Genomic DNA, 288,358 nt, shown 5'->3' on the forward strand with positions numbered 1-288,358 from the left:
ACCACACACATTTTATATTGCACCAAATTGTAATACCGGATAAAAGCATACACACTAACATGTATTTGAATAAATATTAATAACACTTCCTATATTTTAATAATTGTTAAACAGTCTTTACATGCGGTTATAAATTCACTATGCACCAGTTTATTGTTGAACGTGGCTAGTTTTACCCCCCCCCCAAAAAAAGCCCCAATTTAAATCTACCAAAAAAAAAAAAAAAATGAAATTGGAAAATTAAAATTTTTACTCAAGCCTTTTCATATTGCTTTGAAACAAAAACACATCCAGGTCGTAATCTAAACCAAAATAAACAACTCAATTTTACCAATTTTCCAATCTTTCTTTTTGGCCTGCAAAGCAATCCTGAATTTTCCCTTAATTTAAAAATGAGTGGAAGAATCAATCTGGATAAAAACTCAACTAACACGGAAGGGTCAAGGTGTCAGTTATTGTGAAAATGCATTATGGTGCATTGATATGTTTGCTAGTGCTATACCTGTAATAGTTTTTATTTAACACATACTTCAACTTGTTAAAATATTTAAATGTTTTTTTTTTTTTTATAACATGCAAGTGCAAAGTACTTTTATATTGCGTAACTACAAACGATAATACACTTTTGATGCATATTTTTATTGTACATTTAATCTATTAGTCAAAACTTTTTCACAAAACTATATTCATCACAACATTGGATGGGTTTCTGGCAAGAGCACCAATCTGGTTTTTAACAATACTTTCATAAACATTAGGAAAATGACTCCTCCTCCTCAATATCACAAGATTCTGCAGCTACCTCTTCATAATCCTTTTCTAGGGTTGCCATATATTCTCTTGCTTCTGAGAACTCTCCTTCCTCCATCCCCTCCCCCACATACCAGTGTACAAACGCTCTCTTAGCATACATAAGGTCAAATTTATGGTCCAACCTTGCCCAGGCCTCTGCTATAGCTGTAGTATTACTCAGCATACAGACAGCACGTTGAACTTTGGCTAAGTCCCCTCCAGGGACCGCAGTTGGTGGTTGGTGGTTAATTCCCACCTTAAATCCAGTAGGACACCAATCAACAAACTGGATGGACTTTCTGGTTTTAATTGCGGCTATTGCAGCATTGACATCTTTGGGCACCACATCACCTCTATATAACAGGCAGCAAGCCATGTATTTACCACATCGAGGGTCACATTTCATCATTTGGTTACAGGGCTCAAAACAAGCAGTAGTAATGTCCGTAACTGACATTTGCTCATGATACGCTTTTTCTACAGATACAATTGGTGCGTATGTGACTAAAGGGAAGTGTATTCTGGGATAAGGTACTAGATTAGTCTGAAATTCAATCAGGTCCACATTTAATACTCCTTCAAACCTCAGAGAGGCAGTGATAGAAGATACTATCTGTCCTACAAGTCTGTTTAAGTGCACATAAAATGGACGCTCAATACTCAAGTTCTGGTGGCATAAACCATAAATAGCTTCATTATCCATCATGAATGAACAATTGGAATGATCCATAGTTTTGTGAACAGCTAGAACTGAATTATATGGTTCCACCACTGCAGATGACATTCTTGGTGCAGGATAAATGCAGAACTCCAAAATGGACTTTTTCTGATAGTCTGCTGCTACTTTTTCCATCAACAAGGAGCTAAACCCAGACCCTGTGCCACCACCAAAACTATGGAATACTAGAAAACCCTGGAGTCCTCCACATTGATCTGCCTGTTAGGGGGAAAAAAAAAAAAAAAAAGGGAGCCATTATTGAAACAATCTCAAAAACAGCAAACTAGCATCAATTGCTAAATGTTTAAAATATGCCTGTAAATATTTTTTTTAAACATATATGAAAGGTTCTTTTTTACCCATCACTTGAGGAAGGTTCAGTTCAGCCCAGTTTATTTTTTAGCATGGGTGACTGAGTAAACAAACAAACAGCAGTGGCCTTTAAACCATCCTTCTATAGATCAGCACTATCCATGATTGTTTAGATTTCCAAAAACTATAGATGGCGCATTTCACCTGCAATTCTGGGAAAATATCTGGAAGGAAAAACTGAGGTACAGTAGATGTACTAAGTCTTGGATAGAGATAAAGTGGAGAGAGATAAATTACCAACCAATCCGCACCTAACTTTCACTTTACAGTCTTTTTGAAAAACAGTTGAGATCGGATTGGTTGGTACTTTATCTCTCTCCAAGGCTTAGTACATCTATCCCTGTGTTGCCTATGCCCAGGTTTATTAACCACATGTTTAGACCAACCTACAGTATGACTGGTAAAGGATAATTCACAATGGGTGCAAGAGCACACTAGAAGCTACATGTCCGGTGATCATGATAAAAAAATGAGTTCTAAAGTGGATGTTTTCCAAGGAAGTAGTGAAATATATAGAAGTAGATCAGTCTGCTCCCTCTAGGAAAAAAAACAAACTCAGGGCCCTATTCACTACGGATCGCAATTCTGCGTATATGCACGCACTGCAGTTGCCAATATCAGCGGTGCTATTTAAATGTGTGCATTTACATGGCGTACGCAGCCTGACATAAGGACGCCCACTTCCCCTTACTCACATCCGTATACTAAGGCAACATAGCGAAACAATCGGTAACATCGGACCCATATGCACACTTGCACAAGCCCTGACCTTACTCATAAATTGCTAAAATCCACACAAGTTATCAGTGCTATGGCTGCTTATGGCCATGCAGTGGATAATTTATGCACGCCCCTGCAACACACTGGCAACGCCTGCATTCGCCCAACCACTGCCCTCCCAGACACTTCCCGTCAATAACTCTGCATCTGTGTAGCCACTGGAAATGCAGTTCCCATCGTAATTGGAGTTCGCGCACTGCGATGCATACGAATGCGCAGAAACACAACAATCGATCAATTGCGTGCATATTAGCAGCTGCGTTCCTTGCTGAATCAGGCCCTCAGGCAGAACCAAGAAAATGGTAGAGAATAGGAGAACTAACTTTTAGCTAGGTTTGCAAATGCTTGAAGCTTGTGTAATAAAATTCCTAGAACTAATTGCAATAAGGGATAATTTGGTTTTAAATATGGGAGATATTAAATGAAAATCACAACTCGGACATAACTATACTATACTGGATATACTTTATTTAGGGTGGACAGAATGGGAAGGATAAGTTGCAGAGTAACAACTTGTGATAAACTAGCAGCACTAAGTTTTCTTTCACAATGTTTTGGGGAATGGCCAAGGGGCACCGCACAGCCACTTTTGGGTAACAATAGGACAGAGTTTCCCACGTCCAGTCCTCAGGGAACCTTAACAGTGCATGTTGTCAGATTTCCTCACAGAATCACAAGTATTAGTACCACCTGTGGATCTTTTGAAATAGGTTAGTCAGTAATGTGCTGAAGCATGGAAAACATGCAGTGTATGGCTGGGTACACACTAGGTGACCTCCTAATGCAACGTCCGATTGCACACTATATCGGCCGGTCGGTACACACTGCACAACCGGTGAATGACAGCCCGATATATCGTTCACCTGGACCATTCTCATTGCCGGCATCGGCAGCTGGGTCGCTCCATCTACCGTGCATGGATAACAGCAGAATGGAGCTGAAAATGTGTTGAATCATTAGGCTTCAGCTCAGAGGCACATGGGTCCCTGTGTTCAGGGGGGACCACACCACACACCCTGCACCAATATAATTATACTTACCTCACGAAGTCCTGTGCTGGACAGTGCTGCAGACTAAAATGACCAGGATAATAGCCACTGCAGCCATTTTTCCGGTGATAATTTTATGGTGTACTCTTTCTAACCTCTCAACTTATTATCTCTGCCAAGAAAAGCAACCAATATAAAAGTTTAGCAACGCTCCTTAGTGCTCTTATAAATAGGCATCAATTTAAGCCATCAACTGAAAGTCAAAATAGCTTCTAGAAAGTTAAGTTATTTTGCTCCCATTAAGGAAGAGGAATTTACAGATCTTCTCTTACCCCAACCGGTCATCTTCTACCAATTTCTTCCAATTCTTGCCCATATGTAGTTCATCTAGTTAACTGGTCGCTGCCCACTTGCGCATTTAATTCATCGGCTCATCTTCTCACTTTCTCTCTCTTTTTATAACTACTGCCCTGTTTCCCATCTCTCTTTGCCTCTAAAATATTTAAAAGGCTTGTGCAAAACAGCCTCATTCTCCTCTGATGCTTTAAGTTTTCAGCTCCAACCCACTGAGAGTGTAGCTCCTTGGCCCTAAGCAATCAGGCTTCAACCTCTTGTATTCACTCAAAACTATCCTCATTAATGTAGCCAATGATCTGCACAGAGCTAACCCATGGGTCATCTCTTCCATTCTCATCATCCCTGCTGTTTTCACTACCGTCCACCACCCTCACTTCTGTAGACACTTAATTCCCTCAGTGTACTTAACTCTCCTGATATGTCTCCTGCCATTGTATACATTCAATCAGGGTCTCTAATACTGGCACATGTTCCCCTCCACTACCAGAGACTCTTAAGGCTCTGTTATTTCCCTTATGCTTTTCTATCTTTAAAATTATTCTCATGGTGAACTAACAAGTACCTTTGGCATCTACTGCCACCTCCAAGCAGATTACATACATATCTACCTCTCCTTCCCAGATTTATTCTATCCTGTATTTCCAATTGCCCCACTGCCATCTACACTTGAGTATTTCTATGCCACTTAAAGAGCAACCATCCCTTACCATTATCATCACACTCTCTAAAGTACTCTGTGGTCACAACCCCATCTTTAACGCCACACGCAGTTTCACACATCCTGGCCATTACTCGCTCATCATCTCCTCCTTTGAAACAATACCAGAATTCATCCCTTTCTCATTTAACACTCTTATCCATGTTGTCATTATCTCCAGCATGGACTACTACGAGCTCCTCATCTGTCATCTACCCCTGCTCCAACCTGTTCTAAATGCCATGGCTAGATTATCTTCCTTCCTTGTTGTTCCGCAACCACCACTCGGCAAAAATTTTAACCAGCTTCCCATAACCTCCAGAATCCAATACAAGCTACTCCCTTTCAAATTGCTCATTAATATCTAACTGACCTCAAATCTTCTTTGATCTTACTCCTCTACAATTTCTACTTCACACCAACTCCATGACTTCTTCCAAGCTACTTCCTTCTAAAATGAACTCTCTAAGCCAGGGGTTTTCAACCTTGGCCCTTCAGGTGCTGTGGAATTACACATCCCAGCATGCACTGCCACCTTTTTGATATAACAGCAAGCTAAAACTATGACAGTGCATGCTGGGACGTGTAGTTCCACAGCAGTTGGCGGGCCAAGGTTGAAGACCCCTGCTCTAAGCTGACTCTCCTTCAGCCTTCAAAGATTTAAGCATGCTCTCAAAACCACCTTCTATCTCCACCTAATTCTACTCTCCTATGCAATATCAGCTACTAGCTCATTCCATTGACCTCTCCCTCTAGCTTGTAAAGGTTTGCTTTTAGAGGTTTCAAGTGTTCCCAGTCATTATGCATGAATGCACTATAATTTACTAAGTGTAAGTGATTTAGGGGCAGATGTATGAAGCTATGGGAAGTGATAAATTGGAGAGTGATAAATGACCAACCAATCATCTCCCAACTGTCATTTTTCAAACACAGCCTGTAACATGACAGTTAGGAGCCGATTGGCTGGTCTTTTATCGCTCTCCACTTTATCACTTTCCAGAACTTGAGAGATCTTCCCCTTAAAGAGACACTGTACTTGCATGAGGTGTATTTATGACAAAGCACAACCAATTCCATACTACACATTTAAGACTATTACATGCAAGATTCTCCTCGAAATATGAGAGCCTACTGTGTTGGGTCTAGCATGAGCTGTTCCTTAGGAAGGATAGGTGTGGTAACAATTGGTCATGTGTTCAACACTGGCATAGATATTGATTCTTTCTATTTTATCTACTAAATCATGAGACTAAACAGTCTGTGTATATACTTGCCAGCTTCCGGATACGATCCATGACCTTATCTATCACCTGCTTTCCAATAGTGTAATGGCCACGGGCAAAATTATTAGCTGCATCTTCCTTGCCAGATATAAACTGGTCTGGGTGGTATAGGGAGTGCATTTTCCCACTTCGCATTTCATCTGTAAATATATAAAAATAAATAGAGAAGATGTTCAGGGTCCCTTCTACACCTGCAACAACTACAGGTGTCAAGTTCTCAAATGTACAGATCTAGGGCTGGTTTATCAAATGGAGTAAAGTTCTATTGCTGTCAGAGATGGTCAATAAAGATCGAAGTCCTACAAAAATAGGTTATCAAATTTTTCTCCATTAGTACTTAAGGCAGTGGTTCCCAAACTGTGTGGTGCCTCGGGTTGGTGGTCCAGTACCAAATAAACTTACTTTTAGTCAGTGTGATTGGCTGCATTAGCACTGCTTTTGCCTATCAAATAATATGTAGCCAAAAAGAAGCACAGCCCTGCCGGCCACCACATAACTGAACCTAAGGGTGACATACAAGCACGATTTACTTCATTTCATTTTTGCTGAATTTCTCAATAAGAAACTCTTGGACCAGGGATGCCATGGAAAAAATGCTGATACTCTAGGGCGCCATGATTCGAAAAAGTTTGGGAACCACTGGCTTAAGGCCTTTTTAAATGTAAACCATTTTCACAATCTCTTGGGTGTGCGAGCAGACTCATACATGTAACACCTACAAATATTGAAGTGTAATGGAATAAGCAGGAGCTATTTAAAATGTTATTGTCATTAATACATTGACATAAGGCAGTAAGTTAACCTTAGGCCCCATAATTACACAGCTGCTGCACCGGAGTTAAATTGTACCAATTTAAGTGTTATTTTTCTATGGTTACTAAAAAAAAAAATAAAAAAAAAAAATTGTTATATTGTATAAAAAAGAAAATATATATTATATATTTTAAGACTTTCTGCCAACAACTGGCTTTAATCAAATACCATTTTAAAAATGCCCTAGTGCCTATACAAAATGGAGGAAGCCATTTTTGGGACTGAAGCAATATGTATGAGAACATTACAAATAATTTCTGTAGTCGCTGGCTGGTAACATTAGTGTCATGTGCATTTATTTCAACTAGAGAGTAAACAAATTCATTATTAGGAAATCTGTTCATATGATTAAGCTAATTAAATAGGAATTTTATTTTTAAAATGTCAATAGTATTGAACACACTGATCAGCTAGTCTGTTATCTCTTAAAAAAAATGTGAAGTGAACAATTTAGTAAATAGTAGTATAATGCAGGAGGTGTTTAGCAAAATATGAGACTGGGAGATATTTTCTTCTTCCTTCTTGATAGCGTCACATAAATATGTGGTCCACCTGTTGGTGGCTATAGACTTTGTAGGTCATTTTGCTGCAGATAAACCCTTATAGGCTATGTCTCATAAGTTTGGGACAATATAGACAAGATTCTTTAAATTTATGCTATTCAAAGAGTTCAGGGAAACCTATTAAATAGTTTTTAAGGCATAAGACAGTGCGCCAACACTGTTTAAATGGCTCCCACTCTCGCTCTCATAATATGTATTTTTTTGTAGAACTCAGGATACTGGGACACCAGATAAATTCCATCTTTCTTCTGTAGAGATCAAACCTCTGACTATGCTGTTCTCTGCACAGTACCATCTCTCCTCTTCTGTATGAAACTTCTAAGGGCCCCATTTATCAACCATTTTTATCATACGCAAAGAGTGAAAACCCGTTGTGTATGATAATGGTGCTTCAGCTAATCAGCTCCGGTCATCTGAAAAATGACAGTTGGGAGCTGATTGGCTGGAGCACCATTACCATATGCAACAGGTTTTAGCACTATTTGATAAATGAGGCCCTAAATGTTTTAACAGTTAAAAGAGTGAAATTCCCTTGGTCTATATCAGAGGTTCCCAAACTCTGCCATTAATCCACCTGTGCTCAAGCATGGATATCCTTAAACCATGGACTGTAATGCAGAGTTTGGGAACCTCTGGTCCATATTCTTGATATTATTCTCAGTATAACTCTTATTTTTGATTTATGGTTAAAGAAGTTAAATTGCATATGGAATAAGGTAGGTGAATCAACTTGCGTTCTCTCTATCCAGTGAGTCCGTTAAATATTCCATGCTGCTAAATTACACCCAATTTTAGCATCAGTAAATAATTCCAGGTGCCCCATTCCATACTTAAAATGTCAAGTGTTGACTCACCATAAATTGTGTCACCATAATGCAGAACTGTGTGCGTTACATAAATGTTCACAAATAAGCACATTATCACAAAATGGTATATACGCTATGGGGGTGCTTTCCTTCACAGTAATAACACAAAGAAAAAAAAGTCACGCTATATACAGTATCTGCTGTAAACGTAGAAATAGTTACACATAATCAGAGAGACATTTATTTTTACCAATTACTGAAGGTTCCAGATCTATGAACACAGCTCTAGGTATGTGTTTTCCCAATTCTGTCTGTGTGAAGAAGGTTTCTCCAGATGAATCGTCTTTATCAGCTACAATGGTTCCATCCGGTTGTATCCCATGTTCCAGGCAATACAGCTCCCAACAGGCATCGCCAATCTGCACACCAGCTTGACCAATGTGAACAGATATGCATTCCCTCTGCAAAGAGCAGAATACAATTTTAGATTTCTATAAATTACACAGGACGATTTAGAGATGGTCGCAAATCAGTAGTAGGCGCGACACTGCTACTGCAAGTTTATGCTAAAGCTGCAGCAGATGGGCTGTCTATAGAGACCCCCACTGGCTGCAGCTGTAATCCGCCATGGTGCGCACAAAGGTGCACCATGGCGCAGACCCTTCCTGCACCATTGGATGCATGTGCATAAGTAAAGCATTGTCTGTCTGCATCCAGGTCTGAACCACCACCATAGCCTAGGGGGAGGGAATTCAAATTAGGGTTTCATTTTTTTTTTTTTTAATCATCAAAAAAAAAAAAATATAAAAAAAAAATTAAGGATTAGGTTACCATATTTTAAAACAGAGTTTCCCCAAACTCCACCATTACAGTCCAGGTTTTAAGGATATCCATGCTTGAGTCCAGATCATTAAATCAAATTGATTGAGGTATCAAATAAGTTACCAGTGCTATAGCATGTATATCCTTTTAAAACCTGGATTGTAATGGAAGAGTTTGGGAAATTTGGTTTTAAAATACAATTTGCAGCAAAAGTGTGCCCAATATATTAATCAGCTAATTAAACCTTTAAAATGTATCTGGACTGTGGGAGGAAAACCATACAAGTTGGCATCAAATACAAGACACCAGCTCGTTGCTGTCAGCTAATCAAATAATGAGGCGACACTGTGACCCCAAATGTTATGTCACTTTAAAAAAAAAAAAAAAAAAATTAAAGTGCAAGGTGCAAACTATATACCATTAAGCTTTAGAATGAGGCCTGATCTTACTCCAAGCTGGTGCTAATGTGATGGGTTTTTTCATAGAGATAAGACGGCTGTGTACACCTCTGCACAGCAACAGACACCCCCCAAAATGTGCCCAATACCAATCTTTATTTGATTCAAATCATCTGGTTTAAGATTTGTTTTGGCACTGCTGTGCATATCTACCCTCAAACAAGAAACAATCAGAAACAAATAGTGAAGGGAATATTTAGGGAAAGCACAAAAGCATATTCTAACCTCCAAATAAATGTTAGCAGAACATAAGCATATTCGGACTAGAGTCCTGATTCATTAAAGATCGCTATTGCGATAGCAGCTCTGTAATCGCACGCAGGTCAGCTGCAAAAATATGTTAATGATTGGTATCACAATGCCGTCGCACTGCCAGCATAGAGACGCCCACTGCCTCCCACTATCTCACATCAGTAATAACCTTGCAACCCTCCATAAACAAATCGGTAACAGAGTACCATTGGCCCCTTACGCAGAATTACAGCAGCCCTGACCTTACTTACAAATTGCTAACCTTGTTGCATGCAGTGAGCACTCAAGCTGCGTATGCAATCACACTTCACACTGGCTAAGTTATACACGCCCACGCAACAGCGTTCAAACGGACAGAAACGTCTGCGTTTCCCCAACCCCCTCCCCAGTCACTACCCCTAAACGCTCACTGCCTGTCAATCACTCTGCGATGGCTCTGCTGGATTGCAATGTGATCGCAGTGGTGCCTTCACGCACTGCGATGCATACGCAACAATCGAACTACAAACGCTGTTGTGATCCTTAATCAATCATTGTGCGGCTGCACTGAAGTCAGGTCTTTACATATATGCTGCAAGCTTGTAAAGCAAAGACTGCAAGCAATATTATAGCCCTTTTACACCGGAGCTAAGACCCGGGTTTTTGAAAGGTTAACCCTGGCAGCTCCCTGGTGTAAAAGGGCAGAGAGTTGGATCGTCGGGTCGAGTGACCCGGCAATCCAACCCAGGTAACTAGCAGGGTTTAACACGGGCATAGCCCGTGAAAGCCTGATGTGAGAACAGCGCACTCCGGGTCACGATGACCTGGAGTGCGCTGCTAGCTGGCCGATTGGTCCGGCTTCAGTGGCGCTTGGAGATGACGTCATCTCCAAGCGACCACTTTCACTCCGCAAAAGCCGGGTCTATGCAGACCCGACTGCGGTGTGAGCGGCGCTGACTCGGGAATATCCCGAGTCGGCACCGGCAAAATTCCGGGTCTGATCCGGATAGGAACTTTGTTCCAACTCCGGGTCAGACCCGGAATTTAGGTGGAGAAGGGGTATAAGGAACAAAATACACCGCAGCAGGTGTAATTCCCATAGGGCAAAAAGGGAAAGGGGAGATCTTAGGATATAGAGGCAATTGTGTGACTTGCACACAGGTAAAACACAATTGTACAATGATTTTAATTTATATGAAATGTAGTAACAAGTCTACAAGTATATCTTTATAACCCCCCAGAACAGGGGCACAGACAGCAACTACAAAGAAATATTTGCAACTCAGCCAAATAATTTAGGGGCCTAATTAGCAAGGCAGATTTTCATAGAAATTATGCAGAAATTAAATTTTGTGCATAATTTTAAGTATCACTGCTATGTACTAATAGCTTAATACAGGAGATCAAAAAAAAAAAAAAACCCCACACACAATCTCCTACAAAAGGGCAAGCTATCTGTGCAGATTGCAGACCCCATTATTATCAATGACCCCTTTGTACCAAACTCCAAAAAGTAAAAGCTTTTCACCGTTTGTCCCTTTTGACACTGTGCATATTCGCAATGTCAGATTCCATAAACAAGTCTTTCACAAAAGTTACATCCAATTTATTGCCTTGGCTGTGAAGGCCCCCATACATCAGCAATTGATTGCAGCAATCATTCAATTTGCAATCGATTGTGTATAAAAAAGTTTCCCTTTTACAATCGATTGTGGCAATTCTGCAATCGATTGAAAAAGATTTTTTATACACAAAATCGATTGCAAATTGCACGATTGCTGATGTATTATGGCCTTAACTCACAGGGACAGCAGTTAACGCAATACAAGTTGTCTTTAGTACATAGCATGGATTTTTTCACTCATGATGAAAATATCTATTGCGATACCGATTGCTAAAAGTCATGACAGTGCTGCAATTATTAATACATAGGCCCCTTAGTACTCACAATTCAGTAGTGCATGAATAAACAAATGATTACCATGTAATATATATACTTGCATTAGAAGTTACTCACCATTGTATACAAGGGTAAATTATGTAGTTGAAGACTTGGCAGAGCATTCCTTCACTAATCCAATTTATGACAATTGGTCCATTATGAGCACTATTTGTAACACAGCCTTAAACTGAAGAATCTATTTTAAATTGAACAGTGATCCAAACTGCAGTCACAGTAAAACCCTCTGACAGAGTTTCTGAAGTATTCCTGAAGTACAGGACACATTCTCATTTCCTTAACCATGTACATCTGGATTCATTTATTTGACTGGCTCTGAATCCTACCACACCTGTTTCAGCAGACTTAAATCCACCTAGCATGACCTGTTCGGGTTACCAATGTTTATAACTTATGATATTCTTACCTTGCTAAATAATTACTTGTAGCCATTTCAATAGACTCACATGTGTCCCAAGTATTTGTCTAATTCTGCTCTGCATAAAAGGAAAATAATAAGCCAAAAATCTGGAATTTATTGAGTTTAGAAACAAGGGCTCCAAAGCCTATCAGCAGTTAGATTTGAGGGGAAATGTATTGAATCTTTTGGGTCTATGCACTAACAATCGCGGACCAGCCACAATTATTATCTACCTAACTCGCCAGGGATATTTAAATTTTTAATAAATATATCCCCGCTATGTACAGTGGGACTTATATTCCTGGCATTTAGGAGAAGTCTTTCACAAAAGTGAAAGACTTCTGCAGAAGCTGACACAGTATATGTGCGCAGTGTCAGCTTTCGGAGCCAGCCGGGGGCTGTGGGGGAGAGATCGAAATATCTCTATCATGCTCTGAAGATGGTGTAAACTACCAGGGCTAAACTCCGAAAAGCTTAGCTTTATGGAGTTTAGTACAACGGGGTCAGATCGTAGTCCCCATTGATAATAATGGGGACTGCGAACTGCAGTGCTAATCAGCACTTTGCCGGAGATTTCTGTGAAATCTCCTGCATTGTGCTTTTAGTACATAAGATCAATACATAAAATTATTAGAGATGTGCGCCGACCCCAGTGTTTTGGTTTTGGATCTCGATCTCCCCTGGTTTTGGATCTGAATCTGGTTTTGGATTTTTTTCCTTGGTGTTTTGTTTTTAGGTTTGGTTTTGGTTTTGGATCTGTATTTTTTCCCAAAAATTCTATAAACAGCTAAAACCACATAATTTGGGCCTGTTTTTGTTCCTACAGTATTATCATACTTGCCGACAATCAGTTCCCTCCTTCCGGGAGGGAGCTGATTGTCGGCCAACAGCGGGGGTGCGTGCCCGGCCATTGACGTCACATTGGGGGCGGGGGGGCGTGATCATGTCATCGTGGCCCCGCCCCCTCTTCACAATGCCATTATTTTCGGCATTGTGAAGCAGGGGGCGGGGCCACGATGACGCGATTCAGCGCGAATCGCGTCACTGGCCCCCCTGCTGTGTTTTTTTTTAATTTATTCTCGGGGGGAGGCCGAGAGGGCTGCTGCCTGCCGGGAGGCTTGCCTGCCTTTCCGGGGGGCCGGGCGCGACACCCGAAAATCGGGAGGCTTCCGGCCAAATCGGGAGGGTAGGCAAGCCTGAGCATTATTAACCTTAATAACAATCATTTTCAGGCATTTCTAGGCATTTTTAACCATCTCACAGCTCACAATATTGATTTCACTATTTTTCACCAATACAGGCCAAAGGCTGTAGCGAGCTGGCTGGCTAAAGTAAGCAACAGAGCAGCAGCACAAACGCACCGCAATTTAAAAAAATATCAGACATCTGTGAAACTTTGCCACACAGCAGTGGCAGACAGGATGGCAGTTTAATAAATTATTATAATGTCAGTCGGCAATGCCCCAAATTGTGCCAAATGTAAAGGAAAGAGGCGCAAGATGGAATTGTCCCTCCCACTCTTATGTGGGATATTAAAAAGGACATGCACAGTTTAACAAACCAAGCACTTTAGCCACTAGGACTGACACTTTCGTGGCTGAACTCCTTGGTTTGTTTGGGCCCCCACAAAACATTTTTTGGAAGGAATACCTTCAATTATTAACGAAGAGATTAATGATGAGGGTGTTGGTGGTGGAGATTGCATGTTATGGTCCAAACTGCTGGTAGCTGATACTGGACTGCTTGTTATTAATTTTGTTAAACAAATTGCATTAACTCGCTGCAAACAGGGAGGAGGTGGTTAACGTCCCTTCCTCTGCTAACTTTGGCTTTACAAATGGAACCGATGCCTTCACAACTGTCAGAATTTAGATTAAAATAATTCTACACCCAAGATGTTGCTTTTCTGGCTTTCATTTTATCATTAGCAAGAACTGCTGCCACTGGTGGCTGATTTACGCAAACCACATCCTTATCATCAACATCCACATTAGCGTCAGATAGGACACAATTTCTTCCTCATCCTCCTTTTGCACTTTCTCCACTTTCTCCACACTATCATCCTCATTTTTTATTATTTCACCATCTAATACTATCACAGCCGTCATGGCGTCAGTGATCCGCTGTGAAACTCGGTGAGAGCTGTTATACTTACTTCCTCTATCAAAAGGTGTTGGTGTTGGAGATCGAAGGCGCTTGGATCCCACAGAGAGGGAGCAGGTAGGTGACACTGGACTTGTTACATTTTGAGTTTTGGAACTTGCGACATACACTTTGATATTTGATGAATGCGCTCCAAGTGACATAACAAGGAGGAGGTTCCTAGTTGGTTTAGGTCCCTCCCTCTACTCACTCTTGCTTTGCAATGGTTACCTATGGCTTGACAACTGTTGTCCGGATTGTGGTGGAAATAATTCCCCACGTGAGAAGTGGATTTTTTTGTCTTTTATCTTTTGCCCCGGCATGACAACAATGGATTTTGCCTTTTTCAATCCATGGGCAACAGCTGTTGCCTTACTTACACAAAGGACATCCTCAGCATCAACATCCTCATCACCAACATCTTCATCATCAACATCCTCATCATCCTTAGCACCTTCAACTACCAAAATATCCTCCTCCTGTGCAATTCCACAGAAACATCCTCACTGACTACGTCTGCAAGATGTTGACTGCCCTTCCCCACATTTACAGAGGGCACACAAATGTTGGAACTTGGAGGATCCTCGAGTACACTAGTATTTAGGTCTGGCTCACACATGGCAACCACAGACACACTTGCACTCTCCTCGGGGATTTGTGATTTTGATTTCTCAGGGCACACAGTTGTTTTTCCCAAAGGGCTATCAGAATCAGAACCAGCAGTCTTCATAAAGAAAGGCCAAGGCCTTATCCTTTCCTTACCACTTCATGTAGTGAATGGCATATTGCCAATTTTTTGTTTATCGAAAGGCAAATTTCCTCTCAATTTTTTTTTCTTAACTTCAGTAAAAGTAGCTTTACCATATCGATGGTGTGACTTAAGCCCTGGGGCATGGGCCTTCATAGAGGACGAGGAAGTTGATGGCCTTGCACTGCTGGCGGCAGCTACAACATGTGGTTCTTGGCCTTGCTCTCCTGTCATGTGACAGCCCTCCATATTTTCTGCGGTCTTGAAGCAGTGTCACAAGCACCAATAGTGTAGCCAAGGCACGGTTACAAAATTCACACATGTGCAGTCGTGCACACACAGAAAAAAAATTGACAAAAAGATACACTGTTTGGTTTTCTTTGCCGGTCCACAACTTGGGCCTAGAGCACAGATTGATGATGACTGGAGTCGGGCAGCACTAGGTTGCGTTGCCGACTTGCTAGATCTTGTGTGGCTAAGCCTAACATGCACAGAAAATAAAAAACAATGGGCCAAATGTAATAGGTAGTCAGTTTTAGTAACAGTACAAACTTGCACTTTCTCGCACTTTTAAAAAGTGCAAGTTTGTACTGAAACTCGCAAATTCAATAGCCTGCAAACTTTTCAGTTCGAGGCTACTGCATTTGCGAGTGTAGGCGAGTTTTTCCCTATGTAAACTGTCGCGACATTGTATCAGTGATGTAACCACAAGATTAACCTGAGTTAACCTTGCGGCAACAATGTAGTGGTTCCCACCATAGACTTCAATGGGGATTTCTCACCATAGAAGTCTATGGGACACACAGGCTGGCCACATTCAGCTAATCAGGGAGCTGCTCCGACGGAGATGCACCCTGATTGGCTGGCGGCCCCTTCACTGACGGGGCACACGTGTGAGTGTGCATGTATGTTTTATTAAAATTTTACTTTCACGGTGTATGTTTGTATTTTTACGTTTTTCTTTAGTTGTGGAACTGCAAGTGCCAGCGGGCCCGTAATGCCCTGTATGCTGGTATTTGTGGTTCTCCAAATACCAGCATGTGGGGGAGGCTTGCTGGTACTTGTGGTTCTACAACTAAAGACAATATGGAAACTTTAATTTTACACTTTACACTAACACTATCAACCCGGCACCCACGGCCATAGGGTGCCGGGGATAGCCCCAGGCTATCAGTCTAAGCCTGGGGTGCCCTGGAGAGGGGTACCCCTTTATTGGGGGGGTACCCAACTCCCCAGGGATCCCCAGCCTGGACTGACTAGCGGTCAGGGATAATGCTTTGGCCGGGGAAACTGGTGAAAGGTTTTCCCTGGCTGTGGCATTATCCCCCCGCTAGAAAGAGTTCGGTGCTGGTTTTGGAATTTTCAGGGGACCCCTACTTGTTTTGTCCCCTGATTTTCCAGAACCAGGACCAGCTCAACAAAGCCCTGTGCTGGTTCTTAATATACAGGGGTCCCCTACACATTTTGGCCCCTGTATTTTTAGAACCAGAACAGGCTTTATAAAGCCTGGGGCTGGTTATGCTTTTGGGGAGGGGGTGCACCTAATTTTTTTTTTAACATTTATAACCTTTTACATAAGTACACACAGAAACATGCACATATCTCATGGATATGTGCATGTTTCTGTGTTAATCTGACCTGCTCAGGATATACTCGCTAGCCTCAAGCAGGTCTAATATTTGGGGACTTTTGGTAATCTTTTTTTTGCGAGTCTAAAACAGACACTCTATTACAGGGCTGCCATCAGAAATTCTGGGGCCCGGTACTAACAAAATAGGCAAGGCCCCCCCCCCGGGTCTAGGTCAGAGTTGTGCGGAGCTGTGGATAATGTGGGTGGAGCTTATCAAGGGGTGTTGCCTCAAATGGTGGGTAAACCAGCGAAGGCTACGCATGGTGGAGGGGGCAGGGAAGACTGGACAAGGGGGGCACTGGGCTGTGAAGGGTGGACTGGGGTAGCAAAGGGCAGGGAAGGCTGGTTGGACTAGGGAGGCAAAGGGCAGGGAAGGCTGGTTGGACTAGGGGGGCAAGGGACAGTAGGGGAGGGGCAGAGAAGACAGGAAGGCTGGCTGGACATGGTTGGCGGGAGTTGCAGGGAAGGCTGGCTTGACTGGGGCAGGTAACATAGGCTGGCTAGGCTAGGAGGGGGGCACAGGGAAGACTGGCTGGACAGGGGGAGATGCAAGGCAGGCTGGCTGGACTGGGGGGCATAGGGAAGGCTGGCTGGACTGGGTGAGGGGCAGGCAAGGCAGGCTGACTGGACTTAGCAGGCTGGCTGGACTGGGGGAGGGGCAGGGCAAGGCAGGCTGAACTGGGGGGGGTTCAGGCAAGGCTGTCTGTACTGGGGGGGCTCCAGAAAGGCTTTTTGTTCTGGGGGTACAGTGCAGGGAAGACTAGCTGGTCAAGAGGGGAGGACACAGGGCAGGGTCAGCATACCTGCTTTGTTCATTCTTTTGTCCTGAGAGAGAGGGGGCCCGGCTGGCAGCTGGAAGGAGTACACCAGGCAGCAGGCAGAGAGAACAAAAGAGCATAATCGCTGTGGCATTCAGCTATGGATTGTCACTGGAGCCGGCCACGAGTATCAGCGGCGCCGTAGCATTTGATCAATGGAGCCGGCCGCGAGCCAATCACGGCTCTCGAGCCAATCATCCACCGCTCCTGATTGGCTGATGAGGAGCTGCTGCTCCTGATTGGCTCACGGAACGGCAGCCAATCAGGAGCGTCCGTTCGTGATTGGTGATCAGGAGTTGCTGCTCTTGATTGGCTGCCACGGCTGGCTCCAGTCCATAGATCAAATGCCACAGCGGCGCTGCCGCTGATGCCCTTTCTCCCTGCCTGCCACCCGGTGCATTTCTTGCCGTTGTCAGCCGGGCCCCCTCTCTCTCCGGGCCCAGTACTAGAGTACTGGCAGTCCCCCCCTGATGGCGGCCCTGCCCTATTACATTGGGCGAGTTGATTGTTTTCAATGTGAAAACATCTGGATGCGAGTTTGAGAATGGGGAGTTTTAGTAACTCTGAAAAATGTGAGTTTTAGTAAACAGACACCCTATTACATTAGAGACTTGTGAAAAATTGTGAGTTTAGCACCAAACTCGCAATTTACCAAAACTGACACCCTATTACATTTGGCCCAATATGTTTTTATTATTTTTCCAGCTCCAGAACTTGGGCCCAGAGCACAGATTGATGACGACTGGAGTCGGGCAGCACTAGGTTGCGTTACCAACTGGCTAAATCTTGTGCGGTTAAGCCTAACACGCACACAGACAAATATATATTACACAAAAAAATATATATATATTTTCATTTTTGGGGGGGTCCAGAACTTCGGCCCAGATGGACGCAGCAGACAGCACAGCAGACAGCACCAGCCCAGATGGATCAGCAACAGCCCAAATGGACAGAGCAGACAGCACAACACCAGCCCAGAATGGATCAGCACCAGCCCAGAACACAGCAGACAGAACAGCACATCACCTCTCCCTAGCCCTACACTACCCACCCTCCCTGTTCAGTCTCCACAGCCGGAGTGAAATGGCGCCCGCAGCATCCCTTATATATAGAGACGAAAGCTCGCGAGCCACAATTACCAGATTTTGTGTACAGTGCTATAGACGCTGGTCTGTAACTTTAACTGCACAGGAATTAATTTTAAACACATACAAAATTGCAGAAGAAGCACACGGAACTTAACGTGAGAAAAAGCCATGGTCGCTGCATCACTGCATACAGATTCAGACTCATCTGCACACAGATGTTCAAATGTTGCACATCACATTGATCAGTGAAATCTAGCAGCATAGTTTTGTTGCTCAGAGTTGTGGGAATAAGATGCATATTTTGAGCAAAAAAGACGCTCAGTGCAGCCGAGTTGCCTGGAATCTGGCACGCTGAGGGGCTATTTGAGTAACAGTGTATGAGAACACATCTGTATAACACAATGGCGTAAGTTCATCCAAGATGCCCGGAGGCAAGTCATAATTTGGTGCCCCCCTCCCACCACAGATACATTCACAGTGGCACACAGAATATAGGCATGCCACATATCATTTTAATAAGCAGAAGCTAATTGTGCATCCTATTCACATCGTTGTGCTAATAAGATGCATTTCAAGGGAAAAATTCCCACTAAAAGATGCTTGGTGCTACCGAGACACTCTGCGTTCACGCGTTATGTGTCGCACGGAGGATAGATGTATGTGGACACATCTGTATGCATTAGTCACAGATAAGATAGTGACCTGTATGGTGCAATTAGCATGACGCTCAGAGTCCTCCTGATGGAGGTAAAAGCCACCTGATGTTGGGTGGGTAGCCCTCCTGATACCCTTTGATGGAGGGGAAAACCACCTGATGTGGTGGCTTTGAGGACTGAGTTTAAGTCAAGATACTGTAAGACTGCCAATGTGGTGTTACTACAAATCACAAATTGTCCAGTCTACTGCTGACTGCATCACCACTCAGTGTCACGACCAGAGTTTCTCGGTATGGTGGTCGACGGGTATTACCTGTGAGGTCACTATGGCGGGGGGCGTCTGGCGGTGGCGCTGGTGTTTGGCGAGGGGCGTTGGCTGTGCGTGGTTCTATGCGGGCATGTTGTCACTTTGGGCTGGTGAGGCCTGGTGGTGCTTCCGTTCTTCTCCGGCATGGGCGCCGCCATCTTGCCTCCGGTCATGTGACCTAATCGCCCAATCCTGGTTTGTCACATGCTCTCTCTGGCCAGTCACGGCACAGCACTTGGTATTTAGGGAGGTTCAGAGCCTCACTTCATTGCCAGTGCAACGTGTTTCTCAGAATAGCTGAGAGAAAGTTCCCTGTGCTAACCATCTGTTCCTGTGAAACGCTACCTGCCTGCCTGCTTGTCTTCTCCAACCCTGCTGGACTACCCTGCATCCTCCATTACCTTCCCCTTGCCTGAGAACCTGAGTCTGCTGTTCACCCTGCACCTTGCCTCCATTGACACTCTGCTGGATGATTTTTCGTCAGCCTGCATTCTTCATTTCAACCACTACACCTGATTTCCCCTGTCTGTCATTAACTGGACATTTCCCTATTAACCAGAACCTCACACTGCTGGACAAGTCTTTTTTCACCACCCTCACAAGACCCGGATACTGGACTGCTCCCATTTGCCACTATCTGGACTTTTACTCATTGCATTCACCTCAGTTCCCATTTGCACTTTAGTGCCATCCCTGGACTTATTTTCTCCCATTGTTCATGTCTGCCAAACCACTTATTAAAAGTTCCATGTTTTGTTTTAAATCTGCTTCTGTGTCTGCTCCTATCACCACCCCGGGCCCACAACAAAACCAGAACATCACAGTTTGCACTGGCCCCATGGACCCGGCCACGGGACAGGAGTCTGGAACAGATTTATTTCTGTGTATTGCAGGTCGTTTGGAAAACCTGGAAACTATGCAGCACCAAATGGCTCAGTTTCTTCAAGAGATGTCTAAACGACAGGATAATCTGCAAACTTCTTTGTCTACCTCTAATGTAACTATAGTTACCCCTGCTCCTCCGCCTGACAATACTAGTTACAGGTCATCCCCTCGGCTGCACCTTTCTATGCCTAGTAAATTCGACGGCAACTCCAAGCTCTGCCGCGGATTCCTGAATCAGTGCGATATACATTTCACCCTACAGCCTGATAACTTCCCCACTGCTAGAAGTAGCCTACCTGGTGTCCCTGTTGTCTGGTCCAGCCTTGAATTGGGATTTCTCACTCTGGGAGCGTTCAGATTCCCTGCTGGACAACTATACAGACTTCGTAACATCTTTCAGGAGGATTTTTGATGAGCCTGGGCGAACTGTATCAGCCTCGTCTAGTATTATGTCACTGAAAAAAGGTACCCGTCCTGTCAGCCAATATGTCATACAGTTTCAGATTTTGGCATCAGAACTCAAGTGGAATGAGGAAGCCCTCACCTCTGCTTTCTGGCATGGGCTTTCCGACCGACTGAAGGATGACTTGGTCACCCGTGACCTCCCAACTAATCTCAATTATATGATTTCTCTCTGTAACAAAATCGATCTACGAGAACGTCAGGCCGAGAAGCAAAGAACTGACCGTACTAGGTCAGTCACTCTTCTCTTCCCTACCCGTCCACCTCCTCCTCCTACAGATGAAGAGCCGATGCAGGTGAATCATACCCATCTCTCCAGAGTGAATACTAGAGAAGAATATCAAAAAACCTCTGCCTATACTGTGGAGAATCCGGTCACCTGGTGGCCTCCTGTACCCACAAACTGGGAAACGCCCATTCTTAATTGACCCTGGGGACATCAAGTTAGGAGTAATCTGTCCGTCCTCAACTTCTAAAGATTTTGTTCTGACCTTGGCTTTAGATGTTAAGCCTAAACCTGCCTTTGTCGCTGCTCTACTGGATTCTGGAGCAGCCGGAAACTTTATGACCTCTAGTCTTGTTGATAAATTACAAAATTCCTGTTCTACCCTGGATCATTCAATTTCTCTGACTGCTGTAGATGGACATCCTCTGGCTAACGGAGTTGTCACCAAGGAGACTCAACCAGTGCTAGTCCACATTGGAGCACTCCATTCTGAGTACCTAAAATTTCTTGTGATTCCTGAGGCTTCCCAAGAAGTCGTTCTAGGGTTACCCTGGTTGCGTCTGCACAATCCCAGAATAGTAACAAATCTATTGAATGTCTCAGCTGCTACCAGAAACCAGGTAGTGTCCTGGTTGGTACAAACTATATAACACAAAAAAAGTAAAGCAGCGCTTGGGATATTCAATCAACAGGATAAGATATACATTTATTTATACATATAAAATATTATGCAGAGAAATCCTAAAACAGATGTATAGGGAAAATTCCCAACAATAAAGATAAATATAGAAAAAGTCACAGCTGTTATAAACAGATTATACCACTGCTGGATGCATGCCGTTTCAAAAGCTGTTTATATTAATAAGTTTTATATGAGTGTCAGTTAGTGTCCAGAAATAGTTCCAGAATGATTCTGTCACTCTATGCTATTCAAGAGTGATATAAATGCGTTTATATAGAATGGTTTTATGTATATGTCACACTCTCAGTACGACCAAAGTTCGTGAATGTAGCTAATGGGGTCACCGTGGTCCGACAACAAAAGATTCCCAATATGCAGAAAAAAGAAGTTTTATAAAAACATGCACTCACAACTCCAGGGAACTGAAGTACTGGTTAAATACCTGGATAGGCTCTGATGAGGTTACCGGGTGGAGCAGGTGGCTGAGAGACCCCGGGATGCTTGTACGTTCAATCGGAACAGTCCTTGTTGTCGGAGGCAATCTCCGATGACGGGAGACTCCTTCCTCCCCTGCTCTCCGGGAATTAGCCGCGGCTCAGAACCTTCGTTTGTGCCCAAATGTGTCTTGCATGATGAGCAAGACCGGGTGTTAGAGGTGAACAGCAGCTGCAGTCTGCAGGACACCTGCCCGGATCGGCTGTAAATGAAGTGGGTCCGGCTTGCAAGCTACAGCTTCCCCACTCCAGCTGATGTATATCTTGGACACAGTGGTGCTTGAAATAATGTGTGTGGCCGACTTTGGAGGTGAATCAGCAAAGGGTCCCAAATGCAAATAACCTGGAACTGATGGACAGAAGGTATTTTCAATTGTCTCATATACAGCAGCCCATGCAGTATCTCGCCTAATGCGTTTCCCTGTGTAGCACAGCTTCGTCAGAGGCAGCAGGAATGGTTGGACTCCACATAATCTTGGTATATATCCTGCTTTTATAATTGCTTAATTGAATGGTTCTGGAGTTTAACTCTTTCCCAGCGTTTATTCAGCTGTGAGGTGATATTCACACAGTCAAAATTTATTCATACAGATTAAAATGCAGCATTGTTATCAACTTCATTATTGTATGTAAAGAAACAGTCAGAAAAACCATGTAAATAACATATTTTACCCATGAATATATATCTAAAAAATAATCGATATTAAAATAATCATGCCCTTTCATTCATTATTTCCTATCATTTGTCTTCTGTATCTAATCTTCATTACTAGGGGATACAGTAACCTTTATTTCTTTGTCAAATTATTTTTTTTTCCTTTAAATATTAATATCCATACCTAAAACTTAAATATTAAAAATCAGGAATAAGAAATCAAAAATAATGATGATAGGACAACCAGAATCTCATTTTTGTATGTATATACCACATACCCCTCCTAATAGTAATATAGATCCTAAACATATTATTACCCATCTATCTCATAGGTGGAACAATAAATAAAGTTATATACTGTAACCTAATAGATAATAATTATAAATAGATACATATTGGGATGTTTATATAGCCTCTCTGGAGTAATATAAGGTATAGTGCCCATCCACTAAGAGGTTTTCAGTTTCAAAACTTGATTGGATTAAATCCTCTAAAGCTTTCCATTTACTGTAAGCATATAATGGTAACATGGGAAATGTAAAAATGGATATACAAACCCATTGAATAAGAAGAATGCGGATATATAGGATCTAGAACAATCCCATAGTAAATGTTCTATGAACAATGAGGCTGTGGATATTTCATGGGGGGCGATGAGGTACGCAATGGAGAATGGTGGGACCATATAGTCTCTAGAATTCTGCACGTATATCCCCATCCCCTCCCTAAAGAACACAGTTCAATTCCACAGCCTCGTTCAGACCCTCTGGAGAAATGGTATTAAGCTTGAACATCCAGTACAATTCCTGTTGGCATAACTGACGGTAGCGATCCCCACCACGATCTGTACTCTTTATATGTTCTAGCCCCACAACTTTTAGGCAATCATCCTTATTGTTATGGCATTCCATAAAGTGTCTAGATACACTATGGTTTATCTTGCAATTAATAACATTGCGTCTATGTTCCAAGAACCTCTTTTTTAGAGGCCTTGTAGTACGCCCCACATAGAAAAGTGGACATGAACAAAAGATTAAGTATACCTCAAAGTCCGTGTCACAATTTATAAATTGTTTTATATTAATTTGAATCTCTTTAGATAATGGTGTAAAATTATGTTGAACCCTGTAAACATGTTTGCAGGTAGTGCATTGATTTTTCCCACACTCATAGAAGCCATCTGGTCTCTTTGGTAGCCATTGTTCCTTGTTGGTATACTGTTGATTAGGCATATTCCTCAAGAAACTGGGAACTAGCATATTTTTTAGATTTTTATTCTTTTTATAAACTACCGTGGGTCTATTGGGAATGTTATTACAGAGAATTGGATCACACTTTAAAATAGAATAGTTTTGTGTAATGATTTTCTTAATCTCAGATGACTTGCAGTTGAATTTGGAAACATACAGCAATGTTTCCCCCCCTGTTTCATATGCATTTTCCTTTTTCCCTTCTTTGTGCAATAAATCGTTCTGTTTTAAATTCTTTGTATCTTGTATTGCTTTTTGTAATAATAATTCCGGATATGACCTCTCCCTAAAATGTTGTAACATATTTTCTGCCTGTCTGTCAAAGGTTTCTTGATTGGAACAATTTCTCCTAATCCTCAATAGCTGCCCCCTTGGTATGTTGGTTTTCCATGGTCTATAATGGCTACTGGAGAAATGCAAATAATTATTAGCATCCGTTGGTTTACAGAATGTTGATGTAACTATTGTATTGTTTTGAATTTCTAATGTCATGTCTAAAAAATTACTAGTTGACTTACTATATGTATGTGTGAATGTTAAATTGTATGTATTGGAATTAAGATATTCCACAAACGAAACGGCTGTTTCAATTGGACCATTCCATACTATAAATAAGTCGTCTATATATCGACCATTAAGCACCAGGTTCGCAGCCCAGGGCCCCCCCTCCACATGGGTAGACTCAAAGTCCCCCATGTAGAGGTTGGCATAACTGGGTGCGAACCTGGCGCCCATTGCAGTCCCCATTGTTTGTAAGTAATAATTATTTTGAAATAGGAAATAGTTGTGATGAAGAATAAACTTTATACACTCAACAATACATTTTTGATGATCCTCCATCAGATCATTATCTCTGTGTAATCTTGATTCAATTACAGAAACACCACGTTCGTTTGGAATATTGGTGTATAATGCTGACACATCCAGTGTTACAAACGCATATGTCTCCTGCCAAACAATGTTTTGTATTAAGTTTAAAAAATGGGTTGTATCCCTGATATATGATTTCAAACTAGTGACCCTAGACTGTAGAAAATAATCTATATAGAATGAAAGATTAGATGTTAAAGAGTTAATCCCAGAAATGATGGGGCGACCTGGAGGTGAAACCAAGGATTTATGTAATTTTGGTTAATAGTAAAAGGTGGGTACTACCGGAAATGGAATAAACAAAAAATCTTTTTCTTTTTTAGTGATAATGCCCTTATTATAAGCTTTATCTAAAATTACCAAAAACTCCTCCTGGAAACGGGATGTAGGATTAGAGGAAATAATCCGATAGAAATTTTTATCACCTAATTGTCTAAATGATTCATGTAGATAATCAATTTTATTTAATATAACAAGCCCCCCCCCTTATCAGCTTCCTTGATGACTATGGAAGTGTCCTTAGTCACATTTTTAAGGGCAACTCTTTCTTTACTGTTAAGATTGGATTTGGTGTTCTTGTCTTTTTTGTTACATATTTCCCTAAAATTCTCTAATGTGGTTTTGTAGAACTGGTCTATATATTTGGTTTTATAAGACATGGGATAAAATGGGATAAACATAGACATGGGATAAAATTCTGATTTGGTTGTAAATTTATCCCTATTTTCAATGGAAAATAAGGATACTGGTGAATTCCTTATGGAGGTATCAATGTCCACTTCTTGTTGTATGCCTGATTCTCCTAAGAGTTCTGTTAGCGTATTCAGTGCTGGAATATCATGTGAGTCTAGGAGAAGCTTCCTCTCCTTTCTTTTTAATATTTTTATTACAAAAGAATTTCTTACAACACCAGTCATCTGAGATTAAGAAAATCATTACACAAAACTATTCTATTTTAAAGTGTGATCCAATTCTCTGTAATAACATTCCCAATAGACCCACGGTAGTTTATAAAAAGAATAAAAATCTAAAAAATATGCTAGTTCCCAGTTTCTTGAGGAATATGCCTAATCAACAGTATACCAACAAGGAACAATGGCTACCAAAGAGACCAGATGGCTTCTATAAGTGTGGGAAAAATCAATGCACTACCTGCAAACATGTTTACAGGGTTCAACATAATTTTACACCATTATCTAAAGAGATTCAAATTAATATAAAACAATTTATTAATTGTGACACGTACTTTGTGGTATACTTAATCTTTTGTTCATGTCCACTTTTCTATGTGGGGCGTACTACAAGGCCTCTAAAAAAGAGGTTCTTGGAACATAGACGCAATGTTATTAATTGCAAGATAAACCATAGTGTATCTAGACACTTTATGGAATGCCATAACAATAAGGATGATTGCCTAAAAGTTGTGGGGCTAGAACATATAAAGAGTACAGATCGGGGTGGGGATCGCTACCGTCAGTTATGCCAACAGGAATTGTACTGGATGTTCAAGCTTAATACCATTTCTCCAGAGGGTCTGAACTAGGCTGTGGAATTGAACTGTGTTCTTTAGGGAGGGGATGGGGATATACGTGCAGAATTCTAGAGACTATATGGTCCCACCATTCTCCGTTGTGTACCTCATCGCCCCCCATGAAATATCCACAGCCTCGTTGTTCATAGAACATTTACTATGGGATTGTTTTAGATCCTATATATCCGCATTCTTCTTATTCAGTGGGTTTGTATATCCATTTTTACATTTCCCATGTTACCATTATATGCTTACAGTAAATGGAAAGCTTTGGAGGATTTAATCCAATCAAGTTTTGAAACTGAAAACCTCTTAGTGGATGGGCACTATACCTTATATATTACTCCAGAGAGGCTATATAAACATCCCAATATGTATCTATTTATAATTATTATCTATTAGGTTACAGTATATAACTTTATTTATTGTTCCACCTATGAGATAGATGGGTAATAATATGTTTAGGGTCTATATTACTATTAGGAGGGGTTTGTGGTATATACATACAAAAATGAGATTCTGGTTGTCCTATCATCATTATTTTTGATTTCTTATTCCTGATTTTTAATATTTAAGATTTAGGTATGGATATTAATATTTAAAGGAAAAAAAAATCATTTGACAAAGAAATAAAGGTTACTGTATCCCCTAGTAATGAAGATTAGATACAGAAGACAAATGATAGGAAATAATGAATGAAAGGGCATGATTATTTTTTAGATATATATTCATAGGTAAAATATTTTATTTACATGGTTTTTCCGACTGTTTCTTTACATACAATAATGAAGTTGATAACAATACTGCATTTTAATCTGTATGAATACATTTTAAGACTATGGCCCTCATTCAGAGCCGTATGCTCTGAGCAGAGCGCACGCTCTGAATGAGGGCTGGGCTCCATTTTCATGGAGCGTCCTCCTGGATGCTCGTATAGCTGTGGGTCACCACCCACAGGCTATACGAGCGTGCTTTGTGATGGCCGCGATGGTCGAGACCATCGCGACCATCGAAATTGCGAGCCGGAGCCTGCGGTTGAGGTTTTCAACCGCAAGCTCCGGAGTGATTTTGGCTCTATCAGAGCCAAAATCACTCCCACTGACATCACTAGTGATGTCAGTGGGCCGGCTTCTGACTGGAGGCGTTCCCGTGGGAACGCCCCCGTCAGGGAGGCACGCCCCCGGCACACCCACCAAAGGGGGCGTGCTGTCAATCAACATTGACAGCACGCCCCCTTTGATCGGACACAACGAGCGAAGGACTTTCCTTCGCTCGTTGCGTCTGGCGCATGCGCACGACGGAGCTCCCTCCGTCGTGCGCATGCTCAGTGCATAACATCGACCCACTTGCGAGCGGACAGCCGCTCGCGAGTGGGTCTGAATCAGGCCCTATGTGTGAATATCACCTCACAGCTGAATAAACGCTGGGAAAGAGTTAAACTCCAGAACCTTTCAATTAAGCAATTATAAAAGCAGGATATATACCAAGATTATGTGGAGTCCAACCTTTCCTGCTGCCTCTGACGAAGCTGTGCTACACAGGGAAACGTGTTAGGCGAGATACTGCATGGGCTGCTGTATATGAGACAATTGAAAATACCTACTGTTCATCAGTTCCAGGTTATTTGCATTTGGGACCCTTTGCTGATTCTCCTCCAAAGTCGGCCACACACATTATTTCAAGCACCACTGTGTCCAAGATATACATCAGCTGGAGTGGGGAAGCTGTTGCTTGCAAGCCGGACCCACTTCATTTACAGCCGATCCGGGCAGGTGTCCTGCAGACTGCAGCTGCTGTTCACCTCTAACACCCGGTTTTGCTCATCATGCAAGACACATTTGGGCACAAACGAAGGTTCTGAGCCGCGGCTAATTCCCGGAGAGCAGGGGAGGAAGGAGTCTCCCGTCATCGGAGATTGCCTCCGACAACAAGGACTGTTCCGATTGAACGTACAAGCATCCCGGGGTCTCTCAGCCACCTGCTCCACCCGGTAACCTCATCAGAGCCTATCCAGGTATTTAACCAGTACTTCAGTTCCCAACGAGTTGTGAGTGCATGTTTTTATAAAACTTATTTTTTCTGCATATTGGGGATCTTTTGTTGACGGACCACGGTGACCCCATTAGCTATATTCACGAACTTTGGTCGTACTGAGAGTGTGACATATACATAAAACCATTCTATATAAACGCATTTATATCACTCTTGAATAGCATAGAGTGACAGAATCATTCTGGAACTATTTCTGGACACTAACTGACACTCATATAAAACTTATTAATATAAACAGCTTTTGAAACGGCATGCATCCAGCAGTGTTATAATCTGTTTATAACAGCTGTGACTTTTTCTATATTTATCTTTATTGTTGGGAATTTTCCCTATACATCTATGTTTTAGGATTTCTCTGCATAATATTTTATATGTATAAATAAATGTATATCTTATCCCGTTGATTGAATATCCCAAGCGCTGCTTTACTTTTTTTGTGTTATACAATCCCAGGATAGACTGGTGCTCTATGCAAATTCTTTCATGGGAATGGAGTGTCAAAAGTCCAGTCTTCCCAAACTACGACCTGTGAGGAAAACAGCCTCGTTAGTATCCCCAGTTATCCCCAAGGAGTATCAATGTTTTGCTGATTTTTTCTGAACAAGCTAATGTCTTACCTCCTCACAGGGAATGGGATTGCCCCATCGACTTGTTGCCTGATAAGATGCCTCCTCGAGGTCGCACCTATCCTCTATCCTTGCCAGAGACCAAAGCAATGTCTGAATACATCAAGGAAAATTTAGAGAAAGGGTTCATTCATCCTTCTACATCTCCTGCTGATGCTGGATTCTTTTTCGTTGGGAAGAAGGATGGTGGGTTAAGGCTATGTATAGATTATCGAGGCCTTAATGACATAACAGTCAAGAATCGATAACCTCTTCCGTTGATTACAGAGCTGTTTGACAGGGTCAAGGGAACCATCATTTTCTCTAAATTAGATCTAGTAGGGTCTTATAATCTTATTCGTATCCGTGCAGGAGATGAGTGGAAAACCGCTTTTAATACCAGAGATGGTCACGTTGAATATCTTGTGATGCCCTTCGGCTTATGCAATGCTCCTGCTGTCTTTCAAGGTTTCATCAACGAGATTTTACGGGATTTGTTGTATGTCTCCGTAGTCATTTACCTGGACGATATACTGATTTTTTTCCTCTTCTCTAGAAGAACACCATTGACATGTGAAGGAAGTGTTGTCTCGTTTGAGAAGCAACCATCTCTACTGTAAACTAGAGAAATGTGTCTTCAATGTACCCAGTGTGCCATTCCTTGGTTATGTCATCTCCGGCTCCAGCCTGGAGATGGATCCCAAAAAGGTTCAGGCGATTCTAGATTGGTCCTGACCCCAAGCATTGAAAGCCATCCAAAGACTGCTTGGATTCGCCAATTACTATAGACGCTTTATCAAAGGATTTTCGTCTCTGATGGCCCCCATCACAGCATTGACTCATAAAGGCGTTAACCCTGCTCTTTGGACTCCTGAAGCTGAGACAGCCTTCCAGCTCTTGAAACAAGCTTTTATCACTGCTCCAGTGTTAAGACAACCAGACGTGGACAGACCTTTTTTGATGGAGGTAGATGCATCATCGGAGGCGATGGGAGCAGATCTATCTCAATGGTATGAGGATAACCGAGTACACCCCTGTGGCTTCTTCTCCAAAAAGTTTTCTCCAGTTGAAAAGAACTATGCGATAGGAGAACAAGAACTTTTGGAAGTTAAGCTGGCACTTAAAGAGTGGCGATATCTGTTGGAAGGGGCTAAATTCCATTTCACTGTCTTCACAGACCACAGACACCTCCTTTTCCTCAAAAATATCCAGTGTGTAAATCCTCGTCTGGCCCGATGGGCAATATTCTTTGCTTGATTCCATTTTACTCTGACCTTTCACTCTGGAGCTCTCAATCAGAAAGCAGATGCTCTGTCTAGATCATTTTCCTGTGACAACAATACCGAAATCTCTTGCAGTACTCCCGTGCTGGAATCAAGGGTGTTTGCCACCATACAGTTACAGCCCCCTACTGGGAGAACTTTTGTGGTCCCAGAGTTAAGGAAGCAGCTGCTCATGTGGGCTCACTCCTCACGCTTCGCAGGACATTCAGAAGACTCTAGAACTTCTAAAAAGGTCCTACTGGTGGCCCTTGATTAAAACTGATGTATTGGAGTTTATCTCATCATGTACCTCCTGTGCCCAGCACAAATCCTCACATCAAGCTACAGTTGGTGAACTTTTGCCTCTACCTATTCCATCACATCCATGGATGCACCTCTCCATGGACTTTGTAACGGACTTACCAAGTTCTGAGGGTTACACCACCATCTGGGTCATTGTGGATCAATTTTCGAAGATGGTCCATTATGTTCCTCTGAAGAAATTACCCACAGCTCCTGAATTGGCTCATTTGTTCATCCAGCACATATTCCGCCTGCATAGACTCCCTGCGGAAATAGTCTCTGATCGTGGTGCTTAATCTGTGGCAAAGTTTTGGAGAGCCTTGTGTTCTGTCCTACAAGTGAAACTCAAGTTTTCTACAGAATACCACCCACAGAGTAATGGATCTACAGAAAGAGTCAATCAGTACCTTGAGACTTTTTTGAGAATATTCATGTCATCATCCCAAGACAACTGGTACGAGTTATTGCCTTGGGCCGAAATTGCGCACAATGCCTCATATCATACCTCTACAAATCAAACTCCTTTTCAGGTGGTTTACGGTCTTCACCCTCGAATACCTGAGTTTCGGAGCCTGCCAGCTTTCGATGTTCCAGCCGTGGAGGATACAGTACAGAGGTTTGCATCCATATGGGCTCAAGTGCGCATTGATTTGGAGAAGACGTCCTCTCGCTACAAACTACAAGCAGACAGGAGGCGAAGGAAGGTACCTTGCATGAAAGTTGGAGACCAGGTTTGGTTGTCCACCCGGAACCTACGCCTCAGAGTCCCTTCCATGAAGTTTGCCCCACATTACATCGGACCCTTCTCTATCACAGAAATCATCAATCCTGTGGCTTATCACCTTCAGCTCCCCTCTTACTGAAGACTGAGGGCCTGATTCAGACCCACTCGCGAGCGGCTGTCCGCTCGCAAGTGGGTCGATGGTGTGCACTGCGCATGCGCACGATGGAGGGAGCTCCGTCGTGCGCATGCGCGAGATGCGACAAGCGAAGGATTTTCCTTCGCTCGTTGTGTCTGATCAAAGGGGGCGTGCTGTCGATGTTGATTGACAGCACGCCCCCTTTGGTGGGCGTGCCGGGGGCGTGCCTCCCAGACGGGGGCATTCCCAAGGGAACGCCTACCGTCAGAAGCCGGCCCCACTGACAACACTAGTGATGTCAGTGGGAGTGATTTTGGCTCTGATAGAGCCAAAATCACTCCGGGTCTTGCGGTTGTGAAACTCAACCGCAGGCTTCGGCACGCAGTGGCGATGGTCGCGATGGTCAAGACCATCGCGATCATCAACCTGCACGCTCGTATATGCTGTGGGTGGTGACCCACAGCTATACGAGTGTCCTGGAGGACGTTCCATAATTATGGAGGTGGGCCCTGATTCAGAGCGAGCGCTCTGGTCAGAGCGTCCGGCTCTGAATCAGGGCCAGAGTTCCAAACTCTTTTCACATCTCTCTTCTCAAACCTTTGGTTCTGAATAAGGCCCTGATTCAGAGCCGGACACTCTGACCAGAGCGCTCGCTCTGAATCAGGGCCCACCTCCATTAATATGGAGTGTCCTCCTGGACGCTCGTATAGCTGTGGGTCACCACCCACAGCATATACGAGCGTGCAAAATTATGGTCGTGATGGTCTTGACCATCGCGACCATCGGAACTGCGAGTAAAAGAAGCGGGTGGGTTTTAAAACCGCAAGGCCAGGAGTGATTTTGGCTCTATCAGAGCCAAAATCACTCCCACTGACATCACTAGTGAGGCCGGCTTCAGACGGTAGGCGTTCCCTTGGGAACGCCTCCGTCTGGCAGGCACGCCCACCAAAGGGGGCGTGCTGTCAGTCACCATCGACAGCACACCCCCTTTGATGAGACACTCCGAGCGAAGGAAAGTCCTTCGCTCGTCGGGTCTCGCGCATGCGCACGATGGAGCTCCCTCCGTCGTGCGCATGCGCAGTGGGGACCATTGACCCACTTGCGAGCGGACAGCTGCTCGCGAGTGGGTCTGAATGACCCCCTAAGTTCCTTAAGGTCCTCCCTGTTCTGCAGAAGATCTGCAGCCACACTTATCCTTGGGTCAGCCACTCAGGACTCTTCTGCGGCTAGGGCTGGGAGGAGTGGGACAGAGAGTTGCGGGTGTGGGTGGTGCCAGGTTGGCTGCATGGGTCCACAGCTAGGGCTGTCACCAGGGAAGATTGGGACAGAGAGTTGTTGGTGAGGGGATGCGTCGTGACTGCTGCATGGGTCCAAACGGCTAGGGCTGCCACGAGGGAGGAATGAGACAGAGATTTGTGGGCGAGAGGGGGTGCCGGACATGTCATACTAACAAAAGAAGCTGCTGAGGAGCAGCAATTTCAATTGAGATCTCCACTACTGTATGATGGCTTCCTAGGTGCCGGGAAGAGGTGTCATGTATTGGGCAGCCATTACGGTACACTCCGGGTACATAGTTACAGACCTAAGTGGGGTGAATATGTTGTGGACAATGGAGGAGGTGCCCCTTCAGAGCTGGAGCCCGGCGGCAGGCGTCTCCATTGTCTCCCATAGTTCTGTCCCTAACATTTGGCGTCAGTATTTCTGCCATGCAGGAGTGAATGAGAGCCACTAGAAAGTAGAAACATGAACATTTCTGTTCACCTGTAATATTACAAATTTTAGTACAGTATTGTTAATATTCCAATACAGTCATCAGCTACACCAACAAGGTTTTTCTCCAATGTTGTGGCAATTATGTTTTAAACTCGCTACGAAAAAATCTTTTGTAGGCATTCATCATGCCTCGCTAACAAAAGTATCACTTCAGAAAAGCTGCTCTTTTTGCTGAGTCAGCTTATCGAAAAAGTAATAATTTTCCCCATGCAGGTATCAATATGGATTTTCTCACTGCTACATGTCTCCCCCCCCACAGCTTCTGTTGGTCTGTTTAACTCCCCAAAATCCATCCCAGACCCCCTCCTGCGAGTACTGGGGTCTGTCCCGGCCCCCTTCGCTCCTACTGCCACTGGTGTCTTCCCCCCATGGTGTCTGTCCTTGCCACCCCACCGCTGCTGGTTTGTTTAACTCCCCCCCCTTTGCTGCCATCTGTGTCTGTCCCTCCTTTACCCCCGTGGCTGCCGCAGGTGGTACCTCACCACTGCGCAAGCTTCCCTCATCTCCCCTGCTGCACAAGCTCTCCTGGCACCTGTGGAGAATAGCAAAGGAGGGAGTCAGTGACAGCCAGAGATGCCACAGGTAAGTAAACAGAGCTGGGAGGGATCTGAAAAGATCACTCTGCTGCACAAGCTTCCGCATCTGTGTCAGTGTGTGCCTGTGTGCATGTCTGTCTATCATATACACATGTAGAAATTTTACAAGCCCCCCCCCAAAAAAAAGCTCAATAAAGGGGTGAGAAGTTAAAGAGCTAAATTTACCAAGCACTCGTATATACTTTTCTCTGTCCAGAGCAGTACCCTGTCTAAGTCAGCCCTATCCCTCCTAAATATATATATCCCATATGGAGCTGATAGACAACGTAGGTTGGGAGCTGATGGTGTGCTGAGAGATAATGCAGGGGGAGGTGATGGTGTGATGAGAGATGACGCAGGAGGGAGGTGATGGTGTGCTGAGAGATGACGCAAGGAGGGAGGTAATAGTATCCTGAGAGATGACGCAGGGAGGAGAGGATGGTGTGCTGAGAGATGACGCAGAGGGTGAGGTGATGGTGTGCGGAGAGACGACACAGGGGGAGATGATGGTGTGCTGAGAGACGACGCATGTGGGAGGTGAAGGTGTGCTAATAGACGATGCAGTGGTGAGGCAATGGTATGGCTGAGAGACGACGCAGGGGGAAGGTGATGGTGTGCTGAGAGACGACACAGGGGAAGATGGTGTGACTGAGAGATGCAGGGGTCTGGAAGTGACACAGGGGGCACAAGTATGGTTGAATCACTATTGTATGATGATGACCTTGTTAATATTCCTGCACAAACGGGCATCTTCAGGATGCTGTGACCTACATGAATAGTGAATACCTACTGAAGACGCCATCTTCCCATGGAGGATACATTTCTTCAGAAGTTCCACATTGTGAGAAACCACCATGTAGGAATGTTCCCAGAGTGACGAGAAATGGGTGAAGTGTCATGTTGGCATGCCCCATTTTCAGTGGCCATGCCCCTTCCTGCCTTCGGCATGCAAATATAATTTCCTATGTGTATGGGGGGGGTGTCATTCTTCATCTTGCCCTGGGCTCCGAAGACCCTAGTTACGCCTGGGAGGTATGGCACAATGCACAGGACTTCAAGACTGACTTGAAGTTCTAGAGTGCCATATCTGGTTGGCATAGTCACTGGTGACCAGCAGTAGCTCCTACCCTATTAGATGGGGTGGCAGCTGCTGGAGAGGGGGAGACACTGCAGTCTCTGCGCAATGAATCTGGCAAATGCCAGGACCAGCTCATGCACTAAAGCGGCAGTGGCGCTGCACATGCGCAAAACATTGACTTCTAGGAACATTTACTGCATCCTCTAAAAGCCGGGTTGGGCTGCCCAAAAGGCAGAGCAGCAGCATCTATTGGAGGCATGCTCTGTGCTAATCGCAGTCCTGGCTGGCAATCCCATGGGGGAGAAGACACCTCACCCTCACACTGCCTGTCCTGTTTGTGACTGGCAGATAGCATTTCCATTGGGAAGCCACTGCTAGTCACGGACTGCAACTGGTTCACTGAGTTGGCGGATTTTACTGGGGAAGGGGGGTGCCACTGATTGTGCCTGAATTATTATTATTTTTTTTACAGTAAATCCTGTAAAATACTTTGTTTTATTGGAATCAATTTTTTTTACACTACCATTAAGCTGATCATAAACTGTACATCCAAACCCATAAACAAGATTACATTAACACACATCTTATTCACTTGTCTCAAAACATCTCTCAATTCACCCCCCTCACTCTGCATAAGCTCTGCAGCTCTCATTCAAAAGCATGACCTGATCCATGTTATCTGGGGCGGGATGCAGCAATGCTGATTTTGCGGTCAAACCCCCGAAAAAGACTGAGGTTTGCTCAGTTACCGTATATGCGCCAAGCTCCTTGGGCTTGGATGCAGTGGGCAATGCCATCTTTAGATGGCACTGCTCAAAATAGAATCATATAGGCTTCTATTTGTAATTCCCCCTGAAAGGGATCCAATTGGATCCCTCCTAGCACATAAGTCAATCAACACATGCGCAGAAGGACTTCTATCACAAAGGATAGCTCTTAACGGGAGAGCAGTCTCTTTTTTTCAAGCATACAGTACAAGTGGCGGGATCCATTGCATTCAAAACACGATGAGTCATGCATCTTGTCCCTGATGTTTCAGGTCACACCCACTCTGTGGAATACTCTCCATCACACAAGACTTTCCTACGGCCTACAAACATTGCTAGGAAATATATGCTATCAAATAAGTGATTGACTGTTACGCACATTTGCTTAATTACAACTTACTGCACCTGTTTATTATTGTAGTATGCACATAAATGACTACCACTCTAGTCCCCACAATTAGACAGGCACACTGAAGACAGACAGCCGCTATGGGCAGGGAGTGCCAGGCGACAAAGTACCACACGGTCGCTCAGAGATTCAGCACAGCTGAATCATTGTTGCTCCAGGTTCTGGTTTCCAATCACCTGGAAGCAGGGCAGATGCAAGGTCTCACTGCTCCCTAGGTAAAGCTATAGCCTAGTCCCCCTCCCACTCCTCCAATAGGGGGTTGCAGGTAGCCACTGGATGCATTGGGGGTGAATTGTGTCATTGAGATAGAGATTATATATATATATATATTAGGGGTGAGCGGGTTCGGATTTCTGAAATCCGAACCCCCCCGAGCCCCCCCGATCCGAGTCCGATCCGAATCAGGCTCGACTTTTCCCGCCTGACTCGGATCTGAAATCGAGGCAAAACGTCATCATCCCGCCTTCCGAGTCTCGCGGGTTTTGGATCCTATATAAGGTACCCGCGTCGGCGCCATTTTCTCACTCGGCTGTGGACAGTGAAGAGGGAGGGTGGGAGTTAGGGCTGTGTAGTGTAGTGTAGTGTAGTGTAGTGTAGTGCTGCTGTTGTCCACTACTTCAAAGTCCATAGGGGCTGGCTGTGTTGTGCTGTGCAGCTGTTGTTAATAGGGGCTGTGTCCACTACTTCAAAGTCCATAGGGGCTGGCTGGACTGTGTTGTGCAGTCAGTTCTCCATAGGGGCTGTGTCCACTCCTAAGTCCTGTGCAGTGTCCCAGTCCTAAAGGGGTGCTGTAGTGTTGTCCAGGGGGTGCTCTGTCCATCAGGGGTGCTCCCCCCAAGTGCTAAAAAAATAATATATTTTCTGTGTTTGTGAATTGTGTGCGCAGTAGCCGCACGTGCATCAACAAAGTAGTGCCAAGCGTGCGCCTGTGTCATAAGTAAAGGGCCGGCTGGCTTGACCATTAAAGGGTGCTGTAACCCCCGAAAGTACACTCCAGTCCAAACCAAAAAAAAATTATTTTCTGTGTTAGTGAATTGTGTGCGCAGTAGCCGCACGTGCATCAACAAAGTAGTGCCAAGCGTGCGCCTGTGTCATAAGTAAAGAGCCGGCTGGCTTGACCGTTAAGGGTGCTGTAACCCCCGAAAGTACACTCCAGTCCAAACCTAAAAAAAAATTATTTTCTGTGTTTGTGAATTGTGTGCGCAGTAGCCGCACGTGCATCAACAAAGTAGTGCCAAGCGTGCGCCTGTGTCATAAGTAAAGGGCCGGCTGGCTTGACCGTTAAGGGTGCTGTAACCCCCGAAAGTACACTCCAGTCCAAACCAAAAAAAAAATTATTTTCTGTGTTTGTGAATTGTGTGCGCAGTAGCCGCACGTGCATCAACAAAGTAGTGCCAAGTGTGCGCCTGTGTCATAAGTAAAGGGCCAGCTGGCTTGACCGTTAAAGGGTGCTGTAACCCCCGAAAGTACACTCCAGTCCAAACCAAAAAAAAAATTATTTTCTGTGTTTGTGAATTGTGTGCGCAGTAGCCGCACGTGCATCAACAAAGTAGTGCCAAGCGTGCGCCTGTGTCATAAGTAAAGGGCCGGCTGGCTAGACCGTTAAAGGGTGCTGTAACCCCCAAAGTACACTCCAGTCCAAACCAAAAAAAAAATTATTTTCTGTGTTTGTGAATTGTGTGCGCAGTAGCCGCACGTGCATCAACAAAGTAGTGCCAAGCGTGCGCCTGTGTCATAAGTAAAGGGCTGGCTGGCTTGACCGTTAAAGGGTTCTGTAACCCCCAAAGTACACTCCAAACCAAAAAAATATATATTTTCTGTGTTTGTGACTTGTGTGCACTGTGGCTGCACGTGCATCAACAAAGGAGCAGCGCCAAGCGTGCGCCTGTGTCCCATAAGTAAAGAGCCGGCTGGCTCATTTCTTAAAGGGTGGTGTAACCCACAAAGTACACTACTCTCCAGCAAAAATAAAAAAATATTTTCTGTGTTTGTGTGCGCTTTAGCCGCACGTATATATATCAATATAACATAAATGGAGGACCAAACTTTCTCCGATAAAAATAAAATAGGGAAAGATCAAGAACCACTTCCTCCTAGTGCTGTTGCTGCTGCTGGGAGTTGTTCATCATCCCAGAGAGGAAGTAGGAACATCACTACTTTTACTAAACAATTGACCCTCCAACAGTCCCTAGCGATGAGGATGAAGTACGACAGCAGTCATCCTGAAGCAAAACGTATAACTGAGGCCTTGACTGCTATGTTGGTGTTAGACGTGCGTCCGGTATCCGACATTAGTGCAGTGGGATTTAGACAATTGATGGAGGTAGTGTGTCCTCGGTTCCAAATCCCGTCTAGATTCCACCTGCACCTCAAAGCAGCAGCGACAAGCGTGCGTCTGTCTGTTAAAGGGTGGTGACACCCTCAAAGTGTGCTACACAAACAATTAAAATATTGTTCTTTTTTTCTGTCTTTGTGAAATGTGTGGGCTGTAGCCGCACCTGCATCCTTAAAGCAGCAGCGACAAGCGTGCGTCTGTCTGTTAAAGGGTGGTGACACCCTCAAAGTGTGCTACACAAACAATTAAAATATTGTTCTTTTTTTTTCTGTCTTTGTGAATTGTGTGGGCTGTAGCCGCACTTGCATCCTCAAAGCAGCAGCGACAAGCGTGCGTCTGTCTGTTAAAGGGTGTTGTAACTCTCAAAGTGCTCCAAAAAATCAAAAATTTTTTTTTAATGTGTTTGTGACTTGTGTGCGATGTAGCCACACTTGCATCCTCAAAGCAGCAGCGACAAGCGTGCATCTGTCTGTTAAAGGGTGGTGACACCCTCAAAGTGTGCTACACAAACAATAAAAATATTCTTCTTCTTTTTTCTGTCTTTGTGAATTGTGTGGGCTGTAGCCGCACCTGCATCCTTAAAGCAGCAGCGACAAGCGTGCGTCTGTCTGTTAAAGGGTGGTGACACCCTCACAGTGTGCTACACAAACAATTAAAATATTCTTCTTTTTTCTGTCTTTGTGAATTGTGTGGGCTGTAGCCGCACCTGCATCCTTAAAGCAGCAGCGACAAGCGTGCGTCTGTCTGTTAAAGGGTGGTGTAACTCTCAAAGTGCTCCAAAAAATAAAAAACTATTTTTTTAATGTGTTTGTGACTTGTGTGCGATGTAGCCGCAATTGCATCCTCAAAGCAGCAGCGACAAGCGTGCGTCTGTCTGTTAAAGGGTGGTGACACCCTCAAAGTGTGCTACACAAACAATTAAAATATTGTTCTTTTTTTTTCGGTCTTTGTGAAATGTGTGGGCTGTAGCCGCACCTGCATCCTTAAAGCAGCAGCGACAAGCGTGCGTCTGTCTGTTAAAGGGTGGTGACACCCTCAAAGTGTGCTACACAAACAATAAAAATATTCTTCTTTTTTCTGTCTTTGTGAATTGTGTGGGCTGTAGCCGCACTTGCATCCTCAAAGCAGCAGCGACAAGCGTGCGTCTGTCTGTTAAAGGGTGGTGTAACCCTCAAAGTGTGCTCCACAAACAATAAAAATATTCTTTTTTTTTTTCTGTCTTTGTGAATTGTGTGGGCTGTAGCCGCACTTGAATCCTCAAAGCAGCAGCGACAAGCGTGCGTCTGTCTGTTAAAGGATTACATTGGTGACAGCATCCAAGTAGGCATGTCAGACAGTCCGTACCTGTACTGGCAGGAAAAAGAAGCAATTTGGAGGTCCCTGTACAAACTGGCTCTATTTTACCTGAGTTGCCTCCCCTCCAGTGTGTACTCCGAAAGAGTGTTTAGTGCAGCCGGGAACCTTGTCAGCGAAAGGCGTAGGAGGTTGCTTCCACAAAATGTGGAGATGATGTTCATAAAATGAATTATCAACTCTTCCAGGGAGACCAGCCTCCAGAACGTACAGAGGGACCTGTGGTTCCAGCGGGGACGAATTAATACTCTGTGAGGATGAGGATGTACACACTGAAGAGGGTGAGGAATTGGTGGATGAGGAGGATGAGGATGACATCTTGCCTCCGTAGAGCCAGTTTGTGCAGGGACAGATTAATTGCCAGCTTGTTTTGTGGGGGCCCAAACGAACCAATCATTTCAGCCACAGTTGTGTGGCAGACCCTGGCGCTGAAATGATTGGTTTGTTAAAGTGTGCATGTCCTGTTTATACAACATAAGGGTGGGTGGGAGGGCCCAAGGACAATTCCATCTTGCACCTCTTTTTTTTCTTTGCATTATGTACAGTTTGGGGCCTAGTTTTTCAATGCCATCCTGTCTGCCACTGCAGTTTCACGCCTAGATGGGTCACGTGTTTGTGCCGCCCACTCGTGTCGCTTAGCATAGTCATCCAGCTACCTCGGTGCAACCTTTTGGACATAAAAACACTATTGTGAGGTGTGAGGTATTCAGAATAGACTGGAAATGAGTGGAAATTAAGGTTATTGAGGTTAATAATAGCATAGGAGCAGAAAAACCTACAAATTCTGTGATTTTAGCTGTTTTTATGCTTTTTTTCAAAAAAATACAGATCCAAAACACAAAACCCAGAACCCAAAACACGGAAGGGTGGTTTTGGCAAAACCAATCCAGATCCAAAACACGAAGAAAGATCCAGATCCAAAACACAAAAAGTGGCTGGTGCACACCCCTAATATATATATATATATATATATTAGGGGTGAGCGGGTTCGGATTTCTGAAATCCGAACCCCCCCGAGCCCCCCCGATCCGAGTCCGATCCGAATCAGGCTCGACTTTTCCCGCCTGACTCGGATCTGAAATCGAGGCAAAACGTCATCATCCCGCCTTCCGAGTCTCGCGGGTTTTGGATCCTATATAAGGTACCCACGTCGGCGCCATTTTCTCACTCGGCTGTGGACAGTGAAGAGGGAGGGTGGGAGTTAGGGCTGTGTAGTGTAGTGTAGTGTAGTGCTGCTGTTGTCCACTACTTCAAAGTCCATAGGGGCTGGCTGTGTTGTGCTGTGCTGCTGTTGTTAATAGGGGCTGTGTCCACTACTTCAAAGTCCATAGGGGCTGGCTGGACTGTGTTGTGCAGTCAGTTCTCCATAGGGGCTGTGTCCACTCCAAAGTCCTGTGCAGTGTCCCAGTCCTAAAGGAGCGCTGCAGTGTTGTCCAGGGGGTGCTCTGTCCATCAGGGGTGCTCCCCCCAAGTGCTAAAAAAATAATATATTTTCTGTGTTTGTGAATTGTGTGCGCAGTAGCCGCACGTGCATCAACAAAGTAGTGCCAAGCGTGCGCCTGTGTCATAAGTAAAGGGCCGGCTGGCTTGACCGTTAAGGGTGCTGTAACCCCCGAAAGTACACTCCAGTCCAAACCAAAAAAAAAATTATTTTCTGTGTTTGTGAATTGTGTGCGCAGTAGCCGCACATGCATCAACAAAGTAGTGCCAAGCGTGCGCCTGTGTCATAAGTAAAGGGCCGGCTGGCTTGACCGTTAAGGGTGCTGTAACCCCCGAAAGTACACTCCAGTCCAAACCAAAAAAAAAATTATTTTCTGTGTTTGTGAATTGTGTGCGCAGTAGCCGCACGTGCATCAACAAAGTAGTGCCAAGCGTGCGCCTGTGTCATAAGTAAAGGGCCGGCTGGCTTGACCGTTAAGGGTGCTGTAACCCCCGAAAGTACACTCCAGTCCAAACCAAAAAAAAAATTATTTTCTGTGTTTGTGAATTGTGTGCGCAGTAGCCGCACGTGCATCAACAAAGTAGTGCCAAGCGTGCGCCTGTGTCATAAGTAAAGGGCCAGCTGGCTTGACCGTTAAGGGTGCTGTAACCCCCGAAAGTACACTCCAGTCCAAACCAAAAAAAAAATTATTTTCTGTGTTTGTGAATTGTGTGCGCAGTAGCCGCACGTGCATCAACAAAGTAGTGCCAAGCGTGCGCCTGTGTCATAAGTAAAGGGCCGGCTGGCTTGACCGTTAAGGGTGCTGTAACCCCCGAAAGTACACTCCAGTCCAAACCAAAAAAAAAATTATTTTCTGTGTTTGTGAATTGTGTGCGCAGTAGCCGCACGTGCATCAACAAAGTAGTGCCAAGCGTGCGCCTGTGTCATAAGTAAAGGGCTGGCTGGCTTGACCGTTAAAGGGTTCTGTAACCCCCAAAGTACACTCCAAACCAAAAAAATATATATTTTCTGTGTTTGTGACTTGTGTGCACTGTGGCTGCACGTGCATCAACAAAGGAGCAGCGCCAAGCGTGCGCCTGTGTCCCATAAGTAAAGAGCCGGCTGGCTCATTTCTTAAAGGGTGGTGTAACCCACAAAGTACACTACTCTCCAGCAAAAATAATAAAATATTTTCTGTGTTTGTGTGCGCTTTAGCCGCACGTATATATATCAATATAACATAAATGGAGGACCAAACTTTCTCCGATAAAAATAAAATAGGGAAAGATCAAGAACCACTTCCTCCTAGTGCTGTTGCTGCTGCTGGGAGTTGTTCATCATCCCAGAGAGGAAGTAGGAACATCACTACTTTTACTAAACAATTGACCCTCCAACAGTCCCTAGCGATGAGGATGAAGTACGACAGCAGTCATCCTGAAGCAAAACGTATAACTGAGGCCTTGACTGCTATGTTGGTGTTAGACGTGCGTCCGGTATCCGACATTAGTGCAGTGGGATTTAGACAATTGATGGAGGTAGTGTGTCCTCGGTTCCAAATCCCGTCTAGATTCCACCTGCACCTCAAAGCAGCAGCGACAAGCGTGCGTCTGTCTGTTAAAGGGTGGTGACACCCTCAAAGTGTGCTACACAAACAATTAAAATATTGTTCTTTTTTTCTGTCTTTGTGAAATGTGTGGGCTGTAGCCGCACCTGCATCCTTAAAGCAGCAGCGACAAGCGTGCGTCTGTCTGTTAAAGGGTGGTGACACCCTCAAAGTGTGCTACACAAACAATTAAAATATTGTTCTTTTTTTTTCTGTCTTTGTGAATTGTGTGGGCTGTAGCCGCACTTGCATCCTCAAAGCAGCAGCGACAAGCGTGCGTCTGTCTGTTAAAGGGTGTTGTAACTCTCAAAGTGCTCCAAAAAATCAAAAAATTTTTTTTAATGTGTTTGTGACTTGTGTGCGATGTAGCCACACTTGCATCCTCAAAGCAGCAGCGACAAGCGTGCATCTGTCTGTTAAAGGGTGGTGACACCCTCAAAGTGTGCTACACAAACAATAAAAATATTCTTCTTCTTTTTTCTGTCTTTGTGAATTGTGTGGGCTGTAGCCGCACCTGCATCCTTAAAGCAGCAGCGACAAGCGTGCGTCTGTCTGTTAAAGGGTGGTGACACCCTCACAGTGTGCTACACAAACAATTAAAATATTCTTCTTTTTTCTGTCTTTGTGAATTGTGTGGGCTGTAGCCGCACCTGCATCCTTAAAGCAGCAGCGACAAGCGTGCGTCTGTCTGTTAAAGGGTGGTGTAACTCTCAAAGTGCTCCAAAAAATAAAAAACTATTTTTTTAATGTGTTTGTGACTTGTGTGCGATGTAGCCGCAATTGCATCCTCAAAGCAGCAGCGACAAGCGTGCGTCTGTCTGTTAAAGGGTGGTGACACCCTCAAAGTGTGCTACACAAACAATTAAAATATTGTTCTTTTTTTTTCGGTCTTTGTGAAATGTGTGGGCTGTAGCCGCACCTGCATCCTTAAAGCAGCAGCGACAAGCGTGCGTCTGTCTGTTAAAGGGTGGTGACACCCTCAAAGTGTGCTACACAAACAATAAAAATATTCTTCTTTTTTCTGTCTTTGTGAATTGTGTGGGCTGTAGCCGCACTTGCATCCTCAAAGCAGCAGCGACAAGCGTGCGTCTGTCTGTTAAAGGGTGGTGTAACCCTCAAAGTGTGCTCCACAAACAATAAAAATATTCTTTTTTTTTTTCTGTCTTTGTGAATTGTGTGGGCTGTAGCCGCACTTGAATCCTCAAAGCAGCAGCGACAAGCGTGCGTCTGTCTGTTAAAGGATTACATTGGTGACAGCATCCAAGTAGGCATGTCAGACAGTCCGTACCTGTACTGGCAGGAAAAAGAAGCAATTTGGAGGTCCCTGTACAAACTGGCTCTATTTTACCTGAGTTGCCTCCCCTCCAGTGTGTACTCCGAAAGAGTGTTTAGTGCAGCCGGGAACCTTGTCAGCGAAAGGCGTAGGAGGTTGCTTCCACAAAATGTGGAGATGATGTTCATAAAATGAATTATCAACTCTTCCAGGGAGACCAGCCTCCAGAATGTACAGAGGGACCTGTGGTTCCAGCGGGGACGAATTAATACTCTGTGAGGATGAGGATGTACACACTGAAGAGGGTGAGGAATTGGTGGATGAGGAGGATGAGGATGACATCTTGCCTCCGTAGAGCCAGTTTGTGCAGGGACAGATTAATTGCCAGCTTGTTTTGTGGGGGCCCAAACGAACCAATCATTTCAGCCACAGTTGTGTGGCAGACCCTGGCGCTGAAATGATTGGTTTGTTAAAGTGTGCATGTCCTGTTTATACAACATAAGGGTGGGTGGGAGGGCCCAAGGACAATTCCATCTTGCACCTCTTTTTTTTCTTTGCATTATGTACAGTTTGGGGCCTAGTTTTTCAATGCCATCCTGTCTGCCACTGCAGTTTCACGCCTAGATGGGTCACGTGTTTGTGCCGCCCACTCGTGTCGCTTAGCATAGTCATCCAGCTACCTCGGTGCAACCTTTTGGACATAAAAACACTATTGTGAGGTGTGAGGTATTCAGAATAGACTGGAAATGAGTGGAAATTAAGGTTATTGAGGTTAATAATAGCATAGGAGCAGAAAAACCTACAAATTCTGTGATTTTAGCTGTTTTTATGCTTTTTTTCAAAAAAATACAGATCCAAAACACAAAACCCAGAACCCAAAACACGGAAGGGTGGTTTTGGCAAAACCAATCCAGATCCAAAACACGAAGAAAGATCCAGATCCAAAACACAAAAAGTGGCTGGTGCACACCCCTAATATATATATATATATATATATTAGGGGTGAGCGGGTTCGGATTTCTGAAATCCGAACCCCCCCGAGCCCCCCCGATCCGAGTCCGATCCGAATCAGGCTCGACTTTTCCCGCCTGACTCGGATCTGAAATCGAGGCAAAACGTCATCATCCCGCCTTCCGAGTCTCGCGGGTTTTGGATCCTATATAAGGTACCCACGTCGGCGCCATTTTCTCACTCGGCTGTGGACAGTGAAGAGGGAGGGTGGGAGTTAGGGCTGTGTAGTGTAGTGTAGTGTAGTGCTGCTGTTGTCCACTACTTCAAAGTCCATAGGGGCTGGCTGTGTTGTGCTGTGCTGCTGTTGTTAATAGGGGCTGTGTCCACTACTTCAAAGTCCATAGGGGCTGGCTGGACTGTGTTGTGCAGTCAGTTCTCCATAGGGGCTGTGTCCACTCCAAAGTCCTGTGCAGTGTCCCAGTCCTAAAGGAGCGCTGCAGTGTTGTCCAGGGGGTGCTCTGTCCATCAGGGGTGCTCCCCCCAAGTGCTAAAAAAATAATATATTTTCTGTGTTTGTGAATTGTGTGCGCAGTAGCCGCACGTGCATCAACAAAGTAGTGCCAAGCGTGCGCCTGTGTCATAAGTAAAGGGCCGGCTGGCTTGACCGTTAAGGGTGCTGTAACCCCCGAAAGTACACTCCAGTCCAAACCAAAAAAAAAATTATTTTCTGTGTTTGTGAATTGTGTGCGCAGTAGCCGCACATGCATCAACAAAGTAGTGCCAAGCGTGCGCCTGTGTCATAAGTAAAGGGCCGGCTGGCTTGACCGTTAAGGGTGCTGTAACCCCCGAAAGTACACTCCAGTCCAAACCAAAAAAAAAATTATTTTCTGTGTTTGTGAATTGTGTGCGCAGTAGCCGCACGTGCATCAACAAAGTAGTGCCAAGCGTGCGCCTGTGTCATAAGTAAAGGGCCGGCTGGCTTGACCGTTAAGGGTGCTGTAACCCCCGAAAGTACACTCCAGTCCAAACCAAAAAAAAAATTATTTTCTGTGTTTGTGAATTGTGTGCGCAGTAGCCGCACGTGCATCAACAAAGTAGTGCCAAGCGTGCGCCTGTGTCATAAGTAAAGGGCCAGCTGGCTTGACCGTTAAGGGTGCTGTAACCCCCGAAAGTACACTCCAGTCCAAACCAAAAAAAAAATTATTTTCTGTGTTTGTGAATTGTGTGCGCAGTAGCCGCACGTGCATCAACAAAGTAGTGCCAAGCGTGCGCCTGTGTCATAAGTAAAGGGCCGGCTGGCTTGACCGTTAAGGGTGCTGTAACCCCCGAAAGTACACTCCAGTCCAAACCAAAAAAAAAATTATTTTCTGTGTTTGTGAATTGTGTGCGCAGTAGCCGCACGTGCATCAACAAAGTAGTGCCAAGCGTGCGCCTGTGTCATAAGTAAAGGGCCGGCTGGCTTGACCGTTAAGGGTGCTGTAACCCCCGAAAGTACACTCCAGTCCAAACCAAAAAAAAAATTATTTTCTGTGTTTGTGAATTGTGTGCGCAGTAGCCGCACGTGCATCAACAAAGTAGTGCCAAGCGTGCGCCTGTGTCATAAGTAAAGGGCCGGCTGGCTTGACCGTTAAGGGTGCTGTAACCCCCGAAAGTACACTCCAGTCCAAACCAAAAAAAAAATTATTTTCTGTGTTTGTGAATTGTGTGCGCAGTAGCCGCACGTGCATCAACAAAGTAGTGCCAAGCGTGCGCCTGTGTCATAAGTAAAGGGCCGGCTGGCTTGACCGTTAAGGGTGCTGTAACCCCCGAAAGTACACTCCAGTCCAAACCAAAAAAAAAATTATTTTCTGTGTTTGTGAATTGTGTGCGCAGTAGCCGCACGTGCATCAACAAAGTAGTGCCAAGCGTGCGCCTGTGTCATAAGTAAAGGGCCGGCTGGCTTGACCGTTAAGGGTGCTGTAACCCCCGAAAGTACACTCCAGTCCAAACCAAAAAAAAAATTATTTTCTGTGTTTGTGAATTGTGTGCACTGTGGCTGCACGTGCATCAACAAAGGAGCAGCGCCAAGCGTGCGCCTGTGTCCCATAAGTAAAGAGCCGGCTGGCTCATTTCTTAAAGGGTGGTGTAACCCACAAAGTGCACTACTCTCCAGCAAAAATAAAATAATATTTTCTGTGTTTGTGTGCGCTTTAGCCGCACGTATATATATCAATATAACATAAATGGAGGACCAAACTTTCTCCGATAAAAATAAAATAGGGAAAGATCAAGAACCACTTCCTCCTAGTGCTGTTGCTGCTGCTGGGAGTTGTTCATCATCCCAGAGAGGAAGTAGGAACATCACTACTTTTACTAAACAATTGACCCTCCAACAGTCCCTAGCGATGAGGATGAAGTACGACAGCAGTCATCCTGAAGCAAAACGTATAACTGAGGCCTTGACTGCTATGTTGGTGTTAGACGTGCGTCCGGTATCCGACATTAGTGCAGTGGGATTTAGACAATTGATGGAGGTAGTGTGTCCTCGGTTCCAAATCCCGTCTAGATTCCACCTGCATCCTCAAAGCAGCAGCGACAAGCGTGCGTCTGTCTGTTAAAGGGTGGTGACACCCTCAAAGTGTGCTACACAAACAATTAAAATATTGTTCTTTTTTTTTCTGTCTTTATGAATTGTGTGGGCTGTAGCCGCACCTGCATCCTTAAAGCAGCAGTGACAAGCGTGCGTCTGTCTGTTAAAGGGTGGTGACACCCTCAAAGTGTGCTACACAAACAATTAAAATATTGTTCTTTTTTTTTCTGTCTTTGTGAATTGTGTGGGCTGTAGCCGCACCTGCATCCTTAAAGCAGCAGCGACAAGCGTGCGTCTGTCTGTTAAAGGGTGGTGACACCCTCAAAGTGTGCTACACAAACAATTAAAATATTGTTCTTTTTTTTTTGGTCTTTGTGAAATGTGTGGGCTGTAGCCGCACCTGCATCCTTAAAGCAGCAGCGACAAGCGTGCGTCTGTCTGTTAAAGGGTGGTGACACCCTCAAAGTGTGCTACACAAACAATTAAAATATTGTTCTTTTTTTTTCTGTCTTTGTGAATTGTGTGGGCTGTAGCCGCACCTGCATCCTTAAAGCAGCAGCGACAAGCGTGCGTCTGTCTGTTAAAGGGTGGTGACACCCTCAAAGTGTGCTACACAAACAATTAAAATATTGTTCTTTTTTTTTTGGTCTTTGTGAAATGTGTGGGCTGTAGCCGCACCTGCATCCTTAAAGCAGCAGCGACAAGCGTGCGTCTGTCTGTTAAAGGGTGGTGACACCCTCAAAGTGTGCTACACAAACAATTAAAATATTGTTCTTTTTTTTTTGGTCTTTGTGAAATGTGTGGGCTGTAGCCGCACCTGCATCCTTAAAGCAGCAGCGACAAGCATGCGTCTGTCTGTTAAAGGGTGGTGACACCCTCAAAGTGTGCTACACAAACAATAAAAATATTCTTCTTTTTTCTGTCTATGTGAATTGTGTGGGCTGTAGCCGCACCTGCATCCTTAAAGCAGCAGCGACAAGCGTGCGTCTGTCTGTTAAAGGGTGGTGACACCCTCAAAGTGTTCTACACAAACAATTAAAATATTGTTCTTTTTTTTTCGGTCTTTGTGAAATGTGTGGGCTGTAGCCGCACCTGCATCCTTAAAGCAGCAGCGACAAGCGTGCGTCTGTCTGTTAAAGGGTGGTGTAACTCTCAAAGTGTTCCAAAAAATAAAAAACTATTTTTTTAATGTGTTTGTGACTTGTGTGCGATGTAGCCACACTTGCATCCTCAAAGCAGCAGCGACAAGCGTGCGTCTGTCTGTTAAAGGGTGGTGACACCCTCAAAGTGTGCTACACAAACAATTAAAATATTGTTCTTTTTTTTTCTGTCTATGTGAATTGTGTGGGCTGTAGCCGCACCTGCATCCTTAAAGCAGCAGCGACAAGCGTGCGTCTGTCTGTTAAAGGGTGGTGACACCTCAAAGTGTTCTACACAAACAATTAAAATATTGTTCTTTTTTTTTTGGTCTTTGTGAAATGTGTGGGCTGTAGCCGCACCTGCATCCTTAAAGCAGCAGCGACAAGCGTGCGTCTGTCTGTTAAAGGGTGGTGACACCTCAAAGTGTTCTACACAAACAATTAAAATATTCTTCTTCTTTTTTCTGTCTTTGTGAATTGTATGGGCTGTAGCCGCACTTGCATCCTCAAAGCAGCAGCGACAAGCGTGCTTCTGTCTGTTAAAGGGTGGTGTAACCCTCAAAGTGTGCTCCACAAACAATAAAAATATTCTTTTTTTTTTCTGTCTTTGTGAATTGTGTGGGCTGTAGCCGCACTTGAATCCTCAAAGCAGCAGCGACAAGCGTGCGTCTGTCTGTTAAAGGATTACATCGGTGACAGCATCCAAGTAGGCATGTCAGACAGTCCGTACCTGTACTGGCAGGAAAAAGAAGCAATTTGGAGGTCCCTGTACAAACTGGCTCTATTTTACCTGAGTTGCCCCCCCTCCAGTGTGTACTCCGAAAGAGTGTTTAGTGCAGCCGGGAACCTTGTCAGCGAAAGGCGTAGGAGGTTGCTTCCACAAAATGTGGAGAAGATGATGTTCATAAAATGAATTATCAACTCTTCCAGGGAGACCAGCCTCCAGAACGTACAGAGGGACCTGTGGTTCCAGCAGGGACGAATTAATACTCTGTGAGGATGAGGATGTACACACTGAAGAGGGTGAGGAATCGGTGGATGAGGAGGATGAGGATGACATCTTGCCTCCGTAGAGCCAGTTTGTGCAGGGACAGATAAATTGCCAGCTTGTTTTGTGGGGGCCCAAACGAACCAATCATTTCAGCCACAGTTGTGTGGCAGACCCTGGCGCTGAAATGATTGGTTTGTTAAAGTGTGCATGTCCTGTTTATACAACATAAGGGTGGGTGGGAGGGCCCAAGGACAATTCCATCTTGCACCTCTTTTTTTTCTTTGCATTATGTACAGTTTGGGGCCTAGTTTTTCAATGCCATCCTGTCTGCCACTGCAGTTTCACGCCTAGATGGGTCACGTGTTTGTGCCGCCCACTTGTGTCGCTTAGCATAGTCATCCAGCTACCTCGGTGCAACCTTTTGGACATAAAAACACTATTGTGAGGTGTGAGGTATTCAGAATAGACTGGAAATGAGTGGAAATTAAGGTTATTGAGGTTAATAATAGCATAGGAGCAGAAAAACCTACAAATTCTGTGATTTTAGCTGTTTTTATGCTTTTTTTCAAAAAAATACAGATCCAAAACACAAAACCCAGAACCCAAAACACGCAAGGGTGGTTTTGGCAAAACCAATCCAGATCCAAAACACGAAGAAAGATCCAGATCCAAAACCAAAACACAAAACACGAAAAGTGGCCGGTGCACACCCCTAATATATATATATATATATAATAGAGGGGGAGAGAGAGCGAGACATCACAAGGAGTTTTCAAGCATATATACTTTCAATTTAGAAGTCATTAGGTGTTAACCCTTTTTTTCTGCTAATGCATACAGGCAGCTGGCAAGTTAGAGTATGAAACAAGGGCCAATTTTACTTTTTTGCTGAGTGGCGGGATAATAAGTGGTTACATATATTATAGTCTTTATTGTGCTCCATCCTCCCTATTTGTAAGTTCATTCATTCCTGAACTACCTCCTCCATATGTACTATATTGTGCCCCAGTGTCTGGGTTTTCCCTATTGTTCTTAGTGCACCTCCCATCTATCAGGCTGTAAGATCTGTATTGCTGTGTGGTCCTGCAAAATAACCCTTAGGGGTCTATTTACTAAGCAGTGTTAGGAGACAGAATGAAAAGTGATAAGGTGCCAGCCAATCAGCTCCCAACTGTCATTTTTCAAATACAGCCTGTGAGATGACAGTTGGGAGCTGATTGGCTGGCACCTTATCACTGTCTTCTAACACTGCTTAGTAAATAGACCCCTTAAGCCATTTTCTTGTTCTCTCTCCTCATTGGTAAGGTTTCTATGCAAGGCGGCAGCAACATTACAGCGACATGGTCCAGGGGCAAACGCAGGATTTTTCCAGTCACTTACCTTGCAGCAGCTGCAGGGACGGGACCTGACAAGCTGGCACCATGTCATCCCCTCCCTAGCGGCAAAATGCTGTGATTCACAGCGTAATTGAGAGGGGGTGGAGCCAAATTACTTGATTCTTTCTAATAGACTAGTGTCATATTGGCACCACCTCCTCCTTATTAGCTTGTTTATCACTGCATTTTGCTTCAAGGGGGACAGGGCTTAACATAGTCTGCTCTCAAGGTAGTCACGAGGGGTTCTGGGTACTCTATGCAGATAAGTCAGGGGCGTATCTATAAAGGGTGTGGGATGGAGACGGGATACTTACCTCTCCGAGGTCCCACGTTGGGTGGCTCAGCCCTGCACAAAGCACCAGAAAAATGGTGGCCATTTATCCAGCAACCTGCGCAGTAGACTCTGGGCACATACTAGTGCCCAGAGTCTACTGATGCTGTGGCCGCAGGCAGTCAGTCTTCAGTCACCCGTTGGGAAAGAGGAAAGGATCAGTGTGTATTCCCAGTCCGGGACCCCTCCTCTCTTAATACACCACTGTGATAAGTGGTCATGTCCTGCTGGAGAGCTGAGATCCAGATGCATGGAGAAGTTGCATCAGTACTCTGAGTGGCCATAGTGGTGCCCCGTGAGAGCACATATTGCAACAGCCATCTATATGCAGTCACGTGACATGATGTTACACGTACGCCGATCCCGATGTGCTGCAGAGCAGCAAACACTCACTGGGAAAATGGTAGCGGACATTTTCCCAGTGATCTGCGCATGCGTAGAAGAGATGTCCCCGTGAAAATAGGTACGGGCGTCATTTTCCCCAGAGACCCGTGAATGTGCAGTAGATTATGGCATGTACCCAGAATCTACAGCACTCAGTGCCACCGACAAAGGATGGGGCCCAAATGGAGGCTGCACATGGCCCCCTCATCTCTTAAAAAGCCTCTGGGTGAACCCCTAGGCAGTTACCTAATTGTTGCTCTGGCCCTGCCTGCAAGCGAAATAGGATTGGGTATGGAGTTAGACTCCATGGATACAGTCAGCGTGGGAGGTAAATTTAAAGATAGATGCCCCTATCCCAGACTTCGTGGCACCAGAGCTGTGAAGAGCATCTTCTGGCTGACCAGGGAGGAGGAGGAGCTGTGGGACCAAACACATCCTAATGCCACTGAAGTCAGTGTTAAAAGTAAACTGAACAATCCAGTCTAATCGCCATTTACAGAAAAAAGGATTAATCTGGTTAAAGAGAGCAAGTTTGGTTAATGCACCTCCAGCAGCTTTCATCTGAATGTAAAGTCAACCCATGTAATTTGTTTTTAAATAAGGGTTGATTATTACTCATTTTGGTTTGATGTAACTAAACTCAATCTACATTAAGATCCTCCTTTATTCCTGCAGGACTGCTGGTCCAACAGTGCATACAGAACTTCTCTGCATACCTGGAATTACATGACATGAAAGGTCAGGGACGGAATGCAGTAATACTTACCGCCGGACATCGCCATTGTACAGATTGCATATGCACTAACATATGCAATCTGTACAGCAAAGGACAGCTCTTCCGATGAGATGTCCTTTGCGATCTCTCCTGTACAGTGGACTTCCGGGTTTATGACCCGGGAGTCCATCTGTGCATGCGCAGTGACGGGACGGCCGCGGGGCATGCTGGGAGGAATCCGATTGGATCCCTCATACCAGCGCGATGCGGTAGAAGCCCATAGGCTTCTATAGGGTAGCGCCAGCAATAGCTGGAGTTACCCTCCGCATCGCAGCCCGGTGGCCAGGAGATTGCTGCATACGGAAACAGGGGTTTTACCGCATTTTCCGTTTGGTGCATCCCACCCCTGATCTCAGTGACAATTGTGACTGCAGAAATATCCACACTTGGGTAAAAAAGTATATATGCAAGATTAAGGAAAATTATACCAATTAAAAGATTTTCCAAGGGCAGGTTCGATACCCAAGAAGTATTTCACACATGTTAGAAGTAAATTCATGTTTAAAGTGTTGTAAGCTCTACAACATACAGTACTGTATAAGTTTACTAATAAAGATCATGTGCTAATGACCACATTTCTATGTTAAAAAGGGTTCTTTGGTCTTTTGAACTATTCTGAATCAGCGTAGTTAGAGGGGGTTGGGGGTCTTTATTCCCATGTTTCGCTCTATATCTAGGCCTTTTTAACAGCTAGATACAGGCCAAAATAATGCAACAAGATACTGTAAGCTATTATCAAACTTGAAAGTGGAGAGTGCCAGTTAATTTGGGCTATGGTGCCCACCTAGACTTATTCAAGCACCACCCAACAGGCTGAAGTGAGGAACAAAAATACATGTGCAGCACAAATTTGGTATGTTGACCACCAATACGCATGTCCCTTTAAATAATTTTGACAGCAGGTCAAGATCATTTTTTATTAGCAACATCAGTGAACAGTAGTAGAATTGCATTCAGAAACAGGCAGAAGGGTTTGCAATCTTGTTAAATATTACATTTTTTGTTTTTAAATATTACACATATTAGATAAAGGTCATAATTTGCCTACACTTTCATTCTAGAGCTCCACTGGATCTAAAATGCTGTATGGACAAAACAAAGTCAAATTAGACTTCAGTATTCATCATCTTCATCTGCATCATCATTAGAGTCTGTTCCCACCTCTTCATAATCCTTTTCTAAAGCAGCCATATCCTCTCTTGCTTCTGAGAACTCTCCTTCCTCCATCCCCTCTCCCACATACCAATGTACAAATGCTCTCTTAGAATACATAAGGTCAAATTTATGATCCAACCTGGCCCAGGCCTCTGCTATAGCTGTAGTATTACTCAGCATACAGACGGCACGTTGAACTTTGGCCAAGTCCCCTCCCGGGACCACAGTAGGGGGCTGGTAGTTAATTCCCACCTTAAAACCAGTAGGACACCAGTCAACAAACTGGATGGACTTCCTGGTTTTAATTGCGGCTATTGCAGCATTGACATCTTTCGGTACCACATCACCTCTATATAACAGACAGCAAGCCATGTATTTACCACGTCGAGGATCACATTTCACCATCTGATTGGAAAATTCAAAGCAAGCATTTGTGATCTCTGGCACAGACAGCTGCTCATGGTATGCTTTCTCTGCAGATATTATGGGTGAGTAGGTGACCAGTGGGAAATGAATTCTAGGATAAGGTACCAAGTTAGTTTGGAACTCTGTTAAGTCAACATTCAATGCACCATCAAACCTCAATGAAGCTGTAATAGAAGAGACTATCTGGCCTATTAGTCTGTTCAAATTGGTATAAGAAGGACGCTCAATGTCCAGGTTTCTGTTGCATATGTCGTAGATTGCCTCATTGTCTACCATGAAGGCGCAGTCTGAATGTTCCAGAGTAGTGTGGGTTGTCAGAATAGAGTTGTATGGCTCTACCACTGCAGTGGAAATCTGTGGAGCCGGATAAACCGAAAACTCGAGCTTTGACTTCTTTCCATAATCAACAGAAAGACGTTCCATCAACAGTGAAGTAAAACCAGAACCTGTGCCGCCTCCAAAACTGTGGAAGATTAGAAATCCTTGAAGGCCACTGCACTGGTCAGACTGAAACACAACATAGTAACAAAAGGTTATTGGAATAGATAGTTAAGAAAAGATATACATTATCACCGAACACTATTAAGCATTATTTATTCAGGCCATTGAGGACAATTACAGAAAACACCACTGCAAAAATCCTGGATCACAATGTTGATTATATGATGCTTTATGGTGACCGGAGGAAGATTAACAATTTGCAATTAACACTTTTTGCCCCCTTTGAATTTTTAAACCAAATGTCCTGTGTGTCAGCAGGAACATTTACATTAATGCAGCATTATTTCTCCTGTCACAGATGTCCATAAACCTTACATATGATGCAAAAGTACATTAAATTGACTGGCATTAGCACTGTATTAAGGTGGGTACACATTAGACAATATGTCACCCGATCCGGTGGATTGGGCTGACCTATTGTTGAAATTGTTAAGTGCGTACGCACAATGTTGGCCCATGCATGGTCGTACATCGCTTTGACAGATCTACCATATATGTTGCTCATTCTGTCAACATGAGGAATGACCCCATGCATTTGGATGTGGCAGGGGGAGGGGGTAACATTACCAGATGGCTGGCATGTATGGACTGCATGATAGGTCATCTGTTTCATCATGGATTGGCTGGGTACACAGGTTGTGGAATGTGTACCCAGCTTTAAAGTAGTATAAATACTAAGCTTTTCAACAAGTACAGGAAATGGTGCCCTAAATAGGTTCCCAAGAAAACCTATGACAGATTTCATGCAGATAGATTCCTCTTTCTAGTCTACATTTTTTTTTAACCTCCCCTACCATAGTAACCTAAACATGGAAAGAACAAGCAGCAGTGTGAATGGAGTTTTCTGAAAGGGATTTTCTATTTTGTTAACAATGGCCTTGAGAATAATTATTTTCAGGTGTTACTGGGGTAGCCATGTGGACCTGGTTCAGAAGGGTGGAATAATATTGTATACTCTGTAAAACAAGGTCAGAGACCAAATTTAATCAGGGGCACTTCTCTTTTTAAGACTAGATATGCTGTACCCCAAGGTCCCAAATCCAACGCACAAAACAAAAAGAGTGTGTGTGTGTGTGTGTGTGTGAGAATGTTGCACAAAGACTGATGAGGAAACTGGAAGACAACTTTCCTTTTTGTAACAGATTTGATTACAGCAAAGTTTTTGGCAACAAAGTATAAATTTTACAGAATTAAAGTCAGTGCATCACATTATTAAAGTTTTAATTTATCCAGCACATGATTGGCAGATATGTTGCCCGACCAACCTCTGGCAAGTATATAGGTAAATTACAAATACTAGGAGGTATGAGGTCAGCCAGGGTTTTTTGGTTTGTTCATTTAGTGCATCAGTAGACCTAGACAAAATCAACCAATTGTAGGCCTATTGCCTTTCTTGTGATGCTATTTATGCCATCCCTGATATCCAAGTGCTGGATCTTCAGGCTCTCTGGCAGTTTCTGAATAAGTTATCCAAGCCGGCAGCAGAGCCATTTTGGGCTGTAAAACACAAACAGAGCAACTACAACTTACCATTTTACGTAATCTATCCATAACACCATCAACTATCTCCTTTCCAATGGTGTAGTGACCTCGGGCATAGTTATTTGCTGCATCTTCCTTGCCAGTAATCAGCTGTTCTGGGTGAAACAGTGTACGGTACACACCAGTTCTTATCTCATCTACGAGAGACATAAGAGATATTGAAAATAAAAAAAAAGAAAAAGAAAATACTGAGTTTCAATATACATTTTCCAGATTGCTTTTTTTAAGCAACTGCGCATACAAACCTGAGGCCCTGGCACAATGGCATGGCCCCAACATGAATTTCCTGCAAAAATACCGTGAGGAGTGTGCAGAAGGGAGCTTTATCGCAAGCTCTGTTCCTGCATGTGGATCACCTGCGCACGCAGGGGGGGGGTCCGTGTACCTAGAACCCATTGCTTGTTGATTCACAGCCAGCGAGCAGCTGAACAAAATATTTATTTATTTATTTTAAGAGAGACTGCTTGGGATAGCTGTAGGGGGAGCTGTAGTGTGCAAGCCCCTCCCAGTCAGTTCTGATAGGCCGGGGCACCATGATCGGATGAGAGCGCCTGCTGCCTGGACACTGTCCAGCATCTACAAATGCCAGCGCTGTAGAGCCCTGGAGCCAGAAGACATTGGTGGGGGTGCACGCAGCCAGATTTTTACTGTATAAGGGGAGTGCCGTGTGTCTATGCGGACGGAGGGAGGGGCACCGGGTCTTGCGGACGGGCGGTGGAGTGCGGGGATAATATATTTATTAAATTATGCCATTTGACTGCTGTTTGTATATGCTGGGGGGGGGGGGGTACGGGCAGGCGAGTGGCACGGCAAGGGAGGAATATGTATTAAATTATGCCATTCGACTGCTTTATGTGTCTGCTGTATATTTTTCCTAGGGGGTTGTGGGAGAATAATAGTTACTTAGTTACTAGATGTGATGCCACATTATCGTGGGAGGTCACGATAATGTTTAGATGCCAGGTGCCTGCTTTATGTTTTTCACAGGCGTGGGCGGTGGGAGGATAATATTTATTAGGAAACCCCACTTTCAAAATCCTGCATTTGCCACTGTGGGATGTTACATCCAAGTGATATTTCCTAAATACACAATGCACATTTAGTTGTAAATAAAACACTACAACTGCATTTTAAATGCAGATTGTAGTAACTAGGGACCTTTGTACCCAACCCTGGCTTCTACAAAAGTGTTACTGTGAAATATTAGTTTTATTTCACATAAACTGAGAAGTCTGTACAGCCACTCCATTCATAATAAAAATATTAGATTTCACCATAAGACACATTTGGGGAGATGTGTTTGAAATATGACAGTTGGGAGCTGATTGGCTGGTGGTTTAACACTCTCCAGAGCTTATTACATCTAGCCCTACCCTATGGACAATTTCTATAAATAACCTGAACTAGCTGCTGTTTGATTTAGTACAAATGTCAAGATAGGGCATAGTTGTACGATAGAGGCACTTAACGTGCCGCTATACCGCTTCGCCTCTTTACCGAGGCAAAGCAGGAAGCACTACCGATAAGATGCAAGAACATCTCATCGGCCGGAGAGGGGGAGCGTTAACTCCCCCCACCGGTGCTACCCACTAGAGACAGCAGCGCATCAGCCTAGTGCTGACGCGCTGTGTCTCTGTCCCGGCCGGCTCCACTGAGCATGCGTGGGATCTCACAAGTATCGCGAGATCCCCTCGTGCACTCCTGGAGCCGGCAGCCGCTACAGCATGAACAGCGCTGTCCCTGCTGTGGGGATAGGCTAGCGCCAGGCTGTAGCTGTCGATAACGACAGCTACAGCCAGCCGAACAGTCATGCGGTATGACAGTTCATACATGGCCCTGCCACTCGGCGCTGCTATCTTGTAGATAGCAGCGCCAATAATGACAGGGGTGCATAGCGCCCCTGTCATTTACCGCCCAGAGCCCCGATCATACATCGGGGAGGAGCTATATCAGCGCACATAACATGCGCTGATACAGTTTCTTCGCACATCTACCCCAATGATCCCTATGGCTATATGTATTTTCTGAAATGTATCAGTGCGTTGTCATCAAATAGCTCTTACTAACTGCTTTGGGGCTCGTTTACATTTGGATGTAAATCAGTTTTATGACATACCTTAGATGCAGCAGTACAGGTCTACATTAGTATGTCACGCTTATAGGAGTTGCTTTCACAATCTCCCTGAAATGCTCTTTCAAAAGTAGTATAGTATGAAATGGGGCTTGATGTTACCTGCAGTATACTCTGATGCACATGCTTACAGATACCTGCAGAAAAGTTTCCCTGGAAATTAATTTCAAATGCTGGTAACAGAGAACATTTAATTTGTTTTCTAAACTTACCAATAACAGTTGGCTCCAAGTCAACCATTACAGCCCGTGGCACATGTTTGCCTGCACCAGTTTCACTGAAGAAAGTTCCAAAAGATGAATCCACTAATTTGGCCTTCTCGGGAGCAACAACACCATCCGGTTGGAGCCCATGCTCTAGACAGTACAGCTCCCAGCAGGCATTGCCCATCTGCACTCCTGCTTGGCCAATATGTACAGAGAGGCACTCCCGCTGTTAAATAAAAAGATATCAACCAGGAGCATTATAACCACAGATACTCCCAGGTATGAGAACAGCCATTCCTACCTATAGATCAGTCTATTACCCAGTTTTGTTCTATTAATGTTTCCTATTGTAAAGCACAACAGAATATGCTGCGCTATATAAGAAACAGTTACTAAATAAATTGTACTGAATGTCAGGACAGTAGAACCTGCAACTCGTAGAAGCAATCATCTTTGAACTAGTAAAATACACACATACATGCACAGGTAACTGCTTAAAAATAAATATATATATATATATATATATTTTTTTTTTAAGTCATGAAAGAATCTACAGCCGCACCCCAAACAAGACCAGAAACAGCCGCATCAGTTGTCCTCACTATAGATCTGCCAATAATGTACATACATTACTCATTCTATTGATATTTATGGAAATTATTTGAATTAAGCAGTTATTAACCTAAAACCCAGCATTATTAAAATCAGCAATAAACATTTACACCAACCTATATATTAATCCAAACCTATATAAATAATGCAGTGACAAATTAAAGTTTGCAGAACTCCATATAATCCATATTTGAAAAACAAAGGTAATCTTGGAGAAAAGCATTATATACACACACTTGAGGCCTTCAGAGCTACATGCATTAACAAACATAAAATGAAGACTACAGTTGTAAAAGAACACTGCATCCACTTCATCACTAACCATTTTCTTCCCTGCTTCGTAGTCTGCTGCAAACAAAATGAACAAGAAGACTGTCTAGTGCCTGCTCCCAGCTAAAACTATCAGCACTTGTGCAAATTAAACAATCCCAGCTGTGGGCGGTGGGAAGGTCTCAGATTCTTAAAGTGGAACTAACACGCCCCAAAATAAAAACCCTTATTTTAAAATTCCACATATAACATTTCTAAAAGAAGACTGGCTGTTGAAATTATGTATGTTCTGATTTATCATGGAAAATCGTACAAATTACTGCTAAAAACAAGACAATGTGTAAGATACATGCTTCAAGTACCTTGAAAGCAGGTGGTCATTTTAATTGAGTTTTCTTCTGAAAATCCCAGCACAAGAATTATAGCTACATTATACATAATATATATGTTTATATATCTGAATTCACTTCAAAGCAATTATTGCACAATTGGAAAAAAAAACGGTACATGTTATTCATAACTGTGCCACATTTACAATGCCAACATGCCATACATATCATGAATAAGTAGTTACCAGGCAACTAGAATCCCTTCTGCCCTGTACCATAACATAGGCTTCCCATGCCATTTTAAAGAAGAAATATCCTATTAGTAACCAAATACCTCCCATCTAGGATTGCTAGATCATCCATTTAAGAGACTCATATTAATTACACAGTCTGGGGCTGGCTGACTTCAAATCTCCATTTCACCTGGTTTTAGTCTGCCACAGAACCTATGTATTTCATACATGTCCCTTATCTAAAGGCCCCCATACATCAGCAATCGATTGTTTCAATTCTGCAATTTGCAATCGATTGTGTATAAAAATCTGCAATGTATGGGCTTCAAAGATCGCAGATTGCAACCCAAAAGTGATTGGAATTGTTAAATCAGATTATCCAACATGTTGGATTTTACAGATGGATTGGGGCTGTAGATTGCTAGTGTTTGGACATGATCAGCAGATTTGCAGAACGGGCCTTTCAAGATTGCCAGATCTGTGTTTGCTGCAATCGATCTGCACATAACTGAAAAAGATCTGTAATGTATGGGCGCAGATTGCTAGATTGGGAAAACCTAAAATCGGGCAATAAATCTTCAAATTGTTCAATTGTGGTTTTCAGATTGCTGATGTATAGGGGCCTTAACATGTGTCAAATGCGTCCAGTGTCACGTCCATTACGTCGTTACGTTGCACAGATGGGTAAACACAGAGGATGCGCCGATTAGCTGTACAGGTTGCAGGTTGCCTATCTGGAGAGTCTAAAGGATGCTCCAGCGGTGCTGCAGCAGTGATTCTGGTTGCAGATTGCCGTTTCAGGTACTCTGCTAGCCAGAAGCAACGGTGCCGCCCACAGTGCAACCCTGGAGAGGGAGGAATGAGGAGGCTGTACCAAACACAAGAAGAGACATTACCGGCAAGTAGAAGAAGGAAGTTGCCGAAAAGAAGCAAGAGTCAACCTTCTGTAAACAGGACAGTAACCGTCAGATACCGGAGAATGCCCATTGCATCAGGTAAGTGACTCTTTATCATAATGGGCACTGCTTGACCACCAATGCATATTTAAAGATCTGCCCCTGACTGCCCAAAGACCCTAGGTCTCCCAGCCCCATTGTGCTTTCTTTTTGGGCATTAGGTCCATGACTAGTTGCAGGTAAAGGCATTAGGTCCTCCTTGCCTTCCAGTGTGTGCATATAGCGGGTAATAGGTAAGGCCGCCATCATGGTGCCCAAAGTGTATTTATTACACCCGCACGGTAAGTATAATTGTTATCAATTTTCTGACTTACAACAATGTTCCAAACAATGGGGGGAATCCAATTCAGCGCGATGATGAATAGCCTCGGGAGTGAGCTCCCGCAGCTATTCAACTCAATGCACTGTGTGCCTTGTCAGGAAGCAGGTAAGTCAGAGAATGCCGGTTCTCACGACTTAACCTGGGTGTTAAGGCGCGGTAACCGGCATTCTCCAACTAAAGTGGCGGGCGCGTGGCTGTTAGAGCCGTGCTAAGCCGGCAAACAGCTGTGTGCCCGGCACTTTTGGCGGATTTCTCCTCGCATCCACAGGGGGGTGCAAGAAGAAATCCTTTGCCTGCCCAAACAGCGTGTTGAATTGAATAGCTGCGGGAGCTCCCTCCCGCATCTATTCTCCATAACACTGAATTGAATTCCCCCCAATGTGTATTTTCTTTTTGTAATTTTTGGTCTCCAACGGGGATAACATAAAGGAAAAATCTGCTACCAATTACCCTTACATTGCGGCTTTACAAAGGTGCTAAGGTACATCCACTTTCTCATGGAACACATTGGGCTTGATTCAGGGGTGGATGCAGTTTCGATGTCGGGCGCAAGCGGACAATTTTTTTCAGTATGCACATGCACGCGAGTCGCTGTGTGTATACGTCATGATGGCTACCAAAAGCCACAGAAAGAATTTGGAGGCAGAGAGGCAATTTCAGTGGACTTTTCTGATTGGTAACTTGGGGGTCAAGGACTGAGGGCCTGATTCAGACCCACTCGCGAGCGCTCGCAAGCTGGTCGATGTTGGCCAAGTGCGCATGCGTACGAGGGACCCGGCTCCGTCGTATGCATGCGCGAAACCCGCATAGCGAGGGGCAAGCCGTCGCTATGGGTCTCGCTACAAAGGGGGCGTGCTGTCGATGTTGAGTGACAGCACGCCCCCTTTGGTGGGCGTGCCGGGGGCGTGGCTGCCCAGATGGAGGCGTTCCCATGGGAACGCCTACCGTCTGGTGCCGGCCCCACTGACGTCACAAATGATGTCAGTGGGAGTGCTTTTGGTTCTGATAGATCCAAAAGCACTCCAGGGCTTGCGGCAGACGAGACCCTACCACAAGGGTCTTGTCGCAAGCCCGATGGTCGCGATGGTCTTGACCATCGCGACCATCTTTTTGGCCGCTCGCTATAGCTGTGGGTGGTCACCCACAGCTATGCGAGTGGCCAGGAGGCCGCTCTAAAAAAAGAGAGGGAGGGCACTGATTCAGAGCGAGCGCTCTGAAAGAGCGTCCGGCCATGAATCAGGCTCTCAGGCTTTTGCCGCAGTTGTACTTAGTTTCATCCATGTTGTTTATTTTTAAATGACACTGGTGTTTTTTAGCAAGTTGGACCGCTGAGCCATCTTACACACCTGGGTTCAAAAACTCAGGGTTTCCTGACCAATGACCAATGATTTGAGGACATATGCTGCACTGCAAGCTGCAGAGCAAAATGCAAGTCACAACCTGTTTGGGGTGTGAAGGTGGACAATAATGATTGACAATAATTTGGTTGATACCAAAATGTTGACATGTCAAAAGTTAAACAGTACAGAAGATCAACAGGTATAAAAGGTCGACAGGTTCAAAAGGTCGACAGGTTCAAAAGGCCAACATGGAAATGGTTGACATCGAAATGGTCGACGCGTGCTTTTTTGGTATTCATTCTAACCCTAATCTTTACCCTAACCATCCCCTTGGTGCCTAACCCTTACTGTCCCTCCTAGTGCCTAGCCCTAACCCACCAGTTAGTGCCTAACCCTAAACCTAACCCTAACCCTAAAAAAAATAAAAAAGTGTAGGCAATTCAATTCCATTTGAACATGTTGACCTTATGTACTGTTGACCTTTTGTTATGTCAACATTCTTACATGTCGACCTGGTGTTGAACAAATCATTGTCGACCTTTTATTTGTTAACCTTTTGTATGGAACCCTTATCAGATGCCTTCCCTGTCACTCATCTAGCAGATGCATGCTGTAACAACTATTAACCATTCTGATGGTAGCACAAATTTTCAGAGTAGTTTTCTGATGTTGAGTTCTGTTTGAAATGCAATGTGAGCAAATTCTTGCAGTGCGCTTGTCTGAACAAACACTATGGGTATGTACACGCTGTGATGTTCAGCTATGCTTCTACCTTCTGGTATTTTGCATTGTGTTTATGGCTTGGTGATATTAGCTGGAATAGCTTAAAAACAGATATATAGATGTTATAAATGTTACTGTTTTCAGATCAAAGAAAATCTCTGATAACAATAATACTTTGGTTTAATTTAGGCTTATTTATTATTATTATTATTTTTATTATTATTATTATTATTATTATTATTATTATTATTATTATTAACAGTTGCTTATATAGCGCAGCATATTCCGTTGCGCTTTACAATTGGAAACATTTATAGAACAAAACAGGGTAATAACAGACAGACATAGAGGTAAGAGGGCCCTGCTTGCAAGCTTACAATCTATAGGAAAGTGTACAAATGCTGTTGAGATATTGGTTTCTTGTTAAAAAAAATTTTTTGGGTTAAGCACATTGGACCTCATTTAGACCTGGTCGCAAGCGCTGAGCGCTCGCAACCGGGTCGATGTTTAGGCCCTGCACCCGCGCAAGCCCCGGAGCGACAGAGAAATTCTCTCGCTACGGAGCTCACTACAAAAGGGGCGGCTGTCGATGTTGATGTCAGTGGGGAGCTTCCTGCTCGATCAGAGCAGGAAGCTCCCTGGTGCTTGCGGTTGCCGAGACCCAACCTTAGGGTCTCGTCGCAAGCCCCGATGGTCGCGATGGAACGTGCTTCCAGTGGGAAGAAATTCCCGTCTGGCTGACTCCCCAGCCCAACCAACGCTGCTGTGTACTGGGCTGTGGTGCGTGTAGGGAGGCTTTTTTAGTAGCAGCCTCCCTACACACACCACAGCCCAGTACACAGCAGCGTTGGCTGGGCTGGGGAGACACTGATCAGCAGTAACAATCTCTTCTCTAGCTGGATCTGGATCTGCCCTTGGCTGAGGGGCACAACTGCACACCCTTATGGAGCACCCAGGCCCAGCCAGTCTCTCTACAGCCCTGCATGTAGCATACTGTCTTATCCTTTACCTTTAAATTTTGAAACTTATTCGAATAGCAAAGCAGCAAAACACCACTCAAAGGGCCTGATTCAGAGCCGGCCGCTCTGACCAGAGCGCTCGCTCAGAATCAGGGCCCTCCTACCTAAAAATGGAGCGGCCTCCTGGCCACTCGCATAGCTGTGGGTGACCACCCACAGCTTATGCGAGCGGCCAAAATGATGGTAGCGATGGTCAAGACCATTGCGACCATCGGGATTGCGACGAGACCCTGCGGTAGGGTCTCGCTGCCGCAAGCCCAGGAGTGCTTTTGGCTCTATCAGAGCCAAAAGCACACCCACTGACATCACTAGTGATGTCAGTGGGGCCGGCCCCAGAAGGGTAGTCTGAATCAGGCCCAAAGTGCACTACTGCTTTGTATCCAGGTTGGTCCTGGGTTCAACAATGGTTGCCACCAGGTTCGCAATCCTGGGACACACAACCAGGGTTTACCCTTCCACATCAAAAGCCTCAACTTTAACTGCACAGGAATTAGTTGTAAACACTTAGGGCCTGATCATTACCGATCACAACTGCGATTACTCGCGCAATCGTCCGATTGTTGTGTCGTGCGCTTGCTTATGCATCGTATGAAGGCTCCACTGTGATCGGACTGCGATCGCAGTGACTACGCAGACCCATTGCAAAGTGATTGACAGGAAGTGACCATTTACGGGTGGTGATGGGGGGGTGGTTGGCGAAACACAGGCGCGCCGTTTGAATGCTGTTACAGGGGCGTGCATAAATTAGCCACTGCAATGCCATATTGAGCTTGGGCTTTCACTGCGTGCGAAGAGATTAGCAATTCCTGAGTAAGGTCAGACCTTGTGCAAGTGTGTGTGAGGCTCTGATGGTACTCGATGTTACCGATGGTTTCGCAGACTTGCAAAGTATTAGGCTGCGTCGGCATTGCAATACCATTTATTAGCATACTTTCGCAGTGGGAATGCGTGCAGAATCACAGCTGCGATCGCAATAGCAATCCATAATGAATCAGGCCCTTACAAAGTCACAGATGAAGCACAACGGACCATGAAAAAAAGCCGCGGCCACTGAATACATCATTCACACACAGATATAAAAATGTTTCACATCAAATTGATCTGTATGATCTAGCAAAGTAGTTTTGTTGCTCCCAGTTGTTTTATTCATGCAAATAAGATGCACAGTTTGAGCGAAAAAGACACTCAGCGCGGCCGAGTCGCCTGGTATCTGGTATGCAGAGAGGGGCTATTCGAGCAACAGTGTATGAGAACACATCTGTATAACATTAGACGTCAGTATTTCTGCCATACAGGAGTGAATGAGAGCCACTAGAAATATGAACATTTTGGATCACCTGCAATTAGGGGTGTGCACCGGCCACTTTTCGTGTTTTGTGTTTTGGTTTTGGATCTGGATCTTTCTTCGTGTTTTGGATCTGGATTGGTTTTGCCAAAACCACCCTTCCGTGTTTTGGGTTCTGGGTTTTGTGTTTTGGATCTGTATTTTTTTTTTAAAAAGCATAAAAACAGCTAAAATCACAGAATTTGTTGGTTTCTCTGCTCCTATGCTATTATTAACCTCAATAACCTTAATTTCCACTCATTTCCAGTCTATTCTGAACACCTCACACCTCACAATAGTGTTTTCATGTCCAAAAGGTTGCACCGAGGTAGCTGGATGACTATGCTAAGCGACACGAGTGGGCGGCACAAACACGTGACCCATCTAGGAGTGACACTGCAGTGGCAGACAGGATGGCAGTTTGAAAAACTAGGCCCCAAACTGTACATAATGCAAAGAAAAAAAAGAAGTGCAAGATGGAATTGTCCTTGGGCCCTCCCACCCACCCTTATGTTGTATAAACAGGACATGCACACTTTAACAAATCAATCATTTCAGCGCCAGGGTCTGCCACACAACTGTGGCTGAAATGATTGGTTCGTTTGGGCCCCCACAAAACAAGCTGGCAATTAATGTGTCCCTGCACAAACTGGCTCTACGGAGGCAAGATGTCATCCTCATCCTCCTCATCCACCGATTCCTCACCCTCTTCAGTGTGTACATCCTCATCCTCACAAAGTATTAACTCGTCCCCACTTGAATCCACCACCACAGGTCCCTCTGTACCTTCTGGAGGCTGGTCTCCCTGGAAGAGCTGATAATTCATTTTGATGAACATCATCTTCTCCACATTCTGTGGAAGCAACCTCCTACGCCTTTCGCTGACAAGGTTCCCGGCTGCACTAAACACTCTTTCGGAGTACACACTGGAGGGGGGGCAACTCAGGTAAAATAGAGCCAGCTTGTACAGGGGCCTCCAAATTGCCTCTTTTTCCTGCCAGTACAGGTATGGACTGTCTGACATGCCTACTTGGATGCTGTCACCGATGTAATCCTCCACCATTCTGTCAATGGTGACAGTATCATATGCAGTGACAGTAGACATGTCAGAAATTGTTGCCAGGTCCTTCAGTCCGGACCAGATGTCCAAACTTGGTCCTGCCTGCCCTGCATCACCGCCAGCGGGTTGCTTAGGATACCTAAGTTTTTTCCTGGCAGCCCCAGTTGCGGGAGAAAATGAAGAAGGAGCCGTTGACGTGTCACGTTCCGCTTCAGCTGACAGTGTGTTCACCAGCAGGTCTTTGCACCTCTGCAGGCTTGTGTCGGCCGGAAAGAGAGACACCACATAGGCTTTAAACCTAGGATCAAGCACGGTGGCCAAAATGTAGTGGTCTGATTTCAACAGATTGACCACCCTGGAATCCTGGCAAAGCGAATGAAGGGCTTCATCCACAAGTCCCACATGCCGAGCGGAATCGCTCCGTCTTAGCTCCTCCTTCACTTTCTCCAGCTGCTTCTGCAAAAGCCTGATGAGGGGAATGACCTGACTCAAGCTGGCTGTGTCTGAACTGACTTCACGTGTGGCAAGTTCGAAGGGCTGGAGAACCTTGCACAACACGGAAATCATTCTCCACTGCGCTTGAGTCAGGTGCATACCCCCTCCTTTGCCTATGTCATAGGTGGATGTATAGGCTTGTATGGCCTTTTGCTGCTCCTCCATCCTCTGAAGCATATAGAGGGTTGAGTTCCACCGCGTCACAACCTCTTGCTTCAGGTGATGGCGGGGCAGGTTCAAGAGTGTTTGCTGGCGCTCCAGTCTTCGGCACGCAGTCGCTGAATGGCGAAAGTGGCCAGAAATTTTTCGGGCCACCCAAAGCGTCTCCTGCACGCCCCTGTCGCTTTTCAGAAAATTCTGCACCACCAAGTTTATTGTGTGAGCAAAACATGGGACGTGCTGGAATTTGCCCAGATGTAATGCCCGCACAATATTGGTGGCGTTGTCAGATATCACAAATCCCCAGGAGAGTCTAAGTGGGGTAAGCCACTGGGCGATGATTTCCCTCAGTTTCTCTAAGAGGTTGTCGGCGGTGTGCCTCTTACTGAAACCGGTGATACACAGCGTAGCCTGCCTTGTAACGAGCTGGCGTTTCTGAGATGCTGCTACTGGTGACGCTGCTGCTGTTGCTGCGTAAGGTGATACATCTACCCAGTGGGCTGTCACAGTCATATAGTCCTTAGTCTGCCCTGTTCCACTTGTCCACATGTCCGTGGTTAAGTGGACATTGTGTACAACGGCATTTTTCAGGACACTGAGGACACTTTTTCTGACGTTTCTGTACAGTCTCGGTATCGCCTGCCTAGTGAAGTGGAATCTAGACGGGATTTGGAACCGGGGACACACTACCTCCATCAATTGTCTAAATCCCACTGCACTAATGGCGGATACCGGACGCACGTCTAACACCAACATAGCAGTCAAGGCCTCAGTTATACGTTTTGCTTCAGGATGACTGCTGTCGTACTTCATCCTCCTCGCTAAGGACTGTTGGAGGGTCAATTGTTTAGTAAAAGTAGTGGTGTTCCTACTTCCTCTCTGGGATGATGAACGACTCCCAGCAGCAGCAACAGCAGCAGCGGCAGCAGTAGGCGTAGCAATGCAGGATCCTCCAGAGGAATCCCGGATAGGAGAGTCAGTCATGCCAGTGACATGGCCTGCAGGACTACTTCCGATCCTGACTAAGGAGGAAATTGACGAGGAGGGAGTTGACGGTGTGGTTTGCAGGCGCTTGGATACAACAGGACAACGGGATTTAGGTGTCCCTGGACTGCTTACGGTCTTAGCCAAAGTTTCTGAACTTGACAGTAACTTTTTATGAACGCGCTGCAGGTGCCGTATAAGGGAGGATGTTCCTAGGTGGTTGACGTCCCTACCCCTACTTATTTCACCTTTACATATGGTACATATGGCAAGACAGTTGTTGTCCGGATTTGGATAGAAATATTGCCAGACCAAAGAGGTGGAATGTTTGGTCTTCTGCCCAGGCATGACCGTGATGGGCTTTTTCATCCCACGGACAACTGTCTCCCCCGGAGCCTGATTTAAACAAACCACATCACCATCAGAATCCTCCTCGCCAACTTCCTCCTCAGCGCCAGCTACACCAGTATCCTCATCCTGTTGTACTTCAACAGTGACATCTTCAATTTGCATATCAGCAAGTGGACTGTGGGTGCTCCTTTCAGCACTTGCAGGGGGCGTGCAAATGGTGGAAAGAGCCACCTCTTCCCGTCCAGTGCTGGGAAGGTCAGGCATCGCAACCACCACCACACTTGGACTCTCCTTGGGGATTTGTGATATCTTCTTAGAAAGCACAGTTCTTCGCTGTGCTTTTGCCAGCTTAACTCTTTTGATTTTTTTAGTGGGAGGAGGGCTTCCATCGTCATGTGAAGCTGAACCACTAGTCATGAACATACTAGGGATCGACCTTAGCCGTTCCTTGCCACTCCGTGTCGTAAATGGCATATTGGCAAGTTTACGTTTCTCTTCAGCTGATTTAAATGTCTTTTTCAAGGTCATTTTCCTGAACTTTGCCATTTGGGATTGTATGTGCCCTCTACTATGACATTGGGCATCGGCCTTGGCAGACGACGTTGATGGCATGTTATCGTCTATGTCATGACTAGTGGCAGCAGCTTCAGCACTAGGAGGAAGTGGTTCTTGATCTTTCTCTATTTTATTTTTATCGGAGAAAGTTTGGTCCTCCATTTATGTTATATCGATTTGATATATACGTGCGGCTAAACACAGAAAATAATTTTTTTTTGGGTTTGGACTGGAGTGTACTTTGGGGGTTACAGCACCCTTTAACGGTCAAGCCAGCCGGCCCTTATGACACAGGCGCACTCTTGGCACTACTTTGTTGATGCACGTGCGGCTACTGCGCACACAATTCACAAACACAGAAAATAATTTTTTTTTTGGTTTGGACTGGAGTGTACTTTCGGGGGTTACAGCACCCTTAACGGTCAAGCCAGCCGGCCCTTTACTTATGACACAGGCGCACGCTTGGCACTACTTTGTTGATGCACGTGCGGCTACTGCGCACACAATTCACAAACACAGAAAATAATTTTTTTTTTGGTTTGGACTGGAGTGTACTTTCGGGGGTTACAGCACCCTTAACGGTCAAGCCAGCCGGCCCTTTACTTATGACACAGGCGCACGCTTGGCACTACTTTGTTGATGCACGTGCGGCTACTGCGCACACAATTCACAAACACAGAAAATAATTTTTTTTTTGGTTTGGACTGGAGTGTACTTTCGGGGGTTACAGCACCCTTAACGGTCAAGCCAGCCGGCCCTTTACTTATGACACAGGCGCACGCTTGGCACTACTTTGTTGATGCACGTGCGGCTACTGCGCACACAATTCACAAACACAGAAAATATATATTTTTTTGGTTTGGACTGGAGTGTACTTTCGGGGGTTACAGCACCCTTAACGGTCAAGCCAGCCGGCCCTTTACTTATGACACAGGCGCACGCTTGGCACTACTTTGTTGATGCACATGCGGCTACTGCGCACACAATTCACAAACACAGAAAATAATTTTTTTTTTGGTTTGGACTGGAGTGTACTTTCGGGGGTTACAGCACCCTTAACGGTCAAGCCAGCCGGCCCTTTACTTATGACACAGGTGCACGCTTGGCACTACTTTGTTGATGCACGTGCGGCTACTGCGCACACAATTCACAAACACAGAAAATATATTATTTTTTTAGCACTTGGGGGGAGCACCCCTGATGGACAGAGCACCCCCTGGACAACACTGCAGCACTCCTTTAGGACTGGGACACTGCACAGGACTTTGGAGTGGACACAGCCCCTATGGAGAACTGACTGCACAACACAGTCCAGCCAGCCCCTATGGACTTTGAAGTAGTGGACACAGCCCCTATTAACAACAGCAGCACAGCACAACACAGCCAGCCCCTATGGACTTTGAAGTAGTGGACAACAGCAGCACTACACTACACTACACTACACAGCCCTAACTCCCACCCTCCCTCTTCACTGTCCACAGCCGAGTGAGAAAATGGCGCCGACGTGGGTACCTTATATAGGATCCAAAACCCGCGAGACTCGGAAGGCGGGATGATGACGTTTTGCCTCGATTTCAGATCCGAGTCAGGCGGGAAAAGTCGAGCCTGATTCGGATCGGACTCGGATCAGGGGGGCTCGGGGGGGTTCGGATTTCAGAAATCCGAACCCGCTCACCCCTACCTGCAATACACAAAATTTCAGTATTGTTGATATTCCAATATAGTAATCGGTTACACCAGCAAGGTGTTTTTCCAATGTGCTGATCACAATAGACTGTTAAAAAGAGCAAAAAAATAAATTATTCAAGCATAATCATACCTCTCTACTTCCACAATGTGAATAGTGGGACATTTGCGTGTGTCCGAAAAAAGGGGGAATGGCCGGGAACTGGTGCGCCGAGATGAGCTGTTTGGCGCGACTGATGCCACAGTGTATGAGGACACATCTGTATCTCTTGTTGTGTAAGTACTGAATAAAAGCAAGAAATATAAAAACAACCATAGTCATAAAATGATAAATTGTAATCCAAATTAACTTTATAGGTGCCTAACTGATCTAAACTAGGGGTGAGCGGGTTCGGATTTCTGAAATCCGAACCCCCCCGAGCCCCCCCGATCCGAGTCCGATCCGAGTCAGGCTCGACTTTTCCCGCCTGACTCGGATCTGAAATCGAGGCAAAACGTCATCATCCCGCCTTCCGAGTCTCGCGGGTTTTGGATCCTATATAAGGTACCCGCGTCGGCGCCATTTTCTCACTCGGCTGTGGACAGTGAAGAGGGAGGGTGGGAGTTAGGGCTGTGTAGTGTAGTGTAGTGCTGCTGTTGTCCACTACTTCAAAGTCCATAGGGGCTGGCTGTGTTGTGCTGTGCTGCTGTTGTTAATAGGGGCTGTGTCCACTACTTCAAAGTCCATAGGGGCTGGCTGGACTGTGTTGTGCAGTCAGTTCTCCATAGGGGCTGTGTCCACTCCAAAGTCCTGTGCAGTGTCCCAGTCCTAAAGGGGTGCTGTAGTGTTGTCCAGGGGGTGCTCTGTCCATCAGGGGTGCTCCCCCAAGTGCTAAAAAAATAATATATTTTCTGTGTTTGTGAATTGTGTGCGCAGTAGCCGCACGTGCATCAACAAAGTAGTGCCAAGCGTGCGCCTGTGTCATAAGTAAAGGGCCGGCTGGCTTGACCGTTAAAGGGTGCTGTAACCCCCGAAAGTACACTCCAGTCCAAACCAAAAAAAAATTATTTTCTGTGTTTGTGAATTGTGTGCGCAGTAGCCGCACGTGCATCAACAAAGTAGTGCCAAGCGTGCGCCTGTGTCATAAGTAAAAGGCCGGCTGGCTTGACCGTTAAGGGTGCTGTAACCCCCGAAAGTACACTCCAGTCCAAACCAAAAAAAAAATTATTTTCTGTGTTTGTGAATTGTGTGCGCAGTAGCCGCACGTGCATCAACAAAGTAGTGCCAAGCGTGCGCCTGTGTCATAAGTAAAGGGCCGGCTGGCTTGACCGTTAAGGGTGCTGTAACCCCCGAAAGTACACTCCAGTCCAAACCAAAAAAAAAATTATTTTCTGTGTTTGTGAATTGTGTGCGCAGTAGCCGCACGTGCATCAACAAAGTAGTGCCAAGCGTGCGCCTGTGTCATAAGTAAAGGGCCGGCTGGCTTGACCGTTAAGGGTGCTGTAACCCCCGAAAGTACACTCCAGTCCAAACCAAAAAAAAAAATATTTTCTGTGTTTGTGAATTGTGTTGCCAGTAGCCGCACGTGCATCAACAAAGTAGTGCCAAGCGTGCGCCTGTGTCATAAGTAAAGGGCCGGCTGGCTTGACCGTTAAGGGTGCTGTAACCCCCGAAAGTACACTCCAGTCCAAACCAAAAAAAAAATTATTTTCTGTGTTTGTGAATTGTGTGCGCAGTAGCCGCACGTGCATCAACAAAGTAGTGCCAAGCGTGCGCCTGTGTCATAAGTAAAGGGCCGGCTGGCTTGACCGTTAAGGGTGCTGTAACCCCCGAAAGTACACTCCAGTCCAAACCTAAAAAAAAATTATTTTCTGTGTTTGTGAATTGTGTGCGCAGTAGCCGCACGTGCATCAACAAAGTAGTGCCAAGCGTGCGCCTGTGTCATAAGTAAAGGGCCGGCTGGCTTGACCGTTAAAGGGTGCTGTAACCCCCGAAAGTACACTCCAGTCCAAACCAAAAAAAAATTATTTTCTGTGTTTGTGAATTGTGTGCGCAGTAGCCGCACGTGCATCAACAAAGTAGTGCCAAGCGTGCGCCTGTGTCATAAGTAAAGGGCCGGCTGGCTTGACCGTTAAGGGTGCTGTAACCCCCGAAAGTACACTCCAGTCCAAACCTAAAAAAAAAATATTTTCTGTGTTTGTGAATTGTGTGCGCAGTAGCCGCACGTGCATCAACAAAGTAGTGCCAAGCGTGCGCCTGTGTCATAAGTAAAGGGCCGGCTGGCTTGACCGTTAAGGGTGCTGTAACCCCCGAAAGTACACTCCAGTCCAAACCAAAAAAAAAATTATTTTCTGTGTTTGTGAATTGTGTGCGCAGTAGCCGCACGTGCATCAACAAAGTAGTGCCAAGCGTGCGCCTGTGTCATAAGTAAAGGGCCGGCTGGCTTGACCGTTAAGGTGCTGTAACCCCCGAAAGTACACTCCAGTCCAAACCAAAAAAAAATTATTTTCTGTGTTTGTGAATTGTGTGCGCAGTAGCCGCACGTGCATCAACAAAGTAGTGCCAAGCGTGCGCCTGTGTCATAAGTAAAGGGCCGGCTGGCTTGACCATTAAGGGTGCTGTAACCCCCGAAAGTACACTCCAGTCCAAACCTAAAAAAAAATAATTTTCTGTGTTTGTGAATTGTGTGCGCAGTAGCCGCACGTGCATCAACAAAGTAGTGCCAAGCGTGCGCCTGTGTCATAAGTAAAGGGCCGGCTGGCTTGACCGTTAAAGGGTGCTGTAACCCCCGAAAGTACACTCCAGTCCAAACCAAAAAAAAATTATTTTCTGTGTTTGTGAATTGTGTGCGCAGTAGCCGCACGTGCATCAACAAAGTAGTGCCAAGCGTGCGCCTGTGTCATAAGTAAAGGGCCGGCTGGCTTGACCGTTAAGGGTGCTGTAACCCCCGAAAGTACACTCCAGTCCAAACCTAAAAAAAAATTATTTTCTGTGTTTGTGAATTGTGTGCGCAGTAGCCGCACGTGCATCAACAAAGTAGTGCCAAGCGTGCGCCTGTGTCATAAGTAAAGGGCCGGCTGGCTTGACCGTTAAAGGGTGCTGTAACCCCCGAAAGTACACTCCAGTCCAAACCAAAAAAAAATTATTTTCTGTGTTTGTGAATTGTGTGCGCAGTAGCCGCACGTGCATCAACAAAGTAGTGCCAAGCGTGCGCCTGTGTCAAAAGTAAAGGGCCGGCTGGCTTGACCGTTAAGGGTGCTGTAACCCCCGAAAGTACACTCCAGTCCAAACCTAAAAAAAAAATATTTTCTGTGTTTGTGAATTGTGTGCGCAGTAGCCGCACGTGCATCAACAAAGTAGTGCCAAGCGTGCGCCTGTGTCATAAGTAAAGGGCCGGCTGGCTTGACCGTTAAGGGTGCTGTAACCCCCGAAAGTACACTCCAGTCCAAACCAAAAAAAAAATTATTTTCTGTGTTTGTGAATTGTGTGCGCAGTAGCCGCACGTGCATCAACAAAGTAGTGCCAAGCGTGCGCCTGTGTCATAAGTAAAGGGCCGGCTGGCTTGACCGTTAAGGGTGCTGTAACCCCCGAAAGTACACTCCAGTCCAAACCTAAAAAAAAATTATTTTCTGTGTTTGTGAATTGTGTGCGCAGTAGCCGCACGTGCATCAACAAAGTAGTGCCAAGCGTGCGCCTGTGTCATAAGTAAAGGGCCGGCTGGCTTGACCGTTAAAGGGTGCTGTAACCCCCGAAAGTACACTCCAGTCCAAACCAAAAAAAAATTATTTTCTGTGTTTGTGAATTGTGTGCGCAGTAGCCGCACGTGCATCAACAAAGTAGTGCCAAGCGTGCGCCTGTGTCATAAGTAAAGGGCCGGCTGGCTTGACCGTTACGGGTGCTGTAACCCCCGAAAGTACACTCCAGTCCAAACCTAAAAAAAAAATATTTTCTGTGTTTGTGAATTGTGTGCGCAGTAGCCGCACGTGCATCAACAAAGTAGTGCCAAGCGTGCGCCTGTGTCATAAGTAAAGGGCCGGCTGGCTTGACCGTTAAGGGTGCTGTAACCCCCGAAAGTACACTCCAGTCCAAACCAAAAAAAAAATTATTTTCTGTGTTTGTGAATTGTGTGCGCAGTAGCCGCACGTGCATCAACAAAGTAGTGCCAAGCGTGCGCCTGTGTCATAAGTAAAGGGCCGGCTGGCTTGACCGTTAAGGTGCTGTAACCCCCGAAAGTACACTCCAGTCCAAACCAAAAAAAAATTATTTTCTGTGTTTGTGAATTGTGTGCGCAGTAGCCGCACGTGCATCAACAAAGTAGTGCCAAGCGTGCGCCTGTGTCATAAGTAAAGGGCCGGCTGGCTTGACCGTTAAGGGTGCTGTAACCCCCGAAAGTACACTCCAGTCCAAACCTAAAAAAAAATAATTTTCTGTGTTTGTGAATTGTGTGCGCAGTAGCCGCACGTGCATCAACAAAGTAGTGCCAAGCGTGCGCCTGTGTCATAAGTAAAGGGCCGGCTGGCTTGACCGTTAAAGGGTGCTGTAACCCCCGAAAGTACACTCCAGTCCAAACCAAAAAAAAATTATTTTCTGTGTTTGTGAATTGTGTGCGCAGTAGCCGCACGTGCATCAACAAAGTAGTGCCAAGCGTGCGCCTGTGTCATAAGTAAAGGGCCGGCTGGCTTGACCGTTAAGGGTGCTGTAACCCCCGAAAGTACACTCCAGTCCAAACCTAAAAAAAAATTATTTTCTGTGTTTGTGAATTGTGTGCGCAGTAGCCGCACGTGCATCAACAAAGTAGTGCCAAGCGTGCGCCTGTGTCATAAGTAAAGGGCCGGCTGGCTTGACCGTTAAAGGGTGCTGTAACCCCCGAAAGTACACTCCAGTCCAAACCAAAAAAAAATTATTTTCTGTGTTTGTGAATTGTGTGCGCAGTAGCCGCACGTGCATCAACAAAGTAGTGCCAAGCGTGCGCCTGTGTCATAAGTAAAGGGCCGGCTGGCTTGACCGTTAAGGGTGCTGTAACCCCCGAAAGTACACTCCAGTCCAAACCTAAAAAAAAAATATTTTCTGTGTTTGTGAATTGTGTGCGCAGTAGCCGCACGTGCATCAACAAAGTAGTGCCAAGCGTGCGCCTGTGTCATAAGTAAAGGGCCGGCTGGCTTGACCGTTAAGGGTGCTGTAACCCCCGAAAGTACACTCCAGTCCAAACCAAAAAAAAAATTATTTTCTGTGTTTGTGAATTGTGTGCGCAGTAGCCGCACGTGCATCAACAAAGTAGTGCCAAGCGTGCGCCTGTGTCATAAGTAAAGGGCCGGCTGGCTTGACCGTTAAGGGTGCTGTAACCCCCGAAAGTACACTCCAGTCCAAACCTAAAAAAAAATTATTTTCTGTGTTTGTGAATTGTGTGCGCAGTAGCCGCACGTGCATCAACAAAGTAGTGCCAAGCGTGCGCCTGTGTCATAAGTAAAGGGCCGGCTGGCTTGACCGTTAAAGGGTGCTGTAACCCCCGAAAGTACACTCCAGTCCAAACCAAAAAAAAATTATTTTCTGTGTTTGTGAATTGTGTGCGCAGTAGCCGCACGTGCATCAACAAAGTAGTGCCAAGCGTGCGCCTGTGTCATAAGTAAAGGGCCGGCTGGCTTGACCGTTAAGGGTGCTGTAACCCCCGAAAGTACACTCCAGTCCAAACCTAAAAAAAAAATATTTTCTGTGTTTGTGAATTGTGTGCGCAGTAGCCGCACGTGCATCAACAAAGTAGTGCCAAGCGTGCGCCTGTGTCATAAGTAAAGGGCCGGCTGGCTTGACCGTTAAGGGTGCTGTAACCCCCGAAAGTACACTCCAGTCCAAACCAAAAAAAAAATTATTTTCTGTGTTTGTGAATTGTGTGCACTGTGGCTGCACGTGCATCAACAAAGGAGCAGCGCCAAGCGTGCGCCTGTGTCCCATAAGTAAAGAGCCGGCTGGCTCATTTCTTAAAGGGTGGTGTAACCCACAAAGTGCACTACTCTCCAGCAAAAATAAAATAATATTTTCTGTGTTTGTGTGCGCTTTAGCCGCACGTATATATATCAATATAACATAAATGGAGGACCAAACTTTCTCCGATAAAAATAAAATAGGGAAAGATCAAGAACCTCTTCCTCCTAGTGCTGTTGCTGCTGCTGGGAGTTGTTCATCATCCCAGAGAGGAAGTAGGAACATCACTACTTTTACTAAACAATTGACCCTCCAACAGTCCCTAGCGATGAGGATGAAGTACGACAGCAGTCATCCTGAAGCAAAACGTATAACTGAGGCCTTGACTGCTATGTTGGTGTTAGACGTGCGTCCGGTATCCGACATTAGTGCAGTGGGATTTAGACAATTGATGGAGGTAGTGTGTCCTCGGTTCCAAATCCCGTCTAGATTCCACCTGCATCCTCAAAGCAGCAGCGACAAGCGTGCGTCTGTCTGTTAAAGGGTGGTGACACCCTCAAAGTGTGCTACACAAACAATTAAAATATTGTTCTTTTTTTTTCTGTCTTTGTGAATTGTGTGGGCTGTAGCCGCACCTGCATCCTTAAAGCAGCAGCGACAAGCGTGCGTCTGTCTGTTAAAGGGTGGTGACACCCTCAAAGTGTGCTACACAAACAATTAAAATATTGTTCTTTTTCTGTCTTTGTGAATTGTGTGGGCTGTAGCCGCACCTGCATCCTTAAAGCAGCAGCGACAAGCGTGCGTCTGTCTGTTAAAGGGTGGTGACACCCTCAAAGTGTGCTGCACAAACAATTAAAATATTGTTCTTTTTTCTGTCTTTGTGAATTGTGTGGGCTGTAGCCGCACCTGCATCCTTAAAGCAGCAGCGACAAGCGTGCGTCTGTCTGTTAAAGGGTGGTGACACCCTCAAAGTGTGCTACACAAACAATTCAAATATTGTTCTTTTTTTTTTGGTCTTTGTGAAATGTGTGGGCTGTAGCCGCACCTGCATCCTTAAAGCAGCAGCGACAAGCGTGCATCTGTCTGTTAAAGGGTGGTGACACCCTCAAAGTGTTCTACACAAACAATTAAAATATTGTTCTTTTTTTTCGGTCTTTGTGAAATGTGTGGGCTGTAGCCGCACCTGCATCCTTAAAGCAGCAGCGACAAGCGTGCGTCTGTCTGTTAAAGGGTGGTGTAACTCTCAAAGTGTTCCAAAAAATAAAAAACTATTTTTTTAATGTGTTTGTGACTTGTGTGCGATGTAGCCACACTTGCATCCTCAAAGCAGCAGCGACAAGCGTGCGTCTGTCTGTTAAAGGGTGGTGACACCCTCAAAGTGTGCTACACAAACAATTAAAATATTGTTCTTTTTTTTTTGGTCTTTGTGAAATGTGTGGGCTGTAGCCGCACCTGCATCCTTAAAGCAGCAGCGACAAGCGTGCGTCTGTCTGTTAAAGGGTGGTGACACCCTCAAAGTGTTCTACACAAACAATTAAAATATTGTTCTTTTTTTTTCGGTCTTTGTGAAATGTGTGGGCTGTAGCCGCACCTGCATCCTTAAAGCAGCAGCGACAAGCGTGCGTCTGTCTGTTAAAGGGTGGTGTAACTCTCAAAGTGTTCCAAAAAATAAAAAACTATTTTTTTAATGTGTTTGTGACTTGTGTGCGATGTAGCCACACTTGCATCCTCAAAGCAGCAGCGACAAGCGTGCGTCTGTCTGTTAAAGGGTGGTGACACCCTCAAAGTGTGCTACAGAAACAATTAAAATATTGTTCTTTTTTTTTCTGTCTATGTGAATTGTGTGGGCTGTAGCCGCACCTGCATCCTTAAAGCAGCAGCGACAAGCGTGCGTCTGTCTGTTAAAGGGTGATGACACCTCAAAGTGTTCTACACAAACAATTAAAATATTGTTCTTTTTTTTTTCGGTCTTTGTGAAATGTGTGGGCTGTAGCCGCACCTGCATCCTTAAAGCAGCAGCGACAAGCGTGCGTCTGTCTGTTAAAGGGTGGTGACACCTCAAAGTGTTCTACACAAACAATTAAAATATTCTTCTTCTTTTTTCTGTCTTTGTGAATTGTGTGGGCTGTAGCCGCACTTGCATCCTCAAAGCAGCAGCGACAAGCGTGCGTCTGTCTGTTAAAGGGTGGTGTAACCCTCAAAGTGTGCTCCACAAACAATAAAAATATTCTTTTTTTTTTTCTGTCTTTGTGAATTGTGTGGGCTGTAGCCGCACTTGAATCCTCAAAGCAGCAGCGACAAGCGTGCGTCTGTCTGTTAAAGGATTACATCGGTGACAGCATCCAAGTAGGCATGTCAGACAGTCCGTACCTGTACTGGCAGGAAAAAGAAGCAATTTGGAGGTCCCTGTACAAACTGGCTCTATTTTACCTGAGTTGCCCCCCCTCCAGTGTGTACTCCGAAAGAGTGTTTAGTGCAGCCGGGAACCTTGTCAGCGAAAGGCGTAGGAGGTTGCTTCCACAAAATGTGGAGAAGATGATGTTCATAAAATGAATTATCAACTCTTCCAGGGAGACCAGCCTCCAGAACGTACAGAGGGACCTGTGGTTCCAGCAGGGACGAATTAATACTCTGTGAGGATGAGGATGTACACACTGAAGAGGGTGAGGAATCGGTGGATGAGGAGGATGAGGATGACATCTTGCCTCCGTAGAGCCAGTTTGTGCAGGGACACATTAATTGCCAGCTTGTTTTGTGGGGGCCCAAACGAACCAATCATTTCAGCCACAGTTGTGTGGCAGACCCTGGCGCTGAAATGATTGATTTGTTAAAGTGTGCATGTCCTGTTTATACAACATAAGGGTGGGTGGGAGGGCCCAAGGACAATTCCATCTTGCACTTCTTTTTTTTCTTTGCATTATGTACAGTTTGGGGCCTAGTTTTTCTAACTGCCATCCTGTCTGCCACTGCAGTGTCACTCCTAGATGGGTCACGTGTTTGTGCCGCCCACTCGTGTCGCTTAGCATAGTCATCCAGCTACCTCGGTGCAACCTTTTGGACATGAAAACACTATTGTGAGGTGTGAGGTGTTCAGAATAGACTGGAAATGAGTGGAAATTAAGGTTATTGAGGTTAATAATAGCATAGGAGCAGAGAAACCAACAAATTCTGTGATTTTAGCTGTTTTTATGCTTTTTTTAAAAAAAATACAGATCCAAAACACAAAACCCAGAACCCAAAATACGGAAGGGTGGTTTTGGCAAAACCAATCCAGATCCAAAACACGAAGAAAGATCCAGATCCAAAACCAAAACACAAAACACGAAAAGTGGCCGGTGCACACCCCTAATCTAAACCCACTTTAGGCCTGATTCTGCAGCAATACAGATGTTAAGGCAGTTTGATTGATTTTTTGCCAATGTGCATGCGTGTAAGTCGCACTCGTAAAGTTAGTGACAGGTAGTCAGTGGTTGACGGTGGTAACGGTGGGTGGTTAGAAAATACACAGACGTGTCTGACCGTTTAATTGCCATTCATGGGCGTGCATAATTAGGCATTGCGATCTCTTTAGCAGCATGAGAGCACACTGCGTGTCAGGAGAGCTGCCAGGTCTGCGGCTGGGCAGATCTGCAGCATATGAAGCAAAGCTTCCTGCTGTGCGTCAGTGGTACCGATGTTTACGCTGTTTCATGTCGTTGTACATATATGAGAAGGAAGCAGTGGGCATCCCTATGCTCGGATGTGTTTTGAAAGGCATTAGCATATTTTAGCAACTGCGATCCATTAGCGATTGTAGTAAAAGTACATATTCAAATTCTCACCCCTAATATACTCAGCAAATTGTACACCATCATGATTACCTCAGTGGCTAAGTTGTATATTTCTGCAATGGGTTATCAGAAATAAGCTACAACTATTATTTTTAACATCATCTTCTTAGTTGTACCTGCATATTTAGCCTGATACATATAGGCAATGATGTCAATTACATGGATGGTATATTAAATTATTTGGAACAATACTGAAGCTTTTATAGCAGGAGTTTATTCCTGTACCACTCTATAATAAATGAGAGAGATGAGCGGACCCCCGTATTTTGGTTTTGGCAAAAACACCCTCAAATATTTTGGTTTAGGTTTTGGATTTCTTTAAAAATTGATAAAAACAGCTAAAATCATGTAACCTGGATCTGTTTTTGTTCCTTTAGCATTATTGACATCAATAACACAAATTTCCAGTTATTTCCAGTCAATTTTGACCACCCTACAGCACCTGAAATCACGAGGGAGGGACTTGAATGCAATCCAAACACGTAAGGTCTGGTTTTCACTTTTCAGATGTGAGTTTCGAACTTGGCGAGAAGACCTGAGTCAGGACCATTCACTAACAAGTGATAACTCAGTACGTGACGTAGCATGTGTATGCAAATATACAATCGCGGAGGCACTTGCTGTACAAACATGCAGACGCCCATCCGCTACTAAAGTCCACCCGCCTCGTTCTACGAGCGAACGGTGAGACGCACTTAGCAGGAGCAAAGTTGTGACATTAATACTCTGGCACCATACTGTATAGGGAAGCCTCATTTGAACTACACATCTTCATGATGTTGGAGATCACATGACCACACCACGTGCTGCCTTTATAGGAAGCACAGGGCCTGATTCAAACCCGGTCGCAAGCGCTGAGCGTTCGCAACCGGGTTGATAGTGGCCCACAGCGCATGCGCAAGACGGATCCGGCTCCATCGTGCGCATGGGCGAGACCCGGCTAGCGACGGGCAATCCGTCACTCCGGGTCTCGCACCAAAAGGGGCGAGCTGTCGATGTTGAGTGACAGCTCGCCCCCTTTGGTGGGTGGGCGGCTGCCCAAACGGAGGCATTCCCGAGGGAACGCTTGCCGTTTGTGGGCGGCCCCACTGACATCACAGAGAGCTTCTGGCTCTAATAGAGTCGGAAGCTCTCCCACTGACATCACTTGTGATGTCAGTGAGGCCGCCCACAAACGGCAGGTGTTCGCTTGGGAACGCCTCCGTTTGTGAAGTCACCCCCCGGCCCCACCTACCAAACGGGGCGAGCTGTCAATCACCATCGACAGCTCGCCCCTTTTGGTGCGAGACCCGGAGCGACGGAGCACCCGTCGCTAGCCGGGTCTCGCGCATGGGAACGATGGAGCCGGCTCCGTCGTGCGCATGCCCAGTGGGCAAACATCGACCCGGTTGCGAGCGCTCAGCGCTTGTGACCGGGTCTGAATCAGGCCCATTGTCACCGGCCAGAACTGCCATTGGACCCGAGACTATGGAATGCATTCTACGGGGGAGATGTATTAACGGCGACATCGCCGTTGCGGTACATCCCCCCCGACTTCGCGTACATACCGCGGTTCATTACCGCGGTATGTACCAAGGATTTCGCAAAGGACAGCTCTCTCGATGAGAGCTGTCCTTTGCGATGCTGCCGGGCCGAGGGACTTCCGGGTTGAACACGGGGCTCATGGGAGGGATCCGATCGTCGCGCTAAGAAGCAGCATTCTGCTGCTTAATACATACGGGGAATGCGGTAAAACCCCCGAAAACTGCATTTTCGGGGGTTTTACCGCATTTTGCCGTTAATACATCTCCCCCTACATCTCTGGCACAAATCCAGACAAGCCAGGTTCAGATGCAAAGTCACATCCATGATGCGCCATAACACCCCCTACAGACAGATGTGATCGCATGGTTGGTGCACAGTTACCACCAAGAAATGCCTTGCCACAGAAAGTGTGGTCCGTCATCAGACAGATCAATCTGTACGCATTAGCGATGTCTGATCAGGCGCATGTGCATGCGCAGTATAATGAAATCCTTAAGCTCAGAATCTGCAAGCTTGTGGCTCAGAATCAGGCCCTTAGAGCCCCTTAGTGCTATAGCAGCATTTTAGGGCTGATGCAGAGTAGGAAGTAATTGTTGCCCCAAAGACGTGTGCTTGGAAAAACTGTGTATATAGGCAGAGTTGTATGTGATCACCAGAGCCGTAACTAGACTTTTTGGTGCCTTGTGCCAGAAAGAGCATTGGCGCCTCCCTCATATTTCAAAAGGACATAATGCACCCATAAAAGGACCATGGCCTCATGGAGAAGGACCAGGGAAGAGATAGGGGAGGCCAGGAAATGCTGTCGGTGAAATAAGAGGAAGCTACAAGCAAGAATGATAATAAACAGAAATTTGACAGGCCCAAACAGCGCCCCCTGACCTGTGGTGCCCTGTGCCCTTTGTGAATGCCTGGTTTGTTACTAGCCATCATCATCAGTGCGCACTTGCACCATCTCTATACTGGGTGTAAAGATATGTCTTCAAACGGGATGCTGTCAGGAAGCTGACGGTCGAAATGCCGACCGCTGGCTTCCCGACTGTACAATCCCGGCAGGGGTCTAAAGATAGGCGTCGAAATCCCAATGCCTATCATTATCCCTACACCGGGAGCCCGACGCCCGGCATACCAAATGATGGTAAACCGGGCGACTGTCCGCGGGAGGGAGGGTTAGGTTAGGTTAGGGGCTCCCGGGGGGGACTTAGGGTTAAGGTTAGGCTAGGGTAAGGGGGGTTAAGGTTAGGCACCCCCGAGGGGAGGTTAGGGTTAGGCACCCCCTCGGGAGACTTAGGGCTTGATTCAGAGCCGGACGCTATTTGCGGTCGTTCATTCTGAAGAAAGGGGTGGCTATTCAAATGAACCGTTCGCTCTTTGCGGTCTGTTCACGCCTCTATGTCTGAACGAGCGAACAAAACTTGCGGTAATTTTTTTGGAAACTACGCCCCCTGGCCGCTCGCATCCTACGTCATGTCCGCTATTTATTAGATTAATCGAGTACATCGACCAGCGTATGAACTGCTCGCTATTCTTGTGGTTGGTTTTTCCTACCGCAATCATGCGAGCAGTTCTGACTATAAAATAACCCAGTGACATGATCAATGACGCTGCTGTATTAATTATGCACACCCATAAAACGCCCATTTTGACCTTTAAGCACGCCTGCGTTCTGATCTCCACTCCCCGTTTTCAAGCACCTTCCCCCGTTACCACCCACATATGCCTCCTCCTGTCACTCAAAATAGCAGGCACTCGCTATTTAGTGAACAAACGATTTTCGGCCGCACTGACTGGTTCACGCATGCGTATTATGAACCGTACGCATGCGCAGTTGGGCAAACATCGCTCGGAACGAAAGAGTGGCCGCTTACGAGCGACTCTGAATCAGGCCCTTAGGTTTAGGCTGTAGGGATGGGGGAGGGGGGGTTAGGTTTATGCACTTAAGGAGAGGGTTGTAAAGGTAGGTACACACTGTACAGATATATCTGCAGATGATGGTCATTCATACACACTGAACGGCCATCATCTGTGTCTGGCTGCAGGTCCCGGTGGCCAGGGGGCTTGTCGGGGGGATATCCAGCAGCTGCTGCCGTGTGTGTACGGGCGGTCTGCAGACCGCCCGTACACACTTGCCGATGGCCAGATATGTCTGCAGACATATCTGTCCATCGGCTGTGCAGCACAGCCAATGCGATATGTCAGTGAACAACGACGTTCACCGACGTATCGCGAGTACACACTGGCCGACGGGCAGCAGATATATTGGCCGATCAATTGATCGGCCAATATATCTGTCAGTGTGAACCCAGCATAAGTGTAGATGAAATTGAGGACCTTATTCAGAGGCGGCCGTACGGTCTACGACCGCATGGCCGCCTCGATGTTTGGCCAGTGCGCATGCGCACGAGGGAGCCGGCTCCCTCGTGCGCATGCGTGAGACCCGCTACGACCGACAGCGCTGGTCGTAGCTGGTCTCTTTCCAAAGGGGGCGAGCTGTCGATGTTGATTGACAGCTCGCCCCGTTTGGAAGGCGGGCCGGAGGGGTGGCAGCCTAAACGGAGGCATTCCCATGGGAATGCCTACCATTTGGGGGAGGCCCCACTGACATCACTAGTGATGTCAGTGGAGAGCTTCCGGCTCTGACAGAGCCAGAAGCTCTCCGGGGCTTACGACAACAGAGACCCTACCCTAGGGTCTTGTCGTAAGCCCCGATGAGACCATCGCGACCATCACCCATCGCGACCATCACCGAGCGGTCGTTAGAGCTGTGGGTGTAAACCCAGAGCCTAACGACCGCAACAGAGGCGGCCGGTCAGGATGCAAGTGGCCGCCCAGTTTCTGAGCGACCGCTTGCATCCTCCGACCGCCTCTGAATGAGGTCCTGAATGTATAAAAGTCTCCGAATTGCCCATAATTACCTGTACTTAGGGCCTGATTCAGAGCTGAGCGGTTTGACCAGAGCGCTCGCTCTGAATCAGGGCCATCCCAGCTAAATTTGGAGCGGCCTTCTGGCCGCTCGCATAGCTGTGGGTGACCACCCACAGCTTATGCGAGCGGCCAAAAAGATGGTCGCGATGGTCAAAGACCATCGCGACCATCGGGCTTGCGACAAGACCCTGCGGTAGGGTCTCACTTCCGCAAGCCCAGGAGTGATTTTGGCTCTATCAGAGCCAAAATCACTCCCACTGACATCACTACTGATGTCAGTGGGGCCGGACTCAGACGGTAGGCGTTCCCATGGGAACGCCTCCGTCTGGCAGTCACGCCCCCGGCAAGCCCACCAAAGGGGGCGTGCTGTCAATCAACATCGACAGCACGGCCCCTTTGGTACGAGACCTGGAGCGACGGAGAGCCGGGTCATGCGCTATCCGGGTCTAGCGCATGCGCATGACGGCGCTCCCTCCGTCGTGCGCATGCGCAGTGGGGCAACATCGACCGTTTGCGAGCGTCCTTTGCTCGCGAACGGGTCTGAATGACCCCCTTAGTTCCAGAGCATACGCAGTGCAAAAACATGCAAGGTACGCTACGCAGACAGGCATAGGTTCGATACTGCACCAGTTCTTTTATAACTGAAAAATTGTGCGACCCCAAACGGTAGGCATTCCCATGGGAACGCCTCCGTTTAGGCTGCCCCCCCCCCGGCCCGCCTTCCAAACGGGGCGAGCTGTCAATCAACATCGACAGCTCGCCCCCTTTGGAAAGAGACCCGCTACGACCAGCGCTGTCGGTCGTAGCGGGTCTCACGCATGCGCACGAGGGAGCCGGCTCCCTCGTGCGCATGCGCACTGGCCAAACATCGAGGCGGCCATGCGGTCGTAGACCGTACGGCCGCCTCTGAATAAGGTCCTCAATTTCATCTACACTTATGCTGGGTTCACACTGACAGATATATTGGCCGATCAATTGATCGGCCAATATATCTGCTGCCCGTCGGCCAGTGTGTACTCGCGATACGTCGGTGAACGTCGTTGTTCACTGACATATCGCACTGGCTGTGCTGCACAGCCGATGGACAGATATGTCTGCAGACATATCTGGCCATCGGCAAGTGTGTACGGGCAGTCTGCAGACCGCCCGTACACACACGGCAGCAGCTGCTGGATATCCCCCCGACAAGCCCCCTGGCCACCGGGACCTGCAGCCAGACACAGATGATGGCCGTTCAGTGTGTATGAATGACCATCATCTGCAGATATATCTGTACAGTGTGTACCTACCCTCTCCTTAAGTGCATAAACCTAACCCTCTCCTTAAGTGCATAAACCCTCTCCTTAAGTGCATAAACCTAACCCCCCCTCCCCCGTCCCTACAGCCTAAACCTAAGGGCCTGATTCAGAGTCGCTCGTAAGCGGCCACTCGTTCGTTCCGAGCGATGTTTGCCCAACTGCGCATGCGTACGGTTCATAATACGCATGCGCGAACCAGTCAGTGCGGCCGAAAATCGTTTGTTCGCTAAATAGCGAGTGCCTGCTATTTTGAGTGACAGGAGGAGGCATATGTGGGTGGTAACGGGGGAAGGTGCTTGAAAACGGGGAGTGGAGATCAGAACGCAGGCGTGCTTAAAGGTCAAAATGGGCGTTTTATGGGTGTGCATAATTAATACAGCAGCGTCATTGATCATGTCACTGGGTTATTTTATAGTCAGAACTGCTCGCATGATTGCGGTAGGAAAAACCAACCACAAGAATAGCGAGCAGTTCATACGCTGGTCGATGTACTCGATTAATCTAATAAATAGCGGACATGACGTAGGATGCGAGCGGCCAGGGGGCGTAGTTTCCCAAAAAACGACCGCAAGTTTTGTTCGCTCGTTCAGACCTAGAGGCGTGAACAGACCGCAAACAGCGAATGGTTCATTTGAATAGCCACCCCTATTTTCTGGACGAGCAAGCGCTAATTGCGTCTGGCTCTGAATCAGGCCCTATAACTTTAGTAAATGTACAGGACCTGTTTTGTGCATGTGCAGAAAAGATCCTTTATGATCGCACACAGCTCCTGCTATGCCTCTGACCATGGTTGCCAAAATTCTGACTGCCCCTTCCGGGAAGGAGCAGCCAGATCGGCATGGCAGGGAGGCATGGCCAGCTCAAGGGGCGGGGGCGGACAGCTTACTGTCATTTGTGGGTGGGCCAGGGGCAGGGCCATGCAATCACATAATTATGTGATTCAGCTTGAATCGCGTCACCGCCTCCCCAACCCCCCCCCCCCCCCAGGTTGACGCAGGGGGAGTTGGAGGGGTCGGCGGTCTCCTTTCCTGGGGGCCGGGAGCTGCACCCACTTTTCAGGAGGCTCCCGGCCAAATCGGGAGGGCAGGCATGTATGCTTCTGACTGATTGAAAGCCAAAAACATTTAAGGGGTGGTGCGGGGGTAGGGATGGCCGGCGTTCCCGGAAACATGGTTGTTTGGCCCGCAGTTTCCTGGCCTTACAAGCCAGCCAGCCTGAGTAAGCTGAGGCTTACTTAACTGGCCAGCGCCGTCCACCATCGCGTCTGCTGGGATCACAAATACAGCAGGGAGTGTCAGACACCTCTTGTTGTATTTGCATATTTGCAAGGACGGAATTGCAAAGATGCTTGTGTGCAGCTTTGCAATTCCGTCCACTGTTCCATCACCCCCTAAGAAGGAGTAGGCAGATAATGTCTTTAATAAGCAAAACACAATGCAACAAATTGTAAACACAAAGACAGAGGGCCTGATTCAGAGCCGGACGCTATTTGCGCTCGCTCGTTCAGAAAAAGGGGCCGGCTATTTAAATTGAGAGCTCGCTCTTTGTGGTCTGTTGACGCCTCTATGTCTGAGCGAGCGAACGAAACATGCGCTCGCTATTTTGTAAAGACGCCTCCTGGCCGCTCGCATCATACGTCATCTCCGCTATTTATTTGATTAATCGAGTACATCGAAAGGCATCTGAACTGCTCGCAGTGCTTGTGGTAGGATTTTCCTACCGCAATCATGCGAACAATTCAGGCTAAGAAACAACCAAGTGACGTGGTCGATGACGCTGCTTTGTTAATTATGCAAACCCTTAAAATGCCCGTTTTGACCGTTTGGCATGCCTGCGTTCGGATCACCACTCCCCGTTTTCAAGCACCTTCCCCTGTTACCACCCACAAACGCCTCATCCTGTCACTCAAATTACCAGGCACTCGCTATTTTGCGAGCACTCGATTTCCAACCGCAATGACTGGTTGGTGCATGCGCATTACGACCCATACGCATGCGCAGATGTGCGAACATCGCTCGGAGCGAACGAGCGGCCGCTTACGAGCGGCTCTGAATCTCGCCCAGAGTATTAAAGGCTTCAGAAAACAAATTTGCTAACTCTTCATCAGGGTCAAACAATATTGGAAATGCTGGAACTCATGTAATTTTAATAATATATTGTTTTAGTCTTGTCCTTGCTTGTTTATACCCTTATTTTTCAATAAACATTTACAAAATTCATCAGTATTGTAAAAAGAATATTTGTCTGAACGGAATGCTATACAGAACATTACTTAGGGCAGAGGTTCCCAAACGCAGTTCTTAAGGCACCCCAACAGTTCAGGTTTTAGAGATATCCATAGTTGAGCACAGGTGGTTAAATCAAATTGACTGAGGTACTAATTAAGGGCCTGATTCTTGCGTGCACTGCTGAACGCAGAATCCCGATTATCTTAAATCTGTGCGTGCGCAGGACCCATTCTGCGGGTGTGCAGAATGGGTCCTGCTAAAACGAACGCAAGCCCTTGAATGCCCCTACTTGATTGACAGGCAGAGGTATTTAAGCGACGGGGCTGCCGGCGTCCCGGAAACGGAGCGAGTCTGCCTCATTTTCCGGGAGTGGCCAGCCCAGGGACTGTGTGGACTTACGCAGTCGGCTGGGCTCGCAAGCCGGCCAGCCTGAGTAAGCTGAGGCTTACCTACTTGCCTGGCTGCCCAGTGCCGTCCACCATTGCACCATCGATCACAGAAGGTTGCGATGGTGATCCCAGCCTGCGACCTTCGTCACAGTGCTGGGATCGCAAATGCAGCAGGGGGTGTCATACACCTCCTGCTGCATTTGCATTATTGCAATGATCGCAATTGCAAAGCTGCCTGCGTGCAGCTTTGTAATTGCGATCCTTGCTGAATCAGGCCCTAAGTCACCTGTGGCCATGCATGGATATCCTTAAAACCTGGACTGTTAAACTAGGTATACACTAAACGATATATCAGCCCGATCTGTGGGATCGGGCCAACATATCGGACACATCGTCTAGTGTGCACCCACTATACGCGTCCCCGCTGCCCGACAGGGTCGTTCTGTTGTCCGTGCATGCACAGATGACGGAGCAAACCAGCTGACGACGCTGGCAAGGTCAGTGGTGCCGGTGAACGACATATCGGGCGAGTGGTTGGTCACAGAATTGTGCAGTTTGTTTATGACTGCCCAATATATCGTTCATCAGCACCATCGTTCGTAGCATCGGGTAGTCGGCTAATGTGTTCCCGGCTTTGGGGTGCCTTGAGGACCGACTTTGGGAATATCTTACTTAGGGGTTTATGTATCAAGCAGTGAAAAGTGTGGAGAAGTGGACCAGTTGAGAATTTGCCCATAGCAACCAATCAGCTCCTTCCTATTATTTTATAGACTGTACTTGATAAATGCTAATTCAAAGCTGATTGGTTGCTACTTTTCCACTGGTCCACTTCTCTACACTATTCAATGCTTGATACATAAACCCCTTAGGGGTCTATTTACTAAGCAGTGTTAGGAGACGGAGTGAAAAGTTATAAGGTGCCAGCCAATCTGCTCCCAACTGCCATCTCACAGGCTGTGGGCCTGATTCAGAGCCGGACGCTCTTGAAGAGCGCTCACTCTGAATCAGGGCGTTTATTTATTTTTTTGTTGCGGCCTCCTGGCCGCTCGCTAAGCTGTGGGTGACCATCCACAGATTTTGCGAGAGGCCAGGTTATGGTCGCGACCATCGCGACCATCGGGGCTTGCGATGAGACCCTTGTGGTAGGGTTTCATCCGCTGCAAGTCCCAGAGAGCTTCCTGCTCTAACAGAGCAGGTAGCTCTCCACTGACATCACTGGTGATGTCAGTGGTGCCTCCAACAAACGGCAGGCATTCTTTCGGGAATGCCTCCGTTTGTGTAGCCACCCCCCCTGCCCGCCTCCAAAACAGGGCGAGCTGTCAATCAAAATCGATGGCCGCCCCCTTTTGGTGCGAGACCCGTAGCGACGGAGCGCCCGTCGCTGGCCGGGTCTCGCGCATGCGCACGCCGGAGCCGGCATGCGCACTGAGGGATCATCGACCCGCTTGCTAGCGCTGTGCGCTCGTGAGCGGGTCTGAATCAGGCCCTGTGTTTGAAAAATGACAGTTGGGAGCTGATTGGCTGGCACCTTATCACTTTTCACTCTGTCACCTAACACTGCTTAGTAAGAGACAGAGGGCCTGATTCAGAGCCGCTCGCTATTTGCGGTCGTTTGTTCTAAAACAAGGGGTGGCTATTCAAATGAACTGTTCGATAATTGCGGTCTGTTCACGCCTCTAAGTCTGAACGAGCGAGCAAAACTTGCGGTTGTAATTTTGAAAAATATGCCCCCCGGCCGCTCGCATCCTACGTTATGGGCCTGATTCAGACCCACTCGCGAGCGGCTGTCCGCTCGCAAGTGGGTCGATGTTCTGCACTGAGCATGCGCACGACGGAGGGAGCTCCGTCGTGCGCATGCGCCAGACGCGACGAGCGAAGGACTTTCCTTCGCTCGTTGTGTCTGATCAAAGGGGGCGTGCTGTCCCCTTTGGTGGGCGTGCTGGCGGCGTGCCTCCCTGACGGGGGCGTTCCTAAGGGAACGCCTACCGTCAGAAGCCGGCCCACTGACATCACTAGTGATGTCAGTGGGAGTGATTTTGGCTCTGATAGAGCCAAAATCACTCCGGGCCTTGCGGTTGAAAACCTCAACCGCAGGCTCCGGCTCGCAGTTTCGATGGTCGCGATGGTCAAGACCATCGCGGCCATCAAACTGCACGCTCGTATAGGCTGTGGGTGGTGACCCACAGCTATACGAGCGTCCAGGAGGACGCTCCATAGTTATGGAGGACGGCCCTCATTCAGAGCGTGCGCTCTGCTCAGAGCGTACGGCTCTGAATGAGGGCCTATGTCCGCTATTTATTCGATTAATCGAGCACATCGAACAGCGTATGAACTGCTCGCTATTCTTGTGGCTGTTTTTTTCAACCGCTATTTTGCGATCAGTTCGGGGTAAAAAAAAAACAAGTGACGTGGTCAATGACGCTGCTGTATTAATTATGCACTCCCTTAAAACGCCTGTTTTGACCTTTAAGCACGCCTGCGATCTAATTCCACACCCCCGTTTTCAAGCACCTTCCCCTGTTACCACCCACATACGCCTCCTTCTGTCACTCAAAATAGCAGGCATTCGCTATATAGCGAACAAACGATTTTCGGCCGCACTGACTGGTTCGCGCATGCGTATTACAATCCGTACGCATGCGCAGATGTGCGAACATCGGTCAGAACGAGCGAGCGGCCGCTTACGAGCGGCTCTGAATCAGGCCCAGAGTGAAAAGTGATAAGGTGCCAGCCAATCAGCTCCCAACTGTCATTTTTCAAACACAGCCTGTGAGATGACAGTTGGGAGCTGATTGGCCGGCACCTTATCACAGACTTATTACTTTTCACTCTGTCTCCTAACACTGCTTAGTAAATAGACCCTTTAGTTTCAAAAGATTCTATTTTGTATTGTTGATTAAAACAGTTTTTCACAGATGTCAAAAAGGAAACTGTTCCATTGAAGATCATGAGGGCTGTTTGCAAGCATCAAACATTGCACTCTAAACCATAGCAACAATTCAGTGCTCTTTTTATAAGAATTTGATGTTTTTGTCAATCTTATACATTTATGTTTACGTGTATGTGTGTGCGTATGTACGCCAGAGTTTGAAGTTAATTTCCATTATCATTCACTACACAATGTTCCTTTAAGCTCGTTTCCCTTGTCAGGTGATGTATCAGCCTGCTTTATAAATTAGGGTGTAGAGCAAACACCTGAGTCCAGCATCTGTTATACAAGTAGTGTGTGCAGAGTGTAGGCTGCTATCTGCCTTTGGGTTAAGGGGGAAACCATGGTAAGGATATATTTTTTATGCGTCTGTCATGGCTTATAGAACCTGGGCAGTGTGTTTATTTTTTGTGTATTGTTGGTAGATGTGTTTCTATGTATATAACTAAAACTTTTTTTTGAGACTAATGGGGGGGTATCCACTAGATGATAAAGTTGAACGATAATGATATAATCGTTTGAACATCGTTTGAAAATCGTTTGAAAATTTGGTCTTTTAGACCTCTATCATCGTGCAAACATGCTGGTCAACCTGACGATATCGTCAGGCTCAGCATGTTTCCAGATGATGGATGACCCTGCACTGAACGTCTGCTCGTTCAGTGCAGGCACATCAAACGACTGCACGATTACAATGTCGTAATCGTGCAGTCGTTTTCAGATCTTGTAGTGGATGCCCCCCATTAATTTCATTGCTCAAAGCCTGCTCTGCAATAGTTTTTAACTGTATTAAGGGGCCTATGTATCAAAGCTTGATGAGAGAGCCTTTTCTCTCTCAATTTTATTAACCAATTAGCTCCTGTCGTTTTTTTTTTTTTTTTTCAAACACTGCTTGTGAAATGTAAATGCTAGGCATACTCTACAATTATCTTCCCGGTGGGAAGGAAAATCTGGTTTGGTTTTGGGAGCGAATTTCGATTGTTTGCTCCCATACATTACCAGATTTTCATTCCAACCAGACAGATATCTGACAGATAATTGTATAGTGTATGCCTAGCATTAGTAAAGGTGCGTACACACACCATTTTTTTTTTTTTAATGATTTAACTATAATGTTGTTGTTGTTGTTCAGTGTAAAATGACTGAATATCGTTCATGTGCGTTCACGTTTGTCGATTGTAGTTCAGTCAGACTGGCTAACTTAATGATTTTTCAATAGAAGTTGCAACATTTTTCCTTCACGTAGAAAATCGTTTAGTAAAGTAAAACAAACTACTTTAAGACTATTTTCGTTCAATTTTAAGGGAAAAACTGAACGAAAATCGTTCATTCCTTACATCGTGGTGTGTGTGTACCTTTGGAAGCTGATTGGTTAGTGCTTTATCTCTCTCAATTTTGTCTCTCCAGTCTTTGATAAATACCCCCCTTAATGTTAATAGAACTGATATCAATGGTGATTGGAGTCATATGTACTGTCTTGTAAAGTGCAGATAAAAATGCCCATGATGGGCTGTACTGCAAATAACTCAATGATCAAATGCTCCATTCAGTGGAGGACACTTCCCTTGCATTTTTAGAAATTGTATGTACTTCATAGTTCACTTCATACTAGGGGTGTGCACCGGCCACTTTTCGTGTTTTGTGTTTTGGTTTTGGATCTGGATCTTTCTTCGTGTTTTGGATCTGGATTGGTTTTGCCAAAACCACCCTTCCGTGTTTTGGGTTCTGGGTTTTGTGTTTTGGATCTGTATTTTTTTTTAAAAAAGCATAAAAACAGCTAAAATCACAGAATTTGTAGGTTTTTCTGCTCCTATGCTATTATTAACCTCAATAACCTTAATTTCCACTCATTTCCAGTCTATTCTGAACACCTCACACCTCACAATAGTGTTTTTATGTCCAAAAGGTTGCACCGAGGTAGCTGGATGACTATGCTAAGCGACACGAGTGGGCGGCACAAACACGTGACCCATCTAGGAGTGACACTGCAGTGGCAGACAGGATGGCAGTTAGAAAAACTAGGCCCCAAACTGTACATAATGCAAAGAAAAAAAGAGGTGCAAGATGGAATTGTCCTTGGGCCCTCCCACCCACCCTTATGTTGTATAAACAGGACATGCACACTTTAATAAAGCAATCATTTCAGCGCCAGGGTCTGCCACACAACTGTGGCTGAAATGATTGGTTCGTTTGGGCCCCCACAAAACAAGCTGGCAATTAATGTGTCCCTGCACAAACTGGCTCTACGGAGGCAAGATGTCATCCTCATCCTCCTCATCCACCGATTCCTCACCCTCTTCAGTGTGTACATCCTCATCCTCACAAAGTATTAACTCGTCCCCACTTGAATCCACCACCACAGGTCCCTCTGTACGTTCTGGAGGCTGGTCTCCCTGGAAGAGCTGATAATTCATTTTGATGAACATCATCTTCTCCACATTCTGTGGAAGCAACCTCCTACGCCTTTCGCTGACAAGGTTCCCGGCTGCACTAAACACTCTTTCGGAGTACACACTGGAGGGGGGGCAACTCAGGTAAAATAGAGCCAGTTTGTACAGGGGCCTCCAAATTGCCTCTTTTTCCTGCCAGTACAGGTATGGACTGTCTGACATGCCTACTTGGATGCTGTCACCGATGTAATCCTCCACCATTCTGTCAATGGTGACAGTATCATATGCAGTGACAGTAGACATGTCAGAAATTGTTGCCAGGTCCTTCAGTCCGGACCAGATGTCCAAACTTGGTCCTGCCTGCCCTGCATCACCGCCAGCGGGTTGCTTAGGATACCTAAGTTTTTTCCTGGCAGCCCCAGTTGCGGGAGAAAATGAAGAAGGAGCCGTTGACGTGTCACGTTCCGCTTCAGCTGACAGTGTGTTCACCAGCAGGTCTTTGCACCTCTGCAGGCTTGTGTCGGCCGGAAAGAGAGACACCACATAGGCTTTAAACCTAGGATCGAGCACGGTGGCCAAAATGTAGTGGTCTGATTTCAACAGATTGACCACCCTGGAATCCTGGCAAAGCGAATGAAGGGCTTCATCCACAAGTCCCACATGCCGAGCGGAATCGCTCCGTCTTAGCTCCTCCTTCACTTTCTCCAGCTGCTTCTGCAAAAGCCTGATGAGGGGAATGACCTGACTCAAGCTGGCAGTGTCTGAACTGACTTCACGTGTGGCAAGTTCGAAGGGCTGAAGAACCTTGCACAACACGGAAATCATTCTCCACTGCGCTTGAGTCAAGTGCATACTCCCTCCTTTGCCTATGTCATAGGTGGATGTATAGGCTTGTATGGCCTTTTGCTGCTCCTCCATCCTCTGAAGCATATAGAGGGTTGAGTTCCACCGCGTCACAACCTCTTGCTTCAGGTGATGGCGGGGCAGGTTCAAGAGTGTTTGCTGGCGCTCCAGTCTTCGGCACGCAGTCGCTGAATGGCGAAAGTGGCCAGAAATTTTTCGGGCCACCCAAAGCGTCTCCTGCACGCCCCTGTCGCTTTTCAGAAAATTCTGCACCACCAAGTTTATTGTGTGAGCAAAACATGGGACGTGCTGGAATTTGCCCAGATGTAATGCCCGCACAATATTGGTGGCGTTGTCAGATATCACAAATCCCCAGGAGAGTCTAAGTGGGGTAAGCCACTGGGCGATGATTTCCCTCAGTTTCTCTAAGAGGTTGTCGGCGGTGTGCCTCTTACTGAAACCGGTGATACACAGCGTAGCCTGCCTTGTAACGAGCTGGCGTTTCTGAGATGCTGCTACTGGTGACGCTGCTGCTGTTGCTGCGTAAGGTGATACATCTACCCAGTGGGCTGTCACAGTCATATAGTCCTTAGTCTGCCCTGTTCCACTTGTCCACATGTCCGTGGTTAAGTGGACATTGTGTACAATGGCATTTTTCAGGACACTGAGGACACTTTTTCTGACGTTTCTGTACAGTCTCGGTATCGCCTGCCTAGTGAAGTGGAATCTAGACGGGATTTGGAACCGGGGACACACTACCTCCATCAATTGTCTAAATCCCACTGCACTAATGGCGGATACCGGACGCACGTCTAACACCAACATAGCAGTCAAGGCCTCAGTTATACGTTTTGCTTCAGGATGACTGCTGTCGTACTTCATCCTCCTCGCTAAGGACTGTTGGAGGGTCAATTGTTTAGTAAAAGTAGTGGTGTTCCTACTTCCTCTCTGGGATGATGAACGACTCCCAGCAGCAGCAGCAACAGCAGCAGCGGCAGCAGTAGGCGTAGCAATGCAGGATCCTCCGGAGGAATCCCGGATAGGAGAGTCAGTCATGCCAGTGATATGGCCTGCAGGACTACTTCCGATCCTGACTAAGGAGGAAATTGACGAGGAGGGAGTTGACGGTGTGGTTTGCAGGCGCTTGGATACAACAGGACAACGGGATTTAGGTGTCCCTGGACTGCTTACGGTCTGAGCCAAAGTTTCTGAACTTGACAGTAACTTTTTATGAACGCGCTGCAGGTGCCGTATAAGGGAGGATGTTCCTAGGTGGTTGACGTCCCTACCCCTACTTATTTCACCTTTACATATGGTACATATGGCAAGACAGTTGTTGTCCGGATTTGGATAGAAATATTGCCAGACCAAAGAGGTGGAATGTTTGGTCTTCTGCCCAGGCATGACCGTGATGGGCTTTTTCATCCCACGGACAACAACTGTCTCCCCCGGAGCCTGATTTAAACAAACCACATCACCATCAGAATCCTCCTCGCCAACTTCCTCCTCAGCGCCAGCTACACCAGTATCCTCATCCTGTTGTACTTCAACAGTGACATCTTCAATTTGCATATCAGCAAGTGGACTGTGGGTGCTCCTTTCAGCACTTGCAGGGGGCGTGCAAATGGTGGAAAGAGCCACCTCTTCCCGTCCAGTGCTGGGAAGGTCAGGCATCGCAACCACCACCACACTTGGACTCTCCTTGGGGATTTGTGATATCTTCTTAGAAAGCACAGTTCTTCGCTGTGCTTTTGCCAGCTTAACTCTTTTGATTTTTTTAGTGGGAGGAGTGCTTCCATCGTCATGTGAAGCTGAACCACTAGTCATGAACATACTAGGGATCGACCTTAGCCGTTCCTTGCCACTCCGTGTCGTAAATGGCATATTGGCAAGTTTACGTTTCTCTTCAGCTGATTTAAATGTCTTTTTCAAGGTCATTTTCCTGAACTTTGCCATTTGGGATTGTATGTGCCCTCTACTATGACATTGGGCATCGGCCTTGGCAGACGACGTTGATGGCATGTTATCGTCTGTCATGACTAGTGGCAGCAGCTTCAGCACTAGGAGGAAGTGGTTCTTGATCTTTCTCTATTTTATTTTTATCGGAGAAAGTTTGGTCCTCCATTTATGTTATATCGATTTGATATATACGTGCGGCTAAACACAGAAAATAATTTTTTTTTTGGTTTGGACTGGAGTGTACTTTGTGGGTTACAGCACCCTTTAACGGTCAAGCCAGCCGGCCCTTTACTTATGACACAGGCGCACTCTTGGCACTACTTTGTTGATGCACGTGCGGCTACTGCGCACACAATTCACAAACACAGAAAATAATTTTTTTTGGGTTTGGACTGGAGTGTACTTTGGGGGTTACAGCACCCTTTAACGGTCAAGCCAGCCGGCCCTTTACTTATGACACAGGCGCACGCTTGGCACTACTTTGTTGATGCACGTGCGGCTACTGCGCACACAATTCACAAACACAGAAAATAATTTTTTTTTGGTTTGGAGTGTACTTTCGGGGGTTACAGCACCCTTTAACGGTCAAGCCAGCCGGCCCTTTACTTATGACACAGGCGCACGCTTGGCACTACTTTGTTGATGCACGTGCGGCTACTGCGCACACAATTCACAAACACAGAAAATATATTATTTTTTTAGCACTTGGGGGGAGCACCCCTGATGGACAGAGCACCCCCTGGACAACACTACAGCACCCCTTTAGGACTGGGACACTGCACAGGACTTTGGAGTGGACACAGCCCCTATGGAGAACTGACTGCACAACACAGTCCAGCCAGCCCCTATGGACTTTGAAGTAGTGGACACAGCCCCTATTAACAACAGCAGCACAGCACAACACAGCCAGCCCCTATGGACTTTGAAGTAGTGGACAACAGCAGCACTACACTACACTACACTACACAGCACTAACTCCCACCCTCCCTCTTCACTGTCCACAGCCGAGTGAGAAAATGGCGCCGACGCGGGTACCTTATATAGGATCCAAAACCCGCGAGACTCGGAAGGCGGGATGATGACGTTTTGCCTCGATGTCAGGCGGGAAAAGTCGAGCCTGACTCGGATCGGACTCGGATCGGGGGGGCTCGGGGGGGTTCGGATTTCAGAAATCCGAACCCGCTCACCCCTACTTCATACCATTCCAAAAGGCGGCACTCTGGTATAAATAATTATCAGACTCGCATGGCTTCGTGTAGTGACGTTCTAATGCTTTTCTCAAACTTCTAATTATATTACAAGCTTGAGAAAAGTGCTAATTAAAGTCGCTGAAATGTCGCTACACGAAGCTATGTGAGTCTGATAAACATTTCTACCAGAGTGCTGCTATTTGGAATGGTCTCTAATGGGGTAGCAGTCGGGAAGCCGACGTACGTACTCCTGACCGCTGGCTTCCTGACTGTCTAATCCTGGCAGGGTGTGCAATGACAGGCGTTGAAATCCCGGCGCCTGTCATTAGACCTATGCCGGGAGCCTGACACCTGGCTTACCGATCGATGGTGAGCCGGGCGCGGACAGGCGCGTGGGGGGGGTTAGGTTTAGGCACTTGGGGGGAGGTTAGGGTTAGTCTCCTCTAAGGGAGGGTTAGGGGGCAGGGGGGTATTACGTTAGTGAATACTTGCTAACTGCTAATGGGATTTTCGTCCCTGTCGGGATTTGAACGGCCAACGGTAAATCATACCGAATCCCTTTAAGGTTTTGGCTTTGGAAGCGTTGTAGAGGTGCTCCGTGTTTTCAAATTTCATGGTTGCTAATGAAGCTTTTTATACCTTCAGAATGGTGTAGTTTTAGAAAACTAAAGTCTGGATGTAAGGAAACCTATTAAACAGTAATTTAGACATTATGATTTAAAATTACAGGATCTCTATAAAATGCCTAGTGCTGAGATTACCATGTCTGTCTTCTAGAGAGAATGCATATCTGTCCATGTTGGTCAGGCTGGCGTTCAGATGGGGAATTCTTGCTGGGAGCTCTATTGCTTAGAACATGGCATCCAACCAGATGGCATCATATCATGTGAGAAGACTCAGGCAATGGTGGATTCTTCATTTGGCACTTTCTTCAGTGAGACTCATGCAGGAAAGCATGTACCAAGAGCTGTGTTTATTGATTTGGAGCAAACTGTCATAGGTATAGTATGCTTTGCAATTTTCCAAAACTTAACAATCTGTGTAACATTATGGGATGTATTTACAAAATGGTGGCATTTGTAAGCCTTCACTTCTTGGCAAGCTTGACTGCAAAATTTAAGGCGACACCAATAGAGTGCATAGCCACTGTTTTTAACTATTTGTGCTGTATTCATTTTTGAGCTCAAACCCAATAAGCGGAGTCTTACAAAAGCTAACACTTCGGGAGTATAACCTTATTGCTTTAGTAGAGCTACTGGCACATAAAAGCAATATCTGTTTGATCACCAGAGACTGACTCTAGAGTAATGCTATTGTTTCCCTCAGGGGCCTATTCATCATAACTAAAAAATCGATGGAGGTAATTGGGTTTAGAACTTGCATGGAGTTCTACCTAATTACTGGAGGAATTCATCATTCCTCCTCTCCATCAGTATCTCTTCCGAAAAGCTGTCATTTTTGCGATGACTGCTTTTCAAGAAATACCTTCTTCTTCAGGGTTCATAGGCTTCACAGGGAGACCTTGGGGTGTAGGTTGGATCTGGATCCTAGGCACCACACAGTTAAAGCTTTTGCTCCCAGGATGCACTGGTCCATCCTTCTTATACCCTGCCCCCCGAGCCAGAGGCACCTCAGTTTGTGTTGCTGCCCGGCTGTAGTCTGGTCCCTGTTATTGCAGAGGGGCTGCTTAGCAGCCCCTAAAGATATTTTATGATTTGACAGGTTTTTTTTTTTTAATTGTAAACTGTCTTCAGAGCGCACAGCAGCAGACTGTTCATTGGACGTCTGTGCTGCCGCTCCGTCACCCCGCCGGCACCGCAATGCCAGTACCTATCTGGGCCCCCGGAGTCCATGCTAGCTGTGCCCCGCGGACTTCCCAGCTTGTGGCCGGATGTACGGGGACAAGGTAAGGCATTAGCATTCATTGCCTCCGGTTTCAGGGGACAGACTAGAGGTGCTGAGGTGGATACAGGCCTCACCCCCCCCCCCCTTCCATACCCTGCGCTTCCACTAGATCACTAGGGACAGTATCCACATGGGAAGCCAGCATCCGAGGGGTTAATAGTCAGCCAGGGGAGTCAGCCTTCCCTGTTGTAGCGGGTCCTCCCCTCAGCTCAGCGCCCCTTTCCGCTGCGGTCTGGCTTTGCAGAGCTGTTTCCTCCTGTGGCCACACCCCCTCTGAGGTCTCCGGCTGCCATTTTCTCTTGTGGTTAAACACAGATCTCTCAGGCCAGCGTGTGGTCCAGTCCCCCCTACATACCTCTCCCTTGGGTTGATGTACGCAGCACTATAGCCTTCCCAGACACTGAATATGGGCAGCTGATTTGTAGGGCCACTTTGCAGTATACTTTCTGTATTGTATATGACTTATGCTAGCGCTGCCTGTCTTTGTTTCCGAACTGTCAGCCTATACCTCTAATTCTGCCCTAATACAGGTGTAGTTAAGGTGGTTCTCTTACCTTGCATATATAAAAGATAATATTTGTTAGGTCTGACACAGTCGTGAGCAGTGGCGTCACAATGGGTGCGGGCCGCACCCGGGGTGTCACCAGCAGAGGGGAGCTGGGTGCTACACTATAGTATTAAGTGCAGCACCTGGCTCCTGACACTGAGGGAGCCGGCACTGCAACACAATGCAGTCAGCACCCCCCTCCCAGTAATCTAAAAAAAAACGGGATGAGAGGGATCGGGCGGTGAGGCCATGCCCCCATCCTGCAAGGCCACTCCCCTTTGCTCGATGCCACACCCCCTTTTTGGGGCACACGCGGCTGCGCCGTGCTCACAACGTCACTCCCCACACCGGGTGACACCGTGGGGATGCATGCCACTGGCACTGTGCCATATTTAGGCAAAGGGGCTCCTGCAGCTTACCGAAGTGTCAGATAGGACAAGTGTGTTGCACACTTGTACAGTGGGCTCCTGCCATTTATCCAAGCATCAGTCAGGACCAGTGTGTGTGGCTTTTTTTTTTTTTTTTTTCTTGGACTACTACCTTTAACAGGTGTATTCAGGGGTTTTCCATGTGCCTCACATATTATAGAACTAAGGGGGAGATGTATTAACGGCGACATCGCCGTTGTGGTACATCCCCCCCCCCCCCCCCGACTTCGCGTTAATTACCGCGATTTGTACCAAGGATTTCGCAAAGGACAGCTCTCTCTCGATGAAAGCTGACCTTTACGATGCTGCCGGGCAGCGGGACTTCCGGGTTGAACACCCTGAAGTCCTTCTGCGCATGCGCAGAAGGCCGCGGGGGCTCATGGGAGGGATCCGATCGGATCCCTCCCAGCCCCGAGCGTCGCACTAAGAAGCCCATAGGCTTCTATTGGGTAACGCCACCTGAAGGTGGCATTACCTAGCGACGCGAAGCTGCAGAATGCAGCGCATTCTGCTGCTGAATACATACGGGGAATGGGGTAAAACCCCCAAACTGCATTTTCGGGGGTTTTACCGCATTTTGCCGTTAATACATCTCCCCCTAAGTATTTGTAAGGTTGTCACATACATTCATTGCACTGTGCCATATTTGGGCTGTGTGCTCCTGCAGCTTACCCAGGCATAAGACAGGACCAGTATATTGCTTCCTAATAGTATCCTACATACATGGTGGTTGTATTATACCCAGTGCCATTTACTCTGCAGCTATGTCTAGTAAAGGCAGGAGTATTAACAGGCATCTGCCCCCATACAGCGATCAGGCAAGTTATGGGCTGCAGACTTAAGTGAGGAGTATGAGATATCTCTATCATCTCCTGGGCTCCTTTGTTCAGGTACTGGCCACTATTTTAGACCGCCTAGCTGATCCTGCAGTAATTCTCCCAAGGGGGTTGTCACAGCAGGACGTAATGCCCCCTATGGGGTTGTCACATCAGGTTCAGGAGATACAGGTACCTCCTGGACCCCCACACCATGGGTAGATGTACTCTCTAACTCTGTACAGAGTCTGGCTACATCTCATGCCTTTTAAACCATGTTGCAAGGGGGGAAACCTCTACCTAGTAAATCCTTTACATGTCCTGTGCTATCGTCAGATGCTGATCTCTATAACCCTGGCTCCCCTACGGAAGAGTATGAGTAGGTCAGAAATTGTTATTCCTGCCTTGGTGTGAGCTGTCAGATCCATCTTATTAATAGAAGATGACGAGCAAGTCTTAAATCCAAGCACCCTCTGTTTAAATGACAAAGTAGCTTCAGCAGAATTCCCTCTATCGGATCATGTAGCTGAACTCATGGCTGCAGCCTGGCAATCGCCTGGTAAGAGGTTTCATACTTCATGTTACTATTTTCCTGTGGCTCATTGTGCAAAATGGGAACACCCCCTGCAGTGGATTCACATGTTGCACGTTTAATTAAAAGCACTAAGTTGCCTATTCCCACGGTTACTTCCTCGAAGGATCCTACAGATAGAAAGATAAAAGCTTGTCTGAAATCTATATAATCTTTCAGGGGATGTTGCTCGTTCAACCATGGCTATTGCATGGCTGGCTAAAGCTAGAGAGGGCTGATGCACTTGAACACTTTTTTTTTTTTTTTTTGCTGCACACATTCGAGATGCAGCTTTCTATATTGGAGAAGCGACAGTGGCTGCCAGCCTCCTAACTTCCAGAGTCTCGGCTGTGTCTTCCCGCCATACCCTGTGGCTATGCTCAAGGAAGGCAGATGCGGATTCCAAGAAAGGCCTAGAAGGGTTTTCCTACAATGGGGAGATCTTGTTTGGCTCCGACCCTGACAAGTTTGTAACCACATTGGCAGCGTCAAACTAAATTTCTGCCTTCAGCAACTACTTCTATTAGGCCCCGGACTACATAATTGAAGTCAGTTCATCCTCAGGGATAGCTTAAAGGTTAGTCCTTGCTTTGGCAGTTGGCTTCCACTAGGGCCGCCCAACCAAGAACCAAGCAGACCTGGAACACCAGGTGCCCTGCTTCAAAACCCGAAGATAAACCCTCCGTCTGACTGGACAGGCCTCCCTCTGGGATAACCCAGAGTGGGCGGCCGACTTCTGTTCGCCCAGTGCTGATGTCAGACCACCACGGATGCTTGGGTAAGAGAAGTGGTCTCTCACGGGTACGCACTTCTCATTTCTCAGACTGCCTCCCCACCAGTTTATCTAAACAGACCCTTCTTTAGACCTGAACAAGGCCTTACAATACAGTCCTTGCTGCAAGTAGGGGGAATGGTGCCAGTCCCACTATCTCAGTGAGCGACTGGTTGTTCTACACTTTCTGGTTCAGAAGCCGAATGAGTCTCATCGGCCTGTGCTCAACCTCAAATCCTTGCACAACCTCAGGGTACTCTGGTCCAGGATGGAAATACTATGCTCAATCATCCTAGCTATGGAGCTTGGGGACTTCATGGTATCTCTGGATATTTAGGACATGTACCTATAATACCCTCACATCAGTGATATCTCCAGTTTGCTATACAGCAACGCTTCCAATTTCAGGGTCTGCCCTTTGGATTCTCCACAGGTGTTTACTACAATTATGGCTATCATGGTGGCCCACCTATGTGGTCTGGGTGTCCGACTGTTGCCATATCTGGATGACCTCCTGCTCCTAGCAGGATCCCCAAAAGTGCTTCACCGCCATCTCCAGTTAACCATTGCTTTCCTGCACAAGAACAGATTAATCAACTGGAAAAAGTCCTCCTGGAATCCCTCAGAGAATGATTTCATCTGGGAGCCCTGCTGGATTCTCGGGATCAGAGAATCTTTCTGGCATCAGACAAGATCTCCACACTTCGACTACAAGTGTGCAGATGTCTCAACAGTCGCCGAGTCATTCCTCTCAGCAACGCAGGTTCTGGGATCCATGGTGTCCACCTTCGACATGGTGGAATATGCTCCATTCCATTCCAGGCCTTTGCAAAGGCTGATCCTCTCCAGGTGGAACGGGTTGCCCCAGCGGATCAAAGCTCAGACGAGGGTGCCCTCTCCAGAGGTGTCTGCCGCTATTTGGTGGCTACAGACATCTGTTCTATCCAAGGGTCGCCCCTTTTGGATCCCGGACTGGGTAATCCTAACTACGGACGTCGCAGGGGCACAGTGATTGGTCCACACTTTTTTTTTTTTTTTTTTTTTTTTTTTTTTTTTTTTAGGACCGTTGGATATTGGACGAGTCAACCCTGCCAATTATCATATTGGAACTTCTAGCTGTCTACAGGGTCCTCCAACCTGGCCCAGCACATGCCATGAAAGTGGCTTACATCTACCATCAAAGTGGCATTCTAAGTCGGGCAGCAATGACAGAAGTGGTTCGCATTCTGACATGGGCCAAGGGTCACCTCCCGGCCATCTCTGCAGTGTTCTTTCCGGGAGCTCAAAATTGAAAAGCAGACTTCCTCAGCCGTCACGACGCGCATCCCGGGGAATGGTCACTTCTCCAAGAGGGGTTTCAACTCCTAGTGCACAGATGGGGCCTCTCAGAGGTGGACCTCATGGCCTGCCGACACAATCACGCTAGTGTACGGGTCCAGAACATGAGATGCCTAGGCAACCTTGGTAGATGCACCAGTTAAGCGGACCTTCCAGTATGCCCACCTATTCCCTCCAGTTCCCCTTCTTCCTCGAGTTCTTCGGAAGATCTAACAAGATAAATTTGTATCTTTTGTAGTTTTTAAATTACTCTTCCCTACCAAGGAAAACAATATTATATAATCTTAATACTTTATTCTCACTAGTTAATCCTAGGAAAGGGGGGTGCTACCAGAGACAGTTTAGGAGTATATATCGCATGAATGGGATTGGGGGAGAAAGGAAAGTCTTATTGGTGCACTCCGGTAATATGCATAAATTTAAAACTTGCTTAATAAATCACTACATAAAAAAATTAGTTTCCGGTCTAATACAGACTCTCATGAGAAGCAAGCGAAATGTAAAAAATAGTCTACAAGAAAATAGATGGTTTTTTAAAACTTTGTTAGCTGGTGTCCTATTTATAATTGTAGATTATTTTATACCACATATAATTTATAGTACAATGTTGAAGACCGCTGCAGATCTATCTTCTAATAGTGTTTAATACATTTAGATATTCCACAGATACTTTGTATGTTCAATGTAGTTGCTATATACGAATTAGCTGTGTGTGGCAACCTTCTAGTCAGTTCTTATATCGCTATCTGATGCACCTTTTACACATGAATCAGTTTATTGCACAAGTGATTATCACATTTTACACAGGTTTCTTTGTGTCTTGTTTAACCATCTCTCGACACAGATCTCTTTACATTATAGACATTCCATCCTATTTAATATCCTCTTTGATGTCTATAAATACAACTCTCTGATCTGCATTCATATTATCCACATGTGACCGTATCTCCCATAGTGTTGTTCACACTGTATGTGGACAACGATACTCTGATCACAGTACTTCTTTACCGATGTGATGGATAACACATTCAATTAATCTGTGTTTTTAAGTCAATCAGTCTTTACACACAGCGTATTGTTCTAGGGTACACAGCTAGCGATATGATCTTGTAACATAATATACTCCTGTCTTAATACATGTTAGACACCAGCATAACTGCCGACATGCATTTCGCTTCCTAGTAGCTTCCTCACATAGACTCTAGCTTGGCCCAGACATCACTGGTACTCAGATCTTTAGAGTCTCTCCATTGACACTCAGTTCCTGCTGTCTTAATGTCCAGACCTGTTGTCTCAAGGTCCTTGCCTTTACCTGGACATGGGTTGTCTGTCTTTGATGGCATGGCTCTTGAGAGATTCCTCCAGAGGTCAAAAGGATTCTCTAGCTCTGTAGTCGGCACTATGCTCAGAGTGCCTAAGCCGGCCTCTGCTCAGATCTACTAGAGTGTGGCGTACAGATTTCCAATGGCGTCATACCAGAAGCTATGATCCTCAAGTGTTTACGATTTCCAGAGTCCTGGTCTTCCTTCAAGCTGGATTGGACTTTGCCTTGCTTCACTGAAAGTGCATGTCTCTGCTCTATCCATTTGGTTCCAGTGTAGACTTGCTCCACTATAGGATGTCCACACCTACCTCCAGGATGTCCTCTGGATTCAACCTCCCATTGTTCCAGTGGCTCCGTGGGATTTGTCAGTAGTTCTTCATGCCTTCCAGGGTCTCCCTGGATTCTGTAGAACTCAAGTGGCTCACAGCGAAGATTTTTATTTTTTTTCCCCTTCTGGCTATTTCACTGCCAGGAGGGTGTCAGAATTGGGGGTGCTCTCCTGTTGTCCCCCTTTTCTGATATTTCACCAGGACAGGGCTGTGCTTCGCAGTCTCCCTGAGTTTCTAAGGTGGCTTCTCATTTCCATATAAACAGAAAATTATAGTACCGGCCTTTTAGTCACCAGATCGCTCAGCTGGTGAGGCCTCATTGGATGTGGTCCGCGCTATCAGGATTTCTGTGGACCGTACCAGTTCTCTTTGGAAATCAGACTCCTTGTTGTGATTTATGGATTTCACAAAAGGGATGGCCAGCCAATAAACAAACATTGGCCAGATGGGTATGTATGACTATCTCAGAGGCTTACACACAGGCAGGCGTGCCTGTTCCGGCTTCTGTAATTACTCCTTCTACTCTCCCTCATAGGCAACTCGCCGTGGTGCCTCGGGTGTTCAGCTTTGTAAGGTGGCAACATGGTCTTCCATTCTGACCTTTCTAAGGTTCTATGCATTTGATACCTTATCCTCTCAGGATGCTTCCTTTGGGTGCTGGATTCTCCTCTCCACGCAGGAGCATCCCCCACCTTTAAAAGAACTGCTTTGGGATATTCCCAAGGTCTCCCTGTGGAGCCTATGGACCCCTGAAGAAGAAAATGAGTTAGGGTTAAAGGAAAGTTCTTACCATTTCTTTGAAGTCCATAGGGTCCACCTGGCTTCATATGGGCTATATTTCTGGTCACCGGTTTCCCGTCTCCTTCTCGGAGTATGATTCTTGCGTGTACCAGTCTTCCTTCTCTTATCCTCCGGCTGTTGGCTACTTAACTGGGGTGCCTGTGGCTTGGGGGCGGGGTATAGGAAGGATGGACCAGTGCATCCTGGGAGCAAAAGCTTTAACTGCATCGTGCCCAGGATCCAGATCCAACCTACACTCCAAGGTCTTCCTGTGGACCCTATGGACTTCAAAGAGTTTAACAAAGGTAAGTTCTTACCATAACTGATTTTTCCCTGCCTGCTCTAACTTACCGCAGCCATAATCTGTGCTGCGCATGCACTGTTACGTTCGCAAAATTGGCGAATGCGCAGCACTGCCTACAGCTGCGGTAATTGTTCCCCCCCCCTTAATGTTAATTAAGGAAAATGTCCTCTAAAACCATTTTTAGTGTTGATGAAAATGCCCCCTAGTGTGTAACATTAATTTAAACTACTACTTGAATATATTGACACATTGTTGCTCTTTGGTATTTTTAAGAGTCAGGGGGAGATGTATTAAGCCAGTGGTCTCCAACCTGTAGCTCACGAGCTACTGGTTGCTCACTGTCTTGATTTGGGTAGCTCACCTAGCTGAAGTACTGCTGAGTCAACTAGGAGGAAGTGACCTCTGACGTGTGCTCCCCCGTCACATTGACTCCATGGGTAGAGCGACAGAGAAGCATGTCAGGTTATTGCCTCTACAGCAATCACTTGACGTGCTTCCCCCATGGTTCCACCCACTGCATCTACGCTACAGCTGAGTGAGTGACTCCCGCTCAGCCCTGTCGGAAAATCACACAGCAGCCCTGCCTATAACTTTTTTGCTCCTCTACTGCACATACCTCCTTGAAGCCAGTAACTAACAGTGAAATGTGCCTGTTCTTACATTTTATTTAGAAACTACAGCAATATCACTAATAATTAAATGCATTTTTATTTTCTTTGAAACATTTTTTTCATTAAACTATCTTCAATTGTTCAGTTATTAGCCAGATTTTTTTTTTCTACAATTTTAGTAGCTCATCAGGTTTAATTTTTCTAAAGTAGCTCACACCTCAATTAACATTGGAGACCACTGTATTAAGCCACAGAGTACCAACCAATCAGTTCCTATTTGTTTTTTTTTCTTTGTTTTTTTTTTCCAGTCTGTAAAATGACAGGAGCTGATTGGTTGGTTCTCTCTCTCTCTGTGTGTCTGTGTGTGTCTGTGTCTGTCTCTCTCCCCCCCCTCCCCTTAGACTAGTTAAAGGGGATTTGATATCACTGAGTCTGTGCTTTCCTTGTTTGTAAAAGAAAGAGAAGCTTGCTGCATGTAACAGTATATATGGCTTGGTAACCGCAATGGCTACTAAAACTTGACCCCTGTTCTAATTGTGTACATTGACAAATGCTGCTTGTTTATGGTGGCAGTTACATGTATGTACTGATTTAAGCAAATATCATACTTGCAGACTTTTAGGCTGCCCCCTCAGGGAAGGGGCAGCCAGGTCTGCTCTCTCCTCACAGCAGGGGGGCGTGGCGGCTCAATCGTGTCTTTGTGGCCCCACGCTGTACATAGCTGGTATTACAGGTACTGTAAAGCAGGGGGTGGGGCTACGATGCAATTCAGTACGAATCGTGTAACCACCCTTCCCAGACTGACCACTTTTGCTCAGTAAGTGGGCGGCCAAGGGGGTACGAGCGGCCATGGCTGAGTTCCAGGAGACTTGCCTAGTCTACCAGGTGGTTGGGAGCGACACCTGATTTTTGGGAGAGTGGGAAAGTATGACAGCAATGATGAGCACTGCTGCTTCTTTACTGGTAATTATACGTATATCTGCCTAGTGAGGAGCACATCTGTTTATTGCGCATTCTTTGTTAATGAGCATTGCTGCTTAATATATTGGTAGTTATAAATCTGCCTGAAAACAGTGCATTGGTTAAGCACGTATCAGTGACTAACACTGCTGCTTGCATAGTCTTAAAACTGTTCTAACTGTGTATAGTACTAAAATGACAAGTGCTACTGTCTGCATACTGGCAGTCATACACCTCCCTAAATAGCTGTGCATCAGTTCTAACTGTGCATATAATATTGACAAGTGCTGCTTCCCATACTGGCAGTCACATATCTGACTAAAGCGGTACTTTTGTTCTAGCTGTGCATTTGTCAATGATGAGCATTGCAGCTTCTATAATGGCCGAAACACACTTGCCTAATATGCACAGCAGTGCATATTCTAGCTGTACATGCATAATTAACAAGTGTTGCTGCTTTCTACTTTTAGCGGTTATATATATATACCGAATAGCAGTGCATCTGTTCTAGTATATTGTCAAAAAACATAATGCACATTAATAATTTAATGCAATGAAGTATGTTCCTATTGGCTCAATCCAGTTAGGTGCAAGTTTGAATGAGTTTTTTTCATGAATCTCCCATACATTGCACGAATGGGTGCACTGGAGAAATGCGGGATCCCATTAGAAATGCCAATTCTTGGTACTCTCAGCAAGACTGCTCCACATTAGTTAAGCCATTATTGAGGTTTTAAGAGTCACCTGAAAACTGACAGTTCGTTATCACCCAAATGATGCTATTATTTTAAACCCTCCAAGTGCACAAGTACTCATTGGGAGGGGTGTACAAGAGGTCCTAACTGGGTCCTGACATTTTTACCTTATTAAAATAAAAATGTTTCCCCTGCTCAGGAGGCAGTGCACAAAACGCAAGTTTCCTCTCAAAACAATGAGTTTGGAGTAGGGGTGTGCACCGGCCACGTTTCGTGTTTTGTGTTTGTGTTTTGGATCTGGATTGGTTTTGCCAAAACCACCCTTCCGTGTTTTGGGTTCTGTTTTGTTTTGGATCTGTATTTTTTTTTTTTTTAAAAAAGCATAAAAACAGCTAAAATCACAATTTGTGGGTTTTTCTGCTCCTATGCTATTATTAACCTTAATTTCCACTCATTTCCAGTCTATTCTGAACACCTCACAATAGTGTTTTTATGTCCAAAAGGTTGCACCGAGGTAGCTGGATGACTATGCTAAGAGATACGAGTTGGCGGCAAAAACACGTGGCCCATCTAGGAGTGACACTGCAGTGGCAGACAGGATGGCAGTTTGAAAAACTAGGCCCCAAACAGAACATAATGCAAAGAAAAAGAGGTGCAAGATGGAATTGTCCTTGGGCCCTCCCACCCACCCTTATGTTGTATAAACAGGACATGCACACTTTAATAAAGCAATCATTTCAGCGCCAGGGTCTGCCACACGACTGTGGCTGAAATGATTGGTTCGTTTGGGCCCCCACAAAACAAGCTGGCAATTAATCTGTCCCTGCACAAACTGGCTCTACGGAGGCAAGATGTCATCCTCATCCACCGATTCTTCACCCTCTTCAGTGTTGTGTACATCCTCATCCTCAGAGTATTAACTCGTCCCCACTGGAATCCACAACCACAGGTCCCTCTGTACGTTCTGGAGGCTGGTCTCCCTGGAAGAGTTGATAATTCATTTTTATGAACATCATCTTCTCCACATTTTGTGGAAGCAACCTCCTACGCCTTTCGCTGACAAGGTTCCCGGCTGCACTAAACACTCTTTCGGAGTACACACTGGAGGGGGGGCAACTCAGGTTAAATAGAACCAGTTTGTACAGGGGCCTCCAAATTGCCTTTTTCCTGCCAGCACAGGTATGGACTGTCTGACATGCCTACTTGGATGCTGTCACTGATGTAATCCTTCACCATTCTGTCAATGGTGACAGTATCATATGTAGTGACAGAAGACATGTCAGAAATTGTTGCCAGGTCCTTCAGTCCGGACCAGATGTCCAAACTTGGTCCTGCCTGCCCTGCATCACCACCAGCGGGTTGCTTAGGATAGCTAAGTTTTTTTCCTGGCAGCCCCAGTTGCGGGAGAAAATGAAGAAGGAGCTGTTGACGTGTCACGTTCCGCTTCAGCTGACAGTGTGTTCACCAGCAGGTCTTTGCACCTCTGCAGGCTTGTCAGCCGGAGAGAGACACCACATAGGCTTTAAACCTAGGATCGAGCACGGTGGCCAAAATGTAGTGGTCTGATTTCAACAGATTGACCACCCTGGAATCCTGGCAAAGCGAATGAAGGGCTTCATCCAAAATTCCCACATGCCAAGCGGAATCGCTCCATCTTAGCTCCTCCTTCACTTTCTCCAGCTGCTTCTGCAAAAGCCTGATGAGGGGAATGACCTGACTCAAGCTGGCAGTGTCTGAACTGACTTCACGTGTGGCAAGTTCGAAGGGCTGGAGAACCTTCCACAACACGGAAATCAAACTCCACTGCGCTTGAGTCAGGTGCATACCCCCTCCTTTGCCTATGTCATAGGTGGATGTATAGGCTTGAATGGCCTTTTGCTGCTCCTCCATCCTCTGAAGCATATAGAGGGTTGAGTTCCACCGCGTCACAACCTCTTGCTTCAGGTGATGGTGGGGCAGGTTCAAGAGTGTTTGCTGGCGCTCCAGTCTTCGGCATGCAGTCGCTGAATGGCGAAAGTGGCCAGAAATTTTTCAAATCCTAGATGGGATTTGGAACCGGGGACACCCTACCTCCATCAATTGTTTAAATCCCACTGAACTAATGGTGGATACCAGACGCACGTCTAACACCAACATAGCAGTCAAGGCCTCAGTTATACGTTTTGCTTCAGGATGACTGCTGTCGTACTTCATCCTCCTCGCTAAGGACTGTTGGAGGGTCAATTGTTTAGTAAAAGTAGTGGTGTTCCTACTTCCTCTCTGGGATGATGAACGACTCCCAGCAGCAGGAGGCATAGCAATGCAGGATCCTCCGGAGGAATCCCGGATAGGAGAGTCAGTCATGCCAGTGACATGGCCTGCAGGACTACTTCCGATCCTGACTAAGGAGGAAATTGACGAGGAGGGAGTTGACGGTGTGGTTTGCAGGCGTTTGGATACAACAGGACAACGGGATTTAGGTGTCCCTGGACTGCTTACGGTCTTAGCCAAAGTTTCTGAACTTGACAGTAACTTTTTATGAATGCACTGCAGGTGCCGTATAAGGGAGGATGTTCCTAGGTGGTTGACGTCCCTACCCCTACTTATTTCACCTTTACATATGGCAAGACAGTTGTCCGGATTTGGATAGAAATATTGCCAGACCAAAGAGGTGGAATGTTTGGTCTTCTGCCCAGGCATGACCGTGATGGGCTTTTTCATCCCACGGACAACAACTATCTCCCCCGGAGCCTGATTTAAACAAACCACATCACCATCAGAATCCTCCTCGCCAACTTCCTCCTCAGCGCCAGCTACACCAGTATCCTCATCTTGTTGTACTTCAACAGTGACATCTTCAATTTGCATATTAGCAAGTGGACTGTGGGTGCTCCTTTCAGCATTTGCAGGGGGCGTGCAAATGGTGGAAAGAGCCACCTCTTCCCGTCCAGTGCTGGGAAGGTCAGGCATCGCAACCGCCACCACACTTGGACTCTCCTTGGGGATTTGTGATATCTTCTTAGAAAGCACAGTTCTTCGCTGTGCTTTTGCCAGCTTAACTCGTTTGATTTTTTTTTTTTAGCTGGAGGAGGGCTTCCATCGTCATGTGAAGCTGAACCACTATTCATGAACATACTAGGCATACTAGTATGACACACACTAGTCATAGGGAAAGACCTTAGCCGTTCCTTGCCACTCCGTGTCATAAATGGCATATTGGCAAGTTTACGTTTCTCTTCAGATGATTTAAATGTTTTTTTTAAGGTCATTTTACTGAACTTTGCCATTTGGGATTGTATGTGGCCTCTACTATGACATTGGGCATCGGCCTTGGCAGACGACGTTGATGGCATGTTATCGTCTGTCATGACTAGTGGCAGCAGCTTCAGCACTAGGAGGAAGTGGTTCTTGATCTTTCCCTATTTTATTTTTATCGGAGAAAGTTTGGTCCTCCATTTATTTTATATCGATTTGATATATACGTGCGGCTAAGGTGCACACAAACACTGAAAATATTTTTTTATTTTTGCTGGAGAGTAGTGCACTTTGTGGGTTACACCACCCTTTAAGAAATGAGCCAGCCGGCTCTTTACTTATGGGACACAGGCGCACGCTTGGCGCTGTTTCTTTGTTGATACACGTGCGGCTACTGCGCACACAATTCACAAACACAGAAAAAAATTTATTTGGTTTGGAGTGTACTTTGGGGGTTACAGCACCCTTTAACGGTCAAGCCAGCCGGCCCTTTACTTATGACACAGGCGCACACTTGGCACTACTTTGTTGATGCACGTGCGGGTACTGCGCGCACAATTCACAAACACAGAAAAAATAAAAAAATTTTTAGCACTTGGGGAGCACCCCTGACGGACAGAGCACCCCCTGGACAACACTACAGCACCCCTTTAGGACTGGGACACTGCACAGGACTTTGGAGTGGACACAGCCCCTATGGACAACAGCAGCACAGCACAACACTACTCTGCACTACACTACCCTACACAGCCCAGCCAGCCCTAACTCCCACCCTCCCTCTTCACTGTCCACAGCTGAGTGAGAAAATGGCGCCGACGCGGGTACCTTTATATAGGATCCAAAACCCGCGAGACCCGGAAGGCGGGATGATTACTTTTTGCCTCGATTTCAGATCAGATTCAGGCGGGAAAAGTTGAGCCTGACTCGGATCGGCCTCGGATCGGGGGGGGTTCGGGTTTCAGAAATCCGAACCCGCTCACCCCTAGTTTGGAGTTGGATTGCAGATTAAATTTGCAGCGCCTGTCTGCTGTGAGAATGGCTTGCAGAACCCAACTTGAATCAAATTGGATTGACCCCTTTGAATATTGCCTTGATTGATTTCCACTGTTAAGTGCTCCAGAGTTACATGGCTGCAGACAATATTCATGTTTAAACAATGTGCCAGAACAGCCAGATGCCCATTTAAATATAGCATGTTGAATAGCCACATAGGCTACTAAATTATATAGTGCTGTCTTTCCTGTGTCCACAATACAGACCTTTTATGATTGCGATTGTTTGCTGTAAATGGACACTGGTATTCATCTGCGTGACATTTATAACTACATATAAATGACTGCCCTTTGTTGCCAATACGGCATTTGTGCAGTAGTGCAAGCCGTGACTGATCTACAGTTTTGGAGCCCTGAATCTTGAAGTGTTATGGGGGCCTATTTGCAACCAGCAACAATAGGGCAACATCCAACAATGTTCAAAGGGCCTTGCAAGGACCTTGAGGCCTAAATGGTGGGGATGTAGAAAACCCTCAGAATGAGAGACTGTAGGCGGATGTATAAACACCCCAGAGAGAGAAATGATGGATAAGAAACCCCATACGTGCACGCACGGGGGGTTTCCGAGTACCTAGAAACCCCCCCTGCCCACCACTACATCGCAGCGCAGCTTAGCAATATTTTTATTTATTTTTTTGTAAAGAGATCGGAGTGAGTTGGCAGCTGTTCCTGGCTGAGCTGCCTGTAGGGGGAGCTGCAGCAGTAGCGCAGCTCCTCCCGGGCAGCTCTAAATTCCTATGGGCACCACATTGTGGGAGGCTGAGAGCTCATGTGTCGGATCCTCCTCAGTGACCGATGCTCTCTCCCAGATCCGCAGGTGGGTGTAATCTATTACATGTGGGGGGAGCCGTGATCTTTAATAAGCCATGCCAGCGCTGTATTTATAAGGCTGAATTTGTCAAGTGAGAGGTGTGTTTGTGTCGGTGTGTATTTCACTGTGTGTGTGCCGGCTTTGTCAGTGCAGTGTGTGTCTAGGCTTTGTCAGTCTGTGTGTGTTTGTCAGTGCAGTTTGTTTATCTGTCAGTGTGTTGGCTTTGTCAGTGCAGTGAGTCAGTGTGTGTGTGTTGGCTTTGTCAGTGTGGGTGTGTAGTGTTAGGTGTGTGTGTGTGTAGGCTTTGTCAGTGCAGTGATTGCGTGTGTCGGTGTATGCATTTAGGCTTTGTCAGTGTGCGTGTATGTCACAGTATATGTTTGCAGTGCCGCCTTTTTTATTTCTTCGAGGAGCTGAAAAGCTCCACATAAATATAATCAAGTAGACTGCACCAAATAAAGTTCAACAGCCGGGGTGCAGAGCGCTCAGTCTTGATCATACAATCAGATTCAGGCAGCGCTCCTCGGGTACTCAATAATCCAAGCTTGTTAATCTATTACTGTGCAACGATTCAGATGCAATTATTACATATTTCATCAAGGCTTTGCCAAAATATGTAATAAATTCATCTGAAATGTTGCACAGTAATAAACAAGCTTGGATTATTGAGTACCCGAGGAGTGCTGCCTGTATGTGGTTAGATTTTTTGACATTGGTTTTGTAACCAAGTATTGGAAACCCCCCTTTCAAAATCCTGCGTTTGATACTGAACCCACCAGAGACTGTGTAGATAGATCACATACAACACCAAAACTTGCTCTCCATCTGTAGGATCCCAGCTATTGATCCTCCTAAGTGGGATCTCAGGAATCCCCCCTGAGTTGGGTGCCTCCCCACACTACGTGCTCCCACCTCTGAGCTGCATGCCCTCCCTCAGTCAGCTCCGCTTTCAGTTTGTGGTCTGCACTGTAGGGCCGACTTCTGGCAGATGGGAGAATCTATTGCTAGCAGCTCTCTATTCTGCGCTCGGCCAGCTCATAAGAGTCCTCCTCTGGTCAGAGCTGTAGATAGTCTGACGGCCAGTGCTGATCAGGGGGAGTTTCTGGGTACTCATTCACAACTGTAGAGCATATTCTTAGGTCAATATTAAATACAAACCCATTGGCTTGTGATTTTATCACTAAAATAACCCAATTTTAATAACACACCCTTAAAAAGAATCCATTGATTTTGTTGAAAAATTCACTAATTAAATAAAAAAATTACTACAGGAACCCTGAAGCTTAAGCTTTTAGTTTTACAGTAGATCTGTCAGTGGGAGTAAGTGATCATTTTATTTGCCTAACCCATGGGAGCAGAGTTGGATACTGTAAGCATTTAATAGAAGTCCACTGTGGGATACAAACAAAATATTACTGAACACTGATCAACATAATATTTTGTTTTAATGGGTTAATGTAATAAAAAAAAAACTCTTAGGTACTTAATAACCAAGCCTATTCTTTTAGATTCAAATATCTGGTCCAGTGGCGTACCACCCCTGGGTGGCACCCGGAGAAGGCAGGAAAGTAGTGCGTAAGGCTTCGCCCTGCGCCAGTAAAAGATGTGGACATGTGGGTAAGGGGGGTGTGGCCACATGGCCTGAACCCCTGTATTTAAACACTCCAGGAGTACTGGAGATGTGGACTGCCCATGGGGACCAGTATTTGCAGTAGGGATGTGCAGGCTCGGATAGGTTCGAGTTTGCACGTGGAGTTCGGATTTTTCCCTCCAAAAAAACGGAACTCAGAACGAGGCAAAACGTCATCTTACATGGACGAACATCATCATTCCTGGACTTTTGTCCAGGAATGATGATGTTCGTCCATGTAAGATGACGTTTTGCCTCGTTCTGAGTTCGGATTTTTCCCTCCAAAAAAACGGAACTCCACGTGCAAACTCGAACCTATCCGAGCCTGCACATCCCTAATTTGCAGTGCCGGCTCCCTCACTGTCAGTAGCAGAGTGCTGCATGTAATGCTACAGTGCAGCACCTGGCTCATGTTACTGAGGAGGAGTCTGCACTTTGGTGTCACCCCTCAGCGAGTGACACCTGGGTGCGACCCAGACCCACCTTCTAACGCCACTAATCTGGTCTCGGGATATTCTGTATGTCTGGAGTACTGCATAGTGAATATTTTTATAATATTTTATATAAGTGACACATTTCATTGATAGAGAATTTTATGTTTCTGTTTCACATTGGTAAAGCAGTTTTGTACATTGTCATAATTACAGGTACATATATCTATTGCAGCCAATAGATGACATTATCTGTGTCAATTGAGCCACGTGACTTTGAATAATGTCAATAGTTTACATAATTTTCTCCTTTTTGGTCACTTTTTTTTTTTTTCCTTTTCTTTATTTTCTTCTTTGTTCTAGATCAGTAGCAAGAGTTTCACTTTCAAGGATACCTAATAATAAAATGTATATTTTTAACTAACAAATACCTACCAATCTTTGATTTTGTCAGAGTGCCCTATAGGGAATTTTCATTTGGCTTGGAATCTTATCCATTCCAGTTAGTTGTGGCTTGCATACTATTACAAGAACACCTCCTGACCACTCTGCTTATACACTCAATATTAATGATTATTTTTTAGGTTGGGAATTTATGGGGAGTTTTGCTTGGTGTGGTTATGACTCTCCTTTCCCCTTGACAACTTGCAAGCATGTCTGCCTTTACAACGAAGACTCCTTAGGCCATTGTGACTAAAACTACGAACATCATAACCTTTAAGGTGCATATCCACTAGCAGACTGTGAAATGATTGAACGATTATGACATTGTAATCATCCAGTCATTTCAGTCTGTGCTGTGCCTACACTGAATGATCAGTCGTTCAGTGTAGGCACCCTCCCTCATCCCCCTGAACATGGCCAATCTGTCGTTATCAGCAGATTGACCAGCATGTTCGGGCGATGATGGATGTCAAAAAGGACCAGCGGGAGCGCACACTGCTGGTAATTTTTTATTTTTTACCTTAAATCGCCCGATTAAGAAACAATTGAACGATAACTGTCATTCTATTCTCGTTCAATTGCTGATTAATCTGGTAGTGGATACCTGCCTTAACTATGGTAAATCCATATCTTGCCACCTAGGCTCATTACTGTATTTTGCTTGGCTTTTACACTACCAGAGGTTGACTATTTTCCACTGGTCAACTGTGATCACTATCCATTCTTCAGGATTAATTGGCTTCCTCTTAATTGCCATGTTAATACTTTAAAAATATATTTAAATAAGTACACTTTAATTGGGTGCTCAAACCTTGTGACATAAACACCCCATCTACATTCTTTGTTAATTTAAGATGACCTACAGAAATCTGTTGTGCCCTTTTATTCATTTAATACTGTCAACTTAAATAGACTAGCAGATTAAGAGTAGAGAGCCAGTGTGCAGTGTTCATGCAGGCCCACCTCTCTGGCACAATTGCCGAGCAGACTCTGGCACTGGGATAAAGTCTACACCTGCATGCACTAATCTCTGGAACTAGTGCACCATTTTACCAGTGACCGCTCTCCTGCACATGTGCAGATCTTCGGGATTTCTGCAGCTCTGATGGACAGACGTGTAGTCCATGGGCGCGGTGTGAGCCCCCCCTGGAAGCCACACACCCTGTACCCTTCATTAGATATGCTCATGAATATAGATTTATCCACTTCATCTAATGCTCTTAGGCCTATTTCACACCTGCCTGATTTTTCTGTCCGGCAAAAAAATTTCCTTTTCTGGCCGGGTGTTAAATTTAGTGATACATGGAAGCGGGTGGGTCCTTTCAGACAGCACGGGCGCGGTTGCTGTTACAACTGAGAATATCCACTGAGGATGGCTCCTGTGTACTCCCTGCAAGTCAGTGGCGTATAGGAAACCATATTTCCTTACGCACACACGTGCGCACCTGCTCAGTAGATGAAGGGGGAAAAAAAATCATTAAACTGCTCAAAGCCGTTCCATGTGAAAGGCACCGCATGCAAACGTTTGGCTTGTGTCTGGCATTTTGCCGGCCGGTGAAAACCAGCTAGTGTGAAATAGCCCTTAGTGTAGACTCTTCAGTACTCGCAGCAAGAAGAGCATTATGAAATGTACAACAATTCATGCCACCATAGGTATCAATGGCCAGTATTTAATCCTTCTACAAACTTATTTATCTCCTATGTCTTGTATACTTGCATTCTTCAGTTCTATTTGTTTCCTTTTCTGGAAGGGTCTAGCCAGTCATTAGAACTGCTATATGCCAAATTGTTTAAAGATTTGTGCCCTTGATCTTGTATTTCTCGTCCCATTATGAAAAGTGTAAATGCCTACATTAATGTGTTAACACTCTGCACATTGCTTCATGTAGATGAGATAAGAACCGGGCGCTATAAATGCTTGTTCCATCCAGAACAACTAATTACTGGAAGAGAAGATGCTGCCAATAACTATGCCCGAGGACACTATACAATTGGCAAGGAGTTAATAGAATCTGTACTGGACAAGATACGAAAGATGGCAAGTACATGCTAGGTTATTGAGCAGAAAACTGCTGTTCAAGCTTCACCATTCAATAATGATTCTGAATGATTTATTTATGCATATGTTAAAGAAACTTTAAAGCTAATACTCCTTACTCCTGTTGAAAGGCACTTGTGATTGAAATTGGGCCTCCACAGATGATTTGGTCTTGCGGTACATACTGTATTCCAGGTCCTTTGGCTGACTTGGCCCATCCATATAATCAGGGCTGGATTAAGGTCTGTGGGGGCCCCTGGGCAACAAACATGTGGGGGCCCCTATCAATAAAAGTTGAAAATCATAAAATAAATATATATATTAGTGTTCCATTAGGTCAGCACTCCCTTAGATAGAGTTAAAAGTACCCTGGTGCCAGCAGCTTAAATTCCAATCAACACATATCCATCTGTGGGTGGGTGTATATATTTCCAAAGAAAGTTTGCACTCACATCTACATAATTGTCAACTTTATGGGGTGCTCCCCCTAAATCAAAAAAAAATTAATTCTTTGGTCCAGAATAATACAATCCAAAAAACGAAAGGGGCACTCACCAGAGCGTTTCCAATAGAAAAACAGCTTTTTATTTCTTGCATATCAGTCCGGTCGACGTTTCGGTAATTCCTGACCTTTATCAAGACCAGCAGCATAATAACAACGGTGTAGCATATGTCACCAAACAGCATCACAGATCATCTTACCTGTGTCCCCTTAAATAGCCCACTTTTCCTGCGAATTTCCATGCCGGGTATCGCCGGACCGCAAGTGCTGTGCATTCCACCCTGTGGAACGCAAAGCCCATCCCCGGATATGACCAAACATCCGGTCATCAAATCACAAACGGCTAGGCCCGTGGACGGGGTGATCAATAGCCAGTATACCACTCGCATCACAAACTGACGCCACCAGTTAATTCAACAGGGCACTGGATCACCACGTACTTCTTGAAGCAAACCACAGAATCACTGAAACACCTAACCGGAAATATCATGCGTTCCACCAAGTGGAACGCAAACAGTAAATCCGGAAGTGACCAAAACATCTGGTCACATAGAGGTCAGGCTTGTTGTCATAGTAACCACAAACTAAAGGCGTATGAGTGTCAGCAAGCGCTAACAACAAAGTTATGAAGACAACAAACCTGTATTACATAAACAGTCAGATAATATAACCTTAAAGTATCCTATAAGCCTCAAGTTGCTCATTAAGATATATCAACACCATACAAATTAGTATAGTAATTATATAAAAATGGAAATTGGGAAAAGCAAAGCATTCTCCGGGACACATGAAGAGAGTCTCCATACATAAAAATACACATTTACATAAAACAGCATGACATCATAAATAATCCACCTCTCGATAATGTGTCAACATCATATTCAATCAGAAAACCAATTTTATATCAAAAAGACTTCAATATAAAGCTATATATATTTTTTTTACAAATTTTAACATTTTTATAAAAAATACAAAATGTCCAACAAATGGACACCCTTAAGTATATAATAAAAAAACACCCAATCAATCAAGGCTTACCTAACCCAATGATCTACAAATCAAAAATAATATATACAAAAAAAGACACAAAATCACATAAATAACCCAAAAAACGAAATATCAAAGGACAACTAGAAAACCAAGGCGGGTAGCTTATTTCAAAAAAATGTTCAAAGGGTTGGATTCATTTAAACCCCTAGGGGCCACTGTGTCCAAACGAAAAATCCACTTGGCCTCCAATTTCCAAAGGGTTAATTCCCGATTTCCACCTCGTGGAGATTTGGGGACCCAATCTATAATACGGCATTTGAGTGATGACACTTGATGACCTGCTTGAAGAAAATGTATTGCAACCGGTTTATCAGAGGTAGAGATGGCTTGCCTAATAGAGCAACGGTGGTTGGCCATACGTTCACGGAAAACCCTGGTTGTCAGACCAACATAGGCCAAACCGCACAGACATGTAAGTAAATAGACCACATGGTCCAGTAAACAGTGAAGTTTAAATCTCAACTTGATTGGTCGTCCGCAGTGAGGATGTGGAAATGTAGGACCAGTTTGTAATGATCTGCAAGTGGTGCAGTTTGCACATCTGAAACATCCAGGTTTAGCATCCTGGAGCCAAGTCTTGACTGGTCTAGTTGGGCGTTTTGTCGGGCGCATTAATATTTCTTTAAAATTTTGCACACGCCGAAAGGCCATAAGTGGGGGTTCATTGATCTTCCCCATAAATACTGGATCCGTGGCAACAACGTGCCAGTTTTGTCTCACCGTTCTCCGTAGATCTTTAGACTTGCAATCATATTGACTAACAAAAGTCATCCTAGTGGTCCCTGAGGACTCTCGCCGTTATTAGTCTTTTTCGTGCTCTGGTTAAGCAATTCTCAATTATGCTTTTTGAGTAACCCCTTTGAAAAAAATCTGTTTCATCTCCGTGATCTGATGTTCTTCCACCTCTGCCTCAATGTTATTCCTTAAAACGCAGAGAAACTGTGATGTAGGTAAACTATTTTTCAATTCAGGTGGATGGTAACTAGTGGCAAATAATAGAGTTGCGATCCGTATCCTTGCGATAAAGGGTCGTCCCAAGTGAAGATCCCTTTTTGAAAATTGTTAAATCCAAAAAGTCCAAAGAATTCCCATCAGCTTTCATCGTAAAGCGGACAGGGCTATCAAGCGTATTCAAATGTTGGACCATGCAATCAAGTCTCAGGTGTATCTGTCCAAATCAAAAAAATGTTGTCTATGTATCTCTTATGGTGACTAATACTTCCCACCACAAAAACCGAATCCTATCCTCCTCATAGTTATGCATCTATATATATTAGCATATGCCAGGGCGAGGTTCGAACCCATCACCGTCCCAGCAATTTGGAGGAAGTATTCGTCACCATACACAAAATTATTATGTCTCAGAACTATGTCTAACAAATCAAAAATAAATTCAGTTGGGGGGCCCTGTATAGGTTTGGCTTGTAACGCTTTTCTCACTGCCATAATGCCTTGATCATGTGGAATTATGGTGTATGAAGACGAAACATTGAGCGACACCAGGAGGGCATCAGCAGGTAAATCAGAAATATCCTGAATTTTATTCAGAAAATCCCCCGTATCCTTCACATAACTGGGGATGGTTACCACTATTTCTTGTAGGTAACTATCAATCAGTTGGGCAAGTGGCTGAAGGAGTGAACCCCTAGCCGAAATGATAGGGCGTCCCGGAGGGTCTATCAAGGTCTTATGTACTTTCGGCAGGGTATAGAGGATGGGACATACCAGTGATTCGACCAATAAAAAAATTAGATTCTCTCATCCAGCCACCCGCACTGAAGGGCATTCCTGATAGTGTTAGTAATGATCCTCTGTATTCTCGACATAGGGTTCTCAGAAAGCCTAAGGTATGTCCCAGTATCAGACAGCTGGCGTGTGATCTCTTGATCATAAGCCACCCAATCCTGTATCACGATTGCCCCACCTTTATCGGCGGGACGAATCGTGATGGAGGTATCGTTTTTTAAACATCAGAGCATCTCTCTGTTCCCTAGTTAGATTGTCATATTGGTATCTTGATTTGGCCAAATCCAAATCATGTGCTGTCAAACGTTGAAAAGTACGAATACTGGCATTATTAGTCTGTGGGTCAAATGTACCTGGTTTGCGGAAAAGCGATTTCTCCAAACCCGCAGGGATATCCCCCTGATCAGAAAAGAATTCTCTTAACAGTAGATCAATATAAATTCAATAGTAAATTACGATTAAGTCAAATTTATTATGCTTAGACTATGGTACAAATGAAAGCCCCAGAGATAACAATGACCTCTCTGCTTCGGTTAATTGGCGACTAGACAGATCGAAAACTAAATCTGTGTCTGCCTCTTCTCTTTAAACCCACCCCTCCTCGGGTGTGGCCTATGTCTAGAGTACCACCGGGGGGCTTCAGAGTTGATCCTAAAAAACCCCTCAGTGGTAGAGGCAGAAGGTTCACTATCCGAGGCGGATTGGGATGAAGTCGTATCAATGAACAGTTGCCCTGTTAACAGTTGCCACCAGATAACCATCTGTATACTTGGTGATTAGAGTAGTCACTATTGACTGTATTCAATTTTTTCTTTTTGAAAACAATCAAATCTTTTATATGATTCTATCTGACCCCGTAGGTTCTCACACCAGTCAGTCGATTTATCCGATGTTAATAATTGGAGATTAACAGTTTCCAATTTATTAATATCCTCACGGATTTTATTGAGTTCAAAACCAACCTCCTCAACTAGTAGGATTAGATCTAATGAGCACTTATTTGAAACGCCACACCACTTGGTGCAAAAAGTGGCGTTTGTCCTACCAATGGTGGGGATGTTGGCTACTCTAAAACCAGGTGGTATTTTTTTTGACCGATGGTATTCTGAGAGAAATTGGTCATGCAACATCAAGTCTGTTTCTCTCAGTCTTAACCTCAATTTATGATAAATATCTGACTGTGTCTCAATCGACAGAGAATTAAATTCTATCTGATCAAAATATATTTTATCAGCATCGTCGTCTGTCAAAGACACCAATAGATTTTCGGCTTCCTGTAGAAGTTCCTCATCCGCTATAAATGCTCTCCCCTGTGACATGGTGTGAGTCATAAGCTAACTATAGCCAAAAACAGACTGGGCACCTCCCCAACGTACCAATACTTTACATAAATTCAATAGAGGACATATAAATCAGTACACATGAAAAAACAGTGAAATAAACCAAAAACAAAAGCGACCCGCCTTGGAAAAACAAAAAATTAAAAAATTAGGTATTGGTAAAAGATCCAGAGTTGTTCCATATGCTCAAAATTAAGTTCCTTCCTCAAGATACAATTCCTTTGATGGGTGTCAGACAAAGGTAAATGCACACAGCATCAACCCTTCTAAATAGTCCAAAGAAAGTCTGCACTCACAGCTACATAATTGTCAACTTTATGGGGTGCTCCCCCTGAATCAGTGTCTGTTTTTTTTTTTGTATATATTATTTTTGATTTGTAGATAATTGGGTTAGGTAAGCCTTGATTTGATTGGCTGTTTTTTGATTATATACTTAAGGGTGTCCATTTTTTGGACATTTTGCCTTTTTTGTAAAAATTTGGAAAAAAAATATATAGCTTTATATTGAAGTCTTTTGGATATAAAATTGGTTTTCTGATTGAATATGATACATTATCGAGAGGTGGATTATTTATGTCATGCTGTTTTATGTAAATGTGTATTTTTATGTATGGAGACTCTCTTCATGTGTCCCGGAGAATGCTTTGCTTTTCCCAATTGCCATTTTTATATAATTACTATACTAATTTGTATGGTGTTGATATATCTTAATGAGCAACTTGAGGCTTATAGGATACTTTAAGGTTATATTATCTGACTGTTTATGTAATACAGGTTTGTTGTCTTCATAACTTTGTTGTTAGCGCTTGCTGACACTGATACGCCTTTAGTTTGTGGTTACTATGACAACAAGCCTGACCTCTATGTGACCGGATGTTTTGGTCACTTCCGGATTTACTGTTTGCGTTCCACTTGGTGGAACGCATGATATTTCCGGTTAGGTGTTTCAGTGATTCTGTGGTTTGCTTCAAGAAGTACGTGGTGATCCGGTGCCCTGTTGAATTAACTGGTGGCGTCAGTTTGTGACGCGAGTGGTATACCGGCTATTGATCACCCTGTCCACGGGCCTAGCCGTTTGTGATTTGATGACCGGATGTTTGGTCATTTCCGGGGATGGGCTTTGCGTTCCACAGGGTGAAACGCACGGCACTTGCGGTCCGGCGATACCCGGCATGGCAATTCGCGGGAAAAGTGGGCTATTTAAGGGGACACAGGTAAGATGATCTGTGATGCTGTTTGGTGACATATGCTGTCTGCTACACCATTGTTGTTATGCTGTTGGTCTTGATAAAGGTCAGGAATGACTGAAACGTCGACCGGACTGATATATGCAAGAGATAAAAAGCAAGCTGTTTTTTTCTATTGGAAACACTCTGGTGAGTGCCCCTTTCATTTTTTGGGAAAAAAAAAAAATATATATACATTTTTGAACGCAGGGCGGCACTCTGTAATAGACATGTCCAAAAACAATGTAGTTTTGCAACGTTTCAGCGCTTTATTCTGCGCTTTCGTCAAGCATACAAGACAAACCCGTTTGTCTTGTATGCTTGACGAAAGCGCAGAATAAAGCGCTGAAACGTGGCAAAACTACATTCTGTTTTTGGACATGTTTATTACGGAGTGCCGCCCTGCGTTCAATATGTTCAGTTTGCCCTGCTGTTAAAGGCCGACTGTGGAGGGCACCCGGCTCAGTTACCTGTGGAACCTGTGAGTGCCAGAGTGATGGATATGGATATAGATATATATATTAAGGGTGAGCGGGTTCGGATTTCTGAAATCCGAGCCCCCCTGATCCGAGTCCGATCCGAGTCAGGCTTGACTTTTCCCGCCTGACTCGGATCTGAAATCGAGGCAAAACGTCATCATCCCGCCTTCCGAGTCTCGCGGGTTTTGGATCCTATATAAGGTACCAGCGTCGGCGCCATTTTCTCACTCTGCTGTGGACAGTGAAGAGGGAGGGTGGGAGTTAGGGCTGTGTAGTGTAGTGTAGTGCTGCTGTTGTCCACTACTTCAAAGTCCATAGGGGCTGGCTGTGTTGTGCTGTGCTGCTGTTGTTAATAGGGGCTGTGTCCACTACTTCAAAGTCCATAGGGGCTGGCTGGACTGTGTTGTGCAGTCAGTTCTCCATAGGGGCTGTGTCCACTCCAAAGTCCTGTGCAGTGTCCCAGTCCTAAAGGGGTGCTGTAGTGTTGTCCAGGGGGTGCTCTGTCCATCAGGGGTGCTCCCCCCAAGTGCTAAAAAAATAATATATTTTCTGTGTTTGTGAATTGTGTGCGCAGTAGCCGCACGTGCATCAACAAAGGAGCAGCGCCAAGCGTGCGCCTGTGTCCCATAAGTAAAGAGCCGGCTGGCTCATTTCTTAACGGCTGGTGTAACCCACAAAGTGCACTACTCTCCAGCAAAAATAAAAAAATATTTTCTGTGTTTAGCCGCACGTATATATCAAATCGATATAACATAAATGGAGGACCAAACTTTCTCCGATAAAAATAAAATAGGGAATGATCAAGAACCACTTCCTCCTGGTGCTGAAGCTGCTGCCACTAGTCATGACATAGACGATAACATGCCATCAACGTCGTCTGCCAAGGCCGATGCCCAATGTCATAGTAGAGGGCACATACAATCCCAAATGACAAAATTCAGGAAAATGACCTTGAAAAAAACATTTAAATCATCTGAAGAGAAACGTAAACTTGCCAATATGCCATTTACGACACGGAGTGGCAAGGAATGGCTAAGGTCTTTCCCTATGTTCATGACTAGTGGTTCAGCTTCACATGACGATGGAAGCCCTCCTCCCACTAAAAAAAATCAAACGAGTTAAGCTGGCAAAAGCACAGCGAAGAACTGTGCTTTCTAAGAAGATATCACAAATCCCCAAGGAGAGTCCAAGTGTGGTGGTGGTTTCGATGCCTGACCTTCCCAGCACTGGACGGGAAGAGGTGGCTCTTTCCACCATTTGCACGCCCCCTGCAAGTGCTGAAAGGAGCACCCACAGTCCACTTGCTGATATGCAAATTGAAGATGTCACTGTTGAAGTACAACAGGATGAGGATACTGGTGTAGCTGGCGTTGAGGAGGAAGTTGGCGAGGAGGATTCTGATGGTTATGTGGTTTGTTTAAATCAGGCTCCGGGGGAGATAGTTGTTGTCCGTGGGGTTAAAAAGCCCATCACGGTCATGCCTGGGCAGAAGACCAAACATTCCACCTCTTTGGTCTGGCAATATTTCTATCCAAATCCGGACAACTGTCTTGCCATATGTACCATATGTAAAGGTGGAATAAGTAGGGGTAGGGACGTTAACCACCTAGGAACATCCTCCCTTATACGGCACCTGCAGCGTGTTCATAATAAGTTACTGTCTAGTTCAGAAACTTTGGCTAAGACCATAAGCAGTCCAGGGACACCTAAATCCCGTTGTCCTGTTGTATCCAAGCACCTGCAAACCACACCGTCAACTCCCTCCTCGTCAATTTCCTCCTTAGTCAGGATCGGAAGTAGTCCTGCAGGCCATGTCACTGGCATGACTGACTCTCCTATCCGGGATTCCTCCAGAGGATCCTGCATTGCTACGCCTCCTGCTGCCGCTGCTGCTGCTGGGAGTCATTCATCATCCCAGAGAGGAAGTAGGAACACCACTACTTTTACTAAACAATTGACCCTCCAACAGTCCTTAGCGAGGAGGATGAAGTACGACAGCAGTCATCCTGAAGCAAAACGTATAACTGAGGCCTTGACTGCTATGTTGGTGTTAGACGTGCATCCGGTATCCGCCATTAGTGCAGTGGGATTTAGACAATTGATGGAGGTAGTGTGTCCCCCTATTCCAAATCCCGTCTAGATTCCACTTCACTAGGCAGGCGATACCGAGACTGTACAGAAACGTCAGAAAAAGTGTCCTCAGTGTCCTGAAAAATGCCGTTGTAGCCAATGTCCACTTAACCACGGACATGTGGACAAGTGGAACAGGGCAGACTAAGGACTATATGACTGTGACAGCCCACTGGGTAGATGTATCACCTCACGCAGCAACAGCAGCAGCGTCACCAGTAGCAGCATCTCAAACGCCAGCTCGTTCCAAGGCAGGCTACGCTGTGTATCACCGGTTTCAGTAAGAGGCACACCGCCGACAACCTCTTAGAGAAACTAAGGGAAATCATCGCCCAGTGGCTTACCCCACTTACTCTCCTGGGGATTTGTGATATCTGACAACGCCACCAATATTGTGCGGGCATTACATCTGGGCAAATTCCAGCACGTCCCATGTTTTGCTCACACAATAAACTTGGTGCAGAATTTTCTGAAAAGCGACAGGGGCGTGCAGGAGACTCTTTGGGTGGCCCGAAAAATTTCTGGCCACTTTCGCCATTCAGCGACTGCGTGCCGAAGACTGGAGCGCCAGCAAACACTCTTGAACCTGCCCCGCCATCACCTGAAGCAAGAGGTTGTGATGCGGTGGAACTCAACCCTCTATATGCTTCAGAGGATGGAGGAGCAGCAAAAGGCCATACAAGCCTATACATCCACCTATGACATAGGCAAAGGAGGGGGTATGCACCTGACTCAAGCACAGTGGAGTTTGATTTCCGTGTTGTGGAAGGTTCTCCAGCCCTTCGAACTTGCCACACGTGAAGTCAGTTCAGACACTGCCAGCTTGAGTCAGGTCATTCCCCTCATCAGGCTTTTGCAGAAGCAGCTGGGGAAAGTGAAGGAGAAGCTAAGATGGAGCGATTCCGCTCGGCATGTGGGACTTGTGGATGAAGCCCTTCATTCGCTTTGCCAGGATTCCAGGGTGGTCAATCTGTTGAAATCAGACCACTACATTTTGGCCTCCGTGCTCGATCCTAGGTTTAAAGCCTATGTGGTGTCTCTCTTTCCGGCCGACACAAGCCTGCAGAGGTGCAAAGACCTGCTGGTGAATACACTGTCAGCTGAAGCGGAACGTGACACGTCAACAGCTCCTTCTTCATTTTCTCCCGCAACTGGGGCTGCCAGGAAAAAACTTAGCTATCCTAAGTAACCCGCTGGCGGTGATGCAGGGCAGGCAGGACCAAGTTTGGACATCTGGTCCGGACTGAAGGACCTGGCAACAATTATTGACATGTCTACTGTCACTGCATATGATACTGTCACCATTGACAGAATGGTGGAGGATTACATCGGTGACAGCATCTAAGTAGGCTTGTCAGACAGTCCATACCTGTACTGGCAGGAAAAAGAGGCAATTTGAGGCCCCTGTACAAACTGGATCTATTTTACCTGAGTTGCCCCCCCTCCAGTGTGTCCTCCAAAAGAGTGTTTAGTGCAGCCGGGAACCTTGTCAGCGAAAGGCGTAGGAGGTTGCTTCCACAGAATGTGGAGAAGATGATGTTCATCAAAATGAATTATCAGCTCTTCCAGGGAGACCAGCCTCCAGAACGTACAGAGGGACCTGTGGTGATGGATTCCAGTGGGGACGAGTTAATAGTCTGTGAGGATGAAGATGTACACAACACTGAAGAGGGTGAGGAATCGGAGGATGAGGATGACATCTTGCCTCCGTAGAGCCAGTTTGTGCAGGGACAGATTAATTGCCAGCTTGTTTTGTGGGGGCCCAAACGAACCAATCATTTCAGCCACAGTTGTGTGGCAGACCCTGGCGCTGAAATGATTGGTTTGTTAAAGTGTGCATGTCCTGTTTATACAACATAAGGGTGGGTGGGAGGGCCCAAGGACAATTCCATCTTGCACCTCTTTTTCTTTGCATTATGTACAGTTTGGGGCCTAGTTTTTCAAACTGCCATCCTGTCTGCCACTGCAGTATCACGCCTAGATGGGTCACGTGTTTGTGCCGCCCACTCGTGTCGCTTAGCATAGTCATCCAGCTACCTCGGTGCAACCTTTTGGACATAAAAACACTATTGTGAGGTGTTCAGAATAGACTGGAAATGAGTGGAAATTAAGGTTATTGAGGTTAATAGCATAGGAGCAGAAAAACCTACAAATTCTGTGATTTTAGCTGTTTTTATCCTTTTTTTTTTTTTTTTTTTTCAAAAAAATACAGATCCAAAACACAAAACCCAGAACCCAAAACACGGAAGGGTGGTTTTGGCAAAACCAAAACACACAACACGAAAAGTGGCCGGTGCACACCCCTAATATATATATCTATAGCGCGCACACACACGTATGTGTGTGTGTATGTGTATATATGTGTGTGTGTGTGTGTGTATGTATGTATGTATGTATGTATATATATTCACATAAAAACACTCCTACACTAGACACCCCCCCACTACACAACCAGCACCCAGACACCCCCTCCTACACTAAAAACACACCCCTCCTACACTACCAGCGCCCAGGCACCCCCCTACCTTCCAGCTGCAGTGTACTGCTTGTGCTCCCTCCATGGTGCTCACTGCGTCCACTGACAGAGCAGAGGAAGCAGATCCCGTGCCCCGGCCACCTTGTGTGTTCGCGGAGAAGAAAGGACAGGAGCAGAGGAGCCGATAAAGGAGGTAGCCCGGTCAGTTTGAAAAGGGGGCGGAGCATAATCGCAGGAGGGGCGAGGCCTAATTGCAGGCCTCGGCACCATTAAAAGATTTTAAAAAATTGTTTATTATGGGGATGGGGGCAGTGTGTGGGGGCCCCAGGACGACCGCCCATGTCGCCTTGCCCTTAATCCGGCCCTGCATATAATGACCTGTCAAAGTTTTCATAGTAACTATGGCTCTAATACTTTGAAATATAGTTCAAAAATGAGGATGTAAATAGATATGACCTGCAGCAGCCTGCTTTTGAAAGTGGGCTACATTAGGTCTCTGAAGTCCCTAATTAATCAGAGGAACCAAATGCAGATGAAGGGTCTAAAGGGATTGAATATAACACTTTGGGGTTTATACACAACAACCTGACACTTCTGTTCGCGTTTCTGCCCAATAGTAAAAGCATTGCCCTTTTTTAAATAGCTTTGTCTTGCTAGTAAAAACATTGCCCTTTCAAATATCGGGCAGAAACTTTAACAGAAGTGTTGAACTTTACAACCCAACAGATCTGAAAATTAACCCAGTCATGTTATAGAAAGTGAAATTGCTGTGTAATTTTTTAAAACTGTCAAGCTACTAAATCAGTAAAATATTTGCCTTTCAAACAACTTGTCTGCAGTTAAAATATATTGGCTTCGCTCAGGGCCTATATATATATTTATTTATTTTGTAAGTGGGAATAGATTTTGGTGCCCCTCAGTGGACCTTCATTCTAGCTCACTCATCCAGCACCCCTCATTACAGCCCCTCTCACTCCCCCCTCATCAGTCACGTCCATTACAGCACCCCCTTATCACAGCCCCTTACTCAGACTTACCTGCTGGCTCCAGCAGCAGAGGACTGAAGGTGAAACAGGTCTGGCTGGCAGTGACGTCAGCAGGCACCTTTGAGCACTGCAGCACATCTGTCAGTGACAGTCTGCCCAGTGGCACATGACCCGTAACCTGCTCCCGCGTAGGTCTCGGTGCAGCCAGCACTGCTCGGATCGGATTACCAAAATGAGGATCCGTAGCCAGCTGCTGCCCACAGATCATCACTTTGGTAATCTGATTGCTTCATCGCTCAATAGATGAGGGGAAGAGAGCGGTCCTCCAGTAGAGACTTGAGCCTCTGGCCAGGTGACAGCTGTGGCGCTCTATGTGGCCATGTGCCCAGAGTATAGGTCAGGCCGTCCCTGGCTTAGCTATATAATCTAATGGGATAGTAGCATTTCAGATATAGGTGTACAAATGAATCTCAAACTTGGCAGGGACTTATAAGTCATCTACACATTCTATTTACTGTCCATTAAGAACATGGCTACTGATTTATCATATAGTCCACTGTGAGCAGTGCTTTACAGTGAAGTACCAAATATTCACATCAGTCCCCTACCCCAGAGGAATTTACAATCTATATTCACTACCATACATGCACAGGGTTGTGTGGTGTTTGGATTTTGAAATAACACTAAGGCAGTAATGCTAACTACTATGCTCACCATGCTTGTATCTGTATTAATGTTTATCTCCAGTACAACAAAGTGTTGCTGTCTTACTTTATCCAAAAAACCAAACTGACATACCAGCAGAGATTTATTTTTAGACTGGTCTAATGCTGGGTACACTAGACCAGAGGTTCCCAAACGCGGTCTTCAAGGCTCCCCAACAGTTCAGGTTTTAGAGAGATCACGTGATTTGCCCCAACAGATCAGAACTACAAATCCTCAATAACTAGTGTATACTTGCTGTCAGGTGGTGTGCACTCCCGTGGGGTAGTCTGCCACATAATCAGGTCGGCCCTACATGCAGAGCTCAACCTGACTGTCGGGCACCGGATCGTCTAGTGTGTACCGGCCAACCGATATGTTGGCCTGGCGGGGGTGCTTGCTGGTTAGATTGGCACACAAGTAGTTTAGTGTGTACCTAGCTTTAGACTCTCTTCTGTATACCATGCATAAGTAAATCTGTATGCAAACTTTGGCTGTGCATTTAATTCCATTGTTCAAGTGTGACTTTAAGCAATGTTAAAGATGTTTGTTTACTTGCTTTGGTCAGATGTTGCTGGTACTGTAAATAACCTATTCTACAATGTTTCAGACGTTTGCACACTTGGCTGCCTTGAGTTTTGCTTTAAGGGGTACACCATGACAACTATTCTTTGTTGGGAAATGCAATACACATGTAAATCTTTACAAGATGTATTAACTCTAATGGAAAGTATTTTCCAAAAAAAACCCCCACTTTAATAGCTCAAGCTTCAATGTATGATACTTCCCTTTTTTTTGTTTTTTTTGTTTGCAGTCTGACCAGTGCAGTGGCCTTCAAGGATTTCTGGTTTCTCATAGTTTTGGAGGCGGCACAGGTTCTGGTTTTACTTCTTTATTGATGGAACGTCTTTCTGTTGATTATGGGAAAAAATCAAAGCTCGAATTCTCTGTTTATCCTGCCCCCAGGATCTCTACTGCAGTGGTAGAACCATACAACTCTATTCTGACAACCCACACTACTCTGGAACATTCAGACTGCTCCTTCATGGTAGACAATGAGGCAATCTACGACATATGCAACAGGAATCTGGACATTGAGCGTCCTTCTTATACCAATTTGAACAGATTAATTGCCCAAATAGTCTCTTCTATTACAGCTTCCTTGAGGTTTGATGGTGCATTGAATGTTGACTTAACAGAGTTCCAAACTAACTTGGTACCTTATCCTAGAATTCATTTCCCACTGGTCACCTACTCACCCATAATATCTGCAGAGAAAGCATACCATGAGCAGCTGTCTGTGCCAGAGATCACAAATGCCTGCTTTGAATTTTCCAATCAGATGGTGAAATGTGATCCTCGGCGTGGTAAATACATGGCTTGCTGTCTGTTATATAGAGGTGATGTGGTACCGAAAGATGTCAATGCTGCAATAGCCGCAATTAAAGCCAGGAGGACTATCCAGTTTGTTGACTGGTGTCCTACTGGCTTTAAGGTGGGCATTAACTACCAGCCCCCTACTGTGGTACCAGGAGGAGATTTAGCCAAAGTTCAACGTGCTGTCTGTATGCTGAGTAATACTACAGCTATAGCAGAGGCCTGGGCCAGATTAGACAATAAATTTGACCTAATGTATTCTAAGAGAGCGTTTGTACATTGGTATGTGGGAGAGGGGATGGAGGAAGGAGAGTTCTCAGAAGCCAGAGAGGATATGGCTGCTTTAGAAAAGGATTATGAAGAGGTAGGGACAGAATCTGGTGATGGTGCAGGTGAAGAGGAGGATGAATACTAAAAACATCTTTAGATAACCTAGAGTCACACAATGTTCTAAATGTTGGTATTAAATGAGTATTGCAATTCTGTAGTACTATGTATGAGAGAACCTTGTTTAACAAACAAGGCTCAAAATATAACATTACATTGCATTGAAATTTATGCTGTTGTATAAACAAAAATAAAACACAATGCATTATTTTGTTTCCATTTCTTTTAATCTAATTTTTTTTTTTTTTTTTTTCCATGTGAACAAAACAATGGCACTTTTGTAAACTAACATACTAATGTAGCAGGAGCCTTGGGTTGGGAAGCAAATGTGACTGTATATGAAAACATTATGGGGTTTGTTACATTTAAGCTATGAAAGCAGGCTTAAGTTACAAATAGAGCAAATATTTAGCATTGTGATGCATTTATAGACCTTTAATCTTGTAGAGGTAACTAATTAGCATTTGCTTTCATTAATTTGATGTAAAGAAAATATATTAAATGCCAAAATATGAAATTTCCTAGTTATGGATGTAAATAAAATAGTTTAGATTCCTTGACTGGAAAAGGAAAACCTGTCTGAAGCCGAACAATATATTCTCACAGCTTAAAATATACAGATATGACTGTCAGAGGTCTATGACCAAATTCACCTCCGGAGACCACCATTTGTTGGGCAGGGAATAACTGTTACAGATTCAATCAGCGGGCTTACTTTTAGTACCATAGTAGGTTTTCCTTCCTTAAATAAGAAAAGTTTTTCCCACAATCTGCTTTATTTGATGTTTGTATGGGTTTGGTCATATTCATTTTCTTTTGAATGTTACTAATTTATGTCCTGTCTGTGGAGCTGTGGCAGAGATAATCTGGGTCTAACTATATGCAAAACCTAGCTTTAATGCTGTCATGGTGCTTGTTTCCTTTTTGTAAGAAGTGTTGCATTGATGCTTAATTTGCTTCCCCATGTTAACTGGTGCTCAGTTGTCCATATCCCTATTTACATGTGAGCCAAGTGTCTCCTAGCTCGCTATTATAAGCCATGACCAATAGCTGCAACTTAGAAGGGAAAGTGCCAAGCAAGTTGGGATTTTGTCTGTGGTGTAAGTGTGGGTGTAGGCCCTATTGATCACAATATGGTAATATTGGTGAAATGGCTGATTACAGCCAAGATATGCAATTCCCCTTCTCACTGAGTGAATTGCCAAAGGTGTAGTCATATGGGGATCCGATCTTTGTAGAGGCACGGAGACTGTATTTAGAAAAGAAAATAGTGCTTCGAGTCTCTAGGATGATCAAAACTCAATCCTTAAAGTCCCAGTACCAATCATTAGCAGACTGAGGATGCTAAAGGGTGATGTTATAAGGGGACAATTTAATTCTGAGTGATGTGTGGTAGCAATGTGCCAGCACTAAATTGGAGACTTTCACAGCATACCTCCTAAAAGGTGCAAAAAACAAATGTGGTGATGGTGGTCATACAAACATCTCATGGCAATTGTATAGCCCTGTAAAGTCAGTAGTTTTAGCCTATGCTATGGGGGCACCCTCATACACCATTATTTTAATAGTCATTGAAGCTGTGGCTTATCACTTTTGCCAAATGTATGGTGGGGGTATGTATAAATATATAAAAAGTACCCCCTTCCCATGATTGCGGTTTAAAAAAAAAAAAAAAAACTTGCATGTATTTCTGCAGTGGTGCTGCCTCACTCTATTACATTTAGCCCCAGATGTTTCAACCAAATATCCATAAGGTTACCATGGACAAAATGTTGCATTTTTGGAGTAGGTTGACAATCTAGAGTGGCCCAGTGGTGTATCTATAATGGGTGTATGGTGCACAAAGGCTCCTGAGCCAAGAGGGGGGGAATGCATGCACACTCTACAGCTATTACTGACTAAAACTATACATTTTTCCTTGTGTTCGTTATCAGTATACTAGCTCAAGTGCAATTCAGAGCATCCAGTTGCTGTATATTGAACAACTTGCCTAAGTTCAATATACAGCATATATTCTCACAACTACTACTGTAGTATAACGCTATCATTTTAATTTTTTTTTTCCATTCTTTTCTGCCACAGTTTTGCTGTTAAACATGCTGAAATGCCATGTTGCACACCACTGAATTCAATTATCTATTAAGCACTTTATGCTGCCTGTTTAGGGGCAGATTAATACAGTAGGTAGGAGAGGTTCCTATTTAAGATGTCCTTTTTCAGCGCCACAACTATTGCTGACACAGTAGAAGCGTTCAGTTACTGTGTGGGCACTAATGGCATGTAATGGGCAGAGTTAGATCTTCTGAGGATGTTTCCCATAACAACTAATTACATAACTAACCTTTTAATCTAGCACATTCTATAAAATGATAGCTGGAATCCATTTGCAGCGGGTAAGCTATCAAATTGTCCTCCCCAAGGCATAAGTCTGCCCATTTTTATTTTTTTTCCTATTAGTTTATATTAAAGCTCCCTATAGAACTTTAATGTTCAGTGCAAGATATGACGCTGCCTACCCTCCAACATGACCAGTTCCACTTGGTACAAAATGCTCTGCTGCTAGACTTCCCACCTAATTTATGATTGAAGTGGTCGCTCTGAATGAGGGCAGCCGCTTGCATCTTGTAGTGCCACCTCTTGGTCAATCGCTAAGCTGTGGGTTACCCACAGCTCTAGCTACCGACCAGGGTGACGGTCGCGATGGTCAAGACCATCGGGGCTTGCGACGAGACCCTAAGGTTGGGTCTCGGCACTCACAAGCACCAGGGAGCTTCCTGCTCTGATTGAGCAGGAAGCTCCCCACTGACATCACTGCTGATGTCAGTGGGGCCGCCCCCCAAACGCCAAGTGTTCCTTCAGGAACGCCTCTGTTTGGCCGGCCATGCCCCCTGCCTGCCTCCCAAATGGGGCGAACTGTCACTCACCATTGGCAGCTCACCCTCTTTGGTACGAGACTCCTAGTGACAGAGCGCCCATCGCTAGCCGGGTCTCGTGCATGTGCACGTCTGAGTCGGCTCTGATGTGCGCATGCCCAGTGGGGGAACATCAACCCGGTTGCGAGCACTCAGCGCTTGTGACCGGGTCTGAATGACCCCCACTGTGTCTCCTGCTGCACTTTCAAATGGTAACCTACACTTCTCACACACCTCCAGGCCTGGTAATTGTAAAAGGAGGTGGGGTAGGAATATTACACTCCCAATCTGTTACATACACAGTTCTCCCACAGATACCTTCACTCACATTTACATCATTTGAAGTACACTGTATCAGGACTTTCACCCCTTTTATCTCTGTGAGTTGCTGTTTTTTATCACCCACCTGGGCCACCTCAACAATTTCTGGAACAGTTTTCTGCCTGGCTCCCTCACTTCCTATCCTCAGACATCTCCACCATCGCTATGGGTGATTTCAATATCCCCATTGCAGTCCACAATCTCCTCATGCCTCCAGACTACTCTCTAACCTAATCTCTTGGCCTCTCCCAATGGACTGAGGGCCTGATTCAGAGCCGGACGCAATTAGCGCTTGCTCGTCCAGAAAATAGGGGTGGCTATTCAAATCAACCGTTCGCTCTTTGCGGTCTGTTCACGCCTCTAGGTCTGAACGAGCGAACAAAACTTGCGGTCGTTTTTTGAAAAAATACACCCCCTGGCCGCTCGCATCCTACGTCATGTCCGCTATTAGATTAATCGAGTACATCGACCAGGGTATGAACTGCTCGCTATTCTTGGGGTTGGTTTTTGCTACCACAATTTTGCGAGCAGATCTGGCTATAAAATAACCCAGGGACGTGGTCAATAACGCTGCTGTTTTAATTATGCACACCCATAAAACGCCCGTTTTGACCTTTAAGCACGCCTGCGTTCGGATCTCCACTCCCCGATTTCAAGCACCTTCCCCCATTTCCACCCACATACGCCTACTCCTGTCACTCAAATTATCAGGCATTCGCAATTTTGCAAGCACATGAATTTCGACTGCACTGACTGGTTCGCGCATGCGTATAACGATCCGTACGCATGCGCAGTTGGGCAAACATCGCTCAGAGCGAACGTGCGGCCGCTTACGAGCGGCTCTGAATCAGGCCCTGACTCCGCTACTCATCGGGAGGGCCACTGCCTTGATCTTGTATTCACCCGACTATGCTCAGTTTCTGATTTCACTAATGCTCCTTTCCCTCTCTCAGATCACAACCTTATCACCTGCACACTCTCCATTACATCAATGTAATTGAAATTAACTAAACCTAAATCCTGCAGAAATATTGATGCTATTAACTTTCAACAACTATCTACCTCTCTACAACAACGACTCTCAACAATTTCTACATTCACTTCTCCTGAAACTGCTGCATCACACCTAAACCAGATTCTAGAAAAAGTTCTCGAAGTAGCTCCAGCTACCCATCACACACAAAGTAGAGTTAGACGTCAACCGTGGCATTCTAACTTAACAAGGCATCTACAAAAACTCATGTAAAGTTGAACGTCAGTGGCGAAAGTCTTGTACTCCAACTGACTTCCTCACTTATAAGACTATCTACAACTCTTATCGTACTGCTCTGGATACTGCCAAACAAACATATTTCCAATCTCTTATCTCTGCCCAAGCCTCTAACCCCAAGCGACTTTTTAATATATTTAAACTGCTTCTTACCCCTCCCTCACCCAAACCACCTGCTACTATCTGTGCACAAGATTTTGCTTCCTATTTTAGGGACAAGATTGATGAGATCCGAAAATGAAATGGTATGCTCTTCCTCAGCTAGTGACCTACTCCATTCCCTACCTGAATCCTCTGGCACATTCTCTTCATTTGTATCTTCCCTCTTCTCATCCTCCTACTCTATTACCTCTCCTCTAGATCCTATACCCTCACAAATCAGTAAAGCTCTGTCTCCTGTGCTTATCCCAACCCTAACTAAAATCTGTAATCTCACTCTTACTGTTCAAGCATGCAGTGATTACTCCTATTCTGAAAAACAAAACTGACACCAACACTCTCTCAAATTACTGTCCTAGCTCCCATGCTCCTCTAAGCTACTTGAGAGACTTGTCTATACCCGCCTCACACACTTTCTTAACTCACAAAACTTATTGGGCCCACTTCAGTCCGGCTTCCGGTCCCAACACTCCAGAGACAGCACTAAGGTAGTAAATGATCTGGTCACTGCCAAGGCTAAAGACCATTACTCACTCCTAATTCTTCTAGATCTCTCTGCTGCTTTTGACACTGTTGACCACTCTCTTCTCATACAAACACTACAATCCCTAGATCTTAAGGACACTGCTCTTTCTTGGTTCTCTTCCTACCTATCTGATCGCTCTTTTACTGTTCATTTTTCTGATTCTGCCTCCTCTATCAGTTGGAGTACTGCAAGGCTCTGTCCTCAATCTATACCTCCTCTCTTGGCAAACTAATCAGCTCTTTTGGATTTCAGTACTAGCTGTATGCGGATGATACTCAAATCTACCTATCTTCCCCAGATTTATCACCATCTGTACTGGTCCGTGTCACTGAATGTCTTTCTGCAATTTCATCTTGGATGTCATCTCGCCACCTGAAACTTAATATTTCTAAAACAGAATTAATTATATTTCCAAAATCCAATAACAGTTACCAACCTGATCTTGCAATCACTGTTGATAACTCTACAATCCACCCTGCCCCACAAGCTCGCTGCCTTGGTGTCATCCTTGACTCTGAACTGTCCTTTGTTCCCCTTATTCAATCTGTCTCAAAATCATGTTACATACATCTAAAAAACATATCCAAAATTTGATAATATCTCACACAAGACACTGCAAAAACTCTAATCCATGCACTTATTTCACACATTGACTATTGTAATAGCCTGTTTTTGGGAAGACCAGTAAGGAGGCTATCGCCATTGCAATCAATTATGAATGCAGCTGCAAGGCTTATCTTCCTTGCCAAACGTTCATCATCTGCTGGCCTGCTCTGTCAGTCCCTCCATTGCTTGCTGGTTTTCTACTGTATTCAATACAAAGTTACTCTTACTTACACATAAAGCTATTAACCAAACCACACCAACATGCATCTCTTCACTCATCTCAAAATAGATCCCAATCCGACCTCTCCGCTCAGCACAAGATCTGCCTCTCTCATCCCCATGCATTACTTGCTCCCACTCACTGTTACAGGACTTTCTTCGGGCTGCACCCACTCTATGGAATGCCTTACCACGCACAATACGACTTTCCTCTAGTCTCCAATCCTTCAAGCGATCCCTGAACACTCGCCTCTTCAGGCAAGCCTATTAGATCCCAGAACCGCTCTCATAACCTTCATATCTAATTACATCCCCTTTCACAGTCCACACACACAACCTCACACATCGTCTTTCTCTCACATCCTCATGACATTTGGCTGACATTCCGGTGTGAATGGATCATGCAGCCCACCAAGAAACTGTGCATTCTGGCTGGACCAAAATGCAATATATAGAACCTATCCTTGTGTATCAATGCCTATTTCCCTATAGATTGTAAGCTTGCGAGCAGGGCCTTCCTACCTATATATCTGTCTGTTATTACCCAGTTTTGTTCTATTAATGTTTACAATTGTAAAGCGTAACGGAATATGCTGCGCTATATAAGAAACTTTATTAAAAATTCGGCCACATTTTTTTAATTTATTTATTATCATTTTAGGGACTTAAAAAAAAAAAAAAGCTTACCCCCATTTTCATGTACCCCAAATTTGATTATTACTATTTTTACCCCCCAAAAAATAATTGCTATTCTTCACAGCTGCAAATATGCATCTGCTGCGGCTATTAGAAACCCCAACTTCCTTCAGCAGGTTAAAATGGGCGTACCCATAGTGATCCCCCATGTCTAGAAATCTTTAGGAGGTTCCTGAAAATTCCCGTTTTTTGGTGATACTTACCGTCGGCTCCCGTTTTCTGTTGATTTCTAATTGAATATGGGGATAAAGCGGGCACGCACCTGATACTTTATCCCTGGAAAACCTGCGAGGTGGATTCCCAAATTGAATATGGGCCTGTAGCCGCAGACTGATGCGATGGCCGTGGGGCATGCTGGCAGGGATCCCTCATACCAGTGTAATGTGGTAGAATCACTATGATTCGAGTCAGTGTGTTGAGACACTCACTAGCCATCTCTAATGGCTAGTGAGTGAGTGTCTCAACACACTGACTCGAATCATTCAGATGAGTGAATGATTCGAGTCACTCAGTGTTTGGTGAGTCGAGACACCCACCTCCCCTAGCCTCTCTGTCAATGGCAGCTCCGCCCCCTACACTGCTGATCCGACCTTATCATACTTCTCCACTGTGTCAGATCAGCAGTGTAGGGGGCGGAGCTGTCAGCGACTCACTGAGCTACAGCCAGGACTCGGGGAGTTCACTGACTCAGGAGAGTCAGTGAGGACCGTGAGCTGTAGTGCTGGGCTGCGGGGAGGGGCGGAGCTGTCAGCGACTCACTCTGAGTCGCTTGCTCCCCTGCTGGCTACAGCGCTGCTCTATCTAAAGAGTCGTGTCTCAAGACCCTTCACTGAGTTGAGCCATGAGGCTCAACTCAGTGCTGTGAATTGATCTGCCCATCCCTATGCTGCTGGGATCGTTGGAGGCTGTTCCTCACTGCCTCAGACCTATCCCTTCCCTCTCTGCTCGACTGTGAGAGTCAATCAGTGTGCAGCGCTGGCCCAGTAGCAGCAGTCACTCACAGACATACACAGAGTGAGTGACAGCTAATAACGTTTATACCAGCAGAGATGGGAGTGATTTCTCTGCTAGTGATGTAAGAGGTTCCTTTTCTGTGTGTTATAAGTATTTTGAATAATGTTTTTAGACTTCAGTTTCTTGTTGCTTTAATTGCCAGTAGCAGTGACGGTGTTTCTCATTCTCTGTCCGTCATCTTTGCCTTTCCTGGGTTGTTGTTGTTTTTTTTTTGGTTGCTTCCTGTCCAAGCCTCTCCCCTTTACCATTTATATGTATAGTTTTTACCATCGAATGCTTTTGATGGGATGGTTAGTTACCATCGCATCGAAGGATTCAAGGGTGGAAGCACTGCCATCATATGATGGTGGGCTTCTGCTGTCCATCCCTAGCATAAACTGTAGGTGCACATCAACCCGTGGAGCAAAAACTGATCTCGCTTTCCAATCGAAAATGCACATGCTAGGTCATCCTGGGAGATAAAGCATGCCGAGCACTGCAGTCCAGCGCTGAGCGACGACCGTGGCGTGTAATGTATTGTGTATCGCCCTTAGACAAAATGGCTCCCTGCAGGCACGCAAGCCGTACGTTTTACATGACGTAGTTGACTGACAAGTTACCGTAGTAAGGCTGTGCCTCTCTGTCAGCGGTGTCTCCTAGCAACCACGTTACCGGCATCCGATTGGCTGCTACCTGACTTCCGCTCCTTTCAAACTAACGGCGCGGCGGTTGGCTCTGTGTGACGGACATTCCTGAGAGACCGCCGTTTAACAACTACGGAGTCCACCATGGAGGGGGAGGAGGTGATGGCGCCTCCGGCGGACCCCGCTCCACCCACCGGGAATCACAAGTCCAAAAAAAGAAATGTTCCTAAACGGAAATCCTCCGTCACTAGCTTAGTGAGCCAGGCCACCCCGGAGAAGGGAAGCAGGTAGGCAAATGGAAGGGGCTAGGGTGAAAGCCAATGAGCCTGGGTCCATACTACTCCAATTACCCCAGCTGAGGTTACTCTGCAGGGCGGTGATGGCTGCTGTTTGTGTAATGTCCGTATCAGGGCGGCACATCCCATGTTGTACCTGGGGCCTGTCACCCAGTGTCAGCTTACTGCTCCGCCTGACCCTCTCAGTCTGCCCGTGACTAGAAGGGACACCTGACAAAGGCTGCATGTGGCCCATCTGACGTGTGGTCTAGTGTGTCCCCCTTATGCCCAACTGTACCGCTGGCGGTGTGTTCTATTCCTTTGTTGTTGGGGTGTTCTCGGTTTTAAATTGTATTAGTAAACACAAGTAAATGCATTGCACCCCATGTGTCTACCAATGATAAGTGCATGTCTTATATCCGCACACTGGAATGGCACTGACTAACACTAGAAATAAAGGCTGTCAGTAATTAATGCCAGTGGGTATGAGGTCATAAGGGGCCCATACATCAGCAATCACATACAAATGGTTCACAGATTCTGTGATTTCCCCGACTTTAAAGATTGCCCAATTCTAAAATCTTTTTGATTGCTGTTGTATGGGCCCCTTTAGGATGTAAACTGTCTAAATGAGAGGAGGCTGAAGTTGGCTTCTTATTTGGCCAGCTTCTTATTCATTTCTTACTCACTTCTTATTCAAGCTCCAGCTTCTTATTCAGAAAATGTTATATTAAAACATTTAAATAAAGTTAGATCACTAAACTAACACTATGTAAACAAAGAATTGTCCCTTACACAGTTTTCAATTGTTATTTTCCTGGCACAATAAGGAATTGGGCATGAATAGGGCAGTAAAGCGGGCACAGGCACCACATTTTGTCATTTTGACTAAGAAGCTGTAGTTGTGCAGGGGTTAACTAGCTTCGGTCATCAAATGTTACACTTGAAACCCACAGAGAGTGGTCTGGTACATATGACCCACTTGCCATTTCCCTTGAGCAACAAGGATTTTGGCATGAATAGGGAAGTAAAGCGGGCACAGGCATCACATTTTGTCATTTTGAAGAAGAAGCTGTAGTTGTGCAGGGGTTAACTACATATGACATACTTGTCATTTGCCTTGACCAGCAAGGATTTGGGCAGTAATGTGGGCACATGCACCATATTTCTTAATTTTTAATAAGTACCTGTAGTTTTTCAAGGGTTAAATAGCTTTGGTCAACAAATTTGACAATTGGGGTCTTTCCCTAAATTAGTAAAAGCCCCACACCTCTGAGCATGGTCTGGTCTTGGAATACAGGAAAAAAAATCTGTGTAGGGTTCACCTTTTATTCCGCTGGTTATAGGGAGAAAGGGGGTAACATATAGCAGGGAGACACACTTAGTGTGCTGTCCTCCTGCCATCACATTAACCAGCCCCAAACTATTCAGCACATTTCTGAAAATCTGAAATCTCTCGGAAAGCTGGTGTAGTGGCGTAATAAGAGGGTGCATATGGGGCACCTTCTGACAGGCCCGGCAGAGGGGGGAGCTGATGGCCTGGGCGATGTCCAGTGCTCAATAAGTCCCCACACCGCCGGCCACGGTACTGGCCCATCCTAGTTAAACAGTGTAGTGCCGACCGCAGTGAGGAGCTCATTTAGAATCGGTTGCGGCTGGCGTCGCTCGCTCTGCATGTGGAGGGGTGTTTTTTTTGTTTTGTTTTTTATCTCCGGCCGCTTGCAAAGCTGACACTAGTGATGTCAGTAACCCCTCCTAAAAAACCCCCCTACCCACCCACAAAACGGGACGAGCTGTCGATTGTTGCGAGCCCTGTAGCGACTGACCTTCAGTCGCTCAGCTGGGCTTGCGCATGCACCTGCTGGACGCGGTGCATGCGCAAACATCGAGCCGCTTGCGAGCGCTGTGCGCTCGTGAGTGGCTCTGAATGAGCTCCTGAATGCGGTCAGCATTTATTCAGGACCGGTGCTAGGCTTCCCTGCGCCCAGCACTGTCCTATGCTGCACAGCCGTGCCCCATCTCTCCTCCTGAGCGCTTACCTAATAGCGCCAGAAGTAGGGTGGGAGGCGGGCTGAGGCTAGCCCATAGAGCCGCCAGTGCATTTACAGCAGCCAATGAGTCAGACAGACTCTCATTGTCTGCTGCTGCGCCCACTGCAATAGCCAGGCTGGAGCTCACTCATGAGCTTCGCCTTCCAGCTCCTGCAGTGGGTTAAGGGAGAGACGTCATGATGGAGAGTGCACCAGCCTGAGAGGACTGTGCGGATGCGGACGGCAGCGTGAGCAGGAGCGGGGATTCAGGTAAGTGGTGTTTTTTTTTTTGTGTGTGTTTGTCTAATGGGGGCACTGCATCTGGGGGGGAGGTGACCTCTACTTGGGACTACTACTAACGGAGTGAGGTAACTACTATTGGGGGCACTGCATATGGGGGGCTCTACTGGGGATTACTACTAGGGGGACTACTACTGGGGGCACTGCATCGGGGAGGGACCATTACTGTGGGCACTACAGGGGAGGGGACTAATACTGGGGCACTGCATCGGGGGACCACTACTTCAGGGCACTGCATGGGGGGGGGACCACTACTGGGGGCACTGAATAGGGAGGATCACTACAGAGGGCACTGGATAGGGGGGGATCACTACTGGGGGCCTGCGTAAGTGGGACAACTACTGCGATCTGCATAAGGGGGACCACTACTGGGGGCACTGTATAAGGGGAACTAATGGGTGGCTGCATAAGGGGGACCACTACTAGGGGTACTGTATAAGGGGCACTACTAAGGGCCTGCATAAGAGGGATCACTACTGGCGCTACTGTATAAGGGGCACTATTAGGGGCCTGCATAAGGGGGATCACTACTGGGGCTACTGTATAAGGGGCACTATTAGGGGCCTGCATAAGGGGGACCACTACTGGGGGCACTGCATTAAGGTGCATATGGAATGGAAAGGAATGTTCACAGTGACGAGATAGGAATGTGTGTCATGTTGACACTCCCCATTTTTAAGTGTCCACGCCCATTTTTTTGCATCTGCACATGGGGGGGGGGGGGGGCTCGGCTCCATTTTTAAACTTCTCCTGGGCTCCATATAAACCAGTTACGCTGCTGCCAGTGCTATGATCAAGTGCTTGATCCCAGCGTCTTAGTCCTGCAGTCCGGTGAGCTGTATCCCCAGCAGGACACATAAGTGTCCGATGCTGGGTAAGTATGTCTGCTTTCAGTGCCGGTCAAGGAACAGCAGCAGCTGACATGTGGCGCCGGCTGCTAGTTGAGTGCAGCTCATGGACCGCCAGCCATTGAAGAGGGGTGACAATTTGAATTTGAGCCAATCACAGTGGTGACAATTTTGACAATGTGAGCCAATCACGGCGTGCACCGGCAGCCAATAGAAATCGGCCACAGTGAGCCAATCGTTGTAAGCCGCGTCATGGCTGGCTACGCCCTTGGCGTCTAGCGTCAGATGTCTCTGGGAGGAAGAGTCAATTTCTACTTCAGGGTCCATAGGGGTCCACAGGGTGACCTTGGGGTATAGCTGGATCCTCGGGCACCACGGAGTTAAAGCTTTCAGCTGCTCCCAGGATGCACTTGGGTCCAACCTCCCCTATACCCCGCCCCCGAGCCACAGGCACCTCAGTTTTAGATGGTGCCCGGCCGGAGTCGGGTCACCCTGCGGGGTGGGCTGCAGGAGCAGCCCCCTAAAGCTTTTAATTTTTTATTTAACTTAGTTAAATTTATTTATTTTTTCTCTAGAGCAGCAGCGCTGGGCTGTCTGTACAGACGCCCATGCTGCCGCTCCTTCTCCCTGCTGGCGCCGCGACGCCAGCACTGAACTGGGGATCGCGGCGGGGGAAGCCAGAGTCTGTACTAGCCGGACTCTGGTTTCCCCCGGGACTGCTGCCGGAAGACGCCGGGGAGATCAGGTAAGCCGCGCACCGCTGATTAGCGGCGGTGTGCGGGTTCCTTTCAAATGCAGTCCCATGCCCCCGGTCTAGGGGACAGACCGGGGGCGCTAGCGGTGGCGGCGGGTTCCCCCTCCAGCGGAGGCATACCCCGCCAGACCACTAGACCACCAGGGTTAATATCGCGGCAAGCGGGATGCCGGCAACCCGGGGGTTAATATGCTAGCCAGGGGAGGAAGCCTTCCCTGTCAGCGGCTCCTCCCCTCAGCTCAGCGCGCCTTTCAGCTCGGAGTCTGGCGTCGCTGAGCTGCAGCTACTCGGGCCACTCCTCCTCTGAGGTCTCCAGCGGCCATTTTCTCTGTGGCAGCGTGGATACTCTCAGGGAGCACGCGGACCGGTCCCCCTGTGTACCTCTCCCCTGCAGAAGGACAGTGTACACAGCACTATAGCCCTCCCAGACACTGAATCTGGGAGGTTGATTGTAGTGGAAAGGTGCAGTGAGTATATCTTCCTGCATGGTATGTGACTTTTGCTAGTGCTGCCTGTCTGTCTTTTTTCTATTTACTGTCAGCCTGTACCTATCCCTTTCCTTCTCCTACAAGCCCTACAGGTGTGCGGGGGAAGGGTGTTTCTACTGACCTCACCTATATAGATCACGTATTTGTGAGGTCCGTCACATACAGTTGTGTGCTACACGGTGCCATATTGTGGGCTGTTGTTCAGCACACTGGTGAGTGCGCACGTTTTCTTCCTAAGTCATGTCTGAGGAGGAGATTGAGCACTCCGGGGCTCCAGCATTGTTCTCCTGCAGGCGCTGTTCTGCAGGAGTGGATAGGGAGGATTTGTCACAGGACGGCCTGTGCGGACGGTGCCAGGCGGTCCCTGGTACGTCTAAACCTCCCATTTCGCAGGAGCCACCATGGGCGATGTTTTCCCAGGTGCTGGTGTCCATCGCGGACCGTCTGTCGGTCCCGACTGCCGCCCCTACTAGGGCGTTGCCCCAGCCTGCCATCCCCCATTCCCCGGGTGTCCCACAATTATTGCAGACTCCCCCGGGGTCTCAGCCTGTTGGTCCCTATGCGGGGTTGCCAATGTATATTCAGTCCACCCCTGTGGCACAGCCGGCTGTGGTGCCGTTTCAGGCTCCTGTGACAGCTCCTCCACCCTGGGTGGATGCGCTTTCCCACACTGTCCAAGATTTGGCGGCAGCATCTTCGGCTTTTCAGTCGATGTTGCGCAGTGACGTGCCCTCCAGGGCGTCTAAACGCTCAGTCATGGCACAGGCTGCGCATCTTTCGGATTCTGAGGGGTTCTCGGATGATGGTGAGGTACAGGATGACTCAGCCTCAGATGCCTCAGTCCAGGAGGTAGACACTAAGTCTTCCATCAATGTGCGGGCTCTGGTTAAGGCGGTGCGGGCTATTCTTCTGATTGAGGATGAGGCACCCGCTCCCAAGTCAAGGTATCCTAGTTTTAAAAAAGCTAAGGTTACTTCTACAGCGTTCCCCTTGTCTGATCAGTTGACTGATCACATGGCGGTGGCCTGGCAGACGCCCAGTAAGCGTTTCCTGCCACAGAAACGCTTGGCGTCCAATTATCCATTCCCGGAAGCGCATTGTAAGAAATGGGAAACTCCGCCTGCAGTCGATTCCCATGTAACACGCCTCATCAGGAGTGCTACTTTGCCATTGCCGTCTATATCCTCGCTGAAGGATCCTACGGACAGGAAGGTGGAGACTTGTCTAAAGTCTATTTATTCTCTCTCAGGGGCTGTAGCCCGGCCGTCCATGGCCATCTCCTGGGTGGCCAAGGCCATTGAGGGGTGGGCCAACGCCTTGGAGGACACGTTTACGGATGAATCTCCGGACGTCCAGAGGGCGTTGTTAGGACAGATGAGAGATGCCGCCTCCTACATTGGAGAAGCATCTTTGGATGCTAGCCTGTTGACCTCTAGGGTTTCGGCGGCAGCAGTGTCTGCTCGTAGATCCTTGTGGTTGCGGTCTTGGAGAGCAGACGCGGATTCAAAGAAAGGCTTGGAGGCCTTGCCTTTTAATGGGGAATTACTATTTGGTCCGGACCTGGACAAAATAGTAGATACCCTGGCAAAATCCAAGTCAGCCTTCCTCCCTTCAGCTACTACACCTGCTAAGGTCCGGAGCTCGGCGTTTCGTTCCTTTCGAGTTCAGGGCAAGGCAAAGGGTCAGTCCTTCCCGAGGCAGTCCGCACCCAAGACCGCCTCAAAGCCAAAGAAGCAAGCCTGGAGTGCTAGGCGCCCTTCTTCCAAGCCAGAAGATAAGCCTTCTGCGTGATGGGACGGGCCTCCCTCTGGGGGACCCCAGAGTGGGAGGCCGACTTCTTCAATTCGCCCAGTGCTGGCACAATACCACCACGGATGCCTGGGTGCGAGAAGTGGTCTCCCAGGGGTACGCCCTGTCTTTTCGGCACAGGCCGCCTTGCCAGTTTTTTTGCACAAGTCCTTTTCAGGACAAAACCAAGGCCTTGCAGGTTCAGGAAGCCATAGAGGCCTTGCTGACGGCGGGGGTCATTATACCCGTACCACAGTCTCAACGTGGGATGGGGTATTACTCTACGCTGTTTCTGGTGCAGAAACCCAATGGCTCTCATCGCCCCATCCTCAATTTGAAGTCCCTGAACAGGTTTCTCAGGGTTCCCAAATTCAGGATGGAAACTTTGCGTTCCATCATACTGGCGATGGAACTGGGGGATTATATGGTCTCCCTGGATATCCAGGACGCCTACCTCCATGTGCCTATAGCAACATCGCACCAACGGTTTCTGCGGTTTGCTATTCTCCACTACCAATTCAGGGCTCTACCCTTTGGTCTCTCCACGGCACCAAGGGTATTTACCAAGGTGATGGCGGTCATGGCGGCTCACCTTCGGAGCCAGGGGATACGGTTGCTACCGTATCTAGACGACCTCCTCTTGCTGGCAAGCTCCCCGGAGGTACTGATCCAGCATCTCCACCTGACGGTCGCTTGTCTACAGGCGCACGGCTGGTTGATCAACTGGAAGAAATCCTCCCTCATCCCATCACAACGGATGGTTCATTTGGGGGCCCTGCTGGACTCTCGTCAGCAACGGACTTTTCTGACTCCAGAGAAGGTCTCCTCCTTACAGCTGCGGATTCACAGTTGTCTGAGCAGTGGCAGAGTGTCGGTGCACTCAGCGATGAGAGTTTTGGGGTCCATGGTGTCGGCATTCGACATGGTGGAGTTTGCCCAGTTCCATTCCAGGCCCCTGCAGGGGCTGATTCTTTCAGAATGGAACGGATTGCCACACAGGATCCGCTCTCAGATGCTGGTGTTGTCCTCGGAGGTGCGTCTGTCCCTAGCCTGGTGGCTGCAGACAGCGCATCTCCTGGAGGGGCGCCCCTTTTGGATCCCGGAATGGGTTCTGCTCACGACAGATGCCAGTCTCCGGGGTTGGGGGGCGGTGACAGGCTCCTTGTCACTTCAGGGTCGTTGGTCGGCGGAGGAAGCGATTCTTCCCATCAACATCCTGGAACTGCGGGCAGTATACAGAGCCCTGCAGTCGTCCGGCACCGCTCTTCACGGAAGGGCCGTTCAGGTGCAGTCGGACAACGCCACCACGGTGGCGTACATCAATCACCAGGGAGGGACTCGCAGTCGAGCTGCGATGTCGGAGGTGTCCCGCGTCCTGGCTTGGGCGGAGCGCTATCTTCCAGCTCTCTCGGCAGTTTTCATCCCAGGAGTCCTCAATTGGGAGGCAGACTTCCTCAGCCGTTACGATGTGCATCCCGGGGAATGGTCGCTTCATCCAGAGGTATTCCAACTACTCGTGGACAAGTGGGGGCTGCCAGAGCTGGACCTGATGGCGTCCCGTTACAATCACAAGCTGCCTGTGTACGGGTCAAGGACAAGGGACGCAGGCGCAAGTCTGATAGACGCGCTGTCGGTGAAATGGCTGTTTCAACTGGCTTACTTGTTCCCTCCGATATCTCTGCTACCTCGGGTCCTGCGCAAGTTCAAACAGGACGGAGGCACACTGATCCTGGTGGCCCCAGCGTGGCCCAGAAGGTCGTGGTACTCCGATCTGCGGAGCCTGTCCATCGACGCTCCGTACCTCCTACCTCAACGGCGGGACCTGTTGTCTCAGGGGCCCTGTCTTCACCCGGATCTGGGTCGACTATCTTTGACGGCGTGGCTCTTGAGACAGCCGTCCTGAGGTCTCGGGGCTTTTCTAGCTCCGTTATTACCACCATGCTGAGGGCGCGCAAGCCTGCTTCCGCGAGGATCTATCACAGAGTGTGGCACACTTACTTTCAGTGGTGCGAGGCCAGAAACTATGATCCCCAGGTGTTCCGAGTTTCGCGTATTCTGGCTTTCCTTCAGTCCGGTTTGGATTTAGGATTACGTCTTTCTTCACTGAAGGTACACGTGTCTGGTCTGTCGGTGTGGTTCCAGCGCAGGATCGCTGCTATGCCGGACGTACACACCTTTTTCCAGGGTGTTTTGAGAATCCAGCCTCCCTTTGTGCCACCTGTGGCCCCGTGGGATTTGGCGGTGGTTCTTAGGGCCTTACAGGGTCCTGCTTTTGAGCCCTTGGAGTCAGTGGAGCTCAAGTGGCTAACTTTTAAAACTGTTTTCCTCTTGGCAATTGCTTCTGCCAGGAGGGTTTCAGATTTGGGGGCGCTTTCTTGTCGTCCCCCTTTTCTGATTTTTCATCAGGACAGAGCGGTGCTTCGCACTCGTCCTGATTTCCTGCCTAAGGTGGTTTCCAGGTTCCACATTAATCAGGAAATTGTTGTACCAGCCTTTCAGTCACCTGATCTTTCGGCTGGGGAGACTTCCTTAGACGTTGTAAGGGCACTCCAGGTTTATGTGGACCGGACTAGTTCTGTGAGGAAGTCGGATTCTTTGTTTATCCTCTTTGGTTTTCACAAGAGGGGTTGGCCTGCCAACAAACAGACTCTAGCCCGTTGGCTTCGTTCTGTTATTATTGAGGCTTATATGCAGGAGGGTTTACCTGTTCCAGCCTCTGTTAAGGCTCATTCCACTCAGTCCGTGGGCCCTTCTTGGGCTGCTAGCCGTTCAGCTCTGTAAGGCGGCCACCTGGTCTTCCATTCAGACCTTTTTGAGGTTCTATGCGTTTGACACCTTTGCCTCTCAGGATGCATCCTTTGGGCGCCGGGTTCTCCTATCAGCACAGGAGCGTCCCCGCCCTTAGTTGGACTGCTTTGGGACATCCCCAAGGTCACCCTGTGGACCCCTATGGACCCTGAAGTAGAAAACAAGAGATATGGTAAGAACTTACCTTTGTTATCTCTGTTTCTACCCGCCCTGACGCACCTGGCTTCATATGGGCTCTGTGACTGGTCACCGGTTTTCCGTCTCCCATTTCTGTGAGTATGGTTCTTGTGTGTTCCAGTCTTCCTTCTCTCTGTTTCGTCTCCTCCTCCGGCCTGGGCTGCTTACCAACTGAGGTGCCTGTGGCTCGGGGGCGGGGTATAGGGGAGGTTGGACCCAAGTGCATCCTGGGAGCAGCTGAAAGCTTTAACTCCGTGGTGCCCGAGGATCCAGGATCCAGCTATACCCCAAGGTCACCCTGTGGACCCTATGGACTTCGTAGAAACAGAGATAACAAAGGTAAGTTCTTACCATATCTCTTGTTTTTGCGGAAATGGGTGAAGAGCTCCAGTGGCCGTGGAAGAGTCCAGAAGACACCGGGCTCAAAAGAGAAGAGCTCCAGCGGCTGCAGAAGACGCTAGGAGACACTGGGCTCAATAGAGAAGAGCTCTGGCAGCGCCGTTACTAGCCAGAATGGGCCAGCGACAGAAGATTGCGGCTGAGGACCGGAGCGTACTGCAGTGGTTGGGAAGTAAAAGAGCGAATGAAGATCCTCACTGCATCCTCTCACACCGGACAGGTAGACCCTCTTTGAGACCTTACCATCATTAACCCCTCCCTAGACCACCAGGTTGTCAGGCAGTAGGCACGTAGGGGTCATCAGGCCTTAAGCCTGTGGCACAAATAGGTGGGGATTAGGCCCGTGCTCCTAAGGCTATAATTGACCCTGGGCAATAGGCCCAGTTCACATAAATAAGCGAGGTGCCAACTTCTCATCTTGCCCTGGGCGCCAAACACCATAGTTCTGCCCCTGGATCTTGGTCACTGCTACCTGGGTGAAGACTGCTGTGGCAGTGGGAGTTTGCCAGCTCAAGGTGAAGATTACAGGAAGCACTGAGATCGTGGGAGTCGGCCCACCTCAGGTGAAGAACACACAGTAATTGTGGATGAACTAGGCTTAGTTCAGCCAAAGACTACTGGACTGGTAAATCTAATTGCATTGTATTTTCATTCAATTGCATGCTATTTTAATTGTCAGGCATTAAGCCCGTGGCCACTGTGGGCATTAAGCCCTATTCAGCAGGCACGGCCTTTGTTAGGCGGACAATAAGCCTGAGCCAGAGAGGGCACAAGTCCCACAAGGTATAAGGGGCATTAGGCCCTATAGGGTTAATTTTGGATCCACATCATTAGCCCATTGTTAGGTGGGCAATAGGCCCTACATAGTGTCATTGATCCCCTAGAAGGCAGGCACTAGGCCTGAGGCAGAAGATGATTAAGCCCTGTAGTACTGTTCTGATTTCATAAGAATGTATTGTGGTTTGTAACCTTGTTACCTCGTCATCTCAGCTACTGCAATCAGGCCTCCATTAAAAGGTAGGCTGTAGTAAGGTACCTGTTTGTGATTATAGTAATGTTTTGTAACTGCATTATTCCCTTGTCCTGTAACAATTATTGCATTATTGGTGTAGATGCATTGTTGGGGAGCATAGGGGTAGCATGGTGATATGGAGTGCACTACATCCAGCCTGTATTGCTGTTGGCAGGGTGCTGGTGTATGTATGAGTAGTCAGGTTGGTGTGTGTGCTCAGAGGCGTCACCTGGTGCGGACGCTCGGAGTCCTCCTGCGCGCCATTTGCGTGCGCTCCCAGAAGGGGCATGGCTTCGCCCGTGAAGCGACACCCCTTATGTGAGCCGATCTTGGGTGCGTTACCGCCTCCCGTGCTCCTGCAGCTGTTGGGGCAGCCCACAGTCTCTCCCTGCCTCTCTCCGCGTACTGGCATCACAGTGACACCATCCGACGGCGTGACACCAAAATAGCAGAGCAGCTCTGCTGTTTTGGTGTCAAACCCTTCGAATGGTGTCACCCAGTGCGGCCCGCACCCAGTGGCGGTTCTAGGGACGGGCTAACAGGGCCGTAGCCCAGAACGCCGGCCCCTAGAGGGCGCCACTGAGTCCCCAGGAGGGCGAAAATCCCATAAGAAAATAAAAACCCCAGCGCCGGTCCCCCCCCCCCTCCCCCGCGTTGCCGGCGCCCGCTGAATATTTGTTATCAGCGGGCACCCGGCTCCCTCTCTGCAGCCGAAGCCCACTCCAGAGCTCTGGCTCCCGCATAGAGCACTATGGGTGGGACGTCATGACGTCTCTCCCATAGATCCATGGAGCCGGAGCTCACTCCTGAGCTCCGGCTCCAGCAGAGAGCACTATGGGAGGGACGTCATGACGTCTCTCCCATAGATCCGTGGTGGAGCCACCTTCGGACCAGACGGCAGCAGACGCAGGAGTGGGGCTTAAGGTAAATATTGTGTTTGTATTTTTTCTTTTTCAGAAGGGATGCATGAGGGCATGTCTGTAAGGGGGCAGTACAACTGGGGGCACTACTATAGGGGGCATTACTGTGGGCACTACTATAGGGGCATTATTACTTGGGGCACTACTATAGGGGACTTTACCAATGGGGGCATTAACATTGTGGGTACTACTGAGGGCACTGCATGGGGGGCACCAATACTGGGACCATTGTGTAAGAGATACCACTGCTTTGAGCATTCTATAAGGGGCACCACTACTGTGGGCATTGTATTAGGGGCACTACTACTGTGGGCATTGCTACTCAGTACTGAGGGCCTTGTGTATAAGGGGCACTGATTTGGGCATTGTGTAAAAGGGGCACTGTGTCATAACATGAATAAGGGACTAATGTGTGGTGTAATTTGAATTGGGGATACTGTATTATACAGGGCATTACTGTGTGTGGCATAATGTATTATACAGGGCATTACTGCGTGTGGCATAATGTGTTATACAGGGCATTACTGCGTGTGGCATAATGTGTTATACAGGGCATTACTTCGTGTGGCATAATGTGTTCTAAAAGCCATTACTGCATGTGGCATAATGTGTTATACAGGGCATTACTGCATGTGGCATAATGTGTTATACAGGGCATTACTGCATGTGGCATAATGTGTTATACAGGGCATTACTGCATGTGGCATAATGTGTTATACAGGGCATTACTGCATGTGGCATAATGTGTTATACAGGGCATTACTGCATGTGGCATAATGTGTTATACAGGGCATTACTGCATGTGGCATAATGTGTTATACAGGGCATTACTGCATGTGGCATAATGTGTTATACAGGGCATTACTGCATGTGGCATAATGTGTTATACAGGGCATTACTGCATGTGGCATAATGTGTTATACAGGGCATTACTGCATGTGGCATAATGTGTTATACAGGGCATTACTGCATGTGGCATAATGTGTTATACAGGGCATTACTGCATGTGGCATAATGTGTTATACAGGGCATTACTGCATGTGGCATAATGTGTTATACAGGGCATTACTGCATGTGGCATAATGTGTTATACAGGGCATTACTGCGTATGGCATAATGTGTTATACAGGGCATTACTGCGTATGGCATAATGTGTTATACAGGACATTACTGCATGTGGCATAATGTGTTATACAGGACATTACTGCATGTGGCATAATGTGTTATACAGGGTATTACTGCGTGCGGCATAATGTGTTATACAGGGCATTACTGCGTATGGCATAACGTGTTATACAGGGCATTACTGCATGTGGCATAATGTGTTTATAAAGGACATTACTGTGTAAGACACACTGTGTAAGGCGCATTACTGCACATTGCAATTATTCGCCACGAGGGGAGAGCTTGGGGGAAGCCCAGCACCTTCATAAGTGCGGGGCACGCCCCACAGTGTGATGAATTGGGGGCGTTCCCCAAGGACACGCCCCCTTTTCCGGATTGCGTGCGCTTTCAGCGCACGCAGAGGAACGTCTTCTAAAAAAGAAGATTTTTTAGGGGGGGGGGAGGGGACGCAACTGTGAACTTTCGCCCTAAGCTCCACAATGTCTCGAACCGGACCTTGCCCGCACCCCCCTTGTGATGCCAGTGTGTGTGGTAAACACTAAAGATAGAAGTCAGTATAGTGAAGCTGTGTAGGTGGCTGTTATTTTGTGTCTATGTGCAGGTACCGAGATCCGGATCATTTGTCCATTGCCCAAATTATTTATGCCAAAATCCTTGTTGGTCAAGGGAAATGGCAAGTGGGTCATGTGTACCTGACCCCCCCCCTCTGTGGGTGCCAAGAGTCAAATTTGTTGACCAAGGATATTTACCCCTTGCACAACTACAGCTACTTAGTCAAAATAACAAAATCTGGTACCTGTGCCCGCTTTACTATCCTATTCAGGCCCAAATCCTTCTTGGTCAATGCAAATGGCAAGTGGGTCATATGTACCTGACCACCCTCTGTGGGATCCAAGTGTAACATTTGATGACCGAAGCTAGTTAACCCCTGCACAACTACAGCTTCTTCTTCAAAATGACAAAATGTGATGCCTGTGCCCGCTTTACTGCCCTATTCATGCCAACATCCTTGTTGGTCAAGGGAAATGGCAAGTGGGTCATATGTACCTGACCACCCTCTGTGGGATCCAAGTGTAACATTTGATGACCGAAGCTAGTTAACCCCTGCACAACTACAGCTCCTTAGTCAAAATGACAAAATGTGGTGCCTGTGCCCGCTTTAATGCCCTATTCATGTCCAATTCCTTATTGTGCCAGGAAAATAACAATTGAAAACTGTGTAAGGGACACAATTATTTGTTTACATAGTGTTAGTTTAGTGATCTAACTTTATTTAAATGTTTTAATATAACATTTTCTGAATAAGAAGTGAATAAGAAGCTGGAGCTTGAATAAGAAGTGAATAAGAAATGAATAAGAAGCTGGCCTAATAAGAAGCCAACTTCAGCCTCATCTAAATAAGACATATTTATTAATTATTGGGTTTTCAACCCAATACGTAGAGCCGTATTCAATTTGAGCGGACCTGCGATACTTTTCCGCCTCCTGGACTTTTCACCTACATCGCGTGTTTTGCAGGCGGAAAAGTATCGCATGTGTGCCCGCGTATCCCCGTATTCAGTTTGAAAGTATAAAAGCTAAAACGGGACCTGGCGAAACTTAAACAAGCGGAAAGTACTATCAGGTTTTGGGGAAATCAGCCCGATTTGGCTTGCTGAAGGTATTTGGTGTTTTTAGAGTAAATTGTTTTTATTAGGTAACCATAGTAAATCATTACAAACATAAAAAAGGGGAGGAAAAGAGAAAGGGGAAAAAAAAAAGAGAACCATTTCAAAATTGGTGGCACAAAATAAATCTGCAAAATAAAATTTCAATCAGATCCTAAAAAATACAAAATTTCCTGATCAAAATATATAAACAAGATAAACAAAATCACATATTAAAACATTAATTAGATATTATAATATATAAGGGAAAAACAAAATAAATAGGTTAAAAAAATCAAGAAGTGAGGAGGGGAAAAAAAAAAAGTCGCTGCATGATTCGAGTGTAGATCAACAACAAGGCCACAACTATTTTAATAATAAATATCAGCTCCACTAGGTCACATAGGGCTCAGGCAGGGAAATACATATAACTTACACAGGTGTTAGGTCGGCTAGAGCGAGTGGTTTTATATGACACAGAATCTTTAAAATCCATCCAGCGAGACCAGGTATCCCCAAAGGATTCGAAGTCGCCATCAGCCTAAGTTATTAAATCGTCCATCTCCATATATAAATCTAGTCTCATGAACCAGTCAGTCAATGCGGGAGGAGAAGAGGAGCACCATCTCACCGGGATAACCGCCTTTGCTGCGTTATTTAAATAACAATAAAGACCTTCTGTACCTCGAGAGGGTCCCAGATGACAGATGGAACAACCAGAACAGGGGGTCCGTAGGAACCGGTTCACCAAGAATTATGGCTGAGAGGTGAATTACTTCTGACCAATAGGGTCGGAGGAGTGGGCACTGCCACCAGATATGAAAAGGATTACCCGGGGCATTCGAGCAGCGCCAACATATATTGGGCATCCCGATCCCCATTTTAGAAAGAGTATCAGGGCATCTGTACCATCTCGAGATGAGTTTGTATTGAGTCTCAACAACAGTGGTACTCTTGGAGCAAGCATGTGCTAGTGCAAATATTTTATTCCACTGAGTTTCATCCAGACTGGAACCGAGGTCACGATTCCAACGCTCAGTAAAACTAGGGAGGGAGATATCAGCATCTGAGGAGAGAGATCTGTAGAGTAATGAAATAGTATGGGTGGGGGGAGTGGGACTTGCGCATAACTGCTCAAAAGGAGTATAAACCCTACTTAAAGTCTGGGGTGATCCCAAGGAGTGTAAGAAATGACGAACCTGGAAATAGCGCCAGTATTCATTAGCCTGCAGCTTCCATCTCTCACGTACTTCTGCAAAGGATAATACGCTGCCATCGCTAACCACCTGTCCAACTATGAAAAGGAGTGCCCTCAACCAAGAATGGAAGGTAATATGGTCCATCCCCCGAGGGAAACTATCATTAGAGAGGAATGATGTTAGAGGAGAATTAGGGAGAGAATATCGATGGGGATCTCCTCATGGTCTTCCAACAGGAGAGCGTAGGACCAATAGTAGGGTGGGTTAAATATTGGGAGAACAGGAAGCCATGGAGCTATCGACAGGGGGATCTTAAGTGCTTGTTGTTATATATATATATATATATATATATATATATATATATATATATATAAATCTCTATCCATCCATTGTTTAGGGGAATCAGATCTAGTCCATTCTAAAATGCAGTGTAGGAGGCATGCTTGATGGTATCTTTTAATATTTGGAAGGGAAATGCCACCTTTTATCCTTATGACGGGACATAAGACCTAACCTCAGACGGGGTCTATTCCTACCCCCCCCATAACCCAGCCCCCCCCCCTCCCCCAGAGTCTAGTTTGCTATTTTGTAACTATGTCCCCCAACATTTTTTTTTTCTTCGCTCCCCAAATTCAAAGTGATTTTTCGGGTTTTTTTTTAATTTTTTTAATGCAGCTTACCTTTAGGGGACTGAAGGCTGCACGGGGGTTCCCGCAACTTTGCATCCCAAAACCCCAATTCTGCACTTTTTTCCGCCTGCTAGTCATAGGCGAAACTTTTCCGCCTATTACATTGCATTGACTTTCAAGTCTTTCAAATTGAATACTTTTCCGCCCAGCGAAATGACGTCGTCTGCAAAACTTTTTCGCCTCAAATTGAAAAGGGCCTAAATTTTGTATTGCCACAACAAAAAATTAAGGATTGCTTCAATTTATTAAAATAAACACTTGCATGGAGAGGGACTCTAACAGGAGCCCATTCTTGCAAAATGTTAGAAGTGAAGTGATCACTAATACGTTTTGGGGTACAGAAAAATGTATATCCATGTTTTTCTGTGTTTTTATACAAGTTTGTAAAAAGTTTTAATAAATACTTTTTCCTCATCCGCAAATTAAAAAAAAACAAAAACCCTCTTCTATCAATACAACACCTCCACACCTGTCCCACGTTATTTACACCACTACACACCTGTCCCACGTTATTTACACCACTACACACCTGTCCCACGTTATTTACACCACTACACACCTGTCCCACGTTATTTACACCACTACACACCTGTCCCACGTTATTTACACCACTACACACCTGTCCCACGTTATTTAACCCATTATTGTTCCTTTAGAGAGATTTACCTGAAAGCTGACATGTCTTTATTGGCCAAATGATGCTATTTAAACACCTCTAAGTACATGATTATTCATTTGTAGGGGTGTTACAGACGTTCTACACTGTGTCCTGACATTTTTACTTTGAAATATAGATATTCCCTATCTTTTCTCCTTCTCAGGGGGGTGTGTACAAAAAATGCGTTTTCTCTGAAAAATCAGTGCGAGTATGGAATTGCATTAATTTCTTAATATTTGCACAATACAAAGATAAATGGAAATGAAAAAAAAAATAAGCATGTATCCTTCGCAAGGTAACCATTGATGGTTATTTGGTGCATATGCACTATCAACACCAGAAGTTGGCGCAAACACACAAGGTACTGTAGTGCGGTTACTTCAGGGTAATGTTCCTGCTATGCTGTTACAGTGTGGAGCCACACCGTGCCCAATTTTATTGAGCTTTAAATTCACTCTGGCCTTATGGAGGCACCCCGCTTATCAGACTGACGGAGGGCCTATGGTACTGCTTTGCCGCTCCGGGTGCATGATAGATGCTGTGCACATGGCATCTATTCACAGTGCTGGGAGAGCTTGGGGGCAAGCCGCTGGGCACGCCCCCTAGAGTGGTGGCAAGGGTGGTGTGTCACAAGTCCACTCCCTCTCTGAGAGGCCACATCCTCTCTTCTGAGGCGCACAGATGTGCCCTCTCCCCCATTATTAAAACCTAGCATGTAAACACTCCGGGTGTCCTCACTGAAGTAATACAATTTCTACGTTTATAAAAAGGACAAAAAAGACTGGTGAAAATGAAGGGAAAATGTGTAATAATACCATATTGGATTCTTTTGTTATACAGTTTGATCAAGATTATTAACGCATAAACATCAGTATTCTCCCCAGGCTGTTTTTTGCGGGTGCGCCACCCGGAAAGGCACAGCCTACCACCCTGCACTTTGGGAGCCTGCAAGTGGGGACAGTATCTGTAGGATCTGGTCCTTTTTTATACAGCTCCCAGACTTTGCAGCATTTTCATAATCCGACGACTAGGCCTCTAATAAGAGGAGCATTAATATATAAAATGTTATTTCAAGTTTAATTCATTATAAGGTCAGGGAAACATTTTATTATTGCGAAGGCCCCCCTCCCCCCACCCGGCTACTTCTTGATGCCACCTGGCTGGAAAAAATTTCTGTGGAGAACACCGCACAAAACCATATCCGTGCATAAAATACTTCACTACATGCAAGTCTAAAACGTCTTGTTTGTAGTGGATGAAGCTAGCCACTAGATGGCATAATATCACAGGACAAAAATATGTTCTCCCTCTAATGCAATTTGCAATTCTCAATCAAGAAGTGCAAAATCCATATTTTGGAGTAAAAATGTGGGGACTTAGTTCAGAACCCTTTGGATACCGATGACCCCCCCCCCCCCCCTCCTCAAACCAATGACTACTTAGGAAAAAAAAAATTATAAAGTTATCTTAATTCGCCCCAAAAGAGACATGTCATTTTTGGGGCAAAAATGTCAATAGTGTTGGAAAATTGGTTTAAAGTACTGGGACAGGTATTTTGGGGGGCTGCATGGATGGGGCAGGTGTTTTTAGGATTGCAGGTGGCTGCAGCAGGTGTATTTTAAAAAAAATAAAATAATCTGCACTTTATAGACACAAAAATATACTAGAACCCATTTTAATGTATCCAGTGTTCTCCCCAGGCTGTTTTCTGCGGGCGCATTGCCCGCCAGAAACAGCCTGCCGCCCGGCACTTTTCCCCGACGACCCCCGTTGTGGAACGCTGGACTCTGAAGTGACCGGAGGCTAAGGAAGCCTCTGATCGTTTCAGAGGCCAGTGTTGCACTGCGCGGGTGACGTCATGACATCACCCGTGGCGTGAGGAGCCTGCCCCGCGCGCCTGCTGGATCTAGTTAGATCCAGTCAGCGCGAGGGAGTGGGAGCGGCCAGCAAGTAAAGGTAAGTGCTGGGCTGGGGCCAGGACCAGTCTGGGGGCACTGCATAAGGGGCACTATTAAATCTGGGGGCACTGCATAAGGGGCCAGTCAGGGGGCACTATTTAAGCCTGGGGGCACTACATAGGGTTACTACTTCAGCCAGGGGGCAATGCATAAGGGCAAAATTAAACTACAGGGGGCAATGCATAAAGGGGAAAACTACAGGGGACACTGTATAATTTGCACTTTTGACTGAGAGCCAGTGGGGAAGCAGCCTGAGACCCTTTTTCCGGCGCGCTCATAATTGCGAAGGCCCTCACCTGGCTACTTTTGGATGCCACCCGGCTGGAAAAAATTTCTGGGGAGAACACTGGTACCCCCAATTTAACTACAGCAATTATTTTTCTCAAAAAAAATTGCTTTCCATCATTTCTCCTTCATCCACTAGGGGACACTGGAGGCTTCAAGACAGTGGGGTGTAGACTGCTAAGTGGAGCTGGCACTTTACATTTTTAATAAGTGTGACTAGCTCCTCCCCTCTATACCCCCCTCCAAGCCCCAGTTTTAGCTTGTGCTTGAGTGGAGCTGCTCGTGTGTACCAGATTCTCTGAGTTGTTAGGTATTTCTCATAGCACTGCTGCGCTGAAGCTGAGGACAGACTGGCAGCATCTGCCACTGCCTGTCTGCTCCGTAGGGTATTGCCGACAGGGACCTGCTCGCAACTGCTTGCAGTTCGCCTGGGGTCCCAGACTACATGAAGAGACCACTCTCTCTGGGTGTACTGCATGCCGCTGCACGCAGCGCGCACTGAGTACCCCGCTAGTCACACCGCCGCCTGAAGTCAGTGAATATGCCCTGGCTTCCTCAATTAGTGAGATGGCCAGGTTAAACAAGCAGGCGGTTATTTATTATAGCAGCAAGTGATTCCGATTAACTGAGTTACTCGACAGACACTAGCAGCTGTGCGGGCTCTTCCCTCTCGCTGCACGCTTATGAATTATGCATAAGCGCCATAGCGGGGGGCGGAGCTTAGTTCCGAAGTCCTGCTCCCAGCAGCCCCAGCGCTTCTCAGAAGTGTGCTGGCGGTCATTAAACGGAGAAACAGCGTTATTATACCGGAGGTACAGACCTTTCTACAAGGTGTTATTCAGTCACAGCCACCCTTTGTTCCTCCTACTGCTCCATGGGATTTGGATCTCATACTTTCCTTCTTACTGTCTCTTCTGTTCGAACCTTTGGAGTCGGTGGAGTTAAAATACCTTACGTGGAATGTAACACTTCTCGCACTGGCCTCTGCAAGGAGGGTGTCGGAATTAGGAGCTATATCCTGTAGTCCACCTTACATGGTATTTCACAAGGGTAGAGCAGAACTACGGACTAGAATGGGCTTTGTTCCAAAGGTGGTTTTGGCTTTCCACATCAACCAACCTATTGTGGTACCGGCTCTTCCCCAAGTTTCACCTTCGTCTAAATTCTTGGATGTTGTTAGGGCTCTTCGTATATGTGGAAAGGACTGCAGCCATACATAAAACAAACACTATTTGTTTTGTATGATGTTGCTCGTCCTGGTTGACCAGCTCCCAAACAGACGCTGACCCGCTGGATTCGTCTGACAATCAGACAGGCGTCTATGGCCTCATCTATGGAGCCTCCGCCTTCTATTACAGTGTATTCCACTCCGTGGGTTCCTCATGGGCGGCTGCTCGCGGGGTTTCCATGGATTCTCTTTGCCGGTCTGACCGGCATACTTCGTTTTTATAGATTTGACACGTTTGCGGCCTCTGCAGCGCAGTATGGCCGGTCTGTTTTGCAGGGTTCTCAGTGCTCACCCGCCCGTGATGGGAGCTCTGGGACGTCCCCACTGTCTTGAAGCCTCCAGTGTTCCCTAGTGAATGAAGGAGAAAACAGGATTTTGGTACTTATCAATAAATCCCTTTCTACGATTCCATAGGGGACAATGGACGCCCACCCTGCGCTGTTCCTTCCTGCCAGGGTTGGGGTCATTTTATGTTATGACTGTTTAGAGAATGATTTGATATCTCTGGTTGTGGTACTGTTTTTCAACCTTTTCATATGTTCTGTGTACTTGCTTTGCCTCCTCCTCTTCTGTTTGTTTTTTCTCAGCTCCCCTCGAGCACAGTTTGCTAAGATTGGGGCTTGGAAGGGGGTATAGAGTGGGAGGAGCTAGTCACTCTATTAAAAATGTAAAGTGCCAGCTCCACTTAGCACCGTCTATACCCCATTGTCTTGAAGCCTCCAGTGTCCCCTATGGAATCGGAGAAAGGGCTTTATCGGTAAGTACCAAAATCCTGTTTTTTCCACACTTATGCAGATATGCATATAACAGCACTTTGGGCACGATTCTATTCAACGCGAAGAGAATAGAGTCGGGAATCAGCTCCCGGAGCTTTTCAATTAATTTGCGTTGCTAAGCCCGACTAAGGATTTCTTCTCTCATCCCTCCGGGGATGCGAGCAGAAATCCGCGTAAGTCCAGGCACGATGCTGTTTTCTGCCTTTAGTGCCACGAAAACAGCATTGTGCTGGGAAGTTTAGTCAGAATGCCCATTCTCGCGCCTAAATACCTTGTTTAAGGCGAGAGAACGAGCCTTCTCCGACCTAAATTCTCGCAGAATTTAATAGCTCCGGGAGCTCATTCCCGGCGCTATTGACTTCGCGTTTAATTGAATCGTGCCCTTTGACTAAATTTAAGTACCCTAATTGCTTTTATTAGGGTCATTAATTCACTTCTATATCAATTCCTCATGTCAGTTATGCTTTTTAGGGGGTACAGATCGATTTCCCCCCCCAAAAAAGCTGTCCTTTTCGCTAGTTCCGCTATTCGCTGCATTCGCACATATGCGTTTTTGCCTGTTTTGCATTTGAATAGGGCGAAAAGCGGGGACGCGCATTGTGAAAGCTTCGCTTCAAAACAGGTGAATGAGGCGAAACATCGCACTTTTCGCTGATCTCGGCTTTTCGCAGCTAATTGAACCCGGCCCATAGTCGTACAGCATCAGCACTACTTACACAGCATTCTGGTAGATTGTGTCTGCATATGGATATGTACTTACTCTTTGTAGTGCTGCCGGTGTACAAACCCTTATTTATTGGGTAAGTTAAAACAAATCTCAAGACTTTTGTTTTCTAATGTTGGTGGCACAACATGAGCTTGATCAACGATGAGTATATTTATAGCAAGGATGGGCAGCGTTATGTAGAATTCAAGTTAGTCAAGCATAGGAACCAGGGAATTGTGTTTATTCTAGCACTCTGCACCTGTCACACAACCTGTGCAGTTCATCTTTCCTACGTGGGGTGTGCTTCTAGCACAATCTGGTCTGTATCAGCTGATACAGACTGCTGATACAGACCAGAGTGTGCTAGAAGCACCAGAGAGTGCCAACCAGGCAGGAAAGAGGAACTGCACTGGTTGTAACAAGTGCAGGGTGCTAGAGTGAACACTAAAGGAAGATGTAATTTCTTCTTCCCACCTTTTATCCTGGGTGATCTCAATATCCCTTACAGTGACTCATTTGATTTAGTCTCAACTGTATTTAAAACTTTCCTGATTACCTATCCCACTCTCCAAACACAACCTTCATTCTTTACGTCCACTGTCTGATTCAGGAAACCTGATTCACGAGCTCAGCAACTTCTTGATGACCCTGTTCTTTCTTTATCTTTACGCTTGAGCCACTCTTCTCACCATTCGTGCATGCCTCAACTAAAGATGCACATCCAGTAGGCAGTTTTAATGTGAGCGATTGAATGATTACATCATTGTAATTGTGCAATCGCTCATTAATCGTGCACAAATCGCCCACTATAATGTCGGAAAGACCAGCGATGCACGATTCCGCTGGTCGTTTCAGCAATCTACTGAACATGCCTGTCAATCTGCCGATAACGACGGATTGTCCATTTTGAGGGATGAGGGAGGGTGCCTGCACTGAACGACAAATCGTTCAGTATAGGCAATACAGGGGATGGGGAATTACTGTACAATTACAATGTTGTAATCGTACTGTTGTTACCCCATCTCCTAGTGGATGTGCACCTTAACTGTCTCACTGTATACCTTTCTCTCCGCTCAGCACACAACTCAGCCACCTCTGGCAATCTACTGTAGTTCCCATCTGTGGCACTCCAAGCTGGCCAATTCCTTGCAGAAGTGCTACCACATTGTTGAGTGCCACTGGAGGAAATCTTATTTAGTACAGGCTTCATATTCATTCCTTCGTCCTATAGCTTTGCCCTTACTCTATTGCTAAACAAACCTACTGTTAAGTCTATTTTTTACCTAATTCTGATACCAGTGTTTCTCTTCAATAGTAGTGGCATGTATGATTTCTACTTCATAGTTGTGGTGCACAAGGTTTTAGAATGCTGCAGTTTTCCAAGTGGAAAACCTTGGTGTTTGGCATGGATGATGTTACATTGACAATATAATGCTCTTCCTGTTGCACTCCTTAATTCTTCAGAACTGCAGGTTTTTAAAGAAGTAAAACGGGATGTAGTCTGCATCCTGGCCTTCAGAATGCCGGCGGCGTGACCCCGAGGGATCAAAATGCTGACGTCTGATTAGGGCTAGGTTGTGGGAGGGGTTGTTAGGGTTAGGCTGTGGGAGGGGTGGGTTAGGATTAAGTTAAGTGTGTAAGTAGTGTTCCCACTTGGCTGTTTTCCGCTGCCCTGTACCTTCCCCACCCGCTGGTCGCAGTGTCCCGTGGGTGGAAAAAGTTGTGGTGACCGATCACCGCCAGTTGAATACATGGCATCTATTCACCATGAGGTAAGAGCTTGGGGGAAGCCCAGGACCTCCATAAGTGCGGGTACACCTCCAAGTGTGACGATTTGGGGGTGTTTTACAAGAACACACCCTCTCCCTGTTCGGGCATGCCACCTTTTTTGGTAGCATCTGATGCCCTGCCCACATTCTAGTGGGAACACTAGGTAAGGGTAAGCCTAAAAATGCTTTTCAAAATTGGCTGGTATTTTCACTGTCAGGATCCCACTGCCGGTTTTCTGGATACCATACCTAATCCAGTAAATCTACTATTTGTCACTACTAATATGCAATATACAGGTGCATAAATATTGGGACATTGACAGAATTTTCATATTTTGGCCTCTATTCACCACCACAATGGCTTTGAAATGAAACAAACAAGATATGGTTTAACTGCAGACTTTCAGATTTAATTTGAGGGTAATTACATCCAAATCAGGTGAACAGTGTAGGAATTACAACGGTTTCTATATGTGCCTCCCAGTTTTTAAGGGGCCAAAAGTAATGGGACAAACTAAACAATCCTAAATCTAACTTTCACTTTTTAAAAAATACTTTGTTGCAAATCCTTTGCAGGCAATTACAGCCTGAAGTCTGGAACGCATAGACATCACCAGACGCTGGGTTTCATCCCTGGTGATTCTCTGACAGGCCTCTACTGCAAATGTCTTTAGTTTGTGTTTGTTCTTGGGGCATTTTCCCTTCAGTTTTGTCTTCATCAAGTGAAATGCATGCTTAATCGGATTTAGGTCAGGGGATTGACTTGGCCATTGCATAACATTCCACTTTTTAGCCTTAAAAAACTCTTTGGTTGCTTTTGCAGTATGCTTCGGGTCATTGTCCATCTGCACTGTGAAGCGCCGGCCAATGAGTTCTGAAGCATTTGACTGAATATGAGCATATAATATTGCCCAAAACACTTCTGAATTCATTCTACTGCTTTTGTCAGCAGTCACATCATCAATAAATACAAGGGAACCAGTTCCTTTGGCAGCCATACATGCCTACGCCATGACACTACCACCACCATGCTTCACTGATGAGGTGGTATGTTTTGGATCATGAGCAGTTCCTTTCCTTCTCCATACTCTTCTCTTCCCATCACTCTGGTACAAGTTGATCTTTGTCTCATCTGTCCATAGGATGTTGTTCCAGAACTGTAATGGCTTTTTTAGATGTTGTTTGGCAAACTCTAATCTGGTCTTCCTGTTTTTGTGGCTCACCAATGGTTTACATCTTGTGGTGAACCCTCTATATTCACTCTTGTGAAGTCTTCTCTTGATTGTTGACTTTGACACGCATACACCTACCTCCTGGAGAGTGTTCTTGATTTGGCCAACTGTTGTGAAGGGGTTTTTCTTCACCAGGGAAATAATTCTTCTGTCATCCACCACCGTTGTTTTCCGTGGTCTTCCGGGTCTTTTGGTGTTGCTGAGCTCTCCGGTGCGTTCTTTCTTTTTAAGAATGTTCCAAACAGTTGATTTGGCCACACCTAATGTTTTTGCTATCTCTTTGATGGATTTATTTTGATTTTTCAGCCTAATGATGGCTTGCTTCACTGATAGTGACAGCTCTTTGGATCTCATATTGAGAGTCGACAGCAACTGATTGCAAATGTCACACCTAGAATCAACTCCAGACCTTTTACCTGCTTAATTGATAATGAAATAACGAGGGAATAGCCCACACCTGTCCATGAAATAGCTTTTGAGTTGATAGTCCCATTACTTTTGGCCCCTTAAAAAGTGGGAGGCACATATAGAAACCGTTGTAATTCCTACACCATTCACCTGATTTGGATGTAATTACCCTCAAATTAAATCTGAAAGTCTGCAGTTAAAGCACATCTTGTTTGTTTCATTTCAAAGCCATTGTGGTGGTGAATAGAGGCCAAAATATGAAAATTCTGTCAATGTCCCAATATTTATGCACCTGACTGTAGGTATACAGTAAGTTGTGTATAACTGAGCTGAATATTATACAGTAATAATTTGTACATAATATGCTTCATGCCTTTCTTATGTTAATATCGATCAACAGCATGATACTTTTTTTTTTTTTTGTGTGGTCTCCCAATTAAAACAGGCAAGTAAATATTTTGGTTTCTATGTTCCCTTTATGGTCTGCCAAAATGTAAATTAACTTTACATTTTCCTTTTAGCCTGTGTTGTTTTTTTTTTTTTTTTATTATTATATAATCTCATACTATGGGCGCAAGTCAATTGTTTTCTTGCACCCAGTCTCCCGACTAAAGTGACGGGAGATCACTGGACGAGATTCAATTTATTAGAATATCGCGCCGATTGTGCCCAATGAGGTCGGGTTTAGCCGCATAAAATGGCTACACCTGACCGAAGTGCTGGGCACGATCAAAACGGGTTACTTTTCGTACATTTCAGCCCAAATGGGTAATTTTTCCTGCATGTCAGCTCGCACCCCACTGGAGGTGCGAGTGAAAATGCCAGCACCTGATCGTGCCCGACAGGAGCAACAATTGAATAGCTGCGTTGGTTGCTAAGGGGGCTGAAACAATTGCATTCCGCCCTGGATGTATAAATATTATAACTCATTTCTCCACTGCCACCGTCCACTGTCATTAATTTCCTACCACATGAAAACCTACACTAACTCAAATAAGGGAGATATATTGGGGGCGATTCAATCGTTTAGACCCCCCCCCCCCACTGGGCATATATACGGATAGGCGCCCAACGGGGCAATTAAATTGTTGCTCCGTTCGGAAGCCTAAAGCTGCGGAGGGACACATTTCTTTCACAGCCTCCTGAGGTGCAAGAAGAAATGTGTGTAAAGACCGTTTTTTTGGGCACCAAACGGCTGTTTGGGCACCCTAACCACTACTTTAGACTGGTTTAGCAGCTTTACACGGCTAAAGCCAGTGCTTATAGCTGCGTTAAGTACTAATGGGCGCCCAAACTGAGAAACAATGGTATTGCTCTGTTGGGCACCTATTCATAAGACAGCCAGCAGGGTATGCGTAAAACATTTAAATCACCCCCAAAAAGTCCAGACGGTACTTGCCCTGTTTGAGTGGCGACAGTAGAAGCACTCACTTTCTATTTTCACATCAGTACTTACTCTGTTCTCTCATCTATCGTACTAATGCCTTGACACACGGAGAAACGGGGCCCCGAATAGGTCTTCTATCTAAACACTGCATGTCCTGTTTTATTCTGTACATAATCTAAGCATATTATGATCAACTTACTTTGATTAACCTGTACTGATTTAATGTTTCAAACACAGCATTGTCAAGATACTTTTTATTTCTAATAACCAATGCATTTGCATTGTTTACTTAGGTAATATTTATATCCGCAAGGAGAACCAATATACAACAAGATAACCGATATCTTCCTTTGGCTGCTTTAAACAGAATGATCTAGATACTGTTATCACTAGTGGTTTCATTGTTGCCTAATTAGCTGATATTTACAATCACCCCTAAACATCTATATATATGTGAACTGCGGTGTATACTGTATGTAACTATTCAATTATGAAAACCATATTTCTGCTCAAAATAATTGGATTCCTTAAAATTGGATATTAGAAGGGCTCACTTTTTTCAGTTTATATGTGATTACATAGGGATCCAATACCTTCAGGTCAGACTGTTTTGTTCAATAATTAATATCATTGTGGAATTCAGAAGGCGTCCCCATCAGTTATTTACGTGTGAAAATATATCATGATGTGCATGTGAGAACACCTTTATCCTTAAGTTCCAATGTGGCCCACACACCTAAAGATATATCTGTCCAATCTGTCTGGTGGGAAGGAAAATCTGGTTCATTTTCCAGTGTTTGTCTAGCTTCATGTACTGTGTGGGCACTTTTGATCTAATAACACCAGGTACGATTTCACATGATCTTTGTTCAACTTTTTACTCTACCGCTTAAATTTATGACATTAAAATTCATATAATGTATGATTGATATTTGTTATTTACTCTTCAGATTGTCTTTTTAAGTGTAGTGTTATTTTAAATATGTACCTTTTTGGTTATTTGGCATACAGTATTTTTGTGTTTTTTATAAATACATTAAACAAAGTTTGACATTCGGGATAGTAATTATTTAAGCAATAACTTTGGCTACATTATTATTTTTCGAAATAGCTATTTAGTTGTGGTTTTCTTCCTTTCAGGTATTCACTTAGAAGAGGAAGCTCTTTCACCTTTCTGACTCCTGGAACGCAATGGGATTTTACTCTGGTTAGTATTGTGACTGTAATTATGTGTATTTAAATGTTTTTCAATGGTAAAGTAAAGTTTCATTAAGAGCGAGCAGAAATCTTCGTGCCTGCAGCATTCGCTTTCCATACAGAGCAACAATTGAATTGCTCAGTCGGGCGTCCATTACTCACAGCCGTGGGCAAAAACTTGAATCCACCAATGAGGTTACGTAGGGGTGAGCCAATTGTTTTTGGGCGCCCATAATTAATGCGACCCCGTTGGCAGGTATTATGTCGATGGGCGCGACTGCTGCGGGAGCTTATTACTTATCGCAGATTTCTGTTTGCACTCTCCTGAGGTGCAAAAAGAAGTATGCGTAAAGTAGGACTTCAAGGCTGGTCACGAGTGCCAGGTGTGATATAACTGCAGCGTGCCTAGCACTTAGCACGAGAAAAGCATTGTAACATGGATAATCCCATGCATTAGGGCAGGGGAAATTGGTAGTGGGAATTAAAGGGGCAATTTGGTTGTTTACGCAAAGCCATTGAATAGCTCCCAGTATCTTTAGAGAGGAGCCCCCATAATGTCAGCATATTGTACAGGTTGACATTTTGTCAGTGTCAATACTGTTTAAATATCGATATTCTGAACATGTCAACATTTTGGAGTCGGCATTACATACCGAACCTACTTGTATGTAAGTCTTATATTTTAATATACAATGTTTGTTTTATTGTGGGTGTTTAATATTCTTTTTTTCTACATCAGGGTCCATAGGGTATCCACAGGATACTCTGGGGTATTGGTGATGACGTCAGGCATCGGACACCACAGAGTTAAATTTTCATCCTCCCAGGATGCACTGGGGTCCCTCTCCTATACCCCGCCCCCGAGCCAAGGCATCTCAGTTTCGTTGGTGTCCGGCCAGGAGTCGGATCACTTGCAAGCAGCTGCGGCTGCACAAATGAGCTGTACAGCATGGAGAGTCAGTACTGACATCCATGCTGTCGCTCCTGCACCCCGCCGGACCAGAACGCCAGTACTGATCCGGGGATGCTGGTGGGTATCTTGGGTCACAGCTAGCGGTGACCCCGGATTACCTGGACTGTGGCCAGATTCAAGGGACCCGCCGGTAACACAGTCCTGTAGGTCTCCAGGCAGGGGGCTCCCTGGGGAAAGGCTGCGCATGGAGCCAGGTATTAACCTGCGCTTCCACTAGAGCACCAGGAACAGCAGGCCGCAGCATCTGCGGTACAGCGCGACATCCCAGGGGTTAATAGCATGCCAGGGGAGCGTGCTTTCCCTGTCTAACAGCCGGCGCCTCCCCCGCTGCACGGTGCCTCTCCACAGCGGTCTGGCGAGCTGCATCAGCGCTCCTCCCCCGGGCCCGCCTGCTCTCTGCTCCTCGGCGGCCATTTTCTAATTAAGTGTGCAAACTCTGTTGGAAGCTGATACAGGTGGCATCGCGGTCCGGGTCCCCCCGCATACCTTTCCTCCAGAGTAAGGTCAGAGTATGCTGCACTGTTTCCTACCAGGCTCTGTGTCTGCGTAGTTGATCTCAGTGCTGATAGTGCAGGGATTTATTTCCACATTGTATGTGACTTAATGCTAATGCTGTCTGCCTGTACTTTCACTTCTGACTGTCAGCCATTTTACTATCCCTGTTCTTCTGCAATAGCCCTTGCGGTGCGCTGTTGCAGGGTATTCATTGCCTCACAGTAAAAATATTATCTGTGAGGGGAGTCACATACACTCCGTTCCACTCATCATGTCTGAGAGTGAACGTGAATTTCCTCTCCAGCTAAAGTGTACTGTATGTACTGTACCAATAGCAGAGGGTGAGGGGCACACTGAAGGTTTATGTCGGGCATGTTATATAATTTCACGCCCGATTTCTGTAACTGCGCCTGTGCAGGAACCGCCCTGGGCTTGTTTTGCTAAGGCACTTACAACTCTTGTGGGCCAGCTGGCGACGCCTCCTGCGTTTCCCCAAATGGGATTATCTCAGCAGTTGGTAGGGTCATCACCCATGCAGGGGTTCCCTAGACAGCTGATGGTACCGCAGTTTCTCCCACTTTCGCGCCCCCCCCCCAGGTCTTCCAGGAACCTGCGTGGGTAAACTCATTGTCCAATACGGGACAGCACCTGACGGACGTTTTACAGGGGGAGTCGTCATTGTGGCCTACTAAGCGGCCTTTAATGTCTCAGACAGCTCATTATGATGAGGATGACATAACGTCTGATGACGGGGAGATTTTTGACCTCAGACCAGGAGCTCCCTTGTACTAAGGAGTTGGAGTCCAAGTCTAAAATATATATACCTGGCCTTATACAGGCAGTCCGTGCGGCCTTGGTTATTACAGATGACGATCCCCCTGTTGCCAAATCTAAATATGCCTTCTTTAAGGATATTAAGGGCGATGCCACTGTATTCCCTCTATCTGGTCAGTTAGTGGATCATTTAGAGGAGGCGTGGAAAAATCCAGATAGGCGGTACCAGCCTCCAAAACGTTTGGCACCCCTTTGCGGATAATTATTTTTACAAATGGGAAACCCCTCCACAGGTTGATTCTCATGTCACACGCCTAGTGAGGAGTGTTACATTTCTCATGCCCTCCATGTCCTCCTTAAAGGATGCTACGGATCGCATGGTGGAAATATGCCTGAAATCCATTTATTCCCTTGTGGGGGGGGGGGGGAGGCAATGGCCGTGTGCTGGTTTGCCAGAGCCATGGAGCGTTGGGCTGATAGCTTGGAGATGTCTCTCTCTAGACGCTGACTCGTCACCTGAGCAGGTGGAGTTAGTGGGTCACCTCAGAGACTCAGCTACCTACATTAATGAGGCAGCCTTAGATATAGGGCTCCAGAACCTCCTCAGCAGCAGTGGCTGCGCGCAGCACCCTCTGGTTGTGTTCTTGGAAAGCAGACGCAGATTCCAAAAAGGGATTGGAATGCTTGCCCTTTAATGGACAGGTCCTGTTTGGTCCTGATCTGGACAAAATTGTGGCCACTCTGGCAGCAGCCAAGTCTGCGTGTCTGCCATCGGCGACAGTCCCATCAGGGTCTGGTACTTCGTCCTTTCGACCCTATAGGGCCCAGGGTAAGTTCAAAGTGCAGTCCTGTCCTAGACAGGCAGGGGCCAAGAAATCTGCCAAGCCAAAGAAGCAGGCTTGGAGTACAAGACGTCCAACTCCCAAATCGGACAATAGGTCTTCAGCCTGATGGGAAGGGCCTCCCCTTGGGGGACCCCAAAGTGGGAGGCCGGCTTCTTCAGTTCACCCAGTGCTGGTGTCTTACAACCGTAGACACTTGGGTAAGAGAAGTGGTCTCTCAGGGATACGCCCCCTCCTTCCGGCGGATGCCTCCCAGACGGTTTTTCACCATGGGCCTTCAGTCAGACCAAGACAAGGCCCGGGAATTCCGGAAGGTGATCCACTCTGCTCCAGGCTGGAGTTATAGTGCCGGTCCCGTTGTCACAGAGGGGATCGGGGTATTACTCCAATCTTTTTCTGGTACAGAAACCCAATGGGTCTTACAGGCCCATCCTCAACCTCAAATCACTTAACAAATTCTTGAGGGTTCCTCCGTTCAGGATGGAGACCCTGCGTTCCATCATTTTGGTGATTGAGCCGGGGGATTTTATGGTGTCAGTCTCTGTGTTGCAGGCTCACGGCTGGCTGATAAACTGGAAGAAGTCATCCCTGGTGCCATCACAGAGGATGATCCATCTCTGAGCCCTGTTGGACTCCCAACATCAGAGGATCTTTGTGATGGAGGAAAAGATCTTTGCATTACAGGCAAAAGTACACAGTTGCCTGCAGAGTCGCCGGGTGTCTATTCACTCGGCGATGAGGTTACTGGGTTCCATGGTGTCGATGTTCGACATGGTGGAGTTTGCCCAGTTTCACTCCAGACCTCTGCAGAAGTTGATCCTCTCCAGATGGAATGGGTTGCCCCCACCGGAAAAAGACACAGATAATGGTGCCGTCACCGGAGGTACGTCTGTTGTTAGCCTGGTGGCTGCAGACTACTCACCTGAACAGGGGGCGCCACTTTTGGATTGCGGACTGGGTACTTCTGACGACGGACTCCTGCCTTCGAGGTTGGGGAGCAGTGCCGGGTTCACACTTCTACCAGGGAAGGTGGACGCCAGCAGAATCTGCGCTTCCAATCAACATCTTGGAACTAAGGCAGTATTCATATCTCTCCAACAAGCAAGACATGTCCTCCACGGAAAGCAGGTGCAGTCGGACAATGCCGCCACGGTGGCTTACATAAATCGCCAAGGAGGAACCCGCAGTCAGGTGGCCCTGACAGGTGTCCCACATTCTAGCGTGGGCGGAAGGCAATCTGCCTGCCATCTCGGCAGTGTTCATACCAGGAGTCCTCAACTGGGAAGCAGACTTTCTCAGCCGTCAAGACGTGCATCCAGGAGAGTGGTCTCTTCACCAGGAGGCGTTTCAGCTACTGGTGAACAAGTGGGGCCTTCCAGAGATAGACCTCATGGCTTCCCGACACAACAACAAGCTTCCTGTGTACGGGTCAAGAACAAGAGACACAGAGGCAATTCTGGTAGACGCTCTGTCGGTCCGGTGGACCTTCCACTTTGCGTACCTCTTACCTCCGTTCTCCCTTCCTCGAGTGATTCGCAAATTCAAGCAAGAAGGCGGCACACTCCTGCAGATGGCTACAGCATGGTCCAGATCTCAGGAGCCTATCCGTAGACGTTGCGATGTGGTTGCCTCTACGTCCGGACCTGTTGTCTCAAGGTCCTTGCCATCCCCCGGACTTGGGCCGTCTGTCTTTGACGGCATGGCTGTTGAGACTGCACTCTTAAGGTTCAGGGGTTTTTCCAGCTATGTTGTTAACACCATGCTCAGAGCTCGGAAGCCGGCTTCTGCAAGAATTTACCACCGAGTGTGGCATACTTTCTTTGGTGTCGACCTAGAGGCTATGATCCTCTGGTTTTTAGGATATCCAAGATTTTGGCTTTCCTACAAGCTGGCTTAGATCACTGTATTCGTCTTGCTTCACTGAAGGTGCAGGTTTCCGCCCTCTCAGTGTGGTTTCAGCGTAGGATTGCTACACTTCCTGATGTCCACACTTTTATGCAAGGTGTACTTCACATGCAGCCTCCCTTTGTTCCACCTGTGGCTCCTTGGTACTTGGCTGTGGTCCTTAGGGCTCTCCAAGGACTGCCATTTGAACCACTGGGCTCAGTGGATTTAAAATGGCTCACAGCTAAGACTGTTTGTTTCTTCTGGCCATTGCCTCTGCCAGAAAAGTGTCAGATTTGGGGGCTCTTTCATGTCTCCCCCGATTCCTAATTTTTCATAGGGACAGGGCAGTACTGCGCACTCGCCCTGGGTTCTTGCCTAAGGTGGTGTCTAGTTTCCACATCAATGAGGAAGTTATAGCAGCGGCCTTTAATTCCCCAGACCCATCTGCTGGTGAGGCCTCCTTGGATGTGGTATGGGCTCTTAGGATTTATGTTGACCGTACAAGTTCATTTAGGAAATCGGACTTTGTCCTCTATGGTTTCCATAAGAAGGGTTGGCCTTCCACTAAGCAAACCTTGGCAGGATGGATTCGCATGGCGATTTCTGAGGCTTACATTCATGTCTGTACCATCCTCTCTTAAAGCTCACTCTACTCGGTCTGTGGGTCCTTCATGGGCAGCTCGCCGTGGTGCCTCTGCAGTTCAGCTCTGCAAGGCAGCCACGTGGTCTTCTGTCCATACCTTTGTGAGGTATTATGCATTTGATACCTTCGTCTCTCAGGATGCTTCCTTCGGGCGGCAGATTCTCCTTCCAGCACAGGAGCGTCATTACCCTTAAAGGATACTGCTTTTGGACATCCCCAAGGTATCCTGTGGATACCCTATGGACCCTGATGTAGAAAATAAGAGATATGTTATCTTTCTACGAAGTCCATAGGGTTCCACAGGACTCCCGCCCTGTCGCACCTGTACTGCACATGGGCTTTGATCTGGTTACCGGTTTTTCAGTCTCCTTCTGGTGGGAATGTGATTCTTGTGTGGTCCAGACTTTCTTCTCTCTTTGTTCTACTCCTCCGTCCTGTGGCTTGTTACGAAACTGAGATGCCTTGGCTCGTGGTGGGGTATAGGAAAGGGACCCCAGTGCATCCTGGGAGGATGAAAATTTAACTCTGTGGTGTCCGATGCCTGACGTCATCACCAATTACCCCAAGGTATCCTGTGGAACCCTATGGACTTCGTAGAAATAGAGATAACAAGGGTAAGTTTTTGTTTACTTGGGGTTTACAATTTCCTGAAATATACGCAAAAATACTTACTATCCTGTATAGCAGGATAATACAGAAGACTCCTATGTGGGGGCACTATTTTATATATGAAAAAGTATTAAAACATAAACTTTAATTCAGCTAAAAACAAATTTTGTACAAAAAAACTAAAATATTCACAAGAAGAGAGAAAGCAAAGATTTGTCTTATATGGCGCACTTGTGGAAATTTGTAAAAATTTAATTCTTTATTAGATATACATTAAAAGATTCCAATCTGAACAGGTTCCAACGAAATAAAGGTTAAAAAATTAAATATGACTCCGGCATCTCCATTCTCACAGCTATTCTGCGGGACCGTAGACTCGCTCAGTACTGCAACAATCTAATCATCTGCGACCAATTCGGTGTCTTTGTACGCATATGCTGCAATATTTTACACAGATGCCACAGGTAGCTTTTCAGTACATCTCCTGGCGTCTGCGACATTTACATATTTTCTTATAGCAGCTGCGTATAAATTTGCAGCTGCAACGTAATTGGCATACACCTCTGAATCAGGCTGTTAGTGGACATTTCAAATTAGTTTAGTGAAAACTGGGTCTACAGTTTTAAGTGAACTACAATCAGTGTCCTGCCAGCTGTTGGCAAAATGTGACTTGTAGTTCCACAACAGATGGAAAGCTACAGTTGGCTTTGGTCTACTAGTGGTCTAGGATTGTGCTATTATATTGTGTTTTTATGAAGCCTAGATTGCATATTATATGTCCTAGCAGGTAAATCTCAATCCTCTAGGGAGAATTTGTTCCGGTCACATTTAATTATAGATACCCAATGAGTCATCTCATACCTTTTATGAATAGCTCTGATCTGGTAGAACACATGTAGTTGAAGGTTTCCTGGAGTTTGTCATTACTCCAGTAGGGGACTGCTCCAGTGACTGTATAATGTATTCATACATGTACTTATACTCTCAATGATTGAGGTGATTGCACAAACTCCTTATTTAGTGTCAACACCTCCCTACGTGCAGCCAGCAGTGAGGTGCTGACTCCCTCTCAGCTCAGCAGCCCCAGCCAGGTCGGCTGCTTTAATACAGAAGAGTAGCAGCGCCAGAGAAAGGAGTGTCCAGGGGAAAGAGGGGGGGGGGGGGGAGGGGGGATCTGTGACTACATCCGAGCTGGAAGGTGAGCCCAACGTGGCTTGGGCCAAAGATTCAGCACACGACTGCCCTGTCAACCTGTGCCTTCAGCCGCCCTTGAGAGAGGAGTACAGTGCTTGATCTTATTGACTTATCCAAGATTGTAGAAAGGATAGTGTGAAGTTCCCACCCAAGAGATTTGTTTGGTTTTGTTGTAAAACAGCTAATGTCTGTACTGAGTTTTTTTTTTTAGAGAGCTTCATTACTATCATTTAAAAAGCGACTTCTCAAATTATTTCAAAGCATATGACACCTCATTCAAACAACACCACAGCAAGCTCTTCTCTGCTAAGCATTAGCCTCCAAAGCTCCTTCCAAACTGTATGCAGGAAACAGCAGCAGTTTTAGAACATCTCCATTTTCCAGTATTTATTGAAATTTGTGCAGTTTAATTTCTCAATGTTGCCTGAAATTATGGCATAGAACAAATTAACTATTGCAGATATGCAAATTTATTCAGTTTTATTTTTTTTTTAGCAAAATCTTATCTAAATTTCTACTGCAGGGTCCTTAGGGTTTCCACAGGGATACCTTGGGTATAGGTGATGGCTCTGCCGTCGGGCACCACACAGTTAATCTTTTAGTCCCAGGATGCACTGGGGCCACCTCTCCTATACCCCGTCCCAGGTCAAGGCATCTTCTGTTTCGTAGGTGCCCGGCCGGAGTCTGGTCACTGCACAGGGGGGCTGTCTTGCACAGCCTCCGAAGATCTTCAAGAGCGGTGAGCGCGGACGTCCGTCCTGCTGCTCCGACACCCCCGCCGACGCTGACCACCGGCTGCCGGCGCTTGCGGGTTCCAGCTAGCAGGTGGGAAGCCGATTTCTACTATTCGCCCAGTGCTAGTGTCATACCACCGCAGACACTTGGGTGAGAGAAGAGGTCTCTCACGGGTATGCCCTCTCTTTCTGCAGAAGGCCTCCCCATCAATTCTTCATCACCGGCCTTCACTCAGTTCTGGAAAAGGCCCTGGAAATCCAGAAAGTTGTGCACTCTTTGCTCCAAGCAGGGGTCATAGTGCCTGTCCCGCTACCCCAATGGGGGATGGGTTATTATTCCAACCTTTTTCTGGTACGGTTCATACCGTCCTATCCTCAACCTCTAGTCCCTAAACTAATTTCTCAGGATACCGTGGTTCAGGATGGAAACTCTGCGTTCCATTATTTTAGATATGGAACCTGGGGATTTTAGGGTGTCTCCGGATATCTAGGATGTCTACCTGCATATCCCTATTGCCACAGCTCATCGTTTTTCTCAGATTTGCTGTATTTGCTGTATCACCATTACCAGTTTCAAGCTCTACCCTTTGGTCTCTCCACGACACGGTGGGTATTTACCAAGGTAATGGCGGTCATGGCGGCCCACCTATGGCTTCAGGGGGTTCGCCTGCTACCCTATCTGGACGACCTTCTACTGTTAGCAGGATCTCCAGAAGTACTTTGCAGCCATCTGCAACTGACTATATCAGTATTGCAGACTCACGGCTGGCTGATTGGAAGAAGTCCTCCCTAACTCCATCCCAGAGAATGATCCATCTGGGTGATCTGTTGTACTCTAATCAGCAGCGGATCTTCTTAACTGAAGAAAAGATCTCTGTGTTGCAGGCAAGGATACGCACTTGTCTCCGGGGTCGCCGAGTTTCCATTCACTCAGCGATGTGCTTACTGGGGTCCATGGTGTCGACGTTCGACATTGTGGAGTATGCCCAGTTTCATTCCAGACCTCTGCAGAGGTTTAGTTTTCTCCAGGTGGGATGGATTACCCCATCGGATAAAGACACAAACAATGGTGCTTTCTCCGAAGGTGCGCCTGTCTCTAACTTGGTGGTTATAGACGTCTCATCTCAACATGGGACACCCATTTTGGATCCCGTACTGGGTACTTCTCACGACGGATGCCTGTCTTCAGGGCTGCGGCGCTGTGACAGGTCCACATGTCCGATCAGTATTTTGGAACTTTGGGCAGTGTTTAGACCGCTGCAACAAGCAAGACTCATTCTGCATGGAAGACCTGTGCAAATTCAGTCAGACAACGCCACCAGGGTGGCTTGCATAAACCAGTCGAGGAACTGGAAGTCAGGCGGCCCTGAAGGAGGTGTCCCGCAACCTGGTCGGAAGTCTATCTCCCAACCATCTCGGCTGTGTTCATCCAAGGAGTCCTCAACTGGGAAGCGGACATCCTCAGCCGGCACGATGTGCATCCAGGGAAATGGTCTCACCAGGAGGTATTTCAGTTCCTAGTGGACAAATGGGGTTACTCTATATAGACAGTTACCCCTTTTTGGTGAGAATACATTAATCTTCACCATAGGGTAAAGCTTGTTGCCATACAGATGGAGATCACACTGTACAGATTATTGAAGTTTAAATTTACTTATCAAGAATAATTTGATTTAAATGTGTACTATCATGAAATAGGGAAATATTTTAAACACTTTTTTTTTGTTTTCTATTTTTCTGCTTACTTCCTTATTTACTACTTTAACTTGTTTTATATAATATTTCGCCTTCTTTTGAACACCATATTTTAATGAATTATGAATAAAGATTAAAATTGTATTTTTCCAGAGAACAGTCGCTAAAATAAATCATCGACTCAATATGTGCACCTGAACTGAGCCTATCTTTTTCTTTTGTTGTAACACCTATAACATTGAGGTTATCAGGGAGCACCTCCAGGAAATAAATATTGGTATTAAAAATATTGAAAAAAAGCTGTTATTGCCAATGGAGTTTTGAGATCAATATTTATTCTCTGGATAGGAGATATAAATTAACTTATTTAACAGTGTGGGATCATAATCAGTGATCGCGCACAGCGTCAAAATGTGGGTCCCAGGGTCCCGCCACTTTAAAAAAAAATGGGGTCCTACCTCACCATTTCTGGGTCCCATTGTAATTTATGCTTTAGAGCTCCCCACATACCCCCCAGACCTCCCCACATGCCACCATACTTTGCCACATACCCATAGAATGCTCATCTGATACCCACAAAGGCATCAGTCTTGTACATAGATGTCAGACCTAAGTACCCATTGACAATAATGAGGACTGCAGTCTGCAGCCTGCTGCGGTAGTTAGTCTTCTGCAGGAGAATTCTGTGAAACCTTCTGTTTTAGACTGTTTTTACATAGTGGTGCTACATAAAATTATGCAGAAACTAGTTTCTGCTTAATTTTATGAAAAACCACGACCCAATAAATACATTTTAAAAATATACAAAAAAGATTTTCTTCTCTTACCTTTGAAAAAAATGCTCAAGAATTATATGCTTCTAGCTGTGCACTCTTCTGTCCTTTTTATTCTGTGTGAACTGGATGGGGAGGGCTGCTCTCATCCTGCAGGTGCTTATGGCTCCTCATCTTCTTGACGTGTGGGAGCCGGGGACAGGAGTAGGAGGTGGGGAGCCGGGGACAGGAGTAGGAGGTGGGGAGCCGGGGACAGGAGTAGGAGGTGGGGAGCCGGGGACAGGAGTAGGAGGTGGGGAGCCGGGGACAGGAGTAGGAGGTGGGGAGCCGGGGACAGGAGTAGGAGGTGGGGAGCCGGGGACAGGAGTAGGAGGTGGGGAGCCGGGGGCAGGAGGTGGGGAGCCGGGGACGGGAGGATTCGGGCTGGGGAGCCGGGGACGGGAGGATTCGGGCTAGGGAGCCGGGGACGGGAGGATTCGGGCTAGGGAGCCGGGGACGGGAGGATTCGGGCTAGGGGGCCGGGGACGGGAGGATTCGGGCTAGGGAGCCGGGGACGGGAGGATTCGGGCTAGGGAGCCGGGGACGGGAGGATTCGGGCTAGGGAGCCGGGGACGGGAGGATTCGGGCTAGGGAGCCGGGGACGGGAGGATTCGGGCTAGGGAGCCGGGGACGGGAGGATTCGGGCTAGGGAGCCGGGGACGGGAGGATTCGGGCTAGGGAGCCGGGGACGGGAGGATTCGGGCTAGGGAGCCGGGGACGGGAGGATTCGGGCTAGGGAGCCGGGGACGGGAGGATTCGGGCTAGGGAGCCGGGGACGGGAGGATTCGGGCTAGGGAGCCGGGGACGGGAGGATTCGGGCTAGGGAGCCGGGGACGGGCGGATTCGGGCTAGGGAGCCGGGGACGGGAGTAGGAGAAGGTGGGGGGACGGGAGTAGGAGAAGGTGGGGGGACGGGAGTAGGAGGAGGTGGGGAGCCGGGGACAGGAGTAGGAGGTGGGGAGCCGGGGACAGGAGTAGGAGGTGGGGAGCCGGGGACAGAAGTAGGATGGGTGGAACAGGAGTAGGATTTGGGGAGCAAGGAACAGATTGAGGAGGTGGGGATCCGGGAACATAAAGAATCGGTGAGTCAGAGTATAGGTGGAGGGGAGCTGGGGACATGAGGAGTAGGCGGGGACAGGAGAAGGGGCTGGGTGCCAGTATTAGATGTTGAGGAGAGCTGGGGACAGGAGAAGGGGCTGGGTGCCGGTATTTCATGTGGAGGGGAGCCACAGACAGGAGGTGGAGTGGAACTAGGGACCGCAGAATTAAGCAGGAGAAGGGGCTGGGTACAGGGTATTAGATGTGGAGAGGAGGCAGGGATTAGAGGTACAAAGCCGGGGACTGCTGGAGCCAGGCGCGTTGCAGTACTCTCCGTCATCATTTACAGCATTATTCTGTCTGGCCTGCTGCTGGCTTCTGCTCCACCTTGTGAGCCTGATCTCCACGCAATATGACAAACCCCATCACACTAACAAGCCCACTACCGCACCAACAACTTCCTCCCCCGCCAACATCACACACCCCCCCCCGCCCGCTCCCACTATCGCGGCGCTAACCGCTATATACTTATATGGTGTCCCAGGGAGTGTAGCCAGTGTCTTGCCTGGTCCGCGGCGCCGTCTGTATACAAAGTGCTGTCTTTAAGCCGGGAGCCGGGTCACAGTCTTCACTCTGCAGCAGTTATCATCAGTCCTCACGTATGAGCTGCTGCTGGCTCCACCTCTTGTTAGTCTTGCCAGCAGTTAAGCCAGGGGAGACGTCATTCATCTAACCAGAAGCCAAGGGACTGCCCGGCAGAGGAGCGCGTCCCTGGGGACCCTCCCATTTTGAAAAAGTGGGTCCCGGGTCCTCATATGTGGGTAAAATACGCGCTATAGCGCGTATTTGCGAACACTGATAATTTGTTATTCTCTCCCCAACACTGTTGTATAAGTTCCTACTAATGTGCTGTATTTGTAGGTTGCTTTGTACCCTTCTGTCCAGTTCATACCACACTAGCTATCCTCTAGAATTTTAACAGAACATTAAAAATCTGTACTGACAAAAGGCCTAAAATATGCCCCAACTTCCAATCCTGATCTCTTTGTAGCCCATAACAAGTATATTAGGGACCTGTGCCGGAAGAGATATTTTTAAAAACAAATCACTTAAAAAGAAAGGAAATGAAGGGGCACCTGTGGTATTAAACATAGAAGATGAAAATGCTTTGCAAATTCTAGAGGACCTTTTGGTAGAGAATAACACACTAGATAATGAACCTATCAAATGATACGATACAAACAATCCACATACAACTAAAACCTTTAAAAAGAAGTCTGAATCTTGCCCCACCCAATTCAAGAGTGCAAACATTGAATCTTTCTATACATCAACTCTTGATGACCTGAGGAGTCTGTGAAAAAAACAATAATAAAAAGAGAGAGATTTGATAATCTCCACATTAATGAAAGAAAGGCACTTAGAGCTCTAAAGGATAAGTCCATAATCATTAAAGCTGCAGATAGGGGGGACAGACAATTATTCAGGACACAGTAGATTACTGTAAAGAAGCTCACAGACTATTGAATAATGAAACATTTTATAGAAAACTCCCCTCAGATCCTACGAAGGTATTTTTGGAGGAATTTAAATTATTGTTGGATGGGGCCCTGATCGAGGGGGCCATCTCGAAGGATGAATTTCACTATATTTTTTCTCCTTACCCTATTATTCCCATTTATTATCACCTACCCAAAATACACAAATCCCTCACATCACCTCCTGGTCGTCCTATTATTTCGGGTGTAGCGTCCCTCACAACTAATTGTTGGCTTTTGTGGATTCAGTTTTACAGACACATGTCATCTCCCTCAGGTCCTATATCACAGATACCACTCCCTTTCTCCAACTAGTGAGTGATGTGAAGTGGCGAGCTGGCTACGTGTTAATGACTTGCGATGTCGAGTCACTATACACGAACATTCCACACATGAGTGGAGTGAGAGCCAGCCGTCACTTCTTGAATCTTGATCTGGACCTGGGGGACAGACATCGTGAATTTATTTTGGATTCTATTGTGTTAATTTTTTGATGCACAATTTATTTTTCTTTTGACTCAGTTTTATCTACAGACAATTGGCACTGCCATGCGAACCTCTACATGGGTCTCCTAGAGGAGGAGTACGTGTGTGTGGGGGGGGTGGGTCCATTTGGGGTGAGCTTGGTGCTTTATGGCAGATTTATAGATGACCTCTTTATTTTTTGGGATGGGGATTTAGATTCAGCCTCTTCTTTTGATTCACACCTCAATTCCAACACTTTTGGTCTTTTTTACACATACTATTCACCCTTCACACATCAATTTCTTGGACATTGCCCTCTCGATCAGACCTCCAAAAAGGAAGTGGACTGTAACAAATATCTAAATTATTCAAGTTGCCATCATTTAAAATGGAGAAGTAATATCCCTAAGGGACAGTATTTAAGGGTTAAATGTAACTGCACAGGCGTGAAAGATTTCTATGAACAAGCTAAAGAATTAACTATTGCTTTACGAGAACAGGGATATCCAGATGACCTACTCTATGAAACGCTTAGAACTGTAGAATCTATGAATAGGTCTGAGCTTGTATGTGTGGATCACAATACACATGCATCTGGTAATAATAGAAAGGAAGAATCCAATTTTTTTATTCCGGTATTCATTTCCAAATTTAATAATTGTTCCAGTCAAGTTAAAAGAATTGTGAAGAAGAACTATTCCCAACTTAGAATGGACAAAATATTAGCACCTTATTTGGATAAGGACCCATTAGTAGTCTTTAGGAAGGCTAAAAACCTCAAGAATCATCTATCCCCTAGTTTTTTTGTCAGAGATATGCCTAAAGGTGCCCACACATATACCGATGTGCTCACGATACGATTTTATGGCCAATTTACTCATGAACTTTCACAGGAGCTCCCTTGCCGTCGTGATCACGATTTGGAGTTAAAAATGTCCAATCTGACTAAAGATCTATCTTGCAGCCAATGCATTGTATCCCAGATTGGCTAATCTGCCCTGCAGCACGGCAGATCAGAAGATGCGATGTACGACGAGCGGGGACGCGCATCGGCATCATGCTCGTGAGTATAAACTCACGATTTGTACTTTTTTTACCCGATTCGTCGTCACGATTCGTCGAAATCTGCCAAATCGTGTAAAATGTCGCTATGTGTGTGGGCACCTTTAGAGACAAACCATGGGAGGTTGGTTGTCTACAATACCTAATGGTTGTTTTAAGTGTGGTAAAAGCTCATGCATTACCTGCAAATTTATGAATTTAGGTAATTTGAAAGGTAATGAATTTTGTTCTGTGTCATTGAATGCTAAATTCAACATTGACAGTTTCATTAACTGTCAATCGGTCTACCTGGTTTATCTGCTCTCCTGTGTGTGTGGTAAACAGTATGTCGGACGTACTATTAGAACAATGAACATCCTTTTTTTGGACCATAGAAGAAATGTCCTTAAGAAGAGTATACTTCATAGTGTATCCTTCCATGTTATGCAAGAACATGGAGGTAATAACGCTTTGTCTATACAAGGCATTGAACACATTTTACCCACTAGAAGGGGAGGAAGACAGGTTTAGTCAACTATCAAGGAGAGAGGCATTTTAGATATTTGCCCTAGGTACTCTTACACCTGGGGGTCTAAATGAAAATATAGAGATTAATAATATTTAGCAGTGGAGTGTGTTTCTGCATCTGATTAGTAGTTATGAATTTAATTGTCCATTTTAGGTAAAGAATGAATATAGAAAATAAAATTTATCTTACTAGGTTTTGAACCTGGGACATCTGAGTTTTGTGTCTGGGGTGTTAGTCTCTTGAGCCACTGAGCTTTATCACATCATATGATGTTTTAAGGTTTATATTTAGACATTTAAAAATATTAAGAATGATAAGATACTTGACTGGGGTTTGAACCCTGGACATCCACACTGTGCGATGGAGAATTGGCCCTTTGAGCTATTGGGCTATGCTATACCATAGCTGCTTTCTCCTTCATCCACTAGGGGACACTGGAGTTCAAGACAGTGGGTATAGACGGTGGTAGAGCAGAGCCTGGCACTTTAAATAATTTAGAAGTGTGACTGGCTCCTCCCCCTCTATGCCCCATCAGCCCCAGTTTTTAGAATGTGCCCGAGAGAGCCGGTCGCACATCAGGCTGTCTCCAGCCTTTCTCATTTTATTTTTACTGTTTTTTATTTTTAAACAAGCACTGAGGACAGGCAGGCTGCTTACTGTGCCACGTGGGAGCCGCCGGGAAGGGCACCACACGGCTACTGCAGCATGTGTCCGGTGACCCTGAGGAGGGGGCACAAACATGGAGTCATCGGACCCTGCGAGGACCCGCCACTGCTGACACCGGCATGTGTCCGGGTTCCTCGCCGCCCCCTCAGCCCAGCATCCCGGCCGCAGCAGTTGTAAGTATAACCACTGCTCCTGATAGCAGGAGCAGTGGAAGCATTGCTGGGCTCAGTGACATAGCAGGTCACTGTTAGGAGACCCGACCATCCCCCCCGCACGCAACCGAGTCCCTTGTCTGGTAACAGGCATGCTGCAGGGGCTGTTGCATAGCTCCCTCCATGAGCACTAGACCCGCCGCGGCCCTCAGCAGGCAGCGTCCGGGTCTCTTAGCTTATCCCTAGCGGCCAGTTACTAGTAACGCTGACAGGACAGCGCGATCCCGCAAGACTAGCGGGGGTGAAATTATAAGGCGCGTCCTGCATATTTAGCGGCGCCATCGGCGCACTCTCCCTCTTCAGGCGCTGCTGCCAGAAACCAGAGAAGGGGCCCGTCGCAGCTGAAATCCGCCAAGGCTAGCGGGGGTGGAGCTTATTACCGGCGCGTCCTGCATATCAAGCGGCGCCTTCTGTAGTCGGGCTCTCCCTCTTCTGCCAATTAAGGGACCCGTCGCAGCTGAAACCGGCTGGGTCCGGGTCCTCCTCCCTACACTCAGCAAGGAAAGTGGATGTGTAGCGCTGGGGTAGGCGCGCTGAACGCCCACCATTAGCGGGAGCTGTTGAGAGAGACCCACCACAGCTTATAGAGGTCAGTGTCTGGGTTACTGATTATGGGGAGTGGCGCGATGGCAGTGCTAAGCGTTGCTCTGCGCCCACCCTGTACTCCTGCTATGCATTGTCCATGCGGCCCACCATAACATGCGGGCTAAATATATGCAGCTGAGACACCAGCCACCGCCAGAGCAGACTGGCTGGACTTAGAGCAGCGGTTTTGCCATCATATCACTGCATGCCTTGGCTATTAGCAGCTCTCCTCACGGGAGGAGACGCCGCGTCCCGTAGCTCCTAGCTGTGCTGAGTGACTGTCATCCCTATAATAACAGGCTAATAGCCTTTAAGTACCAGCGCAAGGCGCCTAGCTTAATCTAATGGCCTAATATCTTAGTCTGTTAAGTATCATAGCCTCATGGTGTACTAGCTCCACGGTTCTGGTGCTGCTGCCAGAACTTTAGGTTATAGCATACCCTTCACCCAGGGTTAGTACATTTTTGCGTCTCATCCCCAGGCTTATGCCTCACATTGGCTCGCCTTACTGAGGGGCAGTTTCTTCCCATGCATATATGTGGCAGCAAATATACTACATTATAGGCTGGTCTTAAAACCTCTCACCAGTTTTCTATGCTTACCAGAGAAGGTATGCATATGTGCATCTATTTATATCTCATGTGTTCCCTTTGGCAGCACATACAGGAAGAGGTTAATGACGCACGGCTGGTGTGGTTGTTGGCATTGCTGCCTCGCAGTACTGAGGTTTTCTTTTTGATTCCCACTTCAATAAACAGGTTCATCTGGCGCTAAGATGGATCACCTGATAAGGCGAGTACACCAGTAACAGAAGGGTCCTAAGATCGTAACCAGTCTGGGACAACACGCTGCTAGAATATCCGGCCCCTACGCTGTAGCAAAATGACGGCCACACGCGGCACATGAGCAGTCTATGTATTTATATTGTATTTTATACTAGCCCTGCTGTATAACATATACATGCTGGAGTGTTCCATGGCTTTAATTATTGCTCATGTTCTAATTTTAAAAGTTATCGTCACCTACTAAATTTGTATGTAGGTACGCGTATCTATATGTGGATATCGCTTCTTATCCTTGCGTAATAGCAGGGGTAGGATTTGTTCTCATCAGTCTGTCTAGTACCTAGCATATTGATAGGAGGCTGCGATTGGAGGCTGGACTCGCCTGAGGCGGTAGTTGGTTCCTAACTCCGCTTTACACTCTCTCTCCCTGAGGATTGGGTTGTGTGCGTGTGTGTGTATATATATACATATATATATTTATGTATATGTGTAGGATGCCTATACTTCTACAATCATTAGGTTTACTTATTATTCCACACATGGGAAGCCGCATGGGATACCAGAAGCTGTAGGTAGTATTCATACATATTAATATTATATGGTGGCTCTATAAACTAGGGTGATGTGTTGCAGCTTACATAGTGATAGTCACAATTCCCTATGGCATTGCTTCTAGTATGGACCCTGACATGTCCCGGGGCTTTCTTGTATGTCCCTTATGTATATGGACTGATAAGAAAACTTCTGGAGTTCTCATCTATATTGGACAAGCGCGGAACTGTAAGATTGCATCATTTTTTATTTTTTTTTGCATGTCCCGTTCCTTGTATGAATACTTGGGATGACAAACGCGTTCTATGTCTAAGTACAGGTACCCTTCTCAGTATCTATTCCGGTACTCCATATTATTGTCGCATATCTCATTAAACTTAGTCTCTAAGGGGCCCTTATGTACAATTCATATCATGAAGGCCTAGGGACACCCTCCGATATAGGCAGGGTCAGGCCAGGGTTGTATTAGATTGGTGGGCATAATACGGACTTCACCATTATAAATATTTATGTAAGGGTACTTACACTAGCAGACCGTTTTAGGGGTATATGTATAATCTAACACTGCTATACAGATACACATCCCTTATGGAACAGGCTCAAGATAGAGTCCTGTTCTACGACCTTGTCTCCACTAACATTTTGCTAGTTTCCACAGTATTTTATACTGCACATCTCCAGACGGCTGTCCGTGCTGTAGAGCATTGGTTTTAGCCCACTGAAGCTACTCTCTATTCCTAACGTGGCGGGTCGCTGTGTGGTGAAAAAGGTCAGTGACATTCTACATAGCGACCAGAGGTCTTCTGGTCGCTCACAGGTAAGAGCTTACCTCACTAATGCCTAGGAAGATGCTCCTATTTCATGCAACCTGACATACATAGTGTTATTCTCCCTTACGCACCCTAGCTGCTGTCCTAGCAGCCATCCACTCTTTTAATCAGTTGGCTCTACACTTTAGAGTTTTCCTGGTGTGTGGGTGCATAGTTACATCATTGGATCAGTGACACTATTCTACTAGAATCTAAGTTAGGGACTGAAGCGCACCTACGGGCTAGTGCACATGTTGCATACAAGTGTAGCAGTCACTATGTTCCACACTGGGGGCCTGGTTGGGTTTCCTGTTCAATATCTGTTGATATTTGATCACTCTGACAGGTACCTGACAAGTATCTTCATGGTTGTCCTAGTGCTGTAGCCTTGCTGATGGGATGCTTCCCTATATTGGTAGCTCTCCCTGGTTGACTGTTGCATTCGTGCTCTTTTACTGCTAAGGTTCGAGCCAGCAGTTGGTCCTGACTACGCACTTCCATCATGTTGGAAGTTGTCTGTTGTTTTCTTTTTACGGCAGTGTTTCAGTTGCTGTTTTATCCCTGTTTTCAGAATGGGATGTACTGCTGTCTGACCCTCTGAAGGGTATTGTAGTCTCAATCCTCTCTATTTCGCCTATGTCTCATGCCCAGTGGGAACTCCACTCATTGGAGACTTCTATGGCCTAACCCTTCCGCTGGTTCACAACTTTGTTGTAGTTGGACCTCAAGGATGGTTCAGGGCGACTGTTCGGTCTAGTCTTTTGACTCCCTGCATTCTCTATTAGGAGTCTGTGGACAGGATTAGCTCTATATCTGTATATTGATATTGTTATACTTCTGTATACACGATTATGTCCAGCTCTGCTGGAATTCTGCTGTCTGCACCTGTTGCAGCTTCCTGTTTAGCCTCTAGTACGGTTTCTCGAGTTTGTTCTCGTTTTCGGCCCTTCTATGGATTCTTGTTGGGGCTCTCTGCTACCAATGGTCCGTTTTTGGTCTATTTTCAGTTGAGATTACTGTTTCTGACATTTCTCAACTGTCTTTGTTCTATCGCCAGCCGTTCTGTTCCTTTTGACTTAACCTGTACGTTGTGGAAGTTTCCATGACTGTTTAGCGAGGAGTGGTGTTTTTGTCTCCTGTGCTCTACGACACTTAATCCTCAGCTTCCGCTGGACCTAAGGTTCTTGGCGGTCCCTGTTTCGGATTGGCCGAGGGGTCAGCAAGTTCTCCGCGCTTCCCACCCAGGAGGTTGGCTTTGGGACGTCCCCACTGTCTTGAACTCCAGTGTCCCCTAGTGGATGAAGGAGAAAACAGGATTTTGGTACTTACCAATAAACCCCTTTCTCCGATTCCACAGGGGACACTGGACGCCCACCCAGCGCTGCGTATCTGCTGTTTTGTTTGGTTCCTTCAATGGTCTTGTGACTGCATGGGTTCCCTGCAATGGGTTCCTTTGTTCTCCTTCAGTCGGTCTTGTTCCGTTCTGTGGTCTTCTCCTTCTCGTTTTTCTGTTGTCCTCCGTCTCCTCTCGGGCTCAGTTCTTAAACTGGGGCTGATGGGGCATAGAGGGGGAGGAGCCAGTCACACTTCTAAATTATTTAAAGTGCCAGGCTCTGCTCTACCACCGTCTATACCCACTGTCTTGAACTGCAGTGTCCCCTGTGGAATCGGAGAAAGGGATTTATCGGTAAGTACCAAAATCCTGTTTTTTAGTTCTATTTGGAGTATTTAACAGTTTCTCACAGAAGTGACCCGTCTCTGTCTTTAGGAATATAATTAATGTAATGTTTTTTAATCAACCTTGTATAAGCGATATATATTATGTATTGTAAACACTGAACAGCAAGTTGTTTATTTTAATTCTGAATTTATCATTACAATGCAAATGAAGTGTTAAAACACCAATGGAAGAATGACTCCAGGATACACCTGTTTCAATTAACTTATCAGTGATCCTATTGGTTTACGACTAACTAGATGGGGTATATAAGATGCCCCAATAGAGATCCTATTATACCACCCTCTTGAAGAAGCTGTCACGTGACGGGGAAACGCGTTAGGGATTTGATATTCTCACATATCCGGATTGCAACATTGTCTCCTGTCCCAAGCCGTGGCTCTGCAGTGAGAATGGGAACCTACTGTGTGAGGTGAGAGCACACACAGACAACATCTATCCCCCTGCAACCATACGGAGAAAGGGATTTTACACCTTTGCAATAGCAAGATAACGGCAGCATTTCGGACCAGCAGTGCCCATACAGACGTCAGGGAGAGGAGAGCTGGGAAAATATATACTGAGACTGTACGACTAAATCTTCACCCTCTTTAAAATAGCTACCTTGAATCACCTTTTGGTTGGCTGCAGAGAGTGTTGATTGGCAAACTTCTACTGTTATCATGCAGTACATCAATTTGTAATTATATGACCCAGAGTGGGTGCTACTATAATGTAGCAATAATTATTTTGGGGTGAGCGTTTGGGAGTGGGGCCCCCGGGGTTGTTCTGGCTGGACCTTGCTCATGGCATCACCACTTAATTCACATAGAATATTTTTTCACTTCTCTATTCGTTTGCATATTATTTATGTCATTTTAATTCTTTTCCATTTCATTAACACTTTTTGATTTATCTTTACACATCTATTCTTTTACACTTCACTATCACCTTTTTTCCCCTTTTCGTGTGATGCCCTGGGGATGGTCCTTGGCTGGAATTTTTTGGGGTGCCTTGCTTCTCGGATGTGAACCCCTTAATGTTAGGGACGCTGGTATAGAGGAGCCTTGACGTCGGCCCAGCGCTTATTCATATATTTGCAAATGTATGTAAACTATTACCTCTGAATTTCTATTATCATGTAGGATTCAAGTATTTTTGATTTATCTGCAGTGTGCTGGGGGGCAATTTTCTTTTTTCTGTGTTCAGTGTAAACCCCGCCCTTTACAAGCACCTGTAGTATATTATTAAGCTGATTGAGCAACTACCATATTTTGTGTAAAACAAAATAGTGTTAAACAAATCAAAATATGTTTTTTATATTTTAGGTTCCTCAAAGTAGCCCCCTTTTGCTTGGCTGACCGCTTTGCACACTCTTGGTTTTCTCTCAATTAGCTTCATGAGGTAGTCTCCTGGAATGGTTTTCCAACAGTCTTGACGGAGTTCCCAGAGGTGCTTTTCCTTCACTCTGCGGTCCAACTCATCCCAAACCAGCTCAATTGGGTTTAGGTCAGGTGATTGTGGAGGCCAGGTCATCTGACGCAGCACTCCATCACTTTCCCTTTTGGTCAAGTAGCCCTTACATAGCCTGGAGGTGTGTTTTGGGGTCATTGTCTTGTTGAAAAACAAATGATGGTCCCAGTAAGTGCAAACCAGATGGGATGGCATGGTGCTGCAGAATGCTGTGGTAGCCATGGTGGTTAAGTTTGCCTTGGATTTTGAATTCACCAGCAAAGCACCATCACACCACCTCCTCCATGCTTCACAGTGGGAACCACACATGCAGAAACCATTCGCTTCTCTGCGTCTCACAAAGACACGGCGGTTGGAACCGAAAATCTCAAATTTGGACTCATCAGACCAAAGTACAGATTTCCACTGGTCTAATGTCCATTCCTTGTGTTTCTTCGCCCAAACACTTCTCCTCTTCTTTTTGTTCATCCTCAATAGTGGCTTCTTCGCAGCAATATGACCATGAAGGCTTGATTCACGCAGTCTCCTCTGAACAGTTGATGTTGAGATTTGTCTGCTACTTGAACTCTGTGAAGACTTTGTGGTCTATAATCTGAGGTGCTGTTAAGTAGCGGTTACTGAGGCTGGTAACTCTAATGAACTTATCCTCTGCAGCAGAGGTAACTCTTGGTCGTCCTTTCCTGGGGCGGTCCTCATGAGAGCCAGTTTCATCATAGCGTTTGATGGTTTTTGCAACTGCACTTGAATACATTCAAATTTCTTAAAATTTTCCGCATCGACTGACCTTCATGTCTTAAAGTAATGATAGACTGTCATTTCCCTTTACTGAGTTGAGTGGTTGGTGCCATAATATGGATTACAACAGTAGTCAAATAGTGGTGTCCACTGTGTACTAACCCTACCTCTGCACAACACAACAGATGGTCTCAAACTCATTAAGAAGGCAAGTTGAGGCCCCCATACATCAGCAATTGATTGCAGCAATCGTGCAATTTGCAATTGATTGAAAAAGGGAAATATTTTTATACACAATCAATTGCAGATTGCAGAATTGCCACAATCGATTGTGTATAAAATCTTTCCCTTTTTCAATCGATTGTGGCAATTCTGCAATCGATTGAAAAAGGGAAAGATTTTATACACAATCGATTGCAAGTTGCAAGATTGCTGCAATCAGTTGCTGATGTATGGGGGCCTTAATTTAGTTGCTGATGTATGGGGGTCTTAATTCCGCGGATTGACTCTTGACAAGGCACACCTGTTAATTCAAAACCATTCCAGGAGACTACCTCATGAAGCTGACTGAGAGAATGGCAAGAGTGTGCAAAGCTGTCATCAAAGCAAAAGCGGGCTACTTTGAGGAATCTAAAATATAAAACACACTCTGATTTGTTTAACACTTTTTTTTTTGTTTACAACCTAATTCCGTATGTGTTCTTTCACAGTTTTGATGTCTTGAGTATTAATCTACTATGTTGAAAATAATTTAAATAAACAAAAACCATTGAATGAGAAGGTGTCCAAACTTTCGAATGGTACTGTGTGTGTCACTCAATCCCCGGCACTCTGAAGTTTTCAAAGTAATACTTGCGTTGGTGCTCTCCTTGAGACAGCGTCTCTATACAATGAAGGGTAATAATGGTGGCACTCAGAACGACTGGTTTACTGATCGTAAAGGTTAGTATGTATTCCTTCCAACGTTTCGAGCCACTGTTCGTCATCAGGGATCCTTGATGACGAGCAGTGGCTCGAAACGTTGGAAGGAATAAATACTATCGGTAAACCAGTCGTCCTGATATATATAAAAGTTGTGTATAACATTTTTCCACTGTAAAATTTAATGGTTGATTGGAGCGATCACTATATTTTTTAACCATCTTTGGATGCCCAATGAAGCAATTCAACTGTTGCTTCGTTTGGACGCCCGTGCCGCATGTGCATGCCCAAAAGCACAGGGTTTAGCTGTGTATGGCGACTAACCCCACCTAAAGTTCTACTTTGGGTGCCCAAAATGCAGGCTACTTGCACATTTCTGCTAGTTACCTCAGGAGATTGCGAGGAGAAACTTGTCTAACTGTTGCTATGTGTGCCCGAACGGAGCAAAAATTTAATTGCTCCTTCGGGTACCCATTAGTTTAGGCACCTTATAAAGCAATTGAATTGCTCCCTTTATTTGAAGCATCATCTCAAAAATACATAAACCATACATATGATAAAAAGATATAGGGGTCAGTCTAATTGTCTGCGAAGGGTGTGAGTTGCAATTGCCACGCCGTTAAAACTCCTGCAACGGCACCTGAACACGCGGTCTGCTCCAAGCTTGAATTCACACAAATTTGCACTTTTGTGTGAGTTCGGGCTGACTTAAAGCATCTGCGAGATAACCGCGGCTAATTGGTTTGAGCCCTAACAGTACAAGCATTGTACCATCACATCAGACCTGTATCATGGCAAAGCTGCAGCTAAATAGTAATGCCATCAGAGTTGCAACAATCGTAAACAATTGATATAATAAACAAGATGTATAAACCAGTATGGATAGCAATTATGCGAAAAAAATATTTATAAAACTGTAAACAATGATAAAGACACTACAAATAGTGGAAAAAGGTCAGGTAGGCGTGAGCGGGAGATCCCGAGAATGGCCAGTGTTATCAAGAGAGAGAAATTGGATCGTCCCCAAGAAGCAACCGGGTTTCAAACCATGTTGTGGAATGAAAACACTTATGAATTTGAGCTTTAATATGAGGGGATAATATATCAATAAAGCTTTCCCATGTGTCAAGCAAGTTCTGTACACTTCCTTTTGGAGAAAATCCTCCACCCTTTCCATTCGCAATAACATAGATCACTTTTTTATTTTTATATGGTTGATGGGTATCTTAATTTTTAGCTAAAAAGGAGAATAATGCAATAAACCTTGAGTTATTTTTCAATTAAGTATTCAAGATGTAATCCACTCATTTTAAATGCTGATGCAGATATCGGCTTTAAATTTTAGTCCCCACTAGTATATTAACTCAGTCCCTCAAGCAGCAATTATGCTGCATGGAGTGTGACTCCAGTCTTGGAAAAGTAACTTGGGTAGGTAACATGTTGAATAGTAATTATTTTCAGATTGTATGAAGCAGAGCTCAAAGGTTAGGGAGAATCACTTTCAAGGAAATGGCTAAACTGAAATTGCACCCATAAAAATCTCCCCTAATTCCTCAAGACCAGGGCCGGTGCTAGGTGTCTCTGCACCCATCACCATCCCATGCTTTCCCTCCGCCCGCTCCTTCCCTGCATCCTCCACCCTGACCATTTAATTATACCTACAGCAGGTGGGTGGAGGGCGGGAATTTTATTCAGCCGAACACGATGCCCCTGTGCGGCCGCAATGACAGAACATGTCGGGCAGCACAGACAGTGTAATGGTTAGCATTACTGCCTCACAGCACTGAGGTCATGGGTTTGATTCCCACCACGGTCCTACCTGTGTGGCGTTTGTATATTCTCCCTGTGCTTGCGTGGGTTTCCTTCGGGTACTCCGGTTTCCTCCCACACTCCAAAAATATACTGGTAGGTTAATTGGCTTCTAACACAAATTAACCCTAGTGTGTATGTGTGTGTGTGCATGTGATAGGGAATATAGATTGTTAGCTCCACTGGGGCAGGGACTGATGCTAATGGCCAAATATTCTCTGTAAAGCGTTGCTGAATATGTGTGCGCTATATAAATAACTGGTAATAATAATGTCAGGAGCCGGGTCTGTTGAAAACTAAAAGCAATGCACCTTTTCCTCCCTCCTGTGTGTGTGTGTGTGTATGTATGTATGTATGTATAATATGTGTGTTTATTTATTTACAATCTCTAGTGGTCACTCTAGGCCTGGCGCGAGACCTAGAGAAAAGGCACTTTGGCGCGTGCCCAAAATCACTCTCAGGGGCATGCCTGGCACTCACGGAAATGCTGGGCTCCCCCAAGCTCTCCGTTCTTTGTGAATAGAGGACGGGCACATGCGCAGGGCTTCTATTCACAGGCGGTCATCGCTACACCGCAGATTTCTCCACCCGCAGGACACTGTGGCCCGTGGGTAGGGATGGCACCCGTAGGCTGTATTAGCGGGGCGCCTTCAAAAGGGGCTGGGCGCATTCTGCCCTTTTGAAATCTGGCAGAGCGCTGCGCGCTGCTAAAACAGTTTAGCAGGAACGCTAAGTATATACCTAGATTTACAGATAATTCAAGCAGAACAAATGTTAAGGACGCACTTTAAATGTTTGCACTGACCAGAATATATCGAGAAACTCCTGCAGAAACAATGATATATACACATGTAGATTCACAGTACACTGGTTGAATGAGATGTCCTGTGTCAGACTGGGGCATGAAGGGAATGCACTGATAGGACCCATACTTATGAGGTGTGGTCAGCCGCTATAGGAGGTCTCTCTAGTGGGCAGCCAATCTAAATATATATATTATACACACAGATTTTAAGGGTATTCATGTTTAAAAACAGGTGACTTAATTAGTACCTCTTTCAGTTTGATTATGCCATGTGTGCACGAGCATTGATATCCTTAAAACCTGTACTGTTAGGGTGCCTTGTTTGGGAAACCCTGCATTAAGGAATAATGAGATGCCTTTTTTTGTTTTAGTTCATCAGAAAAACTTAAAGGGGGGGATTTTTGCAGTTTAGCATTGGTCAATTTAGGGAACTGCCAGTTTCTATATAAATGGCATGTAGTATGCACTACTTATGTTTTTTTATTTATAGAAAAGGAAGCGCAAGGAAAAAGAGGATGACTCTTTCAGCCTTTGTAGCTTTGATCTCAAGGTAAGAGAGAACTACTGTACAACGTACTGAAGTAGTGATGTGTGTCAGATTAAAAAGACCAAATATTTTATCAGAAGTGAAATTGTACTAAAGAGATGTTTTATGTGCCTGTAATTCTTCTTACCTGATGATGCACATATTAATAACATATATTCTGACTTAGAGGACCTACAGATATACCTAGTGTCTTTACGCCATAGGGAACGAGATGCTTGGGGCAACTGAGACGCTTCGATACGGATAGCATTACATATTTTTTCACGGATAACTGCCTATTGATAATAAAAAGGTCTACGTTGAGGGGGTCGACCTATTCTGGATGTCAACAGTAAAAAGGAAAATCCACTCGTATTGGGCGGCCAAGCTCCTCATCCAGATGAACACCAAGAAGTCTGAAATTAAATAAAAGGACATGGGTGCATTCTAGCGCAATTATGTGTGAATTACACTACTGTGTATCAAAGGAATATAGGTGGACCCGTACCAAAAATATCTTATTTGATCTTTAGAAAACTGATTCCACACGAGCTCCCCACAGTAAATGTATGTTTTATTGCGACTTCATAGAACATAAAACACAAACACAGGATAATCCAAGAAATGAACAGAACACCACTGACATGATTATTCGTACATTGTTTTAGAGAAAATCGCTTATCTGAATGCTGCAACAATCACCCAATGTGTTTAGTCAAGGTGGACTAGTGTCATCTCTCTTGGACTTCACCTCTGTGGTGTCCAAGTGATGGGTGTCTGTATTATGTGATTCGGTATGGCCGGCGGTTCACACCCCGACAGCGGCATCCCGGCAGCAGTGAAAATCCTGATCGTCCAAGGTAAGTATTCTCTAACCTAATTCTACCCCCTAACACCCCCCTTCCCAGCTGCCTAAACCTAAGTCCCCCGGGGGGGGGGTGCCTAACCGTAACCTCATAACTGTAACCCACCCTTCCCCTAGCCGAACCCTGAACCTAACCCCCCACGGCTGATGGCGCCCGGCTTACCTTCGATCGGTAAGCCGGGTGTTGGGCTCCGGGCGTAGGTAAAATGACAGGCGTCATTTAACGCCTGTCATTTAACCCCTTGCCGGGATTAGGCAGTCGGAAAGCCGATGGTCGGTATTCCGTCCGTCAGCTTCCCGACTGCTTCCCGTATTATGTGTGTCTGTATTATGTGTGTCTATATTATGTGTCTGTATTGAGATAGATATAGATAAATGAAGCAGCACTCGGAAACTGCAGATAAGTGAAAAAACTGTGGCGTTTATTTCAACGTTTCGGGGATCACAGCCCCATCGCCATGACACACACATGAAGGGGCTGTTATTCCCGACACATCTACATAAACGTCACCTGTTTTCCACTTATCTACAGTCTCCGCGGTTGCCGGTCTCATAACTACATCCCCTAATAGAAGACCTGCTGCTGTGTATGAATTCATGTGTTCCCATCAATCATGCACTGCAATGTTTCTTTAAAAGTGACTCCGCTCCATGTTTACTCATTTCAGGTACTACCCTTGTTTTATAGCAACAATATCCAATACAACGTGGAGATAAACCTAAAGGAAATCTCATGTAGCAATTCATGCAGTGTGGTTTTAAGAACTTTTAATATTTTTATTTTGAGCTTATATTTGCCTAGACTTGATTATTAAAATGACCATATTTAAGCTGTTTGTTTGGAGAAAGTAAAATCAAGCTTTTATTTCACACTGCCTCTCTAACTACATAAATAGCTAACTTTCTTTGGAGATCCATTAATAAAATACAAAGCGTACATTTGTTTACCTTTCACTGCCTATTACTCACGTCCGCTGAGGCCCCTTCTTGCTCCAACAGGCACTTTGTACTCCTCTCTGCTGCACTTACCAAATGGGGAGTTCTTGGGTGAGGAGCCTCACAACATGGAACCAGAGTGCTGCATAACGTTCCCTGCAGATCCAGCAAGTTGTGTGGAAGTTAAATACTTTTTTTTTTTATTCTGTGTTTAGGCACCCTTCTCTTCACAAACTTCTTGCTGTTCCCTCCACCTTCAGTAGTAAAATCTCTCATTATCATCCTCGGAAATGCTGCAGTGGAAGGAGGGCCACTTTCTTTGGTCATCTCACTTCTGAGGGGCAGTTTGCATTTCAAACACAATACTGATTTCTGACGACTTTGCATCACTATTTTCTGGCTGTCTACTTACCTACCTATTGGTTTAAGTTCATTCTTAAGTAGAGATGAGCGGGTTCGGTTTTCAGAGATCCGAACCCACCTGAATTTTGTAGATCCGAGTCTGATCCAAGCCGGCTCGGATGTTCCTGCCTTACTCTGATCTCTCATCTAGGCAAAACCATAGAGATGGAATCTCGCGGCTCGTGAGCTTTCGTATATATAATATATATATATTGACGCGGCGGGCGCCATTTCACTCCGGCTGTGGAGACTGATCAGGGTGGGTAGTGTAGTGTAGGGCTAGGGAGAGGTGATGTGCTGTTCTGTCTGCTGTGTCCTGGGCTGGTGCTGATCCATTCTGGGCTGGTGTTGTTGTGCTGTCTGCTGTGTCCATCTGGGCTGTTGCTGATCCATCAGGGCTGGTGTTACTGCTGTCACTGTGCTGTCTGCTGTCCATTTGGGCCCAAGTTCTGGACCCCCCCCAAAAAATTTAAATATATTTTTTTGTGTAATATATATTTCTGTGTGCAACCTAGTGCTGCCCGACTCCAGTCGTCATCAATCTGTGCTCTGGGCTCAGGTTCTGGAGCTGGAAAAAAAATAAAAACATATTGTATTATTTTTCAAATAATTTTCTGTGTGTCTGTGTGCGTGTTAGACTTAGCCGCACAAGATCGAGCAAGTCTGCAACACAACCTAGTGTTGCCTGACTCTAGTCGTCATAATCTGTGCTCTGGGCCCAAGTTGTGGACCGGCAAAAAAAAAGTGTATTTTTTTTTTGTCAATTTTTTTTCTGTGTGTGCACGACTGCACGTCTGTGAATTTTGTAACCGCACCTTGGCTACACTATTGGTGCTTATGGCACTGCTTCAAGACCGCAGAAAATATGGAGGGCTGTCACATGACAGGAGAGCAAGGCCAAGTACCACATGTAGCTGCCGCCAGCAGTGCAAGGCCATCAACTTCCTCGTTCTCTATGAAGGCTCATGCCCCAGGGCTTAAGTCACACCATCGATATGGTAAAGCTACTTTTACTGAAGTTAAGAAAAAAAAAATTTAAAGGAAAGTTGCCTTTAGATGAACAAAAAATTGGCAAAATGCCATTCACTACACGAAGTGGCAAGGAAAGGATAAGGCCTTGGCCTTTCTTTATGAAGACTGCTGGTTCTGATTCTGATAGCCCTTTGGAAAAACAACTGTATGCCCTGAGAAATCGAAATCACAAATGCCCAAGGAGAGTGCAAGTGTGTCCGCGGTTGCCATGTGTGAGCCAGACCTAAATACTAGTGTACTGGAGGGTCCTCCAAGTTCAAACATTTGTGTGCCCTCTGTAAATGTGGGGAAGGGCAGTCAACATCTTGCAAGGATGATGAAGATGTTGATGCCGAGGATGTTTTGTGTAAGTAAGGCAACAACTGTTACCCATGAATTGAAAAAGCCAAAGCCCATTGTTGTCACGTGTGGAATTATTTCCACCCCAATCCGGACAACAGTTGTGAAGCCATATGTAACCATTGCAAAGCAAGAGTGAGTAGAGGGAGGGACCTAAACCACCTAGGAACCTCCTCCTTGTTACGTCACTTGGAGCGCATTCATCAAATATCAAAGTGTATGTCGCCAAGTTCCAAAACTTAAAACGTAACAAGTCCAGTGTCACCTATCTGCTCCCTCTCTGGGATCCAAGCGCCTTCGATCTTCAACACCAACACCTGCATCATTATCAACATCCTCATTCGTGATCGGAAGTAATTTAAAGAAACAATTGACTATTAAACAGTCCTTCGATGGAGGAAGTAAGTATAACAGCTGTCACCCAGTTTCACAGCGGATCACTGACGCCGTGACGGCTGTGCTAGTATTAGATTGTGAAATAATAAAAAATGGGAAGCAATCGGGAAGCCGACTGCCTAAATACCGCAGCCGGCTTCCCGACTGTCTTATCCTGGCATGGGTGAAATGCCGGGCGTCTAGATGTAGACGCGCGCATTTCCCCGATGCCGGGCGCCGCGAGCGGACAGCTGCGGGGGGGGGGGGAGGGTTAGGTTTAGGGCTCCCGGGGGGGACTTAGGGTTAGGCACCCCCCCGGAAGGGTTAGGCTAGGGGGAGGGAGGGTTAGGGTTAGGCACCCCCGGGGGGGACTTAGGGTTAGGCACCCCCCCGGGGGACTTGGGTTTAGGCAGCGGGGAAGGGGGTGGTTAGGCACTTAGAGGGGGGATTAGGGTTAGGCACTTGGGGGGGAAGTTAGGGTTAGGGGGGTTAGGTTAGTGTATACTTACCTATCCACGATCGGGATTTCCAGCGCTGTCGGGCTTCCGCTGCTTCTAACTCTGCTCCTGTCGGGCTGCCGCTGACGGGAATCGAACCGCCATGCGGCCGGCGGTATATCATACCCATTCCTAAAAGATGAGGATGATAGTGTGGAGGAAGTGCAAAAGGAGGATGAGGGGGAAATTTGTGTTCTATATGACGCTAATGTGGATGTTGATGATAAGGATGTGGTTTGCGTAAATCAGCCACCAGTGGCAGCAGTCATGCTAATGATAAAAAGAAAGCCAGAAAAGCAACGTCTTGGGTGTGGAATTATTTTAATCTAAATTCTGACAACAGTTGTGAAGGCATCGGTTCCATTTGTAAAGCCAAAGTTAGCAGAGGAAGGGACGTTAACCATCTAGGCACCTCCTCCCTGTTACATCATTTGCAGCGAGTTAATGCAATTTGTTTAATAAAATTATAATTTGTAAATTAATAACAAGCAGTCCAGTATCGGCTACCAGCAGTTTGGACCATAAAATGCAATCTCCACTACCAACACCCTCATCATCAACCTCCTCCTTAATAATTGAAGGTATTCCTTCCAAAAAATGTTTTGTGGGGGCCCAAACAAACCAAGGAGTTCAGCCACGAAAGTGTCAGTCCTAGTGGCTAAAGTGCTTGGTTTGTTAAACTGTGCATGTCCTTTTTAATACCCTACATAAGAGTGGGAGGGACAATTCCATCTTGCACCTCTTTCCTTTACATTTGGCACAATTTGGGGCATTGCGGACTTACATTATTATAGTTTTATTAAACTGCCATCCTGTCTGCCACTGCTGTGTGGCAATGTTTCATAGATGTCCGATATTTTTTTAAACTGCCGTGCGTTTGTGCTGCTGCTCTGTTGCTTACTTTAGCCAGCCAGCTCGCTGCAGCCTTTGCCTATATTGGTGAAAAATAGTGAAATCAATATTGTGAGGTGGTTCAAAATGCCTAGAAATTGATTGTTATTAAGGTTAATAATACTGTAGGAACAAAAACAGGCCCAAATTATGTGGTTTTAGCTGTTTATATAATTTTTTGGAAAAAATACAGAACCAAAACCTAAAAACAAAACACCAAGGAAAAAAATCCAAAACCAGATTCAGATCCAAAACCAGGGGAGAGCCAGATCCAAAACCATAACACCCCCGTGTCGGTGCACATCTCTATTCTTAAGTGTGTACAGAGCTTTTAGTATTGTCTTGCAGCCTGGCAAGTGGTTTTAGATGAAATAGCCTGTAGATGGCAGACTTGCCTCTCCATGGCTAGACCAGACGTCCTAACTGTTGGTGTTACGCTGCCTGGATTATTTTTGTTGATGTTTTTTTGGCTGCCACTTTGCAGATTTTGGAGTGTTTTACCTTGTTTGTTTACCAAAGAGCAGCTCTATGGTAAATAAATTGGAATGCGATGGTTCTCTTTTACCCAAGAGTTTATATTGCGACTGAATTCTGCTGAAACACTCAAGCACATTAGCATTTTTGCTTTGGAGCTAGTTTAGCAGTGTGCTTTCTCTGGTTCTAGAGGTGTTTTTATTTTTTATTAATCTTATTGAACTCTACAGACTTTTTTTTATCAATCAAGTGTTGGCCTGTTTATTCTTAGTATATGTTTTATGTTCTGTGCAGTTATTTTTACAGAATATTCTACATTATATAATCATGTCCAATAACCAGGAACCTCCAAGTGTTTGAAACTTCTTTTTTTCATTATGGTCCTTTTAATATTACACACTCATACACTAGGTGGCTTCTACTGAGTTTTATTAATGTTAAGATGAAGTAAAACCTCCATCATCGAATACAATTGCCAAACCTAAGTACAGATGCACCTAAATGACAAGGAGGCCTATGTATCAAGCCATTTTTCCATACAATTATGCAGAAACTGTAGTTTCTGCATCATTTTATATATTGATCACAGAAATCTCCCGCAAAAATTCTAATTGGCACTTCAGATCACAGTCCCTATTATTATCAATGGGGACTACAATCTGACCCTTATGTACTAAACTTCAAAAAGCTAAGCTTTTCGGGGTTCAGCACCGGTAGTTTATGGTGTAAACTACTGTTTGCCAGTGGGGCTCACGATGCAGAAGAGAGATCTCTCCCCCGACCAGTCCCGGAAGCTGACACTGTGCGCATACACAGTGTCCGCTTTCCCTGAGGAAGTTTCTCACTTCACTTTAAGACTTCTTCGAAATGCTGGGGATTTAACTTGCGGGGACAGCGGTTACCGCAACCACTGTCCCTGTGAGTTCCCGGTAGTACATAGCCGGGATATTTTCAAATATTCACGGCGTGTTGGGTTGTTAATAATCGCGGCAGTACCGCAATTATTAATACATATGCCCCATTATCTGGTATGAAGTGTCACCTTTTGATTCATCTTTTAAAGAACAGTAGTTTCCTTCACAAAGAATGGTACAATATTCCCCATGACATTGTTTACAACTTGTATACAATGCCCTTTCTGTTAATAAAGCATTTCTACTGCAGGGTCCACAGGGCTCCACAGGAGACCTTGGTGTATAGGCTGATGTCAGTCGTCGAGCACCTCAATAGTTAAATTTGTGTTCCCAGGATGCATCGGGTCCCTCTCCTATAACCCGCCCCCATGCCAAGGCACCTCAGTTTCATAGGTGCTCGGCACGGAGTTAGGTCACTTTAAGGGGGGCTGCGCAGACAGCCCCTGAAAATAGGTTTATTCTTCAGAGTGGCCAGCATGGGCTGTCCAGAGAACGCGGTAAGCAGCAGGCGCCCACAGCTATCACAGTTCCTATTCCTTCCCAGGGCTGCGGCTTCCCTGGGAAGGGCTGCGCATGTCAACAGGCACAGCACCTGCTCTGACACTAGACCACCAGGGAAAGGGGGCCACAGCGTGCGGACGCTGTGGCATCCCTGGAGTTAACCCATGGTCTGGCGGTTGCAGGCAGCTCTCCTCCCTTAGGCACGCCCCCTATGAGTCCTCTGGCGGCCATTTATGTGCTTCAGACGCGGGTATCAGGGGAGCCTGGGTCCCCTACATACCTCTCCTCCAAGCAGGTCGGTGTATGTAGCACTATTCCTACTAGACACAAGGTCTAGTTAGTTGATGATCGTACAGTATAGTGCAGGTTTTCCTGGCATTGTCTGTTGCTAGCGCTGTCTGACTGTATACTTTTCTCTGTCAGCCATTTTAACTATCCCTGTACTTTCTCTTTCACTAGCCCTTGCGGTGACAGTGCTGCTCAGGGGTTAGTTTACTTCACAGTTCAGTTGTGATTGAGCTGAGGAGTTGACACATACATTCATTATGTCTGGCAGTGATTCTGGACAAGCTGATATCCTCCTCACACAGTCCTGCAACAGGTGTTTAGCTGGACTAAAGGAGGGAGAGATTATTGTGGGAGGATTGTGTACCTTGTGTACCAGCAATGCACTACCTGCTGGGCCCAGCTCTTCTCAAGAGCCGCCCTGGGCTTGTTTTGCACAAGCGCTGACTACCCTGATGGGTCAGCTTGCTGCACCTCCAGTGTCCCCACAAATGGGGTACGCAGGTTGCTATGCCATCTACGTCGCAGGGGATTCCCCGACAGTTGGTTGTGGCTCATAATAGACCTTTACAACCTACCTCCCTATCAGGCGTCACCTGAACCTGTATGGGTTAATACTCTCTCCAATACGTGCAAAACCTGACGGAGGTGTTACAGGAGGAGCACTTCCAGCGTACCGCTAGGAAGGAGGTACTGTCGTCCCAGTCCACTTACTATCATGATGATGTGTCGACTGATGATGGGGAAATCCAGGACTTATCTGATACAGAGGGGGTCATTCAGACCCGCTCGCAAGCGGGTCGATGTTGCCCCACTGCGCATGCACACGACGGAGGGAGCTCCGTCGTGCGCATGCGCGAGACCCGGATAGCAACGGGCTCTCCGTCGCTCCGGGTCTCGCTCCCTTTGGTGGGCGTGCCGGGGGCGTGGCTGCCAGACGGAGGCGTTCCCATGGGAACGCCTACCGTCTGAAGCCGGCCCCACTGACATCACTAGTGATGTCAGTGGGAGTGATTTTGGCTCTGATAAAGCCAAAATCACTCCAGGGCTTGCGGCAGCGAGACCCTACCGCAGGGTCTCCGTCGCAAGCCCGATGGTCGCGATGGTCAAGACCATCGCGACCATCATCATGGTAACCCACAGCTATGCGAGCGTCCATGAGGCCGCTCCAAGTTGAGGGAGGAGGGCCCTGATTCAGAACGAGCGCTCTGGTCAGAGCGTTCGGCTCTGACTCAGGCCCAGAGCACACTCAAAAAGTGGCGGAGCCAAAGTACAAAATTTATGTACATGGCCTCATTCGTGCGGTCCGTGTGGCAATGGATATTGGGGATGACTATACCCCAGCGGCCAAATCCAAGCATGCTTTCTTTAAGGAAGTTAAAAGTTCAGGGACGGCTTTTCCCCTGTCGGATCAGCTAGTTGAACATCTGGAAGAAGCATGGAAAACTCCAAGCAGATTTCAACCACAGAAACAGTTGGAGGCAACTTATCCGTTTGAGAAGTATTTCTCTAAATGGGAAACTCCTCCTCCGGGTAGATTCTCATATTACGCGCCTTGTCAAAAGTGCGACACTTCCTATGCAGTCCATGTCATCATTGAAAGATGTTACGGACAGAAAAGTGGAGGTGTGCCTAAAGTCCATTTATTCCCTCTCTGGGGGGGGTCGCTAGGCCAGCTATGGCTTTATGCTGGGTGACCAGAGCCATGGAACGTTGGGCTAATGCCTTGGAGGCGCCCTTACCTGTAGAGGCTACCAGTGAACAAATTGAATTCGCAGGTTACCTCAGAGACTCTGCTACATATGTGAATGAAGCTGCTTTTGATGTTAGTCTCCTGACATCTCGCATTTCATCGGCAGCAGTATCAGCTAGACCAGTGATTCCCAACCTCGGTCCTCAAGGCACACTAACAGTCCTGGTTTTAGTGATATCCATGCTTAAGCACAGATGATTAAATCAAAATACTACTAATAGTACTAATTGTAACCTGTGCTCAACTATGGCTGTCCTTAAAACCTGGACTGTTAGTGTGCCTTGAGGACCGTGGTTGGGAACCCCTGAGCTAGACGCTCTCTTTGGTTGCGATTTTGGAGAGCAGATGCTGAGTCCAAGAACGGATTAGAAGGTTAACCCTTTAATGGCCAGGTCTTATTTGGACCAGATTTGGACAAAATCGTGGACACTTTGACTGCTGCCAAGTCTGCCTGCTTACCCTCGGCCCCAATGCTGTCGGGATCAGGAACTCAGTCCTTTCGGACTTTCCATCCTCAAAGTAAGGCCAAGGTTCAGTCCTTTCCCAGACCGTCAGGAACTAAGAAGGTCACAAAGCCGAAGAAACAGGCTTGGAGTACCAGGCGCCCAGCTGCCAAGCCCAACACTAAACCCGCAGCCTGACTGGGCGGCCCTCTCCTTGGGAGAGCCCAATGTGGGAGGCCGACTTCTGCAGTATGCCCAGTGTTGGTGTCATACCACAACAGACACTTGGGTAAGGGAAGTGGTCTCTCAAAGGTACTCACTCTCCTTCCAGAACAGACCACCTCATCAATTCTTCCCTACGGGACTTCAGAGGGATCAGGAAAAGGCTTTGAAACTGTGGCCTACATAAACCGCCAAGGAGGCACTCGGAGTCAGGCGGCTCTAAGGGAAGTGTCCCGCATTCTGACCTGGGCGGAGGACAATATCCCAGCCATATCGGCGGTGTTTATCCCGCGAGTCCTGAACTAGGAAGCAGACTTCCTAAGCCATCACGAAGTACACCCAGGGGAATGGTCACTTCACCAGGAAGTATTTCAACTTCTGGTGGACAAATGGGGCCTTCCCGAAGTGGGTCTGATAGCATCTCTGCACAACCACAAGTTGCCAAGGTACTGCTCAAGGACAAGAGACGTGGGGGCTCTGGCAGTCAAGTGGACCTTCCAGTTTGCGTACATGTTCCCTCCATTCTCCCTTCTGCCTCGGGTGATTCGGAAGTTCAAGCAAGAAGGAGGTACGCTGCTGGTGGTGGCTCCAGCGTGGCCCAGACGTCACTGGTACGCAGATCTTCGGAGTCTATCCATAGACACTCCGATGCTGTTGCCTCAACGGATCTGTTGTCTCAAGGTCCTTGCTATTACCCGGACCTGGGTTGTCTGTCTTTGATGGCGTGGCTCTTGAGACTGCCCTCTTGAGTTCCAGGGGTTTTTCCAGCTCGGTGGTGAACACCATGCTCAGAGCTCGCAAACCTGCTTCTGCGAGATTTTATCACAGTGTGGCACACCTTCTTTGAATGGTGTCGACCCAGAGGTTATAATCCTCAGACATTTCGATTATCCAGGATTTGGGCATTTCTACAGGCGGGCTTAGATCACGGTCTTCGCCTTGCTTCTCTGAAGGTGCAGGTTTCTGCCCTGTCAGTACTGTTTCACCGTAGGATTGCTACTCTTCCGGATGTACACACCTTTATGCAAGGGGTGCTTCGCGTCCAACCTCCTTTTATCCCACCGGTGGCTCCGTGGGATTTGACTGTGGTCCTTAGGGCTCTACAAGGACCACCATTTGAACCACTGGGCTCAGTGGATTTAAAATGGCTCACAATTAGAAGTGTTTTCTTTTGGCCATTGCTTCGGCCAGAAGGGTGTCAGATTTGGGGGCTCTTTCATGTCGTCCTCCCCTTCTGAATTTTCATAGGAACAGGCCGGTTCTCCGTACTCGCCCCGGTTTCCTACCTAAGGTGGTATCCAGCTTCCACATTAATGAGGAAATTGTAGTGCCAGCCTTTAACTCCCCAGACCTCTCAGCTGGTGAGGCCTCCTTTGATGTGGTACGTGCTCTAAAGACTTATGTGGACCGTACCAACTCATTTCGGAAGTCGGACTCGTTGTTTGTCCTTTTTGGTTTCCGAAAGAAAGGATGGCCTGCCACTAAGCAGACGTTGGCAGGCTGGATTCGCCTGGCAATATCAGAGGCTTACATTCATGAGGGCCTTCCTGTAACGTCCTCTGTCAAAGCTCATTATACTCGGTCTGTGGGTCCCTCATGGGCAGCTCGTCGTGGCGCCTCTGCTGTTCAGCTGTGTAAGGGTGCCACTTGGTCTACTGTCCATACATTCCTAAGGTATTATGCATTCCATACCTTTGCCTCTCAGAATGCTTCCTTCGGGCAGTGGATTCTCCTCTCTGCACAGGAGCGTCCCCACCCTTAAGGAGACTGCTTTGGGACATCCCCAAGGTCTCCTGTGGAGCTCTATGAACTCTGCAGTAGAAAATAAGCGATATGGTAAGAACTTACCTTTGTTATCTCTATTTCTACGGTCCATAGGGATCCACAGGACTCCCACCCTCTCGCACCTGTGCTGCAGATGGGCTGTGTTCTGGTCACCGGTTTTTCCGTCTCCTTCAGTATGTGAGTGTGTGATACTTGCGTGTTCCAGAATTTCTTCCTTCTCTCTTCTCCTCCTCCAGCCATTGGCTTGTTACGAAACTGAGGTGCCTTGGCATGGGGGCGGGGTATAGGAGAGGGGCCCGGTGCATCCTGGGAGCACAAATTTAACTATTGAGGTGCTAGACGACTGACGTCATCAGCCTATACCCCAATGTCTGATGTGGATCCATATGGACTTCTTAGAAATAGAGATAACAAAGGTAAGGTCTTACCATCTCTCATTTTTTTTTTCCTACTGAGTACTTTGCTGACAAAATCCGGAGAGAACAATAGATGGATAGCCCTTTATACATGTAATGCTGCTGAACTTGTTAAATAGGCTTCACCATGTTTTGCATGGAGAGGCAACAGTAAGAAGCAGCCAGCAAAGGTTATACCAACTGATGGCTTTCCCCATCCGGGGTGCTTCTTAAGCATGGAAATGTCTGCTTTTGCTGAATTTAGGGCTTTTCTCCAAATCATAAATACCTGTGACTAAAAGAGCCTCTCATTCCTCAATAAAATGATCCTTTTCATTATTCACATGTACTGTAATCGCTGATAGTCTGTTAAATACAACTTAAAATATCAGTCCCTGGATATCACCGCAATGTCTGCCCATGCACATTACAGTCTATTACCAGTACACAATCGTCACTTATTTTGCCTTGCATCTCTAGGGTGAATGGAAAACTAGCAATGATATTGCTCGCAAAGTGCCCACACCTGACACTGTCGGCGGAGGCACTTTGTGACAACCCTTGTGGCCATAATTAACGAAGTACTGTACATTGATTTAAGGAATATTAAATTAGCATATTACAGCTGTGTACATTTCTTTAAATGTAGAATTAGTTTTAGTTGCCTACAAGTTCTCTCTTCTGGTTGTGTACGGAATTGTGGCGGTCGGCATGCCGGTGGTCAGAATACCGACAGCGGCAACTTGACAGTCAATCAGAATCGCAACAGAATTGGGTAAGTATCCTAACCCTCCCCCTAACCATAACCCACCTTTCCTGCAGCCTAACCCTATTCCTCCCCTTTGCAGCCTAATCCTAAACCTAACCCCAATAATTGCCATCGGGATACTGGAGCAGGGATTCTAACCTCCGGAATGCAGATTACATCCCCTATCTTCATACTTATGCATACATACAACAACAAAAAAATACACTTTTTTTTTTTTTTTTTTTTTATTCTTTTCTTCTGAAAGTATTGCTTTTCATCCTCAACTTGTGAAAAACTAACCGAAGCTGTTAGACATTTAAATGACTGGATGTGTCTGTATTTTGTACACAGTAATTTTTGTTTTTGCATATATTTACTCAAATGCAAGCTTTCTTTTACTTGTTTGTGAACAGACATTAAACTTGGCTTTACTCAAAGGTCTTGTTGCTTAAAAATATGCATAGTAACATGCTCAGTATTTTTCCCACTTTTGTTTATAGAAAGGCTGCATTTTTATGATCTTATATTTTGTAAATGCACAAGTTGCTTTCTTTGTTTAGCTGCTAACAGAAGAAAAGCTGGTTTTTCAGAGCTCACCAGCTCCAAACTAAAAGGCTGTATGTAACTTGATCTGTAGAATGTAGGTGTACCAGCTGTCAGACAAATGACATGGTATTCCATGGAAACCCGCCCAGCAGGCAGCTGTTTCTGCTCCTCCCACATTTAAGTGTAAAGCAGTCTGTAGACTTTCCAAAGTTCACTCTATTTGCAGCAAGGGAAGTATGCAGTATGGGAAGGAGCTGTGAGTGTTTCTTAGCAAACCGAAGACTCGTTTATGAAAAAGTAGCAGCTCCACAAGGAGCTTGGCCTCAACAGTGGATTGGTTGCAACTCCTGTGAGGGAAATATTATAAAGTATGGTGGCTCATGATGAAATTGGAGGTCTCTTGCCTATCAAAAGGACTATTCAGGTGATAGCAGTTCAGAATCAAGCTTCAAAGGAATTGGAGGTATATACACATTTTTCATTACATGGTGGTCATTCTCTCTATTTGTTACAATCGCATTGTGGTGATCTCATTTGAAACCCTTCTCTTAGCCTTAAATCTCCTTTAACATAACTTTTATTCGGTATTAGAATCGTGTTTCAGCAGTAATAAGTTTACAAAAATGGAATTTGTGTAATGTTTATTCCTTGTACTCCAGCTGCTAGTGGGTCTTGCCTGTAATCAGTTTGTTATTCTGTTCATTTCTTTCTCAATAATATCTTGAAGGACTATTCCTCAATACATCCTTTTCAAGAGAGAACAGTGTGTGATTGTGCTGTGGAATGTGTAGGACTACACTCTTTAGTGTATGATAAATATTACACTTTTACATTGCATCTTTTTTTTGGGTATGGATATACTGTATTTGTTGTTTACTCTAAAGGCTCAGGACACTTTTTTTGTTTGTATACTAAAGGTTTCTCATGCATAAGAGATTCAGAAGTAAAGTTAAAACATTGTCTCTGAGTTGACACAGTATTACACTTTTATTTTTTTTTAACTGTTGGCCTCTTGCAATCTATTTGTGTATATACACATAGGGCTGTTTGTAGGGCTTTAGGTCAAGCAGCTGGCTGAGTTTTCACAATTGCTATATAGCCTGTACATTTCCCATGCAAATGTTACAACTTTTACATGTGTGTTCTTTTTGTGTTCTGGAAGCCCGGCTCTCCGCTAGACCTTTTCCTGCTATTTGTGTTCAGTTGTGGCTGCTTCAGACACTTTTAAAGTACATCGATCAGGCAAAACCTGTTTTTTTTTTTTTCAGTAGTTGCGCAAACTGTCGTCATGAATGGTTCAATTCTTGAAGTCCATGTTCATCATTTTAAAACAAGGGTCTCCTTGTCTTGTCTTAAACAAATGTTAAAAATGTGGTTTTAGAGTTTTGTCAGTGTCCCTCTGTAATGTGAAGCTGACACATAAGCCATAAAGGCATTAACACCTGTCTTACATTGGTCATGGACAGCTATTGTTCTCTATTTGGCTTCTTATTAAGGAGTTCAGTTAAGAGGAAAGTCTTCTATTACCTTAATTATACATACAATGCTTCTAACTACTGAAAAAAAATCTTAATAGTTAACAGATATGATTTCTTAGATACAGCGATGGTTGAATAGTAAGATGTGTATGTTCATCTCAGTCAGCAAGCCCCTTACTGCTAATTATGTGGCCTAGTATTGGGACTTAAATTTACTATTCATTTATGTTTATAAAAAAGTTAAACTCTACACATCAGAGTTTGTTTTAATTAATAAATAGTTTGGTTATGTTTGTTATGAATGGCTTCCTCAGAGTGAAGATTGAAGCCTCCAGCAGATATGCATGTGTTAGCTGCTATCTGATTGCATTAGTAGAGATCTCTTTGTAGTCATGCCTAATGCATAGCGTTCTATTGTTACGATGTCAGGAAATTAGTTTATTATTGTGTGTTGGGTAGATTTCTGAATGATTCTACCTTTCATATTGCTTACTGTTCCCAACTTTTATTAGCAGAGTGAGCACTGAGCTGGTAACACTACTTCCGTAGATCTAGATTACATCATTTTTGCAATGAGGTTGCAGATTTAGAGGCCTATGTATCAAAGCTTGATAAGAGATAAAATTGTGAGAGAAAAAGTATTAACCAATCAGCTCCTGTCATTTTTCAAACGCCTATAAAATGTAAGTTAAAACCTGATTGGTGATTTATATCTCACAATTTTCTCTCTCATCAAACTTTGATACATAGGCCCCTAAAGGTGATAATCAAGTTTATTGTAATACGAATTTGAAGCCCTGAGTTGCTTGTGTAATATATTCTGTCTCCTGTGTGGAGTTTGTATATTCTCCCTGTGCTTGCGTGGGTTTCCTCCGGGTACTCCAGTTTCCTCCCACCCTCCAAAAAATATACTGGTAGGTTAATTGTCTCCCAACAAAATTAACACTATTGTATGAGTGTGTGTGCATGTGGTAGGGAATTTAGATTGTAAGCTCCACTGGGGCAAGGACTGTTGTAAATGGATAAATATTCTCTCTGTAAAGCGCTGCAGAATATGTGTGCGCTATATAAATAACTGGTAATAAATAAATAGGACGCATTGTACTTAGCAGTGTATTTACTAAGCAGTGGATTTACAGATTTTACCTGCCAGATTTAAAAGGACAATAATAGTAAATGCAAAATCAGGCTTGTTTTGCATCGTGTTATCGCCCTGTAGCAGTCCAAATCTGTAAGAATCGAGTTATTGTTTTCTAAATATACTGCTTAGTAAATATGCCCCTTAATACTTAGTTAAATATACCATACGCCTCTTTAGTATCCAGTCTTCTGAAATAAACACACATCAGTATTTTAATAGCTCAGTCCAACTAATCATTCATGCAAACGCTTCATATATAATCGCTCTAGGTATGTTTCTACATGAAGTTTGCCCTTTGAAAGTTTGCTTGGATTACTTTTTGTTTTTCTGCTTAATGCAGCTTGCGTGCAGACAGACTAAAATACGTAAGGCTATATTGTCTGAATTCCATTACATGCTAGTTAGAATTTCACATTTGCGTTTGTGTTTTAAGAATGCCTGTGATTTGATAGCATTCTCATAGCTGCAAGGCTTAAAAAAAAATGATTCTGCTTCACTGTAATGAAAGCAACGTGTGTTTTTTGCCTTTGTAGGAGCCGAGCAATAAGAGAGTACGGCCTCTAGCACGTGTAACGTCACTAGCAAACTTGATCTCTCCTGTGCGAAATGGCGCAGTCCGGCGTTTTGGCCAAACCATCCAGGTAAAATGAACATGCCAAAAAGCACAAAAGCACAATGGTTAATAATGTTTTATGTTACTTTACTATTGTAATTCATTATAGTTATGAAGCACACGATTGTGCCTTTTCATACCTAGGGGGAAGGTTAGCACTGCCGTAACTCCCGTCTAAAGTGACTGAGAGCAATTCAATTGCCAGGATAATATGATGACCAGGCCTATTTGAACCATGTCATCATATTATTCTGTGTTTACATGCTTTTTTGTCCAGATTGTAATACTTAATGCTATCAGTATTACATAAACTGTACTGATTTATTTATTTTTTGTATGTTGGCATGTACATTCCAGGCATTTTGTACCAGAGTTGATTTCATGGCTTTTGCAAGCATGCATAGTACAATAAAATGTGTCTATAATAAGGGTGACTTGTTAATGTGACGACTCATTTGAGGACATAAAATGGCCTTCATAAGTTTCATGTACTAATTTTTCTATTTTTTATCCTGTCAGTCCTTCACAATGCGAGCTGAAAATAAGTCTCCAGGTAGTACACACAAAGCTTGTAGCAAGATGGCTGCACCTACTCCTCCAAAAAGAAGAAATAGCGTCCTGTGGTCTGAGATGTTAGATGTCAATATGAAGGAAACTCTAAGCACCAAGGAAATTAAACGGCAAGAGGTAGGAATTACATTAGACATTTATAACATTAAATCTTGGCAGAGGAAAACCATTCAGATTAATTGGTTTGTATTAGATTACATACATTGGTGGAATATGAACTGGAGAGAGAAATGTGATAGATAGAATATATATATATTCTATCTCTATCTCTCTAATTATCAAACATAAGCTGCTAGATTGTTGCTAGAAGTCAGAGGTTCCCAAATGCGGTCCTCAAGGCACCCCAACAGGTTTTACAGAGATCCATGATTGAGCATAGGTGATTAAATCGACTGAGGTTCTAATTAAGTCCCCTGTGGCCATCATGGATATTCTTAAAATCCGGTCTGTTATGGTGCCTTGAGGACAGAGTTTGGGAACCTCTGGTATAAGTATTAGATTTTGAGCTTGAAGAGAGATGGTTAATTGAAGGGCTATTCCACATAAGCTTTACATGTACTTAGGACTATTAAATAAACTTTCTATCATGAAGCTAATCCACTCTCATTCCTTTATATTATTTTGATTAAAGGCTATATTTGAAATGACCAGAGGAGAGCAAGACCTTATTGAAGATCTTAAGTTGGCAAGGAAGGCCTACCATGATCCAATGCTGAAACTGTCTATTATGTCTGAAGAAGAGCTTGCACAAATATTTGGAGACTTGGATGCCTATATTCCCCTCCATGAAGGTACAGTTCAAGCCATGAATCTCTCATCATTTGTATATGTGGTGTGCTGAATGTCTTCATGATTGGTTTTATTTATTTTTTTAAATAGAATTTCTGACTAAGCTTAGAGAGGCAACAATGACGGATGGAACAGTTGGTCAAATCGGTCACATTCTTGTTAAATGGGTAAGTTGTCAAACTTAAATTAAGCCAAAGTTACACAGCACAATAATATTTTTATTGCATGTATTTTTAACCAGCATTTATGCTGCCTTCAAATTTGATAAATCGGTAGTACTTTATTTAATTTTACAGTTGTCTTTTCACTGACCAAATCAAAACTCTTTTCTTTAGTTACCTCGGCTCAATGCATATAAAGGCTATTGCAGTAACCAATTGGCAGCCAAGGCTCTTCTAGATCAGAAAAAATTAGACCGCAGGGTTCAGGATTTTCTGCAACGATGCCTTGAGTCTCCCTTCAGTCGCAAGTTGGACCTGTGGAGCTTTCTCGATATTCCCAGAAGCCGCCTCGTCAAATACCCACTGCTACTGAAAGAAATTCTTCGACATACTCCTAAAGACCAGCCGGATGTAAAGAGTTTGGAGGAAGCTGTAAGTTATGACAATCTGCTTTTTTCTAAAGGCAAAAACTCATAGAAAATAACCTGGCCGCGGGTAATCACCCCACGGCCAACAAGACTGCCCCCCTACCTGGTTTTTGCAGTTGTACAAGTTAATTTACATTGCGGAGACCGCTGTGCAAAACATGGGTAGATACATGGCTAAACACCAATGTGCATGTACTTGCTCTTAAGCCAATATAAATGGTAGTCTCATTTGTAAAAATATATTAAATTACTACATATAACTTTAAATAAGCGTATGTTAAGCTATATGGATTTAAAATGACTAGCCATTTACATTGGCATAGACTATTGATATTATCTTATCTATATAATCTCAAAACTGTACTAGCCCTACTATTGCTGGGTGCAGCGATTGCCGGGCCTTCATGATTAGTCGCTCACAGATCTGGCCAAAAAACCTTTGCGCTGTGATTTTTTTTTGGGGGAGTAGGGGAGTTGGGGCCCTGTGAGCTGGAGGATCATGGAGAAAAGAAACTTTGAATTACGGACAGTGTAGCTGCTTGCAGCCATTTTAAATGTTAACCACTTTAGATTGTAATGCAGTTTTAAAATAATATTGCTATATAATTCATATGGATTGTTTTGTTGAATACTTCATATTGTGTGACTTTTTAATATTGTGTTAATCAAGTGCCTTTTTTTTTTCTTTTTTTTTTGCAGCTATGCTTAATCCAAGGCGTTCTCGCAGACATTAACTTGAAAAAGGGGGAGTCTGAATGCCAGTACTATATTGATAAGATGGAGTACCTAGATGATAAACAAAGAGACCTACGGATAGAATCCAGCAAGTCGCTATTGTGCCATGGCGAGTTAAAGAATAAAAATGGCCATGTAAGTGCCTATTGCATTGCTACGAGTGTCGCAATTGTTTATATTACTTTGTGGAACAATATGTTGGAGTGAGGATTTATTGATCACAGATGCTTCTTAAATCACTGCCATACGGCTTGTCAGAGTTCTTGTTCTGTATTGCCTGAAGATCTGTAAACAATAAAGATAAACAATGAGATCACACATTCAAATGTATTTTATCAGTGTAAATGTACTACATTTCCTGCTTTTGTGTCTTGTTACACAGTAAAAAAATAGATAGGCGTCTTTTATGGCTAGGCTAATCGTGCATTGTTCTTTATTCACAGAAGCTGTACCTGTTCCTTTTTCAAGATATATTGGTTTTAACCCGCCCAGTTACCCGTAATGAGCGTAACTACTACCAGGTTTACAGACAACCAATACCTGTTCAGGAACTGGTGTTGGAAGACCTTCAAGATGGTGATGTGAGGATGGGTGGCTCCTTCAGAGGCGCCTTCAGTAATTCAGACAAAGGTATGTTATATCACACATCAGTGTTCCTTGAATTTCTAGTGGCTAAACTTAATACCTTGTGCGGGACAAGAACTACTTGTCTGACAGCTCTGTGCATAATCCAGTTAATGTTACTGTTGGCAGGGAGGCTTCTAAATGCCATGTTGATAATATGCGAGGCATAAAGTGTATCTATTGTCTGGACATTGCTAGAATTATCCTGTCGTTTCAAATTCTGTACTTCTGCATGTGTCTGCCAACATTTAAGGGCAGATAAGATAACATTATATTTTGGTGCAGCATATCTCGCACAGCAGTTTTCTTGTATTTAACCTGTGGTTTATATATTTTTTTCTTCTTCACCACAGCTAAAAATATCTTCAGAGTTCGATTCCAAGATGCCAGTTTAGGACAGAGTCACACACTTCAGGCCAATGATGTGTTTCACAAACAACAGTGGCTAAACTGTATTAGAACAGCCATTGCTCCATACCAACATGCATCAACAACAGAATTAAAGGAACTGCCTGACCTCAGTGAGGAATGTGAAGAAAATCACCCACCAGTCCTGGACACCAAAGAACAGAGAAGATTGTCCACAATATCTGGCATTGTGGAAATGGACCTTGAAGAAAATGCATGCAGTCCAGTTGTGGACTCGGCAGGAGGTCCTAAGGCTGAGAGAGCCCAAAGAGCACAGTCTGGCAGTCGGAAAATACGAGAGCGAACACAACAAAGTGCGAAGCGAAAAGAAACTTTGGTTTAAGTTGCTGAACACATTTTGGCTGGACTTGTTATTTATAAATATTGTACATTTTCTTCTTAATGTGAGCATACTGGGATTATTTCACTGATCCCTACTGTATTTGTTACCCCTATTCCCTTTCAGTGGCAGCTACTGGTATGCAGTGAGCACTGTTAAAAAACAGAGTCTTGCTTTTTGTTTGTTTTTTTGATTTGAGTAATCGGATTAAAACGCAAATAGTAAAACGTTATTCAAAAATCATTTTTAAAATTATTCTTGTGTTTTAAGTGTAGAACATTTGAATATTTCATGACAGCAAATTTATCGGATAATGCGAAGAATGTTGGCAAACCCAAGTGAATGCCTATTTAGTAACTACACCTACATATGCGGTTTTGTTTACATTGGACGTGCCCAGCAGTACGCTCCAAAAGTACACTTAGACTGTAACCTGAGCCAGTAATTTATGCCCAATCATTGCTATTGTTACATTTGAAATTTGTGCAAACCAAAAAAAACAGACTCTAGGTTTTGACAGGTTTTTCATGTTACCTACTGGAATTGTCCTTTTTGTTTACTGTACATTCCTTCATTTCTGTGTTTGCGAGAAGTATTTAATTTTTTATTTAGTATAGAGGGGTTTTTTTATTTTTTTTTAAAACTGGTTTTATTGTATTTGTTTTGAAGATTCTGATAATTTTTTGTTTTTTCCTCAAATGCATTTTCAAATATTTAGCAGGGCAGCTGAATACATAAATTCTATTATGGTTCGTCCCTATTTGAGATAGAAAGCTATGAGAAAGGTAGGAACTAGTGAAGGATTTAAGTGACGTAGACTCTACTGAGTAATGATTACTGTTTTGGCAAGAGGCTTTAGACTTTATGGGCTATGCACATAGCAAATGTGTGACTTAGATTGGTTTTCTGTATGTTGTAGAAGGTCAGAAGGTATGTTTTTGAAGAGAGAAGCAGAAGTGAACTAACATAGTTGAATAAGAAATGGTGTTTGGTCAGGTTTTTTTTTTTTCTTTGACCAATTTTTGTATTAGTTTGAAAGAAACTAATTCCACGTATTGTCTAATTATGGTAGGTAAGTTTTTTTTTTTTCTTTTCTTTTTTTAATTATTTTATCCTAATACAAGTTTTGATAGCAACTAGTCAATCAGTGTAGTAAAGAGTAAAGACATTCACTGCCTGTATTTACTGTGCTGTAATCCTCATATACTGTAAATACTATTTTGTATCTTGGATACGGGAATGCATTGTTGGGATTTCATTACCTGTACATAAATGAAATGCGTGGATTTATGTAAATGTGTACAGCAATCAGTCTTCAAATACAATAAAAAAAAAAATCCCTCATATCTTCAAGGAGTGACGTATGTACATAAATGAAGTCTTATAACTCATTAAAATATCTCTTGGGACAGCTACAGTGTCTGAGAGGAACTGAAATAAACTCTTCATTCAGTGTAAAGAATAAATAACTTGGCATGTTTGTGCCGATGTGACCAGGAACATGTATTTTAATGTAGTCTACAGTTTATTTGTATAACTGTAATCATAGGAACAGTACATTTGCAGCGTAAAAACAAATGTTCACATGAGAGTATCGCAGAGCAAACAGATTTAATTTAACGTGAGCTGCCGCTGGCTGCACTTTTATAGGCCATTTACGGTGGGCAGAATTCTGCTTTTAGCGCCATAGGCTGCGCGCAGAATCTGCCTTCTACAGTTACTATACCGGCTGCCTCTGTGCATAATTAAATCTGCTCCTGTGGTCTGTACCACGTTATTGAAAGGCAGCCTAGAGTCACAATTTATATGATCTCTGTCTTTCAGCAGGATAATGCACCCTGCAAAAATTATTCAAGAATGCTTTTGAGGAATATGACAGAGTTCAAGGTGTTGACATGGCCACCAAATTCCCCAGATCTCAATCTGACCGAGCATCATTGGGATGTGCTCGAAAAATTAGGCTGAGCCATGGAGGCCCCATCCCACAATTTGCAAGGCTTAAAGAATCTGCTACTAACATCTTGGTGCCTGTTAGCACAGGTCACCTTCAGAGGTCTTGTGGAGCTTATGCCTCGATGGGTCAGAGCTGTTGTGGCGGCATGAGGGGAACCCACACAATGTTAGGCAGGTGGTTTAAATGTCATGTCTGATCGGTGTGTGTATATATATATATATATATATATATATATATATGTGTATGTACTTTATATAAAAGATGCACAGCACTCCGTTTGTAGAAAAGCACCAATGTGTTTATTAGGCTTAAAGCATAACCAAAGATATCAGCAACGTTTCGGTCATAGCTCTGCCCTTGTCAAGCCTTGATAAATGGCAAAGCTATGCCCAAAACTTTGGAGTGGTGTGTGTGTGTGTGTGATATATATTTTTAGTCTTGTCCTATACTTTTTTACTAGGATTGGCATTCTTATGCTGTGTACACAGTGGACGATATATCGTCCGTTCTATCGAACAGATATATCACTTGCGAATCTGAGAATGTGTATAGACTATGTCTGTGAACAATGTCGTTCAGACATATCGCATCGTCCCTGTAGCCCAGCCGATGCCCATATATCTGCATATATATATCGGCACATCTTTGTGTATGGACGAACATACACCTGCTGTAGGGGCCGCCGATGATTGACATCTCAATTGGGCAGGCAAATTCAGATTATGAGAACCACACACATGCCACATGTAATAGTCAGTGCAGATGTCCCCTCAGTCTCATGATTATCCACAAATGAAAAGGATAGACCTAAAGTAGTAGGTTTTCATGTGACAATTACACTTTTGCACAGTGCACTACTTCAGAGTTTTTAATAATATTTTTTTTTTATTGCCTGGATGGAAAAAAAAATAGTTGGCTATTGCTCTTAATGCTGTTAGCTCCGAAGAGTTGACGCCACATAATGTATACACGACAGTCAAGCATAAACTTTACAGTACAGCCTTTCATGTGTCTGGCTAAGTAGGACATGGTTTGTACAATGACAGTGCTAAATGATAGATGAACATGCGTGCCAGCAAAGGAGAAATAGAAAGTCATGTGAACGTGTTCCTGTGAAAGAATGTGGGAAGCAGCAAATACCTACTATTTTCCTTAGCTTTGCCCCCAGGGCTTGTCATGCCTGGACAGTGGTTGGGCTTCACTAAGTTTTCAGTTTGTACTTAAATGATGGTTTGCCTTCAGGCATGTATTATTACTAGGAATAATGTATTACTTTGTGGGCCTTTACATTTCCCCTTAAATTCCTGTTATTACACATTTGCTTATTGTGCGACTTAAGAAGTTATACTCCTGTAATAAATGATTATTAAAATGGTTTTAAATGAAAAATAGCATTCTATTAAACTTTTCAGGACAGAGGGTAACAAAGGGAAAGAACATGGTGTCCTTTGAAAAACCTACATCCGCATTCATTTTATGTTCACATTGATGGGAGAAAATATTGTTAAATATTGAGAAATGATGAGATGTATTAGAAATATGTGAGTTCTTAAAAAGGCTCTGGGGTTAGGGTAAAGCAAATAAGAAAAGGAAATGTTTTGAGAGTGGAGGAGTCTTATCTGTTAGAACCAAAAAAAACAAAATTTAGGGCAAATTGTGTGGTATTGATTACGCAATCATGAGTTCAAGTTGGTATAATTGCATATTGTTATAAGATCCAGCGCCATACCTATTAGATTCCATTATTAACATTTGGTACTCTTGTTGTTTATTCATTTTAATCAGATGTAATGCTAGGCATTGTTGCAATGCTCACCTGCACACATCAACCAGTTTGTGTTCCCCGGACATTGCAAGTTTTCCTGCGCACCTCTGTAGGGTGTTTGGTAAAACTTATGATGATGGCCACGATGTGCCATTTCGGAATTAATTGAATTATTCCCCCTGTCAAATTTGAGCATGTTTGAGAATTCAAGCAAAGGGATGAGACCGTATTGAATGAAACATGACTGTGAACAATGGTAGTACTATTAATATGGATCTCTACCCATAAATATGATTTTGGACCATCTCACCACTTGTGGGACTGAAAGCCTTCCTGCTCTCATCCACTACAACAGAAGCTAAACATAGGATACGGTTAGTACATTTTTGAAGGCACGGAGTTCCACCTATAACAGTGTTGGCTAACCTTGACACTCCAGCTGTTATGGAACTACATAACCCAGCATGCACTGCTACAGTTTTGCTATTAGGGCATGCTAAAACTATGGCAGGGCATGCTGGGATATATAGTTCCACAACAGCTGGAGTGTCAAGGTTAGCCAACACACTCCTATAATATACTTTGTTACTCATATCAAACTTATCAATAATTATTCTAATGTCCACTTATTCCTTTATGTCCATGGTCTCTCCAATGGGATGTAGTTGCAGCCGCCAGTCTCAATACAGACGTCAGAATCCCGACAAGGGACTTAAGAGGCATCAAAATACCGACGCCTTTCTTAATCCCAACGCTGGAAAGCCGAAGGACGCCAGCCCGAACAAGGTAACACCGGGGGCGCACTTAGCGTTAGCCACGGGCACGGGGGGGGAGGGTTAGGTTTTGGGGGTGGAGGTTAGGCATTAGGGGGGAAGGTTAGGGATAGGCACAACTAAGGGAGGGTTAGGGGGGTGAGAGGGGTAGGGATAGGGTACTTACCTGTCCTGTCAGGGTCTTCTCCCTTCGGGCTGCCAGCGTCTGGATATTCAGCCGCTGAGACTTCATACCCATCCCTTCTCCAATGTCTTGCGCCACTTAATTTGGTCCCTTGAGTTCCATATCCTTAATTGACAATAGATTGAGAAAATAAATTTAATGGGTAACCTTTGAAAACAATGATTCTATATATTTTATTTGAAGATACATATCTTGTACAAATTGAATCCTATAGATCATGGTTTGCCAACCCGTACCTCCAGGAACCCCAACTGTTCACAGATATATTCATTCCTAACTCTCACATTCTAAAAGATGTGGAGTATTCATTAATGACATTCTAATGATCCATTAGTGATTTGGAAAACATGAACTCTTTAGGGAACTGTTTGGCCACTGTTGCTATAGAAGCTTAATTTACTTCTACTAAATAAATCCTGAGTGTGGATGTATCATTGTGTTAATGCTACTCTCTCTGGAAGTCACTGGCGCTCATGAATGCCTGACGTTAAGTGCTCCAGCTACTTGTTCTCTCGGAAAACTAGTAAATCTCTGTGACTTGGCTGCAGCATTTCAAGCACATTGTCACACTGCTCCTGCAGTCCTCCAGTTACACCCGTGCTGTAACTTCCAGCAGTCCTGCAACATTTCCTCTGCTTGGCCTTTCACTACTAGAGTAATCCTGCAGAACGGTGATGTGAGGCAAGTTAGGAGAGCCTTTCCTGTCATACGTTGGTATACTCGAGTTTTGACTGTCAAAATGATGAGGAAAAAAATTAGAAAATATTAAAAATATCTTCTTTGTATTATAACTATTTTTATAGTCAAAACTCTGGAGTAAAAAGTGTATGGCAGGTGAGGCACTGCCTCCCCTGACTACCTTTTCCGCACATACCTGATCAAAACGCCAAATTTCCAGCACTATAAACTGTTGCACCTTTGTATAATGCCCACATGAACCCTCTGCTTCATATATGTATGTGTAAATCTGGCTCTGATACTAGTCGGTGCCTTCACAGCCATTTACCGCACGTCACTGCTGCAGAATCATCCGCATTAATGCTTGCTTGCTCTACAGTGGCTCCATCTATACCAGTATATGTTTACTTATCGATCTAGTTGGCGGGTGTATCCACTTATCTAACTGATTTTCATCCTGTGCTAGCCTAGGAAACTGCGACCTGCAAACTTTCTGTTGCCAAGGTTTGATTAGTACCTTGGTCATTTTGATTTAACCATCTGTTTTCAAGCATGGATAGCCTTAAAGCTGAACTGTTAGATGAGTTTGGGACCACTTGCCTTAAAGGACATACTCCATTCAAATGTGAGATCTTTTACTCAGGAAGGAAATCATTCAAACTGTTCTAAATACAATCTTTTATTGTAATAGTTTAGCATTTGCACTGTTGATTATACTTATCCAACATCTCCTTTAATATGTTGTTTTGCTATATCCATGTCATGGAGTTCAAAAGAAAATAGTCAAATTAATACTGTCAATTAAATTTTCTGAAATATTCCATGGCAGGCCGCGGCTGCTCACATCAGAGCCCTTCTTACACAGACTCAGATTGTCTCACATCGGTATGCAGTCGGGAAGCCGTCGGACCAAATCCTGACATACGGCTTCCCGACTGTCATTTCCCGGCAAGTGTCTAAAGACAGGCATCGTTATGCCGATGCCTGTAATTAGATATACCCCGGGAGCCCGGCATCCCGATCGGAGGGACGCCGAGCGTGGATAGCCGCGCATAGGTTTAGGGTTCCCGGGGGGGACTTGGGGTTAGGCACCCCCCCCGGAGGTTAGGTTTAGGCTAGGGGAAGGGGGGGGTTAGGTTTAGGCACTTAGAGGGGGTATTAGGGTTAGGCTAGGCACCCCTAAGGGAGGGTTAGGGGGTAGAATTAGGTTAGCTAATACTTACCTGAGGACGATCAGGATTTCCACTGCTGCCGTTATCTTGGTGTCGGGATTCCAACCGCAGGACATGCGTCCGGCGGTAAATCATACCGATTTCCGCACATCAAACTTATCAGTGTAATCTAGCGATGCAGCTTTGTCACTCCCAGTTTTATTTATGCAACTAAGACACATATTCTGAGTAAGAAAGGCCGAGCCATCCAGGTTCTGACATGACAGGAGGGGATATTTTGTACCTTTTGCAGGTATTTCTTTTTTCTGTCTCTACTCGGCTAACTAATGCTGGGCATACACAATACAATTACCTGTTAGATATCTGTCCAATCTGGCTGGTTGGAATGAAAATCTGGTAATGTATGGGAGCAAATGACAATCAACCATATGATCTTAAACACTGGAAAATGAACAAAAATGTTCAAATTGGTTAATTCGTTTGATTTAACCAATTTGTCTGAGAATGACCATTTTTGTCTATTTTCCCGTGTTTGTCAGCAAATGGTAGATTGCCGTTTGCTCCTATACATTACCAGATTTTCATTGCAACCAGCCAACCAGCCAGATATCTGACAGATAATTGTATAGTGTATGCCCAGCGTTAGGAGTTTTATCTGTATGTTTTGGCTACCATGGAGTATTTCAAGGAAATTTAATTAATGGTAGTAATTTTACTATATCTAGAGCATCATGTCATTTTTGTTTACACACATTTTGCTTACATATATGTGTCTAATTTTGTATATATTGAATAACAAGACCTTAAAATCATACTTTCAAAACTTTTTGCAACATGCTTTCAGCTTGACTTTAGTATGATGTCTTTAAATATAAAATAAAAGTTCTATAGGTCATTGACAACTTGTTATTCCTAGGTAATATCACACACAGCTTTCAAATGCTCTTGAGCTAATAAACTACTTTGGATGTTTTACTGAATTAATGGTCTTAATTTATCATTATCTCATTAGATCCTTTACATGTACTTCTTTAGGTTGAATCAATATTATGCACTTAGGTATTACAAAGTTAAACAATGTTAGGTCCTTTGTCCAATTAAACTCAGTTTTGTAAAACTTAAAGGCATGATATAAGTAAACCTTTTTCAGTGGCAAGTTCCTATATGTGCTCCCTTTGGGGGCGATTCAATTACACGCGAATTGAATAGCGCCTGGAGCGAGCTCCCGGAGGTATATTCAATTCAGTGCGCTGTGTGGTTGGAGAATGCCGGTTATCGTGCCTTTACAAGGGTGTTAAGGCGCGTTAACCGGCATTCTCTGACCAAAGGGCCGAGCGCACGGCTGTTAGCACCACACTATGCAGAAAAATAGCTGCACGCCCGACACTTTGGTCGGATAGTTCCTCGCATCCCCAGGGGGGTGCGAGAAAAAATCCTTAGCCCGCCCAAACAGCACACTGAATTGAATAGCTCTGGGAGCTTGCTCCGGGCGCTATTCAATTTGCGTTGAATTGAATCGCCCCCTTTGATTGCAGCCTCTTTTATAAAGTGTACCCCAATTCTGGCATGGTACCTACAATTAATCTCATTCTTTGACACAGTGACCAAGTTAATTGACAGGCCACTTACACTACTCATAGGGGCCGTGTACAGGATAAATGCAAACCTTTGTATCTATGTATACTCATTTAAACTTCACCCCTCTTTTGGTTAAAGAGGGGCAGAATAACAGTTGGGCAGGTGGGTCCAACCGCCCCAAGCATCCACATAAAAATAGGCCCATCATCATTACCAGCGCAGTGATGGCCAGATGTCCACACATTTTATTTTCCTCACAAAATGATGCAATCTTTCGACTTCTACATATTTTTAGTGAGAGATTGTTTATAGTGTAGGGGCACTGCCACGCCCGCACAGCACTGATCATAGCTACTAAACTACTCGCAATAGGCCCTTGATCATTTCAGGCCCATGTGGCCCTTCATCCGGCCCTGGTTCATGAGGATGCTAAGATAGAGTGGTGACTAGCCTTCATTAAATACAGCATCTTTGTACTACAGTCGTGTGCTGAAAATATACTGAAATTCGTCTTTGCAGTCAGAGTTCTGGATACTAAACAAACTTTTTTTGATGCTTACAGCTATGGCATGCATTGCAAAACCAGGCTTACTCTTAAAAGTTGATTAAACCTAAATTCACAACAGATCTAATCCTTTGAGACCGTATGATCAGACAGTGGCTGATTTCTGAGCTATTTGTAGTTTTATTATGAAATTTATTTAAAAAGACTGATCTGGCCATAAAAAAAAACCTGGAAGGGAGTGTTGAAGGTCTGTCTTCTGAGTAATGGTTTTATTTAGTTCAGAATTAGTAAAATAGGTCTCATAGGCTTACACAGCTATATATATTATTTATAATATATTGTAGCAGCCCTTTGAGACCCACTACAGGACCTGGTACAGTAACGCTCCAGAGTGTATGAAATGTAATTTAAATACTGATGACTATTCATCTTTATGATGTTACCACTATTTATTGGAAAGTCATATAGACCACGTATTTAAGTGCTGTTTGATCCAAAGTTTGTGTGTGAAGAACAGTCACATGCTACAGTCAAAGGATTGGTGTTTAATTGGTCTTCCCACTTACACCCCTGTCTCCATGTAAAGTTGATGACCTGTATTTCTTGTTAACGTGTTAGAACATTATAGCTGCAGAAAAACAGCTGCATGAAGCAGTGAATTGAATACCTTTAAAACTTTAAATCTGGCCTCATTTGTTATATGTTCTGAATTCAAATACTGATTTAAAGATTACCCAGCTAAGGAGACACAGGGACACAGTGCCATTTCTTCTTCAGTCCATAGGGGATCCACAGGAATACAATGGGATGTGTCTGGCTGGAGTGATCCAGGCCCCAAACAGTTAAGCTTTACCTCCCAGGATGCCTCAGTCCTCCTCCACATATACCCCAGCCACAAGCACACAGTTTTTTTGTTTGGTGCTGGACAGAATCAGTCGCACCTTTTGTGACAGGGAGACCGCTATAGCAGTCCCAAGCTTTTAATTTTATTTTTTGTCATCTGAGCAAGGAGCAAGACGTCCTAATTGGGCGCCTGTGCAGCTGCTCTAACTAACTCCGCCGGCGGCGCAACACCAGTAAGTGGTCTGGTGATTTCAGTGGGCGCCAGCGGGGCTTTGCTAGCCGCACTACTGGGGGACCCAGGGCTGCAGCCTTGCAACAGAGAAGATCCGGTAAGGCGATTCCCCGCTTCCGTGGAATTGTATGTTGGCAGTCCTTACTTCCGGCGGTGGAGACCCGCCGGAAGACTGTAGTGGGGCGACTGGTGCGTCCGCTCCCCCACTCGACCACTGGGGCAGTTAAAAGACAATGTTGGGGACCAGGTGAGGCCAGAGGCACCTGGTGGTTGATGCGGCAATGGGGAGGTAGGCTCTCCGCCTGCAGCCCCTCCTCCAGCCCAGAGCGCGATCCTTCACAATAATTTTACCGCTTCTAGGCTGCTCCTCCTATATGAAATGCTCAGTAGCCATTAATCAATGCTTTTCTGAAGCTACAAGTGTCTGGTCCAGTCTCCCTGTATACCTCTCCCTGGGGCCAGGTTATACAGCGCACAAATCCTCCCAGCCCTTGGAGACTTCAGTAGTTGTTTTAGTGCCCAGTATACATATTTTTATATGCATTGTAAGTGACCTGTGCTAGCTCTGTTGTGTGATATACTGTCTTAAACTTTCTGACTGTCATATTTATACCTGCTGCTCTTTTCTAAAACCCTCAACTACCAGGTGTGTAGGGGCATTTGTACTTCACATTTACTTGTATTTTTGAAGGGTGTCACATTGCATTATTAACTAGATGCTTATTGTGTGCTACTTATTGGCTATTTCTATGTCTTCCAAAGGCAAGGATAAACAGGAGGCCCCTGTGCTGGTTACATGTAAATCCTGTGTTGCGGGCTTGCCCTCTCAGGATTTCATGTTGGAGGGTGTATATGCGCTAATTGTTATAAATCTGCTCACCAATCCACCATACCAGCCCGAGTATATGAGCCACCCTGGGTGTCGTCCTTATCCCAGGTTATGACGTAGCTAGTGGATCGTTTATCAACTCCCATGCTGCCTCCTACGATGGGGTACCCACAACTGTTACAACCTACAAGGTCGGTACCCCCTTATGGAGATGTTGCCCATAGCAACCAATCAGATTCTAGCTATTATCTTCTAGAAGGTGCTAGTTAAATGTTAACATCTCCACTTCTAAAAACTCTCACTTTAGTAAATATACTCCCGGGTCTCTTTTTGATTCAGAAGCTGAATGGGTCTCATTGTCATATTCTGAATCTTAAACCCCTCAACAAATTTATCAGAGTGCCCGAGTTCTGCATGGAAACTTTACGATCATGGTTTCTCTGGACATTGAGGATGCATATCTGCATGTACCTATTACACCAACCCACCAGCGGTTCCTACAGTTTGCTGTTCTGCAGCAACATTACCAGTTTCGGGCACTACCCTTTGGTCTGTCAGCAGCCCCTTGAGTCTTTATCAAAATAATGGCGATTATGGCGGTACACCTCAGACACCAGGGAGTCAGAATCCTGCCATACCTAGATGACCTCTTAATCTTGGCTGACTCACCAGTTGTGTTACAACGCCATCTCCAGCTGACCATGGACTGCCTAAAAACACACCAAAGGATCATCAATTGGAAAAAGTCCTCCCTATCTCTGACAGAGCGGATGATACATCTGGGAGCACTCCTAGATTCTCGAATACAGAGGATCTTTCTGCCAGCAGACAAGATTTTGACAATACACTTGCGTGTGCACAGCTTGCTCCACAATCGGAGAGTATCCATTCACTCAGCAATGCAGGTCCTGGGGTCCATGGTGTCCACTTTTGATATGGTGGAATACGCCCAGTTCCACTCCAGGCCTTTGCAACAACTGATTCTCTCCCGGTGGAACGGACAGTATCACCTGATCCGGTCCCAAACGATCCTCCTCTCTCTGGTGGTTCGGCTTTCCTTCTCATGGTGGCTACAGACGTCCCATCTGTACAACGGTTGCCCCTTCTGGATTCCAGATTGGAAACTTCTCAAGACAGATGCCAGCCTTCGCGGATCGGGCGCGGTAGTCGGTCATTCTTTTTTGGGACGGTGGACAACTCAGGAAAGTCTCCTGCCCATAAACATTCTGGAGCTTCGAGCACTGTACAGAGCACTCACTCAGGCACAGTATCTCCACGGCAGGCCTGTCCAGATCCAGTCTGACAATGTAACTGTGGTAGCGTACTTCAACCAACAGGGAGGCACGCAAAGTCGGGCAGCCATGTGGGAAGTGGCAAACATTCGGGTTTGGGCCGAAGGTCATCTCCCAGCAATCTTGGCAGTGTTCATTCCAGGAGTCCTCAACTGGGAAGCAGACTTCCTAAGCCATCAGGACATACACGCCTGAGAATGGGCTCTCCACCCGAATGTCTTTCAATTCCTGGTGGACAAATGGGGCCTGCTAGACGTAGATCTCATGGCCTCACGTCACAACCACAAGGTCCCCAGGACCAGAGACCCCCTCAACCACCTTCGTGGACCCTCTGGCAGTGAGGTGGGACTTCAATCTCGCGTACCTCTTTCCTCCGATATCCCTCCTTCCGAGGGTGCTCCGAAATTTTAAGCAAGAAGGCAGCACAGTGATACTAATAGCCCCGGTCTGGCCCAGGCGATATTAGTTCGACACAACCTACGGAGTCTTTCCATAGACACTGTTTCCACTGCCTCCACGGCAGGATCTACTAGCACAGGGTCCTTGCTGGCACCCAGACCTACCTCTTCTGTCTTTGACGGTGTGGCTCTTGAATCATCCCTCTTAAGAGCCAAGGGTTTCTCTCACTCTATGGTCCAGACAATGCTCAGGGCATGTAAGCCTGCCTCAGCCCGCATCTATTAAAGAATTTGGCGCTCTTACTTTCAATGGTGCTCCCCCAGAGGCTATGACCCTACAGTTTTTAGGGTCTCCCGGGTGCTTGCCTTTCTCCAGGCTGGGTTAGACCTTGGTCTCTGCCTTGCCTCCCATAGAGTTCAGGTTTCTACTCTGTGAATCTGGTTCCAGCGAAGGAATGCTCCCCTGCCTGATGTTAGAACATTCTTTCTGGGGGTTCTTTGTCTTCAACCTCCTTTTGTCCCTCCGGTAGCTCTGTGGGATTTGTCATTTGTTCACAGGCCTTTACAGGCTCCTCCTTTTGAACCTCTGGACTCTGTAGACCTCAAGTGGCTGACAGTGAAGACGCTCTTTTTCCTCGCTATTTCCTCTGCCTGCAGGGTATCTGATTTGGCAACGCTCTCCTGTCGCTCCCCATTCTTGATCCGGACAGAGCTGTCCTCCGTACTAGGGCTGGGTACCTCCCTAAAGTAGTATCCCGGTTCCATTTGAATGAAGAGATTGTGGATCTGGCCTGCCAGTCCTTGAATCTTTCTGCAGGTGAACCTTCATTTGATGCGGTTTGTGCTCTTCGAATCTATGTGGATCGTACTAATTCCTTGAGGAAATCAAATTCTCTTTTGTGTTTTATGGCTTTCACAAGTGAGGCTGGCCAGCTAACAAACAGACTCTTACTCGTTGGCTCCGCATGACAAACTCTCAGGCCTACACGCAAGCTAATCTTCCTGTTCCAAACAGGGTTACAGCTCATTCTAGTCGGTCTGTGGGACCCTCATGGGCGGTTCGACGTGGTGCTTTTGCTGAACAAGGCGGCCACATGGTCTTCCGTCCACACCTTTCTCAGGTTCTATGCCTTTGACACCTTTGCCTCTCAGAATGCTTCCTTTGGGTTTTGGATTCTCCTTTCTGCTCAAGAGTGTCCCCACCCTTAGGAAATTTGTTATGGGACATCTCCCCTGTGGATCCCCTATAGATCTTGAAGAAGAAATTAAGAGCTATGGTAGACTTACCTTTGTTAACTCTATTTCAGTCGTTCTCAAACTCGGTCCTCAGGATCCCACACAGTTCATGTTTTCCAGGTCACCCAGCAGGTGCACAGGTGTAGTCATTACTCACTGACACATTTTAAAACATCCTCAGGTGGAGCTAATTATTTCACTTTTGATTCTTTGAGGAGACATGGAAAACATGCACTGTTTGGGGTCATGGAGACTGAGTTTAAGAACTTGTGCTCTATTTCTTTGAAGTCCATAGGATCCACAGGGCGCCCACCCTGAAGCACCTGGCCTCATTGGGTGTTTTTGTCTCTTGATCATTGATTGCTTTATTTTCTGGGTGAGTGTTTCTTGAGAGTAATGTTCTTCCTTCTCTTCTTTCCTGCTCCTGCCTTGGGCTTGTTTACAAAACTGTCTGCCTGTGGCTCGAGGTGGGGTATATGTGGAGGAGGACCGCGGCATCCTGGGAGCTAAAGCTTAACTGTTTGGTGTCTGGATCACTCCAACCACACACACCCCATAGTATCCCAGTGGATCCTATGGACTTCAAAGAAATATAGTTAACAAAGGTAAGTCTACTATAACTCTTAATATGAGGTATTAGATACATTATTGAATATGAGACCAAACAGGAGGCATGGTTTCTCTGCAGTTTTCTACAGAGCCTGTGCAAGACTGATATTAGGCTGCTTATATTGTATTATAGATTTTCTAGGGCATCACAAGAAAATGCTTTCCCAGATGTGTTTTTTAGAATTGTTTTTGGAATGTAATTATTACGTTTTAACATCATTTTGTTTTAGTCTGTTTTAGACCCTCATTCTCGGCTGATAATTTTATTCTTATGTATAAGTTTTTGAAAGTATATCAATATGCAAAATATGCTCTAAGTTATTGATAGACAACAGGCAGCCCTTCGAACCTTTGCTGCTGCTCTTTCCCTTTTTATCAGATTTGTTTTATATAGCTTGTAATACTTGTTTAAAAAGCCTGCAGATACATTATTACCAATAGGCAGTGCTTGATGTGGGCAGTTATATGGTAGAGTGCCACACTATTTACTGCTTTGTTTGTAACTCTTTGCATTTTCCATACCAACAATTCTAAACTGCCTATGGCCTCTTCTACATTTACACTTCAACCACTGCTAACAGGTCTGTCTTTCTTTGTGTAAATGTATTGTTTTGAACTTATTACTGAGATTAAGGGAAATGTGCTGCCATTTTGATGGATAGACGGCTGCACATGCAGCCCCTGAAGTGGATCAGGTTACCATCATTTAGTAGACTATCAGACAGAATTATGGGCTCTGCAGAGAAACTGTTTTCCTCATAAATTCATCAAAGTCTCAACTTAAATATATTGAACAAATTCCCTAAGTTTTTTACATACTGGGCAGGATTCATCCTACCACTCAATCATGCATGCCGGCAGAAATAACGCCGGTATGCATGAATAAAATCACAAAGGACAGCTCTCCCGGTAACAGCTGTCCTTTGTGGTAGAAGGACTTCCGGGTTTATGACCTAGATATCCTTCAGTGCATGTGTAGACTACTGGGAGGGATCCCTCTTAGGGGCAGTCACGAATAGAAGCCTTGTGCATATGCGGTGATTGGCCAAACCTCCGAAAACGTCATTCTCGCAGGTTTGGCTGCAATATCTGCTATGGTGCATCCCGCCCACTGTATCTATAAATGCTACAAAAGTAATATAGTGCAAAATAATCTAGATTTAATTGTCCCTGAAATAATTGCTCAATTCTATTGTATGCCTTATTGCATCCTAAAGTAGCTTATTTCTTTCTTTCCATGTGGCATCTTATTTAAAATAGCTTTACAGTATTGAAACCTGAGTGTTTATCACAAAATGCTTCTAAATCTCTTACATTTGGCTACTTTGCAATGTAAAATAAGGTTTATGCTAGGAACTCAGCTAATGAAGCAACAGAGCAAACTAGGAATGGAACCATAATTGCATGCAGTGCTTATATCCATGAAAGATCTTGGCATTCCTTGGGAACACAGACTACTACCTGAACAACAGAATAACAGTCCCTTAGGCTTCCTCTAATTATAGTAATCACAGCATTCCTTTGCACTGTAGTGTAGTGTACATCACTCCAAAAACTGAGATAAAAGTGATTCATACATTTTTGTATCACTAGTGCCATTATTTACAAATTATCACTGATATTACAGTAATTGACATAATTAATAAAGATACACATTTGGACATTTTAAACAGGATATTTGGTACATTTCAGAATGGAATGCAGGAAAGATAGGAGAGCATGATTCCTATGTCACCGTATAGTTGGGGATTTGCAGCATAATGTCCTGAATTTCTGTGAATGTGTCCCGTGCTTTCCTCTTTTGTCAAAGACCAATACATTTTACTGAAAGGATCTAGAATGTATGTGTTTTATATATTTTCCATGTCCATTAAGAGCTTTAGGGGCATATGTATCAAAGCTTGATGTGAGATAAAATTGTGAGATATATATCACCAACCAATCAGCTTCTAACTTACATTTTGCAGGCTGTGTTTAAGAAATGATAGTTTGGAGCTGATTGGTGATATATATTTCACAATTTTATCTCACATCAAGCTTTGATACATATGCCCCTTAATGTGAATGTTCGTATGTCCATACTCTAAATTGAAATCATGGTACTCATTACAAACACAAGAATATTTGTAAACATTTATTTTTATTAAGTTTAGCAAGGTGGCACAGTGGTCAGCACTGGTGTCTTTGATCGATGGGATCATGAGTTTGATTCTGACCAGTGCCCTCTCTGTATCCAGTTTGTATGTCTTTTGTGGTCCTATTGGTTTGCTCTGCGTGCCCAAATGTACTCCGAGTCCAAAAATGTACTGTTCGGTTAATATGCTTCTGGCAATAATGGACCATGGTGTGTGGTAGGAAAATAAGGTTGTAAGCTTCAGTGGGATAGAGACTGAATGATTACATATTCTCTGTATAGCGCAGCGTAATATGATTGGCACTATAAAAACACCGTTGCCCGGTGTGAGCAGCAGGTCCGGGACAACACACTGATCACGCCGACACTCATCCCCTCTCCAGCCTGAAGACATCCCGGGCAACGGCCACAGCAAAACAGAGAAACTCCACTTTCATTGGACCCGTGACCCATAGAGGTCATGGGACGCTGTGATCCCTACACAGACCAGCCGAAAGGATATTGACTTTATAGGAACTATTCTACCTACACATTTGCAATCACTCTTGTTATCAATACATCTCACTGCAAGCACTGTTGCCAATACCTCATAATGCTATGAGCATCAAGTTGTTGAATGTTATATGATTTGTGTTCTTTGCACATTTATTTTAATCTTATGTACTTCAATAGTAAAGGTTAATACCTTAATGATTGTGTCCCACATGTATGTTCATTAACAGATTGCATAAGATAACGATCAATAGCGGTTGGTAAACATTTCCAAACCACTGCTCTGGTATATATCAATACTAATACCAATACATTTTCAGGCATATCAATTGATGATGGTGTACCGCTTGACATAACGCTCTTTATTTATAACTATAAAAACAAGTACTATTGTTACTAACCTTCACCTTAAGGTGACTAATGTATCAGTCTGTGCATGACTTTCTGCCACTGGTACAGAATATTCTTATTTATCTCTTTTGCTTGCTTTTGTGTTTTTCAATACCCTATTATGTAATTTAACGCACAGTATGTTTTTCCCTTGGATACAACACAGAGTGGCTTTCTGAATACAACCGTACCCAATGCACAGAGCTAATGGGTGCAGGGTGTACATAGGGGTCCAGGGGGACCCACACTGCATACCCTGCACCAATGTACAATACTCACCTCTCCGGTGCACCAGATTCTACTCCCCTGCACTGCCTGCTAGAGAGGAGGGGGCTCACACGGAGACTGCAGCGGGGGCACCCTTCTCTTGATACACCCCTAAGACTATTTGGGTAATATAAAAAAAAGACCATGAAAATAATTCTGCCCATATGGTGCAAAATACCTAGGTGAAAAACACAACAGCAAATCGGGTATATAAAACATTGATTTCTAATAGTTTCACACACCAATAATTACACATCTAAAAGGTGTAAATCACCTTTAAAGTTGTTTGTAGCGGCAACGTACCGTGTTTCCCCGATAATAAGACACTGTAATTTTTTGGGGGGGTCAAAAAAACACCATAGGGCTTATTTTCGGGGTAGGTCTTATTTTAATTAACATTGACAGCAGTGCCCCTTATGCAGGCCCCCCTGTAGCAGTGTCCCTTATGAAGCCTCCCTTGTACGGTAGCGGTGCCCCTTATTCAGACCCCCCCCTGTAGCAGTGTCCCTTATGCAGCCTCCCTTGTACGGTAGTGGTGCCCCTTATTCAGGCCCCCCCCTGTAGCAGTGTCCCTTATGCAGCCTCCCTTGTACGGTAGCAGTGCCCCTTATGCAGGCCCCTCCCCTGTAGCAGTGCCCCTTATGCAGGCCCTCCCCTGTAGCAGTGTCCCTTATGCAGCCTCCCTCGTACGGTAGCAGTGCCCCTTATGCAGGCCCCTCCCCTGTAGCAGTGCCCCTTATGCAGGCCCTCCCCTGTAGCAGTGTCCCTTATGCAGCCTCCCTTGTACGGTAGCAGTGCCCCTTATGCTGGCCCCTCCCTTGTAGCAGTGCTGCTTATGCAGGCCCCCCTGTAGCAGTGTCCCTTATGCACCTCCCTTATTGCAGTGCAAGCCCCCCTGTAATTGATCCCCCACCCACCAGTACAGTACTTACCTGACTCGCCGCCGCCCGGGATGTCCCTCTCACTTGCGCGCTGACTGGATCTAACATGATCCAGCAGGCGCGGCCGCACAGGAACCTCAGCGCGCGGGTGACGTCATGACGTCACCCGCGCACTGCATGACTGGGAACGCTGGCCTCTGAAGCGTTCCCAGCCCAAAATGGGATTTTGGTAGGTCTTATTTTCGGGGTAGGGCTTATTTTGGACCGGGTTACAAAAGTAAGGGTAGGGCTTATTTTTAGGGTAGGTCTTATTATCGGGGAAACACGGTTCTTTATACAGGTTTTCGGTTTCACTAGTCCTCACGATTTGACACTGTCTTCAATTAACCATGTTATGCTCAATGTGTAGTGATCTGTAAAATGTTTTTATAATAATAATAAATAAGTCATAATAATGTACTATATGGAGAAATAAAATATACTAAATTGATATTTTCATCATGAAAAAACCTACTCACATGACACGTATTATGTCCTACTGTTAGAGCCGTAACAGGGCTTATATGCGACCTGTGCCGGCCCGCCCTGCTTAGCCTGACGTAATTCCCGAGGACGCTCCAGATCAGCTGCACACACTACAGGGTGCCTCTCTGGAGCGTCTAAAGGACACTCTGTGGGAATCGCAGCTGTGATCCTGGCAGCAGGGTGCCATTCCAGGCGGTGTCAGCCGCAGAGCTCTGTGAGGTGGCACCGGTCGCATACCCCTAGTTACAGTCTTGCCTATAGATAATTCTGGTAATCAGAAACAGATCCACAGTGCACCAAAAATAATAGTATTGTAAAGGCTTGTTCACACATGTACTGACATCAAGTTTTCCATGCATTTGAGACATAGGAAAACTGAGATGAAAACTAGAAGTTTCGCCAATAGCTAATCAGATTGTAGCTATCATTTCTCTATTGCATTCTAGAAAATGATAGACAGAATGTGATTGGTTGCTATGGGCAACACCTCCACTTGTCATTTTTGGAAGCTTTAGTAAATCTACCCGTTTGGATCTGGTGCAGTGTTGAATGCAAAATGGACATACTGTAGATGCTACAGTTTTGTGAGCATGGAAATAAATGTGTATGTTCACCTGTATGAAGAGTTATATGCATCCTTTGTGATCTGCCCGCCCGCCCCTATCCGTACACTTAGGGGGGAATTCAATTAGGTTAGAGTTTGGTCTCGCAAGGTGAAATCACCGCAAATTCACCATGCAAATACTTTAGCAATTCAATTCCAAACTCGCATTACTTTTCAGAGTAAATTTGCCTGTTTTTGTTTGCACATCCTCACTGCAAGGAGTGCGAATTCGCATTTCTAATTGAATTGTGCATATCTTGGGTGCGCACAAGAAGGCAAAGTCAGCTAATTATAAGGTGAAGTGAGAGTTTTTCGCCTTTTGAAAACTCACCTACTTGAATTCCCCCCTTAATCTGCTACTAGTTTTCATCATTCATTACTGACTTGCACCAGCCATAACTTGCTGCAAATGACACAACTGGAACCAGGTGTATTTAAATTGCTGTCCAACTGTGCATAACCCGAAGTTATGTCGACACGCCCTCACTTTTCAGAAGTGAGAGACTTTTCTCCTGCTGCTCCGGTCTTCTTACATTCTTCACAGCCTGTCTTCAAACTGCGCATACGCAGCATGAAGACAGCTGCAAAGATAATTGGAAGAAGTAGAAGGAGAAGAGTGTTGGAACCATCCAGGGTTGTTGACACTCACTGCGGGCATGAAAACTCCTCTCATGCGGTGATGAATGCAGTCGAGATAGAAGAAAGCATGGGGGCAGAGCTGGCAGCCGTAGGCAGCCAGAACACAGCGAGGAGGGATCTGAAAAGATCCCTCTGCTGCACAAGCTGCCATGTAAACTGCAGCTTGTGAAACTATTGAGGGCTGTACACCATCTGAGCATGGCGTACAGTTTCACTTTCAAGTTCTGAAAAAAAAAATTACTACATTATCGTAAATTTTCGGGGCAGCTTTGTAACCAGGAGATATGAGTGATATTACAGTAATGATGAATGGCCCTGACACTTAATTTCTACACAAATAAGCGAAAATGTTCATTTTCACCCACTTTTGTAGAAATTAAGTGATAATAAATAGACCCCTTAGTGTTATTTAAATGTTTACGCTAAATATCAACTTTTAGTCAGTATATATGTATAATATATATAGCTTGATTTCTTTCACTCTGTATAGAATAGAAGAGAAAGACAACTCTAAGGGGTATATTTACTAATGTGAGAGTTTTTAGAAGTGGAGATGTTGCCCATAGCAACCAATCAGATTCAACTTAACATTTAACTAGCACCTTCTAGAAGATAATAGCTAGAATCTGGTTGCTATGGGCAACATCTCCACCTCTAAAAACTCTCACTTTAGTAAATATACCCCAAAAGCTGTTAAAAGGACCAGTAAATATAAACATAGAATATAAATATAAACATAGAATCCTCCCTGCCTAACAATGTTCCCTTGGCTATATGAGAACCCCAGAAAAAAAAGGTAAATGCAGGTGCACACTCTAAAGGCGGGTATCCACTACTAGATATACAAACGAGAGCACGATTACGACATTGCAATCGTGCTCTCGTTTGTATATCTAGTGATGTGCCTAGACTAAATGTCCACTCGTTCAGTCCAGGCACCTCCATCATCCCCGCACATGCTGAACCTGACGGGATAGACAGGTTGACCAGCATGTACGGGCGATGATAGATGTCGGAAGCGACCAGCGTGCACGCGCATCGCCGGTTGCTTCCGACCAAAACATGCCCAATGCATGCGCGATTTGCAAGCATTTGCACGATAACGACGTTGTTATCGTGCAATCGCTTGCTAAAATCGACTAGTGGATACCCCCCTTAAGACAGTGGTTCACAAACTCGGTCCTCAGGACCCTACACAGGTCACTTAGTAGCTGCACAGGTGTACTCATTACTCACTGACACATTTTAAAAGATCCTTAGGTGGAGCTAATTATCTCACGTGATTCTGTGAGGAAGCCTGGAAAACATGCACTGTTTGGGGTCCTGAGGACCGAGTTTGAGAACCTGTGCTTTAAGCCAGTGGTTCTCAAACTTGGTCTTCAGGACCCCACACAGGTCACATTTTCAAGGTCACCCAGCAGGTGCACAGGTGTAGTCATTACTCACTGACACATTTTAAAAGATCTGCAGGTGGAGCTAATTATTTCACTTTTGATTCTGTGAGGAGACCTGGAAAACATGCACTGTTTGGGGTCCTGAGGACCGAGTTTGCAAACCTGTGCTCTAAGCTATATGAGAACCCGCCTCTCTGTGTCTGCGACACTCAATATATCTGTAAAATATCATACTAGGATGAAGCCTTAACACATACTTGCCTACTTCATAAAAAGCATTTCAGGCAGATGTGAAAGCAGCACCTATGAGCACGGCGGTAAAGTGGGCGTGTACTGCTACATCTGAGAGGTGTGTCATAAACGGACTTACATCCAAATGTAAATGAGCCCCAAAGCAGTTAGCAAGATCTACATGTTGATGAAAACACTGATACTTTTCAGAAAATGCATGTAGCCATAGGGATCATTGTGCCTTATAACCAATGCAGGAACATTATAAAAATGATCCCATTCGAATGTATATATATATATCTATATATATATATATATATATTTCTGTTTTTTCTTTTATATAACAGTTTCATAATGGGAGATTGCTACTAGACTCTTCAAGGAGTCAATTTTGTATCCCTCATCCCCAAAGCCAGTTCTAAAAGGGAGAGTTGTTGGAATTTCAGGTTATTAATCCACACAATATATGGAGGGTTCAAAATTAAAGAGAACCAAGTCCATAACATAAAATTTTGAGAAAATGGATCTCAGGGCCTGATTCAGACCCGCTCGCAAGCGGGTTGTTGGTGCCCTAGTGCGCATGCGCACGACGGAGGGAGCTCCGTCGTGTGCATGCGCGAGACCCGAATAGCGACGGCCAAGCCGTCGCTATGGGTCTCGCACCACAGGGGGCGTGCTGTCGATGGTGAGTGACAGCACGCCCCCTTTGGTGGGCGTGCCGGGGGCGTTGCTGCCCAGACGGAGGCGTTCCCATGGGAACGCCTACCGTCTGGGGCCGGCCCCACTGACATCACTAGTGATGTCAGTGGGAGTGCTTTTGGCTCTGATAGACCCAAAAGCACTCCTGGGCTTGCGGCAGCGAGACCCTACCGCAGGGTCTCATCGCAAGCCCGATGGTCGCGATAATCTTGACCATCGCGACCATCTTTTTGGCCACTCGCATAAGCTGTGGGTGGTCACCCACAGCTATGCGAGCGGCCAGGAGGCCGCTCCAATATTAGGTAGGAGGGCCATGATTCAGAGCGAGCGCTCTTGTCAGAGCGTCCGAATCAGGCCCTTAGTGTTGAAGAGCTGTAATAATTAACTATTGACTTTTAATTGTTTTTATGTCTTCAATAACGTACCATGTTTAATTTAATTTTCACTATTTCACAGAAAAATATGATGTTTCCACTGTACCATGGCATTGTTAGTACGAAATGAGCAACAAATTAACTTGGGGCCTGATTCAGAGATTTACGCTAATGCAATCGCAACTGCATTCTTCAACGGATCACAGTTGCTTAAATATTCTAATGCCTTCCAAAGCACAGCAGTGCATAGGGACGCCCACTGCTGTCTGCTCATATTCATCCAACAACGTGCAACAGTGTAAACATCGACGCACATTGGGCAGTCACACAGCAAGTGAGTCAAGTCTGACCAGTCGCAAACACTGCAGCTCTCCTGACACACAGGGAGGTCTCATGCTGTGAAAAGATCGCAATGACTAATTTATGAGGACGCAGTCAATAACCCGACCGCGGGGATTCTGGCACTCAGAATGTCGGCACCGGATTTCCGACACTTGTCAATCTCAGTGCTGGCATCCCGAAGGTAAGTAGCGGGGTTGGGGGGAGGGTTAGGTTAGGCATTAAGGGGTGAGGGTTAGGGTGCGGGGACGGGGGGGGGGTTTAGATTTAGGCACTAGGGGGGAAGGTTCAGGCATCGGGGAGGGAGGCTTAGGGTAGGGAGAAGGGGAGCGCTAGAATACTGACTGACAAGTGTCAGTATTCTAACCCTGTCGGGATGACGGCATCGGGATTCTGTCTGCCGGGATCCCAAGCGCCGGCATCCTGTACACATCCCAATTTATGCACATCCATGAAACAGTGTTTAAACGGTCCAACATGCCTGCCTTTTTCTAACCTCCCCCCGTTACCACCCCAAATACTGACTAGCTGCGAGTGGTTCCTCTGTACGAGCCTAATCGCAATGCAACTACTGCATATGCGCAGTGCGCCTTTCGCACATGCGCAATGGTAAACAATCGCTCGATCTGCGAAAATATCGGCATTGCAAAATCTCTGAACAAGGCCCTTGGTTCCCTTTACCTCTGAACACTCCATATGTGCCTTCCCTAACAGTCCCTCACATTATATATCCCTAATCTAACACCACCCCAGGTTAATATTCTTAATCACCCCATCTAATATTCCCACAACTCATTTTCTGTCATGATCTACTATATGCCCAAATTTTAAATATTTTTATTACTATTTTTCACTATTTTCTCTCTGTGAAATTGATAAATGAAACTTTTCAAAAGACTCCGGTTTCCTGCAGGTTATTGTGGAGTTTCAAATTTGTAGGGGAGAACCTTATGGGCCCACATGGCTGGAAAAGGCTACACAGAACATGGCCAGTATGACTATATTATGTGGTACATTGCAAATAAACTACAGTTGTGAACATATAATTGGAATATTTAGAAACTTGCATAGTGTTATTTGTCATATTATGTTGAGCGTATATCATTGTGTTGTTACATTAATTTATTATTACAATTATTAGTGTTTACTTATGTCTAGACCAGATAAACAAACAGCCTATACTTGCCTATGATGGAATATGAACTAACTCAATATAGTCAAATAATAGAACTCCCCTACATTGCTTTTCATGGTGTCCTGTACATACCCTGCACCCATATAATTCCAGCACTTCTGTACATTACCTACAAATGTGCTGCCACTCTGACACTGACTACAAATTCATTCTGTCTTCCTATTACTCTGCTCCCTATTTCATAGACCAATCCTACATCGGATCCCTAATCTCCACTCACCAACAACCTCTGTTGCACTGATAAACTTGCATCTATGCCCTCAGCCCACTCTTTTGCCACAATTTTAAAAGCAAAAATTATACCATCCATCATGAATTCTCCTTTAATCAGGTCCATCTTTCATCCTGGATATTCTTTGTTCTTTCCCTTCACTAACAGCGTCCAAGGTCCTTACTCTTCTCTTTTTCCTATTCCCCTTTACCTGCCCTCTTAATCCTATTTGACCCACTTTCTCTCCACCCACTCCATTCTAGACCTTCTGCAGCCTGGCTTCCACCAACTTCACTAAATGAAAACTGCCCTTACTAAAGTGACCAACTTATACCCAGGTTGAAATTACTTGCTTATGTTCCTTGACCACTCCACCATATCAGACACTGTTGATCTTCCTCTCTTCTTTGGCACCCCTTATTTCCTGTCCTCCTGGTTTGCCTACTTCCTTTCTGCTTCTAACTGCTGTTCCTTTATCTTCCTCTATCTGTTGGTGTATCCCAATTCTCTGATCTTGGTAATTGGCTCTTCTCATTTTACATTTATTTGCTTGGGAAACTAATATGCTTCTTCAACCTCAACTACCACTTTTATGCTGATGACATCCTAATCCATCTTGTCCCCAGACCTCTCACCTTCTCATCTTTCCCATGTGGACCAACTGCCTTCCTTCCATCTCTACCTGGATGTTCCAATGCATCCTCAAACCTTAAATGTCTAAAATTGAGCTTATCTTCTTTTACTGTCACTACCCCTTTGACCTTGTCCTTCGCTGTTGACAACATTACACTCTCTGCTGCTGTCATGCCCATTGCCTTGTTATCATCATCAACTTTGCTGCCTTACACATATCCTGTCTCTGTCATAGTCCTGTCATCTCCTTCTTTGTAACACATCTATAATACACCCCTTCCTCTCTTACCATATGCCGCCTTGTCTACTCCACCTAGCTGGCCTTGCACTCTCCTGCCTTTCCTTACTTCATTCTTTCCTGAATTCAGTGGTGTTGCTAATCTTCCTCTCCTGTTGCCCCTCATACGCTGCACCACTCCGCAAATTCCTTCACCAGTTACCTATTTCCTTCAGAATTTAATTCATGCAGCTCACTTCCAAAGCCCTCACCAACACTTTCGCTCCATACATCTCTGATCTTGCCATGAGATACTGCAGCATAACAACTCCACCCCTCCTCTGACTTAAGCCTCTTCTCCCCTCTAATCACCACTTCCTCACCCTACCTACGACACACCTAAGACTTATCACATGCTTCTCCCCACCTATGGAAATGCCTTCCCCAACCTTCACTCTATTAATCACTCCCTCAAACAAATCTCCTTACTATTGCCAACTGAACCCTGTCTTCATGACATCTCATGGACCAGCCCGATTACTTCTCCTTCCATCTACACCCATGATAATGATGATGGTGCTATTTGATCTAATAAATTGAATTATCCATGGCTTGGGCTATTATTAAAGCAATTTATTTTTGTTCAAACGTCACTTCATTATACACGCTTTGACAAAGTAGGGTGCATGGAGAAAACAGATGCTAGGGGGTATATTTACTAAAGTGAGAGTTTTTAGAAGTGGAGATGTTGCCCATAGCAACAAATCAGGTTCTAGCTATTATCTTTTAGAAGGTGCTAGTTAAATGTTAAGTAGAATCTGATTGGTTGCTATGGGCAACATCTCCACTTTCAAAAACTTTAACTTTAGTAAATATACCCCTAGGAGAGGTGAGTCCTAGCACCATATTATGCATTTTCTAAAGCAATTAATTTTTTTTAACATTATCTGTTATGTTATAATTGTGTACAGTACATTATGTTCAGTTATTGTAAAATGTGCTATTCAGCACAACTATTGCTGCTATTTGGACAAAAAGAAAAGAACATTATCTCCCAATTAGGACTGCCAGCATTGTATCTCTTTATTACATCTAAAAAGAGTTCCTTTAAATGTCAACACTATGCAGACATTGCCTGGTTCGGAGATCCAAATCAAAGTTTAGCTGGCAGGTTGAAATTATTTTATTTAACAGCAAACTGATGCCAAAAAAATCACAAAGTAATGCACATTAAGATACACAGAAACCTGTGATTGTGTTGAATGCTACGCGCTGAAATTACACACACCAGTCCTGTTGTAGAAACAATTTATAGAAAGACCACTTGATGAGATCACAAGTGACCCATTTGGTCAGTGGATTTTATGTTTATCCTGCTAAAAATACCCATCCACAGATGAATATACTGCTGCCTTGACAGATTTTACATTCAGTAATCTTACATAATGTTCTTCTAGCATCAAGTGGTCCAATGTGTGCTGCCGAGAAATATCCACACACCTCCACTACTCATTGTCAGTTCTACTGACTATAATCTATCTGTTACTCTGTGCAGATGGTGTTAGCCATTGTCTCTGTCATTTATTAGCCTCCTATAGCTGGGATGTAGCCAAAATGTAGACATTTACAATGTCGACATCACAGTGTTAACAGTTATGATGTCGGCATTATAAAATGTTGACTGTACAAGTCGGCACATTCAGAATGTCGATATGAACATGTGAAATGATGACATTCTGCATGGACTGGCAGTAGAGGGCTAGCGTTAGTCTACGGGAGGAGAAGTTAGGGTTTGGCAGAAGGAGAGGGGTTAGGGTTAGCGATACGCACCGCTGGAAGTGCCAGAAGTCATCATCAGCTGACTGCCGGCTCCAGAAGGCATCGCTGGAGCCGTCAAACCGCCATACCAGGTAAGTCACCACTAGACCATCAGGGACCTTTTGTCAACTTTCTAATCATATCGACATTTCATCGGCGTCAACATGATGAGTGTCAGTGTGCTTAATCATCGACATGCATGTGGATATAAAAAATGTTGACATTATATATTTCCAAACATTCCATGAGGGTCTCACTATGTTTAGTTTGTTCAAACTTAAAGTAGTGATTGGTCTAATGGAATCAAATGACCAGATATGTTGGTATATAAACACAAAGAGATTGATTGAATGCCACACCCCACTGAGGAAGTCCGATTGATGAAACGCATCTGGGCGTGGCTTGACTAGGATGTGATCGCTGTGATGTCACGGGTTCACAGAAGAACGCAGAGCACCATCAAAGATTCCGGTGTGCTGATGCGATTGGGTTTCCCCCACTTCCTCATGCTTGATTTGTGATATTGCAATGTATCACACATTGCGTATGTGAGTGTTTTTAATCCTTTTAGTAATGTTCATTATTTTTATATACATCACTATTGTGCACCTCCTTTATCTTTGTTTATATAATTATATATATTGCATAGACATAAAATCTTACGGTTTCACATGTCCCATTATGGCTGCTTAGAAATGATCTGAAAATTCACAAAACCTATTGAGTTTCTGCCACTCAAGCTTAAAAAAGCTATGAAATTATAATCATTAAGGCTGATGCCTTAATGGACGTGCTCCTTGTGCAATACAGATATGATATGCCACCACACCCTGTAGTTAACTGCAGGTTCAGCACTCTCACAGAATGAGATTGCTGTCACTCACAAAATGATGGAGCTGCTAATTCACAGAATTGTTTGCTCATTGGAATACACACATGTAGTCTATGCAACTGAGGTTTGAGCAGTTATGTGGCTCCAACATCCCACTCAGTGCCCACAATCTTCCCATTTGATCACCAAAACAATCTCGCTGGCTTCCAACATCCTTCTCACTGCATGCATTTATCTAATTTAGAATACACGTTCAGCTCCCTTATTTTTAAAAATATCATACTCTGTCTATGCATGTACAGTTTCTTCCCCTATATGCCTCCATGCTGCTATATATTCCCCAATCCCTACTGCTGTGTGGTCTCCCAATAGTCTGTGTTCCCTCATCCGCACCAATTTTTTCCCCAGCCGCACCGCCCTTCATCCATGCCTTCTCCACAGCCACGTTGCTGTCTTTCTCTCATCTGTGGCACTCTTTCTTCCTCCATCTGCACTACTCTGGTCCCCAAACCGTGCAACTCTGTCTCCCCTCACCACCTGCACCAATCTGTCTTCCCCAATCCCTACTGCTGTGTGGTCTCCGAACTATGGTAGTCTGTGTTCTCTCATCCGCACCAATCTGTCTTTCTCCATCTGCACCGCCCTGCATCCATGCCACTCTGTTTCCTTCTACACCACTGCCTTCCCCTAAACCACGCTGCTATCTTCCTTTCCTCTGTGGCACTCTTTCTTCCTCCATCTGCACCACTCTGTCCCCCCCAACTGTGCAACTCTGTCTACTCCCCCCACCCGCACTACTCTGTCTTCCAACCCATCCACACTAATCTGTCTTCCCCAATCCCTACTGTTGTGTGTTCTCCTATTCGTGCTAGTCTGTATTCCCTTATCCGCACCAATCTGTCTTTACACATCTGCACTGCTCTGTCTTCCCATGTCCATGCCACTCTCTTCCCCATCCACGTCGCTGTCCCCCCCCAAACTGTGCCACTCTGTTTCCCCCCATCCACACAACTGTTTTCCACCCATCTGCATTACTTTGGCTACCCCCCCTCTGTACTGCTTAACCTTCCCTCTACACGCCTTTGTGTCTCACCTATCCATGCTGCTGTGTTTCCTCTCCCCATCCACACCACTTTTATCTCATCTGCACAGCTCTATTTTCTGCTTTGACCTCAGTAGCATAGACTGCATGTGTGTATTCCAATGAGCACACAATTCTGTGAATTAGCAGCTCCACCATTTTGTGAGTGACAGCAATCTCATTCTGTGAGAGTGCTGAATTTTCAGTTAACCACAGGGTGTGATGGCATACCATATATGTATTGTGCAAGGAACACCTCCATTAAGGTGTCAGCCTTAATTATCGTAATTTCATTGCTTTTTGAAGTTTGAGTGGCAGAAAATCAATTAGTTTTGTGAACTTTCAGATCATGTCTAAGCAGCCTTAATGGGACATGTGAAACCGTAAGGTTTTTTGTCTATGGAATTTCATAGCTTTTTTAAAATGTATTAACTATCAGGGTTTGGATGAGCAAACCGGGCCACCTGCAGGGGAGAAGGGCAACAAAATGGTACACTAACGCAGATGGAAGAGGGAACAGCACAGAGGTTGGTTTGGGAGGTGCAGAGTGTGAGGCGGCTGTAGACGTGTGGGGTAGCGGCAGCAGTGGTGGTGCAGAGCATTGGCAGTGGTGCAGTGCAAAGGAGGCATCAGTGGGCGACAGAGGGCTCACTGGTAGTGCATATGCACCTAAGAAAATCAAATCAATAAGTCACAGATGCATGACTGCAGCAGTGAGATCCATCTACACATCTGTTAAAATTTGAATGTGTAAAAAAAAAAGGTGTAGCCCTGCCCCCTAGAAGACAACCAGCACCGGGCTTTGGAGCCCCAGTACTGGTTGTGCTAAATACAGGGGAGAAACGACATAGGGGTCCTCGTATTAAGCACAACCAGCACCAGGCTTTTCAGAACCAGTCCTGGTTGCCAAAATACGGAGGACAAATGACGTAGGTGTCCCCCGCATTTAGCGCAACCAGCACAGGGCTCTGAGCCAGTCCTGGTTCTGGAAATACAGGGGGGAAAATGTGTAGGGTCCCCCTGTATTTACCAGAACCAGCACTGGACTCCTTCTAGCGGTGGGGTGATGCCACAGCCAGGGGAGCTCTTTCACCGGGCCCCCCAGCCACAGCATCACCCCTGACTGCTAGCCAGCCCAGGCCGGGAATCCCTGGGGAGTTGGGGACCCCAAATGTCGAAAAATCCCTTCTTTGTGAGCACCTACATCATGGGAGGAATATACTCCCAAATTTTCATGTTTCTAGGTCCAGGGGTTTGGGCTGGGCGTTGATCAGTCAGTCAGTCAGTGAGTCAGGACATCTGATTTTATATACAGTATATATATATATATATATATATATATATATATATAGATGTATACCCCACCCCTATATCCCACCACAGAATCATGCTGAACTCAAAGATGCTTCAATAATCTGTCTTGTCCGCTTTCCCTCTTAGTTGTACAAGCACAGATCTGTAATTAACTGTCAGCTTTAAATAGTAACATTTGTCACTGAATAAGCAGTTGATTACTGGGCAGGTGTACCTAGTAAACTGACTATATATAAAAAACTCAAGTGACCTTACAATGGGCTAAACTGAAAAAAATGTAACTGGACACTTTACTACAATCTGCTGTAGACACCAAAAGTACATTAGGCACTTGTATAATAATTTCCAGCTAAACCTTTGTTATACACTACCTAAGATTCAGATGTAGTTACAATACCGGCGGACAGGATTCCGGCCACCGATATACCGACACTGGAATCCCGACTGCTATCAAAATGCGGACGCTGCTATCCCGAATGGGATCAGGATACCGGTGCCGGCATCCCGAACGACAGAATCCCGAATGTCCAGATGCCAGTGAGTATGGTAGATACCCAGGGATGGGGGGGTAGGATTAGGCACTCCCAGGGGGACTTAGAGTTAGGCACTCCCCAGGGAGGGTTAGGGTGCGGGGAGGGGTGTTAGGCACCCCTGGTGGGAAGGTTAGGATAAGGCACTGCCCCAGGGACGTTATGGTTAGGCACCACAAAGGGAAGGTTAGGGGAGTGTTAGAGTACTTACCTCTCCTGTCGGGATCTTCACAGTCTGGGTTTCCGGTGTCCGTATTTCAACCGGCGGCTATTGAACCGCCGGTATATCATACCCATTCCCTAAGATTAATAAGAGTTTATTTAAACAGCCTGGAATGCCAGTATATTAGTTGGGCCTCTCTCTTTCAACCTACAGTTTTTCAACATATCATGTATCCAACAGGAGGAGAGTTACTACATGCACAATTCCTCTTTAATTAAAAAATGACAGTCACTGCGAACTATCTATGAAACCTGTGCACTGTTAGTGCCTGCAGTCTCTATACAAACAGACCTCAACAGTTGGATTTTTTTTGTTTGCCGTTTGTCTATATTTGCAACTTATGGGTTGTGCAATGGGGTCTAATATCATACCATTGTACACTACTGCATTCATAGTGCAAGTAGAAAACAATCTGTTTTTCTCTTATACAGAAAAGACTAAAAATATTTTCTTTTTTTAAATGTTATGTAGGTGACCTATTAATTAGTCTTTAGTGAATGTTTTGAGAATATTAACAGTGTGATTAAATTCATGTACCAGTATATTATAGATGAAATACACAGGGGAAGAGTTTTCAATGCTTGGTGAGAGATAAAGTGGAGAGAGATAAAGTACCAACCATTTAGCTTCTAACTGTATTTACAGGCTGTGTTTGAAAAATTACAGTTAGGAGCTATTTAGTTGGTACGTTATCTCTCTATAAACTTTGATAAACGTCTCCCACTATCAGAAACAGGGCTTTAACTAGGGGTGTGTGAGTGCTGCCGCCTCCCAGGGCACCGGGCTTGCTGGTTGCCTGGAAATTGACATTCTGATGTCACATGTTCGAGAGAGTGTGGCTGGCGAAAGTGCAAAATCGCCCTGTTAGGGCACTGATCAGTAAGAGGTACACTGCTGTACGCAACCAGCCATCACACAACTGCTTTAAAAATGTCTTTAATAAGGAGGTTACACTGTCAAACATCTGCTGCCAGATACAAGAAGAGTCTTATCCAATGTGACATTACTGATTAGTGATTGCATGAATATTTATTTTTACAAACATACTTATTTTTATTGTACATATTACGGTACATTTACTAAAGTGAGAGTTTTAGAAGAGAAGTTGCCCATAGCAACCAATCAGATTCTAGCTATTATCTTCTAGTAGGTGCTAGTTAAATGTTAAGTAGAATCTGAATGGTTGCTATGGGCAACATCTCTTCTAAAACTCACTTCTAAAAACTCTCACATTAGTAAATTTACCCCATTGAGTGCTATAAAGAAAGGAAGAAAAAACTGCGCTGCAACGGTGAGAAAAATCTATATTATTATTAAGTGATAGACCAATTAAATACAGGCTTCTTCTGACTATATATAAAAAAACATTTATTTCAAAAACACATACAATATAAGATTATTAATATCAGTAGTACATTCCCAATATTGCTGCCAATAATGTATAATAAGTTAGTAACAAAATCACAAATGCACAAACCTATGTAAATACAATGTATCCTATTAGGTGTATGGCTTATGCACTCATAATGAACACTGCTCACCAGAAGATAACCAGTCAGATGTCCATAGATATTCTCCACAGAGCAATGACAGTGGCAAATGCAGGATTTTGAAAGGGGGGTTTCCAAATCCTTGGTTACCGAACCAATGAAAAAACATCTAGTCACAAATAAATAGATATATAGACAGACAGATAGAAACAGCTTACACAGGATTTAGGTCCACTACAGTAAAATATACCACTAAGCCTATGACGGGGTATACACACAGTGACTGACACAGACACACACACAGACAGACACACACACCTCTATTACTAAAAAAACATGAATATAGCAGGCAAATAAATACAGCCAGCATGATTTATTAAAGACCCCCCTCCCCCCAGTAGTGGTCCCCCCTTTGCAGTGCCCCCAGTAGTAGTCCCCTTATGCAGTGGCCCCAGTCAGGGGCGTATCTACCCTTTGGCCAGGATGGCACTTGCCAGGGCGCCGGCCAAAAGGGGGGCGCCGTCCGGCAGTGCCACCAGCAGCTAATGGGTGGACTACTCCACTAGTCCCCCGGGCCCTAATGTAGGGCAGACCACAGCGAGAGCGGTCTGCCATACACATATTACAAACACACAGCCACCAACGGCTGCTGTCTGCTTGTTATAGCAGACAGCCAATAAGAGTCAGACAGACTCTCATTGGCTGCTGCGCCACAGAGGGAGCCGGCTGGAGCTCTCTCATGAGCTCTGCCTTCCGCCTCCCCCCCCGCAGCGGGTGATGGGAAAGACGTCATGACATCTTTCTCATCCCATAGTGCAGAGCGAGAGCGGGCCCGGAGGAGTGGACAGCGGCGGTCGTCGGCAGGAGCGGGGATCAGGTAAGTAGCTTTTTTATTTTTTGCACAGCACAGTGGGGGAGTGTGGCTACTAGGGGGCACTGTATAGGGGGTGACCGCTACTGGGGGCACTGTATTGTGGGGGCCACTACTGATGGCACATTATAGGGGAGGGGGATAGACACTACTGTGGGCACTGTATTGTGGGGGCCACTACTAGGGGCATGTTATGGGGGGGATGGCCGCTACTGGGGGCACTGTATAAGGGGGACTACTACTGGGTGCCTGCATAGGGGGACTACTAGTGGGGGCAATGCATAAAGCGGACTATTACTGGGGGCACTGCATAGGGTGGACTACCACTGGGGGGCGCTTCCTGAAATTATGGGGGGAGCAAGTCCATTACCTTGCCAGGGGCACTCGGATCCCTAGGTACACCCCTGGCCCCAGTAGTACCCCTTTTATAGTGCCCCCAGTAGTGGCCCCCCTATGCTTTACCCCCAGTAGTAGTCCCCCTTTGCAGTGCTCCCAATAGTAATCCCCCCTTTACAGCGCCCCTTCTATAGAGCCCCAATAGTAGTCCCCCATTTGCAGTGCCCCCAGTAGTAGTCCCCCTTATGCAGTACCCCCAGTAGTGGCCCCCCTATGCTTTACCCCCAGTAGTAGTCCCCCTTTGCAGTGCTCCCAATAGTAATCCCCCCTTTACAGTGCCCCTTATATAGAGCCCCCAGTAGTAGTCCTTATGCAGTACCCCCAGTAGTGCCCCCAGTAGTAGTCCTCCCTTTGCAGTGCCCCTTATATAGTGCCCCCAGTAGTAGCCCCCTTTGCAGTGCCCCCAGTAGCAGTCCCCACCTTTGCAGTGCTCACAGTAGTGCTCCTTATATAGAGCCCCCATTAGTAGTCCCCCTTTTGCAGTTACCCCAGTAGTAGTCCCCCCAGTAGTATTCCCCCTTTTGCAGTGCTTCCAATAGTAGTCCCTCCATTTGCAGTGCCCCCAGTAGTAGTCCCCCAATGCAGTGCCTCCAGTAGTAGTCCCCCCATGCAGTGCCTCCAGTAGTAGTCCCCCTAGTAGTGCCCCCAGTAGTAGTCCCCCCAGTAGTGCTCCTAGTCCCCCCTCAGTAGTATCCCTTATATAGTGCCCCAGGTAGTAGTCCCCTATTCAGTGCCCCCAGAACAGGCCATCTCCCTATTCAGTGCCCCCAGTAGCGACCCCCACCTATGCAGTTCCCCCTAGTAGCGGCCACCCCCTCTAAACAGTGCCCCCAGTAACGGCCCCCCTATACAGTGCCCCCCAGTAGCGCCCCCCCCTATGCAGTGCCAGTGTCCGTGCCCCTTACATACACACAAGGAAAAACACAACTTACCTGAATCCCCGCTCCTGCTGTGACCGCCACTGTCTGCTCCTCCCGGCCCTCCTTACACTATGGGAGAGACGTCATGACGTCTCTCCCTTCATCCCCTGGCGGGGGGAGCCGGAAGGCGGAGCTCATCAGTGAGATCCAGCCGGCTCCCTCCGTGTACGCAGCAGCCAATGGGAGTCCGTCCGACTCTCATTGGCTACTAAAATAAACACACTGCCAAGCGTACTACCCGGTGCCGGCGGCGGTTTGTTAGTGTGTAGTGTGGGCCGCACTCACTGTGGTCCACACTACACTTAGTGATCGGCTGGCTGAGAGGGTTCTGAGTACTCAGAAACCCCCCTTCTGTGCATGCCTGAATGTTTATGCTGGCTCAGTAGTAATAGGATGTCACTTGAGTAGTATAAAATCACAGCAATTCATAAGATTAGTTAGTATGATTCTCCACTGGAATATTCCCCAGTGGACAAACTCTGATGCTGGGCTATATTCAAATGAAAGGTGTAGTCCATGCATACACAGCTGCTTGTAGTGAATAAATAGTGTGCGGCACTGATGGTTCTGGGCCGGGTCTCACTGTGCCCGATCTTACAACGCTTCAGTGGCAGAAGTAGCGGAGCAGCCGTGGACAGCAGATATCAGCTGGTATGAATGGCAAGCCTGCTTCTATGTCCTGTGTGTAGCAAGGACGTCAGCTAACAGCCACACACGCTCCACTGATGCTTGCCCTCGATGTGCATATGAGTGCATAAGCAATTCACCTAATAGCATACATCGTATTTATAGAGGTCTGTGAATTTGTTATTAACTTATTATCTATTATTGGCAGCAGTATTGGGAATGTATTATTGATAGTAATAATCTTATATTGTATGTGTTTTTGAAATAAATGTTTTTCTATATATAGTCAAAAGAAGCCTGTATTTAATTGGTTTATCAAGCACCATCACTTGATATATATTTTTCTCACCATTGCAGTGCAGTTTTTTCTTCCTTTCTTTATAGTAATTACTATGTATTGCCACGTGGCTACTGGCATTAAAATTAGAAGCAGCTTATGGTGATGATTATATAATCAATTGACTATTGTACACAGGTATATTACACTAAATATAATTATATAGCCAGTGGTTGTCTAGTGCCAGGTTTTAGCAGCTAAGGTTTTACCGACAGCTGAAATCCATTTTATATTGAGTGCTAAATTGATAGATACATGCATCGATTTAAGGAATGCTCATACAGATATTAGGGTGTCCTGTCTCAGGTAATCATTATTTTTTTGTGTTTATATTTATTCCTTCTCTGTTGAGTTCTATTACTGTATATATAAACTGCCTCTGTGGTCTCTGCTACGTGAGAAAGACGACCCGCCAATTAAAAGCAAGAATGGAACTACATAGATCTGTTCTACAAGTAGCCCTGGAGTGAAAATCTTGAGATCAAACCATTGCTAAGCACTTCATTATATCAAGACATTATTCAATTAGGCTGCGATAAGTCAGAATCGGTGATAATTTATCGTCGATGACGTAATTTTCGGCCTATTGCAATTATCCCCATATTCAAGTTCAAAGACTTTACGCAGGTTCGAAAAGTCTTTTAAAAAAACGGGGATAATTTTTCACCATGTTTTACATGGCGAAAAAAGTGCAGAATTGGGGTTTAGGGGTGCAGGCTTAAAAAAAAGTAGCCTGCACCCCTGGGAATGTCATTTAAAAATAAACTGTCAAAAAAAAAATTTTGAAAAAAAATAGGGACACCCAAAAAAAAATATTTAAAAATTTGGGGTGAAAAAAAAGGGGAAACAGTGTTTAAAAATAGGGAAATAGGTTCAGGAGTATTCTGTAAGTATGCAGCAGGTGTTTTCTAGAATAGGCTATTAGCGGCAGGTGCATTTTTGCAGAATTTAAAAAAAATTAGTATAGGGACTTAAAAATAAGCTAGTACCCATTTTCATGTACCCCAAATTTGATGGGACCACTTAAAAAAATAAATAAAAAAAACCTAAGTGCTCTTCTGCATCACTTCTTCAATGTCGGGGAAAAAAACACCTGCCGCGGCTATTTAAAAAGCCGACTTTCTTCTGCAGGCAAAAACGGGGGTACCCATAGTGATCCCCCATGTCTGGACATCTTTAGGGGGGTCCCAGGCGCATTTCCCGAAAATTCCAGTTTTTTTCGTAGATCCCAATTTGCCGGGTCCCATTTTCGCTCATTTTAAATTGAATACGGGGATAAAGCGGGCACGAACCCGAAACTTTATCCCCAGAAAAGCTCCGATGTGGAGCGAAAAGTCCAGCACGGACTATTTGCTCCCTAATTGAATACGGGCCATTATCTTGACACATTGGGAAACAAAATGATTGCTCATATACCTATACCAATATGGGGTGGAGATCGGGAAAAAGTGCTAATGAAGTTAAAAGCCACATACTGTATATTATCAAATTAAATATTGTGATCCTATTTGGAATAAATGAGACTTTGTGATTGAACTGTTTCTTAAAAGGCTCCTTCCAGGAATTATGTCTGAGGTGGTGGGGGAGGGGCGTTGCGCTGCAGCCGTGTCATTGTGGTTCTGCTCCCTGCCACTCAAAGCCAAGATTTGCAGCATTTTACAGCAAGGGCAGGGCCACGACGATGCAATTTAATGTGAATTGTGTCATCAAATTCCAGGGTCGCCCATTTCACTTGGCAAGTGGGTGCAATACCCACTCTTTTGGGAGTCCTAATGCTTGTACGCTTAGGGAAAGAAAGAGTAATGTCATTACTGTCTAAATTCCTGCTAACTGTTTAGCGATTCCCTATCTCAGACCTTAGGTTATGTCACTGGCAGGTGTGTGATCTATGTTAATTATACTTGAAAGGAATTAACTTTTAAATGTAACAATTTATTTCATCTGTGTAAACACATTCCTAGATTCTTTCACTATGTGGGGGTTTCTGCTCTCTGGAAAGTGCATGCACTGCTTGAGTCATTTCATTTGATTTCACAACCTCAAACACTTGTCAGGATTTTGTATGTGAACTGGTCAGATTATTATTGTACCTCATGACTATTAATATCATTATCAACTTTTCTTGTGTTAACATATCATTCCTATAACTCTATTCCAGACACAAATCAATTCCATTACACATTGTTAGCAATTTTAAATAACAGTATTTAACAGACATGTCTGTAATATAAGCCCCAGTGGGATCTGAATATTGTGTGGGCACAACACAGTCTAGACTCACTGTAGTAGTGTTTGCATATTATGATGAAGATGCAGCTGAAGACTCATCTAGAGTGTGGAAGATACTATTATTATTCTTGTAACTTTTGGTGCGTATTATCATCTTTATTCTTACAAAAAAGCACTGTGTGTATATAGAAATACTGATTAGCCAACACTTTATGACCACCTGGTTAATAATATGCTGTTGTTCCTATGAGTGCCACCAAAACAGCTCTGACCTGCCAAGGCATGTACTCTACAAGGTTTCCTGTGGTATCTGGTACCAGGATGTTAACAGCTCCTGTAAGTTGCAAGCTAGAGTTGCTGCAGATTAGTCTTGTTGTTCCAACACATATCACTGAAGTTTGATTGGAATGAGATCAGGTTAATTGGAGACCAGGGCAACATCTTGAACTCTTCATCATATTCCTCAAATAATCTTGAACTCATCCATTCTGCTGATAGCCACTTCCATCAAAGAATACAATTGCTATGAAAGCACAGACCTGGTCCACAATGAAGTTTAAATAGGTGGTACATGTCAAAGTAACATCCAAATGAATTATATAATCCAGGGGTTCCTAGGAGAACATTGTCCAAAGCTTCACACTCCATCCACCAGCTTGTTTTATTCCCATAAACCACCCTGGTGCCATTAATCTAAGGTCCAGTTCCAATGTTCAGGTGGTCATTGTAGGTGCTTTTGACAGTGGATTAGGGGTAGCATGGGCACCCTGACTGGCCTGCGGCAATTCAGCCCAGCATGCTGTAGGATTCAAAGCACTGTGTATTGGTGACACATTACTCCCATCCAGGAATGGACTGGGACTGTAATCAAGTCCCGGCATCTCCTTGTGCGAACGCTTTGTAGGTGACCATGCACAAAAAAGGGGCATGGACACAGGAACGTGGTCTCACGACACGCCCATGTCTATATTCTGGCCGAGCAGAGCACCAAGAGGCTTTTGAGCCTTTCATCACAATCTTTAAAATTGTCTGCAATTTGTACCACAGTAGCTCTTCTGTTGGTTTGTCGACCTTTAGCATCAATGAGTCTTGGCCACCCAACATCATAACAGCAGTTCCTGGTTTTCCCTCCTTGGAACACATGAGCAATCCACATGTCTTGCTTTTTCAGAAATGCTCTGACCAATTTGTATGGTCATAACAATTTGTCCCTCAAAGTCACTCAAGTATTTACACCAGCCCATATATTCTGTATTCAGCAGTTTGACTGCAAGTACCTAATATGTCAGCTTACTGATAGAGTGTTTTTCAACCAGTGTGCCGCGGTGGTCAGCTCGCCGTACTTTTGTACTGTAGTGTGTTTTATTCCTGAGGAGTCCAATGTAGAGAGTTTTATTCCTCAGGAGGCCAATGTGTGTGTACTTTTTTATGTGGGAGCCAATGTGTATGTGTTTCAGTGGTCATTCACGCCCATTGCCGGATGGTGTGCCTTGGCAATTTTAAAATCTTGCGTAGTATGTCTCGAGTTGAAAAAGGGTGAAAATCACTGGTCTAATATATCCCAGACCTTGACATGTTCCATTGTTTTGAGATATCAACGTCATTCGCTGCATATGGGAATAGTCATAATGGTTTATAATATAAATATTATGTAAACATTTAATAAACTAATAAATAAAAGTAGAATTCAAGTTCAATTTCAGGTTTCACATTGGTGCCATTGTAATCTTCCTGGTCATTGATTTCGGATATAAAATCACAATTTGAATAATCTAACAGATAATGAGCAGTAGGTGTAAGATTCTCATTGTTTTAAAACAGGGGCGGGGAACCATTTTTGTGACGAGGGTCATTTTGATATATACAACATTATTGTGGGCCTGTTGCAGGCCCCGCCCCCTCCATATGATGTCACAAGGGGTGGGGCGACACTCGCCCGTGATTACAACAATGCCCGGAGCATCCTGAGGATGTTCCAGGGAGCTGAAGGGCAGCGGTATGACCATCTGAAGCATCCTAAGGACCCTCCAGGTGGCACTGCTACATAGATTCTGGCTGCAGGGTGCCATTCCAGATGAGGCTAGCGGAAAAAAGCTCCAAGGGCCGGACCAAAATATTCCGAGGGCCTTATAAGGCCCCCAGGCCTGAGGTTCCCCATCCCTGTTTTAAAATGTAGACATAATATAACAATAGTAGTTCTAAATAAGATATTTATTGCAATAGTCTAACTAAAAGCCCTATGTTCTCCAAAGTAATAATACTAATAAATAGAATGCAGAATTTCTGCTGTGTATGGAAAGAATGCTGCAGGTGTGAATATTATCTGGGCAAACACCTTTGGAAGGGAATTGTTGAAAGTGCTCCCATAACCTAATGATAGTGGACGCAGCCAATTTGTGAGTTGAACCATTATTTGCTAGAAATTAGTGACAACATCAATAACTCAGGAGGTGCTTCTCATTATTATTGATTCTGTTCCTAAAATGGGGATGCGTTCGGCATCTCGGCAGTCAGGATGCCGATGCTTACATTACTAGTGCCGGAATACCGATGCCGGTCAGAATCCCGGGGCCAACATCCAGACCACTGGGATGCCGAGGGTAAGTAGCGGGGTTGGGGGAGGGTTAGATTTAGGGGTTAGGGTTAGTCACTAGGGGAAGGGTTGGGTTTAGGGTGCGGAGAGGGGGAGGTTAGATTCAGGCACTAGGGGAGGAGGTTAGGGTTAGGCACCAAAGAGGGAGGGTTAGGGTAGGGAGAGGGAGAGAGGGGAGGGTTAGCATTCCGACCAACAAGTGTTGTTATGTTAACCCTGTCGGGATTCTGACCGCCAGGATCCCGACTGTCGGTATAGCGATTCCCCTAAAATGACAGCCTTCACCTTGTGCCAGAGGTAGGTCCACTTTAATTAATAGCAATAAAGTAAGAGCTCATTTAATAAAACAGTGGAATTTAGATATTTAAATTAAATTATATATTTCACAGACAGTTATATTTCCCAACATTTTCTGGTTACAAACAATGGCCATAGACTTCCCATGTGATACATACAGAAGACCTCAATTGACTTTTGCGAATCTTCTACATATATTTCAGATTTCAGCTTTTTGGCATAAACATCTTCCATGTCGTAAAAAACTTCACAGAGAGGGCATACAAAAATAAAATTTGTTCTCAAGCCAATTTGTGTGTGCTTGCCGCACCTGGCAGAGATAAATGTACAGATGTACAGACTTTTGCGGAAGTTGAGGCAAACAGCCCCCACCCCCCCCAGTGAGCCAGGTCCAGGGCGACTCGGCTGCGCCAAGATTCTTTCTTGCTTAAAATGTGCGTCTTATTTGCATAACTAAAACATCTGGGAGCTACAAAACCACTTTGCTAGATTGCACTGATGGATTTGATGTGCGACATTTGTATATCTGTGTGTGACTGAGGATGAATCTGTATACGAAGTGCTAAGAGGCAGCGGCCGCTGCTTTCTCTTACGCTAAGTGCCGTAGTGCTTCATCTGTGACTTTGTACGTGGTTAAAACTAATACCTGTGTGCTTATAGTCACAGCCCTGTGTCTCTAGTACACTGAGGGGTGTTTTGCTGCATCTGTGATGCAGATATGATGCAAAATGTTAAAAAACTACAATATGCTGCTCCTATCAGAGCGTCTTAGTAGTGCCGGGCGTCTCACACCGTATGAGATATAGAACCTAGGTGTATGAGGACACATCTGTACAGACCCAGTACAGTAAACCTGTCAAATATTTCTTTAAAGTTTACAGAGCAGGACAAAACATTCCTTTGAACATGGCAGACACTTAATAAATCCAAAACCTTCAGGAATTAGAGGGTGCTTTAGGGTATAAACTGGAATCAACCTAGAAAGGTTTAAATAACATTGTTTCATTCATGCAGTACAGCGTGTTACAGTTACATTGGTAAATTATAAATATCTTCTCCACTTAGCAGGCAAACAGAGCTTAACATTTAGTAATAAATAATTGCAGAATTCTTTCCGGCATTCTTATATAAATAAAGCCACACATGTAAGCATAAATACATAGACAGCCACACACAGGCCTGCTAGTGAAGTCTACTGAATGCAATGCGCCTGACCATGAGGTTAAGGCATTTAGGTTAAACAATGTATCCATTAGTGTAATCCATGCAATTTGATTTCCAGAATTTGTGTGGGAATGAAATCTGTGCAATGGGCCTCTGTGACACAGTCTGTGCATTTGGCCTCTGTGATACAGTCTGTGCAATGGGCCTCTGTGATGCAGTCTGTGCATTTGGCCTCTGTGATGCAGTCTGTGCAATGGGCCTCTGTGATGCAGTCTGTGCAATGGGCCTCTGTGATGCAGTCTGTGCAATGGGCCTCTGTGATGCAGTCTGTGCAATGGGCCTCTGTGATGCAGTCTGTGCAATGGGCCTCTGTGATGCAGTCTGTGCAATGGGCCTCTGTGATGCAGTCTGTGCAATGGGCCTCTGTGATGCAGTCTGTGCAATGGGCCTCTGTGATGCAGTCTGTGCAATGGGCCTCTGTGATGCAGTCTGTGCAATGGGCCTCTGTGATGCAGTCTGTGCAATGGGCCTCTGTGATGCAGTCTGTGCAATGGGCCTCTGTGATGCAGTCTGTGCAATGGGCCTCTGTGATGCAGTCTGTGCAATGGGCCTCTGTGATGCAGTCTGTGCAATGGGCCTCTGTGATGCAGTCTGTGCAATGGGCCTCTGTGATGCAGTCTGTGCAATGGGCCTCTGTGATGCAGTCTGTGCAGTGGGCCTCTGTGATGCAGTCTGTGCAGTGGGCCTCTGTGATGCAGTCTGTGCAGTGGGCCTCTGTGATGCAGTCTGTGCAGTGGGCCTCTGTGATGCAGTCTGTGCAGTGAGCCTCTGTGATGCAGGCTGTGCAATGGGCCTCTGTGATGCAGGCTGTGCATTTGGCCTCTGTGATGCAGGCTGTGCAATGGGCCTCTGTGATGCAGTCTGTGCAATGGGCCTCTGTGATGCAGTCTGTGCAATGGGCCTCTGTGATGCAGTCTGTGCAATGGGCCTCTGTGATGCAGTCAATGGGCCTCTGTGATGCAGTCAATGGGCCTCTGTGATGCAGTCTGTGCAATGGGCCTCTGTGATGCAGTCTGTGCAATGGGCCTCTGTGATGCAGTCTGTGCAATGGGCCTCTGTGATGCAGTCTGTGCAATGGGCCTCTGTGATGCAGTCTGTGCAGTGAGCCTCTGTGATGCAGTCTGTGCAGTGAGCCTCTGTGATGCAGTCTGTGCAGTGAGCCTCTGTGATGCAGTCTGTACAATGGGCCTCTGTGATACAGTCCGTGCAATGGGCTCTGTGATGCAGTCTGTACAATGGGCCTCTGTGATGCAGTCTGTGCAGTGGGCCTCTGTGATGCAGTCTGTGCAATGGGCCTCTGTGATGCAGTCTGTGCAATGGGCCTCTGTGATGCAGTCTGTGCAATGGGCCTCTGTGATGCAGTCTGTGCAGTGAGCCTCTGTGATGCAGGCTGTGCATTTGGCCTCTGTGATGCAGGCTGTGCAATGGGCCTCTGTGATGCAGGCTGTGCAATGGGCCTCTGTGATGCAGTCTGTGCAATGGGCCTCTGTGATGCAGTCTGTGCAATGGGCCTCTGTGATGCAGTCTGTGCAATGGGCCTCTGTGATGCAGTCTGTGCAATGGGCCTCTGTGATGCAGGCTGTGCAGTGAGCCTCTGTGATGCAGGCTGTACATTTGGCCTCTGTGATGCAGGCTGTGCAATGGGCCTCTGTGATGCAGGCTGTGCAGTGGGCCTCTGTGATGCAGTCTGTGCAGTGGGCCTCTGTGATGCAGTCTGTGCAGTGGGCCTCTGTGATGCAGTCTGTGCAGTGGGCCTCTGTGATGCAGGCTGTGCAGTGGGCCTCTGTGATGCAGGCTGTGCAGTGGGCCTCTGTGATGCAGGCTGTGCAGTGGGCCTCTGTGATGCAGTCTGTGGAGTGGGCCTCTGTGATGCAGTCTGTGGAGTGGGCCTCTGTGATGCAGTCTGTGGAGTGGGCCTCTGTGATGCAGTCTGTGGAGTGGGCCTCTGTGATGCAGTCTGTGGAGTGGGCCTCTGTGATGCAGTCTGTGGAGTGGGCCTCTGTGATGCAGTCTGTGGAGTGGGCCTCTGTGATGCAGTCTGTGGAGTGGGCCTCTGTGATGCAGTCTGTGGAGTGGGCCTCTGTGATGCAGTCTGTGGAGTGGGCCTCTGTGATGCAGTCTGTGGAGTGGGCCTCTGTGATGCAGTCTGTGGAGTGGGCCTCTGTGATGCAGTCTGTGAAGTGGGCCTCTGTGATGCAGTCTGTGGAGTGGGCCTCTGTGATGCAGTCTGTGAAGTGGGCCTCTGTGATGCAGTCTGTGGAGTGGGCCTCTGTGATGCAGTCTGTGGAGTGGGCCTCTGTGATGCAGTCTGTGGAGTGGGCCTCTGTGATGCAGTCTGTGGAGTGGGCCTCTGTGATGCAGTCTGTGGAGTGGGCCTCTGTGATGCAGTCTGTGGAGTGGGCCTCTGTGATGCAGTCTGTGGAGTGGGCCTCTGTGATGCAGTCTGTGGAGTGGGCCTCTGTGATGCAGTCTGTGGAGTGGGCCTCTGTGATGCAGTCTGTGGAGTGGGCCTCTGTGATGCAGTCTGTGGAGTGGGCCTCTGTGATGCAGTCTGTGCAGTGGGCCTCTGTGATGCAGTCTGTGCAGTGGGCCTCTGTGATGCAGTCTGTGCAGTGGGCCTCTGTGATGCAGTCTGTGCAGTGGGCCTCTGTGATGCAGTCTGTGCAGTGGGCCTCTGTGATGCAGTCTGTGCAGTGGGCCTCTGTGATGCAGTCTGTGCAGTGGGCCTCTGTGATGCAGTCTGTGCAGTTGGCCTCTGTGATGCAGTCTGTGCAGTGGCCTCTGTGATGCAGTATGTGCAGTGGGCCTCTGTGATGCAGTATGTGTAATGGGCCTCTGAATGGGCTTTTTATGATGTGTGCAATTTGACTGACAATGGGCCTGAGTCAGCTTTGGGAATAGAGTAAGAAAGAGCAAGTAACTGTGCATCTTAGTAAAACCATGCTATACTGCAGGTGGGTCAGATTTAAAGTGTGCAGAAAGATTTAGATTTGGGAGGGGCGTGTCCTAACTGAGTTCTAAATTGCAGTGTAAAAATAAAGCTGTCCAACATTTGTGGGCTACATGCAAAAGAAGTCAGTATTTACCCTGCATGCAAAACATGTATGTATTTGCACCCCTTGCATTGCAACATGGTTTGCCCAGGCCCATAGTTACTTGCTTTATCTTATGGTGCATACATACGGTACGATTTTAATGAACGATAACGATATGGTTCATATCGTTATCATTCATATTGTTCACTTTTTTGCAGTCACCAACCTGACATTGACCAACGATGCGCATTCTCACATGGACGATAACGATATCTATGGTCTTCCGTACATGCAGGCCAACTTGGACGATTTCAACATGACATAACCGGTGTGATTTAGACAAATTTAGCAGCAACCAGTTATAAGACTAAACAAGCCTTAAATTTAGCGTCAAACTCGACAAAATCACATCGGTTCCGTAATATCAGAACCTATTACATAATCCCCCATACACATTGTAACAATTGATTCCTACTCCACTTAGTTCAAAGGGGTTGGGTATGGGCAAAGACCATGCTGAAGACAATTATGAATAATATTGTTGCTTTATAAATCCATTTTATAATGACCAGGAGCAATTGGTTTTGTAAACTGATGTTGAGGAATTAGAACCAACTCCTGCATACACAAAACACAAAACACAAGCACTTTATAGGGCGCTTGGTTTCTAAAGATAATCAAAATATAATATAGAAATTAGGTCTCCTAAAGATACATTTGAATTACATATCGAAATTCAAAAGAAATGTATTAATGAAAACATAGACAATAAAAGTATACCAGTATATATCTAAATTCAAGCCAGCATTTAATTGCCGTATAGCACTTTCATCAGAAGCAGAATATGTTTCTGATGAGACAATGTGACAGCACTGAAATACATCAGGCATCACCTCTGGTTACAGCGGCTCCCTATGCCATAACAGTCACATCCTTTGCATCTTTAAATAAGTGATTTTTATTTTACTGGAAACTCATGTGGTCTCTGTGATAAATGAGAACATTTATCTGTGGATGGACTTCCAAAAACATCAAGAGTGATGAGGCCTTTTCTATTATTCTCCACCACTGAATAGTGTATTGTGATTAGACTGTTTCCTATGGGTTCTATAACAGCGGTAATTTTTTCCACCTATATCTTATGGAAATAGAATACACTGTGATTTTCTTCCTAAAGCTGGGTACACATTAAACTACTTGCAAACAATGCGATATTGTCAACGATTTCCCTTGAACTCCCTGGAACTCTTGGACTAACAATATAGTGCATACACACTATGCAATCTAACCAACAACCAAATGATATATCGTGCATCATTAACGATTTCCAAATCGTTAGATCGTTAACGATATATCGTTTGCTGTCCCAACACGTAATGACCATCTTAAAGTTATCCTCAAAATTTAAATAAGGGGCTGTACTATTGACACAGATGCATGAACAGATCAGTGAGATCCATGCATGCATCTGTGTGTAAAAAGCTTGTTTGTAAAATAAATAAAAAAATATGTAATGTACACCATTAAAAACATAACCAGCCCCAGACATTTCAGAGCCGCTAAATAACCTTTAGTAACCTAGCGGTTCTCACCATTGAAGTCAATGGTGGGAATCATTCATTGGCTGAGATAGGTGGAGACTCACCTCTCTCAGCCAATGAACACTCAGCATCGGGATTTCTGTAGAGAAATACTGCAGCTGAGCTGTAATTCCAGAAGTACCATCCTTAGAGGATGATACTAAGAGGGGAATTCAATTAGAGGTGAAAAGCCATATTCGCCTGTTTTTTTGTGAAAAATTTGCCTAAAAAAAAATTCGCCAAATTCAATTCCAGGACAATTTCGCCTAAGTGGAAACAATTCTCCAAAAATGATTCTCCAATCAATAGCTGGTGAAAAGAAATGCAAAATCTTTATTTTGGGGTGCAAACGTGGGGAAACAACTCAGACCCCTTGGGACAGCCCCCCCAAAGGACAAATACGCAAAAAATACAGAACTAAAACCTAAGAACACCCTGAAAAAGACATGTCATTTTTGGGGTGTAAATTTAAAAAGTGGGGGGATAAACATTAAAAGTAGCGAAAAAGACTTCTTGGGGGTCCACAAGTATGGGTCAGGTGTTTTTGGGATTGCAGGTGCATGCAGCAGGTGGATTTTTCACATTTTTTAAAAGTTCACTTTAGAGACATAAAAACATACTTGCACCCATTTTCAAGCACCCCAAATTTGACAGGACTACTTATTTTCACCAAAAAATACAGCTTTATGCCATTCTTCACCACTTTTACAGAAACGCTAATAGCAAGCAATTTACACAACTTAAGTACGCAAAATAGTTTTATTAGGGCTATTAGTACACATCTATATTGATTCCCTATGTTAGAGCATCTTTTTCTGGGGTACAGACTGATTTCCCCAATTCTTTCAGTACTTTTCACCTGTTCCGCATTCGCCTATTTCCGTGTTCGCCTGTTTTGCAATTGAATTAGGCGAAAAGCGGGGACGAGCACGGAATAAATTCGCCTCTGAAACAGGCGAATGAAGCGAACAGTCGGACAGGCAAAAACTTCGCCTCTAATTGAATATGGCTCTAAGTTCGTGGCTCAGGACTTTTCATTTTTTTGTTTTAAGTAGATGGTGGATGTCTACTTGAAACGAAGAGGACGTGATCTACGCTAGGTATAGGTGAGTATGGACCTTTCTTTTTACAGGTGTTGTGGATGCTATGAGAGATAATTGTTGTATTACATTTTGACTATCTGGAATTACCTATGAGCTGCTGAAATGTCTGTGTTTGGTGTGAAAATTAGTTAATGAAGACTGCAGAATTTCCAAGTTTGGAGAGAGCTCCCTTGTTGTTTATTTGTTTTTATTATTTAAATATTTTAGTACAATTATTTAGCACCAGAAGGTTAAAGATTTTTGTTGTTTTCTTTTTTCCTTCATACACTATAATATGCTGACATTGTGAAATAACACAGATGGGGCAGCATGAATGGTGTAATGGTTGGCATTACTGCCTCACAGCACTGAGGTCTTGGGTTCAATTCCCACCACGGCCCTAACCAGAGGCGGGCTGGGCTGGGGGGCAGGGTGCCATGTGCCCCCTGGACCATAGCGCAATGCGGGCCGCGGGCCACGGGCAGTCTGTGTCTCTGTGACACAGACTGCACTGTGCATGTAGCACTGACCGGACGGAGTTCGGTCAGTGCTACACAGTGACTGACAAACACACAGCCGCCGGCGCCATCAGCTGTGTGTTTGTTTTAAGTAGCAGCCAATGAGAGTCTGTCAGACTCTCACTGACTGCTGCTGCGCCCACTGCCGGAGCCGCTCCATCTTCCAGCTCCTGCAGTGGGTAATGGGAGAGACGTCATAATGCAGAGCGCACTGGCCTGGGAGGACAGGCAGGGGAGCGGCGGCGGGTAAGTGTTTTTCTTTTTATTATTACGTGTGTCTACTGGGGGGGGCACTACTGGGGGCCCTACAAGAGGGGAGACCACTACTGGGGGCCCTACAAGAGGGGAGACCACTACTGGGGCACTACAAGGGGGGGACTACTACTGGGGTCACTACAAGGGGGGGATCACTACTGGCAGCACTGCAAGGGGGAGACCACTACTGGGGACTACTACAGGGGGCACTTCAAGGGGGGGACTACAACTGGGGGGACTACTACTACTGGGGGCATTACAAGAGTGGACTACACAGGGGGGACCACTACTGGGGGCACTATATAAGGGGCTTACTACTGGGGGCACAAGGGGGACCACTACTGGGGGCACTGTATAAGGGGCACTGCATAGGGGGGATCACTACTGGGGGCACTACTGGAGGCCTGCATAAGGGGGTCCTCTCCTGGCGCGCAGGGGGAACTGCATATGGGCACCACTACAGGGGGCTGCCCCTAATCTTTATTTTTACTTTACATTAATACCTGCCTCCTCCCTGGAACACTTGAGGGAGGGGGGTGCCGTAACACGCACGTGCTTCGGGCACCCTAGCTACACGCTACTCCTCTGCCAGGGCCGCCTGCATGCATTTGCCCCCCAGGCTAAAAGTTGCCAGCCAGCCCCCGGCCCTAACAAAGCTTGTGTGGGTATCCACAGTGAAAGTGCCCCCAGTCAATAAAATGCAAGTTGCAGTACCCGCATTTGTCCAGCAATAATGTAGCAGCATAGAGAAGTACTGGTAAAGTTATGTCCCAATGCTTGTGTGGGTTTCCTCCAGTCCCTTCTATTTCCTCCAAAAATCCAAAAATATACTTGCACTAGTCAGCAACTCAATATATAGGGGAGTAAGACAGACTTTTTGGTCAATGTACATACTGAAAGTACACACCTTAACACCTCCTGGATGAACCAGCTAGTGAAGGAGAACAAACAGGAACACAGTGTTTGAGGTGACTGGAGGAGGAATTATACTATGATTACTTACCCCATATCTCAGGGCTGTAATGGTGCATAGTCAATTTTCTGTTGTCTTCTAGGTTAGTGGGCAGGTACATATAGGTCCACCGTGAGAGATATCCCAGAGATGTAATAAAATACTAACATCTTACAATATTAGATATAGGGATCTAGTTACTAAGCTGTGTTATGAGACAGAGTGAAAAGTGATAAGTCTGTGATAAGGTCCCAGCCAATCAGCTCCCAACTGTCATCTCACAGGCTGTGTTTGAAAAATGACAGTTGGGAGCTGATTGGCTGGCACCTTATCACTTTTCAATCTGTCTCCTAACACTGCTTAGTAACTAGACCCCATAATATTTGGATGTTGGGCAAGTTATAACTCTGGTGTCATTTGACATAGATGAAATATATGATAGGGAATATGCAGATTATTGGTGAGTTAATGTACTGATATGGCAATATAGGAGTAGTGACTAGCAGAGTAATACACAGTGAAAGTGCCCCCAGTCATTAAATTGCAAGTTGTAGTAGCCGTATTTTGTCCAGCAGTAATGTAGAAGCATAGAGAAGTACTGGTAAAGTAATGGCCAGCACACATAAGCAGAGCTACTAGCATGGAGATTGCCAACTGGGACTTTGTAAAGTTATGTGGAGCAGTGCACAGCACAACTGGAACACACCATCAGAGTAGAGATCACAGGCATAAGGCTGACCAGGCTAAAAATAGGAGAGTCATGGTCACATTCCACAGTTCAGTCTAGGTGGCAGAGAGAATAATCAGGGTCAAAGGGAAAAATTCAATCAAGCCAGTAGACAGCATAATTGGAATCATGTAAATGCTCAGTCCAGGACGCAAACATGATAGTTGGGGGTCACAAACAGGAGTCAGCCATCAGGCAGCAGGCAGGACATGTACAATATAGTGCAGAGCAGAAGCACGGATATGCTGGTATATGAACCCCACAAAATTGACCATAGTGAGCATGTGGTAGGGAATATAGATTGTAAGCTCCACTGGGCTAGGGGCAGATGTGAATGGTAAGATATTCTCTATAAAGTGCTGCAGAATATGTGTGCACTATATAAATAACTGTTAATAATAATAATAATAATAATAATAATTAATATGAACGCTATTACTGTGCTCAAGGGAATTTTCCTTTGTAAGTTGTAATAGCTGGAGTTTAACAAAGGCTCCAAAGTGCCGATGCTTGTCACAGCAGTGCCATGCATCTGGTATACCTGGGCAGGCTTGTGGAGGCAGCGGGAGCTGGGTCTCAGCAGTGCAGTGGCCGATCAATCTATATACTTCAACATGTTTCACCGCATCCAGGGCGACTTTGTCAAGAAGCAGAAGTGGACTATCAAAACAAATGACCAGTGGTCATTTTAACATGGATTAATAAATAAACTATTTTTTAAATCATTGTTTCTTCATTGAGTAGACCCATGTATGTAGCTACCTCATTAGCTTCATAACAGCTGTTTCAACAGTGTATGATGACAAAGTTACTTCTGCCTATATGTTGTTGCCAACAGTAAGTTCTGATTGCTCTAATACTGTTGGATGAAATATTACCTTCTTCAGTTCTTTCAGATCACCCAATGTCTTCTAATTGCATTTATACACTGCGAGAAGCTGTTGTTTGTCAAAGTGGTTTCATAACACAACTGTATATATATTCTGTATAAATAGTAACTCTGGATGTTCTTCCAGAACAATAACTTGGCAGCTGATAAGTTGTATCTTCTGCCAAATCTCCTGATGATGTATAAAACCGAATAGCGAAATGCCTAGAAATTCATGCTCTAACACTTTTGCTTTGCAGTTTAAATTTTGCTGCATCACCCTCTCCTCCACTGCCTGAGAGGTCCAAGAGTTCACGTTCCCAACCATTGTCACATCCCTTACATTGCAAGTCATTTATGAAGAGCAAGTCATCTGCTGCACTGTTCAGAAGCACTATAGCCCTGTAATAGATCCTAGAATTGAGCAAAAGCACACTGATGACCACCGAGGTGCAAAGGTTTACAGTGTAACATAAGAAGATTTGAGAAGACACACGTGTGCACAGGCAAATGAGGGAGTTGGTATAGTAGAGGAGTTCAGCATAAAATATCATTTTACCGGGTGAGATTATTGAAGTGAGACAAAGGAGATGGAAAGGGCATTGCTTGCTAGTGGGCACAGTCATTTTTACTACACAAAATAACTATCTTAGTACCAGCTCAGGCAGATTGGGCCGTAACTAGGGTGGGCAACTAGAGCTGCCGCCCAGTGCACAGGACCTAGGGGACAGCCCCATCACTAGCCAGTGGCAACTGTATTTTACATACAGGGGTCCTTGAACGGCTCCCTGCAGGTTACAAAGCCACCGCCTATAGCACCCTTATGATGCTCTGGGCACTCAGGGTAGTCCGGAGCGTCTTTAGGATGTTCTGGGCGCTCAGCTTTTCCTTAGTCACAGAGAACATATTCTGGGCGCATTTTCACCCTGCTATGGTATTTCCTCCTATACTTTTATTGGGATCCTATGTATTATAATACACCAGAAAAGTGTATTTCTAGCACATTCTAAACAATTTAATAAAGCACACAATTGCCATATCATGTATAAAGACAATTCTGCCATTATAAAGACAATGCTCCACCCCCAGCAGAGATTGGGATAGAGGCATCGGATAGAGAGGGAGGTTTTGCAGAGCATTCTATCTTGAACGACCAAAAACAGGAATGGAATTCTGCTACTGCATATTCATATTGTTTTGTGGTATGAAAGTGACATTTTATGTTATAAGATGTATAAGCCGATCTATAGCAGTGTACATACTGTACGATGTATCATACAATATATTGTTCCAATGAGGATTGCGCTGTCATAAGCAGGATCATACAGAGTGTACAGCATGTGCGATGTATCCTGAACCATCGTATGGTGTGCAACTAGCCTAAGTTTTAGTCATATCAGAGGTCAGATTTCTTATATACACTGGACTAAAACAGACGTCACACATGGCAGGGACTGATCCTTATGCTAATAGTGAGAAACCTTTAAGATAAAGTACTTGCGCAGCAATACTGTGCAGAAGCAGTTGAACAGAAAATGAAAGGGTGAAGCATTTGCTATAAATAGAAAAACTGTAATGAGAATTTTTTTATGTCCTCGGTAAAGTACCTTATATCTACCAGGTCTGATCTGGTAGGATAACAAGTCACATTAATGGACCTATGGTAAGCTCCAGCCATGTCCCCACTAAGCTCTGCTTTCGTTTATCACAAAATCCCGGGAGATAGAGGAAATGAAAATTTCCTTCACATCCTGCGTTATAAGTATTATTAATCTACTGAGCACTATTATTGCAAATTATTTATTTAGCAAAGTACTTTATAAAATCTAGATTTTATTGTTTAATTAGAAGATTTAGTTTTTATTAATGTGTATTGTTTTTCTTCTTCATATAAACATTTTTTATTATTAGATAGTGAATTCCCTTTAAATATTTCACACAGTTGTTTGAAAGAATCATTACCACCAACATTGTGCAGTACACCTGGTAACTGACACAGCTTTAGACTAACATGTGGGCAGACCTGACCTAATATGTAAGGAATGCACCTTCTGCTCTTTGTGTCTGAAAGTGTCTCTGGTTATAAATATCCTTTGAGGATACCTAAACTTCACACATACATTGTAATTCAGTTATCAAAATGAAATGTTTTGTATCCAAAGCTAAACAATTCCATCATATATTGATATTGTATGTTTGAGCATTACATAGTATAGCAAACCATAACTAGTAATCTATTAAACACATAGATTCTCAAACATTGAGGACTGAGCATGTTTCTGCCTAAACTCAATCATAATCCAATCCCATGATAGGTTACCATTTAATAAAACAATGAGGGGAGTTATATTACACCAGGGGTGGCCAGACTTTTGGTGGTCTATTTACTAATAATCACAGAACTGCCGCGATTATTATGTATCCATATCGCAGGGGATATTTTAAGTTTTAATGAAAATATTCCCGCTATGTACAAAGAGAAACTCGCAGGGACAGTGGTTGCGATAACCGCTGTCCCTGTCGGTTATATCCCCGGCAAATTGTAGAAGTTTTTCACGTTTGTGAAAGACTTTTCCTGTGGAAGCTTACACTGCGCCTGAGCACAGTGTCAGCTTCCAGAGCCAGCCGGAGGCTGCGTGAGAGACTTTGATAGTTCTCTCTCCTGCTTGTAAGCCTCCATAGGCTTAAAAGTAGTTCATACCATCTCAAGATGGTGTAAACTACCGGGGCCAAATTACCTGTATTTAATAAATTGCTGTAACTAATTTTTGTTTTTAATTGTGCCCAGGTACCTGCAGTATTATTTAAGTGAGAAGTTGTGGAGCACAGCATTGGGTGGAGGGGGTCATGTTGGAAGACCTATTTGGGTTTATGTAAACTGAAGTGCTCTCTGTAGACACCATTTTTATAGTGTTACTATCGGAAAGTGTACAATATATTCTTACTGTAATGTCAATTTAAAAATAATTCTTTTTTGTGTATTTTAAATAAGTTGTCCATGTAGTAAATATTTCCCCACTTAATCTCCTTTGCCTCATTAGAGTGATACATTGTGAGGAGTTTCTGTAATGAAAATAATGGCGTATGCCTGTGTGACAATACCCCCAAAAAAGTCTGCCATGGCATATCACTCAGTTTCCACGGAGTGACAACCCCACCATGGTGGGTCCCAAGGGACCCTTGATACCTCTCAGTGAATGGGAATCTGTGCTGAAGCAGTCCTATGTAAATAAACAAGTGTTATGTGAGTTACCAGTGACCTCCAACCACTAAGTCACATGTAACTCTTTGGTTTCCAGTGACCACTACACACAGTTTAATACCAACTTGGCAACCAACAGCTCAGGTGTCTCTGTGTTATGTCAGGCTTACGCTTGCAATAGAGACCTCGATCAGACACTGCTTGTGTTGCCACAATACTATTACTTAGATAATGCTCTTGGTGCAGTGGGAACCATATTTCCAGCCAGCACCATACAAGACTCTCTTCCTCCCTCCTGTGCCTAGTGCTTCCCTCCTGTGACATTTTGGCTTGTTACCCTCAAGTTACCGCTGTCTCTGGCACTTTGACCCTAGTGCCTCGCTACCATCAGTCAGACCAGTCTCTGAAACATCTGTGCTTTATCAACATTGTTCATACTTGCTTCCAGTACTTCAGTACCCATGCCTAATCACCATCAACTCCCTCCTGCCGGTAACATCTGGTACTCCCTTGAGGGGGACCTTGGTGAATAACTGCACCAGATTAGTCTCTGCACCTCCTAAATTAGTAGCTTTAAACCAGGACTGACCAGGGACTAGTGTTTTCTGTGATATGTGGCTTCTACTGCTGCTGTTTGAACAGCAGAGACTGGGATCAATGACTATTGCACTATTTTAACACGTATAGGAAAACGTTAGTTACAGTTTTGAATGTGGCACAAGCAATTCTTTAAAAACATTTATCTGGACAACCCTTAAAAGTTTTCTCCACCAGCGCATTGCAATGGAGAAAAGACACATGATAATAGCCTCTATAAGTAAGGTGTGTCTAATGTGGGTGTGCTTTAAATAATGTAGAGAGGTTTGCAGTGACAGCCAGATTAGGGAGCATCGCAGTGACTGCCATATAATGCAGAGAGGTTCACAGGGACCATCAGATCAGGGAGTGTCGCAGTGACATTATAATGCAGAGAGATCGCAGTAACCATCAGATCAAGGAGCGTCGCAGTGCCTGCCATATAATGCAGAGAGGTTTGCAGTAACCATCAGATCAAGGAGCATCGCAGTGACTGCCATATAATGCAGAGAGGTTCGCAGGGACCATCAGATCAGGGAGTGTCGCAGTGCCTGCCATATAATGCAGAGAGGTTCACAGTGACCACCTGATCAGGGAGCGTTGCAATGGCTGCCAGATAACGCAGTAATCACCAGATTATGCACAAATCATCAGTGACCCACATATAACACAGGTATTATTATTATTATTATTATTATTATTATCATTTATTTATATGGCGCCACAAGTGTTCCGCAGCGCCTTACAAAGTACAAAAACAAAATTGTATAGAAGTGACTTACAGAACAATACAATACTGGACATGGATAATATATATTGCTACATTAGTGACCATATCACCCAGATAAGTAACAGAGCATAAGCAACCAAGTGTTAGGTGCCCTAGTGGTGAGTAAGAAGTAAATTACACTATAGTAAGGAGAAGCACAAGAGGGTAGATGGCCCTGCTCGTGAGAGCTTACATTCTAAAAAGGTGGGGGAAGACAAACTGGGTTGACACAGATGGGGACGAAGGAGCATGTAGCAAGGAGTTAGAATGATAGCTGGAAGGCTTTGATGAAGTAGTGGGTCTTGAGAGCCCGTTTGAAGGATTGCAAACAGGTGGAGAGTCTGATGCGGAGTGGGAGAGAGTTCCAGAGGTGGGGAGCAGTGCGGGCAAAATCTTGGAGGCGGGAGTGGGAGGAAGTAATCAGCTGGCATGAAAGGCGGCGTGCATTAGTTGAGCGAAGAGGGCGGAGAGGAGCGTGAAGGGAGATGAGATCAGAGATATATATGGGAGAAGATTGGGTGAAGGCTTTGTGAGCGAGCGTGAGAACCTTAAATTGGACTCTGAAAGGGAAGGGGAGCCAGTGTAGGGCTTGTAGGAGAGGGGAGGCAGATGCAGAATGTTTGGAGAGGAAGATGAGCCAAGCAGCAGCATTAAGGAAAGACTGGAGAGGAGAGAGATGGGATTTGGGGAGGCCAGATAGGAGGAGGTTACAATAGTCCAATCTGGAGATGACCAGTGAGTGTATGAGGGTTTTAGTAGCATCCTGGGTGAGATAGGGTCTGATCTTAGAAATATTTTTGAGATGGAAACGACAGGACTGTGAAAGGTTCTGGATATGTGGTTTGAAGGAGAGGGATGAGTCCAGGATAACTCCAAGACAGCGCACCTTAGGACTAGATGAGATAGTTATTCCATCAATTGATAAATAAATAGTGGGAAGTGAGGTGATGTGGGAGGGTGGGAAGATGATTAGCTCTGTCTTAGACATATTAAGTTTAAGAAATCGCTGGGACATCCAGGAAGAGACAGCAGAGAGACAGTTGGAGATACGAGTCAGAAGAGAGGGGGAGAGATCAGGGGAGGAAAGGTAGATTTGAGTATCATCAGCATAGAGATGATAATGGAGGTCAAAAGAGCTGATGAGTTCACCTAGAGAGGAAGTATAGAGGGAGAATAGGAGAGGACCAAGAACAGAACCTTGGGGAACACCTACTGTAAGAGGCTGTGGGGGGGAAGAGGAGTCGTGAGAGGAAACTGAAAAAGATCGGTCAGAGAGGTAGGATGACAGCCAGGAGAGGGCAGTTTCACGTAGACCAAGGGAGTGAAGGATATTCAGCAGGAGAGGGTGGTCCACAGTGTCAAAAGCAGCAGAGAGATCAAGGAGAATGAGAAGAGAGTAGTGGCCTTGGGATTTGGCAGCAAGGAGGTCATTGCTGACTTTTGTGAGGGCAGTTTCAGTGGAGTGGAGAGAACGGAAGCCAGACTGAAAAGGGTCAAGGAGGGAGTGGGAGGAAAGAAAAGTGGCAAGGCGGTTGTAGACAATCCGCTCAAGGAGTTTGGAGGCAAAGGGGAGGAGAGAGATGGGACGGTAGTTAGAAAAAAGGTTAGGATCAAGGGTAGGTTTTTTAAGAATGGGGGAGACAAGGGCATGTTTGAATGCAGAAGGAACAGTGCCTGATGAGAGGGAGAGGTTAATGAGGTGGGCAAGATGGGAGCAGGCTGAGAGAGAGAGGAAGCGGAGGAGGCGGGAGGGGATGGGATCAAGGGGAGAGGTGGAAGGGGGGGAGGACCGGATGAGGGCCATGACTTCCTCTCCAGATACAGGGGAGAAGGATGTTAGAGTTGGTAAAGTTGATGGGGAGGGGTGACTAGGGAAAGGAGGAGGTGGAGAGCTGGGGGACTGGTTGGATATGATGTCCTGACGTATGGAATCAATTTTAGATGTAAAGTAGGTAGCAAAGTCAAGGGCAGTGAGCAAGGAGGGGAGACAAGGAGGGGGTGGGCAAAGGAGGGAGTTGAAAGTAGTGAAGAGACGCTGGGGATTAGAGGACTGAGAGGAGATGAGTTTCTTAAAGTATGACTGTTTAGAGAGGGAGAGCGCAGCACTATAGGATGAGAGCATAAATTTGAAATGGAGAAAATCTGCCTTAGAGCGTGATCTTCTCCACTGTCGCTCGGCAGTTCGAGAACACTTTTGCAGGTATCTGGTGCATTTGGAATGCCAGGGTTGAGGAGTAGATCTGCGAGTGTGAATAGTGATCGCTGGGGCAACAGAGTCCAGAGCAGAAGTAAGGGAGGCATTGTATAGGGAGGTGGCTTGTTCAGGGCAGGAGAGAGAGAGGATAGGGGAGAGAAGCGAGTCAAGCAGGGAAGAAAAGGAACCTGTGTCGATAGTGTCAATGTTACGCTTAGTAATGGAGGCTTTTGGAGGTAGAGGAGGGGAAGGAGAGAGGGACAGGTTAAAAGAGAGAAGGTGATGGTCAGAAAGAGGGAATGGGGAATTGAGGTGGTCAGAAATATCACAACGGTGTGTGAAGACCAGGTCAAGCACATGGCCACTCACATGGGAGGGTGAGGAGGTCCATTGGGAGAGACCAAGTGACGATGTGAGGGAGAGGAGTTTGGAGGCAGAGGATTCTGTGGGGATATCAATTGGAATATTGAAGTCACCTAGGATAATGGAGGGAAGGTCTGAGGAGAGAAAGTGAGGGAGCCAGGAAGCAAAGTTGTCAAGGAACTTGGAGGGAGGGCCAGGGGGACGGTAAATGACAGCTACTTGAGGGTGTACTGGGTCGAAGAGGCGTATAGCATGGACTTCAAATGAAGAGAATGTGAGGGATGGTTCAGAGGGAATGGGTTGGTATGAGTAACCAGGGGATAGAAGGACCCCAAGACCGCCACCATGGCGACCCCAAGGTCGTGGGGTGTGGGAAAAGGTGAGGCCCCCAGAGGAGAGAGCTGCAGGAGAAGCAGTGTCAGAGGGTGAAATCCAGGTTTCAGTAATAGCTAGGAGATTCAGGGAGTTGGAGATGAAAAGGTCATGGGTTGGGACCAGTTTATTACAGACTGACCTGGCATTCCAGAGGGCACAGGATAGAGGGACAGAGTTTGTTGGAGAGATTTGAATGAGATTATCAGGGTTGCTATAGCGTGGGGGTGAGATTAATTTGGGGGATCGAGCTGAATAGAGTGTAGCGATGGTGCGGACTCCAGTGCTAGAAGGGGAGTCAGTAGAAGGTGGGCAGGAAGGGAAATTAATGATGTGTGGATGGATGTGGGGTAAAGTGACATGGAGAGGGGAGTGGGAGGAGGGATTAGCAGTGAGGTTGTAGGACCCCTGTGGAGTATAATAGAATGAAAGTGAAGTAATGGGAGAAGATGTGGAGGAAGGTAAACAGAGGAGAGGAGATAAGGGGAAGAGGAAATGGAAGAGACAAGGGGGAAAGGATAAAGATGGAAGCAAGGGGCAGAACAAAAGATTAGGTAGACACTGAGTGAGGGTGGGATTTGAAGAAAACATGGTAATAGTAAGGATGATGTAAATAGTGGAAGAAAAGTAAAAAGTAGGAATGAAGACAGACTGTAGGAGAGAGCAGATTTCCAGAAACGCAAGTAATGGTGCATACACACGATCAGATTTTTCCTTCAGATATGAACGATAACGATTTAAAAATCGTTCAGTCGTTCATATCTGAAGGAAAATCGTTCATATCTGACATGCCTGAACGATGGACGATCAACGATGCGCGTTCCCGTTTGTCAGATAACGATATCTGACATCTGATGGGTTTGTAGTCAGACTTGGACGATTCCATTCATTTTAATGCAGTCAAAAATCGTTCAATCGTTCAAATCGTTCAAAACTTTGGTAAAATTGTTCAAATCGTTTAATCGTTCAATCGTTCATCTGACAAATCTGACAAGTCTGACAAATCTGACCGTGTGTACGCTCCATAATAGTGCAGTGTGGGAAAAGAGTCAGTACTGCAAAAGTTTATTATTGAGTATAAAAAAGTGGAGATTTGGTGGGAGCAGAAATTAAATAGTAAAATATACAGTGGTAGGAGCTAGATATAAGACTTAGAAAAAGAGCTAAGGTAACAGTACATTATTATAGAGGTAAACTGACATAACACAGATAAGTATGCATTAGGATTATATGTAAAGCACAGAGCCAGCAGCAATAGTAGCAAGGGAGGCACCAGGTTTATGCAGCCACCAGACAGGGAGTTCAATAATGAAAGTCCTGGTTATGTATCCACAGGAGCTAGTAGTATGGAGACTGTGGCCTCACAATTGTTCATTCCACTTTGTCCAATTAATGCTGAGGTTGTTGTTTGATTGTAGTTTGGTGGGTTTCCTTCTGTTTCCCCGCTGTTTAACGCTGATATAACGCCAATTAATCGATTTAAAAAGAAGTTGACACTTTTAAAATAGGAATATATGAATATATGAATATACAGTAGCCCTCACACACAATAATAATACCCCCCCCACATTCACACACATTATTACATCACCCCCAGCACCGACAGTATTAAAACACCCCTCCCCCCAGATAAACATAACTACAGCCCCCATTGCATAAGTATTCCAACACCCCCTCAACCTCAAATATCATTAAACATGTACACCTCCACTGGCACTTACCTGTCTGGAAGGCTGTTCTGTCTCTGCTCCCTGCGGAGCTCCAGGTCCAGGGTACAGGAAGAGATGACAGAGACAGGTGGTGAAAGGGTGGAGACTCTGGGTGAGGGGGCGGGGTCTTCAGCAGGGACAGAAAGAGATAGATTAATATAGTCAGACAGGGCAGGAGAGGGGGCGGGGCCTTAGCCGGGGAGAGGAAGGGACAGAGGGCCTGATTCAGAGCCGCTCGTAAGCGGCCGCTCGTTCGCTCCGAGCGATGTTCGCACATCTGCGCATGCGCCAACCGGTTATTGCGGTCGGAAATTGTGCGCTTGCAAAATAGCGAGTGCCTGCTAATTTGAGTGACAGGATGAGGCGTTTGTGGGTGGTAACAGGGGAAGGTGCTTGAAAACGGGGAGTGGAGATCCGAACGCAGGCGTGCCAAACGGTCAAAATGGGTGTTTTAAGGGTGTGCATAATTAACAAAGCAGCGTCATCGGCCACGTCACTTGGTTGTTTCTTATCCTGAACTGTTCGCATGATTGCGGTAGGAAAATCCAACCACAAGCACTGCGAGCAGTTCAGACGCCTTTCGATGTACTCGATTAATCTAATAAATAGCGGAGATGACGTAGGATGCGAGCGGCCAGGGGGCGTCTTTACAAAATAGCGAGCGCATGTTTCGTTCGCTCGCTCAGACATAGAGGCGTCAACAGACCGCAAAGAGCGAGCGCTCAAATTAAATAGCCGGCCCCTTTTTCTGAACGACCGTTCGCAAATAGCGTCCGGCTCTGAATCAGGCCCAGAGGACACAGAGCAGCGGAGCGGCCTCGGAAGGAGTCCTGCTCCGTGTGCAGCCACAAGCTGCATAGATGTGAGTGACAGACAGCCCGGTAACAGGCAGAGAATGCTGCCCAGCCGCTCTGATGCTGCTATAGTCAGAGCGACTGAGAGCACTTTCTGCCTGTCACTCGGCCGTCAGTTATACATGTGCACTAGTGATACCGGCCCCCATTGAGGCAAAAGTCTACCGGCCCGGGGGGCATATGGCACCCTGCCCCCCGGCACAGCCCGCCACTGGCTACTGATTTATGCAACCCATTCACCTGTTCTATAGCATGATGTGAAGACAATACTATCATCTTACTGTACTATTCTTGTTGGTCTAGTATTGATTGATCTAGGTGCTTTATAATTATATGAAGAGCAGACTATACTTTTTCCTTTATTAATAATGTTCAAAGTCTAAACACATATGTTGGCTTTATTTAGTAGAACACGGGTAAATTAATTAAAAGAGACATTTTTACAACATAATATTAACATGACTAGTCTGTTTAATCTAAGCTTGCTGTTTTTTCCAGGGAGTAGAATCATTGCCTTTTCCAGGAAATCCTCTCAAGCTGTGCAGAATTTTTTGGACATGCTTTCCAGAGCAATCCTTATCTCAGATATCCACTCCCTCGCAGGAAACTGTCAAATGGAACATTATCATGGCGACCAAATCATACATTTCAATCCATGGTTATGGTGGAAAAATGGATATAATCTCTTGCCCAGCTATATTATCTGCATTGGGAGACGGCTGCAATACCTGTATGCTAACTGCAACAACCTGCACATGATTTCTATATCACAGTATCAGTCTCATTTCACATGCAATAATTGGGTGATTCTATAACGACGTCTACAGAGATGGTTACTTTCAGCAACAGCAGCTGTGGACTAACATGCAGGTCAGACCGCACAGCAATCAAAGTATATTGACTTTCTATTGCAATATTATCTGAGCAATCATCCTGATCTTATATAATTGGCTTCATTCTTACAAAAAACAGTTTGAGAAAATATTGGGACCAAATAGTTCTGCGACTATACATCCGATCTCATCAGTATCCAGCACACAGGATGCATTAAGCTTATCAACATTCAAAATGTCTCACAGATTCTACCAGCAATGTCCAAACATGATGAAACGGACAGTGCTGTACCCCGGAACCCAAATAAGATTACATCATCCCTTTGCTTACATGTTCAACACACCGAGGACCCCATTGCACTGGCTTATTGTACATTCCCATTAACAGGCACATTACATACTTCATTTACAACCACATTCTTCTGCTTCTGGTCCAGTGCCAAATAAAATGTTTTTTTATTCAGTGTAATAGGCAAAACCAGTGCTAATGGCTGCCAATCAAAAAATATGTGGACAAAAAGTAGCGCAGCCACCACATAACTGACCCTAAGGGTGACATACAAGCACAATTTACTTAATTTAATTTTTGCTGAATTTCTCAATAAGAAACTTTTGTCCCAGAGGTGCTGTAGAAAAAATGTTGATATTCTAGGGTGCCGTGATTCAAAAAAGTTTGGGAACCCCTGCACCAGGGGCTTCTGCTGTCTGAGACAAGAATGTGGTTGCATCATGCATCACAGTCTCTTCTCCAACCCCCTGCAGTCTACACAGAGGAAACGCTGTTCTGATCTGGGCTATAGGGTCTCACATATCTCCATCTTCATCTGTCAAGGCCTAGGGAGACAGAAAGATCACCCATCAGCTCTGCACATCAATTGTTCTTGGGTCTAATACATCTGTAAAGGCTGCATTTACATCTAGGCGGTGTAGGAACATCAGTTGCCCACAGATGCAGAATGCACCCGTGGGCAACTGCTGTTCCTGCACCGCCTAGATGTAAATGCAAGCTTTACTGTCCCTATACTGCATAGTAGTTATCTATCCATCTATCTATATATATATATATATATATATATATATATACTAGCTGATGTAGCTGGTTCTGTCCTGGTGGACCTTAGATAGTTACTGTTTCCATTTTCATCTCACCACTCCTCCAATAACACATTAAACTTTTACCTCTATAGTAATGCATTACAGCTATAGTAAGTCATTGCCCTCCCTTACGATGAGACAGCCAGGTAGGACATTTACCTCCCTAGGAGTCGAATTTAGAAAAATCTCTTCTTAGTGGGCACCTACGTCATGGAAGGAATATATTCCCCGATTTTCATGTTTGCAGGTCCAGGGGTTTGGACTGGGCGTTGAGTCAGTGAGTCATTCAGTCAGGACATTTAGTTTTATATATATATATATATATATATATATATATATATATATAAAAGAATGATGTAAGTACTGTTTTCTTGAAACAATCAATGCTAGTTATAGTATATCCATTGGTTTATTTATAGCAGTGGTTCTCAAGTCGGTCCTCAGGACTCCACACAGGTCATATTTTCCAGGTCTCCTGGCAGGTGCACAGGTGTGTTCATTACTCACTGACGCATTTTAAAAAGATCCACAGGTGGAGGTAATTATTTCACTTGTAATTCTGTGAGGAGACCTGGAAAACATGCACTGAGGACCGAGTTTGGGAACCTGTGATTTATAGCATTCACTGACTCCTACAGAAAGACTTTTGCTATCGGCACTAACAACAATATACTGCAAATCTGGGTGTATCTAGCAAATAAGAACATAAGGATTTGTTCAGATTTTGATCAAATCTCAACCTGTTTCTGGACTCTCCGTTAGTGTAGGCAACTATGTTTAGGAAGCAAGTCATGTGTTTTGGTTTTGCTTTGTCATTCTTCAAAATGGCCAGTTAGGTGCAAAAGAAAATAAATCATTTAACTTTGCACCTTGGCAAAAACCTGCTGCACTGCAAGTGGGGCAGATGTAAAATGTGCACAGAGTTTAGATTTGGGAGGTGTGTGTCCAAACTCAAATTTACATGTTCAATGTAAACATAATGCTGACTAGCAATTGTGAAAGCAGCCAGTATTTACCTTGCATAAAATATACATATACATATATATATATTTATTTATTTTCACCCCTTGCATAGTTTATAAACAGTGCTAGGATGGAAATAGTGTCAATGTATTCTGAGGTATGTTTGAAGATAAAAAAGGATAGTGAGAATTCTCTGCAGAATTCTGCTGAGCAACAAGTGAATGTTTCATGGACCAATCTTCAAAAAAGCATGCCTTCACAAAGGAGAAAATATCCAGCACTGAATGCAGAAATTGGGTTTCCTGCTGCAGAGGCATAGAACACAGGTTCTTAAACTCGGTCCTCAGGATCCCAAACAGTGCATGTTTTCCAGGTCTCCTCACAGAATCACAAGTGAAACAATTAACTCCACCTGTGATTCTTTTAAAATGTGTCAGTGAGTAATGAATACACCTGTGCTCCTACTGGGTGACCTGGAAAGTGTGACCTGTGTGAGGTCCTGAAGACCGAGTTTGAAAACCTGTGGCATAGAAGACTTGCTGTCTCTATAATTCACAGTTCTATTGCATCAGGAGCTGGACTCTGCTACACAGAAAGCAACTTGCACTGGAGTTGCTGGTTTTCAAATCTCAAATAAGGGAAGAAAAGATTAGATTTCCTGAAAGATGTTTGAAATAGAGGAGGAGGTGACTTTGCCCTTGACATACAAAACCACCTTGTCCCAGGGCCAGTTTGGTCAGTATCATATACTGTATATATACTGGTTGATTTTACTGCTATCACACACAAAAAAAAAACCATGCAGTATTTGAATAATCGAATAGGAACATGCAGGATAATTAATGTAAATGGATATGCTGTTACTTGCATGAAAGTGTACACTCAGGAACATTTCTGGGTGTACAGTAAATCAACATAAAACATGGCTTGCCTTTTATTGCTGGGTACACACTTCCTGATATTTCGCTGTTTCTATCGACAAGCGCTATATTGCTAGTGCATCAACATTTGTGTACATCTGATATGTCTGTGAACTACGTTGTTCACAGACATATCAGGTCAGTCCTGCAGCACTGCCGATATATCGGTGCATCTGCCAACTGCCCATGCATTTGCTGCAGGAACTGCCAACACTGACATCTCAACTGGGTGGGTAAATTTAATTTGTGATGTCAACCCAGACACATCGAGCAGCTGATTGGTAAGTGTGTATAGCTTAACAATCAGCCGCTCTGACGGCAGATCGGCCTGCTGACCGATACATAGTCAAAGTGTGTACCCAGCATATATGTTGTGACAGATATTATCTGCATACTACTGAATATTTGAATAAATAAAATAAAAGGACACTTTGTTGCTAAGAAAGTGAATGTCAGTGAAAGTTGGTTCTGTACAATCACAACCATTATTTATTTTTTCCTTTCAATATCTTTGTTAAACCATCCTTTCTCATTTGCTTATGACAACTGGCATTGTGACAGAACTGTAAAACAGTGGAAAGTCATATAGTAGCTTAAAGTTCTAAAATTCACAATGGTACACAGATTATTATTGCCTGGAATATGGTCATACATTTATAAGCATGTACTTCATGTGATACAGTTTAGAAAAGAGGGCCTTCGCCAGAGGATATGGGCATGAGGAAGTAGGAAGTAATGATCATTAGTCCAGGAAGTATCCAGTCCCTTTAGATCAGAGCTATCAGCCACAGCCACGAGCTAAAAGTCAGCTCGATGCCCTTTTGTCTGCTCATTGCTTTTATAAAACACTATTTTTTTTCCTATGGCACCACTTTAGTTCCTTCCTGAGAATGTATTTTCAAGAGTAACCAACAATGTACAATATTATCCTCCATATGTCTAATGTAAAACTAATGCCAATTTGCCACCATGGCTAAAATTTGCTGTTTTGATTCCATATTGAACATATGAAGTCAGCAGTTTATCAAGCTGCAATCAGTAGTAGTACAGGTATGCCGCACACAGCAGTGTGATGTACTGTACCAGGCTCTCAATGTACTGTACAGTATATGTAAAGAAATAGCATGATTATTGTTGAAAGGCCAAGTTCACTGGTCACCATGGCTAGGGTCATTCTATCAATAGTATCTGGCTGAACTTTCCAGGATGCAATAAATAACTCATTTTCAGGTCTGTTTTGCCTAAACCAAAAACAAAACACATTTTCCATCTGCCTCAGGTTTATGGGCAAGTACACGATAACCATGCTTAACCCACTTCAGTCATATTATTGTATTTAAAATGCTCCATACTTGAATACATTTGTCAATTTGAATGAAAAAACACCAATATGAGGATTTTTTTTTTCATATCCTACTTGTTTCTGCATTGGCATTTATTTACCACTTACCTGGTACTAACGCATGGGAGGCGACCTCAGCCAACTGGGCTTTACTTGAAACGGCCGTGCCGTCCGCTGCATCCCCCATCTGTTATGGAGGAAATCCATTTTGCACACGTGCAGAATGGATTTTCTTCTCCTGATCTGGCCTCCGGGAGTGATGTTACGGTCTGTGACCACCAACATCACTGCTGAAATTGCACCCCAGAATGCCATGCAAACGTCACTCTAGGGTACATGTGCCGTAACAAAAATGCAAGAAGGGGAACATAGATCAGATATCAGCTGCAGCAGGGGAAGGGGAGGTAATGGAGGGTATTTTTTGCCTCTTGGGGGGGTAGAGGTAGGTAATCAGGGTCGGATTAAGGGGGGACAACAGGGGTGGTCGTCCCTGGGCCCCCACACACAGAGGGCCCCCACACTGCTGCATGCCGTCCGCACTACACAGCACAAACACACAGCCGCCGGCACCGACAGCTGTGTGTTTGTTTTAGCATCCGATGAGAGTCGTCAGACAGACTCTCATCGGCTGCTGCGCTGCGGCCCACTGCCGGAGCCTCAGTCTTCCGGCTCCCGCAGTGACTGATGGGAGAGCCGTCGACGTCTCTCTCATCATGCAGAGCGGGCCGGCCTGGGAGGACGCCGGACGGAGGAGCAGATGCCGGAGCGGGGATTAAGGTAAGTGGAGATTTTTTTCTTTTCCTGTGTGTGTGTGTGTCTGGCCGGCCGGCCGGCGGGGGGATGGCTACTCCTAAGGGCACTGCTGGGGGGGGTCGACTACTCCTAATGGCACTGCTGGGGGGAACGGATTACTACTAAGGGCACTGCTGGGGAGGGAACGGACTACTACTAAGGGCACTGCTGGGGAGGGAACGGATTACTACTAAGGGCACTGCTGGGGAGGGAATGGACTACTACTAAGGGTACTGCTGGGGAGGGAACAGACTATTTTTTAAGGGCACTGCTGGGGTTACTACTAGGGGCACTGCTGGGAATACTATTGGGGGCACTGCACACTGCTGGGACCACTACTGGGGGACACAGCATAGAGGGGGGATCACTACTAGGGGTACTCCTAGGGGGACTACTGTTGAGGGGGGACTGCTACTGGGGGCACGGCTGGGCTCGACGTTGTGTGGCTTGAAGGGGGCCCCCACAAGCCTTAATGTAGGTAATACTCTACATTAGCTGCGGAGGGGGGAGATAGATTCAAAATATCAACCAATAACCAATCAAGCACCCTGCCAATCCAAAACCACCCCCCTTTTCTCCAAGTTAGAGATACTCAACCTGACCAGCACTTTAGCATTAACAACTGCCTGGAGTGTAGTTTTGTCTAATTAGCTTAGAATTGTTAAACCTGCATAGTGATTTTAAGTTTGATCGGGCTTTGATTCTATTAAATAATAAGAATTATTTTGGACTTATACTAGGGCCAGAGGAAGCTATCAAATTACTTTGAGATATCTATATACTGTATAGAGACCTTGATTCTTTGTGGGAACAGTGAAATTATGTTTCAAATGTATATCTTTACCTGCTATACAACCTGCAGTAAAAATCTTGGTTTTCCAATGCAGAATACGGAGGGTGATTTTAAATCAGGAACACAAGTTTGGTATTTTTAAAGAATGCAAGCTGGAAAATGTATCTATCTGCTGATGTCCATAGCACCAAATAAATCTTTTAATTATAAGCAGTAGCGGCTCCTGCCCTCTTACCTAGAGGGGCTGCCGCTGCTGCTGGTCCGACCATGGCCGTCCGGGTCCCAGCACCTGCGCAATAGATCTGGCAGGGGCTGGAAAGTTATCTGGTTGACTTGTCGACATTCAGAATGTTGGCACCAGAATTCCAACAGCTTCTGATTGTCGACATGATTATTAGGTCGACAATCAATATGTAGACATGCATTTAGGGAAACATTGTTAAAATGTTAACACTTTTCAGAATGTCGACATTAAACATGTTGACACCAACATGTCGACATATTTTTTTTAGGGTTAGGTTTAGACTTAGGGTTAGGCTAAAATAATAATAAATAAAAAACATATCGACATTGTGGTATTGACATACTGTATCAAATGTCGACATTCTGATCTGAACGCGTCAACATTTTAACCATTTCAACCTTCATAAATATTGATTTTCGCCATAATGACCATGTCGACATTCTGACTGTCAACATTCAGAACCTGTTGACAGGGGTGTCAAGAGGGGGTGGAGCGGTACTAATTACCTGGGCCCAGGTTTGATGGAGGGGCCAGACGGGGAACCGGGTTACCCGCTTCACCCCCCTCCCTCCCTTACCTGGGAACCTGTGTCTCACCAGCCCAACCAGGCTTCTGTGTCTTGGGTGTGATGGCACCAAGGAGGCTGTGCAGGCGTGAGAAGCAATTACACAGATGCACCCCCCATTACCCCCCCCAATTATAAAGTATGTTTGGAGGAATACAAGCAGAATCCCCAGCAACATTCAATAACTACACATCAGTGGCGTAAGTTCATTTTAGGCGCCCGGAGGCAAGTTATAATTTGGTGCCGCCTCCCCCCCGTCACAGCCGCTGACACTGGAGTGTAGCAATTGGCATGCAGACAGGCTATAGACAGATGAAGGCAGCAGCTGATGGTCTGACATGGAGCTCTCCACTAGTGTATGCTGGCTTCTCAGGTGCCGGGAAGAGGTGCCATGTATTGGGTGGCCATGACGGTACACTCCAGGTATATAGTTACAGCCTTAAGTGGGGTGAATATATTGTGGACAATGGAGGAGGTTCCCCTTTCAAAGCCGGAGCCCGGCGGCAGGTGCCTACATTGTCTCCCATAGTTCTGCCCCTGCTACACATAACTCATTTTTGGAAAGGCCACATATGCCCAGGCTTGGGATCGCAGAGTTTCAGGGATGTCATCCTGCTCACTTTGTACTTCATACTTTTAATTTGCTTATTTCTTGTTACACAATATAAACATGGGTTCAGTTATGGCTGAATCTTGTTCATGTATGTACAGTATTGTATACAGCTCGGATACAATGTGATTTGGGACCATGAAGAGTTACAGCAGTAAGGAACAGTGTAAAGTGTCCATGGGGTACACACACAATGTAATTCTGGGCCTGAGTTTTCTCTCCAGGCTTTCAAAGTTCATATTTCTGTGGTAAATAACCAGTGTATTAAGGACTTTTCTCTTATACCAGTGTGTGCAAGGATCTTCTGAGAAATGCACTCCCACTCTCAGTTGTGTTTATTAGTTTATGCTGATAAAAGGTTAAGTTATATTACTTGTTATACAATCCAGAATTACTCATGAGCCTAGAATGATGCCTTCTACGGAAAATCAGCTTATTTTGAGCACAAATATGTTTGGAACAAACTTCATTGCATCTAAAAATAAAAGGATTTAGGAACCCAGCTCTTCAAAATATTTGCCACTAAACCTGTCCTCATTCATCTATCTTTTTTTGCGATATATGGTGTGAGATTCGTGGCGCGACTTGGTTGCTGTGCCACGTGTAGCAGATTCTTGACTTTCGCACATATTTTTTGATTTAGCGTCTGCGTCACATTGTAGCTGAATCCAAAGCCGCTCATAGTATCCTAGGCACTTAGGACTAGTATTTGTGTCACAATGGAGTTGGTATAAAGTTACATATTAAGCAGAAGGCTGAATGGCGCTGCTCACTTGTACTAGACTTCATTCTTTTGCCTTTTTACCCAGGTTGATTTGCAAATTCGCACACAGCTGGTGCTGCACATGTGTAGGCCGAGCACATTTCGCCAACCTCTAAGATTTCCAGAATATGCTTTTGTTATTTGCACAGTGGTATATTCTATTTTGTTTTACTAATGTATGAATTACAGCACTATGGGCTCATTTAAGTTATCCCAGACAGCCTCCACATTGAACGATTTGCACCTGGTAGGAAAATGTCCCCAGAAACATCTCTATGTAGTTCCTGCAACACCAGGTTCCCCAATGCAACTCGGGGAGAGAGCAGGGTAAATCTCACATTTAGGGTAATCTCATCTCTCCGATAAGGATAAAGTGGTTGATATCAATGTAACCATGAAATGACAATGACAATGATACAGTATTGTTGTTGAAGTAGATTAACTGAACAATGACATATAATGACATTAGAAGAAGCGATCAATGATTGACAATATCTGAT

At 45.3% G+C, this 288,358-nt stretch overlaps 4 protein-coding genes across 5 annotated transcripts; 2 read left to right on the top strand and 2 right to left on the bottom strand.

The window, feature by feature from the left end:
- Positions 1-219: 219 nt before the first annotated feature.
- Positions 220-11,928, bottom strand: LOC148529161 (tubulin alpha chain-like). Its single transcript, XM_088468698.1, has 4 exons — positions 11,699-11,928; positions 8,421-8,631; positions 5,976-6,128; positions 220-1,725 (listed from the first exon to the last, which is right to left on the bottom strand). Exons 1-4 carry the CDS (start codon positions 11,699-11,701, stop codon positions 755-757), a joined length of 1,338 nt encoding a protein of 445 aa, XP_088324824.1. The 5' UTR covers positions 11,702-11,928; the 3' UTR covers positions 220-754.
- A 41,644-nt stretch (positions 11,929-53,572) lies between these two features.
- LOC148529162 (tubulin alpha chain-like) lies at positions 53,573-59,669 on the bottom strand. Its single transcript, XM_088468700.1, has 4 exons — positions 59,565-59,669; positions 58,637-58,856; positions 56,282-56,430; positions 53,573-54,757 (listed from the first exon to the last, which is right to left on the bottom strand). The coding sequence occupies exons 1-4, from the start codon at positions 59,565-59,567 to the stop codon at positions 53,783-53,785; spliced, it is 1,347 nt and encodes a 448-aa protein (XP_088324826.1). The 5' UTR covers positions 59,568-59,669; the 3' UTR covers positions 53,573-53,782.
- Positions 59,670-92,337: 32,668 nt separating this feature from the next.
- On the top strand, positions 92,338-134,074 carry LOC148529163 (tubulin alpha-1 chain-like). Its single transcript, XM_088468701.1, has 4 exons — positions 92,338-92,410; positions 99,224-99,446; positions 119,317-119,465; positions 132,917-134,074. The coding sequence occupies exons 1-4, from the start codon at positions 92,408-92,410 to the stop codon at positions 133,892-133,894; spliced, it is 1,353 nt and encodes a 450-aa protein (XP_088324827.1). The 5' UTR covers positions 92,338-92,407; the 3' UTR covers positions 133,895-134,074.
- Positions 134,075-142,215: 8,141 nt separating this feature from the next.
- NET1 (neuroepithelial cell transforming 1) lies at positions 142,216-219,242 on the top strand. 2 transcript variants are annotated; one of them, XM_088468702.1, is made up of 11 exons: positions 142,216-142,499; positions 170,218-170,284; positions 197,102-197,161; positions 213,693-213,800; positions 214,292-214,459; positions 214,974-215,133; positions 215,222-215,298; positions 215,467-215,724; positions 216,420-216,590; positions 216,899-217,085; positions 217,433-219,242. In XM_088468702.1, exons 1-11 carry the CDS (start codon positions 142,357-142,359, stop codon positions 217,828-217,830), a joined length of 1,797 nt encoding a protein of 598 aa, XP_088324828.1. In that variant the 5' UTR covers positions 142,216-142,356; the 3' UTR covers positions 217,831-219,242. The 2 variants fall into 2 exon arrangements, with proteins under 2 accessions (XP_088324828.1, XP_088324829.1); XM_088468703.1 differs by lacking the exons at positions 142,216-142,499; positions 170,218-170,284; positions 197,102-197,161 and adding an exon at positions 210,749-211,003.
- The last annotated feature ends 69,116 nt before the right edge of the window (positions 219,243-288,358 follow it).

This window comes from Taudactylus pleione, unplaced genomic scaffold, assembly GCF_031769625.1.
Source record: "Taudactylus pleione unplaced genomic scaffold, aTauple2 ptg000086l, whole genome shotgun sequence".
NCBI classification, from domain to species: Eukaryota; Metazoa; Chordata; class Amphibia; order Anura; family Myobatrachidae; genus Taudactylus; species Taudactylus pleione.

What these genes read in the sequence shown, in the direction of transcription:
- LOC148529162 (XM_088468700.1), bottom strand. An exon ending in CTTGGAGCCAACTGTTATTG is followed by an intron (nt 56,431 to 58,636) that starts GTAAGTTTAGAA and finishes TGTCTCTCGTAG; the next exon opens with ATGAGATAAGAACTGGTGTG. An exon ending in TGGATAGATTACGTAAAATG is followed by an intron (nt 54,758 to 56,281) that starts GTAAGTTGTAGT and finishes GTTGTGTTTCAG; the next exon opens with TCTGACCAGTGCAGTGGCCT.
- LOC148529161 (XM_088468698.1), bottom strand. An exon ending in TCTGGAACCTTCAGTAATTG is followed by an intron (nt 6,129 to 8,420) that starts GTAAAAATAAAT and finishes ATATATTTACAG; the next exon opens with ATGAAATGCGAAGTGGGAAA. An exon ending in TCGTATCCGGAAGCTGGCAA is followed by an intron (nt 1,726 to 5,975) that starts GTATATACACAG and finishes CCTAACAGGCAG; the next exon opens with ATCAATGTGGAGGACTCCAG.
- LOC148529163 (XM_088468701.1), top strand. An exon ending in TTTGGAGCAAACTGTCATAG is followed by an intron (nt 99,447 to 119,316) that starts GTATAGTATGCT and finishes TGCTTCATGTAG; the next exon opens with ATGAGATAAGAACCGGGCGC. An exon ending in TGGACAAGATACGAAAGATG is followed by an intron (nt 119,466 to 132,916) that starts GCAAGTACATGC and finishes TTTTGTTTGCAG; the next exon opens with TCTGACCAGTGCAGTGGCCT.
- NET1 (XM_088468702.1), top strand. Translation starts at nt 142,357, where the DNA reads ATGGAGGGGGAGGAGGTGATGGCGCCTCCGGCGGACCCCGCTCCACCC. An exon ending in AGGAAATTAAACGGCAAGAG is followed by an intron (nt 214,460 to 214,973) that starts GTAGGAATTACA and finishes TTTTGATTAAAG; the next exon opens with GCTATATTTGAAATGACCAG. An exon ending in CTATATTCCCCTCCATGAAG is followed by an intron (nt 215,134 to 215,221) that starts GTACAGTTCAAG and finishes TTTTTTAAATAG; the next exon opens with AATTTCTGACTAAGCTTAGA.